The sequence below is a fragment of the Anguilla anguilla genome, chromosome 12, assembly GCF_013347855.1.
Source record: "Anguilla anguilla isolate fAngAng1 chromosome 12, fAngAng1.pri, whole genome shotgun sequence".
NCBI lineage: Eukaryota > Metazoa > Chordata > Actinopteri > Anguilliformes > Anguillidae > Anguilla > Anguilla anguilla.
Window position 1 is genome coordinate 38,343,859 of NC_049212.1, and position 286,001 is coordinate 38,629,859.

Genomic DNA, 286,001 nt, shown 5'->3' on the forward strand with positions numbered 1-286,001 from the left:
AGATACACGTCCCCTTAGCAACCAAAAGCTAGCGCTGGACCACCTCTGAGTTATTTTCCGGCCTATTTTTATGCCGGCACATAAAAAACCGCGAAAGTACTTAAAAAAAAATAACCACTGGAGGATAACGAGGACATTTTTCCTACATAATTAGGTACAGGTTGTGACCGATATTTTGCCTATTTTTTCATATATAGTTGCAAATCAGTTTACGTTTTCCTGTCTGTAGAACGAAGTTGGTTGATAATAGGTGCTCTCACTCTACAGCTGTAACGTTAGTTGAAGAAGCTGAGCTAGCTAACGTTAGCAGCCTTACTGCTGCCCATAGACGCTGCTGCCTCAGCCTGTTGTGCACCCACCGCACAACTTCTAGCGTTACTGTCTCTGCTGGTTGCGGTGAACCAGCTACAGTGTGGGAGGAAAGTGTCAGAGGCGACAGACAGCTAACACACCCAGTGGAAACCTTGATGAAATGTAGAGTTTGATACTGATATGGCCAACACCTTATACACTCGTTCCAGCTGAAATCAACCTACCTGTCTCTTGAGTATATCACGCAGGAATCTGTAGGTCAGTACATTCAAGGGTTAGCATTAAATTTGTAATTTTGAAATTTAATTCATTTTGAACTTTGTTCTACATTCAACCCCCCCCCCCCCCCCGAAAAAAAGAGAAAAATTATAACCCAATGGTTGCTTTTCTACTGTATTTATTATTTTCAATTATTTTCTACTGTTTCATGGTGAAATAATTTCATGGGCATGTCCCCCCAAACTTGGTGTTTTAAATTTTAAATATCAGCTCCCAATTCTGAAACCAACCTACACCATAAACCAGCAGGCCAGGCCCTGTGACTCTTCGGGATCAGGAGACCAAGGGGATTTTGTCCCCTGAAAAATCTTCTAACCAGTGACTGCTGAAGCCACAGCAGTCACCATGGCTGCTATGTTAACAGTTGCTTGCGAGAAAAGAAAAAAATCTGCACCCACAATGCACCTGGCTGATCAGTGAGCTTGAGACAGGGTATAAAACTCAGCGTGTCATTGCAGTTGTCACAGTCGCTCTGAAGAGACTTGTTAAAGGTAATACTTAAAGATGTTCCGATTACGGTCACTGTTGATATTGCGGGGCTTATCTGTAATGAAACCTAACAATTATTTCAGTATAGGATCAACTTATTTTGCATTTCATACGTATTTAAATATTTCAGCACTGTTTTTGTTTCTTCAGGTTTTCATATAATGTCAGTACTTTTGGCTTTGCAATGCCAAATGGCAAAAGAAGCTGAAATCCAAAATTTAGAATTTGACTAGAAACTATTTTGTGTCAAAACCTAAGTGAGGATCAATGTATAAACAATGATTCCGTATTTCCTAAAGCAACTTTTCTTTTTTTTCTTTTTTCTTTACTGTAGGCATGTCTAAAAACATCACACAAGCTGCCCTCAGTGTGCTGTCGCTAGTTCTGAATCCGAGGCTGCTGGTAGTGCAGGGGTTAATGGGGATCTTTCTCTGCGTCAACTTCCTCATGATCTTCACCTTTTTCAAGAAAGAGACCTTCCGTAGCAACATGCGCTACATCTTCTTCGCGCACACCCTCTTCTGCGACACGCTGTTCCTGGCGATATCCGATGCCCTTCTCGTTGTGAGCTTCACCAGGACCCCGATGCCCGCCGGGGTCTGCATGGTCGTCTACGGTTTCAGCAGCATGCTCAACTTCGCCACGCCCCTGACTCTCACCGCCATGTGCGTGGAGCGCTACGTGGCCATCTGCATGCCCCTGCGGCACGCCGAAATCGCCACCCCGCGCCGAGCGACGGGCTGTGTCTTCGTCATCCACGCCCTGAGCTCCGTCATGCAGGTCGTCATCTTCTCCATGGTGGTCTCCTCCGCCCCCGTCGGCTTCTACGCCGCGCCGATGAACTGCAGCGTGGAGCAGCTGGTGGTGGTACGGTGGCAGCAGGATCTCCGGTCGGCCCTGTCTCAGCTCTACTTCCTGCTCATGTCTGTCACCATAGCCTTCACCTATTTCAGAATCATGGCGGCCGCCAGGGCGGCCTCCGCGGACGACAGGAAGTCCAGCGCCAAGGGTCTCAGGACCGTGCTCCTCCACGCCTTCCAGCTTTTCCTCTGCCTGATCGTGCTGTGGGTGCCGTTGATCGAGACGGCGGTTCGCGAAGTAAACTTCACGGTGTTCCTGCAGCTGAGATATTTTGACTATATCGCCTTCATTCTTGCCCCCCGTTGCCTCAGCCCCCTGGTGTACGGTTTGAGGGATGAAAAATTTTTCCAGGTTTTGAAGAGCTACGCTCTTTTACGATGTTACAAGACATTGCTCCCGACTAAAATATTTTCCATTTCAGAAAAATCTTAGAAAACACACACACATATATATATATATATATATATATATGTATATACTTGCTTAACAGGGATTTCCCCGGTTGATTTCATGGTGACACAGCAGTGTATGTTTTCAAAGCAAAAAGGCAAATAAAAATATTTGAAACAGTGAACGTTGAAATTAACCCGAAGGCACTGACAGTCCTGTCAGCTTGTTTGTTAAAATCCTTAACTACAGCGTGTTGTTTACTGCACTGTTGTCTTTTCACTAAATTCCAGTAGAATCAGGAGCTGTTAACATTACTGGGTAGTTTGTCTTCATTCTTTTGTAGTAATGAATGATAGGAAGATTTGTCATAGAAAATTAAAAGTGTGACTAATAAGAGATCAATTGATCATAACTTCAAGTTCACTCTTATTTGCAGGGGCTGGCCATTGCTTTTCAATTGCAATCATAACTTTTATTTTACTTTTGTGTGCAAAAGGAAGTACATGCAGTACAGGACTCGTACAGAAAAACAAATGTGGGGAACCCTAGTGAGATTAAACTGCAGTATGTGGTGTATTGAGACCTTGCAGAATCTAATTCTATGGAGGGCATAACCTTCCGGCCTTCCACTGATGTTAACAGGAAACAATCAAGTTCAAAGTAAATCGAAATGGGGGAAAAAAATTTAAAAATTGAGAATATTGTTCATTTTTTTTTTTGCTGTGAAGAATTAAGGAAAGAAAACTCATACCTGAGTCTGACCATTCTTTGCTTGTGTCACATGCAGACGTTAGGGTTTGCAAAGGATGGTGGGTAGAGGAGTCGTGCAGACGTGGACGGAAAGGGAGATAGCCAATCAGAGAGGTGGAAGGCTATTGGTGAGGAGAGCCAATCAGCAGGTAGCTGAATGAGTCGCACATCACCACTGCTCTCTCGAGATTTCTGCCTGTAGCCCACCCCACTACACTCAAGCATTAGACAAACAGAAAGCCAAACACCAATTATGTGATGATGAAACTCAGAATGTGATTGCCAATGTTGCTTGAAAGCTTGGTACGCGCAAGTCTAGACAGCTCACGTCAAATTTTCAAACAACTTTGGCAATCACGTTCTGAGTTTCATCATCACGTAATTGGTGTTTAGCTTTCTATTTGTCCAATGCTTTTCATTACACTGAAGCAGTCAGATACATAAAATGTACAGCTATTATAAAATAATTTTAAAAAATAATGAATTACCGAAAGCAAATATTGCAAACAAGACAAGTGTTATTTCCTTAGCACAGCAAGGAATACAAAATGTGCACATTAAAAATGAGTAAATTGCCCTTAACCCCTTCATTAACAGGCAGTCAGATCTTAATCATGATATTTAGAGTAACAGATAGATACAAATATCACAGCTGTTAGAAAGCATTCGCTTTCATTTTTTGTGTGTCATATTACCCTCTAGTGGATCTACTGCAAACTGCAGAAGACACTGCATGCGCAGTCAGACTTCCCAAAACTTACAGTAGATACAGGGTTTTTATACTGGGGTCTGTGAAAAACATTTTCACTTTTAAGAGTGTTTCCAAGTTTCATGTTTAAGACTTTAAGACCAAATAAAACTGATTTACAAAAATGTCTGGTTCATCCTTGGCAATCCCCATAATCTATAACATATTTATGTTTTCATGAGATTGGCATCATTTTGGATGGTTCTTGCAGATAATGCATTCTGGTGTCCACATGACATAACTGCAGAGATATTTTGTGTCTATGCAAACTTAGTAATACATATTTAAAAACAAAATATTACATTTTAAAAATAAGTTGAATAAGCAAAAAAAGCAAAACAAAAAGAGAATAAGATGGCAATCCAGGTATTCTCTCTATTACACCCCATAAGACATGTTTAACATAGTCTGATTTCAGTCTGGGCAGTGCCTCGGAAATGTTCAAAAATAAAACATGTCCATCAAAATGAAACATGTCCCTGATCTTATTGCCTGTAACTAGGACAATTAGGCATATTTTTCCTATAACTGCCCTAATGCCTTATTTCTGCCTATATGGTTCCACTGCCCCAGTATTGTCAAATCAACTCATCAATGTAAATACAATATTTTATCATATATACATTTGCTGCCTTATGAAGTGGATATTATCAGAGGGGTATTCAATGACTGACAAAAAAGGAATGTGTGTGTGTGTTTGTGCGTGTAATCGGGGCTTTAAATAAAGTTTCAGGGGGATGCCCTGCAGTTACTCAACCTAACAACTTAAAAGTAAGTTTTTGTCTGCGAGTAAAAACATCTACCTGATGTTGCCTTTGATGATATTGTGTTTTGCCCACATTACTACCCCTACCCATGGAATGTAGTGCCTTGATTTAATTAGCTTGGCACAAGGCTTATGTCAATCTAAGCAGTCCAAGTAAGGATTTCCTTACTTTGCCAATGCAAAATGTTCAATAGGGTGACCTTCTACCAAATATAATAAACACCCAAACATATCAAGTCATAAAAATGGGCCCTTTCATAACTGTATGAGTAAGTAAGTAAAGATTCTATTAAATAATAGGGGATCATGTTTGGCTAGATGGCTGACAATGTAACCTTGTTCTCTAACCTTCCCAGCGTCCAAAGAGCCATACTGAATAAGGCACAGACTTGTGCCCCACGCAGCAGCTGGCCCTGGTGTCAGCCTTTTACTCACTCCCTACCACCTTTTTAGCATGCCAATCCAGTCATGCCAAATGAATTCAAACTCCGCCACTCTACTTCCTCCTCTACCCACACACTTCCCTTAAAATCACCACTGCCTGCATACTGCAGATCTTGGTATGTATTAGCATATGTCCTCTCAGGGAAAATAAATCATCCATAATGGGGTTATTTACTAATTATCCACAAACATGGAATAAATAAATACATATGGAATCCCACTACTTTCACGATGTGAAAATTAGCAGAAATATCTAATTAAGTGCAAAAAGTGCATCTCATTCATACGTTCAAGCAGCTGTTAAACTAAATGCTCTCTGGCACAGTTGCACTAATTGTGAAAACTATGCGCTGTGACAATGCCGTGAAACTAATTTGCCCCTTGGGAAGTACAGAACAATAACAAAACAACGCCCATTTGAGAACTAATGAATGAAAATCTATTGGCAATAAACTATATAAACGCAGTACCTCCTCCTGAAACACAACATCAGTGAACTGACACGGACAAGGTAAGTGTGGGACAGTTTACATGCAATATGATTTTTTTTTAAACTGCATGGATATTTATTATTGTGAGATTTTTTTCAATGACTGATTATTAGTATTCCACTATAAATTGTGCTTTGTCACACTATACTTTTTACACTTTACTCTCTTTTTAAATTAAAGTTTCTTTTAAATCAAAGGCCATTAATTTATTTAAATTTATGTACAAATAATACTTTGTAACTGCTAATTATTTTATAATATTGAAGATATGTCATGTATTGCACATTCAAATTGAATTCACTGTGTGCATGCATATGTTTGTATTTTACATTTTTTTGTTTTGTTTTTTATAACAAGGTTACTTCAGGTCCTTGAAATTCCTCACTGCCCCCTACTGAACGATGCAAAATCTGACCGAGTATCCAGAAAACTCTACAGCCAACGCAAACCTGATAATAGCAATAAAAATCTCTATTGTCCTCCCCCTTTTCTTCGTCTTCCTCTACTTCATCGTCCTGATGCTGCACACCCTGGCGTCGCAGAGGCAGTTCTGGGAGAACCCGCGCTACATCCTCTTCGGCTACATGCTGATCAACGACACCCTGCTGGTGGTGTGCTCCGTCCTGCTCTTCCTCCTCTACCTGGCCGAGATTCGGTTTTCCTTCGTCCTCTGCATAACCCTGATCTTCGTCTCCACCGTCACCTTCCTCAACACGCCGTTCATCCTGGCGACCATGTCGCTGGAGCGCTACGTCGCCATCTTCTACCCGCTGCGGCGCCCCGCTGCCTGGCGAGCCGACCGCATTTGGGCTGTCATCCTGCCCACGCTGCTCGTCAGCTTGGCGGTGCCCATCATCGAGCTGTGCCTGGGCGGGCGCTCCCCGGGCGCCAGCGCCCTCACCACCCTGGTGCTCTGCCGGAGCAAAGATCTCAACAACTCGCCGCTCCTCACGCTGGTCAAGATCTCGCTGTACGGCGCCTTCTTCCTGGCGGTGGCCCTGGCCATCCTCTTCACGTACGTGCGCATCCTGCGGGAGGCGCGGCGCATGCGGCGGGACCAGGAGGCGGTGGGCAAGGCGCTATACACGGTGCTGCTGCACGGCCTGCAGCTGCTGCTCTGCGTCATGTCCTTCATGCAGCCCGTGACGGAGCAGGCGTCCGTGGTGCGGGCGCGCTGGCTCCGCGAGCAGATCCACTTCCTCAACTACTTCTGCTTCGCCCTGCTGCCCCGCGTCCTCAGCCCACTCATATACGGGCTGCGGGACGAGAGCCTCCGCACCCACATGAGGAGGGCCGTCCTGTGCTGCTCCCCCGCAATCACCACTCAGCACATGGGCAAACCCGCAACCCATTAATGCCCAGATTTTTTTTCCCAGAGGTTTCTTACACAAGCATCTATAGTCATCCAAAAAATAAGAAAAGATGGAAAAAGAGTGGTAGAGACTTCGGCAACTTTAGTTGCCTGCGGGCTTAAATGGGTTAAAATCAGTGAGGGGGTAGGGGTAAGTTACATTTCTTGAAGGTCCCCAACATTTTAAAATCGTGACCTCATCACTGAGAATTTGCTGCTGCAGGAGATTAACCTGTGCTTGGTTACTGTGCAGGATACTGTTCTTTAGGATTAATAAATATTTTAATATACTTAATGTGCACATGTCTACATATGTCTGGCATCTACATAAATGCTACATAAATGCACCAGATAAAAATAGCACATGTATGACAGAGAGGCAGCGAAAGACTCAATTAAGTCAATTAAGTCAATATTAATCAAATTTCTCCAATTGTTTTGTTGATTTATTTTATACTTTTCTCCTCCGACCCCAACTCACACAAGGAAAAAATAATTCCATGAGATGTACATGATAATGCAATATAATCTACAGACTAACCAGAAAATATTGTTTGGTGCTATTGAATTAATAAAGATAAATGTGTCAAATGTGAAACATGTCTTGGAAAAGAAAAACAAACAGCTGCCTCAGACGAGACTGGGTTATCATTATTTAACATTTTCTTAAATCAGGCCAAATGTTGTTTTGTTGTCCCTACTTCTGGATTCCCTTGGTAACAGTGCACCCTAGGTGTAAATGTACATCTATTTTAGCTGGAATTGGTCAATATGCTGTAGTCTCAACGTAATGCCAGTAAACAGGAAAAGAAGATAAATGTTAGATAAATGTCTGCATTGATGTTTGTCCATAAATGACAAACCATTTTCTAGCAAATAAAATTTTTGGTTCAAATTTACTGCAATAATAGAGGAAGACGTAGAGCTTCACGAAGCAGTGAACAATGTACATACAGGCATATAATTATAAACAGCTGTCTTGTAAATATTCCACCAATTCCAGTGTTGGAAATGACAGAAATTAGGCTCCCAAGAATTGTCTACGTTTACCTTGCAATGAAACATTTCAAAAGAGAACAAATGGTTTTTATAGGGGGAATATTTGTTATGTTCAAATGCCAGTTTGTTCTAATTAAAGGTGGAGAAACGAAGCAGGAGAATATAAAAACTACGTAAACAGTGACAACATAAACAAACGTTACTGCGTTACTTGTTATTTCTGGTAACAAGCAAAATAAATAACAAGTAAATTACGTTAGCTAGCTAGTTAAATCTATGTCTAGCCAGTATTGAGGTTACCAGTCGAAGAAAAGAACCGTTAACTTAGCCAAAATCAAATGCGATAACGTGACACTACCAGAAAAACAAGTGACGGAAACAGATAACTGTTGACAGTATTGCACCTTGCTGAGCATCATACATTCCTTCCGTAATCCATAACTGTTCTTGGTTTCATGCACATTCCTGTGTAAAAAGTGCACTCTTTCTATGATATTTCTTAAAAACGATGATTAGAGACACAAACTGGGGCTAGTGGTGGGCAGCATGTGTAGCCAATGCAATTACTGTAGGTCATTTATTTGTATAGCATGCATTGCTGGAAAAACATCGTGGCTCTTAGCCTAATCGTTTGGGTCATCTTGCTAGGTTACCACAGCAAAAATGATCAGGCAATGTAACACTGAAGTCATTGGAAACAGGTATCATAACGTTAGTTCAAAACGTAGGTAAAGCTTATCAACTACTAGCATTGATCTAACGTTACTGTGCATAATTTATACAATGTTAGCTACGTTTAGCTAGCTAGCTAGCTAGAATCAATTTAGTTAGCTGATTCATAACTGTTGCAGGCTTATTACTGGTCAGCTAGCTATCGCTTATCATGAGTTTGTTACCTGAAACGAAGTCAGTGCTAGAGTGAGAGCACCTATTCGACCACCTTCGTTCGACAGACAGGAAAGCGTAAATTGATTTGCAACTATGAAATGGGCGAAATATCGGTTACAACCTGTACCTAGTTATGTAGGAAAAAGGTCCTTGTTATCCTCCTGTGGTTATTTTTTCAGTACGTTCATGATTTTTTTCTGTGCCGGCAAATAAGTCAGAGGTGGTCCAGCGCTAGCTTTTGGTTGCTAAGGGGACGTGTATCGACCACTCCATATAAATGAATGGAACTTGACATAAATTTGCTAGTATCCTTTCGTGCGTATTTGAGGTTAATGAGGTCGTGATGAGATAATTACGAGCGCGTTGCTTGTCTTAAGTTGATAGAGTAAATAAGGCTGTATTAGTATTACTAAATGTGTGAAGGCGATTTTTAAAATACAGTTTATTATGTGTATTTTTACTGGATTTACATTTTAATAGGTAATGATGTCCAGTTCTCGAAAATACGAAGTAACAACGGGCAAGCACCAGCTATAATAATAGCAGGGATTCAAACAATTAGTTTCACAATATTCCCTCGTGAGGTTACAAAGTTAAATTATGTATTTATTTTTTTACAGATTTTCGAAATGTAGTTTGTTCCTGAGAGTTCCTGAGGTTGCACCCCACAGCACAACAACCTGAGCCCAACACCAATCTGCTCATCAGTTTAACTTTCACTCCGTTTGTCATCGGTGTCATATTAAACACAAACCCAATAATAAACAAACACAGAGCGGAAGTTAATTTAGGGCCAAGCGCATAACCTTGGCAACGCGCGTGCGTCCAATGAAAGCGTCTATATGTCTATGGGGGAGATGGATAGGGGAGATGGCAAAAATTCAACTTTGACCCCCTCGCCGCGTCGCGGTAACCAATCTGATTTGATCTAATGATCCGTCAAGTAATTTTTTTCTAATTTTAGTTCCACATTCTATCGTTCCACAATGGAGGACCTAACTCGAAATGGCCGTATCGGGTTTCCCAACTTAATACAATCTTCTACAGAGACATTGATAAGAGGAACCCAGCGTGGAGAAAAGTCTCTGAAATTGTCGGTGGCTCTAGTTATCGCCGTTAGCTACTATCACTTTCCAGTCTGAATAAAAATCATTTTTGCAGTAACCTAGCTCTGACAAATGTTAATAAGCTGCCTAGCTAGGCTGTCTAATGTCTAGCTATAGTGAGTAACAACAAACAATAACAAACAAACAAAAATCTTCCTAATGTATTAGTTGCTAGTTGTTCGTTTCTACCGGCCACCTAGCTAGCTAACCAGATGTAACTTTGAAGTCATTATCTGGCAAATTAGCCAGACAATGTTTTTGTTGTTGGTTGTTAGGCTACTCACTAGCTAGACATTAAACAGCCTAACTAGGCAGCTGACTAACATCTTTCAGATCTAGATTAGTGCAAAAATGATTTTTATTCAGACAGGACAATGAATATGAAACACGACATTAAACCCGGTCAACATTTAACGAACACAACTGTCTGTCAAAAATAGGTGACACGCCCACAAACAGCCGATTGTGTGGACGCGGCGCCGCGACAGAAGCAAAATGGAGAATGGCCTCACATTGGTCTTTGCCTCGGGCCTCCAAATCACTAAAACCGCCCGTTTGTATGTACAATATAATTTTTCTCCGTTCTTTATTTCATTACATTACATTTTATTTGGCAAACGCTTTTATCCAAAACAAAGGATAATAAGCACATATCGAAGTTCGTTGGACCAAATACAAACAGATATATTCTAAAAAATATTAATATTTTTTATCGAATGAATGGGGCACATTGGGCTGGTGCTCAGGCACCCAGCCCCCCGTGCATACACACACACAACACACACACACACAAACACTTTCAATTTTTTGAATTCTTTCTTGTATTCAAAGACCCAAATAGTGTTCAGATACATTCTCTAAATCATGATAAAAGCACATTTGCTGAATTGTTTCCGCTGTTTGTAGGCTATTTTATCATCTCCTTTTTCACAGCCCTCTTTGTTAATATAAACAAAACAATGTTTTACATTTCTTTGATACTGTTTTTCTATTCCCTCATAACACATAGTTCAGGGTTATTAACCCTTCAGAAAAGTTAAGTGAACTACAAATTCCAATACCCCTGCAGTGTCCATGTCAGAGTGAGAGACATGTTCATGTCCCAGAGAGGACAAGAGATTAAAAAATAAAATAAAATAAATGTGCAAGCGTAATATCAGTTCAACCTTACTGAATCAACCTTACTGTCCATAAATACAAATTTCATCTAACACACCCAGTGGAAACCTTGATGAAATGTACAGTTTGATACTGATATGGCCAAAACCTTATACACTTGTTCCAGCTGAAATCAACCTACTTCGCAGTCTCTTCAGTATATCACGCAGAAATCTGTATGTCAGTACATTCAAGGGTTAGAATTAAATTTGTAATTTTTAAATTTAATTCATTTTGAACTTTGTTCTACAATCAATCCCCCCCCCCCCCCCCCCAAAAAAAAAAATATATATATATATATATAACCCAATGGTTGCTTTTCTACTGTATTTATTTTTTTCTATAATTTTCTGCTGTTTCATGGTGAAATAATTTTGTATTGCTGCAGTGTGGTTCTTATTCATTTACATGAGATTGACATTTGAATTGACTATATTCGCTTTGTTTCAATTTTGGGATTGAACAGAGACTTGGATATGAATTAATGAACATACTGACTTTTTTGCTCGACAGATCTCTTTCTCTACCTAAGATCAGATGGATAATGTTACCAACCTAGGAAGATACAAGCAACGAGTGATACTGAGTGTGCGATTGCCACAATGCATCAGCTCAATCCAAGCTAATCTGGATATTAGCACACTGCTTTGGCTAGGCAGTTGATCTGCTTGTATGATGGTTGTCACAAATTCTAGCTCAATAAATTGTTACTTGGTTTACCATGACAGCGTTTATATGCCTGTTATCTATGAAGCTCCTTTTCAGGGTATAGCAAGTAAAGATTTTTAACATGTAGAGAGAGTGATATAGATTATTTGCTATATATCATCACGAGTGTGATGAATGTGAGGAGTAGCGGGTCAGAGCTTCAGGCTAATTCTTATCTGTGGGGACAATCGATTTCTCTCCAACTGCAATCATGACTTCACTTTGGCTTTGGTGCCTCTGTCGAATCAGGGCAAACGGAAAGGTAGGCCCATCCGTTATTGTCTAAACTGCAGCGAACGCCTCCCCTCAAATGCCGGCATCTACTGATTAGATTAAATTGCAGAATGTGCCTTGAGACCAAAATGGGAGGAGGAGTGCAGACGGAGAGGGCGTCGTCTCGCCGAGTGGCTTGACGAATCAGAGAGGACTGGCATTAGTGAGGAGATCCACCCGGGAGGTGGCTGCAAGAGTCACACATCTCCACAGAGTTACCTTGTTTGTTCAACAAAAGGGAAAAACAGGATGGTGTAATTAGACACTTGTCTCCGGGGTCAACTGTTAATAATTAATGAATGTTCACAGCACTGAACTGGAGAAGCGGCTTGACTCTTAACTGCTCTCTCGAGATTTCTGCCTGTAGCCCACCCCACTACACTCAAGCATTAGACAAACAGAAAGCCAAACACCAATTATGTGATGATGAAACTCAGAATGTGATTGCCAATGTTGTTTGAAAGCTTGGTACGCGCAAGTCTAGACAGCTCACGTCAAATTTTCAAACTTTGGCAATCACGTTCTGAGTTTCATCATCACGTAATTGGTGTTTAGCTTTTTATTTATCCAATGCTTTTCATTACACTGAAGCAGTCAGATACATAAGATGTACAGCTATTATAAAATAATTTAAAAAAATAATGAATTACCGAAAGCAAATATTGCAAACAAGACAAGTGTTATTTCCTTAGCACAGCAAGGAATACAAAATGTGCACATTAAAAATGAGTAAATTGCCCTTAACCCCTTCATTAGCAGGCAGTCTGATCCTAATCATGATATTTAGAGTAACAGATAGATACCAATATCACAGCTGTTAGAAAGCATTCGCTTTCATTTTTTGTGTGTCATATTACTCTCCAGTGGATCTACTGCAAACTGCAGAAGACACTGCATGCGCAGTCAGACTTCCCAAAACTTACAGTAGATACAGGGTTTTTATACTGGGGTCTGTGAAAAACATTTTCACTTTTAAGAGTGTTTGTGTTTCCAAGTTTCATGTTTAAGACTTTAAGACCAAATAAAACTGATTTACAAAAATGTCTGGTTCATCCTTGGCAATCCCCATAATCTATAACATATTTATGTTTTCATGAGATTGGCATCATTTTGGATGGTTCTTGCAGATAATGCATTCTGGTGTCCACATGACATAACTGCAGAGATATTTTGTGTCTATGCAAACTTAGTAATACATATTTAAAAACAAAATATTACATTTTAAAAATAAGTTGAATAAGCAAAAAAAGCAAAACAAAAAGAGAATAAGATGGCAATCCATGTATTCTCTCTATTACACCCCATAAGACATGTTTAACATAGTCTGATTTCAGTCTGGGCAGTGCCTCGGAAATGTTCAAAAATAAAACATGTCCATCAAAATGAAACATGTCCCTGATCTTATTGCCTGTAACTGGGACAATTAGGCATATTTTTCCTATAACTGCCCTAATGCCTTATTTCTGCCTATATTGTTCCACTGCCCCAGTATTGTCAAATCAACTCATCAATGTAAATACAATATTTTATCATATATACATTTGCTGCCTTATGAAGTGGATATTATCAGAGGGGTATTCAATGACTGACAAAAAAGGAATGTGTGTGTGTGTGTGTGTGTGTGTGTGTGTGTGTGTGTGTTTGTGCGTGTAATCGGGGCTTTAAATAAAGTTTCAGGGGGAAAACTCAACCTAACAACTTAAAAGTAAGTTTTTGTCTGCGAGTAAAAACATCCACATGATGTTGCCTTTGATGATATTGTGTTTTGCCCATATTACTACCCCTACCCATGGAATGTAGTGCCTTGATTTAATTAGCTTGGCACAAGGCTTATGTCAATCTAAGCAATCCAAGTAAGGATTTCCTTACTTTGCCAATGCAAAATTTTCAATAGGGTGACCGTCTACGAAATATAATAAACACCCCAACATATCAAGTAAAAATGGGCCCTTTCATAACTGTATGAGTAAGTAAGTAAAGATTCTATTAAATAATAGGGGATCATGTTTGGCTAGATGGCTGACAATGTAAACAAAGATAAAACAATTCCTGCGAGAACTGGCCATGGTGAATTTGCCTGTTAAAGAATTCACTTCTCTAAAACCACGTAGCAGGCCATTCAGAAAGAAGCATGCTCTTTCCTCTCGCAAATGAATCCATAGGAATATGACACGTATGAACCTAATATACCTGTCCATACCTGAGCCAGCCTCTCCCCAGATAGCCTCAGAGTGACTCTTGGCTATCTGAGCTCTTAACCTTGTTCTCTAACCTTCCCAGCATCCAAAGAGCCATACTGAATAAGGCAGAGACTTGTGCCCCACGCAGCAGCTGGCCCTGGAGTCAGCCTTTTACTCACTCCCTACCACCTTTTTAGCATGCCAATCCAGTCATGCCAAATGAATTCAAACTCCGCCACTCTACTTCCTCCTCTACCCACACACTTCCCTTAAAATCACCACTGCCTGCTTACTGCAGATCTTGGTATGTATTAGTATATGTCCTCTCAGGGAAAATAAATCATCCATAATGGGGTTATTTACTAATTATCCACAAACTTGGAATAAATAAATACATATGGAATCCCACTACTTTCACGGTGTGAAAATTAGCAGAAATATCTAATTAAGTGAAAAAAGTGCATCTCATTCATACGTTCAAGCAGCTGTTAAACTAAATGCTCTCTGGCACAGTTGCACTAATTGTGAAAACTATGCGCTGTGACAATGCCGTGAAACTAATTTGCCCCTTGGGAAGTACAGAACAATAACAAAACAACGCCCTTTAAATTAAGTGACAAAAAAGAGAAAATCCCGCTGAGAACTAATGAATGAAAATCTATTGACAATAAACTATATAACCGCAATAACTCCTCCTGAAACACAACATCGGTGAACTGACACGGACAAGGTAAGTGTGGGACAGTTTACATGCAATATGATTTTTTTTTAAACTACATGGATATTTATTATTGTGAGATTTTTTTTTAATGACTGATTATTAATATTCCACTATAAATTGTGCTTTGTCACACTATACTGTTTACACTTTACTCTCTTTTTAAATTAAAGTTTCTTTTAAATCAAAGGTCATTCATTTATTTAAATTCATGTACAAATAATACTTTGTAACTGCTAATTATTTTATGATATTAAATTTATGTCATGTATTGCACATTCAAATTGAATTCACTGTGTGCATGCATGTTTGTATTTTACATTTTTTTTGTTTTGTTTTTTATAACAAGGTTACTTCAGGTCCTTGAAATTTCTCACTGCCCCCTACTGAACGATGCAAAATCTGACCGAGAATCCAGGAAACTCAACAGCCAACGCAGACCTGATAATAGCAATAAAAATCTCTATTGTCCTCCCCCTTTTCTTCGTCTTCCTCTACTTCATCGTCCTGATGCTGCACACCCTGGCGTCACAGAGGCAGTTCTGGGAGAACCCGCGCTACATCCTCTTCGGCTACATGCTGATCAACGACACCCTGCTGGTGGTGTGCACCGTCCTGCTCTTCCTCCTCTACCTTGCTGAGTTTCGGTTTTCCTACGTCCTCTGCATGACCCTGATCTTCGTCTCCACCGTCACCTTCCAGAACACGCCGTTCATCCTGGCGACCATGTCGCTGGAGCGCTACGTCGCCATCTTCTACCCACTGCGGCGCCCCGCCGCCTGGCGAGCCGATCGCATTTGGGCCGTCATCCTGCCCACACTGCTCGTCAGCTTGGCGGTGCCCATCATCGAGCTGTGCCTGGGCGGGCGCTCCCCGGGGGCCAGCGCCCTCACCACCCTGGTGCTCTGCCGGAGCAATGAGCTCAACAGCTCGCCGCTCCTCACGCTGGTCAAGATCTCGCTGTACGGCGTCTTTTTCCTGGCGGTGGCCCTGGCCATTTTCTTCACGTACGTGCGCATCCTGCGGGAGGCGCGGCGCATGTGGCGGGACCAGGCGGCGGTGGGCAAGGCGCTATACACGGTGCTGCTGCACGGCCTGCAGCTGCTGCTGTGCGTCATGTCCTTCATGCAGCCCGTGACGGAGCAGGCGTCCGTGGTCCGGGCGCGTTGGCTCCGCGAGCAGATCCCCTTCCTCAACTACCTCTGCTTCGCCCTGCTGCCCCGCGTCCTCAGCCCACTCATATACGGGCTGCGGGACGAGAGCCTCCGCACCCACATGAGGAGGGCCGTCCTGTGCTGCTCCCCCGCAATCACCACTCAGCACATGGGCAAACCTGCAACCCATTAATGCCCAGATTTTTTTTCCCCCAGAGGTTTTTTACACAAGCATCTATAGTCATCCAAAAAATAAGAAAAGATGGAGAAAGAGTGGTAGAGACTTTGGCAACTTTAGTTGCCTGCGGGCTTAAATGGGTTAAAATCAGTGAGGGGGTAGGGGTAAGTTACCCCTTCTTGAAGGTCCCCAAAATTTTTAAATCACTGAGAATTTACTGCTGCAGGAGATTAACATGTGCTTGGTTACTGTGCAGGATACTGTTCTTTAGGATTAATAAATATTTTAATATACTTAATGTGCACATGTCTACAGATTCCTGGCATCTACATAAATGCTACATCAATGCACCAGATAAAAATAGCAGATGTATGACAGAGAGGCAGCAAAAGACTCCAAGTCAATTAAGTCAATATTAATCAAATTTCTCCAATTGTTTTGTTGATTTATTTTATACTTTTCTCCTCCGACCCCAACTCACACAAGGAAAAAATAATTCCATGAAATGTACATGATAATGCAATATAATCTACAGACTAACCAGAAAATATTGTTTGGTGGTATTAAATTAATAAAAATAAATATGTCAAATGTGAAATATGTCTTGGAAAAACAAACAGCTGCCTCAGACGAGACTGGGTATCATTATTTAACATTTTCTTATATTAGGCCAAATGTTGTTTTGTTGTCCCTACTTCTGGATTCCCTTGGTAACGGTGTACCCTAGGTGTAAATGTATATCTTTTTTAGCTGGAATTGGTCAATATGCTGTAGTCTCAACGTAATGCCAGTAAACAGGAAAAGAAGATAAATGTCTGCATTGTTGTTTGTTCATAAATGACAAACCATTTGTAGCAAATAAAGTTTTTGGTTTGAATTTACTGCAATAATAGAGGAAGAGGTAGAGCTTCACGTAGCAGTGAACAATGGTCATACAGCATATAATTATAAACAGCTGTCTTGTAAATATTCCACCAATTCCAGTGTTGGAAATGACAAAAATTAGGCTCCCAAGAATTGGCTACATTTATCTTGCAATGAAACATTTCAAAAGAGAACAAATGGTTTTTATAGGGGGAATATTTGTTATGTTCAAATGCCAGTTTGTTCTAGTTAAAGGTGGAGAAATAAAGCAGGAGAATAAAAATCTACCTCTGTATGTATGCTAATGATTTGATTATGTTGTAATTTCTATGTGTATCCTTATTTTTATGTTTATTTGTTATTATTTTTTTTATTAATTGTTTATCATATCCATTCATGTCACCACATTTTTTATTCAGTAAACCATGTTCCACATGACATCACTGATTCCGTGGCATTATTTTCACCTTGCACGAGGACACTACTCATCAAATAGAGCAGCCTCTAGCGAGATTAGACCAGCCTTAGCAGACAAATGTGTACACATGAAACCACCCCCCCCCCACCCCCACCCCACCCCGCCCCGCCCCCCAGATGGCAGGTTTTATGGCAGTCAGACAGAGAGACATTTAGTTCAATATTTGTTTAACCTAAAGCCACTACAGCCACCAGCTCAGAAAATCTGTCATGTGCGATATCGCCATTTGGCTCTGCACAGATGCAGTGCATTATGGGAAACCATAGGCAGTGCCTACATTGTTCATTATTCAATCATTAAGGGGTGCTAAAAAATAAAACTGTTCTCAATCAAACCAAATATTGAGGGATGAACACACACACACACACAGAGGAAACGTCTCCTATACACGGAGCCTTTCTAGGGAGCTCCTGCATGCGATACGGTACATTTTCTCATTCAAAACATCTGAAAACGCAGAAATGGGATGTACTGTAGCAAGAGAGGAGAGAAGCTACCTGGTCAACAGTTGCTTTTCATATCAGTTGAAGAGACACTTCTATTTATTTTGTTTGCATAGGCGGTTTTACCATAGGTCATAGGCAATTGCTTGGGGCCTCATCTGCCAAAGGGGCCTCGTGAATTTGTGTTTCCTTTTTGTAAAAATGTATAAAACATTTTTCCTTTCTTGTCACTCTAAACAAATGATAATCTGTAATAGATAAAAATAAATCTATCTACATATAAATGTGGGCCTATACAATTAAATCTCTATATTTGCCAATATTTATTATCATCCACGTTTCACATTCAATGGACTATTCCACCTTGACCTTCCTGCATTTGCCCCTAATCAGTGACGCAGAAATTCGAGTTGCCATCTGAGGCAAAGTCACTATCTTTGTAACCATAAAGCGTTTTCAAAGTGGATTTGAGAAGAGAAAGAGGAAGAAAGAAGATGCCCAGTTTTATGAAAGTTTGCCTACGCTGACAAAATTCTTTAATAAAGCAGCCAGAGACTCCACGACGGAGGGGCAACAAGTAGAGTGAGAGCATCGACCACCCTAACCGCTAGTGTATTTAGTTCGTATTTATTTGAGAGCACTGGACATTGTTACCTATTTAAATGTAAGTCCTGTAAAAGTACACATAATAAATTGTCTAAATGTTTAAAAAAAAAAAAACAAAAAAAAAAAACAACTTCATACATATACATTTAGTTATATTAGTACAGCCTTATTTACAATATCTACTTTAAGACAAGCAATGCTCGGAATTATCTCATCGTGACCCATTAAAAATCAAAAGGCGCTGAGGTTGCTTCATAATTTCAAACTGCATTCCTAACGGCTATTTTGCGTCCTGCGACAGTTACAACAGTGAATATGTACGGATTCCTAGACATGCTGATAGCGAGCACTCTTTCTCATATTAACCTCAAATACGCAGGACAGGACACTTATACATGCTAGCAAATTTAAGTTACTTTCATTTATATGGGGTGGTAGATACACGTCCCCTTAGCAACCAAAAGCTAGCGCTGGACCACCTCTGAGTTATTTTCCGGCCTATTTTTATGCCGGCTCATAAAAATCGCGAAAGTACTTTTAAAAAATAACCACTGGAGGATAACGAGGACATTTCCCCTACATAACTAGGTACAGGTTGTTACCAATATTTCGCCTATTTTTTCATATAGGCTATAGTTGCAAATCAGTTTATGTTTTCCTGTCTGTAGAACGAAGTTGGTTGATAATAGATGCTCTCCCTCTACAGCTGTAACGTTAGTTGAAGAAGCTGAGCTAGCTAACGTTAGCAGCCTTACGGTGAAGCCACACTATACGCAGCCCCTAGTAGTTAGCTACTATCACTTTCCATTATGAATAAAAATCAATAAAAAATTTTTGCAGTAACCTAGCTCTGAAAAATGTTAATAAGCTGCCTAGCTAGGCTGTCTAATGTCTAGCTATAGCCTAGTGAGTAACAACAAACGATAACAAACAAAAAAATCTTCCTAATGTATTAGTTGTAAGTTGTTCGTTTCTACCAGCCACCTAGCTAGCTGACCAGATGTAACTGAAGGCATTATCTGGCTAATTAGCCAGACAATGTTTTTGTTGTTGGCTGTTATTCACTAGCTAGATATTAAACAGCCTAGCTAGGCAGCTGACTAAAAATTCAGATCTAGGTTACTGCAAAAATGATTTTTATTCAGACAGGACAATGAATATGAAACACGATATTAAACCCGGTCAACATTTAACGAACACAACTGTCTGTCAAAAATAGGTGACGCCCACAAACTGTGGGGACGCGGCGCGGCCACAGGCGGCCGTCGCCGCGTATAGTGTGGCTTCACCGTCAGCCTGTTGTGCACCCACCGCACAACTTCTAGCGTTACTGTCTCTGCTGGTTGCGGTGAACCAGCTACAGCGTGGGAGGAAAGTGTCAGAGGCGACAGACAGCTAACACACCCAGTGGAAACCTTGATGAAATGTAGAGTTTGATACTGATATGGCCAACACCTTATACACTCGTTCCAGCTGAAATCAACCTGCTTCGCTGTCTCTTGAGTGTATCACGCAGGAATCTGTATGTCAGTACATTCAAGGGTTAGCATTAAATTTGTAATTTTGAACTTTGTTCTACATTCAACCCCCCCCCCCCCCCCCCAAAAAAAAAAAAAAAGTAAAATTATAACCCAATGGTTGCTTTTCTACTGTATTTATTATTTTCTATTATTTTCTGCTGTTTCATGGTGAAATAATTTCATGGGCATGCCCCCCCCAAACTTGGTGTTTTAAATTTTAAATATCAGCTCCCAATTCTGAAACCAACCTACACCATAAACCAGCAGGCCAGGCCCTGTGACTCTTCAGGATCAGGAGACCAAGGGGATTTTGTCCCCTGAAAAATCTTCTAACCAGTGACTGCTGAAGCCACAGCAGTCACCATGGCTGCTATGTTAACAGTTGCTTGCGAGAAAAGAAAAAAATCTGCACCCACAATGCACCTGGCTGATCAGTGAGCTTGAGACAGGGTATAAAACTCAGCGTGTCGTTGCAGTTGTCACAGTCCCTCTGAAGAGACTTGTTAAAGGTAATACTTAAAGACGTTCCGATTACGGTCACTGTTCATATTGCGGGGCTTATCTGTAATGAAACCTAACAATTATTTCAGTATAGGATCGACTTATTTTGCATTTCATACTTATTTAAATATTTCAGCACTGTTTTTGTTTCTTCAGGTTTTCATATAATGTCAGTACTTTTGGCTTTGCAATGCCAAATGGCAAAAGAAGCTGAAATCCAAAATTTAGAATTTGACTAGAAACTATTTTGTGTCAAAACCTAAGTGAGGATCAATGTATAAACAATGATTCCGTATTTCCTAAAGCAACTTTTCTTTTTTTTCTTTTTTCTTTACTGTAGGCATGTCTAAAAACATCACACAAGCTGCCCTCAGTGTGCTGTCGCTAGTTCTGAATCCGAGGCTGCTGGTAGTGCAGGGGTTAGTGGGGATCTTTCTCTGCGTCAACTTCCTCATGATCTTCACCTTTTTCAAGAAAGAGACCTTCCGTAGCAACGTGCGCTACATCTTCTTCGCGCACACCCTCTTCTGCGACACGCTGTTCCTGGCGATATCCGACGCCCTTCTCGTTGTGAGCTTCACCAGGACCCCGATGCCCGCCGGGGTCTGCATGGTCGTCTACGGTTTCAGCAGCATGCTCAACTTCGCCACGCCCCTGACTCTCACCGCCATGTGCGTGGAGCGCTACGTGGCCATCTGCATGCCCCTGCGGCACGCCGAAATCGCCACCCCGCGCCGAGCGACGGGCTGCGTCTTCGTCATCCACGCCCTGAGCTCCGTCATGCAGGTCGTCATCTTCTCCATGGTGGTCTCCTCCGCCCCCGTCGGCTACTACGCCGCGCCGATGAACTGCAGCGTGGAGCAGCTGGTGGCGGTACGGTGGCAGCAGGATCTCCGGTCGGCCCTGTCTCAGCTCTACTTCCTGCTCATGTCTATCACCATAGCCTTCACCTATTTCAGAATCATGGCGGCCGCCAGGGCGGCCTCCGCGGACGACAGGAAGTCCAGCGCCAAGGGTCTCAGGACCGTGCTCCTCCACGCCTTCCAGCTTCTCCTCTGCCTGATCGTGCTGTGGGTGCCGTTGATCGAGACGGCGGTTCGCGAAGTAAACTTCACGGTGTTCCTGCAGCTGAGATATTTTGACTATATCGCCTTCATTCTTGCCCCCCGTTGCCTCAGCCCCCTGGTGTACGGTTTGAGGGATGAAAAATTTTTCCAGGTTTTGAAGAGCTACGCTCTTTTAAGATGTTACAAGACATTGCCCCCGACTAAAATATTTTCCATTTCAGAAAAATCTTAGAGAACACACACACACATATATATATATATATATGTATATACTTGCTTAACAGGGATTTCCCCGGTTGATTTCATGGTGACACAGCAGTGTATGTTTTCAAAGCAAAAAGGCAAATAAAAATATTTGAAACAGTGAACGTTGAAATTAACCCAAAGGCACTGACAGTCCTGTCAGCTCGTTTGTTAAAATCCTTAACTACAGAGTGTTGTTTACTGCACTGTTGTCTTTTCATTAAATTCCAGTAGAATCAGGAGCTGTTAACATTACTGGGTAGTTTGTCTTCATTCTTTTGTAGTAATGAATGATAGGAAGATTTGTCATAGAAAATTAACAGTGTGACTAATAAGAGATCAATTGATCATAACTTCAAGTTCACTCTTATTTACAGGGGCTGGCCATTGCTTTTCAATTGCAATCATAACTTTTATTTTACTTTTGTGTGCAAAAGGAAGTACATGCAGTACAGGACTCGTACAGAAAAACAAATGTGGGGAACCCTAGTGAGATTAAACTGCAGTATGTGGTGTATTGAGACCTTGCAGAATCTAATTCTATGGAGGGCATAACCTTCCAGCCTTCCACTGATGTTAACAGGAAACAATCAAGTTCAAAGTAAATCGAAATGGGGGAAAAAAATTTAAAAATTGAGAATATTGTTCATTTTTTTTTTTGTTGTGAAGAATTAAGGAAAGAAAACTCATACCTGAGTCTGACCATTCTTTGCTTTTGTCACATGCAGACGTTAGGGTTTGCAAAGGATGGTGGGTAGAGGAGTCGTGCAGACGTGGACGGAAAGGGAGATAGCCAATCAGAGAGGCGGAAGGCTATTGGTGAGGAGAGCCAACCAGCAGGTAGCTGAATGAGTCGCACATCACCACTGCTCTCTCGAGATTTCTGCCTGTAGCCCACCCCACTACACTCAAGCATTAGACAAACAGAAAGCCAAACACCAATTATGTGATGATGAAACTCAGAATGTGATTGCCAATGTTGTTTGAAAGCTTGGTACGCGCAAGTCTAGACAGCTCACGTCAAATTTTCAAACAACTTTGGCAATCACGTTCTGAGTTTCATCATCACGTAATTGGTGTTTATCTTTCTATTTGTCCAATGCTTTTCATTACACTGAAGCAGTCAGATACATAAAATGTACAGCTATTATAAAATAATTTTAAAAAATAATGAATTACTGAAAGCAAATATTGCAAACAAGACAAGTGTTATTTCCTTAGCACAGCAAGGAATACAAAATGTGCACATTAAAAATGAGTAAATTGCCCTTAACCCCTTCATTAACAGGCAGTCAGATCCTAATCATGATATTTAGAGTAACAGATAGATACAAATATCACAGCTGTTAGAAAGCATTCGCTTTCATTTTTTGTGTGTCATATTACCCTCTAGTGGATCTACTGCAAACTGCAGAAGACACTGCATGCGCAGTCAGACTTCCCAAAACTTACTGTAGATACAGGGTTTTTATACTGGGGTCTGTGAAAAACATTTTCACTTTTAAGAGTGTTTCCAAGTTTCATGTTTAAGACTTTAAGACCAAATAAAACTGATTTACAAAAATGTCTGGTTCATCCTTGGCAATCCCCATAATCTATAACATATTTATGTTTTCATGAGATTGGCATCATTTTGGATGGTTCTTGCAGATAATGCATTCTGGTGTCCACATGACATAACTGCAGAGCTATTTTGTGTCTATGCAAACTTAGTAATACATATTTAAAAACAAAATATTACATTTTAAAAATAAGTTGAATAAGCAAAAAAAGCAAAACAAAAAGAGAATAAGATGGCAATCCAGGTATTCTCTCTATTACACCCCATAAGACATGTTTAACATAGTCTGATTTCAGTCTGGGCAGTGCCTTGGAAATGTTCAAAAATAAAACATGTCCATCAAAATGAAACATGTCCCTGATCTTATTGCCTGTAACTAGGACAATTAGGCATATTTTTCCTATAACTGCCCTAATGCCTTATTTCTGCCTATATGGTTCCACTGCCCCAGTATTGTCAAATCAACTCATCAATGTAAATACAATATTTTATCAAATATACATTTGCTGCCTTATGAAGTGGATATTATCAGAGGGGTATTCAATGACTGACAAAAAAGGAATGTGTGTGTGTGTTTGTGCGTGTAATCGGGGCTTTAAATAAAGTTTCAGGGGGATGCCCTGCAGTTACTCAACCTAACAACTTAAAAGTAAGTTTTTGTCTGCGAGTATAAACATCTACCTGATGTTGCCTTTGATGATATTGTGTTTTGCCCACATTACTACCCCTACCCATGGAATGTAGTGCCTTGATTTAATTAGCTTGGCACAAGGCTTATGTCAATCTAAGCAGTCCAAGTAAGGATTTCCTTACTTTGCCAATGCAAAATGTTCAATAGGGTGACCTTCTACCAAATATAATAAACACCCAAACATATCAAGTCATAAAAATGGGCCCTTTCATAACTGTATGAGTAAGTAAGTAAAGATTCTATTAAATAATAGGGGATCATGTTTGGCTAGATGGCTGACAATGTAACCTTGTTCTCTAACCTTCCCAGCGTCCAAAGAGCCATACTGAATAAGGCACAGACTTGTGCCCCACGCAGCAGCTGGCCCTGGTGTCAGCCTTTTACTCACTCCCTACCACCTTTTTAGCATGCCAATCCAGTCATGCCAAATGAATTCAAACTCCGCCACTCTACTTCCTCCTCTACCCACACACTTCCCTTAAAATCACCACTGCCTGCATACTGCAGATCTTGGTATGTATTAGCATATGTCCTCTCAGGGAAAATAAATCATCCATAATGGGGTTATTTACTAATTATCCACAAACATGGAATAAATAAATACATATGGAATCCCACTACTTTCACGATGTGAAAATTAGCAGAAATATCTAATTAAGTGCAAAAAGTGCATCTCATTCATACGTTCAAGCAGCTGTTAAACTAAATGCTCTCTGGCACAGTTGCACTAATTGTGAAAACTATGCGCTGTGACAATGCCGTGAAACTAATTTGCCCCTTGGGAAGTACAGAACAATAACAAAACAACGCCCATTTGAGAACTAATGAATGAAAATCTATTGGCAATAAACTATATAAACGCAATAACTCCTCCTGAAACACAACATCAGTGAACTGACACGGACAAGGTAAGTGTGGGACAGTTTACATGCAATATGATTTTTTTTTAAACTGCATGGATATTTATTATTGTGAGATTTTTTTCAATGACTGATTATTAGTATTCCACTATAAATTGTGCTTTGTCACACTATACTTTTTACACTTTACTCTCTTTTTAAATTAAAGTTTCTTTTAAATCAAAGGCCATTAATTTATTTAAATTTATGTACAAATAATACTTTGTAACTGCTAATTATTTTATAATATTAAAGATATGTCATGTATTGCACATTCAAATTGAATTCACTGTGTGCATGCATATGTTTGTATTTTACATTTTTTTGTTTTGTTTTTTATAACAAGGTTACTTCAGGTCCTTGAAATTCCTCACTGCCCCCTACTGAACGATGCAAAATCTGACCGAGTATCCAGAAAACTCTACAGCCAACGCAAACCTGATAATAGCAATAAAAATCTCTATTGTCCTCCCCCTTTTCTTCGTCTTCCTCTACTTCATCGTCCTGATGCTGCACACCCTGGCGTCACAGAGGCAGTTCTGGGAGAACCCGCGCTACATCCTCTTCGGCTACATGCTGATCAACGACACCCTGCTGGTGGTGTGCTCCGTCCTGCTCTTCCTCCTCTACCTGGCCGAGATTCGGTTTTCCTTCGTCCTCTGCATAACCCTGATCTTCGTCTCCACCGTCACCTTCCTCAACACGCCGTTCATCCTGGCGACCATGTCGCTGGAGCGCTACGTCGCCATCTTCTACCCGCTGCGGCGCCCCGCCGCCTGGCGAGCCGACCGCATTTGGGCCGTCATCCTGCCCACGCTGCTCGTCAGCTTGGCGGTGCCCATCATCGAGCTGTGCCTGGGCGGGCGCTCCCCGGGCGCCAGCGCCCTCACCACCCTGGTGCTCTGCCGGAGCAAAGAGCTCAACAGCTCGCCGCTCCTCACGCTGGTCAAGATCTCGCTGTACGGCGTCTTCTTCCTGGCGGTGGCCCTGGCCATCCTCTTCACGTACGTGCGCATCCTGCGGGAGGCGCGGCGCATGCGGCGGGACCAGGAGGCGGTGGGCAAGGCGCTATACACGGTGCTGCTGCACGGCCTGCAGCTGCTGCTGTGCGTCATGACCTTCACGCAGCCCGTGACGGAGCAGGCGTCCGTGGTGCGGGCGCGCTGGCTCCGCGAGCAGATCCCCTTCCTCAACTACCTGTGCTTCGCCCTGCTGCCCCGCGTCCTCAGCCCACTCATATACGGGCTGCGGGACGAGAGCCTCCGCACCCACATGAGGAGGGCCGTCCTGTGCTGCTCCCCCGCAATCACCACTCAGCATATGGGCAAACCTGCAACCCATTAATGCCCAGATTTATTTTTTCCCCAGACGTTTCTTACACAAGCATCTATAGTCATCCAAAAAATAAGAAAAGATGGAGAAAGAGTGGTAGAGACTTTGGCAACTTTAGTTGCCTGCGGGCTTAAATGGGTTAAAATCAGTGAGGGGGTAGGGGTAAGTTACCCCTTCTTGAAGGTCCCCAAAATTTTTAAATCACTGAGAATTTACTGCTGCAGGAGATTAACATGTGCTTGGTTACTGTGCAGGATACTGTTCTTTAGGATTAATAAATATTTGAATATACTTAATGTGCACATGTCTACAGATTCCTGGCATCTACATAAATGCTACATCAATGCACCAGATAAAAATAGCAGATGTAAGACAGAGAGGCAGCAAAAGACTCCAAGTCAATTAAGTCAATATTAATCAAATTTCTCCAATTGTTTTGTTGATTTATTTTATACTTTTCTCCTCCGACCCCAACTCACACGAGGAAAAAATAATTCCATGAAATGTACATGATAATGCAATATAATCTACAGACTAACCAGAAAATATTGTTTGGTGGTATTAAATTAATAAAAATAAATATGTCAAATGTGAAATATGTCTTGGAAAAACAAACAGCTGCCTCAGACGAGACTGGGTATCATTATTTTACATTTTCTTATATTAGGCCAAATGTTGTTTTGTTGTCCCTACTTCTGGATTCCCTTGGTAACGGTGTACCCTAGGTGTAAATGTACATCTTTTTTAGCTGGAATTGGTCAATATGCTGTAGTCTCAACGTAATGCCAGTAAACAGGAAAAGAAGATAAATGTCTGCATTGTTGTTTGTTCATAAATGACAAACCATTTGTAGCAAATAAAGTTTTTGGTTTGAATTTACTGCAATAATAGAGGAAGAGGTAGAGCTTCACGTAGCAGTGAACAATGGTCATACAGCATATAATTATAAACAGCTGTCTTGTAAATATTCCACCAATTCCAGTGTTGGAAATGACAAAAATTAGGCTCCCAAGAATTGGCTACATTTATCTTGCAATGAAACATTTCAAAAGAGAACAAATGGTTTTTATAGGGGGAATATTTGTTATGTTCAAATGCCAGTTTGTTCTAGTTAAAGGTGGAGAAATAAAGCAGGAGAATAAAAATTTACCTCTGTATGTATGCTAATGATTTGATTAAGTTGTAATTTCTATGTGTATCCTTATTTTTATCATATCCATTCATGTCACCACATTTTTTATTCAGTAAACCATGTTCCACATGACATCACTGATTCCGTGGCATTATTTTCACCTTGCACGAGGACACTACTCATCAAATAGAGCAGCCTCTAGTGAGATTAGACCAGCCTTAGCAGACAAATGTGTACACATGAAACCCCCCCCCCCCCCCCCCCCCCCCCCCCCACCCGGCAGGTTTTATGGCAGTCAGACAGAGAGACATTTAGTTCAATATTTGTTTAACCTAAAGCCACTACAGCCACCAGCTCAGAAAATCTGTCATGTGCGATATCGCCATTTGGCTCTGCACAGATGCAGTGCATTATGGGAAACCATAGGCAGTGCCTACATTGTTCATTATTCAATCATTAAGGGGTGCTAAAAAATAAAACTGTTCTCAATCAAACCAAATATTGAGGGATGAACACACACACACACACAGAGGAAACGTCTCCTATACACGGAGCCTTTCTAGGGAGCTCCTGCATGCGCTACGGTACATTTTCTCATTCAAAACATCTGAAAACGCAGAAATGGGATGTACTGTAGCAAGAGAGGAGAGAAGCTACCTGGTCAACAGTTGCTTTTCATATCAGTTGAAGAGACACTTCTATTTATTTTGTTTGCATAGGCGGTTTTACCATAGGTCATAGGCAATTGCTTGGGGCCTCATCTGCCAAAGGGGCCTCGTGAATTTGTGTTTCCTTTTTGTAAAAATGTATAAAACATTTTTCCTTTCTTGTCACTCTAAACAAATGATAATCTGTAATAGATAAAAATAAATCTATCTACATATAAATGTGGGCCTATACAATTAAATCTCTATATTTGCCAATATTTATTATCATCCACGTTTCACATTCAATGGACTATTCCACCTTGACCTTCCTGCATTTGCCCCTAATCAGTGACGTAGAAATTCGAGTTGCCATCTGAGGCAAAGTCACTATCTTTGTAACCATAAAGCGTTTTCAAAGTGGATTTGAGAAGAGAAAGAGGAAGAAAGAAGATGCCCAGTTTTATGAAAGTTTGCCTACGCTGACAAAATTCTTTAATAAAGCAGCCAGAGACTCCATGACGGAGGGGCAACAAGTAGAGTGAGAGCATCGACCACCCTAACCGCTAGTGTATTTAGTTCGTATTTATTTGAGAGCACTGGACATTGTTACCTATTTAAATGTAAGTCCTGTAAAAGTACACATAATAAATTGTCTAAATGTTTAAAAAAATAAAAAATAAAATAAAAAAACAACTTCATACATATACATTTAGTTATATTAGTACAGCCTTATTTACAATATCTACTTTAAGACAAGCAATGTTCGGAATTATCTCATCGTGACCCATTAAAAATCAAAAGGCCCTGACATTGCTTCATAATTTCAAACTGCATTCCTAACGGCTATTTTGCGTCCTGCGACAGTTACAACAGTGAATATGTACGGATTCCTAGACATGCTGATAGCGAGCACTCTTTCTCATATTAACCTCAAATACGCAGGACAGGACACTTATACATGCTAGCAAATTTAAGTTACTTTCATTTATATGGGGTGGTAGATACACGTCCCCTTAGCAACCAAAAGCTAGCGCTGGACCACCTCTGAGTTATTTTCCGGCCTATTTTTATGCCGGCTCATAAAAATCGCGAAAGTACTTTTAAAAAATAACCACTGGAGGATAACGAGGACATTTCCCCTACATAACTAGGTACAGGTTGTTACCAATATTTCGCCTATTTTTTCATATAGGCTATAGTTGCAAATCAGTTTATGTTTTCCTGTCTGTAGAACGAAGTTGGTTGATAATAGATGCTCTCCCTCTACAGCTGTAACGTTAGTTGAAGAAGCTGAGCTAGCTAACGTTAGCAGCCTTACGGTGAAGCCACACTATACGCAGCCCCTAGTAGTTAGCTACTATCACTGTCCATTATGAATAAAAATCAATAAAAAAAATTTGCAGTAACCTAGCTCTGAAAAATGTTAATAAGCTGCCTAGCTAGGCTGTCTAATGTCTAGCTATAGCCTAGTGAGTAACAACAAACGATAACAAACAAAAAATCTTCCTAATGTATTAGTTGTAAGTTGTTCGTTTCTACCAGCCACCTAGCTAGCTGACCAGATGTAACTGAAGGCATTATCTGGCTAATTAGCCAGACAATGTTTTTGTTGTTGGCTGTTATTCACTAGCTAGATATTAAACAGCCTAGCTAGGCAGCTGACTAAAAATTCAGATCTAGGTTACTGCAAAAATGATTTTTATTCAGACAGGACAATGAATATGAAACACGATATTAAACCCGGTCAACATTTAACGAACACAACTGTCTGTCAAAAATAGGTGATGCCCACAAACTGTGGGGACGCGGCGCGGCCACAGGCGGCCGTCGCCGCGTATAGTGTGGCTTCACCGTCAGCCTGTTGTGCAACCACCGCACAACTTCTAGCGTTACTGTCTCTGCTGGTTGCGGTGAACCAGCTACAGCGTGGGAGGAAAGTGTCAGAGGCGACAGACAGCTAACACACCCAGTGGAAACCTTGATGAAATGTAGAGTTTGATACTGATATGGCCAACACCTTATACACTCGTTCCAGCTGAAATCAACCTACTTCGCTGTCTGTTGAGTATATCACGCAGGAATCTGTATGTCAGTACATTCAAGGGTTAGCATTAAATTTGTAATTTTGAACTTTGTTCTACATTCAACCCCCCCCCCCCCCCCCAAAAAAAAAGTAAAATTATAACCCAATGGTTGCTTTTCTACTGTATTTATTATTTTCTATTATTTTCTGCTGTTTCATGGTGAAATAATTTCATGGGCATGCCCCCCCCCAAACTTGGTGTTTTAAATTTTAAATATCAGCTCCCAATTCTGAAACCAACCTACACCATAAACCAGCAGGCCAGGCCCTGTGACTCTTCAGGATCAGGAGACCAAGGGGATTTTGTCCCCTGAAAAATCTTCTAACCAGTGACTGCTGAAGCCACAGCAGTCACCATGGCTGCTATGTTAACAGTTGCTTGCGAGAAAAGAAAAAAATCTGCACCCACAATGCACCTGGCTGATCAGTGAGCTTGAGACAGGGTATAAAACTCAGTGTGTCGTTGCAGTTGTCACAGTCGCTCTGAAGAGACTTGTTAAAGGTAATACTTAAAGATGTTCCGATTACGGTCACTGTTGATATTGCGGGGCTTATCTGTAATGAAACCTAACAATTATTTCAGTATAGGATCGACTTATTTTGCATTTCATACTTATTTAAATATTTCAGCACTATTTTTGTTTCTTCAGGTTTTCATATAATGTCAGTACTTTTGGCTTTGCAATGACAAATGGCAAAAGAAGCTGAAATCCAAAATTTAGAATTTGACTAGAAACTATTTTGTGCCAAAACTTAAGTGAGGATCAATGTATAAACAATGATTCTGTATTTCCTAAAGCAACTTTTCTTTTCTTTCTTTTTTCTTTACTGTAGACATGTCTAAAAACGTCACACAAGCTGCCCTCAGTGTGCTGTCGCTAGTTCTGAATCCGAGGCTGCTGGTAGTGCAGGGGTTAGTGGGGATCTTTCTCTGCGTCAACTTCCTCATGATCTTCACCTTTTTCAAGAAAGAGGCCTTCCGTAGCAACATGCGCTACATCTTCTTCGCGCACACCCTCTTCTGCGACACGCTGTTCCTGGCGATATCCGACGCCCTTCTCGTCATCGTCTTCAGCAGGACCCCGATGCCCGCCGGGGTCTGCATGGTCGTCTACGGTTTCAGCAGCATGCTCAACTTCGCCACGCCCCTGACTCTCACCGCCATGTGCGTGGAGCGCTACGTGGCCATCTGCATGCCCCTGCGGCACGCCGAAATCGCCACCCCGCGCCGAGCGACGGGCTGCGTCTTCGTCATCCACGCCCTGAGCTCCGTCATGCAGGTCGCCATCTTCTCCATGGTGGTCTCCTCCGCCCCCGCCGGCTTCTACGCCGCGCCGATGGACTGCAGCGTGGAGCAGCTGGTGGCGGTACGGTGGCAGCAGGATCTCCGGTCGGCCCTGTCTCAGCTCTACTTCCTGCTCATGTCTATCACCATAGCCTTCACCTATTTCAGAATCATGGCGGCCGCCAGGGCGGCCTCCGCGGACGACAGGAAGTCCAGCGCCAAGGGTCTCAGGACCGTGCTCCTCCACGCTTTCCAGCTTTTCCTTTGCCTGCTCGTGCTGTGGGTGCCGTTGATCGAGACGGCGGTTCGCGAAGTAAACTTCACGGTGTTCCTGCAGCTGAGATATATTGACTATGTCGCCTTCATTCTTGCCCCCCGTTGCCTCAGCCCCCTGGTGTACGGTTTGAGGGATGAAAAATTTTTCCAGGTTTTGAAGAGCTATGCTCTTTTTCAATGTTACAAGACATTGCCCCCGACTAAAATATTTTCCATTTCAGAAAAATCTTAGAGAACACACACACACATATATATATATATATATATATATACTTGCTTAACAGGGATTTCTCCGGTTGATTTCATGGTGACACAGCAGTGTATGTTTTCAAAGCAAAAAGGCAAATAAAAATATTTGAAACAGTGAACGTTGAAATTAACCCGAAGGCACTGACAGTCCTGTCAGCTCGTTTGTTAAAATCCTTAACTACAGAGTGTTGTTTACTGCACTGTTGTCTTTTCATTAAATTCCAGTAGAATCAGGAGCTGTTAACATTACTGGGTAGTTTGTCTTCATTCTTTTGTAGTAATGAATGATAGGAAGATTTGTCATAGAAAATTAACAGTGTGACTAATAAGAGATCAATTGATCATAACTTCAAGTTCACTCTTATTTGCAGGGGCTGGCCATTGCTTTTCAATTGCAATCATAACTTTTATTTTACTTTTGTGTGCAAAAGGAAGTACATGCAGTACAGGACTCGTACAGAAAAACAAATGTGGGGAATCCTAGTGAGATTAAACTGCAGTATGTGGTGTATTGAGACCTTGCAGAATCTAATTCTATGGAGGGCATAACCTTCCAGCCTTCCACTGATGTTAAAAGGAAACAATCAAGTTCAAAGTAAATCGAAATGGGGGAAAACATTTTTAAAATTTTAGAATATTGTTCAAAAGCTGCAGGGTGTTTTTTTTTTTTTTTGCTGTGAAGAATTAAGGAAAGAAAACTCCTGAGTCTGACCATTCTTTGCTTGTGTCACATGGAGACTTTAGGGTTTGCAAAGGATGGTGGGTAGAGCAAAACTGGAGGAGTCATGCAGACGTGGATGGAAAGGGAGACAGCCAATCAGAGAGGTGGTAGGCTATTGGTGAGGAGAGCCAACCAGCAGGTAGCTGAATGAGTCGCACATCACCACTGAGTAACCTTGCTTGTTCAACAAAGCTGCAAATAAGACAGTGTAATTGAACTCTTGTGTCTGGGGTCGGCTGTCAATGAACGTTTATCATTGAAATGGAAATAAAAACAGCCAAAACTCTCTCTAACTGTACTCTAGAGCTTCCTGGCAGTAACCCACCCCACTCCCCACAAGCATGATTTGCAGAACTGGTACCAAACTTGCAAACAGCATTTGCAATCATCGTCTGGATTTCATAATCACATGAAGTGTGTCGATTGTAGTGCTGCATTCATCCAGCACTTCTGATTACACTGCAGCACCCCAGAGAATAACGTAGAATAAAAATATGAAAAACAAGATCAGTCATCAAAAATGCAAACAAATGATGCACATACAACAAAAAAAGCTTTGTAAGACAGCAAGGAAAGCAAGAGTGATAATGAACAATACAGTAGCATTTATAAATATATTGTAATTAAAGTGATCAAAGTTCTAAAGGGTGCATCTAAAAATTAACTGCACTAAAGTTCTTGTCATGAAACTGGGGTAGTCAGAGAAATTACAGGCAACAAAGAACTTTTATCTGAGGCACTAAATTTAAAATACTTCGTTTTCTTTATTACACGTATTCCCATAAAATGATGTCTCGTTTAGAATTGTAAAAAAAAAAAAAAAAGAAGACAATTGCACATTGTAGGTTTTGGATTTTTTTTTTAAACTAAGATGGAAGATATTTTTTCAAGTATCGGTTTGAATCAAATCGTGAAAATTATATTCACTGTTGGCATGTGGTTTTAAAAGTAAGAATGTGTTCTTGCACACTTTTTTTTTTTTTTTGTAAAATCAGACAAAGCAGCAGTTGAGGACACTGGTGCCTAAACTTGGCATGCCATGCTTTAATTTTCCTTTAATCTCCATTGCCCTGACTAGTCCAAAGTAATCAGTTTTCAAATGATCCTAAGCATGACAACATTACAAGAAGCAGATGGATGCAAATGTCATAGGTGTTATTATTTTTCTCTTACTCTTTTCCAATCATTTTCCATACACAATTCTGATCATTAGGCTAAATCTCTTGTGCTCACAATATCTTGGGTTGTTGCATCTCACAATACTGTATATTATTTTTGGTCTATATATATGTATAATAATAATCATTATTATGATTATTATCATTATCAATAATAATAATAATTAAATAATACAAAATTATTCTCAATGTGTGTATTCTGTTTATATTTGTCTAGGCATGTATACTCTGAAAAGGCAAGGCAAAAAGCGAAAGCATACTGACACCGAAAGATTTCCATGAGTGCCTCTCATTTCCAACACACCGTGTAAAAGAAATGCAAAACAGTAATGATTAATTTTGTGTCTAATATTGCCCTCTAGTGGATTCACCAGAAACTGCAGAAACTACTGTGTGTTGTATCACTTTTTATAATCATAAAAATATATTTTTATTAATGATCATGTTTCATTGACATTCAGTTGATTTTTTAATATTTTTTTATAAAATAAGTTTGCAAATTGGAATTGCAAGTAAGGAATATCTTTTGGAATAATGGTGTTCCTTCTAAAAGAGTTCCAGAGACTTGTAGAATCTACGCCAAGGCACATATAAGCTGTTCTGGTGGCTTGTGGGTCGCAAAGACAGTTCTGGGAGAACCCGCGGTACATCCTCTTCGGCTACATGCTGACCAGCGACACCCTGCTGGTGGTGTATTTGTAGCAAATACATTTTTTGGTTTAAATTTACTGCAATAGCAGAGGAAGAGGTAGAGCTGCACGAAGCAGTGAACAATGTACATACAGGAATATCATTATAAACAGCTGTCTTGAAAATATTCTACCAATTCCAGTGTTGGAAATGACAAAAATTAGGCTTCAGAGAATTGGTTATGTTTATCTTGCAATGGAGCGTATTCAGAAGAGAATAAATGTTCTTTATACAGGGAATATTTACTATGTCCAAATGCCAGTTTGTTCTAATTAAAAGTAGAGAAACAAAGCTGGAGAATAAAAAACTACATCTGTATGTATTCTTGTGATTTTATTATGTTGTCATTTATATGTGTATCCTTATTATTATTATTATTATTATATTATTATATTATTCTTATTTAAATTGTTTATCATATCCATTTATGTCACCACATTTTTGTATTCAGTAAACTATGTTCCTCATGACATCACTGATTCCGTGGCATTATTTTTCTAAAACATAAAAAAGGTTTGGGGATCATATATGTGCCAACTGAATATGCTTTTATGCAATACCACAAAAATGGCTTGCAAATGTGAACAACAAAAAATCAATCTAGTAAATAGAGGAGAAAATGCTGTCAGGCTAAAGGATCAATAAATATAATTACAGTAGTAAAGGAAAAAAAATGTAATGAATTTGGCACTCACTAGTCCCTCAGTCAAATATTTGTTTTCCTAGCGCCTTGCGGATAACACTACTCTTCAAATAGAGCATACTCAAGCGAGATTAGACCAGTCGTAGCAGATAAATGTGTACACATCAACCCCCCCCCCCACCCCCCCTACGTAGCAGATAAATGTGTACACATCAACTCCCCCCCCCCACCCCCCCTACGTAGCAGATAAATGTGTACACATCAACTCCCCCCCCCCCACCCCCCCTACGTAGCAGATAAATGTGTACACATCAACTCCCCCCCCCCCCACCCCCCCTACGTAGCAGATAAATGTGTACACATCATTCCCGCCCCACCCCACCCCCCCGACGTAGCAGATAAATGTGTACACATCAACCCCCGCCCCCACCCCCCCTACGTAGCAGATAAATGTGTACACATCAACTCCCCCCCCCACCCCCCCTACGTAGCAGATAAATGTGTACACATCAACTCCCCCCCCCCACCCCCCCTACGTAGCAGATAAATGTGTACACATCAACTCCCCGCCCCCCACCCCCCCTACGTAGCAGATAAATGTGTACACATCAACCCCCCCCCCCACCCCCCCCTACGTAGCAGATAAATGTGTACACATCAACTCCCCCCCCCACCCCCCCTGGTGTGACAGACACGTCCATGTCCCAGAGAGGACATCATCTAACACACCCAGTGGAAACCTCGATGAAATGGACAGTTTGATACTGATATGGCCAACACCTTCTGTTCCAGCAGAAATCCACCCACGTCTGTCTCTTGAGTATTACACATGGAAATTTTTATTCCAGTACATTCAAGGATTAGCATTAAATTTGTCATTTTTAAATGTAATACATTTTGAACTTTGTTCTACATTCAATCCTCCCACCCATATTATATCCCAATGGTTGCTTTTCTACTGTATTTATTATTTTCTATAATTTTCTACTGTTTCATGGTAAAATAATTTCAGGCATGTCCCCAACCCTGAGGTTTTAGATGTTAAATAGCAGCTACCAATTCTGAACCCAACTGTCTTCCCTGATCAATGAAATCAGTGGCATAACACATAAACCAGCAGGCCCCGTGACTCTTCAGGACCAGGGTTGGAGACCAAGGGGTTTTTGTCCCCTGATAAATCTTCCAACCAATGATTGCTGCAGCATATTTTCACACTCAGAAATAATTGGCCATAGCAGTCTCCATGGCTGCTATCTAAACAAGTGCTTGCAAAAAAAGAAAAGAAAAAAAAAAAATCTGCATCTCACAAAGCACCTGGTTCACCAGTGAGCTTGAGACAGGGTATAAAACTCAGCGTGTCGTTGCAGTTGTCACAGTTGCTCTGAAGAGGCTTGTTAAAGGTAATACTTAAAGATGTTCCGATTACAGTCACTGCTGATATTGCGAGACTTATCTGTAATGAAACCTAACCACCTAGTTATTTCAGTATAGGATCAGCTCATTTTGCATTTCATACTTATTTAAATATTTCAGCACTCTTTTTTCCAGGTTCTCACATAGTGTCCGTACCTTTAGCTTTGCAATAGCAGCTGAAATCCAAAAATTTGAATTTGACTAGAAACAATTTTGTTTCAAAACTTAAGTGAGGATCAATGTACGAACAATGATTCCGTATTTTCTAAAGCAACTTTTTTCTTTTTCTTTTCTGTAGACATGTCTAAAAACGTCACACAAGCTGCCCTCAGTGTGCTGTCGCGAGTCCTGAATCCGAGGCTGCTGGTAGTGCAGGGGTTAGTGGGGATCTTTCTCTGCGTCAACTTCCTCATGATCTTCACCTTTTTCAAGAAAGAGGCTTTCCGTAGCAACGTGCGCTACATCTTCTTCGCGCACACCCTCTTCTGTGACACGCTGTTCCTGGCGATATCCGACGCCCTTCTCGTCGTGAGCTTCACCAGGATCCCGATGCCCGCCGGGGTCTGCATGATCGTCTACGGCTTCGCCGGCGTCCTCAACTTCGCCACGCCCCTGACTCTCACCGCCATGTGCGTGGAGCGCTACGTGGCCATCTGCATGCCCCTGCGGCACGCCGAAATCGCCACCCCGCGCCGAGCGACGGGCTGTGTCTTCGTCATCCACGCCCTGAGCTCCGTCATGCAGGTCGTCATCTTCTCCATGGTGGTCTCCTCCGCCCCCGCCGGCTTCTACGCCGCGCCGCTGGACTGCAGCGTGGAGCAGCTGGTGGCGGTACGGTGGCAGCAGGATCTCCGGTCGGCCCTGTCTCAGCTCTACTTCCTGCTCATGTCTATCACCATAGCCTTCACCTATTTCAGAATCATGGCGGCCGCCAGGGCGGCCTCCGCGGACGACAGGAAGTCCAGCACCAAGGGTCTCAGGACCGTGCTCCTCCACGCCTTCCAGCTGCTCCTCTGCCTTATCATGCTGTGGCTGCCGTTGATCGAGACGGCGGTTCTCGCAGTAAACTTCACGGTGTTCCTGCAGCTGAGATATTTTGACTATGTCGCCTTCATTCTTGCCCCCCGTTGCCTCAGCCCCCTGGTGTACGGTTTGAGGGATGAAAAATTTTTCCAGGTTTTGAAGAGCTACGCTCTTTTGCGATGCTGCAAGACATTTCCCCCCACCAAAATATTTTCAATTTCAGAAAAGTCTTAGAGAACACACACATATATCCTTGCTTACCAGGGAATTCCCCGTTTTTGGAAGTAACTGCAATGACATCATGGTGACATAGCAGTGTATGTTTTCAAAGCAAAAAGGCAAATGAAAATATCTGAAACAGTGAACGTTGAAATTAACCCGAAGGCACTGACTCTCTAGGGTTTTCATCATACTTGTTCCTGGTTATGGTTATACACTTTGCTGTACGTCGCTCTGGATAAGAGCGTCTGCCAAATGCCTGTAATGTAATGTAATGTAATGACAGTAGTTTCAGCTCGTTTGTTAAAATCCTTAACTAGAGAGTTTTGTTTACTGCCCTGTCGTCTTTTCATTAAATTCCAGTAGAATCAGGAGCTGATAACATTACTGGGTAGTTTGTCTTCATTCATTCGTTGTAACAAATGATGGGAAGATTTGTCATAGAAAATTAAGAGTGTGACTAATAAGAGATCAATTGATCATAACTCTTATTTACAGGGGCTGTTCAGGTGCAATGATAACTTTTGTTTGACTTTGGTGTCCAGTGAGCAAAAGGAAGTACATGCAGTACAGGACTACTACAGAAAAACTAATATTGGGAACCCTAGTGAGATTAAACTGCAGAATGTGGTGTATTGAGACCTTGCAGAATCTAATTCTATGGAGGGCATAACCTTCCAGCCTTCCACTGATCTTAAAACGAGACAATCAAGTTCAAAGTAAATCGAAATGGGGGGAAAAATAATACAAGTTTTAGAGAATATTGTTCAAAAACTGCAGGGTTTTTTTTTTTTTTTTTTTTGCTGTGAAGAATTAAGGAAAGAAAACTCCTAACTGAGTCTGACCATTCTTTGCTTGTATCACATGCAGACGTTAGGGTTTGCAAAGGATGGAGGGTAGAGGAGTCGTGCAGATGTGGACAGAAAGGGAGACAGCCAATCAGAGAGGTGGAAGGCTATTGGTGAGGAGAGCCAACCAGCTGCAAAAGTCGCACATCTCCACTGAGTAACCTTGTTTGTTCCACAAAAGAGCAAACAAGACAGTGTAATTGGACTCTTGTGTCTGGGCTCGACTGTTAATAATTAATGAAAGTTTGTCATTGAAATGGAAATAAAAACAGCTAAAACTCTCTCTAACTGTACTCTAGAGCTTTCTGGCAGTAACCCACCCCACTCCCCACAAGCATGATTTGCAGGCCTGGTACCTAATTTGCAGACAACATTTGCAATCATTCTCTGAATTTCATCATTACATGAAATGTGTTGATTGTAGTATTGCATTATATACATCTAGCGCTTCTGATTACACTGCAGCACCCCAAAGAATAATGTAGAATAAAAATATGATAAACAAGATCAGTTATAAAAAATGCAAACAAATGAAGCACATACAACAAAAAAAGCTTTGCAATATAGTAAGGAAAGCAAGAGTTACGCTGTAACAAACAATACAGTAGCATTTATAAATATATTGAAATTACAATTATCAAAATTCTAGAGGGTGCATCTAAACATTAACTGCACTAAAGTTCTTGTCATGAAAATGTTCTGTTTTTTCACAGTACTGTATATTATTTCAGATTTTTTCTACTTTACCACCAGCCAATACACTATATATATATATATATACTGTATATATACACACAATATGATAAATTGTTACCAAAATAATTTTAAAAAATACTTCTCAATGTGTACATTCTGTTTATATTTGTCTAGGCATGTATACTCTGAAAAGGCAAGACAAAAAGTAAAAGCCCACTGAAGCCTACGACTACATGAGATTTTCATGCCTCTCATTTCCAACACACCATGTAAAAGAAGGGCAAAACAGAAATGACTCGTTTTTTGTCTAATATTGCCCTCTAGTGGATTCACCAGAACCTGCAGAAACTACTGTGTGTTGTGTCACACTTATTTCATTAATGATCATGTTTCATTGACATTCAGCTCAAATAATATTTTTTTTATAAAATAAGTTTGCAAATTGGAATTGCGAATAGGGAATATCTTTTGGAAGAATGGTGTTCCTTCCAAAAGACTTAGAGAATCTACGCCAAGGTGCATTGAAGCTGTTCTGGTGGCTCGTAGTGGCCCAACACCTTACTAAGACACTTTCAGGTGGTTCCTCCTTGAATTTGTCACCCATCTGTGTGTGCGTATATATATATATATATATATATATATATATATATATATATATATATATATATATATGTGTGTGTGTGTGTGTGTGTGTGTGTGTGTGTGTGTGTGGCTCTGTACTCCATAAGTTTAGATTTGTAATCAAACAATTCACGTGTAGTTAAAGTGCAAGTTCTCAACTTTTATTTTTGGGCATTTTAATACTGTTTGGTTTCATCATGTAGAAATCACAGCATTTTTAAATAAATAGTCCCTCCGGTTTCAGGACGTCGTGTTTGGGCTCTCCGTGATTTCTGAGCTCACCGGGGCTGTCTTTCTTCTGAATGATGTTCCAAACAGCTGGTTTTGGTCTCCGTAATAGCTTCCTTAACCTTCACTGGCACAGCTCTGGTCCCCAGGTTGACAAACATGAATAACAGACTAAGAAGGCAATCAGAAGGCGAGAATTGAAACTAGATACAGGATCGTGGAGTACAGAGCCAAATCAATTTTCAAAATATGTCTTTGTCCCAGATGTTGTGGTGCTCACTGTATGTACGTGTGCGGGGTTTGTGAAACCTACAGGGCTGCAGGTTCTTGCAAATGTCCACAGGTGGCGCTGAACCCCCTTTTCAAATCTGCTTAATGTAATGATTTTCTTGGTCCTGAGTGCTTGAGATCTTTGTCATTTGCATTCTGTTCTCAACTGCAACTATGAGACTTGGGCCCGTTTGTCTGAAACTCCCACAATGCTTCACTCTTTGCTTCTATTTATTCATATTCATTCTATTCATAGGTTTTAGTTTATGTTCTAATTAAACTTTCCTATATACTACATTCTATATTTTTATATACCTTTTGCTATACATTTATTAACATGCAAATTGACATTTTATGATGTCAAGAAATGACTGACAAAAAAAAAGTTTATACAACAATTGGTTCTGCAATTACTTACACTTGCCAAACTATGGATATAAACATGCTATAGAACTAGGTCCACCAGTCTGTCTCCACCATGTGACCTGCATGGATTTAAACTTGTATTTTAATGGTTATCCTCCAGGGGTCTCCATAGTCACCCCAGTGACACAGTCAAGTGGCTACTCGTACAATTAAGTTTCTAACTGAGATATTTTTTTAGAAACAATTAGATAATCTGATATGGGCAGAGTCAGGAAGGAAAGTGAACATGGATGAAAGTTTAAATGCCACAAACGCATGCCTTTGAGCCAATGGTCCCCAGTCCTGGTCCTGGGGAGCTGCAGGATCTGCTGATTTTCACTGTTACTCAGCTCTTGATTAGCACATTGATTGATCAGTTAAAGCAGTTGATTACACAGTTAACTCAGGTTACCTGGTTTCTTGGAGCTGAACTGGTTGTGGATCTTTGGGGGGGGGGGGGGGATGATCCCCCCAGCAGATGATGTGGCTCTCCAGAAACAGGAATATCAACGCAGTAAAAAGAAAAATGCAACTTATAAAGCAGGGGTGTCCAATGTTATCTGAAAAGACTGGTGTGGTGCAGGTTTTTGTTTTAGTCCAGCACTAAGACACCTGATTCTACTTAAAGTCTTGACTGAAGACCATGACTAGTTAATTAACTGAATTTTTTAAAAAAATTTTATTTAACTATTTGTGTTAGTTAAATGTTCTATAACTGCTTTCATTTTTAATGTGGGCATTTCCCACTGGTTCTAACAAAACTCATCATGCCCCTGTACAACACTTAAAAATACTGCAGCATAAGTATTCGAATTGAGAGATGAGATGGTGCAAATGTCATAATTGTTAGAGAAGTGCTTACCAAAGAGGCTTTTGTGACCTCTAGCGGCAGAGGACTGAACTACCACGCAAGAAAACAATGGGAGATAAACTGGTGTCCCTTTACATAGGCTAATAACCCTCATCACGCCAAATGACTTCTAAAAAATAATTAATTCATTACTGTGTTAATATTTTTAAATTATAAATGAAGAAAGATGAAGCGTTGCATAATAATAACAATAATAATAATAATAATAAAACACGCGTTACATCAAGATGTATGGACGTTGCTCAGTTTGTCATATCAGTGCGTTATATGCGTCCATTCCATCAATTGTTCTAAATGCACTTATGTTTTTCCTACATTATAAGTCATCTGGATAAGAGCATCTACTAAATGGATGGAGCATAATGCAACGAATAGAACATAAATAATTTTATAAAGGATTATTTGGAAAACGTATGTCAGTCCTGATTACAAACAACAGTTTCATTCGTCAAGTATATTCTTGAATAAATAAAATACATTAGTTTGCGCGCACACAGAGAGAGAGAGAGAGAAAGAAAGAGATCGATTCCCAGAAGATCCGTTTAATATGAAGACATTAAGTTGCAAGTCCCTTTAGTTCTCTTTAACGAAAACTTTTTTGTAAATCTTGCTAATCCTCATTTTTGTTTTAAAAAAATTATGTCCCTTGATATTGTCAAGACCGGCGCCTTGTCCAATATTGATTTTAGGAATCCGGGGGACTTTCACGTTGTATTTACAAATGGTTGGTTTTCATTGTTGTTAGTTTTTTATTTTTTTATTTATTATTTTTATATAGCAGTTCACTCTGCGCGCAGTATATCTACCCAACTGTGAAATCTTCAGCTTGTAGCCGCCAGTCAGCTCTCTCACCTCTCGGGAGGACGCTCTCGTATTTCTATCTGCATGTCTGCTCAGACAGCACTACAGTTAAAGTTGCGGCGCCGCGCGGTACGTGTAATGCCCAAAATTTGGAATAATGCGCCAGGAAACATGACATCAACAAGTCTTCTCGGTCTTAGAATGTTCCTCGGCTGGCCATAAACGGTGGTAAGACAAATCGACACATTTACAAGTTTACATTAAACTCTGATCCAAGCATCATATTTCTTGCTTTAAAATGACGTGGATTGCATCGGGGAAAATATCGATTGATTGGAAAATCATCCCAGTTTGGTCCGTGATCAATTTAATTTTTGTGCCACCGTTATCTGGTGAAATGTACACCTCTGTGAAGAACATGCAGCAAGTTATTTCTGTCGAAAAAGAGCTTCTAAACCATCTAAGGACATACATCGAGGATGAAACACTACGGCTGAACGACATAAAGAGGTTAGTAACAATATTTAATCGTGGAGTAATGTTGGTTATTCGAGTCTGACAATATTTTCATCAGCAAGAATATTTTACTACGTGATTCTGCATATATTAGCAAATCTTTACGGTCTTAATTAGTTTCTATTATTTTCTGTAAATGGGGCTACGGGAGAGAGAGAGAGTGGGAAGTCGGGGGCACATGGTGTTACGTTGAACTGACTTCCTCCTCTTGCCTAGTCGCCCCCCATCCTTAGGTATGCAAATGTGCAACTTGTATCCGTGGCTCAAGCACTACGCTAATTAGCCAACGTAATGCATGTTACATACCTATCAGCCCTGGCCCCTTGCATTTGCTTAAGCCCCCTGAGGAAAAAATAAAGATAAAAATAACTTCTGTATGTTATACCCCCCGCCCTCGACTGCCATTGTTGCTGGCTGCATAATTCCACAATGACTCATTGGTGAAATTCACGCGTCATGCTTAGTTTGGTCACTGCGTTACCGTGGATCATTTTTTCATTGGGAGTCAGAGGTTTCCCCGGGGGAAGGGAGGTTCTCCATTTTGCATCAGTTCCCAGCTTGGTCCAGAGGCAGAGGCCATTTACAAAGCTATTAATCGCGAAAAAAAAAAAAAACAATTTCCCCTGTGCTGTGAGCTTTCCCACAAGATTAGCATAGCACATGAAAATTTTAAATTAATTTTGTTGCAAGAGGAAGAGCGCGGAGAGAGAGGAGGTGACAGGGAAAGTATCATTTTGTGAACTATGCCCTCAGTTCTCCAGGTATTTATTTATTTATTTTTCCAGATTCTATGCAAGGGTATCCGCTTTGCACAGTGAGGTGTATAACGGTCCGGAGACCGCGATGGCAAACCCCTTGGTGGCTTTCACGCTGATCAAGCGACTGCAGTCTGAGTGGATGAACATCGTCTACAGCAACGAGGCCAAAGAGAATGCAGAGGGTGAGCTGTCCTTTCCACACCCTGTTAAACTGCAGCTGCACTGCCAGAGACAGACCCTGTGAGAAGTGCAGCACCCTGCTCCCCCAACCCCCTCCCCCCCCCCCCCCCCCCACAACCCTTTCACACCCTGTTAAACCACTGCTGCACTGCCGGAGACAGACCCTTTAAGAGGTGCAGCACCCTGCCCCCTGACCCCCCCCCCCCCCCCAAACCTTTTCACACCCTGTTTAACCACTGCTGCACTGCCAGAGACAGTGCCCCCCCCCCCCCACAACCTTTTCACACCCTGTTAAACCATAACTGTACTTCCAGAAACAGACCCTGTGAGAAGTGCAGCACCCTGCTCCCCCAACCCCCTCCCCCCCACAACCCTTTCACACCCTGTTAAACCACTGCTGCACTGCCGGAGACAGACCCTTTAAGAGGTGCAGCACCCTGCCCCCTGACCCCCCCCCCCCCAACCTTTTCACACCCTGTTAAACCATAACTGTACTTCCAGAAACAGACCCTTTAAGAGGTGCAGCACCCTGCCCCCTGAACCTCCCCCAGTTCTCCTCTTTGCTAAACTTTCCCCCTAATTCCTCTCCATTCTTTGGCCTCTTCTATTTCAGCCTTCAGGGCTGGCTACGAGAAGGAGGAGAGTGGCCTGCCCAAATCTGAGGACCTTCAGGGCGCGGCCAGGGGGTTGATGAGGCTCCAGGACGTGTACGCGCTGCGCGTGGACGGGCTGGCCAGCGGTCACTTCCGGACGGCCTCCGGCGGGGACACCGTGGACATCTACAGGCCAACCGTGTCCGTCCCCCTTTCTGGGGACGACTGCTTTCTGGTGGGGAAGGTGAGCCTCTGTGCTGTACATGCAGCGATTAGCCCAAAAAAGTTTACATACACCTCGGCTGAAGACATCCAAACTCAATTATTCACACACTCCACACATTTCATGTTACCATACATTTCCTGTTTTAAGGATAATTAGGGTATCTACTTTAATTCCATAACGGGTCATTTCAAAATAATTTATTTCAGCTTTTACAGTATGGAATGCTGATAATTCCAACAAATCCATGAACATTAATTTATGACCAGAAAAAAAATCCACATAAGTATTGAATTTCTTTATTTATTTTTTGAGGAGGGGGTGGGGGGGGGGGGGGGGGGGGGGGGTGGGGTTGGATTGAATGTGACCCTTTGGTGAATCTCAACGCAGTGTTGTCAGGAAAGAAAACTGCATGTAAACATGCCCTTTGCCATGACGAGTGGATTCTCCAGACTTGAGGAGGTAATTAAGTGTAATCCTACACCTCTGCCCTCTGAACTCCCCCAGCAGGAGGGCTGTGGGTGGCGGGACTCGAGGAGGGGAATGGGGAGGAGGGGAAGGGGAGGAGGTGACTTGGCAAATGAGAAGTGTCCTGATTTCACATTGAGAAACCTCTGGCCTGACTGATTAAGATTCCATACGATGAAGACGACAGAGAGACATTCTGCTCTTAGCCACTCTGACCGAGACAACCATAACAACATCATTTAGAGAGGAAGGCTGGGGAACAAATGCCTTTCTTGATGTGCGCTCTTAAGATTCATGCTGGGAAGTTCAGGATATTCTCACTCTTGGGTTTTAAAGTAGGCTGCCCTCTTAAGTAATGGAGAATGAATTGTGCTGTCATTGTACAGTTTTAGCACTGCATGGAGGTGAGCAGTACAAGCAATGCATCATAAATCAGAGACCAGCTACACTGTGGAAAGGGCTTCCTTCTGTGTTGGGCGTGTTAGAAATGGCATGTTATACGCCAGTCAAGGAGTGAAAACAAAAGGCAATTAATGTAGACTAAAGTTACTGCAAATGTAGTTGGACATTTGGCTCAGTAAATTCCACCAAGCTTGCCATGCTAGTTTGGTTTGGAATACACTGAAATGTCTCGAAACATCCAGCCAATCAGAGAGCCACAGAGTGCAACATGAGCATAATTACTGCTTGAGCATGAAGTCAGTGGTGAAAAAAGGTATAGGCAGCGCACGTACCTTTCACTGTCCAAAAACTAAAAAATGGTAATTAGTTCTGAAGAATGGCCCCTCTTGGCTAGTCTGGGTGTGTAAACGCCTTTAGGCTTTTGTGGTTCTTGTTGTGAAAACAGGAGCAACACCCTGGATAATGATACCTTATCTTGCATGCCACTGGTCTGAACGCCAGTTTTATGACCCTGACCCATAAATAGAGGCATTTAAAACCTGTCAAATAATTAGGAAAAGTAAAGAATGTTTTTCGGACTCACCCACTTTTTTTTCCAGTTTCTGGTGTCAATGCATTACAATTAAGAGGAAAGTGCGAACGCACATTTTTTTACTAGCTCCCCAGATGTGATTTTAGCATGAAGCAGGAAGTTATTACATGCCCAGTGAAAACTATGTGAAGATCAAAATTAATTCATTGTATTAATTAAAACACCTGGGGATCCATAGCAAAAGGGCATGTGAACTTTTACCTGATATGACCTATGACCACTGATCACTGATCTCAGTATAGTACAGGAAACCAACATCAACCTTCCTGATAAATATAATCTTTTAGTACTGAGAAGGTTTTTTTATATCCTTTGGCTGTTGCCTGTGCATTTCCCACTGATTGACTCTACTCCACATTACCACTGATTGACTCTACTCCACGTTACCACTGATGAACTCTACTCCATGTTACCACTGATTGACTCTACTCCACGTTACCACTGATGAACTCTACTCCACGTTACCACTGATTGACTCTACTCCACATTACCACTGATTGACTCTACTCCACATTACCACTGATTGACTCTACTCCACATTACCACTGATTGACTCTACTCCACGTTACCACTGATTGACTCTACTCCACGTTACCACTGATTGACTCTACTCCACATTACCACTGATTGACTCTACTCCACATTACCACTGATTGACTCTACTGCACGTTACCACTGATTGACTCTACTCCACATTACCACTGATGAACTCTACTCCACATTACCACTGATTGACTCTACTCCACGTTACAACTGATGAACTCTACTCCAGGTTACCACTGATGAACTCTACTCCATGTTACCACTGATGTACTCTACTCCATGTTACCACTGATGAACTCTACTCCACGTTACCACTGATGAACTCTACTCCACATTACCACTGATTGACTCTACTCCACATTACCACTGATTGACTCTACTCCACATTACCACTGATTGACTCTACTCCACGTTACCACTGATTGACTCTACTCCACGTTACCACTGATTGACTCTACTCCACATTACCACTGATTGACTCTACTCCACATTACCACTGATTGACTCTACTGCACGTTACCACTGATTGACTCTACTCCACATTACCACTGATGAACTCTACTCCACATTACCACTGATTGACTCTACTCCACGTTACCACTGATGAACTCTACTCCAGGTTACCACTGATGAACTCTACTCCATGTTACCACTGATGTACTCTACTCCATGTTACCACTGATGAACTCTACTCCACGTTACCACTGATGAACTCTACTCCACGTTACCGAGCATTGGTGAGAGTTTCAGGCTCAGGCTGCCATTCCAAATTCCACGCTCATCGGCTGCGTTCCTGTTCCTGCAGGTGGCCTACGAGCAGGAGGACTACTACCACTCCGTGCAGTGGCTGGAGGAAGCGGTGCGTCTTTTCCGCGAGGAGGGCGGGGACTGGGTCCCCGAAAACGAGGGGACCCTAGAAGACACCCTGGACCACCTCGCCTTCTCCCACTTCAAGGTGACGACACGGCTTGATTTGTTGTTTCATCTGCGACTTTGCAACGACCGGACGACGTGGCTCCAATCGAGTTTCAAAAACACACCGCTTGTTCTCAGCTGTGTTTATTGGATTATATATTTTTAGGAGTCGAATTCCGCCCCCCAGCTGTTTTTTGAAGCTGGGCAGGCTGGAAGGTCGTTGGAGCCAAGTCACAGTCTTTCTCAGCATGACGTTGACAATTGTTAGACCCATCTAATATGGACTGAATGTAAATTCAGTAAACAGTTTTTGTTCAGCTATTTTCTCTCTTTCTTTTTGTTTTGTTCTCAGACAGGAAATGTCTCCTATGCATTGAGCCTTTCGCGGGAGCTCCTGCGCTACGGTACGTTTTTTTCCATTCAGCGCATCTGAAAAAGCGCCTAACCGGGACGTAGCGAGAGAGAGAGCGGGAAAAACCCTCTCAACAGCTGTTTTTCATATAGAGGACAATTTTACTTACATTGTACTATATCACTCTATTCCTCCATTCTCACGTCCTGGATAAGGAAACATGGGTTTTTTCTTTTTCCCCAGGGGGTGGTATTGATTTAAAACAGGCAAATTTGTGAATTATTCTTTAAGGACAATGTGTTCCCATAAAATATAAGCACAGACAAATTGTGTGTCCTTTTTTAAAAAATCTTTCTCTATAAATATAAGCCTGCACACCTTGATTTACTGATGCGCAAATATGGCCTGAGATGTGGCATGTGGCTTGTCAAGGAAATGTCGCCACCCCTTCTGCGTGATTTTCTTTTTCTCCAAGACCCCTCGAACGTAAGGGTTCTGCGCAATGTGGAAAAGTACGAGAAGCTCCTGGTCGCGTCTCCAGCCCTGGACAGCCCCGAAAAAATCGCGCTGCGGAGACCCAACACCACCTACCTGAGCACAAGAAACACGTACGAGTGGCTGTGTCAGACGCTCGGCTCACAGGTAACTACGTACTGGTCATATCACAGGTAACTACCGGTCATATAATTACACGTGTAGTAGTTAAGAAGTGAGTAGTAGCACTTTGTAGCACCAGTGCTAAGATTAAATGCCATTTTATAATGGGCATTTTTGTACGGTGGTTTTTATTTACATGAGAGGATAATTATCATGTATTTCCAGGCTATGTTCAACACCCAGGCCAGTAGGATTACGTTCTCTCTTGGAGCCTTAATATCCCTAGCCCCTGTCTTAGAAGAAACTGTAATAATGTTAAATGTGAATCAGCTTGCTATCTGAGTTGGTTTTCATCATCTGAAAACTTTATTGAAGTAATATCCCCTAAGCCATCCGACTGTAAAAAAAGATCTGGTTGAATTTCTGATGTGTTGCCAGTTTTGATGGGGCAGATGAACATTCGCACACCATTGGCTGTGGTCTGTAATAGAGAGAAAAAAGTAGAATGCAAGTTTTGAAAGAAGGACAGAGGACAGGAGAGGAGAGTGAAACAGAGGAGGGAGAGAGGGGGGAGGGAGGGGGAAGGAGAGAAAGAGGGGAGAGAGATGAAGACAGAGAGAGAGAGAGAGAGAGAGAGGAACAGTTTTGGCCTTTTGCCTTCTTTTTTTGTTTTTTTTGTTTCTGCTTTGGTAATGAACTTCAGATGCGGCTCTGTCTTCTCCAGCCAAAGCACTACGAGAACCCCGGGCTCTTCTGTGACTCCTTCACCAATGGCAGCCCGAGCCTCCTCCTGAAGCCAATGAGAAGGGAGGTGGTGAGCGTCCGGCCGTACGTGGTCCTGTACCACAGCTTCGTCACCAGCGGCGAGGCCGAGAGCATCAGACACCTTGCCCACCCGGGGGTGAGTGTCCAGTCCTGTAGTTCCAAAACCAAACTGCCATCACTTCCTGCACGCTCTTGTTGAAATTGACAGACAGGACTGCAGTTCTTCTGAAAATATTTGGACTTGAAATTGAATTGACGGCAGAGACGCGGCAGGAGCTATGCTATGTTAAAACAGCATACGATTTCAGCGCACGCGTGCAAAAGTCTCAACAATAATCACGGTGGACGGGTTGAATACTGAATTCTGGGGGATAAAACTGCACTGTGTGTTCTAGGGTTTGGAGAGTGTCAGTTTACTCTGAAGTCTGTGGCCCCTTAAAGAACACCTACAGGATGAGTGCTGTTGGCTCGGCAGTCACTTTCATTGCAAACACTAAACGAATGAAGGTTTTATGGCTGGTTTTAGATGTTTGAGGGGGATGGGGTGCGGAAGGGGTGCAGAATGGGGTGCAGAAGGATCGTGTTGTATCACCGGATACTGGAGGTTTTAAAAAAAAAAATAAAAAGAGAAAATAAAAGGCCCTGCAGAGGGTCTGTTAGACAGAGGCCACCCACTGGAATTCATAAGTGAAAAATGGCCACTCTTATGACCTCAACAGTGAAGCCTTTTTGTTCGCTTGTTTTAAAAAAAAATCCGTTTTGCAGTTTTACTTCACGCATTCACGCCATCTCTATCACAGATACAGTGCAGTGCATAAGTATTTGGGCAGTGACACTATTTTTGTTGTTTTGGCTCTGTCCTCCAGCAGACAGACAGCAAAAGACTCCAGATTCCACACCTAGAATCAACACTAGACCTTTTTGTTTTGCGTACTTGTGAACTAATGATGCGTAGACCCACAGCCGGCCAAAGAAACAGTGCAGCAGCCAACTGTCTGATTACTTTTGCTCCCCAAAGGGCTGTAATTCCTACACAGATCGTCCAATATGGATGTAAATGCCTACATCCACATACGATGTGCAGCAGTACAGTAACAAAACAACTAATATTGTGTCACTGTCAAAATATTTAAGCACTCAGTCAATGAGACACTGTATGCTCTTGGTGCATTTCTCAGTTTTATGCTACAATATCAGACATTCCTGTCCATCCACTTCACAGACACGGAAAACTTGTTTTCCATCAATGTGCAACAAAACTGCCCATTGCTGCCCTGAACAACAGGACAGAATTATTTAAAGCACCTGACATAGATGCAACTGCAAAAAGTATTTAGGCTATTTATAAAATAAATTAAAAAAAAAAAAACTAAAGGGAAACTACCTGTTCTTCACAGATGAAACCTTAAGTCTGCTTGCAAAATGGCCGCCTTTCATCTCCGCGCACACCTGCTTTTAAGACCGAGGCAGTTTGTTAATCACAGTCACCAGCAGGCAGGTGTGCGACTGGCCTTACTCATTCGCACGTCGAGACTACCAGCAGTTCAAGGCGCACTTGTAAATTATAACAAAATGTGTTAAAAAAACATTTTAGGCCCGTATAACATTAAAACATTTCAAACTTAAAAGAATCGTATAGTGAAGAGGCCTTCGTCTATCCAGCGACCGCACATTGCGCTCTTTTTCTGGCGATGAGTCGGTTCGCCTGGCGGTGTGATGTACCGTGTGCGGACGGTTCTGTCCGTTTCTGTCAGGAAGAACGAAAAGGGGTCAGCCGTGCATGTGACACGAGGAGGCCGGGGGGGGGGGGGGGGGGGGGGGGGGGGGGGGGTTGTGGAACTGGTACCCAGGGGATCCGTCGTACCCGGGGAAGCACTTAAATTACCCACGACGTCTATGCAGTCTGCCTGTAGTAACCTGAAAAAGGTTAACCGGTGTCCCAGTTATACAACTCCGAATCCCCCTTCGGAGGATTGTTTGGCCTGGTGCCAAACGTTTGGGAAAATTTACAGCATGGACTGACACGCAGTGTATTGCTCCCAAGCCTCCACGCACACCAGATTATTTGCTACGCCCTGGGAAAAAAGACAGACAAGAGTTGGCAGATGGCCCCTCATCAAAATGGCTGTTGGAAAATATGCACGTTCTGCGTGTGAGGGCAGCACATACGGAACAGAAGTCCGTTGTTCTCACTCTGCTTGTGGTGAATTTGCAGTGTTGGGAGGGGTACCACAAAAGATGCCCTCTGGGGTGTAAAAAAGTGTGACGAGATACAGTACATTTTCCATTTCTTCGTCAGGATTGAGGAAAAACCCCATTCCCATTTATTTAATCATGGAGTCAGCGCATGAAGGCTTTATGGAGAGTTGATTGAAAACAGACCTGGGAAATTATTCAGCTGAGGCTGTCCTCTCTGCTGAAAACTTACAGTTTAAATCTGTTCCCTCCTGGCGCCAGTAGAGTCCGGTATTAACTGGCTGGTCTCAAGGCAGTTGAAATGTGACAAAGAGAGAAATGGCAAGAAAATGGCTTCCTTTAAAAACAAGTTTCCTTGCCAATTGTTAAAGTCTTCACACAATGTTCTTTCATGTGAATTGTATCATTCACATATAAGCTATGAATGTTTTGTAAGCTTATATAACTCTAAAAGTTAGTGCTTGTCTGTGGGGAACTGCTGAAATGTATTGACAATATATTTGTATTTATTTCTTTTCTTCATGAGTAATTTGTTTCTCTTCATGTCAGGTGAATACATTTTGATATTTTTTTTTCTTGATAATTCACATTTTAGCTGAATGTTGAGTGCACAGTAACTGTTCCTCTCCCTCCTTCAGCTGAGAAGATCTGTTGTGGCATCAGGAGAGAAGCAGGCCACCGCGGAGTACCGCATCAGCAAGAGGTACGATGTGAAAGAGCCCTAATTTACCCAAAATCAGATTATGACAGGGAGAAAGGCCATTGTCAAAGTCCTCCTGCACTCCCCCTCCCCTCCTTTCTTTAGTAGGATGGGGGGGGGGGTCAATGTGGTCACTGATTTTACCGTTCTGAAATGTGCCCTCTCGTTTGGTGAATGCCCGAGTGCAAACTTTGCGCGTAGCTTTTCGCGCGAGCTCACGGCTCACAAACCTCTCCCCCCCCGGCCCGCCCGCTGCAGCTGGCCTTTTCTCCTTTTCTCCAAACATCTGGTTTTATGGGTGTTTCCTGGTCTTATTTCAAAATCAAACTGAGAATGATGACATCAATGAACGCACATCGACAGCGGAGTGAAACCTCCTCGAGGCCAGGCATGGCTGCCTCTCAGCGAGTGAGCGCAATAAAACGCCTCGACTGATTTTTGCGGTGTTATAAACTGCGTTTAATTTTATTGGTTTAAATAATAATCATTTAATTCCATTGGTACTCCCTCGGAACAGAGATTATTTTTAAAAGTATGTTGTAATTGTGGTAAATGAAGTGCTGTTGCTGTAATAGACTCCCTGTAAACCCAGCAGGGTACTATGGCAACTCGGAAACACAAAACGGCAGTTGTAAATCTCGGTTTATAGAAGTGGTTTTTTTTACACACTGTAAATACAGCCTACCAATTAGCAATTACCAATCCTTGTTTTTACATGGGTTCAAAAAGTGGGAATCTGTAAACACAAATAGTGTGCACGGACACAACGAATTTTATCACAAGGCTTTTATCACAAGACTTTTTGTTTTTTGTGGTGTGTCTTTTTGGTTATGGTCACATTTGTTGCAAAATCCAGAGTTTCTCATTATTTCCCATGTTTTGGACCTCGCTCGGTTAGCATGAAAGCAATTTCCATTTTCTCTGTGTCTCTGCATACGCTCTGTTGCCTAGCGCCTGGTTGAAGGAGACAGCGCACCCCGTTGTCGAGAGGGTGGACCAACGAATTGCCGCGCTGACGGGGCTGAACCTGCAACAGCCGTACGCGGAATACCTGCAGGTGGTGAATTATGGGATAGGTGGCCACTACGAGCCTCACTTTGACCACGCCACGGTGAGAAACTATGATCTTTAATGCTTTGGACTCTGGAGGAAGTGCAGGTTTCACTGTGTATGAAGCTGTGAATATTTCATTTGCTTTGGACCCCGGTAGGAAGTGCAGGTTTCACTGCGTATGAAGCTGTGAATATTTCATTTGCTTTGGGCTCTGGAGGAAGTGCAGGTTTCACTGTGTATGAAGCTGTGAATATTTCATTTGCTTCGGACTCTGGAGGAAGTGCAGGTTTCACTGCGTATAAAGCTGTGAATATTTCATTTCTGAGTTGTTGGGACTCATTGTAGATCCTTCAAATCCTCACGTTTCCATTTTATTGCGTATGTAACTGCAGAAGGCTGAAGAGTGTTGGCTCCTTCAGGACCAGAGCTGAGGGACACTTCTCCATCCAGTCAGCTTTACTGTGCTGAAATGGACACCTACAGTAGACACTCTTCACAAGTGCTCATTAACATTTACTCCACATGCTTATCTGTCTCCAGGCTGCTTCGAGCCCTCTCTATAAACTGAAGGCCGGGAACCACATGGTGACATTATGGTTAGGGTTAGGGTTAGACTAGACACTCCTCACGAGTTTTTAAGTGCTCATTAGCATTTACTCCGTATGCTTATCTGTCTCCAGTCTGCTTCGAGCCCTCTTTATAGACTGAAAACCGGGAACCGTGTGGCGACGTTCATGATATACGTGAGTACTCGGTTTAATTCTCGCCTGTCACTTGTAATTTTTCTTGATGGGGTCGTATCTGTTTCACAGATTTCAAAAAGCATGGCTCAGTTATGCATGGTCGCCTTATCTACGTGAATCTGAGCTCCTTTTTTCTAAATGACCTCACGCCTGCGCAAGCAAAAAAAAAAATATGCATGCTTTAAATCAATTCCTTTAGCCCAAGGATAATATTCCAGCCAGAGCTTAACTGAAAAAGAATGTTGGCTTGAGAGTGCTGGCAGAGTTCCTGTGGTATTCCGTGAGAATGCTGACGTCACTGTCCACAGCTCAGCTCTGTGGAGGCAGGTGGATCCACAGCCTTCATCTACGCCAATTTCAGCATTCCCGTCGTGGAGGTAAACGCCCCGTGCCACATCCTTCCCTCTACGTATTCTTTTGGACTTGTTTGTTACTCTTGAACTCGCTTCAAGACAGAGCATGCCCGTGATTTCCATTTGAAAAGTTTAGAGCTGGAAGGGGAAGAGTTTCGAAGGAGGCCCTCTTGTTTCCAAAGACAATATTATCTCTCTCTTTTTCCTTTTTTTTTTTTTTTTTTTTGCTTTCTGTGGTTTTCCGTGTTCCACTTGCCATTGTGGATTTTATGTGTGAGGTCGAGAGCGTGTTTGCTTTTAGAAATGAGTTACTGATGAAACTGTGCAGACCCTTGCCTGGGGAATGCACCCTGCGACCCCATAGTGACTGTGTGCTAAAATGTCGCGCTCTTGCCCCCCGACCACAACAGCAATTTAATTTCTTCTCAGTCAGTCGATACTGTACCAAAAACTGCACTTAATTTTACCCGACCAGCAAATTTTACTTGCACTACAGGCTAAAGGTATTAGGCTACCTGGGGTTTAAAAATGTTTTTAGGATAGATGTCACTCAACTTAATTTTTTTAAACTACATGTGGCCTAATACTTCTGGCCTGTACTGTACCTATACAAGTTTTATGTTTATTTATAGACAATGGATGGTAACTGACAGTTAAGCTATCAGTTACCATCCATTGTCTACTGCTTTTTTTAGGTGTAAGTTATTTGTTTAAAAGCTTGGATAAATGAAACAGTTTTAAATTAAATTAAGCTGTTAATTTAATTAATTTAATTAATGAAGCAGCTTGAACTCACACGCCTGTGTGGAATTGACTTGCTGCAGGCACCTTGACTGCGTTTCCAAATGTGAATTCATACTAAGTCTTTCACCGTTGAACAGAAAATGTGTTATCAGAAAGAATCAGAAAAATGTGAAATAGTGCAGCATTGCTCAAACTAAATTACATGGTAATGTGGACCAAAGAAAATGTTATTTATATTTACCATTTTAGGGCTAGTTTCAAAAAGGAAGAATGAACAAACAGATGTGACATGGACCTTTGCTACATTCAGAGAAGAAAAATAGTCTAAAATAATTAGGAAAGTTCTGCATTCTGTGGCAGTGGTTTGTGTTGAATCTGCATTGATTGCCCAGCATAAATACGGACGCAGGTCTAGAAGCTTGGCCAACCGCAGCCATGCGCGTTTCCTCAGTCCGTTGGGGGAAAAATCGCTCGTCTCTAACGTGATGTTTATGCTCTCCCTCTTGCTGCGGTGGCTTGCCGGGGGTGGCTCCAGAACGCTGCCCTCTTCTGGTGGAACCTGCACAGGAACGGACAGGGCAACGGGGACACGCTGCACGCGGGCTGCCCCGTCCTGGTTGGGGACAAATGGGGTAAGAGGCCGAGCTCTCAGTGCTGAAGCCGCGCGTATCCACGGTGACCGCGTAGAGGAGGTTCCCTACCGCAGAATCGAAAGTAAAACTTGTCCGCCAAAGATAAGGAGACACCAAATAAAAACCCTGAATTATTTCACGTCTGCACTTTGTTGTGTTGGGAAGAGATAGTGGCACCAGTACAACTAAGCATCAATGATATAAGTTTTTGGAGGCAAAAAAAATCATATATTTAAAAACAAAATCTTCCTCAGAAATCCTCAGAATCAAGACTCAGCTTCTCAAAGGAAATGACATGTATCCTTTGATCAGCTGAGTCTTGATTCTGTGCTTCTGAGCCAAGCTGACCGGGGATATACTCTGCTGGTGTGCCACGCTATCAATCACAGCCCAGTACTGACAGTGAAAATGAATGGCAGAGAGAGATGATCCTGATGCCCGACATCATGGCTGTTTTCCGCTTCATCTGTAACTCATCCAGTCGCTGGCTCTCGGGGTAGAATTCTTGTTAGCTCACATCTGTGCACCGTTACACTGGACAGCGAGGATGAGATACGGAACAGGTGCGAGACACCGAGCTGTATCCTGAGACGTGAAGCAAAACGCGGCCTCCATTCCGTGCCCCTTCACTCCACATGGGAAGCAATGACAAACGGTGGAAACAACCGGCTTCACGGCTCAAGGAGAGCCACGCTGATTTCCCGCGTTTGAGAGCACGATGGTGTAGAATTGGAGCAGAGGGGGAAAAAAGTAGGTTCCAAATTTACTATAGTTTGGTTTTTTTAGGATTGCTTTAAAGGGAAAACCCCAAGTTTTTTTGTCCACTGGAAATTACTTTGCAGGCCAAAGCTAAGCAGTGTATTTTAGAGGACAACATAAGTATGGCATTGTGCGTTCTCTGTCCCATTTGTCTCCCATTTAAAAGGGGAAGTTGTACCTCATAAATCCCTACCATGCCACCTGCACCTGTAAAATAAGCATTGCAGCTGATGGCACTCGCCCACAAGACAATGACTGTTTTCCACACAGCACTACTGGAGAGGCGCTATCTCACTGACGACAACGGCTAAACTTTCAAGTGTCTGGTGTGTTGGTGGGAGGAGCTAACGCAGTAACCAGAGCAACCCTGTACAATTAAACCCACATTGGATGAAGCAAGTTGTGTCCAATCTGGTCATATTTGGCTCATGACATAGCCCAGACTCAAACCTAGGATGTTTATTTAGGCTGAAAAGGCCTGGTCTGTATTTGTGGTGAGCGCTTTTTCCAACTGAACTCTGAAACGAGCATAACACTATATTTTAAAAATAATGATAAAATTCCAAGCTTGCCTATTAGTGGGTGAAGAGCATCTATGCCATATAATTAAGCCTTTACTGTGCTGGCATACCCCGATTCTTTTCGCATTACCCATGCAAGTGTCTTAGATCTGGCAGGTAAAAGACTCAAACAGATGTGTAAACATCCCTTAAATGGTCTGCCAGACAGAAGCTAGCAGAAGCGAACTTGAAAGCCATTCTCACCAACCACAAACCGGATAAATCTGTTCATCTCAATAACTGTGCAACTAGATAATTCTAATTATGAAAGATGGTTCTATTTACACTGTGGGAGTTATATTACCTTCATGAAACTTATGAAGCAAACAAACCATTTCATAATGTAAATGACAAACTACAGAAGTGTTCCAAAGAGAGAAGAAAAAAAACACTCTGGTCAGCAGTTCTGTATGGGCTACCTCTTCCTTTGCCTAATTTTGTTTCCCACATCTATTTAGCTTTCTCTCGGTCCCTTCCCCTCTGCTCTAGCTGTCTGTCCGGCAGGTTTAAACTGTCAAGTCACCTGACCCGGGTGAACACCAACTGTATTCTGCCCCTCTGTTCCAGTGGCCAACAAATGGGTGCACGAGCACGGGCAGGAGTTCCAGCGTCGCTGCAGCCCCAACCCTGAAGAGTGAGAGGAGAGGGGAGGGGAGCGGGGCAGCTGGGCCCGTTCGGAGTACAAGAGCCAGCCTCTACAATGGAGCAGCACAGCGCGAGAGGGGGAGTGAGGAGGAGGAGCCAGCACCAGGGTGGGAGGAGCCAGCACCGGGGTGGGGGGAGGCAAGGGGGCGGGGCAAGGAACCTGGGTGCAGCACCCGTGGTCAGAGATTCCACTTGGAAGTTTTGGGGACGGTGGGGGGTTGTCTGAATCATTTTGGAGGAGCGTTGGAGGGATGGGGGTAAGGGTGGGGGGTTTGAGGGGAGGGGAGGGGGGTGTGTGATCTGGCAAGCAGCCGCACTTGTGAGCTGGCCTCTTTTCAGGCGTCCGACTCCCAAATCAGTGTGGACCTGGAGAGGCCTCTACCTTCGCATACTAAGCTGGCTTCAGTCCACACCACTCTGGAAGACTGTTTGCCCCAAGTATCAGTTTTTTTTTTTTTTTAAAGTGGGGAGGACACAGTGGCAGTCTTTGAAAGCTTAAGCTGCAGATAAAACTCTGCACACGGACTGGTTGTGATGAACCATTGCACCATGGTTTTGTTTTTCATTTTTAAATGACTTGCGGTCGAGATTAACAACCTGGAGGTTCAGATGTACTCTTGGATGACAGCGCTGACTTTGGAAAAACTGGAATATGGTAAACTGCATGTGGACTGCTCTGCACACCCCCCGCTCTTGTACTTCAGGATGCACGGATGGATTTTGGGTCACGTCACACGCCGCTGTCTGCGTGGATGCTGCGAGCTTGCGACCCGCTGCCCCGTCACGGGCAGGATATCTACGAGCTACAGCACATCCTCCCGTCAGAGCTCACCGGGACCGCGTGTCACGCTCCGTAACCAAGACAACGGGGAAAACGTGGTGCTGATGCTTTCCTTTACCTCACACTGTACACATGCACATTTCGTTGTCTGTCAGCACGAATCAGAATGTTATTTTACTTTATTGCTGAATATTATGAGAGTTTTAGCTGTGGAAGGGGGGAGGGGGGGAGGGGAAAGAGAGGGAGACAGAGAGAGACTACCTTCCCATGTTGTGCTTGAGGACACACGCACGCATGCAGACACACACACACACACACACACACACACGTCGCTCCCTCAATATTTTGGGGCTGGAGGCTCCAAGGGGCTCATGTGCAGGATGGTTTTGTGGGCCAGTCAGTGGTGGAAGACTCGAGGGGGGAGGGAGCAGGGAGCATATCAGCTTTACAGAGACTGAGGACTCGCTTCAGTTCTGCAGACACACACGCACACATACGCGCGCACATGCAGACACACACATACATATGCGCGCACATTCAGAAATACACACACACAGAAATACACACAAACACACACATACACACACACGTGCACACCCACACATTCAGAAATACACACACACACTCACACACATACACATACATGCACATATGCAGAAACACACACACACACACACACACACACACACACGCATACATACATACAGAAATACACGCACACATACGTGCACTCATGCATACATGCGCACATGCAGAAACACGCACACATACGTGTAGACATGCAGAAACGCATGCGCCCCAGAGCTGCAGGAATGCGCCCCTCTCCCGGCTGCATTCCTAAACAGCAGTCCCTGATTGTTCCCTCAAATATCTGGCATAGGAGGCCCCTGCTTGACATATTTCTACCTAGGGGGGTAAGAGTGGTTCCCCCCCCCCCCTCATGAAAATATGAAAGCTTTTTCCTCAAGCTCTGAAATCCCTTCTTCGTACTAGAGGGGGTTAACCCTTGCGGTACGTGTCTGTATCTACCTCTCCTAGAATGTACAATAAAGGCACACTGATGCCAAAGAACCAAAGCACGCGATGACAGTGTCACAGAGGGAGATTAGCATTATTCAAACAACAGCAGGGTCTTTGGTTTTTAATGCCTTCCCTTTATACATGTGAAACTGCGAGACACCCTGTCTGAAACATCGAAACTCGTGGGGAAACTTGAACGATACTAATAAACTGCATTTTGAAAGAAAATGTATGTCGTGTCCGCTTCGTGTGTATGCGCGCGCGTGAAACAGGAACCTCTGAGTGGATGTTTGAAAGGATGTCCGAGGCCGGTCGTTAGTGTACACTGTGTTCCGAGGGTCTCCCCGCCTCCACAGAGGGGGTCAATGATGTTTCTGTTCCCCTCGTTCATGTCAGAGATCTTGCACGCGGGCGGGCGGGCGGACGGACGGTGAACACGTGCGACGCAGAGCAGGGGAAGTTCCTGCCCGCCCCGGAGATCCGCCACGCGGACTCCCCCCGTCTGCTTCCACGCTCCGATTCGTCCCCGCGTCCCTCCCCAGATCTCGCCCAGGGAAAGCGCCCTGATATTTACACACGAGGAGGGTTTAACACAGTTTTCTACCAACCGCCATAAAGCACAATGAAAACTGAGAACGTCTGCAGGCTCACTTAAATCCAATCCGCAGCACTGATGTTGAATGTTGTGCTATCGTCAGAAGCCATTTGTAAAACCTGCTGATGTGCGTGTTTCTACTGCCTCCATACTCGAGCCCACCCCTGGCCTCTAAAACAGGATGATTCATCATCTGTTACTGACCACCTAGTTTCATAGCTGCACTGGAGAACTAGCACTGCCACTGAAGTGTTCCCCATATCCATCATACAGTTCCGGAGTTCCAGGGGCAGTCCCTGCTGCACATTTCATCGTTACAGTATTAGCAGTTGCCTGATTGCATCCATGCAGAGCAATGTGATTACACACAAGCTGGCCGGGACTGGCAGAGATCGAAAAAAAAACCCAGGCCACGGAAAAAGGCAGCCTCATGAACCGTGCGCGCGTTTCTATGGAAACAGGGAAGTTCAATGAGTGCACATTAGTGACCTCATAACTGAAATATCTGTTATGTGGGCAAACGTGCAGATTGATGCTGGAGTCAGTTCTCTGGAAGGGGCAATCATTTCCTTTATGAACTCACTGTACAAGTCCACAGGTGGGAAAACTAGTCAGCTTGCAGACTTTGTTAGAAGGCTGTGATGAGTTTACATTAAGCCAGTTACCATATCCGACATCCGTCTCTGCAAAGGTCACGCCTTTTTTCTCCACATTCATTCTCATAAACTGAAGCTATTCCACTGCACTGGTTGGGGAGAAGGCATCAACAAAAGAAATGAAGGCAGTTATTAATTTGCACACCGATTCCTGGGTTCACAAAAGCAACAAAGAGCGAGATGGCATACCGGACAACCTGCTGAGGACAGGGGGGCCTAGCTTTAGCACCAGACTGCCGAGTGACACAGGAACTTGTAATTGCCCGGAGGTCAAAGGTCACGCCTCTTCGCTTCGCGCCGCAGGGATTCCACAGGCTTCCCCGAGGGCGCTCCGCGTTCGATTCCGATCACCACAACAAACTTAACCACAGAAGGCCCTGTTGCTAAGCGCGGGCGAGTTCCCACACCCGTTCGCTCATTGAGGTCAGAGTTCACCGCACGCGGTGGGCACATTCTGACCAGCGGGCTTTCATTCACGCTCGTAAAAACAGCAGAACCGTGTGGAGATGCGCGCTGGAGATTTTCCAAACGCACGGTTGTCACGTTGAAGCAAACAGCGGCTCATCAAGATCAGCCCGGGCCTTAAAAATGTGGAGTGTGCAGCGCCACGTGACACGACGCGACAGTGAACCTGGATAATGGCCCATTTTTTAAAAATGTCTTGCCAGAGTTTTAGAAATCGTCTCATCAATGTCACACCCAGATTGCACATTAGGGCTTTTTTTATGTTTGCAAGGCTATCCAATTTGAATGTTCAATATTTCACACTGTTCAGTTTTCATGTTCTAAAAAAAAAAAAAAAAAAAAAAAGTGAAATTGATTATTGCGGCATTTTGATTGATCTTTTTTTCAAAAGGTACATTACATTTCACTTTTCTTCTCATGTAATTTTTGGACAAACCAAATACTGCCAAATACAGCCAAACTGTCAATAACATGAAAAATATCATATAATATGATATTTCAGCCACACCTATACCCAGCTCATAACAAAGAAAAATAATATCACCAAAATACATGGTTAAAGGAGAACATTGTGGCCACACGGTGGACTGAATGCACTTCGTTCATAGGGTGAGAGATGCAATTCAAACTCATGTCATACGATTAAAATTAAATGTGAACGAAAATGAGACTGTGAAGGGTTTCGTTCAGGGTTAAATTATTTTTAATAACCATAATTATATTTGTCATTCAAAAGCATCAAGGGGATGGTCATTGGCCAATAAATCAATAAACTCTCATAATCAACATAAAGAAATAAAATTAAAAAAAACTTATACAGTGAAATAAAATTCACCGCACTTTATGAAATTTCTCGCGCAGTAACCCATAATCAAAGGAAAACCGTCAGTAAAGAGCACTGCTGCCCTCTGCTGGTGACACGTCTGCAACTGCAAAAGACTTCACTACCCATAATACTACAGCAACAAACACTGAAGACACCGGTGGCTCAGAGGCAGGCTGTAAGCGGATGACTGCATTTTTACACGGCTGATTTCATGTTTATTTTTCATCGTCATTCTTAAAAGCCAACCACGAGAGACACGTCGGGCACGGCACACTGCTGTCGCTCAGAACCAATCGGAAACGGGCAAGGCGTCACAAGAAAAACCGCAAAATAAAACTGCGAAAAAGGAGAGCTGTGTGAAAAAAGCTGGGGGAAAAAAAGAAAAACTCAAAAAGGCAAAACCTTCCGCAAGGTAACGGCATCGCAAAGGTCTCTCGTCACAACACCAACAATAATGTTATTATGCGTAATAATAACAACACTAACAAAAAAGAAAAGAAAAAGAAAAACCAAAATCCTCTAAGTTGAAGAATTGAAGAGCAAAGCATGTCTTGTAACCGAGTTGTCAGCAATGTCCATCCGTCAGGCAAAGAGGCGTGCGACGGCAGCCCCAGGGTCCGAGCTCTTCCGCGAGATGGAGACAGGGCGACGGGACGTCACAGTGGCGTCTGGTACTGCTTATTTACACACAGGGAGCTCGGGGGCCTATTAGCAAGCTGGGAAGACGCTGCAACAGACAAACACGAACAAAGCTGGTCTGGCCAAATTCCCAACTCAAACCAACTGGTCATTCCACCAATCTAATCATCATCACCCCCCCTCAAACTCAACCGGCTAAATAATTCCATCCACCTCTGACTCGGCTGACGTGTGGCGAATGTTCTAGTGCAAAATGGCTGCCGTGCACCACCCAAGTGGGTGCTATACACATTGGTGCTGGTAGAGGTGAGTTTCTCACCTTCACTCCAACGTTGTTTTAGGCGCTATACACTGTAAATGCAGACCTGTATTACCACTATCATTAGCTGCATCATTCATGCAGTCCGTGCAGTGCAAGTTCCTTCATCTACTTTACAATTCTGCACCGGTTGGCAGGTAAGATTAAAATGGAACCTATCAACAAGGACACTGTCAAAAGAAAAAATCTGCCATGTCATTATGAATGCATAAACTGTCCTATTTCTCTGAGTCACTCACTCATTTCATTCTATTTTTACTATCACACCAGGCTGGCCAGCTCTGGAGGATGGGCTCCCCGTCTGCAGCCAGATTCCTCCACAGATTTCTCCCCATCAGAGAGTTATTTTCCTCACCACCATTTCAGTGTTTTACACCCTACTGGGGAGTCTTTTTTTTTTTTTTTTTTACCTCGATTGCTCGCTTTTTGGGGTTTCAGGCCTGGTTTTTGCCCACTTTTCCGTTCCGCATCCTGTGTAAAGCGCCTTTGCTACAATGTCTCTGTAAAAAGCGCTATATAAACAGCGACATGTGTTCTTATTCCGTTTTAATTCGGCATTTAGCCTGATTCAGCCGGACCCGGAGCGTTCAAACAAACAGAGACGGGAAGACGGTGGCTCTCACCACTGGAAGCCCTCTTTCGCTTCTGTGAACTTGTGACGGACCATGAAGGTGGCGATGGCCTCTGCTACCTGTGGAGAGCAGGAACAAGACGCTGAGCTCATTACATTACGTTACATTACAGGCATTTAGCAGATGCTCTTATCCAGGACGACTTCCACAACTTTTTTTTTTTTACACAGCATTTACACTGTATCCAGTTATACAGATGGATATATACTGAAGCAATGCAGGTTAAGTACCTTGCTCAAGGGTACAACGGCAGTGCCCTACTGTGGGATTGAACCCATTACACTACACTGCCACCCTGGATTCAGACACGACTACTTCCTGCACAAAGACGGCCCGTCACACGCACTCACACACACGCTCACACACACACGCGGTCACACACACGCTCACACACACGCACTCACACACACGCGGTCACACACACACGGTCACAGGCACTCACACATGCGCTGACACACACGCACTCACACACACGGTCACACACACACGGTCACAGGCACTCACACACGCGCTGACACACACGCACTCACACACACGCTCACACACACGTGCTCACACACACGCGGTCACACACACACTCACTCACACACACGGTCACAGGCACTCACACACGCGCTGACACACACGCACTCACACACACATGCTCACACACACGTGCTCACACACACGCGGTCACACACACACTCACACACACACGCTCACACTCACTTTTTCCGGCGCGTCTTCGTGCACTGCGTGGCCACACTGCGGGAGGACCTGCATCTGGAACTTCCCTGCAAGGAACAACAGTGTAAACATGGCACTACTGCAGATATGCCACACACAACTGCCAATGACATTCAGAATCTGTTTCATAATTTATTTTAACCAGTTTTCATGCTCTGATTTTTATCCCTTTCCTCCCAAACTTTGGAACGTCCAGTTACATTAATAGCCACATCTCATTGCTACAGCAGCCTCAGTTCATTAGGAATAGTGCGGAAGGGCACTCATTGTGTGAAGCACTTTCCGTCAGCCGCCATTTTGTTTCACTTCACAGTGGATCAGCTGAGCGGCCATGTTGGAGGAGAGCATCTCATAAGCAACTGACGCCGACTAACTGCAATTGACACAACAGACGAAAATGACGACGGGGTCAGATGGGGTCAGACTGCCCCACCCATCACTCTCTAGGCAACCCTACGGCCAATGATGCGTGGCCCGGCGGTGCTTCTGGACACAATCACGACTGGCAAGTTCAGGATATGACATCACACAAACACGTCACTACCCAGAAAACCAACGAAACGGCCGTTGTGCGCTGACGCTGCCGATCAAAGAAACACAGAGACGAAAGGGATCTCTGATTTCTTGCTTACCTTGCATCTGTCCAATTGTGAGCTCTTTATCCAGTCTGTCAACACCTGCAACAAAAAGGTGAGTTAAAGCCTTGCTCATTTCAATCCACTATCAAAGATTAACTTCTAATAATTTATCTGTCCTTTCCATTTCACCAATACAATAATTAATAGCGATACAATGTTCATGATTAGCCGGTTAGCAATCATGAACATTGTCAACAGCTGTGCAAACCAGCTAAACCGCTCCATTTCTGCTTGTAGATGGCGCCCTAACCACACCACCCCTCCACACCCTGGTTCCGCCCTCTCCCTCTCTCACCTGCCAGCAGGAGCAGTTTGGGGACGGAGCAGCTGAGGAACAGGGCCGAGAGCCCCCTGAACCAGCCGTCCCAGTACTTCTCCGTCTTGGCCAGCTCGATCCTCCAGGTGAACAGGCTCTCCTTTTTAACCTGAGGGACAGAGGAGGAGTCACCGGCCCTGTCCTGAATCACATGACCAGACATCCCAAATCACCTGACCAGAAAGGCTTGTGGAACAGACGAGCGGTTCAGAAATCACAGACTCTGCTTCCAGTTAGCATTTCCTTGCTTTAGCGTGGAGTTAAAAAAAAAACTATAAATAATTATACGTGTGCTGTATAGACGCAATCGCTACCTCGACATCATCCTCTTTTTTTCTTTTGTGATTGGACTCCCCCTCTTCTTCCTCCTCCTCCTCCTCTTCCTCAATGATCCCTTCCCCAATGCACTTTGATATTCCAGGGCTGCTCAAAGGTTCCTCACACCTGTACAGAGAGGGGTCAGGGGTTTGAGTCACAGAGTGTTTGGGAAGCCGAGTCACTGGTCAAATGGTGCTCGCGCCTGTCGGAATCGCAGACTTACTTTTTCACCTGGCCAACCATGGAGACACGCGCGGACTCAACGTTTCTGATCTGTCCACTTTTGACACTACCAGAAAAAAACAAAAACACATAACAATGGTCATGACAGACATCTTGGAAACTGTCTTCTCACACAGTCGTAAGCTGAATAGTTTTGAAAGAACACGTACATGGAGCAGGCAGTGCACGTTTTACCATGGGCGACTCCCTAGTTTAAAAAGCAGGTCCAGGCCTGCGTACTGCCAAAATACACTCTGATGTCAGCGATAGAGACATGCCTTTGCTGCATGAAAGGGCACAAGCCAATCAGCTTTGAGAAAAAATAGAATCTGCTCCCGTCTCACCTCCACTCTATAGCATTCTCCACTGACTTGAAGGTTTTCGGTCGACTCCGCAAGAAATTCTGCATGCTGTTCAAAGCGTCCATTGCAGTCCCTGGAAAATAAATTCAAAAGTGCCTTGACATCAGTTTGACTAAACAAATTAATCTACAGGGGGGACAAGAGTGTGCATGGCAAGGACTGCTTTTATGCCATTTCATGACAATTTATGTTTCAGAGATTTCAAACAATGCTTTAAAATACCATAAAGTTGACTGATGACAAAACAATGTTTGGTACATGTTTGAAGAGTAAAAAAAATAAATAAATTCTGACAAATACATGAACCCCAATACAAGTTCTTCTACTCGTAGTTCAGAAATTGATATTACCTTCCACCACATCAATCACACCAAGTCCCAGCAAAGATGGCACGTGATTGGCTGCGGCAGCGTGGACTGCTATTGCCCCGCCCATGCTGTGGCCAATCATCACAATTGGCGGAGCATTTTCACCGTAAAGAGCTTCAACCACCTTCCCAACATCCCTAGAAGAGTAAATCCACACCAGTGCTGTTACAACAGTGAGGCAGTTAATCAAATAACTGCCACAAATGATCCGATCAAAGAAAAAACACGGACTACGAAACAGTTGTCACCGCTTTGCTCGACTGCAGTGTTGCCCTGTTGCCATACTTCTGGGTTTTGGGTGTAAACAAGGCTATTTTTGGTTGCATGACTCGGTGTTCAAACCAATCAGGAACAGGATCATTTCGCCACCATGGCGCACAGCTAGCAGATGGCTCCGCTGGCAGCTTCGCAGCTTACAGTGTGCGAGCAAGTCACTGAGAACACCATAAATTTCTCAGTCAAAGCCGCAGTTTTAACAGAAATATGCTAAATGTTAACATAACAGCTGACGCCAACACTTGATTTAGCTGTCTGTTTTCCTACTCTCCCTGTCCAATACAAAGTAATTGTCCCAAAACAAAAAAAATACATTTTCAACTTACGTGGCCATTGTCTCTGCTGAAAGGTCTTCACAATTCTTAACTTTTGTGTCACCTAAAAAACAATTTGTAATCAATAGATGCAGTCATTGTTACCCTTGCATTTTAAGTGTTCATTAAGTTACAAGATAATTGCATACACTGACTTTGTCAAAAAATTATAAATAGGGAAATTTTAAAAATGGTCTTTTTAAATCAAATTTGTCATTTCTAAACAGGAGTGCTGGATGTCTGACAATGGGTTTGTTCTGATTGGTGGCATACTAAATGGGCTGCATTGCTGATTGGTTAAAATCTAAATACCATGCTAATTATGTAAAGACCATGGTCGCTAAATATTCCCTGTAGAGGGAAGTATGAAAACTATGTTTCTTTCAGAATATAAACTCATTTAAAACTCAACTGCTTAAAATAGCCTTAATATCGTAATTATTTAATATGATAATTAAAAGTTTCTTTGGTTTTTTTTATGTATGACATACAAAATTATTTTGATTTCACCAGGTCACCAATTTCAGTTATTCTGCGGCGGCAAATTCAATCAATCCACAAAACTCTAAGTTAAACCTTGACATTGCAATAAACTCCAAATACAGCATATGCTACAACAAATGCACAAAAAAGGTTTTGGTATCTCAAAATGAACTGTGCTGCACCATTATGGATGTTTTTGCATACAAGCAAATACATTATTAGGTGAGAAAAACGTTATATATACAAATCTCACCCTATAGCTCCTTATGCTGACACTATTATTATAAATGAAGCTGAGAAAGCCCCCAAGAGAAATAACACATTGGATGAGAGAAGAAGTTATAGATGTACTGTATTAATTTAATCTATCCCAATAGTGCTCTGTACTGATACTGCCATTCCAGCTGGGGTTGAGAAACCCCAACACCACAAAACTGGCCGCAGTGTAAGAGGCTTCTGCGCTGTCCAATCAGCACACAGCTCCCAGGGGTCATCTCTGGGTCAACGCTGAAGGTAGGGGCAAGGAAGAGGAAGTCTCTCACCGTGTCCCCTGAGGTCCAGCGCCACCACCCTGCAGTTTATCCGGCTGCAGATCACTGCCTGTGAAGACACAACACTGAGGTGTGAAACACTGTCTTTGTATCCTTCTGGGCCCGCTACACCGGCTCACACAGTGCAAACTTTACAAAGAGCCTGTCAATCACACTGACAGTGAGCCGTTTCACAAGAGCACCACATACCGATGCACTTTCTCCATTACAGTATCGCACAGCATTAGAGAATATGTATGAAACGGAACTGCTCGAGGCTTGTTGTTCAGCACCATGTACAAACGTTTCAAAAAAATGTTTACACCAATGACTATTTCTAAAATGCTGCATATGCCAAATTCAGAATTTTCTTTATTTTTATCGCATCCAGTACCACCAATGAATAAGGTGCAGTAATGGTATGAGGTCTGGAGATACCAAATGTTTATTTGTACAAACGTGCAGAAATACACGCGCGCACACACACACACACACACACACGTGCACACACACACACACACCCACACACACGTGCACACACATGCACACACACACACACACACGCACACACATGCGCGCGCACACACACACGAACACACACAGAGTAAGCTGGCAGTGCCTAACAGAGTCACAGCTAAAGAGGCAGTGCTTACACTGACACATTTTCCAGTGGGCCCATGCTGTCTGTCCAGAAATAGCCTCCCCCTGCCTGTTACAGCAGAGCGGCTCCCGAGCCTTTCCAACTGCACGCTACCTGCACACACCCCACAACAACATCCTGCTCATTTCACAAAGAGCACAGCTCTAAAAACCAATATAATCATGATATTCCCATATCCAGAGATGCCGCTTATAGAAATGAATATTAAAAGGAGCTACTAACTCCATCTGAGGTACTACAGGGGTGGAATTCACTGGCTGAAATTCTTGGGACTATCGGACAACCTGGAAAAGGCTGGCATCAGGTCTCACGTTTTTGTGGAACCTGATGGAAAATGGATCTTATTTCTATCCATATCCATGAAAATGATTTTTTTAAAATGTGGTAACTCACGGTGAAAACTGCCCATGACAGAGCAGAGTGACCACCTCCATGTAAGAGGAGAAGAACAGGTCCGTCGGATCCACTGCTGTAAATTCTGAATGTGTGTGAAAAAGTCAAGGTTGCAAACACAACAGAATGTATTTATTTATTTATTCATTTATTTTATTTGTTATTTTTTTGGGGGGGGGGGGGGGCTGGTTCTCAATACACTTATTGACATGATTCATTTGACTACATTTTTATTTTTTTAAAAAGGACAATAGAGATTTAATGATGACAGTTTCAATTTATGTAAAAGGGAGGCTTGTCTACAGAATATCTTTTCAGTTGCATTATTTATTCACTAAAAAGCAATTCATCATTTATTGGATTCAGGCACGAGGGAACTCATGGACTGTACAACAACTAGGTTGAGTGACAGGGTGAAAAAGGTTTTCCTTGGAAAATTAAAACATTTACTTCTCCACTTACTGCCTCAATTACAAGCCAGACCAGACCCTAAACACGATTTTCCCCGTTCAAAAGTGAACAGGCAAAACCCCACGAGGAGGTTCAACCTCCATTTGAAGATGGGAGAACATACATCAGTATTCAGACAACTGAAAAAAAAAAAAGAATTGCTTGGATCTAGGAATGACAGGTGCTTGTTGGAAAGACAGGTAGGCAACATTAAACAGTAATCCTTGAGAAAAAACCAAGCGAATAAGCTCAAAAAAGTGCACCAAGGAAAAAGGCAAAGGCACTTTATCTCTGAGGGAAAAAATACATTTAAAAAAAAACCTTTATTGAATAAGCTAGAACAAGGCAAAAAAAATAAAAAAAACACCGAGGCGTATCGACACAAGCTTTTCATCAGGGTCATAAAAACAATAGGCCAAGCCACACCTAGCACGTATCTAACTGGTAAATGCACACAATATACAACAGAGGGAGCTATAGAGAACCCACAGAATATACAAGATTAGGAGAATATCACAGGCCCACAGACAAAAACAAGCTATAAAAATATACCATGAAAAAATTGTATCTGCGTCAAAAATGCATACATGTAGCAAAAGACACACTAGGAAACCCACCCCTCCATAAACATGTAAGTCAAAGCAATGGCAGATAATCAATTTCATCATTTAAACCAGGGTAACTATCCAACATTTCTCTATCTGATGGAGTCTCATTAATCTATCACCACACTGTATAAGGATGGGTATAACCTCGAGAGCCATAGCTTTCAATGCGAATGGGCTCCCGTTTCCCACTTGCCCACAGTGAGCAGCCATGGGGTACTTAAAGTGTTGGGTACAGGTGGCAGCTTATTGTTCCCCTAGCCTACCCATTAACCTGCTCCTGGATCTCCCCCCCACATAAAAACAACCACATGGACCTTCAAGGTGATATACAAGGAAGAAAGTATTGCACTTTTTGCAAGCTTGTTTATCTTAAATTATCTACCTTCCCGTTTTGAACATTTTGCCATAACAGCAAGTTACCACAAAACAAGTTGCCAACTGGTTTGTTGAACCACAATTTTTTAGGAGGTAAATAAGTGTGGACCAATATGTCCTGCAAAGTGGGGGATAGGGGGGCTTCATCAGGTCAGATACCACAACACCCTGAACAGAAGTGCGGCTGGTGGAAGAAATGGAATCACTTATGTTTCACAAGATAAAGGATATGTCCTTGCTGTTGTCATTTTTCACTTCAACGTCTTCCATTGTTTCAAAGTACTGGCTCCATGGCAAGGGTGAAAAGTCCCGCTTTCTGCCAGGTCTGCAAGACAGGTGAAAACCATGATCAGGTGGAGAGAACATTCTACACCTGGAAGAGACGATTTTATACTGTACTGGGGTATATATCATTAGGCAAATTAAACTATTATTACAAAGACTGTGGCACTTCAATGAATGACTGACTTGATCTCATGTTTTGGATACAATACCGGCAGGTTTTCAAAGTTGAATTCAATGTTTTTTTTTTGTGTAATCATGGAAGCTTGGAAATAAAATACGTCACAGCTGTGTAAACATGTTATGAAAGGGGGGCCAGTGCCTCAAACCTAATGCCTCGCTGCGAATGATGTCGCAGAAGACAAGACGCGATTCCCAAGTGCGATGTGTCAATGAGTTTACGAAAATTTAATCATATACATCCTCTGAATCAATTTAAAGTTCCTTCATTGGTCATTTAAATAATGCACCGATGAAAAGTAATGGTCAGAGCAGGTTAAAGTCTGTGCGTTATGAATGCAAGCACATAAAAAGCAAACTTTCCTAGTTAACTAGCTAACTACAAACAAGTTTAAGTTGTCATTCAATATTGTTAATTTACATGGTGGTGACTAGTCAATAGCTACCATGCTAAACTAGCCAGGATAGTACTGTTTTGTTATAATGAGACGTCTAGCTAACTAGCAAGTGGTAGCAAACCATCTTATCTACACACAGTGCTTATCTGGCTAGCCAGCTAACAAGTTATGGTGCAAGGCACGACTGTAACTTACTTGTACTAATAACTAGCATTAGCTAAAGGCTATGGGACAACTGGCTACAAGACAATTTCATCAGTCCGTAGCAGTAAGTTACAATAGATAAACGCCCACGATAGGTTCTTAATTCAAATGTTCACTAGCTTGCTATCCTTACCTAAGCTCGTTTGCTACTGAATACTGTCACGATCTACGTCAACTCAAGATAATGGTAGCAAGCTACCTCGCTACTACTCCGACTTATCCAGCTAGTTACCGGAAAGTTCGTTGTTTTAAGAACTAGCTAGCTAGAATATATATATTCACGTTGTCTCGCATTAGTAACTCACCCCATTCTCATTTTAGAACCAGACTGCACACCTCCTGGCATTGGAGGTCTGGATGATAGCAAATTCAAATGCAATTGCTTCTCCATTAGCTGTGCTAAATTACGGTCTACGGCTGTGCAGACACGGTATTCGTGGTATTTAATGTCCTATATCTTATCCTAAGATAACACTGAATTTCTTGTCTTCACGAGCCAAACCTTCCGCAGTTCGAGTTGCAACTGAGATTAAATGTTCCGTATACAGGGGACGGTCTCATCGCACGACGCTAAAATATTGCACCGATGCATTCTGGGGACTGTATTTATTAATCAAACACACCCAAGGAGAAACAAAGATGCTGGGATTTTATATATACTACAGTTACCAGAATGCTTTGTAGACAGTTATGTTTAACGGGGACGACTTGAAAAAGGTGACGTAATGCTTTTACTGAGAGGAGAACACTTTGGGGGGTCACTTTCTCTGAAGCTTGGTGCAACTTGTAGGCAATGACATCACATATGATTTAATGTATTTTACTCCGTATCTGTTTGGGACATTGTATGAATGCAGTTGGTGCAATTTGGTGTCCTCATGACTCGGCACGGTCCTCTTAACCTGCTTTTCTCGTTAAATGATTTAAAAAATAAATAAATAAACATTATCAGAGTGCTGTAATTTTGTACAGAAAAAACAAATCGTCGCTCAAAAGTAGCAGCTGCAAAATGACCCTTATTAATGCACCGCTTTCACTACTGCATGTTAACACGCATAACTGTGGCAGTGCCGTTATTTATAGCACAAATGATTATTTTTTGTATTGCTCGGTGTGTCCGTGTGTATCTATTAAATCGCCTGATTCCATAGATCAGGGGTATCAGCACAGGTATCCACTGGGAGGGGGGGTTCTCCTTCACAGTCGTATGGTATGACGTCATTCACGTTCGGCTTGCGTGAAAAGGTGTCCAACTCACCCCCGACTCACTGTCAGGTGGGAGGTAGCCTGAAGAATATGTATGACACAGAACTGCACGAGGCTTGTTGTTCAGCACTATGTACGAACGTTTCAAAACAGTTTATACCAATAACTATTTCTAAAATTGTGTGTAAATGAGAAACGTGTGTGTGTATGCAAAATAATGATCACTATTTGTGTTCTTACATATGCCCCATTATTTTACACTTACACAGAAAAAGAATACAAGCAGACAAATTGTGTGCACGACCATAGAATGCTAAAAGTAAACAGTGAATTTGCATTAATTAAAAACGGTATAATGCATTGAGACAAAAAATCTGTTCAGAAACCTAGCTTCTCTGTTTCCTCTCCGTTACGCTCACAGAAAATATATACATTTTGTTCCATATGAAGCACTCATGTACAATATAATTTCATCGAGTAGCTCTTTGGGCGCAGGCTGTCACCACAGATGCCTGAAAAGGCACTATAAACTAGTCTACTTGCTATTTTGACTATTCTACTGGTATTCCTCCTCTATCCCATAATGCCATGCGTAGCAGCGGCAGTTATAGGTTGACGGCGGGACAGAATTAAGTGTCGTGAACGTTGTTGTTGCTCAGAGACAGGTTGTGTACTCAGTTTTAGCGAAAATCAATGTCAATTTGTCAGGTCATGGTTTCGTTAAAATGCAACTGAAAAATTCAGATTTTTGGAGGTCAGGGGTGCACGGACGAAATGAAGAATAAAAAACCAAAGGCTACCAAAGTGGGGAACAAGAAAAAGAAAGGTATCAATTAGCTAGCAAGATATTCTTGGCGATTCACTGCTAGCACTCTTGCTAGCCAATATGCTACTGTGGGTGTTGTTGATATAAAACGGAATAATAGTTAACCCATCGCTGCCTGCAAACGTTAACAATTAACGTTAACACTAGCTTGCAAACCAGTTCCAACACCCACCTGTTGAATTGCTACACGATTACAGCAAATAGCTAGGTTGCTAACTTGTTAATAATAGTCAGAAAACAATTTCTTCACTAGTATTTGACTGTACCTACCCCCTTTTAAGTTCAGTTAGCTAGACAAGGTAGCTGAATGACTATATACGATGATTTAAGATGTTTCAGAATTTAAAGCATTTAAGCAGTTAATATAACTTACTAGCAACCTAGCCTTTAACGCAAGCAAGCATTTGTTTGTTAGCTGACTTCTGTTACATTGAAAATATCATAGATTTCCCCCCTGGAAAACACACGTTAAAGTTAATGTTAACGTTAACGTTAATTATGCAATCCTGCGAAGACCACTAAACTGACATCATATTTAACTACCTCTAACATATGGCTAGTTACCGTGCATTTAACTTTATTAATACTGCTTGTTACGGTTAACCGCTGACTATCTTCTAATAGTCACAAGAAATACTGCAATACAGGGTAGAGGACAATGGTATTAATCGGATGACTAACTCACGAATCGTGTTTCAGTCCCCAGTGACATTTCGCCGTCTACGAGTCTGCCTCCTCTGGTGGAAGGGCAGGTGCGATGCTTTCTCAGAGTGACAGTTGGCAAGGTTCTGTGGACCATTCCCAAACCACCGGCGGCGCCTCTGGTCAGGCTGCGATGGTGGGGAGAGTCGTCCAGCGGAACCCATTTCCGTCCACGGGACGGGTCTTCCGCGGACCAGAGAGGAGTCAAGACAACGGCCCGATTTGCCATCCGCTGCGGACCGAAGCAGTTCACCTCTTACCTGACAGGTAATTTTGTCACGTGCAGTTTTTTCCATCCTTATACCGACAGATTCGCGTAGAATCGTAGTGATAAGGTCAAATCGAGATTTTTGTTTTGTGTTCATCTGGCCTTTTTACAGATATGGGGGTTTTGGTGTTGGACGTTTTGACAAACCCAGACCATTTGCCATTTGGTCGAGTCCAGGTTACTGGAATTGCCCGACTCTCTCTGTCCCACTCTATTAGTGGATTCTTCACATTGGTGTCCCCAACCTCTGAAAAGCTGGGAGAGTTACAGGTATGATTGAAATACATATTTGTAACACAAAACAGGAAAATAAGATGTCACTACTGTTTCTCCCACGCAGTTATGCAGGTCTAGCTGCTTTGGTCATTGCTTTTGCTGCATATTTTCCATATTGTCTTCATATCCATGTCCATTTGGCATGCATTAATATATTCCCCCAATTAAAAGTAATAATAATAATAATTACAACGTTCAGCTTCTGGGTTCCCTCCAACTTGTACGTTTACGGTGGGTAACCTCTGTCCACCGGGTCACACAAACGCAATCTTAGTTTAAAGTCTGTAAAGGATGAGATATGCCAGATATGAAAGAACGTAATCTTTCTGCAGTCCTGAGGTGGAATGTTGCCCTCCTGCCCCAGGTCTCTCTCACCCTGGAGCCCCTGATGGAAACGTACGACAGCTGCAGTTCGGTTCACACCGCGGACGCCAGCGCGGACACAGCGATGCCCACGCAGGGCCCCCTGTCCAGCGCCGCCGCGCGCAAGGACGTGCTGGTGGTGCCGTCTCTGTCCCGCCCGCTGACCGCCCACAGCGGGCGAGACTCGGCGGCCAGCAGCACCGCCAACACACCCAGGTACGGCGGGGTCTCACGCGCGGTTTCACCGTTTATCAGCCTGTCCGGCGCACCGCCGTTTTAGTGTTTCGTGTCGCCGCTTGGCTATCTGCTTTTTATAAGGCTGGATTTGAATTGCCCTGCGGGGAATAATAAAGTGAAATTGCGGTGAATTGTGTCGTGTCGCTCACCTCGTAGCGGGGGCGACCTCCAGCCGCGTCCCAGAGGAGCTGTAGCTTAGAGCGCTTTCGAGGCTCTCTGTGTGCTGGAAGTGCTTCAGTTATATGCAAGGCTTTGGAAAAATATCAGCGCACAGCCAGTACTTAGGAATGGTGTCCCTCTCTTGGTGATCATTGTGTGGTGTTTACGGTTTAACTTAATTAGTGACAGCAGAAGGTGTTTTAGTAATATATGTAGCAAATAGCAAAAAATTGCAAACCTGGCCTTCTTCTGTCAGGAAATGTTGTATGTGTATGTGTTCCTGTTTGCGCTTCTGAGCATGCCATGCAAATTAGAGAAAGAGTGTTTGGGTTTTTTTTATTGCAGCCCCTTTTTTCACCCTGGTTTGGAATGCCCGTGTACTACTGATTTGGGAGAGCTGTCTTCCAAAGCATGAGCTGATACGTGCCACTTACCACACCACAGCTCACAAGTCAGGCTCACACAGAGATGTGTTGCAGTAAGACACTTCCTGTGCAGCTAACTAGTGGACTTGCAGGTGTCCAGTCGACCACAGGAGGTCGCTAGATAGCAATGAGATGCAAATCTCTGCCCACTGATACTTCTCTAACCCTAACATGCATCACACAGCAGAGCTATCCGGCCCGTCTGCACTGACACAATTTGGCTAAAGCTACTAAAGCAAGAACAGAGCCTTATCCGGATTAGCCACCCAGGAGCCCCTAGAGAGCATATTATTAACTGCTCTCTCTGATTGATACCATGTGGCTAACATTTTCAGAGGGAAAGATCACTTGTACTTCCAAGAGACAAGTAACGGCCAGGAGGGGCCCAGTTCTGCAGCCCTGAGGACCGTGGCCTTCACAGGCAATGGGCACCCTTCAGTCTCTCAGTATGAAGATGATGAACTGAGGAACAGAGCTCAGGTGTCAAAGCAAGAGTCCGCCAACATCCTGGCTGACGGTCAGACCTCCAAGGACATCCTTTCAGGTTTGGCCCTATTGTTCATGGCGATAATGGATTGTATTTATACAACACTATACTGTTGCTTAAACAGATAATATTAGTGGTAATTAAAACTTGATGTAACAGGAGTAGTTGTTTTACACAGTTTATATATAGCATATTCATGGAGAAGTGATACTTCATGAACTTCATAATGGGTGGAACTACAATGCATTATCAATCTTGTGTAAACCAATCAAAAGAAGTTGTTTGCCATAATAACACACTACGATGAGCACAATTAAGTCACCGATAATGCATGTTCACTCCACCCAATCTGGGGTTCATAAATCAATAGTCTATAGACCCTGAACAGGTTACAGGGCAGAGAAGCACCAAGCAAATTATGCTAAGGAAAAGAGTTTCTTTTCATGCATGTGATTTCTGAAAAATATGTTCCTGAAGGAGTCTTCCCTTTTTCCTCAGTTCTCTTAGACCGCGGTAGCAAGCTCAGGAATGCTATGGTGGTTTCGGCTCTGAAGTCCAACCTGGATTCTGACCTGGCTCTGAAGGACATCCCGTTACCTGTGTCAAGAGACAACATCGCCACACTGCCATCGCTGTGTGTACACCGTCAACCCTAACACCTCTCAGTGTTCTTACTCTGCAGGCTTTCATGGTCTCCAGCTCGCCAGTTACTGTCATTGAGCAATGTTTGTTATCGTTAAAAATCAATGCCTGCATTTGCTTACTCAGCCAGGCGATTAATAATGAATCAGTGGATTAATTAATCCCTACCAAAGATGTACCTCTTAATGTTGTGCCTCTTGTCCCTGCAGGCTGCCCAGGCCCTCATCCGGGAGGTTGCTGGAGAATCTCCTTCACAGTGAGCCCAGTGTCTTCCCCACCCGCGGTCTGCGCTCCCCGGAGCCCCCGGACACGGACTGCTTCCCCGACACGGAGAACAGGGCGGTGGAGCTGCTCCTGGGCAGGTGAGCCGCTCCACGTTTTTTAAAAACCTCTGCGCTTGAAGTGAAAATGTTTGGATTTTCTTTCAGAATTTAATTGGTAATTTGTCCACATTTTTGACGTTTAAAGAAGAGGTCTTATAGCAAGGCATATGAGCACTTTTAACCGGTACCGAACATGCTCGGCCTGAAGATATTTAACGATTGTAATGTAGAAGATTAGTTTGAAGTTAGCGTTTCAGTTGAGCCCAGGTTAGCGTTTCAGGTTGAGCCCAGGTTAGCGTTTCAAGTTGAGCCCAGGTTAGCGTTTCAAGTTGAGCCCAGGTTAGCGTTTCAAGTTGAGCCCAGGTTAGCGTTTCAAGTTGAGCCCAGGTTAGCGTTTCAGTTGTTATGTTAAAGTGATAATCCGTTCGTATGTTCGGTGCTTGTAATTTTCAGCGTGGATGGGTCGACCTTATGGGACCGGGACAGTTCCCCACTGGAGTTCCTCTCTGGGGGCAGCAGTGTTTTGGGGGACAGTGAGCTGAACGACCCGCTGTATGACGAGAGCCTGCTGGAGACCCTCTTCTACCCATCAGCCGTGAGCACTCCCACACACGTCCCATAATACCCTTTTACAGCATTACATTACATTACAGCCATTTAGCAGACGCTGTTATCTTACACGTCTTTTTTCACATAGCATTTACGTCCATTTATACTACCGCATATGTACTGAAGCAATGCTGGTTAGTAGCTTGCTTAAGGGTACATCGGCAGTGTCCAGCCCGGGAATTGAACCTGTGACCTTTAGGTTACAAGACCAGCTCCTTACCCATTATAGCCTGAGCAGGCTGCTCATTCACCAACAATCCAGACTAAATAGTATCCAGATTTTCATAATAAAACTTGAAGTGTAAAGTTGATAGTCTGCATGCTCCTGATTCAATACTAACATGGCTTATTGGTTTATGTAGACGTCGAGCTTAAAGAGTTGGCGCACGTTTTCAAATAGTTTAGGATCTGCTAAAAGAAATTGGCTTATCTGTTTTGATTTTTTAGAAGTCTGATGGCAACGTGAGTGAGTGCACCGCTGATGAAGATGATGGTCTGCCCATGAAGAAGAAACAGAAGAAGAGGCAGAGTGCAGGAAAAAATGAGAAAGAGGAGGAAACAAGATGTTCTGGCATGAGGTAAGTTGTCCTTAAGCATTTTGTCTTACCTTACTGCTTGCTTTTTGGGGGTTCAGGCCTGGTTTCTGTTACTCCGTAAAGTGTCTGTGACCGTTCTCTGTAATAAATAAATAAAATTGATTAGATTTTTTTTTTTTTAAGATAAAAAAATTAAAGCCGCAGATGAAAAAATATCATGAGCCTTTGTGTCAGCCACCTAGCAGACTAGGTCAACTGTGTCGAGTAGCCTCTTTTAACTTGCGTGAACTTAGTACGTTTTACTAAAATACTGACTAAGAAGTAAAACAGCCGTTCCTTTTCAGTACCTTCAAAGTCCTATATGCAGTTATTGTTAATAGAATGCTGGAGAAATACTTAATTTTAAGTCCAGGTCAGAAGTGGGCAAGCCCACGCCAAGTCACAAGTCATGCAAATCATGCCTGGAGTTGAGCTGAACTGCACTTCCTGAACTCGAGCACTATGACGCTGGTCCGAGACACGGAAGCGTTTGTCATACGTGCGCCGGTTTCGCTTTGCTTGTGATCAGGCTGAGCTCACAGGACCCCAGGCAGAATCCAGAGGAGGGCGGTGCACTACCGGACCCGAGCTCGGACCTCATCGCTGAACTGCGCCGAACGCATCTGGCCAGGGTGCTCATCCGCTCCCTTGCGGTCCCCGCTGACAGCGCCCCCGCCACGCCTCACAAGACCCCCGGCAGGGGCAAACCACCGCGCCCCCACCCCCCCAGGAGATGGTACGGTCCACACCGCTCTCTGTATATTCCTTCGCCGTAGGTTATTCTGTTTACCGCCTTAACAGCTTTTCCTAACGTCCAGCCTAGCTACTAGACATTTCTAATGAAAAAACGTCTCTGCTGTCCTGCTGTTTTTTTCCCTCTCTTCCTCAGCTCATACTTTGTGGAGTATTTATTTCCTGTGGCGCCTTCTAGACGTGATGCCAAACAGGGAGCCATGGCAACGGAAGTGACTCGAGTTGCCTCCTGTAAAGTTGCAGGAGGAGGTAGGCCTTTGCTCATCCTGTCACATGCATACAATTAACTAATTTATTAATTTTTATTTTTTATTTTTTAAAAAGGTTAGCCCACGCATACGTTAATTTTTGCTCTTTTTCATTGCAGTGGTGAAGTTCCAGCAGCAGACTGTGTTCCCAGTTCAGTTTAGCGAGGCCACTGTCAAACACTGGTGGGGCACAGATCTCACCTTCAAGATCTACTCCAGAGAACGGTTCCAGAAGAAAGTAAGCAGGGTGGGGGTTGTGTGTAAATAAACACAGTTCATCTGATCTAAAAAGTGCGGTTCTGAAACCAAAAATAAGCCATTTTCAAAACTCATGTGTATGTACAGTCCAGAGTGACCTGAGTGGCCTTTATAAAAAATCTATGGGGAGGAAGTAAAATGTAAAGTGCGCCTCACAAACCTCTGAGTGGTTATCCACTGTCCCAGTTTGACCTCTGAGTGGTTATCCACTGTCCCAGTTTGACCTCTGAGTGGTTATCCTCTGTCCCCGTTTGACCTCTGAGTGGTTATCCACTGTCCCAGTTTGACCTCTGAGTGGTTATCCACTGTCCCCGTTTGACCTCTGAGTGGTTATCCACTGTCCCAGTTTGACCTCTGAGTGGTTATCCTCTGTCCCTGTTTGACCTCTGAGTGGTTATCCACTGTCCCCGTTTGACCTCTGAGTGGTTATCCTCTGTCCCTGTTTGACCTCTGAGTGGTTATCCACTGTCCCAGTTTGACCTCTGAGTGGTTATCCTCTGTCCCCGTTTGACCTCTGAGTGGTTATCCTCTGTGCTGAGTGGTTATCCTCTGTCCCAGTTTGACCTCTGAGCGGTTATCCTCTGTCCTGTTCCAGCCTGTACCCTTCGGCAGAGCTGTCTTGCCCCTGCGCTCCCTCCTGAGCAGCGAGCAGCTGAAGCAGGCCAAGGCCCTGCCTGTCCTGGGCCTGGAGGGGGCCACAGAGGGACAGGAAGTGGGGAAACTCAAGGTGAGGTTCAGGGGCACCTGTGTGGAGCAGTGTTAGCCCTGTATAATCCTGCTGACATTTCTGCTGTTTCCTACTGAATTGTCCCTGACCTGAACTGCACTGGGTTTATATACCCAATGCGTATATAGATATATAATCAGGGCTTGACACTTTTTGGCTTACCAGCCACTGTGGCTAGTGGTTTTCCAAATTCACTAACCGCTCAGCATTTTCAAATTGACTTAATTGTTTCAGATGCATTTTGTATACTACAATGATTTTTTAATTGAAAATGCTACCGGAAGGTGACCTGCCAAAATGGCTGGTAAGAGTGATGGAGTTACACATCAAGCCTTGTATATAATGTATAAAACGTATCAATACCATGTATAAAAATCCAAATAATTCCAGTGTGTGAATTTTGGGATCTGAATCTGTGTAATTTCAAATAAAAAGGGGCTATTCCAGCAGGCCTTTTTGCAGTCTCCAGCAGCTCTTGGCGTGACTGAATGTCATGAGCTGTGTGCTGCTTCAGCATTCATCTGAGGAAGCCGTTCTCCTCCCTTTAAAGGTGTCTGTGGAGCTGGGGGCCGTCAGCAAAGATTTCTCACCGGCCAAAGTGAAAGGCAGCGATCAGGGCTGTGCTGAGCCCTCGAACACGGCCCCTAACCCCCCGAGGAAGGCCACGCCCACTGATGACATCATCAGCACCCCGCCGCAGAGGTTGGACAGGGACCGGGACAGGGACATGGAAGAGACCCCTTCCGTACCTACGGGAGGAATGGAGAGGGAGGGAGGGGCCCCCGTTTCTGGAGTTTGGGGTGTCCAGGACAGTCAGGTGGTGAGGCACCCTGTCCCCGCCCATACGCCTGTACCCCTGAGCTCTCCAGTCAGAACGCAGCATCATCATCATCATCATCCTCATCCTCATCCTCATCAGCAGCAGCAGCAGGCTGAGGGGGAGGGAGGGGTTCTGCTGCACGCCTTGCTCCTGGTGCCTGATGGGAAGGATTTTAACTGCAGCCCCACGCCCCCTAACGTCTACCTCAACTGCAAGATGTTCGGCTCCGACGAGACCACGAGATCAGCGGTCTGCTGGGGCCAAACCGATCCCGTGTTTAACTTCACCCAGGTAACAGAGCCAAGGGGCCACATCTCAGTAGCCAGCACTGAATGTCTGGCTGTCAGCGTTAAGTCTGTAACCGTAAAATTGAGTAATTTCAGTCCACTCTGGATATGTGACAACAACCTGAGAGAGAGAGATATTAGTCATTCGTTCTGCCAGCTCTGTATCTCAGTGAGAGATGGGTTTAATGTGTGTGTGTGTGTGTTCTGCAGGTTTAATGTGTGTCTGTATGTGTGTGTGTGTGTGTGTGTGTGTGTGTTCTGCCGGTTTAATGTGTGTGTGTGTGTGTTCTGTAGGTTTAATGTGTGTGTGTGTGTTCTGTAGGTTTAATGTGTGTGTGTGTGTGTGTGTTCTGTAGGTTTAATGTGTGTGTGTGTGTGTGTGTTCTGTAGGTTTAATGTGTGTGTGTGTGTGTGTTCTGTAGGTTTAATGTGTGTGTGTGTGTGTTCTGTAGGTTTAATGTGTGTGTGTGTGTGTGTTCTGTAGGTTTAATGTGTGTGTGTGTGTTCTGTAGGTTTAATGTGTGTGTGTGTGTGTGTGTTCTGTAGGTTTAATGTGTGTGTGTGTGTGTGTTCTGTAGGTTTAATGTGTGTGTGTGTGTGTTCTGTAGGTTTAATGTGTGTGTGTGCGTGTTCTGTAGGTTTAACGTGTGTGTGTGTGTGTGTGTGTGTGTGTTATGCAGGTGACTCCGGTCGTCCTGTCCCCCAGACTGCTGGAGAGGATGAGGAACAACGTGATGGTGATTGAGGTGTGGCAGAAGGGCGGTTCGGGGCAGAAGGGCAGTTCGGGGCAGGACCGGCTCCTCGGCCTGGTCAAAATGCCCCTGCAGCAGTTCTACATGTCCTTCAGGTGAGGGTGCCGCTGCGGTCCTGCAGCAGGGCCAGGTATCACGAACACGTGGGCGCTGGTTAGCAGGTGGCTCTGACTCCCGGCTGCTGGCTGGGACACCCCTATTGTACTCCTGACTGAAGCACCTCTCTGCTGTATTGTTTTATTCGTAAAAATTAGAACTGCATCTGGACAGCATTAGTAGAAATCTAGACGCCGCACGAGCATGAAAACATTAGCCCTGCTGGACAAGAAGTTAATCAAAAAGGAGGAAAAAAAGTGATCTAGTGATCTTCCACTCCAATCCCAACAGAGCATCTAATTCAACAGCTAGAGATCTCGTTGAATCAGGTGTGCCAAATTAGAACAGGGTTGTGCAGCCCTGTTGTTAACTAAACAAGTATAATGTAAAATGCCTTCATTCACACTCAGTAATGGTTCGGGCAACAGTATTCTCTACCCTGGTCCAGGAGGTGGCGATGTTGCTCATATTCCAATGTAAGGTGCATTTACAGCGTCTCAGGTCTGACTTCAAAAGACTGCATTTGAAGAACACTTCAGTCTTTGAAGAAGTAATCATAAGAGCCTTCAGAAACCTGGCAGCAGTTGTTATTTTAAGTACCTGGGGGATTAAAATAGTTTGTTTTCCTTCTTCCCCTGCGTCTCTTTTCCAGAGACCCGAGGATCTCCCGGCTGCTGCTGCAGGTGCAGTTCCCCGTGGTGGCGGTGGACAGCTACATGCCTGTGGTCGACGTGTTTTCGGGCAGCGCCCGGGGCAACCTTCGGGTCCTGCTGGCCATGGGGCTGGCGGAGCAAATTGCGTCCTTGCAGCGAATGAGGGACGAAGACCTTGGCTCAGTGCCCCGCCCTCCACGGCCAGTCCACTCCCTGGATCAGAGGCAGCACATAGAGCCGAAGGTTAATCACGCTCAGAACACGTAGCAGGTTTATACAGGGCCAGGCATGCCTACTGTGCTACACCAGATATAGTGAAATGTGGTACTTGTGCTCACAACAGGACTAAATAGATCAATGCTCGTTAACGGTGTGCTGTAATACAGAGTATCAAGCCTGCATGAAACAGGTGATATTTCTAATTACGATATTATAGACACTCCCAGTTCGAGACCTCAGTTCCTCAGCGTTTTTCCTTGTGATGTCACAATCAGAAGAAGCACAGTGCTCAGTGGGGTTATCTGTACGTGGCCCTCACTGCGCCCTCTGCTGGAGGTGTCGGGGTGTGACGCGGGTGACGGTAAAGCTGTGTGGCCCCCCCTCCCCCAGGTGAACGTGCAGCAGGAGGAGACGACGCTGGAGCACGTGTTCGAGGTGACGGTGGAGAGGGTGAAGGGTCTGGCGCCGCTGCAGTCCACCGTGTGGGGGGAGGCCGACTGCTATGTGCAATACTCCTTTCCCACGCAGGAGGAGGACCCCGCCGGAGCCCTGGACTCGCACACCATAGAGAGCAGTAGGCCATTCCCCCATTACTCTGCTTCCTTATCGCTGCTTCATCTTCCATTTCCCAGAAACCCCTTTCAAAGGGTGTCATCTGGAGAGAGGAGACAAGTGCTATGCTGAGAAATGCAGTTAGCCAAGTACAGGCCTCTGTGTTGTAATTTACAAATATAAAATACTTCCATCAGTAATCGGGCTGAGAGGGCATGTAGATGAAAGAAATGGGTAGTGTGTGCACTTAGTAAGTAAATTACCACCCCTTGACTTAAGCTGGTCGAAGTTGCTTTGCTGAACATCTCTCTAAGCTCATCAGAAGTTCAGTCAGGGTCGGAGTTGCATAAATCACTTGTTCTGAGCTGCGTGGCGGATAGCATGGTGAGCGGGGTGGGCGGGGCCAGGGGTTCGAGGTGCTCTCTGACTCCCCTCCTCCCGCAGGCGTGTGCCTGAGGCCGTTCCGCACGGGCACGGTGCTGTGCGTGCCCGACCCGGTTTTCGGGCACAGCGAGAGCCACGCCCTGCTGGCCCCCGCGGGCGTCCCGGTGCAGAGGCTGCTGCTCAGCTCCTGCTCCAGCCAGGGCCCCACGGCCCGTGGGGGCATCCCCTTCCAGGTGTGGTGCAGGTGAGCGCGCAGGTCTTCACTCAACCAGCAGGTGGCAGTAGAGAACCAGATACAGAGCAGTATGCTGGCCTGTTTTTCATTCTTTTTCTTTTCATTCAAGGGACACAGGCAACTCTGTGTGGTTCCAGTGAGTGTTGAGCTAGCAAAGCAGTGGTTTTTTTGTTATTAAACTGCATAAATTTATTTGGTATTAAGAGAAAGACATAAGTAATCGTTTGGTGTTTGATGAACTCTGGCAGGTATTACTACCCCAATGTCAGAGACCAGCTGGTGGCCAAAGGGCTGCTTCCTCTGTCCAAACTGTGCGCCATGGTGACCATGCAGACTCACGAACCGACCGGGCCCCAGGTGTTCTCCCTCCCCCTCCTGCCCCAGGCCCAGAGCACTGCAGAGCACCACCCTCAGCCTTCAGGTATTTCTTTATCCCCCCCCCCTCTCCCCCTTTCTCTCTCTCCCTCACTCTCTCTCTCTCTCCCTCTCCCCCACTCTCTCTCTCCTCCTCTCTCTATCTCTCTATCCCCCACTCTCTCTCCTCCTCTCTCTCTCTCTCTCTCCTTCTCTCTCTCGATCTCTCTGTCTCCCACTCTCTCTCCTCCTCTCTTTCCCCCTACCTCCTCTCTATCTCTCTCCTCCTCTCTCTCTCTCCCTCTCTCTCTCTCTCTCTCTCTCTCTCCCTCTCTCCCTTTCCCCTCTCTGTCTCTCTCCCTTTGTCTCTCACTCTCTCACTCTCTCTCTCTTCCTCCCTCCTTTGCAATTCAAACGCATATGATTACCTTTATCGTGTGAAACTCACTGGGCGTTGTATCGCTAAAGCACGCAAGTAATGAAAGCAATACACTTCCAAATAGGGCAAGAGCAAAACAAACAGAAGACATGACAAACTGAAAAAGAAAAATCAAACAGTTCTTAGTCTTTTTTCAGTTTTTCATCTCTCAGACACACACACACACACACACACACAGACAGGCAGGCACACATCCCCAGTTGTTAAGGCTGTCTTGTCACAGCACACATGGAAGCTTTTTTTGCTTCGCTTGTAACGCTATGGTTATTATGTAACTGGACGCGTCTGGTTTCTGTCTCCCTGTTCCCTCCCAGGACTGCTGGATGTGTGTGTTCGTTACAAGCCTCGGCCAATGAGAGCCCACGGTTTGAAAGATGGGGCTGTGGCCTCCCGTGTCATAGCCCTGGCAGTTCAGATACACAGAGCAGCAGGCCTGCAGGCAGCAGCACGGTACGCCCCCCCCCCCCCATTCCCCCATACCCCCACCATACTCCCATACCCCCCCAGCAAGTTTAAATACACCTCAGCAGTGCCCTTGTAATATTTGTACAGTAAAGCCGGTAAAACACCATGCCTACGGACGCTGTACAGTCTGCCGAGGACGGGGGGGTGTTAGGGTTGGGGGGTGGGGATCTCGTCGACCTGTCCCTGTCCCAACACCCTGCGGACCGAGCAGCCGCACTGCGCCAGCGGTCACCTCCTCGCCTGCACCTGTTCCCCATTCTTTGCTCACGGCATTTCTGTCGGGGAGCGGGGGGGGGGGGGAGGAGAGCGCAAATTAGCAGAGTGTCTCCCGGTTGTTTTACTGCCCGGTTCTGCTGGTTAGGAGAGTCGCTGACTCCTCAGATCACAGCGGTAGGGTACGAACCGCGGAGACGGCTTCTCCAGTTAGCAGCGGCTAACGACAACTCTGCGCTTCTTGGCCACGGGTAAAGGAAAGTTTGCCAGACCGGTAAAATGTGATAAGGTGCACTGGTAACGACGCAGCGAGCAGGGCGTGTCGCTACGTGTGTAATTATAACGCTACGTGTGCGCTCTGAAAGCTCTACGGAGACACCAGCCACTTTTGTCTATTTCCGCCCCCCGCCCCAAAGGGCCAGTGTGGGTGCAGGTTTTTTGTTTTAGCTCAGCAGTTGGACACCTGATTCTACCTGTCATTGTCTTGATTGACGAGCGCGATCGGTTAATTAGTTGAATAAGGCCTCATAGTGCTGGGCTAGAGCGAGAACCTGCACCCACGCCGGCTCTTTCCGGATAATGATTGGACGCCCCTGATGTGCTGCATGCTGATTGGCTACGCCTCTCCCCCTCAGGGCGGCGGCTGGGCGGGACGAGGCGCTCCGTTACTACGCCGACGTGGGGGTGAACGCCTACGTGAGCGCGCGCCTGTCCTTCCTCCCGGAGAGGGAGAGGAGGAGCACCCGCGTGGTGGCCCGCTCCTTCTGCCCCGAGTTCGACCACCACACGGAGTACCCCTGCAGCCTGCTGGTGCAGAGCCCGACCGGGGAGGCCCGCAGCCTGGCCGAGCTGCTGGACGCCGCCCGCGCCGTCTTCACCCTGTGCCACCGGGACAGCCGGAGGGCCGAGGGTACTGCCCGCGCCCGCCCGCACCCGCCCAAACCTGCCTGCACCCGCCCTCACCCACTCGCACCCACCAAAATACCTGCACATCGCTTTAACCCAGGGCTGTCACACTCTGTGTCACACACAGGCCTGGAGCGCCGCAGTGTCTGCTGGTCTTTGCAGTTTCCTTTCACTCAGCAGCCAGTTAACGCCTTCAGAACAAGCTGCCGTGGACTCTTCAGCCAATCAGAGACTTAAATGAGTCACTTGTCCTATAACGCTCTGAGAGGCAGCAGACGCTGCGGCCCTCCAGGACTGGAGTCTGGATCCCCTGCTTCGAGGCGGAAGAAGCAGATTATTGACAGTTTAAACAGAAGCATTCTTTTTTCATATGAATGCATGTTTTGGTGTGCAGGTCACTGAACTGATCTCATTCATGTATTGTAGTTACTTCGTAGTGTTGTTGATATTCTAGGAAATGTATCACGTTTATCACTGAGTACAGGCATACACATTACTGATCCACACCCGGTATAATGTACTAGTGATGCAACTCCCAGTGTGGAGACTTACGATGCGCAAAATGGATAAACGAAATCCAGACGGCACACAGACACTTCAAAAGACTGACACACCGCCCTGTCCAGCCCGTCTCCCCTGGTCAAACAGCTGGCCCGCATCTTCTGTGTCTGTCTTTGATGTTGCAGGCACGGATTTCCCAGCATCAAAGGACACTGTACTGGGCACCGTCACAGTACAGCTGGGAGACCTCATTCATAGGAGAACAGGTATGAGGAGCAGTGAGCTTGCATTTTAAAACGTTCAATTCAGTACCTACTTTAGCAGGTCTTACAGCTGTGTATTAAATGTGTAGGAATGTCTGTTGTTAGAGACTTTTTACAAAAGTAAAACTGGTCCTGAAATGCAGCAGGTGTGTCGCAGTGTTTGTCTTAGCATTTGTTGCCGGGTTTTTGTGTTGAAGGGATCTCCGGCTGGTTCCCCGTCTGTCTGCCCCAGGACCCGGGGTCCCCCGGGGCCCCCCCCGTCCTGGCGGGGGGGCTGGAGGTTTCGGTGAGCTTCGCGCACCACGCGGACAGAGAGAGGGTGATCAGCGCCGCCCGCGGGCTGGGCTGGGAGGCGGGCGAGCCAGAGGAGGAGGACGAGGAGGAGGAGGAGCAGGGGGGCGGGGGGACGGTCACGCTCTCGGTGGCCACGCCCAGGCTGTGGCTGCCCCTGCACTGCCTGCTGTTGCCGGGACACGGGGCTCTGGAGCGCTCCACCTACTGCTACCTGCGCTACCGTCTGTACGAGGAGCCGGCCTACTGCTCGCCCCTGCGCCACCCCCGCGCCGGTGGGGACGGGGGGGGCGGGGGCGTGGCCACGGCGGCGTTCGGCGGCGGCGGGCGGGCGGTGGAGCTCAGGCGCACCCTCCCGCTGCGCTGGTACCTGCGCGAGGAGCGGCTGGAGGTCCAGGTGTGGGTGGCCTTCGGGAAGGAGAGGAGGGCCCGGCCGCACAACACCGACCGGCTGGTGGGCTCCGCCTACGTGGACCTGGCCGCCCTGGCCCGGAGGACCGGGAGCAGGCTGACCGTCAGCGGTGGGTGGGCCCTCAGACGCGTTATTATACAGCGCGTTATTATACAGCGCGTTAGTAACAGCGCGTTATTATACAGTGCGTTATTATACAGCGCGTTATTATACAGCGCGTTATTATACAGCGCCTTATTATACAGCGCGTTATTACACAGCGCGTTATTATACAGCGCGTTATTATACAGCGCGTTATTACACAGCGCGTTATTATACAGCGCGTTATTATACAGCGCGTTATTATACAGTGTGTTATTATACAGCGCGTTATTATACAGCGCCTTATTATACAGCGCGTTATTACACAGCGCGTTATTATACAGCGCGTTATTATACAGCGCCTTATTATACAGCACGTTATTATACAGCGCGTTATTACACAGCGCGTTATTATACAGCGCGTTATTATACAGCGCCTTATTATACAGCACGTTATTATACAGCGCGTTATTATACAGCGCGTTATTACACAGCGCGTTATTATACAGCGCGTTATTATACAGCGCGTTATTATACAGCGCGTTATTATACAGCGCCTTATTATACAGCGCGTTATTATACAGCGCGTTATTATACAGCGCCTTATTATACAGCGCGTTATTATACAGCGCGTTATACAGCGCGTTATTATACAGCGCGTTATTATACAGCGCGTTATTATACAGCGTGTTATTATACAGCGCCTTATTATACAGTGCGTTATTATACAGCGCGTTATTATACAGTGCGTTATTATACAGCGCGTTATTATACAGCGCCTTATTATACAGTGCGTTAGTAACAGCACGTTATTATACAGCGCGTTATTATACAGCGCGTTATTATACAGCGCCTTATTATACAGCGCGTTATTATACAGCGCGTTATTATACAGCGCATTAGTAACAGCGCGTTATTATACAGTGCGTTATTATACAGCGCGTTATTATACAGCGCCTTATTATACAGTGCGTTATTATACAGCGCGTTATTATACAGCGCCTTATTATACAGCACGTTATTATACAGCGCGTTAGTAACAGCGCGTTATTATACAGCGCGTTATTATACAGCGCGTTATTATACAGCGCCTTATTATACAGTGCGTTATTATACAGCGCGTTATTATACAGCGCCTTATTATACAGCACGTTATTATACAGCGCGTTATTATACAGCGCGTTATTACACAGCGCGTTATTATACAGCGCGTTATTATACAGCGCGTTATTATACAGCACGTTATTATACAGCGCCTTATTATACAGCGCGTTATTATACAGCGCGTTATTATACAGCGCCTTATTATACAGCGCGTTATTATACAGCGCGTTATACAGCGCGTTATTATACAGCGCGTTATTATACAGCGCGTTATTATACAGCGTGTTATTATACAGCGCCTTATTATACAGCGCGTTATTATACAGCGCGTTATTATACAGCGCCTTATTATACAGTGCGTTAGTAACAGCACGTTATTATACAGCGCGTTATTATACAGCGCGTTATTATACAGCGCGTTATTATACAGCGCGTTATTATACAGCGCGTTAGTAACAGCGCGTTATTATACAGCGCGTTATTATACAGCGCGTTATTATACAGCGCGTTATTACACAGCGCGTTATTATACAGCGCCTTATTATACAGCGCGTTATTATACAGCGCGTTATTACACAGCGCGTTATTACACAGCGCCTTATTATACAGCGCGTTATTATACAGCGCGTTATTACACAGCGCCTTATTACACAGCGCCTTATTATACAGCGCGTTATTATACAGCGCGTTATTATACAGTGCGTTATTATACAGCGCCTTATTATACAGCGCCTTATTATACAGCGCGTTATTATACAGCACGTTATTATACAGTGCGTTATTATACAGCGCCTTATTATACAGCGCCTTATTATACAGCGCGTTATTATACAGCGCGTTATTATACAGCGCGTTATTATACAGCGCGTTATTACACAGCGCGTTAGTAACAGCCTGCATCCTGGGAGAGGGACTTCTTCTGTTAGCTGTTTTAAAACGGTTCAGAACAGGAGTTGTTTCTAAGGGCTCAGGTGGCTAGGCTTTGGACACTGGGTGTTTACTTGTAATATCAGTGTGAATGTTTGGCACTTTGTAATCTAACTGCTGTTTTTTGATGCTCCATTTGCTATTTGATGGGACTCAGGCCATCATTTAGAGAAACTTTGTGAAAAATCCTTCTCATGAGAATGGTGTGTGTGTGTGTGTGTGTGTGTGTGTGTGTGTGTGTGCGTGTGCGTGTGCGTGTGCGTGTGCGTGTGCGTGTGCGTGTGCGTGTGTGTGTGTACGTATGTGTGTGCGTGTGTGTGCGTGCGTGTGTGTGTGTGTACGTGTGTGTGTGCGTGTGTGTGCGTGCGTGTGTGTGCATGTACGTGTGTGCGCGGGCGTTGCAGGTGTGTACCCCATTTTCAGACGCTCGGCTCCTGACCTGGAGGGTGCGGCCCTGCGCGTGCACATCACCATGACTCCCGCGCGGGACACGCCCCTCCCCGAGCAGCCCCGCCTCTCCAGCGACGGCGAGGACGAGCCCGGGAGACAGGGGGCGCTCTGCTCTGCCGAGGAAGAGGAGGAGGAGGAGGAGGAGGAAGGGCCCGCTCCCACGGTCACAGCCGCCTCCCGCCAATCCGGCGCCCGCAGCCGACGCCCCGAGGTCCCCGCCCCTCGGGACGCCGACGCGGACGACACGTTCGCCGTGACCGTGACGGTCGACCGGGCCATGCACCTGAGCCTGAGAGGTGAGCGCGAGGTTCACGGCGACACACACACCTGCACAAACACAAAAGAAACGGTTTAAATAATTTAAAAAATATGAAAAGTATTCTGAAGGTGAACCCCGGAGTTTTCTGTTCGCTGTCATAATGATGGAGAGGCCAGTAATTTGCATGAATATTAGGCAGTTTTGCGTGACTCAAATGAATAGGTGTTAGGCGGAAATTTTACCCCGGGCGTGGAGGTGGCAGTTGGGTGCCAAACAAAGTGATGTCATTTATTGTTTTTAAATCCCGAAATAATTAGCTATTTGCTTTCACAATCAAACTACGTATGTAGCAATTGCAGTTAATTATTTGCTGTTATGGTAACCAAGCGTTTAATAAAAAGCAAACGTGCTAGCGACTGTCTCAGCGTGGTTATATTCGGCGATCAGCCCTTGCGTCAGCGCTGATGGATGCTGGTGTTGTGCGCCCCCTGCAGGTAGCCCGCTGGCGGAGCGCAGCGGCGGGACGCCCAGCTGCTGTGTGTCCTTTGCCACGGCCGAAGCGGAGAGCCCCATCACCACCACGCCCGTGGTGCCGGGGAACAGCTGCCCGGTGTGGGACCACCAGTGGGTGGGCAGGTACGTGCCCCCAGACCCCCCCCCCCCGGCCTGCGAGCAGTCACACACAACCTACACCCGCGCCCCCAGGCCTGCGAGCAGTCACACACACCCTACACCCGCGCCCCCAGGCCTGCGAGCAGTCACACACACCCTACACCCCCCCCCCGGCCTGCGAGCAGTCACACACACCCTACACCCCCCCCCCCCGGCCTGCGAGCAGTCACACACACCCTACACCCCCCCCCCCCCCCCCCCCGGCCTGCGAGCAGTCACACACACCCTACACCCGCGCCCCCCGGCCTGCGAGCAGTCACACACACCCTACACCCCCCCCCAGGCCTGCGAGCAGTCACACACACCCTACACCTCAACCTGCCCCGGCCAGCAAGCGGTCAAACACACACACACACCCTACGCCCAGGCTGCGACCTGTCTCACACAAACACACACACACACACATACACCCTACGCCCAGCATGCGACCTGTCTCACACAAACACACACACACACACACACACACACACACACCCCCTACCCTTGGCCTGCGACCTGTCTCTCACACACACACACACACACACATACACCCTACGCCCAGCATGCGACCTGTCTCACACACACATACACACCCTACCCCCGGCCTGCGACCTGTCTCTCACACACACACACACACACACACACACACACCCTACGCCCAGCATGCGACCTGTCTCACACAAACACACACACACACACGCCCTACCCCTGTGCGTGCTGTTCCGATTCGCTGGTCTGGCTTAGCCTGTTTCATGACTGCTTTGCATTAAAATTCATTCACATATAATATTGTTATTATTTCAAACAACCCTTTGTTAAAACCATGCTTTAAAATAAGAGATGCAGCAGTGTGCACCCTGCCATGTTGTGCTAACTCCTTCTCACCACCCCCCCCCCCCTCTCTATGGCAGGCTATCTAAGGAGGTTCTGTTGGATCCACAGCAGACTATGGTTTTCAAAGTTTGGCACAAAGGAGGTAATGCAATATGTGCAGACTCTCTTCCTTGTAGCTAATAGCTGGTCGTGGGCAAACATGTTGTGAAGAAACATAATGCTTTCTGTATAATGGCTTTTAACGGAATCATATTCCCCCCACCCCCCCCCCCCAACTCCCGCACTCCGTTTCTCTTTGCAGACATGGAGCGGGTCGTTGGGTTCGCGTCCGTTGACCTCTCCCCGCTGCTGGCGGGGTTTCAGTCGGTGTGCGGCTGGTACAACATCACCGATTTTAACGGGCAGTGCCAGGGGCAGCTAAAAGTGGCCGTTTCCCCCCTGAAAGGGGTGCGCAACCTCCGGGGACAGAGGCAGGCGGCGCAGGAGGACGACGCCAAGGACCCCGCGGTGAGAACCCTGCCGCGCTTCATGCGCCTTTCCGCGTTAGCCTAGCGTCCGGGATGGTCCGTGCTCAAGGCTTGTTCACGAAACGTCAGTGCCAGACCCCAGGTGCGCTGTTGGTTACTGGCCTGTTCATAGATGCACAAGGTGTGTGTGTGTGTGTCCCTTTGTGTGTTTCTATGTCTCTGTGTGTGTGTGTGTGTGTGTGTGACTCTATCTGTATGATGAGTTTTTAAACAGCAGCACCTGTTGAAACACAGCTGAAGCTGGCATTTTGTGACATTATCCAACATTTCTCAAGTCCACCGATTCTTGAAGCGCTTTTTTCCTGAATAGACAGCAGCTAGGAACTGCACAGCCTAACCCATAAAGCGATTAAAATATTCCAGTCAAAGCCAGCTGTGGTTTTGAGTTTGACAAAATGTCACTCATACATCTTAGATCCTGGGCAGCAAAAAAGCAAAAAAAAAAAAAAAAAACCTGATCTTGCGTTGCAGCCAAAAGACCTAAAGCCAAACATGTTCCCGGATGCACTCATTCCACAGTCGCATGCAGACAAACTTGTTCATTCAAGTCACACGAGCAACTGTACAGATACTGGAACAGTGTTCACTACCTGTGCCAGGACCATACCTTCCCTGCTACCATTAACACACCACATGCTTTCTTCCAATACTTTCATCAGTCACTTTTACTAACCACACGACCCAGGTCTGTGGAATTTGCTTTCAGTACAGCATGGTGGTGATTTCAATTCAGCGGTGTCAGTGACATCAAACACAGACAGATATCAACATTACATTAAACACAATAACTAGCACACAGACAAGTCATCAAACGTCAGTCTTTTGCTTTGCGTTACACCGCGTTTGCTTTCTCAAGATTCTCTGACCAACGCTTTGCTTCGCGGTCCGTAAAAACGTGACGTCAGAGAGAGACCCAGAGAAGCATGCATGAGTTGCGCGTGCAGAAGTGATCTCTGTATTCATGGAGGACGCCCGTGCTCTGTGTTACAGCCTCTGTTCCAGACCCTTCCCTTGTGCTACCACACCTCCGCCATGTACGCCAGCTTCCCGGCTCACCTCGCCCGCTACCCGGAGCAGAGGATCAACGCCTCGCCTGAGCAGATGGAGGCGCTGTTGTCTGGAAGGTAATGGGATTGCCGTGGCTACGTCACGCCCTACAGTGCACGGGGTACTACAGGAGCGTGCTTGCGCCAGCGGGAGGAGAGGTGCATCTCACTGGTAGACTGGGGCTGCCTGGCGAGTCTTAGGGGCAGATTAAGTTTTAGAATTCTATCGAATTCTCAACGGCTTCAGCTCCCACACCCCAGGTGAGACGTGACCACGTGTGTCCCATCGTCCCAAACTCCTGGTCGTATTTGGCTAACAACGCAAAGTTGCGTTGACGTATTCCTGCGTCAAGTACTTTCACAGGCTTTAGCCTGTTTAGTTAAACGGCACCAGTGAACCATTAACTTCAAAAGAAATGTTTTCACAAATGTTCAAAATGATTGTTTCATGTAACTACACATTGTGGTTGTTTACATATTTTGTTAAAATTATGAAACTGGTCAAATCTGAGAATGTTTTTCTCAGATTTGACCAGTATCTGAAGCGCTTGAAGTATTTGAGAAATGTGCCGGATTCTGGTCTGATGAGTTTCTGCGGGGGGGTGGGGGGGGGGGGGGGGGGGGGGGGTCCGTGTCACGGTGAGTGTTTTAAGTGCTTTGTGTCTCCCCCCTGCGGCTGGTCCGGCAGGTCCAGCGCCAGCGACCGCGACCGCGACCGCGAACGCCATGAGGAACATGTCCACAATGTGCGGGCCTTCCACCAGAGCCTGCAGGGGGGAGAGCGCCCCGCCCAGAGCTCCGCCCCCACCGACCTCCCTTCCTCCAGATCCACACGCTTCTCAGCGCTGAGGTATTTACTGCACATGACAGGAAGTGACATCACGCCCCAAAGAACGCAGTTTCACCGGTTTACGTCCCAATGGTGTTGTGCTGGGGGAAGGGACTGGCATCTCAAATTATCTTTTTTTTTTATTGACCCATTCCGATATTCTGTTCTGAAAGACTGTAAAAAATAAAAATAATGAGATTCCGTTAAAAGAGCAGCTTCAGACTGTTGCTGTGCAAATGATGACTATTCTCTTGCACTTTCAGGCAGTAATAACAACAAATCAATAACTCATTTGATGCAGGACTGTCAGTCTCTTCTCAAGTACTCAGATGAAACTGTAGCTCAGGATTTTTCTGAGGTCTTTTCTTGATAAGCAACCATCAAATACTGATAAGTGACCTCAAGGTAGGACATGTGATCATTGCCTGGTCCCTTCAGGCTGGCAGTGACCCCCAGTACTCCTTGCTCATCCGTCCAAAATGGTGTCCGCGTTCTGTGCATTCTGTGAGCAGGAAAAACCTGAGTGAGCTGGACGACATTCAGCGGTACTTCAGCCGCAAGCTGACCACGCCCACGTTCCCCCGCCTCTCGGACCAGGCCCCGCCTCCCAGGCCGGACGAGCGCAGAGACTCCGAGACGGACAGCGCTCAGCTGCTGCTTCGGTCCAATCGGCTGGTGGGGGCAGTGAACAGCCTGATCAGCGGTAGGCCACTGACTGCGTCTGCGCATCCCTGTGCGTACACACACACGCACACACACACACGCATGTGTACCTACGGCTTCACTATAACTGAACAGGTCACCTTTTAGAGCTTTCTGTGCTGTTCTGTGTTAAAACAAAACAAAAAAACTCAGGCTCATGCATTGACAAGTTCTTGCAGATAATACACGTAGCGTTTGGTTGCCATGTGTTGGAAAGGGTGTTCTTCAGGAAGCCCCTGACGCACTGGCTGGGATACGGTGTGCTTAAAGATGAATGCTGAATGTGTATGGAGCTTTATGGCCATGGAGAGTGCTTAGGGGAAAACAAAAGCAGATGCCTGTACAGGACAAGCATGCTACAGAAACAGCACAAATTGGGCCAGGACACTGTGTTTCATATGACAGCTGTTATGACTGAGCATTTATGATTCCCTGTGACCTCACTCCAGATCTCCATGGACACCGTCTCAGTGGCCCCCGAGACATTACCCAGTGCACCTCCGGTCTGGCCACGCCCTCCGAGGACCACTTCCTGTCTGACGGGAACTGCTTTTTGCCAGGCGAGCGCACTGAGCCCCAGCGTGGCCCAAGTGAAGAGGCGGGGACTCCTCAGGACGGAGGGTCCCTCTGTGGCTTCCCCGTCCCGCAGGGGAGGGACGGACCCGGCGACACGCTGGCGAACGCCGCCGGGGAGATCCGCCACGGAGACGACGGCCTTTCCCCCGACGAGGGCGAGGACGAGGGCGAGCGTCGGCACGGAAGCGAGGAGGAAGACGAGGAGGAAGAGGAGGAGGAGCAGGACTACGAGGAGACGGTGATCGAGCCCCGAACGCTGAACGAGGTCACCGTGGCGACGGACAGGACCAGCCCGTGGACGAGCCTGCTGTCCGAGCCGGACCTGGGCTCCCTGCAGAGCCTGGAGGACCTGGAGGAGCAGCGCGGTCCAGCCGAGGAGGAGGAGGAGGAGAGCGGGAGAGGGTGTGGCAGGAGTTCTGCGGAGCTCCTCAGCTGCTCCTCCCCGGAGGAGGCCCCGCACGCGGACCCCAACCTCTCGGACGGGTCGGACTCAAACAGCGCCGGAGAGGGACACCGGGGCCCGGGGCCTGAGGAGAGGGCGGAGCCCACCACCGCCCCTCCCCAGGATCAGTCGCCAGACGACGAGGAGACCCCCGACAGGGGCGAAGATTCAGAGGAGGAGGAGAGGCGCACTGCCTCACCCGTCCCACAGAATATTTTGGAAGTGGGGAACAGCTGTCCGTCAGACAAGGAAGACTCCGGAGCAGAAGACAAGGAGAGCAAACGGTATCCTTAAACCACCCGCTGCCCTCTGGAAGGCCAGGGGTTCGATGGTGACACTTCATTCCAGATTCACCTTGAATTCTGGTAACTAGCTAACACACAAGCATGTCACGTTTTACCGTTTACTGCCACGCCTGCCGAGCTGTCTTTGATCCTGTGAGACCGATCTTCAGTGTTTTATACCCAGTTTACAGCATCTGTGATGAACGGTGGCTTTCTCCTTTCTTCCAGGATACTTTGATATACTACATGGCAAATAGTATGTGGGCACCTGACATCCAACATCTCATACAGAATTCTGGGCGTTAATATGTAGCTGGTCGATCCTTTGCTGCTGTAACAACCTCCACTGTTGTGGGAAGGCTTCATACTAGATGTTGGAGCATTGCTGCAGGGACTTGCTTACATTCAGCTAGAAGAGCATTAGTGAGGGTGTGCAATGATTGGGCGATTAGGCCTGGCTCGCAGTTGGCTTTCCAGTTTATGCCCAAAGGTGTTGGATGTGGTTGGGGTCAGGGTTCTGTGCAGGCCAGTCCAGTTTTTCCGCATCGTTCTTGAAAAAACAATTTCTGTATGGACCTCGCTCTATACCTGGGGGCATTGTCACGCTAAAACAGACAAGGGCCTTCCCCCAAACTGTTGGGGAAGCACAGAATCTTCTAGAGTGTGATTGTATGCTGTCGCAGTAAGATTTCCCTTCACTGGAACTAAGGGGCCTAGGACCAAACCATGAGAAACAGCCCAAGACCAAGGGGTGTCCAGATACTTTTGGTCCTACAGGGTACGTTGCCATATTCTTCCTTAATGTGACTTCCTCAGTCCTGATCCTGTTGATATCCCAAATTTCTTCCTCTCAACGGTCCATCTGGAGGCGTCGATGCGAGCCATGCGTATGGCCCCCGTGTTCCCAAGGCCTCTCACAGACACGGTAACTACACCGCCCCCCCCCCCCAAAAAAAAACACCCCCCACACTGCTGGGAAAGCTGCTTCCACACCAGGGCAACCCAGTAGGCTTCCCTCCCAAAAGCAACTAGCGTGCTGTAATTGAGTTCATCTAGCCTGTGAATCAAATGTGAATCTCTCGAATCACCCCTGACTCAATGTTTCTGTCGTGTGACATGATCACTTATTTTATTTCAGATGTATTTGTGTGTCTGGCCTTAGTCTTAGATGGGCTTTAATGTCAGAAAGAAAAATGGCTTGGTTGTGACGGTAGCTCAACACTCAGGTTCAAGAGCTTTCCCATGCACCGGACAGGCACGCGTTACAGGTGTGGCTCCTGTGGACGCCGTTCCTTCGTTCTTCTCGAAATTAAGTAAATATGTTCCTGGCTGCCTAATAAATGACCCAGTCGGTGTCGGTGCCAGTGGCTGTGGGCTCTGCATCTTCATCCATGAAACCCCCCCCCCCCCCCCCCCCCCCCCCCCCCCCCCCCGCCACAGCAGGGCAAACGTTCTAGAGCTTCCTGAGAACTGGACACTCTCTATACTGTTCACTGCTGATAATGAAGGATGCACCCACATGCACATACAGTCTGGGGCTTCTTTTTGTAATGGAGCGGGAAGAGGCAACACGCTGCCTGATGTACTGAGTACTTAAAATAAACCCAGGTTCGAGTAAATATCACACGGTAGTCCCAAAGCTACCGACACCAATTTGGTTTTATATGTTCGGTCGCCAGGATCAAATGATTTTTTTTCCAAGAAGGATGAATGGTTTGGCTTCAAAAAGTGCTATGACAGTAAGAAAACTAACACCATCAACACCACCTCACCCCCCAACCCCCTTCCCCCTTCCCCAAACCGTAACCTCCTTTTGGTGTTCCTGAGGTATTTTTAACTTCATGTAACATAATTCCATCATCGCCTGAGGTCTGTACAGGTCAGTGTACTGAGGCAAATGAACAATTTGAATAATTTGCTGCATGTACCTTTTGTCTGCTATTCAGACGTTAAAGGAAGCAAGCATTAAGTAATTTTTAAAATGTTAATCTGGTAGAGGAATGGTCTTAATCCTACTGGGTCTGGCTGATTTAATAGCAGCTTCTGTGTGTGGAATACTAGTTAGAGAATGTTCCAGAATAGATGTGCGTGCCGACGGTTCAGACAGACCGATAGAAACAGAAGAGGTTTCTTGTAAACGGCCGTCCTCTTGTATTCGCGTGTTAGGAGCCCGTAGCTCAGGCCACAGTTTCTGTGTACGTCGGGTTGTACAGCATAATAAACCTCCCAGCTCTCCCCTGTCCGTCACAACCCTGCGTTCCTCAACTTTAAACACATTCAGTCCTGATGCGTGTCTGCGTTTCATCTTCCTAAGAAAAGCCAGCATTGCAGTGTTGCCCGTCTCTTTCTGCAGCTCTATTTTTAAAACCCCTTGCTGTTGCACAGGCCGTGATGTGTGCTCTGTGCAGCACAGTGACTGCTGTGCTGTGCTGTGCTGTGCTGTGCAGAGCGGCGCTTCTGAGGCTGTGAGTCGCGTGAAGACCCCAGTAGAGCTGATTTGGGACAGCACTGGTTTGGGACGGCGCTGATTTGGGACAGCGCTGATTTGGGACAGAGCTGATTTGGGACAGGGCTGGTTTGGGACAGAGCTGATTTGGGACAGAGCTGGTTTGAGACAGAGCTGATTTGGGACAGGGCTGGTTTGGGACAGAGCTGATTTGGGACAGAGCTGGTTTGAGACAGAGCTGATTTGGGACAGAGCTGATTTGGGACGGCGCTGATTTGGGACAGAGCTGATTTGGGACAGAGCTGGTTTGAGAGAGCTGATTTGGGATGGCGCTGGTTTGGGACGGCGCTGGTTTGGGACAGAGCTGATTTGGGACGGAGCTGATTTGGGACAGGGCTGATTTGGGACAGAGCTGATTTGGGACAGAGCTGATTTGGGACAGCGCTGATTTGGGACAGCGCTGATTTGGGACAGGGCTGGTTTGGGACGGCGCTGGTTTGGGACAGTGCTGATTTGGGACGGCGCTGATTTGGGACGGCGCTGGTTTGGGACGGCGCTGATTTGGGACGTCGCTGATTTGGGACGTCGCTGATTTGGGACGTCGCTGATTTGGGACGTCGCTGATTTGGGACAGAGCTGATTTGGGACGGCGCTGATTTGGGACAGCGCTGGTTTGGGACGGCGCTGGTTTGGGACAGAGCTGGTTTGGGACAGAGCTGATTTGGGACAGCGCTGATTTGGGACGGCGCTGGTTTGGGACAGAGCTGGTTTGGGACAGAGCTGATTTGGGACAGAGCTGATTTGGGACAGCGCTGATTTGGGACAGCGCTGATTTGGGACGGCGCTGGGGACTCGCAGTGGGGGGAACGCCCGGTTTTGGACAGAGCTCTGAAGGTCAGGGGTGGAAGAGGCGGTCCCCCGGGTGCTCGTTTTCTCTCCGAGCGGTTACTGGAGACACCGCTGGCAACCGCGCAGGATGCTCTTCAGATGAAATCTGCCGGTCCAAAAAGGAAGTGTGAAGGCTTCACAGTGAACGGGTAGAAGATGGCAGTGCATCCAGTGGGATGAGTTAGTGAGCTGGTCTCACATTGACTGAAAGTGAGAACCTGAAAAGAGGCTTCACAGAAATGCTGTACTTACAATAATGCATCTGTAATTAAGAATTGACAAAACAATGAAATCAGAATAGGTATCAGTTATTTTTATTTTTTATTATTTTTGCACACTTTCACAGTGGCATAGTCTGATTTTATCATTATATGCCCCAAGATGAATCCTGATGGGATCCAGGTGCCTATACTGTACTTCTCTTGCTTCTCATTTTGCACATTGAAGCATGCAAAACTAAATCTTTGTAAGATTTCAAGGTTACATCACCTCGTGGTTGCATTTGCTAATGCTGTCTGTCTGCCAGCCAGACATGGCACCAATACAGAGAATTGTCTGCTTTATTTTTTTTTAAATTAATGTGTGATAAAGCTTAGTGAACTGGAGTACAGATGCAGAACTAAAAATATAAAACCAACGTCACTGTATAAACCAAAGCTATAAGAAGGCACACGTGCCGTAGAGCAAGGCGGATGTGGCAGTCTAGCCGCAGGGGTGAAATAGTGGGGCTCGGTCGAAGGTTTGCAGCACAGCCATGCAGTCTGAGCAACACCCCAGTTGCGCATGGTGTCCGTGAACGTTGTGTAAGAGATGAGTCAGTGTAGTAATGTCACTCTTAACTGGGCAAGGCGAGAATCCGTCCGCCGGTCTATTTCTGTCACAGGCTGGGGGCTGGGGGGCTGGGGGACTGGGGGCTGGGGGGCTGGGGGCTTGGCCTGGCACTAGGTGCTTGCGTACATCTGTCTCTCCTGCCAACTCTGCTGGGTGTGTCAGGGGTCAGGAGAACGGTGGGGCGTTGGCGTTAAAAGGAGTGGCGGTACAGTGTCGCAACACGAGTGGCCCCCGTTTGGCCACGAGACCGTCACATCGGACGTCCCGTGGTGGGGGGGGGAGAAGGGCAGTCAGCAGTTCCATAACACCGCCTCATGGAAATATCCGATCTCGGACATAGTCCTGAGGGCACGGGCTCAAATAGCCGGGTCGCAGAGGGCGTCACTCCGGGAATTTGGCCGCGCGTCTTCGGGCCCCAGCAGCATTGCTGGTTGGCAGCGTGCGTCGCTTTCGTGGGAACGGAAAGTCCAGCACCAAGAAACGAGCTCCGTTCGTCCTGGAGGGGAGCCGGAACCCAGCTCAACTTGTTTCTGTTTACCCATCTCCAAGTCTGATCGTGTCTCTTAAATTTAAGGGTTTGTTTGCAACCCTGTCAATATTTGTAGATTTCATTTTTCCTTGAACTGACTTCAGCCTTCCACTCTCATCCCTACTCGTTGGCTACATGACTCAGAACACTCACTGAATATTTGGAGTCCATAATCCTGTATAGTATTTAAGGTTCGCATTTATTTACTAACAAAACGGCGCCTACTATTTCAAATTTTTATTAAAGTATATTCTCTTTTTGAGTGCAGTTTATGAAGGGATTGTATATTTTTGGAGATGACCGCTTTACTCTGTCAACAGAATCTCTGGATTCCACTGACGCCATTTTTTCCTATTGCTGGTTTTTTTTTTTTTTAACCTGTATGAACTCGGCCTTTTGTGGGGATGGGTAGACACGTCTGCGTCAGCCTGTCGTACCTGTCTCCAGTTTCATGTTTGGGGGGGGGGGGGGGGTGGAGGGGGTAGGGGTGTGGGGGTTGTTTATTGGGGAAATGTGTGCACAAAGGTCAGAGAGCCTCCCGAAAACTGGTTCTGGCCGGTGTGGCACTGCACCTCGTGAGGGAGGCAGAAACGCACGGGGGGGGGGGTGTCATCGGGCTCCTTCGACAGGCTGGAGGAGAGCCGGTCCTCCTTCAGGAGACCTCCTCGCCATGTGCCACTTCTTACCCAGGCTTGGGTTTCGAGTGCTGACCCCAGGAAACGCGTTCCCTCCTCCAGCCCCATTACAACAAGCCACAGACTGCATGTGCATGTGGGTGCATCCTTCATTATCAGCAGTGAACAGTACAGAGATTATCCAGCTCTCAGAAAGCTCTAGAACGTTTGCCCTGCTGTGGCGGGCGGGGGGGGGGGGGGGGGGGGGTCTCCTGGGTTTCATGGACGAAGATGCAGAGCCCACAGCCACTGGCACCGACACCGACTGGGTCATTTATTAGGCAGCCAGGGACAAACTAACTTAATTTCGAGAAGAACGAAGGAACGGCGTCCACAGGAGCCACACCTGTGACGCGTGCTTGTCCGGTGCATGGGAAAGCTCTTGAACCGGAGCTGTGAAATGCAGAATGACCTGTTCGCATTATCGCACTGTCGCATTGTGTTTTTTTGGCCCGCACTCACACTGACTATTGTTGTTTTGAATAGAGCTAAGGTGTATCCCATCTCAAGGGCTTAATAAATCTGCTAATGTTACACTCCCACTGGTACAAAACCAGTAGTTGCTGGGTGTGTCGTTAATATTCACATAACAAGAGATCCTTGTAACGCGTCTCTGCTTAGTATTAGCGATTAGCGAAGCAAATGATACAAAAATGAAGTTGACAGAAAATGTTTTTGTTTTTTTTTTAACAGCAGAAGTCGTCGGGTCAGTCAGGAACTTCGTTGCAAAAAGCTCCACGACCAAGACCCAGCATACCGCCGCCTTCCGCTCGGAACAAAGAGGAAACAAAGAGGATCGCCAAGATTTTTGCATCCCGTTTTACACAGGAAAAATAGCAGTTTTATCTTGTTTTTTTAAACAAAACTTTTTAACTTTGTTTCTCTGAATGTATAGTGTATCTGTATATAATGTCATTTGTATATTATTTGCTGTGTCTGTCAGATCTGAAATCTCCTGTGCTAATTTCGGTGTCGGATTATGTTGAGATTCCATATGTACAGTAATTTTAAAATAATGTAAAGAGTGTACATTTTTTTGTTCATGCAGTATTTCTGTAATTTTTTAATAAATGAAAATAAAAAGGTTTGGTGTGCGATGCTTGGACAGTTTAGGGGGGAGAGGTATGAACATTAATCTTGGTGAAAAGTAGGCCTTATCAGTATTTGCAGGAACAGACAAAATAGAGACAGCAGCTACAGCTGTTATTGGTGCAGGTGAGTCTGTGTCTAGCAGAGGTCTTCTAAATAATTAACCTCTAGCTTAGCCTGCCCTTGTCTTTGTACAGGCTTAATGCTTTGGTTCTGCATAACATTTGTGTGCTGGTTTTTAGTTGAACCATGTATTGCTAGTATGATTTGAATTATTTTCTTTCCTAATTTTACATGATTTCTTCTTGCCAATGTTATACTGTACAAAAGTTGGAACATTTTGTTTTGGCAGCAAACACTGGGTTGACTGAGGACGAACTGTGGCATTATTCAGCAGAAAATGAGTCGAGTTTTTTTCTTTTCTTTTCTTTTTTTAAGAAGCTGTAACTAAGTCCCGCGTCCCCCCTCCGCCTGTACACACCCCCACTTCTGTCAAGCAACGGCTTGATTTATGCGAACAGGTCCAGATCTTTATACGTGGCCCCTACCCCCCATTTATTTCTTGTCCCACATGTCTGAAGGGCTTTAATGCCATGCAGGTGCTAATACACCCCTTCAGCTACGCACAGGATTGGCTCGAGCCATACTGTGCCCTCCTGCAACAGCCGCGCCGTTACGTAAATTTAATGGCTCGCGGAGGTGAGAGAGAGCGGTATTCCGCGTGCTACAGCGTCTCGGTCTGCTATGCAGACGTCATGTACCATACCAACGGAGGTTATGAGCGTACTCAGAAGGCTGCCCGCCTCGTTAAAAGGTTGTGTGTGTAAGCAATGCATGTCGGGTCATTGCACATCATGAGGCTATGGCAGTTTCCATCTCCAACACAAGCAGTATTCTTGGTACTGTAATTCTTAAACCTGTATTCTAGATGATGCCAAATAGGTGCGTCATATTCTGACTTTATGCCCAGTTGATACATTTTTAACGTTTTTTGTCTTTGACGTTTCTGTACATACGTGGCATTGCGGGGCATCCCGTACAGAGGTTTCAACGGCTGTGACCCTGACACACAGTAACAACCGGTTATTACCGAAATGAATTGCCATTTTTAAAACTTGAGCCGGCAGGACGAGCCCTCGCGTTTGATTGGTTGGCAGTTCACTACCCGCCTCAGTCAGGAGACACCTGCTGAGCTCGACTTCGGCGGAAAAGAAAAAAAAGAAACGGGAGGATCCGAGAGGGAGGTTCCTTAACGAATGTCACAGTCTTCAAAGAACACGTGCCACTGAATCTTATAGGTGTTCAATCTTATATCTTAGTCTTAGATCTTAGTCTTTCACGTAGGATATGGCAAGGTAAGTGTCACAGAGACACTCTTAGTCATTCATGTACACCTTTAAATTAATGTTATAAATATATATCTTACTCCAAGTATTTCAATGTCGCTTTGCAAAACCACTAACATAAACGTAAAACGATACACGCAGGTTTGGGGGGGAGACATGGAGACATGGAGACATGTCACCCCCAATATTTTCACAATTGGTCCCCGACTTGTGAGTATGCTTGTGAGCTTTGACGTTTGACTCCGCGAGCCTCGGGGATCCAGCAGTGTGTCTCCCCCAAAGGTGAAATGAAGCCAGCCCCTATAAAACGATTGCTATCACTGTTGTTCTGTACTGTACTGCAGAATAATTGTTCAGGTAGGCTAGTAAACATCACTGGTACCTCTGAGCACAAATCAAGCATCAGTGACGCAAAGCAAACACCAGTCCATCACAAAATCATTTTTGCGCTCAATTTCTGGGGTGTCCAGTGTCGTACCGCACATTTATAGTTTTATTAACTAAAACTATGGAATAACTGAACCCGAATTCATTTCGAATTATTGCCAATTCTGTCTACTAAGCAAACTACAAATACACTTACGTTATTTAAAAATAAACGATACGCATGACACCTTATGCATGTCGTTTGTTGCGTCACGTGAGAAAACTGGTAAACACGTTTGGAGCAATACCGGGGGCACGGATGACAGGGTGTACACTTGGCACGTCAGAGGACAAGGTGTATAAATTGAGAGGGTTTCTTCACACAGCAAGAAACGCAGAAATTGCTCAGTGGAATAAGCTTCCGGATCCTTTTTCTACCGTATTTTGAATCCGAAACATTGGATGACATTAAATTCAATCAGGTAAAAACACATCGAATAATGTGTATTTTAGTTTAACAGAAATATTTGTTTTATGTTACTGTGCTTTTTGAATGTAGACCACACATTGTATTTCGCACATGTTAAAATGTGTTGTACTGCTTTTGCGGTACAGTTTAAATTTTAAGACCGGTTTGCAGTTCACAGTTAATACACTGCTTGGATTAGTATGCCTATTTTGAAATATACCGTAAAACAGTAGATTAGCTAACCATTAACAGACTGATTTGAATTCATTCTGTCATTATTTGTCGTTTCACAGGCAGGAAGTGGTATGTTGCTTTCGCGCTGTACCTTAATCAGTTTTATGGCCAAAAACGGTATAGTTGGCCAGCACTCTGAACGGAGAAACTTCTCACTGCCTGAAACCTGAGACTGGACCAGCTCTGACCTGTTTGGTAACCGAAAACTCCAAAGGATTCATTAAAGGAAGATCAGTATAAAGACTTACTTTTCTCCGGTCATGCACAACATGCAGAAACCCTAGACTGCTTTTTACGCCCTGCTCAAACACAAGTGGACCATAGCTGAGCGTTCAGTTCACATTGAAAAGAGCCGGTGCGACAGCTTTTTTGTTTTTGGATTTTCTACACAGCGGTTTAGTCATGGTTGGAATGAGACCCACAGACCTGGCCCCCACGGCAACCGTCAAGTTCTTTGGGGCAGGGACGGCAGGCTGCATCGCCGATTTGGTCACCTTCCCGTTAGACACGGCCAAAGTCAGGCTTCAGGTGAGGAAAGGCAGATGTTTTTCAAAGCATGCAAAACATGACCAGGACTACCAACACATAACCTAACATAATAAGACCAGCCAGTCAGACCAGCAATGCTTGCCATGTTCCTACCAAACGGTACCTAGTGCTCACCGTTTACCTACAGACAGATACACAGGTCATTGTGTTATCCACACAGATTTTGTTTAGTATAAATAACTTTGGACAAACACGCTCTACAATCCTACTCTTGGTGGATCTCAGAATCCTTTCGGAGCTCTTTTTATCGAACACGTACACCATAAATCCCAGTTTTTTGGAGCTGCACCCCATGACCCTTACCTTATGTATGCGTGTGTGTGTGTGTGTGTGTTCCAGATTCAGGGGGAGGCCCAGCCAGCAGAGGGGGCCAAAGGGACGAGGTACAGGGGCGTGTTTGGCACCATCAACACCATGGTGCGGATGGAGGGCCCGAGGAGCCTGTACAGCGGGCTGGTGGCCGGGCTGCAGAGGCAGATGAGCTTCGCCTCGGTCCGCATCGGCCTCTACGACTCCATGAAGCAGTTCTACACGAGAGGGTCGGAGAGTAAGCTTTCCACCACCGTCAACCACCAACAGCACTGCCCGCGCTGCAGCCACATCACTGATAAGGGCGGCAGTGTAGTGTAATGGGTAAGGAGCAGACCCGGGCCAAATACGTACAGTATTTGTTGTTGGATTCAAATACTTTTCTGTGCTCAGTTCATTTTTGCCTGGTGTAATTGAGCCTGCCAGTATGACCAGAAAGGCAGGGTTTCGCACTTTTTGAGAGTGTTTCATTGGTTCCAATACACCAGACAAGGTCAGTAAAGAGTAGAAAAGTATTTGAATCCAAAACAAATACGTATTTGACCCAGGTCTGTGAAGGAGTTGGGCTTGTAACCTGAATGTCACAGGTTCGGCTCCCCAGTAGGACACTGCCGCTGTACCCTTGAGCAAAGGCACTTAACCTGCATTGCTTCGGTATATATCCGGCTGTACAACAGGATACAATGTAAATGCTATGTTAAAAAAAAAAAAAAAGTTGTGTAAGTCGCTATGGATAAGAGCGTCTGCTAAATGCCTGTAGTGCAATGTAATGATAATAATAGGGGATTTATTTTATGGAGTGCCTTTCATGGAAGTGTTTTATGTGTGTGTGTGCGTATGTCTGCTTCTCTGAATCGGCCGTGGAAAAGCTGCTCACATCTGTCCCCCTCCCCCTCCCCCTCCCTCCAGGCGCCAGCATCGTCAGTCGGCTGATGGCGGGCTGCACCACGGGGGCGATGGCGGTGGCGTTCGCCCAGCCCACCGACGTGGTGAAGGTGCGCTTCCAGGCCCAGGTGCGCCCGGCCGACGGGATGAAGCGCTACAGCGGCACCATGGACGCCTACAGGACCATCGCGCGGGACGAGGGGGTCAGGGGCCTCTGGAAAGGTACTGGACCCCACCCCCCCCTTCAACTTCACTCGGTTTACCTGTGAAGTCATGTGACGTTCAAGATCACTTTCCGCCATTATTGGTTTTACTATAACCGATTACCACACAATGATGGACAAAAATTGCTTTTGCTTTGAAAATATTAAATGTAGTCTTTTTTAAACCAATAGAAAAATAAAATGACAAGCTCAAAATGTAATTTAATTTGTGCATATTCTCACTGTCTCAGGTTGCCTGCCAAACATAACGCGCAATGCCATTGTGAACTGTGCAGAACTGGTCACCTATGACATCATCAAAGAGCTCATCTTAAAGTACGACCTCATGACAGGTAAGCCTTCTAATGGAACCCCAAGAATAACTTCCTTAAGAGATTTGTAAATATGTACAGTGTATTATTCTGTATGATTCCGTGTACTTTTCAGTGTCATTCACAATGTGCAAATGATTTGGCAATAAGTTTAGCCAGACAATGTTGCTGGGGTCAAAGTCAAATTTTTGACTGACATACAATGTGCATAACAAAACAAAAGGGGCTTTACATTACATTAAAGGCACTTATCCAGAGCAACTTACCCAACTTTTTAAAAATTTATTTATTTATACATAGCACTTACATTGCATCCATTGTATACTGGAGCAATGCAGGTGAAGTATCTTGCTCAAGGGTGCAACAGCAGAGTCTTACCTTGGAATCGAACCTGTGACCTTTAAGTTACAAGACTAGCTCCTTACCCGTTTTACACTGAACGTACGCTGCCCCCCAGCTTTAAGCTATAAAGATACACGGGGTTGAAGCGCAGCTGCCACGTTACGTAATCTCAGGCGGCTCCCAGCGCTAACGGCGGCGCCGCCGTGCGTTTCCCCACAGACAGCCTGCCGTGCCACTTCACCGCGGCGTTCGGCGCGGGCTTCTGCACCACCATCGTGGCGTCGCCGGTGGACGTGGTGAAGACGCGCTTCATGAACTCGCCCCCCGGGCAGTACGGCAGCGCCGTGCGCTGCGCCGCCACCATGCTGAAGACGGAGGGCCCCACGGCGTTCTACAAGGGGTGGGTAACGGGGGGAGGGGGGAGGGGGGCGGCTGTAGAGTGGGAGTGGGAGTGGGAGGGGAGGGGAGGGGAGGGGAGGGGAGGGGGGGTGCTCAGAGAGATGGCAACTAATTACAAGCGCTCTCATTCTGTTCTTCCATTTTAATGAGTTTATACTCCATCTTATTTATTTATTTATTTGAAAGGGACAATGGACAGTTAGTAACTGTCCCAGAATTAACTTTATAGCCAAATTTCATCTGTAATACTCTCATCTTATTGGTTCTTCCCTGATTTTGCTGCTGATTTTTTTTTTGCCTCTCCCTCTTCCCCCTCCCCCTCCCCCTCCCCCTCCCCCTCCTCCTCCTCTTCCTCTTCTAGGTTCATGCCGTCTTTCCTGCGCCTGGGCTCGTGGAACATTGTGATGTTCGTCTCTTACGAGCAGATCAAGAGGGCCGTGATGAGGACACAGCAGTCCTGGGAATCCCCAAATTGAGCTCCTAAACCCCCCCTTTTGGGCACTGGGATGTCCGTGGACGTTAATTTGAGGACGGGGTTTGAGCCCCTTGCGGGCGCTCGTACCTGTGTTGCATGTGCGCTGTCTTGCTCCGCCAGCCAGTGAGACATCACAGCACTGGACAACATGTTAGCCTAGCGCACAGGGCTGCTGGCCCAATATTCCATCTCCGTGACGACGAAACGGAGAGACCACAGGTGCGTCTGTGGCAGAGAAGAGCCGGACTGCAAACCGGACTTCCTGCCGTCAGACAGAGCATTCTTAACTGAGAGCTGGAGGAACCTTTCTAACCCACTCAGGGTCAAATCTCATTTGAGGACTTTATAAGCTTGCTTTTTTTTTGTTGGGTTTAAAAGTTTTACCGCTTTTTTTGTTTGTTTTGTTCTGTTTTTGCTATTGTCTGTGTTATATATGCCCTGTCCTGCCTTTTGTAATGTCAAATTGTTTGTATTTTTTGTTTGTTTGTATTTTCTGTATTTTTTCACACCTGATCTTAATGTTTTCCATTTGCATCTCTTAATGTTCTTACTTTTACCTCTCCTTTAATTGTCTGTAAAGCACAGTGTGCTGTATTACTTGAAGGCTATATCAATTATTAAAATTCTCATTGCAGAATTATAACTGAATAAATACATGTAATTCTACATACAATCTTGTCAAGGTTTTTCCCTGTTGAGTTTCTGATATTATGTTAGACAAATCACCAGTCAAAGTGATTCCTAGGTCAAATAAAATTTTTTTTATAAATGGTCATTGTTGGAAACCCCCCCCCCCCCCCCCCCCCACACACATTCTCTTTGCTCAACAATTTCTAAATCCAAGTTTCTAAATCCAAGAAAAAAAACCTGAAATCCCAGATGTGAATGATAACTACTTGGTCGTTTTCCAAACTTAGTCGCCCTAAATAGATAAACATGAAGCAAGCACAAACCTCAACTCAATGGCAACTCAACTACAGTTAACACAGAAATAAAGTGGAGAACACCCCCCCCCCCCCCCCCCCCCCCCTCACAATTTGCAAGGAAAAGAAATCCCATTAAGACAACACATGCATTTCAATACTTCAAACAATATACCCATATCCACAACTGTTTCAAAACAGAATTGGAAACAAAGGGGAAAGGCCAGGTCCAAAAATGCAAAAACTACATTTGTTTAAACTTGGGACGCCCCACTCCTTGCTTCAAAATAACATAGCATGCCAGGGAAGGTTGAGACTACCCACCTTTGATCTTCTTACATAATGCAAGCTTCACCGTGTACTCAGAGTATAAGCAGGGGTGAAGGGTCACAGGCCCCTCTATCCGCGTGCAGTACAGGAACATTACCATGTAAAAGAAACCAGGTTACCCAGATGGCAGAATGCATGGTGCTGGAGGTACAAAAGTCACACTGACTCAGGACTGTCCAAAGTTAGTTTAACACATGGGGTTTCCAAATTTGGTCCTGAAGCTGTAAATGCGATTTCGTTCCAACCGCAATAGCAATCCCGTAATTTTAACAAGATGGTGATTTTTCTCACGAGTGCTTTTTAGTCCTGTTTAGAGGGATTATTTACCCTCTTAAACCATATTATGCCTAAAATTCCCATGTTCGTATTGTGCTACACTGAAGACAACTACATAAAAAGCAGCAACTTTTTTAAAATCAAAAGACAGCGGCAAATCAATAAGCTCCTAATTAGGTTGTTGAACACGTGTTTCGTTTCATTATTTGTTCCTTAACTTAACACGATGCACGTTTGACTCATTATCATTTGTGTTTGATTTCTTCATTATCTTCCTTTATCTTTTATATTTGAGCTTGCTGCCAGGATCTTAGGTTTTTAAGTAGCCTATAGTGTCATCTTTAGAAAAAGCTTGAAAACTTTACAAACAGCAGAATTAAACACGCATTAAAACAAACGAAGCAAAGTCCATATCTGCATTTGGTTCGTGTTTTGCGTACCAAATATTAGAGTGGATTTTTAAAAATGAAAGGTAAATACTGTAGTCGTTATACAAGGTACTCTTCATGAATCACACAAAACACCACCTGTAAATAGGGTTCGCATGGCAACCGAAAGTGAATGCAAAGCGCCCTCTGTTGGCAAAAAGTTGGCAATACAAGAACAGCAAACGTTTTAAACACGAAGCAATTACCGCTCGTTCAATTTGAAGTAGGCCAACGTGTTTATATCGGGTGGTGGTGTTGATCGACTGTGGCAGTAAACTTAAGGCAAAAAAAGCCATTCGATTGTAGTCTTTGACTCAATTTTGTCCATCAGTTCCGATCCTTCGGGAAAATCAAGTGTCAACATGATATTCAGTATTGAGGCTATACATTATTATGCCTCACACAAGCAGTTGAAGGCAGAGGGCATTGCCAGCTCTCTAACTTAAAGCAGTGGTTCTCAACTTGGGCCAGAAAGGGCTGGTGTGGGTGCAGGCTTTTGTTCCAACCAAGCAGTTACACACCTGATTCTACTAATCAACCTTTGGAGTCTTTACTAAGGACCTTGATTAGTAGAATCAGGTGTGTAACAGCTTGGTTGGAACAAAAGCCTGCACCCACACCGGCCCTTTCTGGCCCGAGTTGAGAACCACTGACTTAGAGGGTGTCCAATCTCATCCCAAAAAAGGCTGGTGCGGGTACAGGTTTTTTGTTTTAAGCCAGCACTATGGCACCTGATTCAACCAATTAACTAATCATGGTCTTAAGACCTTGATTAGTAGACTCAGATTTCTTATAGCTGGGCTAAAAGAAAAACCTGAACCTACACACCACCCTTTTTGGATAAGATTGGACACCTCTGCTGTAGATACTCTGTCAATCATCTTAGCCATTCTTGACTGGATGCTAACCGTAGGGTTTGTTTTTACATTGGTCCCTGTGTGAATAGAGCATATATAACAAGACTTGGCATTGAGCTTTCTGTTAATTAAACTGAACGTGTCAATATTATTAGCTACTTTAAACATTAAACTATTTGTCATTTTTAATCGAAAAAATAATATTTATTTTAATAAATTTAGTCAATATAAAATCGCACATCCCTTGTACTGCCACAGTCGACATGTGTGGCTCCCATGTGTGTGAGAGAGATGGCACAGGAAAGGGAGAGGAAGAAAGAGAGATGGCACAGGAAAAGGAGAGGAAGATAGAGAGACTGTGGGGTAAAGAGTTCTCCCATGGGTTCTGCTGATGCCAGCTGAACACACCGACAGCCTGTCCACGTGAATGCAACCGCGTGTCTTAACGGACCTCGACAGCTTTCACAACAGTTCGTCGACGCCGGTGACTGCTCCCTGCGACCTTACACACAACGCTCAGAGGAGTCCTGCCCTCCCCGGATCCTTCTGCTCACAACACTCGGGCCATTTGTCACTGGGCCTCTACACGGCACGCTTCTGTGATGACCTCATCCTGACACAGCCGGATGCACCTGCATGGCTCCAACCACCCCCCCCCCCCCCCCCCCCCTCTGTGACATCACAATCGCAGACTCTGAGTTGCGTGACTGAATCCCCTTGTCAAGGAGGGGGTAGGTAATGTTAATTGGATGTGGCAGTTGGGCAACTGTAACTTTGAAAAAAAAAAAAAAAGGATGATAGGATCAACACAGTCGCACAAACACAGGGGCTGTTGGGGAGCGATTCATTATTTTCCCTCTGCATTTTGCATCCTGAGGAGCTTTGAAAGCTTGAGGGGGCTCGGAAATTAGCCACAGCGCTGCAAAGCCGGCTGAAGGGCTTTGCTTATCTGGCCATTGTCTCGTGGTGAATTTTATCTGGGAAATTAATCTGTCAAAACTGCCAAGCTTTCTTCTGAAGACGAACAGTCTTTTGTGAGAGTATTCTAGTCACTGTACTTCTGAGATCTTTATCTTTTAATTGTATAATCTTACATCTCCAAAGTCTGCTGAACTGTAATAGCAATGTTACTGGCAGTATAAAAAAGATTCATAGCGCCACTCAAGATTTCTATAGATGCTTTGAAGGGGAAACTCTTGCATCGATGATGATGACCTTCATCTACTTAACAACAGAATATTTGAAATTGGAGGCTCTTCTGCAATACAGTCATAAGAATTCTTGCTTCCCAAGATGGGGGTGTGATATGACTTCAACCATACCACAATGTACACAATCTTAAGATGGTGGCACAGGACAGTATAGCACTGTACATAATGTGTGTGTATTGACGTGATTAAAGGAATTATTGTGTTATGTCATTATTATGTACAACCCATCATAGACAGTATTACTGTTGCGCACACCTGACCAGTTAAATATAGCAATGCTGATTGAACAGCTGCATGGAACAGAATTAGAGGAGACAAGGTTCTGGGGTCCAACACAGTATATTGTTTGAAATTCCTTTCATGTAGCACTACAATATCAAATGGATGTTCACAATTAGCTTTCCAAGCACGTCACACCTTTGGAACTGAGAATAAAATCAGATAGAAGTAGTTCTATTTTGTTGAAAAATGTCAACAGAATAAAATGTAGAGTATTCTAGAGTGCAAGCAAGTGCATGAATTAAATCTTTCATAAACAAGAAGAGTAAAATTACCCAAAACAGTTTCAATGCTTGGATAAGCCTGTCATGGAATGTGAAATCACAAAAGATGTTTCTGTTGGATCTTACACTGATTGTGCAAAATCAACTCAAGGACCTGTTCAATTTACCATCTTCCAAACGGCTCACATCTAAAAACCCTACATAGTTTTCATCTCTTCTACCGAACACGAGCAGCATTTTAGACCCCACTGCGTAGCTGGTCTGGAGAAGTGAAGTTCAAAGGCACTAAATGGACGTGCTGACAGATGGGAAAAGTGCCCAATTTGAGCTGCAGGGGACAATGGCCACCGTCGACGCTGATGTAACAGAAGTCTGATTCGCGGACAAGCGGGCCTGTCGTCTGACAATGCCTCCTGCGTCTCCCCATTTCCGCACGTCTTCAGGCTGGCTGCTGCCTTTGGGTCTCAGGACCAATGGGGGGGGGGGGGGGGGTGGGGTGGGGGTGGGGGTGGGGGGGCAACCGGAATAGGTCAGGTGACCCAAAGGACTGAATCCCTCGCGATATCAGGTGGGTCCAAGAAAAACCCAGAGCTCAATCCATGGTCCCCTGGCACAAATAGATGGGGCGACATAGCTCAGGAGGTAAGAATGATTGGCTGGCAGTCGGAGGGTTGCCGGTTCAAACCCCGCCCTGGGTGTGTCGAATTGTCCTTGAGCAAGACACCTAACCCCTAACTGCTCTGGCGAATGAGAGGCATCAATTGTAAAGTGCTTTGGATAAAAGCGCTATATAAATGCAGTCCATTTACCATTTACAAATAGGATGTTTCCAGATGCACAGTGCAGACCAGGGGAAAGCGAGACACATTTTGTGTGGCCTTCTGGTTTTGCTTATTGCAGCGCTGTGTCGTCCCCAGTGTTTACACTGAGATATGCATTCTGTTGCCTACATGTCTGGCTTTAAATGGATGCATTTGGCTTCAGGCCTATGGGCTTTCATGATAAAAAATCTTTTTAGTGTACTTTTAGATTTTAATGCATCTGTCATGTGATCGCTCAAAGGCATTTCATGACAGCGCTTGATTGGGTCATGTCTAATTCATTGCCCAGTTAGCCGTACAAATTGCCATTACCCTAAAGATGGGCCTTTGATGTAAATCCACAGGAAAGAAATGTTCTGCCTTCATCATGTACAACTTTGCTCATGCATATGATGTGTGGCTTTGGGGAAAAACACACCATTACCAGGTTTGATAGCTCTGAACTCTGAATGTTTTCTGTCCTGTCCTTGGTGTGGTCTCACAGTGCGATTTCCCATAATTCAATGCAATGTCATACCATTTTATGGGTCTGATTCACTTCCCTTCAAATGAGATTACAGTGTCATTCGATTTGGCCTCAGAAAGCCTTGCTCAACCTGGAGGCAACAGAAAATGTGGCAGCATAGATAAAATGTGACTGCCTTGGCATTGTGCTAAATACCCTTGAATATTTGAGTGAGCATTATTATTTTATTTTATTTTTTCACAAGTTGTGCTTTATCAAGTAAAGCTGAAGGAGAATAGTTTAATTTCACCAGCTTTGAAACCCCCAGATGAAACATTCCAAATTCCAGTGCTGTAAGCACAAAAAATAAAACCTCGTCTATGATGAACAAGCCATGCAGTCTTATCTGAACCGTAAAAAAATAAAATAAAAAACAGCACAAACGCTGTGCTTAAAAGGATTGCTTCTTATCATTCCAATCGCAGAAAACAGAAGCTAAAAACCTAGAAAATAAAAAATAAAAAAGTTTGGAGACTGCTTGTATATTGTACAGAATGGCAAGCATCCTTTAGTATTTTTTCCCTATAGTACAGATTGAGTTGGTAATGAAACTGCATCCGCTTTGGCATTGAGAGATGTACCAGCACAGAGCATGTCTATGAAGCATTTGTGAACTAGGTGCTTGCGCTTTTGGTACTTATCTGGTACTTAACTGTGAGAGGAGTGGAATCAGCAGCCCTTGTTGTTCTTAGCAGCTGGACCATCGTTATTGTAATATTGGTCAAAACTGCGCTGGGACTTGCAGGGCTGCTTGAGGGTAGTCAGGGGGTTCCTTCTTGGGTCGGGCTGCGGCTGTAGTGGCACCCAGGCCTGTACAATTTAACAAAAATTAAGCTGAAGTATTGTTCTCAGAGACGGATTCTGTTCTGTCACCTCGGTCAGGCCACGCCCCCCTCAGTCAGGCCACGTCCCCCTTGACTAACCCTGGGAGAGCCTCGGCAGAGCGAGAGAGAGCGAGGGACCTGGAGAAGGATCTGTGCTATCGAGTGACGGTAAAAAGTTCAGGTTCACCTGCCTGCCAGCTGTGCTGTGGAGCCTGTCAGCTCCAACGCTTGGCCACCCCCATCCCCCCCATCCCCCCACCAACCCCCGGGCTTTGCTGTGGGAGTCAGGTCGAGTCCAAATTGGGGTGAGAGCGTCCTTGCGCCTCTCCCCTTTGTGGATTGCTCAAGCTGGCAGGATCTGATGGGGTTTCCCCAAGTTGACCCACGGGGATTCCTCAGCGATAGCTGTGAACGATCTGTTAATCTGTTAATTTTCCCACAACAGGAATGCTGATTCTTCCAGCCCTTGCCATGGTTACGCACTGTATTATCCAGCACCCTGCAAGGTTACAAGCTGTATCTTCAAGCACTCGCTATGGGTACACGCTGTATCTTCAAGCAATAGCCATACTTATGTGCTGTATCTTCAAGCACTTTCCATGGTTACCACTATATCTTCAAGCAATTGTCATGGTTACAGGGCTGATATGCAGTTTCTCACCTGCCAGTACCCTCTCCACACACACACACACACACACACACACACACAAACACGCACGAGCACACACACACACACACACCAAGTCATTAATTCACGATTTCGACCACAAAGTAGCACAACAAACAAACCCAGTTCACTGCTGCAAGGAAGGGGTCACTATGATATTAAAAAAACATAAAGCTGCAGGGGGAGAGAGGAGGCAAGCTGGGTTATGACACTCCAGATCGGATACCGGCAGAAAGCTGGGTACAGCCGGACCCCCAGGCGCACACGATCAGATCTGTGCAGCGGGAGGGAGATGGATTTAGACTCGTCCCCTCTTCTGTCACGTCTCCTCCAGACTTTGAGCCCCCCCCCCCACTTTACTTTGCCTCTTGGCAGCTGTAATATAAAACACACTGTTCCTGGAGAAAAGTAAAACAACCACCCCTTTAACATCAGATCAGAACATGCTCCTGTCAAACCCAACACGCCTAACCAAGAGCTACTATCAACACCGCAGGGGTTCAGACAGTGGAAGAATTTAATCCCAAAGAAAATTTAACTCTGGTTGGTGCACACAAGATTAATTAACGTTGTCATATTTGAACATTTTTGTAATGCATCCGATTAAACACCAAACTTTAAAAGCCAGATCAAGGTATGCATTCACATAGGACTAGCAGGTATAAAAATTCAGTAGGCTGATTTGACAGGGTTAACACACCCATCCCCTGGTGTATGGACATCAGTAGATATTTAAATAAAAAAACAAAAAAAAAAGAACTTAATACTGGCCGGAATATAGCATCAGAAAAGTGGGAAAGTTCACAAAACCTTTCTTTCTTTTATTGGGAGCAGTTTTCTAATGATATAGATATTAAATAAAGGCGTTAACTTAAAACTTCCATGTCAAAAAGGCATGCGCTTTTGGTTCAACAAATACTCAAGAATTCATAATAAACACCATCGGTAGGACTTGATTGTCACCAAAACAAAATTCATCTGATGTTTTGTGTTTACCCTTGTTCATCACATACACATAAATAATGCTTACTCTTTTTGGTAGACTGCAGTTTGCAGCAGGCAAATCAGAAGACCAATGCCAGCAACAAGCTGTCATTCAAGACAGTTGTGCTGAACACTACTGATACCGTTAAGCACAATAATGAACCACATCCAAATTTCCTTCCATTACAATGAACATCAGCAAAAGCAACTCCGAGCCATTTTATTGATTCCAATCGACTGATCAATCATATCAATAACTTAGACCTAATCAATAACAACCCTTAGTGGTGGCAGTGTTCGATATGCCGTCGCCTCGGCTGGCCGTGACTTCCCATACCATACTGAGAAAGATGTCAGTCAACGATTTTCTGCGGAAGTCTGTAATGTCACCCGGCAGTTGGTGTGGACGGAAAGCAGTCGCGTTATCGCAACGGGGGGTCTGGCTGCTGCTGCTGATGGTGGTGGTTTGGTTGCCTGCAAAGCTGCTGTAAACGCACGGGCCTGGCCGACCATCCTGGGAGCTGGCCGATCACTCTGAGGCCTACCGGCTGGCCGGGGCCCGGCAGTGGAGCGCTAGGCCCGAAAGCCTGGGGCTGGCCTAGTCGCTTATCCAGAGGAGGTAGGCAGGGGCCTGGACTGGAGGCGAGGGGGAGGCGGGGGAGGATGATGGCCGGGGTGAGGCCGTAGCGGAGCTGAAAGACACGCAGCGGACCCTGAGAGGAGAGGCCGTTGGCGGGAGGCTCGTGCCGCCCGCCCGACTCCTTCTTGGCCTCGTTGAGGTTCCGTAGTTTCCTCCGCGGCCTGCACAACTCCTGGAGCTTCTCTGCCTGGGCGCGGCGGATGTGGTACGTTCTCCGGGAGCTGTGAAAGGACTCCAGGAACCCCTCCAGCGACATGCCGCCCGCCATGAACGTCTCCAGGAGGTCCTGTCAAAGTCGACCAACAAACAAAACATACGTATATACACTTCTGTGATTCACTCTGGGGAAATAAGGGTATGCTAAAAAACTGTAATGTAAAATAAAAATAGGAGTAGGTGGTCTAAAACACACCTGGCCACTGTTCCCATTCTTTTCTCATTTTCAAGAGGTTCAGATGTGACGTGAGTAATCATGGTCTCCATGAAATTTAGTGTCTCTAAACAATGTGCGCTGCTTTTTTATCTTTACATTTTTGGAAATTATTTTGTAAATGATCAATTATATATTTGAATTGCTTAGCTTTTACCTCAGATTTCTCCTCAGCACGGACCACCTCTTCCTGGAGAAGACGCTGGGCCATCGGAGGGCCATGCCTTTCTATGCATGCATCTGTAGGGACAGGACAAAGTCAGCCTTCCAGATGGAGTGACACCGTAAATGGTGAATGGACTGCATTTATACAGCGCTTTTATCCAAAGCGCTTTACAATTGGTGCCTCTCATTCACCCATTCACACACACACACCGTACACACACCGACAATCAACTAGCTGTGCTGGAAGAAGGAGAGAGCCTTAGACAGCACACTACAGCGAGGCTGGTCAGCCCTGGTCCTGGTGCCTACAGAGGTGTAACCCAGAACTGGTTATTAATAAATTTTAAAAATAACTGAAGATACATGGGCTGGGCTGGGCTGGGCTGGGCTGGGCAGAGTGAAAGCACTGTTAGAAAGACAGCCTTGGGCGGTGGGTACACTCAAACCCCCTATCTCAAGTCTTTCATTTTCGTGTGAAAACCTGCCTGTCGACTAGAAGCGTTTCCACGGCACAGCAGGAGCAGCGCCCAAACGCCGCTCCCGGGCCCCGGAGGCGAGGCAGGAGGCGATCTCTCCGCGCTCACGTCTCCAGCTGGATAAAGAGGCGATGCATCGTGGGAGCGTTGTTTGACTAACGGCGGCGGTGTGCACGTGCACGGTGTGCACGAGTTAAAAGCTTCTTCTTATAGCGGCATTTATATCCAGAAAAAAAAAAAAACACAGCAGGGCTACACCGATGAGGGGGGTCTGTTCTAACTCAAAAGCTCCAACAAAATGGCAGATAAAAGTGAAATTGTGGATATGGCCGTGTCTTTATGTCACAATGAAGAAACGAGCCCTTACAGCAATGCGGTCTTCTACGTGGAAAAGGTAACACAAACAAATAAGCAGCCCTTCAGATGTCAGAAGTTTGATGGGAGGAGACACAAAAGCACCGTGGAACAGCTGACCCAGATATGGAAAGGAGATGATTCAGCACCTTTGATTTCGCTCCTCTCGTGAGAACATGTGCTAGAGACTTTTCTTGTGAGGTAAATGGTACATATATCTCTCCATCTCAAGGTGGGAAGCAAACAACATGGAAGCCATCTTGGAGAGAGTGCGCTCATACTAGCTGGGGTAACCTACAGTCGCCTCTGACGGACAAACCACAGTCTCCATTTCCAGAACCGAACCATTTCCAGAATCTCCGTTCAAGAGCTGGTCAGGAGCAGGAGGTGTCTGCCGCCAGTCTAGTGAAAAGGCTGCAATGCATTTTAATTACAATGAGAAAGCCACATCTGTTCAGGTTTTTGGGTTCAGTGCTCCCAGATAAAGACAGGTAATAGGTTTTTCTGAGTGAAAGATAGCAAGAAAGCCCTGTGAAGAACAGCTTGTGGCCTTTTCGGAATACTGATCAGGATTGCAAACCAGCGATGACAAAAAAAAAAAAAAAAAATTCACGACACACTCTGCAAACCTCAGTACAAACTGTCCTCAAAATATTTCCTTATTCACAGTAGCAAAAGAATGTCAGAAAAAACGCCAGTTAGAGTATCACTAGAAGACTGACAATAACTCACTCTTGACATTATCTCTTCTGACATCAGTGCTGCTAAGACACAGTACGCACGCAAGCTGAAAAGGCATTCGGTCCTCTGACAGACAGTTCAAAGGACACAAAGCTAAGCGGCCCTACTGCAATTGATCAACACTTCATAAAATGACAATTTCATATTTCATAATAAGATAACAATTTTTGGAAGCTCATTTGTGCCCACAATTTTTCTCCAGCATTTTAAGAACATACGAGCCATCGCATTTGGCCCCTGAAAATGCAGATGCCTGCATATATCCCTGTGCAATATCGCAGGAAAAAGTCTGCACCCTGCCCACAACAGACACATTTAATCCTTTGATACACAATTACAAAGTCCTAAATATCTGCCTCATAACTGCCAGTCACCTGCTGTGCTGAGCCTAGCAGGTTCGGTAGAGCGAACAAAAAATAATGCGTCGTGTTGTGTATTGAAAATTTCCAATACAGTACTCAACTATATTAAGTGGTAAAACGTAAATAAAATAAAGTAATAAATAAAAAGGCCAGAACAAGCGGCAGAAAGCCTGGTTTTTCTGTTCAGAGTGCGAGGCAGGCAGGCACTGCATCCCGATGGTTTACGGTGAATGTTTTAACAGGATTTTTAACTGTAAGGAGTGAGAAAAAATAGTTTACATGGGCCCCGTTGCATACAGTAGCTTTACATTCTGCACTGTGGGACTGCTGCACTTATCAAATCCCGCCACATGCTCTCCTGTGAAAATCCGGAAAAACCGGCCACAGGAAAAACTGTGCCACCGCATTCAAAACAGACGCTGAATGAGAAACTGGCAACTCCTCTCGCGAGTGACGAGCAGGGACCACAAACCGTCTCATACCGTCACCTCTCAGAACACGCTCAGAAGTCACACGGGTGTGAAATATGAAAGCATAAAACACAAAAGTATGTAATAATTGTATGTGCAGTTTCACCCAATGCAAAGTAGCTGGTTTGTGAATTTTATGCTACTCCTTGCTCAGCATTATTCAAAGTTATATTCCTGAATTTGTTGCATCTCTGACCCCAGGACAATGTACAACGTGTAAAGTTTCAAGCATCTCAGAGGACACTTGATAATGCAACAACAGTAGTTCTACAAATCCTGACCCTTCTTGCTACTGTGAATGTTTTTTCCCCCTGCCATATTCTTCATATTTTCTAAATTCAGATATTTGTTGGGGGGGAAACTCTCTCCAAACACTACTGCCATAAACACTTTTACTTCCACAGGAAGTTACATCACACCCTCCTTCTATCACTGAACTACCTCTGTAGCTACAAAGGGAAGCATATGGAGATTAGTGCTAGAGGTCCTAGCAAAAGCATGCATTCAGAACCACCTGATCTAAGCCAGCACTTCCTACTGCATCGCATCAAAGAGACCAGATTCATCACAAAGGTCCTCCGTAGTCCCCAAAATTCCACATCTTAGCTTTGCTTGGAGAGGACCAAACCACCACAACTACCCAGACCTCCATGGCTTAGCACATTTAACAGCTGTTTGTCCATATTTAGCACATCTGCCTCTGCTTGTGCCATTACCCTGGGATCAGCAGATATTGCCCATCTGGGAGAAACTAAGAAAGCTCCGCAAATCCAATTATGATGCCATGATGCCACGTCTGATTCTATGTCGGTTAGCCACCATTTCCATTCCAATGGGCTGTGATCATTCGTACTGCAGCAGGCTGGAATGTCAGAACTTACGTCCGGAAAGGAAACTGTTTTAAAAAACAAACTCTTTCAAGTCCTCTTTGCAAGTTGGCGCAGGACTGTGTGCTACATCTAATAATACATTTAATAAGACCTTTTATTTCCCAGTGACCACGAGGTCAGACGGAGAAGATGAGAAAGCAGATGACTACACAATTTAACCCTACGGGTTTTAGGGGATTATGCCGCTTTCTGTCCTGTTCTTTAACCACAGAACATCACAGCACACAAATTCATCATTTTTAAAAGAGTCATTTTTTTTATGCGATCTATTATGCTTTAGCAAACGGTTTTAAAATGATGCAATATCTGGGCACAGTACCACCCAGCTCTACCCAGCTCCTCTCCCCCCTGCGCTCACCGAGTCGGCTTTGCTTTTCGCGGCAGGCGGCGATCAGCTCCTCCAGTTCCCGGTACTTCTCCGCCAGCAGCAGCTTGCGGTTCTGCAGACGCGGCCGTCGAGAGAGGTTCTCCTCCGCCAGGCCGCGATTGGCCGTCAGCAGGGCCTCCCGGTCCACCTGCAGGCCCTGAAACTAGCACACAAGGACACAAGGCCGAGCTCAGTACTGCTCTCCTCTCCGTTGGTGTGTCACAAAAGCGGCCCAACCCCAGTCCAGCCCAGCGTCCTTCCTCCTGGGCTTCTGTGGGTCACTGAACCATGTGAGGAAATGCAGCGATAATTAACTGAGCGTCACCACACGCACATGACTTTGGAGTGACACAAGGAAACGCAAGCAGAAGTTAGCCTACGAGTAGTAGGCTAGTGCACAGAAAAATATCAGCAGTTTAAAAACAGGCAGAGAGGTGAAGAATCTTCTGGAAACGTAAACTTTTTTAAAACCCGTATTATGTCTCTCCAAACTGACCATAGAAAAGAGTTGCTTAGTTGTTTAATCCAACAGTTACATTCATCTGCACCCTATGCTGCTATGAAATGTATGGCATGCAGGACCCCACCCCACATCTCCCTCTCCACGATGACCATATTGCTGGGTCCTTCTGTGAAGCTCTTTCTAGAGATACTACCCTGCCTGGCGGCACTATTAATTCGTTAAGAAATACCAGAATGCACATACAAACAATATATTTGATTATAATGCTAGCAGCGCATCTGGTGACTCCACTTGATGGCAGTGATGAAGTTGGCTGGGACAGCTGAGCATAAAGAGAAGATGAGAGAAACACATAAATCATGACTAAGAGTTTCTGTAGCACACAATCCACTCTGCTCCAGACCCACATGAGAAAAGGTTGTTTGCTGCCCACAATATGCTTTTATGTGGCCCTGCCAACCAGTCAGAGGATCTGGAGGACCAAGAGTCCCTTAGAGAAGGAGTTTCCCCACATTTCCACATCACTGTAAAACCTCAGCCCTAAGTGTTCACAGTATAAAACAAAATGGCTTCTTTTTTATTGGAAGATTTGGTTTTGAGATGAAACTCTTTCGGCACGAAACCTGTGAATCACAAGAACATAACCAGAGGCGTTATCCATAAAAATAGAAGAGCAACGTCTGCACGTGTACACAAGCAATTCATTTTATTTCTGACTCAAAAAAGAAGCTTGTATTAAAATTTACCTTTTGGATGAGTATGCAGCCATATGTGCACGAGAACCAGACTGAACACAATACAAAAAGGATTAATAAGATTGATTACAGAATCTATTTCAACTAGTGTTCCGTGATCAGAATGAGAAATACACTTTTCACTGATATTAAGATGATAATGTTTTCCTCACTAGCACTGGGATGATTTTTTAAAATTTATTTTTTATTTGGTTTGCGATTTTATTCCACACAGTACAATTTATACATGGAAAAGCTTACGGGATCCATAACGGGAGGTGCATCAGAAAGTTATCCAGACAACAGTCAGTGAACTTCAGGGAACGTCGAGCAGACTGGAAAACTTTCGAATAGCCATTTTACGCATGCAGCATTCGAGACTATGAAGAGGTTTCATCACTGGCTAAGTGTTGCCACTCTAGGACTAGATCTGTCCCAAATAGGGATAGTAACCAGCCTCTAACAGTGAGTTGGACTTGCTCTCCCCAAATGCACTCGGTGAGGGTTACCACTGAAGACGTACCTCTTAACAGCGAGCACTCCTCTGAACCGCAGGTTTTAATTAACCCCCGATTCAATTAACGACCCCCCCAATAACGCTTCACCCCAGCTGCGGCGCTGTCGGCTCCACTCGTCCCACTTTGTGTACAGTAGGCTAAATGAGACTTGCTCCAGCCAGCATATGGTTTCAACAGAAACGTTCACATATGGGGACGGAGATCCTGTTTTGCCGCAACGATGAAGTCAGGCGAGAGAACGCCTCCTCGCATTTGGCATAATGGACCCGGGGCGTTGTTCTCCCTCTGAACCAGAACAATACGAATCCACACAGTACGGAAAACATGCAGCATCCAAATACAATTATGCCACTGGTTTTGCGCACGTGTGTGGTAAATTAACGATTTAACGTTTGGGTATGAGGGCGCGCTCAGGCTGGCCAGTCACACCATTCCCCCAAACACTTCGCCAAGCACCCATCGGCTCTGTAAAGTCATTTTTTGTGTTTTCTCCTCCTCAATTAGGCTGCTGAACTAATATCATCCACTATCCCATCAGCAACGGACTCCAATATAATCTACACAGCATCTCAGTTTGTTTACTGGAGACTGAGAAATAAACCATCATACACAGGCTAATCAACATACTACAGAAGCCTACTGTATTTATTCTGCATATAGTGTCCATGTCTCATTAAAATGAGTAACGACAGCCCCGTTTCAGATCTTGATACCGGACTAGCCTACCACACCAGTTTCCAAATAGCTTATTACTATATATAGCACAAGTTATTAATACTAGCCATGTAGAGAGCGACTGCTTCTTAAATTGGATTGATGATGAAGAGGTCAGGGCCGAGGTAATGCGTTTCGGCCAAGCACTTCGAGTAATTATTAACTGACCTTCATTTCAGACAAAGACATAAATTCAAACAAGTACTTTCACGCATTCTTAAATAACCCTTAAGTCCGAAAGAGTCACAATCGGTGTTGTTCCTTAATTGCTTAAATGCAAATATCCTGTTTCCCTGTCAACTTCGCCGTCATCGCTTTGATTCATAGCGAGATAAATCTCACTAATATTCTATTTGGGATTGGGGATGGGGTTATAAGAATTTATTTTGACCCCATGCGCAGGTAAATTAACTTTGTCCCAAAATGTGGCGTGGGAATATGCTTAGATACTTCAACTGATCGCGCAAATGTGTTTAGACGGCAAATTAGTGCACTGAGCAAACTCAAAACGAAATTTGAGAAGGCGGCTCGGTACGGTTGTCTATTGCTGCCAAAGAGTCAGACACAATCTGTAGCATCAGGCGTAGTTCAGTCTTAATTTACCATCAGAAAACACAGAAACTAGTAGTTAACAATTAGACTGCGCTCATCCAAACAAAGCTTCGCAAGTCTGAGTTAATAAACAGAAATAGCCTACTAATAAACCCAGCTACTATGAATATGGGTCATTTAGGATTACTAGCAAATAATAATAAAAATCATAATGTACAACCTTTTGACTGAGTCTGATGATCTGGTCCATTGTTGCTTCATCTTGTAAAAGATCCCGGAGCTCATTGGTGTTGAGAATCCTAAACTGATCTGGGTTAGAGTTTAGGTCTCGACTGCGGGACATCCTTCGCTTGTTGTTCAGATGATACAGCACACAGGTCGACCCTGTTCCAACTTATCACCGGAAAATGACAGACGCAGACGCAAAATTGTTGGTAATACAAGTTACATTGCAGCCGACCACAAACGAAAGTCTCACTGTTGCCCGAGACAACGCTAGTTTCTGCATTGCGAGTGTCACACTGGCTTCGTTTAGTATATGTAATGCCGCGGACAGCCGCACGAATGCATGGAATAAGATTAACCCTTTAACGAAACACATGCCATCGGGTGAAAAAGAATGCAGCGCGCAGTCGTCTCAAATGCTGTAGTTCTATAATGTACCCTGGCGCTGACCAGCTGTATCAACAGGTTAAATATGAATAGTTTTTCTGCATCAAGGTGTCCAGGGATCTGAGTTTATTACATTTTAATTGCAGTACATTAATCATTTAGCACATGCCCTTATCCGGAGGGTCTTACAATATGACATAAGTGCTTTCATTTAAGATACAAAGTGTATCTCATTAAAATCCGAGTAAATTATAATGTTTTATTTTTTACCAATTCATTCACCTTAGACATATTTGATGTACTTACATAGACTTTAATGCGGTACAGTTTTCTGCCCAGTTTTAAGGAGATTGTATCACCTGCAAAATAAAAGCTTCAACCGTATCCGCTTTGACGGTTTGGCCTTTAAAGGGGGTGCAAAGAAAGGCCGCGCGCAGTGGGCAGGTGCACAGAGCATGATTCTAATGTCTGTTGCCAGGGAAATGGAAAATGCGAAGGCAAGCTGCAGGAAGATAGAAGAACAAGTGCGCGGAATCATTTAAGTTCAACAGCGAAATTGTACTGTATTTCCTCCATCTGGCGTGTCCCTGTGTTTGAGCGTCCTGGTAAGATCGTCCCAGCATGTTAGAAGAGCGCCACCTTGTGGAGCCTAGTTCTTTCAGCACACAACACGATAAAAACATGAACAAAAACGTTAATAAGTTGAAAGGGCTACCCAGTCTTATAACTTAATTGTTACCATTGGGTGGTTGTTTTCTGGGCCTAGTTTCTGACAATGCATCACATAACCCTCCAAATTGAATTATGGCCATGGATGCACAAGAACAACGATACAGATATATCATCTTTCAAAGTATGGCAGATCTCTTCAAGTGCTGCATCAACAGCCTGCTATACTGTTTTCAGTATGAAATTTAATATTTAATCAGGGATTCTACCACCCGCAGGGCTCTCTGCCGGAAAACAGGTCTCCATCAACAAGGATTATGAACAACTGCGCGTTCAGAGACTGAAGATGCAGAGAAAGGCTGAAGCAAAGTTGCGCACCAGGGCAAGAAAATCTTTCTGTGATAATTCAAATCCAACAGAATTAATGAGTCCAGCAGGAATAAAAGGTACTCTGTCAGAGTAAACAGAATTTTTATGTAAATTCTGTGCAACTGTAGCTGTAAACGCCTTCCAGATTAACCTAAAAATTAATTACACTCATATGATGGGGGAAAAAAATGAATGCGTACAGTGCAAAAGTTTACACCCTTCCTGGATAAAGTGTGATGAAAATATATTTTATGTCGTGGTGTAGTTTGGGGGGGGGGGGGGGGGGGGGGCAGTTTCAATGGCAGTCGATGGAAGGGTCTTCATGCCTTCCAGGAGCTTGTTGATGTCAGCCAGTTTGCTGCCGCTGAGGATGATGGGACTCCGCCCAGTCGACGTGCTTCATATCTCAAGCTGCGAAGAAAACAAGGACCAATCAGCACCAGCCGGACCACTGTTATTAATCGCACAGCTTCACGAGAGCACGCTGCATACCGCAGCACGGGACACCGCTAAAACGGGGTGTTTTAAAAGGGAAATATTGATGAGACCGCTTTCAGACAGGGTAGCGCTGAGATAACGTTCAGTCTTCATCTCCAGGACTTTGATAGCTCAAGGACAGCGAGTTGAAAAATTGTTTACTTAGAATCTGCTCAGCTTTTGCTCAAATTAATTTTATTTATTTTATCATCGCAGCTTCGTATAGCAACACTGAGTATTTCCCTGACTATTTGTGGGAACTAATACTATGGGAAATACTGCAAAACTGGTCCATTTTGACTAAGTTCTTTCTCCATTCAGAATAATGATGTTATCTCGAAAGTGCAGGCCGGGACAGAGATGACAGGGGTGTACACATTTGTAAACGTGCATCACAGATTGGATAAAAGAAAGAGTGATGGCATGTCATGATTTAACAGAGAGCTCAGAAACTCCTCACCTGTCCACTGTCACCCAGCCGCCTCTGGGCCCTGATCCTTCTCCTCAAACACCAGGATCTTCAGGCCCAACTGTAATGGCACAAAACACAGTGATGACAGACAGCTCAGGAGCTTTTCCTCACCAGCACTACTGAAGGGGAACAGGAAGTCCATCACATACAGTACACCCCTAAAATAAATATCCTCAGGAGCGAATGTGCACATAGAGACGGATTACCAACGTGCAGACGACAGGAAGAACATGGTCCTGGAGACCAAAGCCCTGAGCGAGCCACCATGCTGCTACAGTCTATATAACGTTCCATAATGGCTAGAATAGGCCATTAAGCCCAACAACTGCCATTTTCATACCACTACAGTGTGACCTAGTGCTTGGTTTAACCCACAAACTCGATGGTATCTAGCACAGTACCAAGCCTGGTCCTGAATACCCCCAGTTTCTGCCACTGCTCCATGACCTGGCAAGCCTAGCATAAAACTATTTTAAAAATGTCAAGGTAAATTATAATAAATCTATTCAGAGGGATGAGATCACCGTTACTGATCATCATTATCCAACACGGCAAAAGACGCGTTTTGTGTGTTATTAACCAGCTCATAGAAATCCATCCACCTTAAAACTATCAACAAAAGATCCAGTGCAGTTAACATTCAAAGACCTAATGCATCATGGTTCGAGTCCTTGTCTGCCTTTTCCCAGCTATAAATCCTAACCCCATGGTATTTAGAGCCATTTCTCTCAGGCAAGAATAAAGCACCGGGTTTGGCATATGACTAATGGCTATCATTACAGTGCTATCGTTTGCATTCCTTCAGTTGTCCATTCATCCCCATTCATCTGGGCTGAAGCTTGCCATGTAAAATACAAACAGCCATATTTCAGAGAGAGAAAACACTGCGTGGGTTTCGCATTCTATGGCCAGTTTACATATCAGGGCAGCAGTCATGTTCAGCAGGGCTCAACTTCTCTTTAAACATATAATTTTGAACTGCATTACATCGAGTACAAAAAGTAAAACATATTTTCCTAATGATAGTATTTGGAAGGCCGTTTGCACACAGGAGCCGTGATTTTCATTAACGAGAAGAGCAGGGGTAATCAGTCTTCATGCACACCATCTAGAAGTTAATTAAGTGAAATACTGCTCCTGTGAAAACTTCTACAAGGCCAGCCCCAAATCGCCATCATCCCGAGTTTCCTCACTAAATGCGATCAGCCGGAAAGAGTGTGATGGACAACACCCAACATTACACCGAGACAATACGCGATATATTAAAATACCGCTTGCCCTAAATCCCCGTGACCAGTCCCAGAAGACTCTGCAAACCGACCAATGGAGATTGAATGCAAGGCTGGTCTGCAAGACAATCTGCTACAGTTAACACACACTAGAACACACACACACACTGCACTCAGAATGGACACAGCTGCAGCCATTACCTGCTGGAGGACCAATGACATCATCATGCAGCGGCCAAGCAAGATTCCACACGGCAGCTTACCGAGAGACCGACGCAGCGGAGAAGAGGCTTCTCTTCCCAACGAGCAGCACGAGGTGTAAACGATGCGGTTAAGGGCCACCAGCACCTTCCTTCACAAGTCATTATGCTGAAAGCATGCAGCTCTTTCAACTGTACCCGTTCTGAATGCATGCAGTTCTTTTAACTGTACCCCGTTCTGGTGATTTCAAACGACAGGTGGACGACTTGTCCAAAAGCCACAATACATATCCCATTCCATATGTGCAATGTTATAGAATGCAAATGTACTGATCAAGCAGAAATTTAAAAAAAAAAAAAAAACATTTTTAAAATCCAAAAATAGGCTACTCAATGAAGATGTTTTTCAGTTAACTATTTTAATCACAGCTCTAACACTTTGTAAGCAAAAAAACAATTGTTCGTTAAAATCTCTTATACATCTTTCAATAATTAAAATTTTCAGTCACATTGTATAAAGAGCAACTCCTTAAGGCCCCCTAACAACATACATATCATGATATTAAACATGGTATCACTACCTCTTAAAGCATTCACAAATCTAACCGCAGATAGCAGAACAATTTCTAGCAATGTTACATGTGCATATGCTCTATGAAGGCCTCAGGGAGTTGCATTAAATATCGTGTGTGACCAAATTCTCTTTGTAAACCACATACTCAATGCTGACAGTGTCACCGATTGTTATTGCAAGTACAACTAAACCAAGCGGCCGTTTTGGATAGTAAAATGTAACTTTAAGACAGCATGGAGTATTCTGTATTTGCACAAAAAACGGTCCTAACGAAATGATTCCATAAACCACGTTCCTCAAAGTTTACATCTTCTTTTCCAAGTGGATTACCGATTTTGGTTACAGTGTCCGCTATAGGCCAGTTTTTTTTCCCCCTCCAACAATCATTCATGGGAATAAAAACATGGTTTTGAAAAGCAGAAGTAGAAAAAATGACAGACATTTGAAAACTTAAATCTGTGGACATAGAGATTACAACCATGCACCACCATTCATTCGGATGTCATTGCATTCAGTGAAATCATGTGTCTGAAGTTTTTCCAATACTTTTAAAAAGAGAAGAGAACAAAAGCAGGATCCAAGTCATAAAACTGCAGACAAATTATAATAGACATGTTAACCGAAATCTTCAGCAACAAGCTGTGAATTTATGCACAAAACACCAATAAGATCGCATGGCACAAACACAAGACAGTTCTTGACAAACAAGAATTTCTTTATTTTATGTGGAAAAGCAAACTGCCATATGTCACGGAATTAAATCCAAGGTATATGCTGGAATTACTTCATTTTTAGATGCACAACAATTAAATAAAATATCAATACATTTGTTTAAGAATATAACAGGTAATCTTTAAACTTTCAAGGTTATGATGGGGTGGGGGAGGGGCAAGGGGGGTTATTATTGATATTTTAAACATAAGCATACAATGAAGACACCAAATAACCACAGTCCTGTGATTTTATTTTCCATTTGAGCAGACTGCACAAATAAAACTGGCAGGAGGAGGAGGAGGGTATATGAGGTTTTTTATATTCATTCTCTGTACAGTTGATACAGTGACCTAGAATACCACAACATCCAGCACACACAAACCTCAGCACAAGAAAGATGGGTCAGTGGGTTCATACAGGATTCAGAATAGTCTTTTCCCTCCTCAAAAAAACGGAAACGGTCTCACACAAGAGCACTGTATACAGCACAAAAAAAAAACAAAAAACAAACTCATATGTTACATATGGAGTGGAAAAAACAAACAACAAAAAAAAAACAAAACTGAAAAACAAAGACTTCTACATGGTTAACTACCTGTATAGACTGGAAATGAATTGAAATTGCATTGATGTATGCATGTTAAATAACTCCAAACAGCTAGGTGGCTTGTGTTGAATATAGTTTTATTACTTAGTGTTTCTAGTTGAATTTACGGAAGCGGTAAGAACACTGTAAATTTTATTTTTCTGGATATACAATAACCAAAATGCCTTTTTACGGACAGACTGACCAAGCTGCTCAGACACACTGAAATGGAGATTCTACACGGGTTTCTTCTCACTACAGAGTGCAAATCGGATGCTGCAGAAACAGACGCCGCAGAAGAGACTCGATCTCTTCATAACACAAGCCCTCTTTTTTCAGCGCATAAACCATTCCCCCCTTGTGAGGGGTTAAAAAAAAAAAAAAAAAAAAAAAAAAAAAGAAAAGTGAGACAAAACGAAAACATTCAAGCAAAAATACGTAAAAATGGAATGTTAAAAAAGAAACCTTGAGGTCCGATTCTTTCAATAAACAGTAAAAAAAAAATAAAAAATAATAAGGAGTCCTTCATGAGAGTTTAAAGGAAACGATAAGGATGGTAAGTAAATAACTGAGAAAAATAACTGCAACTTTGCTTGTTGGAACAGTTTCCCCTGCGGTGAGTAGAAGACCTTAATGAGCTGGTGAAGAGCTGGAGGAGACGGGGGCGGGGCTCCGGGGGGGCGGGGCTCCGGGGCGCCAGGGCTCTCACATGCTGTAGCCGAAACCCGGCTGGGGGGGGGGCTGGCCGTAGCCGGCCGGCGCCGTGTAGCCGTAGCCGTACGCCTGCTGGGGGGGCACGGCTACGTTGGGTCCCGCGGTGAGCATCAGCTGGGGCGTGCCTGGAAACAGGTGTGTTCACATGCACACACACACACACACACACACACACACACAGACAGACACAGACACAAGCACACACACGCACACACACGCACACACACACACATACCCGCACACGCACAGACACAGACAGACACACACACACACACACAGACACAGACACAGACACACACACACGCAAACGCATACATACCCGCACACACACACACACACGCGCAGACACATACACACACACAGGGACAGGCAGACAGAGACACACAGACATACACAGTCAAACTAGACACAGGCAATTTGAAGGCATACTACGCAGGCGTGCCTGCATACGAGTGGGTGGGGTTGAAGATGGAGGAGACTTCTTTGATTGATGCACGCAGGCTAAAAATCCTGCATAGTCTGCCTTTAAAGTTTCATATTTGCAGACTGAAGCTCTGTGATTCACCACTATGGGTGGGACAGTCATGCACATTCTACTACCTGAAATAGCACATATCTAAACATTTAGGAATAAATGTTAGTATTCTGTCAAATTCCTGGGCCCTGTGTAATAACCCTACCAGCGCAGAATATCATGCCAAAATATACTGCGAAGAAATATAAAATAATTTGGCAAACCACTTACTAGTCTTCCTTCCTTCTTTTCTAGTTTTAACACAAATTTAACAAATATTTTCAAACATTCAATCACCACAATTTAAAGGTACAGTACGTAAGTTTAGAGAAACAAGAAACGTTTCACTCCTGCCACTTGTCACCAGTCACACGTAGCGACTACTACAAGATCTGCATGTCAAATTCAGTGGAAAATATACTTTTGAAGCCTGAGTTTGGAGGTCTAGCCTTAGCACTCTCAGGGGTAGTCAGAGACCAGAATTTTTCCCATAAGAGGTTTTAATATATTGGTATCTATTGGGAAGTGAAGGACATGTAACCAAAACATGAACAAAAGTGTTCTGAAACAAATTTACATAACACACCTTTAACCAATATTGGAAAACAGTTCCACTAAATCTACAACCATGAAGGCACCCTAGAAAATTCTCAGCAAAATTTCCTAAGAAGAATATTTTGATTCAATTGCCACACTTCACAAATGACATAAATGTAATGTATCAGATAAGACCTGGTTTAATTATACTCGGCAATATTCCAATAAATGTAATTATTAAATATTTATAGTTTTTTTTTGGTAGCTACGTGTCTTTTAGAGGTCTGATCCCATGGCATGATGAACAAACAAGCCATGCCACCATGCGCTAGCGTGTTAAAGTCACACCACCGGAGGCAGAAGCAGTGTAAAAAGCTAATTAGCCGCAGTCATCGGGGGGTTGGGGTGGTGGGGTTTGGGGGGGGGGGGGGGGTTTACCGTAGACAATGGGCTGCGTTTCAGTGTTCTGCTCCTCCTCTTTCCTCAGCGACTCGGAAGCGTCCAGTTTGTCCACCTGAAAGAGTTTTGGAGGGAAAGTGAGGCGGCGAACGTGGACGGCAAGGGGGGGGGGGGGGTGTCAACATTCCCATGAGAACTGCTGGAAAAAGCCTTCATTTGAAACCCCGGTGTTGTTATTGTTGTTAACAGACCACAATGACTGGGATGGATGGGACCATTCGTAATGCAGGAGGTGGAAGCCCTTCCTTCAGAAGGAAGAGCTCGGAGCTGTGAAAGTTACAGCCTTGGTGCCTGATGCTGGCACCATGCGTTTAATCAAGAGTGCCTCTATAAATAAACTTCTCCACTGTCTTAACACCTCCAACCGAGCCATAAATAAAGGATGTGCAGTCTACTGCTCGATTAGGAAACTTTATCCAAGTTTGAAGGGGGGGGGGGGGGGGGTAAATGCATAGGAAATGGTCCCACCATCAAGCCACCACCTTTTCGTTTCATTTCGATATTGATTGGAACTGAATGTAGAGAACCAAACCCATAGAATGGATAAAGTTCTCCCAACACTTCTGCAACATTAAAGCAACGACAAAACTGCTGCACTGCGACAGAAGTGCTGAGATACTTGAGTTAGCTGGAGGAACTGAGTGTTGAACAGTGAACTTTCTTCGCGAGGGGAGTTCCTGTGCTAGCATCATAGCATGTCCCATTAAACTAGTCCATTCGTCTTTAAAACCATCACGTATGTGTTTGCCCCTTAGCAAGTCGGATTTATGAAACTGTTTTGCAGGGTAGAACAAGGTCAAATACCTTCATCTGGAAGGGGGAGGCACTATCATTTTATAACTAAAACCCTAGACCTTCTCATCTCCAGCCTTGTGCTCTTTCCAAGACATCTGATGCTGACAAAAAACGATCTCAGCTCAATGTCAGCGTTACCAGGGAAGGGATATCTTAAGGGGTACACCCGAACTAGTTCAGTATAGCTGGGCCTCAACTGCTATGACGTTTATATCACGACCTAGGGAACAAGAAGCACAGCACAAGGTTCGTAAGCGGTTAGGAGAAGATCGAATGGGTTTGAAACGTTTGCAAAAGAGTTCAAGCGGGTGGCAAGATGTCTTGAGCTAGCAAAGCAGTGAGGAGCAAATAATCCTAATATATCCTGGATATTTAAAAAAAAAAAAAAAAACTATTTTAGCTCAATGAAATGTAACATCTGGGTCTGAACTGAGTGCAGTCCAACTCCAAAAAAAATAAAAATAATAAAAACCCATTTGCTCTTGGGTTGAGTCTTTGAAACTGGGTTCAGTTCCCTACAAGCTTCTCCATAAACACCAATTAGTACGGTTCTGTTAAAAAAGGCTCTTCCAGAGAAATCTGAACAGGCGCGACGGTTTGAGGAGGGAGGAGAAAACACATGCGAGTAGATGTGTTACTGCGCTGTTAAAATGTGTGCATGAGAGAGAGGGGGGGAGAGGCGAAAAAGTGTCCAAAGCAGAAAAAGTGAGGAGCGGATGATGGTTGTTATTAATCAAGGCCATTCAAAAAGGGAGGCTTCAGAGAAGCAGGCGCAGCCAAACAGCGATGCCTCCTAGCCTCTCAAAGAAAGTGCCGCTATCGCTATGGAAACGGGCAAGACATGCCGCTTTAAAAACAGAAGTAGCCTGTGTTTCACACTCCGCAGGGCTGTTACCAACTTTTACACACACACACACACACACACACACACACACACACACACACACACACACACATTCACACACACACCTCGTCTCTGCCTGCACAGTTAGTGAAAGCCCATCCTTCTCAGTTCCTGTGGCTTTTGTCTTTCACAGGAACTTACCTTACCTACCCACCCACTGAAGGACTCATACAGCCAAAATAAACTCACTCTTAATTGCGTTGTCATTAACCCTGATGATCATTTCTTCCTTTATCTTTTATTAAACCAATGCAGTACCCAGACTGTTTCTTCTCCTCCACCTTGGCCACATCTAGGCTAGTCCTTCCCTGTCATATATCTAGAGTGCAGAGAGGAAAACTGCCAAACAGGATCCACTATCTCCATGACCTACGGCCCACCAGCTGAGCTGGATCAGATTCATGCGTAGATGATGGTGCTGGCAGATTTCAGGCAGTCGCTCCACCAGAGGAGATCACTACTGTGCATCACACACGGACAAACCTGCTGACCAATACCAACGTTCCTGGGTGACCCTACGACCAATCAAGCGCTGCTCTGCCGGGCTACCAGCGTGGGCACCATCTGGACTGGATGCCAACCCATGGGGCGCATCCACACAGCCTTATACAATAATTAACTGAAAAAAATCATACACAACATTTAAAATAAAATATTTGAACATCTGTAGAGGCCACAAAAATTAAGATGAATATCTGAGAAGGGTGGTCACTTCACGAACAGACATACATTCTTGACCTACGTTTTTAGTGAAACAGTCTAATGCAGTCTACCACAGGTTTCCAGTCCTTGGCACGTGCCATTGTACATGTCTAACCATTACAGACCATTCAATTTTTTCGGCAATTTAGGGGTCAAACTCTGACCCACCAAAATGCTACTCAAACTGCATTCATGCTACAGAATCCAGACACGACACGATTGAGGGATAAAAAATTTAAGACAGATTTTCGATGTCATGCAAACCCTGTGTGCCAACATGCCCAAGGCCCATAATCAGAAACGGAACCGGGGTTCCTAAAAAAAAAAATTGAAGGACTGGCACAGATGCGGTCTGAATAGCTGGAGACGGTTTCTCTACGGTCTGGCCGAGTTCAGCCGGGTTAAAACGAAGAATCAGGACTGGGAACCGTCAGTAGACCGCAGCAGCAGCAACACGGTTGTACGTTAACTCTTCCTGGCACTACAGACTTCATTAGTATCTACGGGTTCTACAGGGGAGTGAGAAGGCTATGGCTCCTCCTGTGCTAGGTCAGGGTTCTAGAGGAAACTGGGAGGCACTAGTGGAACGTGTGGGTTTTTTTTTTTTTTTTTTTTTAAGAAGCAGCAGTGTGACATGGGAGAGGACGACTCATGCAGATTCCTGAGGTTTCAACTCCTCCGGACTAAAAAACAAAATGCAGAGGTAAGAATCGACTTTTTCACCTTTTCCTTAATCGCATCAACCTGTAAAGGAAGTCAGAGGAGCAGCTTAGAAAAGAAATTTAAAAAAAATAAAAAATAAAAAATAAAAAAAACATAACGAAAAAATAATCAAGACTGCATTTAACTCAGCATTGGAAAAAGCAAGAAAGACAACAAACAGACGCAACACAACCATGGAGGCGTAAAACACTTCTAGAAAAGAGTATTAAAAATATACAAACGTGAGGGGGAGGGAAAACTGCCATTTAAACAGCTTAAGCACTTAATGAATTCTGTTTTATACACCAAGTGCTACTGTTGCGCACAATCTTTAATTGCATTAGACCAAAGCTGTTAAACGGCAGTTCGGGGGGGGGGGGGGAGGGCGGGGGCAACAATGGTGTACGTGTTTCAGCAGTTTCCTTTCAATGGGCAGCCAAGTTCAGGCTTTAGAGACACTGTGGCCCTCTGGGACTTTGTGTTTGAATCGCTCTTATTGGAGACTGCTGTGACACTGAAATATAAACGTATGGTCTGGTGTCTGCTCTAGAGTGTTCAGGCCTTCCTGGTTTAAAACACATGGTGCCGGATGAGAAGATAAAATTCTTGAACCTAAAGAACTTATCCATCAAGATCAAGACACTGGAATATGTTAAGGTGACGGAAAGTGCAAATAAAATAGTTACCAGTTGTACCGTGCACCTCCAAAATGCATAAAAACATTTTTAAAAAAAAATGTTTTTAATGTTTCAGTAGGAAAATTCTGTGTGATGAACACATTCACTATTTTATCTTTTTTTCTTGCAAGTGATGAATACGGAATACAGCCTTATCTAAAGGCTTCACTGATTTCCTCATGTACGTGTTACAGCTCTCCTCTATGGGGAAAGGCGCAATAACAAAAATAACACATGAAAAATTAAAAAGAAGGAAAGCACAAAGCTCCAGCCTGCTGCAATGAAAGGAAGAGGTGGGTTTGTGCAAGGCGGGGGCTTAGAAGGCAGACATTTTAAAAAGCTGAGGAGGGGGGGCTGGGCAGATCTGAGAACGGGGGGGGGGGGGGCGGGGGGGGTGATGCACAGAGAACTCTCAAAGACAGCACAGGCCCCGACATGAGAGAGGGGCCGCAGGGGAGGGGACATCCTGCTTTTGTGTGTGCAGGGACTCGTTACACAAGTGTGGGAACAAAGGGAGCCGGTCGGGGCAAACCAAAAACGAATGTGGGTTCGAGGGGGGAGATGCGTGTAACATAACTGATCCCTACCATCCCCCCCCCCCCCCACACCGTCCCGTCCCCTCGCCCCACCCCTCGCCCCCTAGCGCTGCTGACTTACCTTGCTCAGGTACTCCCGCATGACCTGGATGAAGTAGGGCATGGAGAAGTCCATGATGTTGTGCCGCCAGGCCGTCTCCAGGACGACGTCGGGCCGCAGCAGGTCGTAGCAGGTGAACAGGCAGGCGGCGAAGCACTCCTTCTTCTCCTCCTGCAGGAACCACTGGAGCAGCTCCTCCGCCAGCTCCGTGTCCTTCGACTCCGACGCGTACTGCATTGCATCCTGGGAAGGCCGAGCAAGAGGTTGAACGGCCGCCTGAATCTCTGCCGTAGGGCAACGATGCTTTACCAGTGAAGTTTTTACAATCTTTTTTTTTGGTTCATCCCAAATAAGTTTGCGCACTGATAAGGAACTCTGTTCATTTGTACATTAATAATCAATGAACTGCATAGTCCCCGCTCCTACAACTTTTGTACAAAGGGGTTTTTTTCTGTTAAAGGTTGAAAGATATAGAATTCACTGCCAGATTATTTTAAACAGCTTTCAACCCTGGAGATTCTCTTAACAGATGTGTTATACGAGATGCATTTGATTCCATAGTCATCAATCTCGCATAACACATCCGTTGAAAGTTAAAAGACAGAGAGAATTTAGTGCCAGATCATTTTAAACAGCTTTGGAACCCAGACGTGTTATACTAGATACATTCGACTACATATTGATAACTATTATTCTGAATTGTTTTAAACATGCTTTTATCAATGCCCATCTGGGGAGGAAATGCTGGAAATCAGCCTTGGCCACACACACCATGTACAACACACTGGGTGCTTGTTTTTGACAGCATGCCAATGATTTACTGCAATTATTCCACAATAAATAAATGAAACCGAGGCAGCGCTTTGAGCCACTCAGAAGCTGAAGAACGGGCAGAGTGGAGGGCACCTTGTAGAGCTTGTCCTTCTTGCAGAGCTCCACGCTCTGCTTCCAGCGATTGTTGCCCTTGAAGAGGTAGGCGGCGATTCTCCTCAGCTCGATCAGCTCGTGCTTCTCCAGGCTCTGGGCCAGCGAGATGTTATCAAAGTTGTCGTAGGCGTCTATGGATGTGCGCAGGGCCTGGGGTTCGAGGGGGGTGGGGGGAGGGGCGAGGGGGAGTCATTTTCACAGAGCTTCTGTAGCAGAACTCAAGGACATTTTTTACAAGCATGTGATCTTGACCCCTCCACGACACTTTGTCAAGGACACAACCAAACTTTTTAACCAGGCTTCTCACTGTACATGCATGCATATATTCAGAAAAGACAAGTTTCGTGAAAAGTCATAACGGAAAAACAAGTGCCTTCAAACTCTCTCAACCAAATTCTAATTCGGAGCATGCATTTGTTCTGGTCAAAGACAGTCTCTAGAGCATATGGAGGGCTCCATTTAGTCTCTAATTACACTGATGCCTCTACCAGCTCACATTCACATCACACAATATTTAAGGACACAGTTTAGAGCTCAGACCTGATAATCTTCTTCTGCGATAAAGAGGTTGTTAAGTGCTTCATTGACGGACTTGTTGTTGTGGTTCTGTACGGACCTCAGGTAAGGTTTAACCAGTGCAAGTTGCTTGACCTGGCGAGAGGGAGAGGAAGTTACACATTACTTAAAATACACTTCGATAAGCAAGCGGATGTAACACACACCGGAACTTAATATTCATTAGGTCACACCAGTAGGGGGCAGTCTTACAGTTCACTGTGCACTGTGCTTACAGTTCACACGGGGCGTTGTGAGAGAAAGGTTACCTTGGTGAAGAAGTTGACCGCGCGGGTGTGGTCGAGCCGGGGGGACAAAACGACCAGCAGGTCGTTGAGGAGCAGCGGTTTGAACTCCAGATAAAACTGAACGGCTTTGTAATACAGCTCCACGTTGGCCACCTGAGAAACAGCAGACAGACAACAACAACAACACACGATATAAAACCTCTTACAAAGACCAAGCGCAGACATGTCACGGCAAGAACGACAAAGACGTTCGATAAAAGACGCGAGATAAGGAGCGATGTTCGCCCAGCCGCCGTCTGTGTGGAGTCTGGCGAGGGAGCGGGTTACCTTGGTGATGATATCTTTAAACTGGCCCTCTTTCCAAGCGTCGGGCGGGTGGTTCATCATGGTGATGATGGCGTTGTCGTACTCCTCGTACTTGTCGTACAGGAAGACGAGCTCCGCCCAGAGGTGGGCCTGCTCCGCTGCCCTCAAGACCTGAGACGCGAACGACCAGAGCGATTAACACACCCGCCATCAACATGGCCGCCATTAAATAAGGGCACCAACCACAGATTTACAAATGATCTCTGTTCAACTCATAATACATTTTTACATTACTTTCCTTATCTGAGCACGCACAGAAAAAGGGGATTTTGTTAATTACTCTCAGACTTAAGAAATACAAAAGTTAATGAGTTTTGAGATGAGTAAAACTCTGAAGGAGGGTATCCGCAAGCTGGAGGGTCTCTGCGGCGACCCACACGCTCCCTCCTCCTTCGTTACCCACCTTTGGAATGTTGACTCGGGACCAGAAGAGCTCCAGGTGCTCCCTCATCTTCTGCGGTTTGAATTTTGAGTACAGGATGGCCAGCTCTGTGAACATGCCCATGTGGGCCCGCTCCAGCCCCAGGGCCGCCTCCAGCATGGTGATCAGCTCCTCAAAGTAACCGCGGTCCTGAGGGAGAGAAGACCAGCGTCAGTAAGAGCGCGTCTCACTCCTCCTCTTCCTCTTACCCACTCCACCCTTCACTCTCAGCAGTCAGGGTTCATCTCTTCCTCTGTCAAAGCTTTCAGTCAGCACTCAATTCTGTCAAAGCTGCAGCCACCGTTCATCATACTTAAAACCACTGTAGCCTTTGCAAACTTAGGTCAGTGATCCCTATTAAACTTTTTATTTTGAAGTAGGAGCAAGCAGTTGGCAATCTTAAATGAAATTTAACGAAAACTAGCCCAGTTTAACCCCAGCATACAAACTAGAGTCTTCAAGTTCTTAAAGTATACCACTTAGTTCTAAAAATTAAAACCCAAGTAAAACCAGCGGAATAAAGTTGTGAACTGTGCTTCATGATAGATAAACAGGTTGGGATTGGAAAAGGGTCGGATAAACATCCCGGTATTCCTGAATCACACAAACCTCTATAGTTAACACGGATACACTAAACTTAAAATGTATGCAAGTATACATGTATGTATGTACCACTTATTGTAAAGCGTCTTTGAGTTCATGAAAAGCGCTATATAAAATAAATGTATTATTATTATTATTATTATTATTATTAATTTGATTCAGCGAGTGCAAAGCGAAACCTGCTGTGCTTAATATGGCCAGAAGTGGTTCAAACGGAAGTCACAGAGTAACACACACACACACACACACACACACACACACACACAGAACAGACTCAGTAGTGAGGTACTTGGGGCTCGGGCGACATGCCTGGTAGTAGTTGATGAGCTCCTCCAGCTCGTCGGCGTGGACGACGATGTGCAGGCCACACATCTGGGCCAGACGGAACTCCTTCCCGTCCACACAGGCGAAGCACACCTGCGAAAACACACACACAACCAGCGATGAGTGGGGAAAACACAGTATTTTCATACTACATTTCCCACAACACCCTGCTTGGAGAGGCAAAACTGAAAAAGCCGGTAAAATCCAAGCACTTTCACAGTATAGACTACGGCATGCTATTCCACAGGGAAAATGTACCTGCAGTAGCTGTGCATTATGTACTGTAAAAGTCAGTACTACGTTATGCTAGATCAGGCTAGGTTAATTATGGTGAATGCGCTCCATTGCTTGCAGGGAAGCAGCCTCTCTCTCATAGTGCTACACCATGCTAGATTAGGCTAGGTTCATTAAGGTGAATGCTCTGTAATGGAAGGAGCCTCTCTCTCACAGTACTACACTATGCTAGATTGAGCTAGGCTAATTATGGTGAATGCTCTCCATTGCTTGCAGGGAAGCAGTCTCTCTCTCACAGTACTACACTATGCTAGATTGAGCTAGGCTAATTATGGTGAATGCGCTCCATTGCTTGCACGGAAGCAGCCTCTCTCTCACAGTACTACACTATGCTAGATTGAGCTAGGCTAATTATGGTGAATGCTCTCCATTGCTTGCAGGGAAGCAGTCTCTCTCTCACAGTACTACACTATGCTAGATTGAGCTAGGCTAATTATGGTGAATGCGCTCCATTGCTTGCACGGAAGCAGCCTCTCTCTCACAGTACTACACTATGCTAGATTGAGCTAGGCTAATTATGGTGAATGCTCTCTAATGCTCGCAAGGAAGCAGCCTCTCTCTCTCTCTCTCACTCACCTCTTTCCAGGTCCTGGTGCTGTTGGCCTTGCGGGCTCCGTCCACGGCAGCCTGGTACTCCCCCAGGTGCACCAGCGTGGAGGCCAGCCTTCCGAAGTTGGACACGTTGTTGTACAGTAACTTCGCCGCGTCGTACATCTTCTCATCGTAGCAGCGGTCACCGACCTGAGGAGGACAAAGAGACAAAACATCAGCCCAGAGTCTCATCAGGGCCTGAGGTGTTTCGGCGATGGGGCGATGCGCGTACCTGCTGGATGTGGGCGTTGTTGGGGGGGTGTGGGGGGGGGGGGGCTTACCTGCTGGATGTGGGCGTTGTTGGGGGGGTGTGGGGCGGGGCTTACCTGCTGGATGTGGGCGTTGTTGGGGGGGTGTGGGGCGGGGCTTACCTGCTGGATGTGGGCGTTGTTGGGGGGGTGTGGGGCGGGGCTTACCTGCTGGATGTGGGCGTTGTTGGGGGGGGTGTGGGGCGGGGCGTACCTGCTGGATGTGGGCGTTGTTGGGGGGGTGTGGGGCGGGGCTTACCTGCTGGATGTGGGCGTTGTTGGGCCCGTTGATGAACTCCTCCAGCTCGGCCAGGCGGTTGGTCTTGGCCAGGGCGAAGATGAGCTCCGTCTCCACGTACGACTCGCGGGCCTTCTTCCGGGCCATCTGCAGGAACTTCACCAGGTCCTCCCAGTTCCCTGCAGAGGAGAACGCTCAACATTGAACGACTCAACAAACTGATACCATTTCCTCAACACCAAGCTACACTGCAAAACAAGCTAGTTTACGGACTCATTTTCACCATATTAGCTTTAACCACCACTCAGTGGGTGTGCTGTATGCAGTAAGTGTACCTGTAACACCTTTACCTTTCATGCCACGGTAGCCATTTATCCGAGACCATTTTTAAAAGCAATTTTTAATTATTAGTTTAAGGATATAGAAGGCATCCTTCACTGTATCATACTGCATTTAGCTCGGCTTTTTATGTTCAGAGTTTACTTTGACAGTTTTAAGTGGCTAAATTAATTTCCCTGTGAGAGACAGTAAAGTGTAACCAACACACAAACGGACACTAGAGGAGAAATGCAGGTACAGGTGCATTCTGGGGCCCGGCCTCACCGCTCTGGTCGGCGGCCTGCACCACCTCCATGTAGGCGGACGGGTCGTCTGCCTTGATGTAGGAGTCGATGGCCTCCTTCACCAGGCCCTTCTGCAGCTGGGCCTTGGCCAGCTGGCTCCACACGGCCGGCTCGTTGCAGCGCTCGGCGAACTCGTAGGCCCGGTCCAGGTTCCCGATGTGCTCGATCAGCACCTGCGGCATGATGGGAGAAAAGGAGGGGGGGGGGGGGTGAGAGGGTGGATCAGGGGACGGTGGGGAATGTTCCAGATGCCGTGGCAGAGGGAGGGGACGGCATGATGGGAGAGAGGGGTGAGAGGGTGGACACGGGGAAGGAAGGGAATGTTCTTGAAGCCGTGGCAGAGGGAGGGGTACAACATGACGGGGGAGGAGGGTGAGAGGGAGGACAAGGGGAAGGTGGGGAATGTTCCGGAAGCCGTGGCAGAGGGGGGGGGGGGGGGGAGTTTACGGCGTGTCGGTCTGACCTGCACCGCCGAGGTGTTGACGTCAAACTTCCTGAAGATGGCGAAGGCCTCCTCGAAGAGCTCGTTGCTGATGGCGATGTTGGCGATGTCGGGGGCGTCGTAGTTGTCCAGGCGGTTGATGTACTCCATCACGCGGGTGCGGTCCGCTTTGATGGCCGTGAGGATGAGGAGGTTCTGCAGGTTTCTACTCAACAGAAGAAACGGGAGAAACACACGTTGGATAAAACACTGTAAAATACCACTAATCTACTGACGCAGAGGACATCAGTTTTTTCATGTAAACAAACTGATACAAATGGTCAGCGCTCCTGCTTCGAACAACATTCTCGAACGTGTACCTGTGCTCACTGAAGACGGAGTTGTCCAGGACGATCTTCTCCAGGAGCTCGATGAGCTCGTTGGGCAGGTCGGCCGTCATGAAGGCCTTGACGGTGACGGACACCTCCTCGGGGTCCTGCGTCTCGGACAGGGCCGTCTGCACCACCTGCGAACGGCAGCGGCCTCGGAAATCAGCCGCCAGGCGGGGGGAAGCGGGGCCAATGGCGCCTCAGAGGCCGTGCGTGAGGAGCAGGCAGCAGGGCAGGACACCCACCTGGTCGATGAGGGACCTCCTGAAGGGGTTGCTCTCCAGGAGAACGCTGGCCCACAGCTCCGGGTCCTTGCGTCGGACCAGGTACCGGGACAGGCTCTTGAACAGGGAGTTCTCATTGCAGACCTGCAGAGGATTCACAGCGAGATGTGATCAACCCTGAACCCTTTCATTTCTGCTCAAATTCATTCATATTTATCTTCAGTTAGTAACGGCATTTTGAAGAGGAATTAAAAAATAAGAGGTTTTTCATAATGCATTACCTTACATTACAGGCATTTAGCAGACGCTCTCATCCAGAGCAATTTACACAACACTGTATCCAATTATACAGCGGGATGTATACTGAAGCAATGCAGGTTAAGTACCTTTGCTCAAGTGTCCTACCCGGGAATCGAACCTGTGACCTATTCGTCCTAATATAAATGCATTTCAGACAAGTTTTAACAGTCTTGAACAAGAACCTTCTTTAAAAAAAACAATTCACCCATTGCAATGAGGAGCTAGCAGAACACAAACAGATCCAGTAGCACTGCGGAGCACAGGGCTGCTAGCAGCACTGAGCCCAGACCCGCCCGGTTACGCACTAAGCCCCGGCCCACCCAGTTACAGCACTGACCCTATGCCCGCCCGGTCGCACACTGAGCCTATGCCCGCCCGGTTACAGCACTGACCCTATGCCCGCCCGGTTACAGCACTGACCCTATGCCCGCCCGGTCGCACACTGAGCCTATGCCCGCCCGGTTACAGCACTGAGCCTATGCTCGCCCGGTCGCACACTGACCCTATGCCCGCCCGGTTACAGCACTGAGCCTATGCTCGCCCGGTCGCACACTGACCATATGCCCACCCAGTTACAGCACTGAGCCCAGACCCGCCCGGTCGCACACTGAACCTATGCCCGCCTGGTTACAGCACTGACCCTATGCCCGCCCGGTCGCACACAGACCCTATGCCCGCCTGGTTACAGCACCGACCCTATGCCCGCCCGGTCGCTCACACTCACGTTGATGAGCTCCTGGTCGCACTGGCCGCGCTCGTAGGCCACGCAGGCCAGGTGCGGGTCCCTCTTCTCGCAGTACTTGCCCACCACGCGGCTGTCGTAGAAGGGGTTCTCCCGCAGGAAGCGCTCGGGGTTGTTGTTGCTGTCGATGTAGATCTTGGCCAGGGCGTTGTGGGTGGCCGGCTCCTCACAGCCCTCGTGGATGCGGGCCTCCAGCCAGGGCAAGAGCAGCTTCAGCCTGCGGAGAGGAACGCGTATAACCCATGAGTACACTCAGCAGATACGGCCACTTCACACAAACACGATGAAGCAGGTAAAGAACCTCTGTCCACAAAAACAAAACGATACACAAGGATTTAGACCCACAAACCATATATCCATATGTCTTCTGCCCAAGCCGCAACTGCACACTTCATAAATAGATACTCTGGTGCACGCTAAATAAGTCCCAGGGATGCACTTTGGGTTTTTGTCTGTGACCAGTTCTTTTCTGGATTTTTCCCCACAGAATAGCAGTGCAACATACTAAAAGCTGACATACTCATTTATAAAACTGGGGGTAGAAATCCTGAGTGTGATATCTTTTTTGTTGGATTTTGATATCAAAGAAAACTGAAATCTCTTTCCAGTTCAAAGCAGCTAGCTACATCGATTCACAGGAGCCCTTTAAAAATTCATTTAAAAAATATGTTTAGAAGACTACGCTGCTGACGCCGGTCTGAGGTTGCCTACGTACCGGTTTCTCTTCTCCACCTCGGCCACCAGCTCGTCGGTGGAGAACTGGCCCCTGACCACCAGGATCAGGTTCTTAATGACGTCTTCAGAGCAGTCCACGTCCAGCAGCCCTCCAATCACCACAGGGAGACGGCTGGGGTTCACCTGCAACGCACGCACACACGAACGCACACACGTGACGCGCACACAAGCACGCACACACACATGCACACACACGCACATGAAAACACGCACACACGCGCAAACAGACACAGACACAGAATTTTACAGACCAAGACGGACACAAACACACAAGTTACAGAACATACAATGATTGAGGCACATCACCCCCACAGTATGATTTAAAACATGGTAACAGGATCCTATTTGTATGCAAGTTCTGCTGTCCTCATCCAAAGGCCTTAAAGCACTGCTGTAATGAAACAGCCACAGAGGACATGGCCCACCTTCTGAACGTAGATCTCTATGTACTTCTGCAGGCTGTTGCGGTACAGGTAGAGGACCAGGTCGTGGACAAAGTCGAAACGGTCACAAACGATGATCAGCGGCAGCTGGTCGGTCAGTTTGGCCTCCTGCACGAGCGAGAGGAAGGGAGAGAGTTTAGTGAGAGAGACACGTCCCACACACTCTCCGGGAATCAAACCCAGCTTCTGAAACATTGTTCTGGACAATAGCTGGGACGTGGTGAGAATTTCAAAAAGCCACAATTCAGTATATTCAAGTACATAGTAAACATTCAATACAATAGAATCTTCAGTAATCAGGCAATTGTGTTTTTTCCCCCCCCACAAAATACAATATTTACACAGCTCAGCAGCCAATCAGAGCATAAGCTACAGTCCTTAACAAATCAAGCGGAACACAAGCATTAATGCTTACTAAGGGATGTGAGAGTAATCTTTCCCATTATGATTGTTGCTTTCCCACTGAACACCTGCACTGCTTGCTCAAAGCAGAGGAGCACGAGTGCTGATCTGGCAGGGAACCAAAGCAAACACACCAGAGCGCCAAAGGCCTCAAAACCGAGGGCATCGACAGTCTACAAATATACATTCTGTGGACATATTATTTGGTACCAGCCACTTCAGGAACAAAAAGTACCCAAAAGCGAACCGGTACAAAGTGCATCAGACGCCAGACGGGATCGTTCGCTGCGTCTGGCCGTGACGGTCACAATGTCGGGAGTGTTTTCGCGGACCGTTCTCTGCTGCGGAGCCGGGCCGGCAGCGGCGGCTCGTCCGCGTACCTTCAGGAAGTTCTTGACGCGCTCGGGGTCGTAGCAGTTGCTCTCCCTGCAGATGCGCTCCACCTCCTTGATCTGGCCGGTCTTGCAGGCCGCCTGGATGTACTTGAAGTGAACCTCGGGGTCCTGGCTGAAGTTCACGATGGAGCCCAGGAAGTAGAACAGACCTGCGACACAAAGCCACCCCAGCGGGGGATTAGTACCCATATCAGTACCCATGGGGATTAGTACCAATGGCGATTAGTACCCATATTAGTACCCATGGTTATTCGTACCCAAGGGGATTAGTACCCATATCCGTACCCATGGGGATTAGTACCCGTTGGGTATTAGTACCCATGTGGGTTTAGTACCCATGGACCCGAGTGGCAAAACAAATCCACGTTAGTCATGAGGATGGTATGATGTACGGAGGGGGTGCAGTTTCACTGGCCGGTGCTGCACCAGTTCATCTGGCCCCAATTACAGCCTTTAATTAGCATTCAGAATCAATGGCAGCCTGGAGGTTTCTGTAGGACATTATTGATCTCTTTGACTTTTGGCCTACTTCAGTGATGAAACTAAAGTGATTTCAAATGACCACTGCGGTGCTGTGGCCTGAAGAGATGTGGAAAGCTCTACAGAATTTCTGTTAGAAGGATTGTGGGGACAGTTCAGTTTTTTTTTTTTAACTGGCAGCTAACTGGTGCAAAATGGTCGCCGTACATCACTCAGATGAGTGCTACACACTGGTGGAGACTGAAGTAAGTTTTCCCCATTCACTGTGAAGCTCTTTGAGCTCTTTGAAAAGCGCCATTTGAACACAATTCCTCATTATGTTCGAGATATCTCTGACATTTCTCCCTCACCCTCGAAGCTCTTGAAGGACTCGAAGAGTTCGGTGAGGGACTGGGTGGACAGCTGCTCGTGGTACTTGGAGGCCACCTGGACGCAGATCTGCAGGTTCTGGCGGATGTTGGCGGACAGCATGGCCCTCAGGCACTCCAGGGAGTCCTCCACCGACAGCGAGCCGAAGAAGTTCACCAGCCACTGGGGACAGGGCAGAGCAGGGTTAGGGACCGTGGGGCTGGATCTCAAGCATTACTACAGCATGGGACTGGATCTCAAGCCTTACTACAGTGAAGGGCTGCATCTCAAGCCTCACTAGAGTGTGGGGTCACTGAATTGGTAGGAAACACTGGCTATGGAGACGGACATACAACCAGAAGGTTGCAGGTTCTAACCCAATGTGAAAGACAGCTGCAGCATACATCACGCATAAGCAATATTAGCCTGGCTGGTAATAAGCATAAAATTCAAGCACGTTTGAGCTGGTTTGCTGCCTGACTGATCGTGCTATCGGTGCATGCTATTGGTGAGTATTGGTATATGTGTTAGTGATGAGTGAGAGTACCTCTGGGTTGAGCAGGTGGGTGTGGACCACGGCGCGTTTGATGTCATAAAGGTCGGTGTAGTGCTCCAGAGCTCGCTGCAGAAGCCCCGCCTTCTCGCACAGCTGGGCGATGTGGGCGCGGTCGTAGTTTGTGAACATCTGGTTCCCCAAGATGGCGTCGGCAACCTTAACAGCGCAGAGAAAAAAACAAAAAAACAAACAAACTCAGCAACACTCCCAGAGTGCATCTTCCAAGAAAAATACAGGACTACATTTTTTTTAAAAAGGCACTCCGTGTAATTTTAAGTGAACTCATTCTTCTGAATCTTACCAACATCCTTTGACACAGACATATCAAATTCAAGCCTGTGATAAAGAAAAATGATGTATGTATTGGAAAATGGGAGCTTGGCTGGCTGCTTCCAGGACACACAAATTGTCGCTCCCTTCCAAAGCCTTTTTTCCTTCAGCAGATAGATTTTCTCCAGAAGACGACCCACCATCAAACCCAGTAGGGCAGCCTGTGGAGCACTGAGGGGCGATGGTGTGACCCCAGTACCTGTGGAGCGTGACCCCAGTACCTGAGGAGTGTGACCCCAGTACCTGTGGAGCGTGACCCCAGTACCTGTGGAGCACGTGTGACCCCAGTACCTGTGGAGCGTGACCCCAGTACCTGAGGAGCATGTGACCCCAGTACCTGAGGAGCACGTGTGACCCCAGTACCTGTGGAGCGTGCATGAGGTTCATCTCCAGCAGACGGGTCTGCAGGGGCCCCTCGGTCGGCCGGTTGTTCTTCAGGGCGTCCAGCAGGAAAGAGGTGCACTGCTGGATCAGGTTGTACTCCATGAAGATGTCCACAATCTGGACAGGGCAAAGAACTACAGTCAGAACCACTGCGGGAGAATTTCAGCTCAACAGTGAGGGATGTTAACACAATCATATATTACAATCATCACTTAAATCCTAGCAGGTAGAGCGCAAGTATGGCTTATATTTGAAATAGCAGATTGTACTGTCGATCTGAAACAGAGGGAACTGGTTGTGTGTGTGCGCGTGTGTGTACACGTGTGTGCAGGTACACATGCGTGCACACATTTGTGAAGTGAACTTTCTAAACATTACTGTAGTAGACTCATCAGATTGTGCCTTCCTACTCTTAATGTCTTTATAAAAAATCTCTACTGAGGATGAATTTCAGAAGAGACGTGTGCTTGAGGGATAACAGCATTCATGTACCACACATTATATGATAAGCATATGATTATACACCCATCATCATACAATCTCAGTACAGATTAAACACTAATTCTCCAGCTCAGCCGATGACATCCAGCCCCCAGGGACACACTTTGTTTCAGTCAATCAAGGGGAACTGACAAACATCCGTAATACCAGCTGGCCCGTTTCCAGATGCATTGTTTGCACTTCATCTGTAAACTGGCAGACTCAGTAACCAGCAGATGTCGAGCATTTAGGACCGGAGGCGACAGACTCTCTTCCATCGCTCACATCAACCCAACAAACAAAACCGCTTCATAAATGGGACAAACTAAGGTCATGTTGCTTTAATTACCACAGAACCGAGAGCATCGATCGGCGGGCCTTAGAATAAACATGCTAACACAGATACGCACAACAACACGGCCCCACAGGCCGGTTCAGTGCAGGCGAAGGATTCATATTAGATATCTATAAACAAGTCATTACACCAGGGGACCGTGTTTCAGCTGGAATGAAAGCAAACAGAGAGCTCATCCACAGGGGCCGGCTTTGGGCAGCCTGGACACAAATGGGCTCAGCTGTGCAATTCTCTATAGCTATGGGGCTCAGGTCTATGTGAACAGCAGCACTGATCTAGAGCTTCTGCAGCTACGCGGCTCTGTCTGCAGGGGGCGATCTGAGGCCGTAGTCTCGCTCTCTTTCTCACCTGCGTGATGTCAGCCAGGGGCTCCTCGTCCTGCACCAGCATCTGGGCGAACTGCAGGCCCTGCTCTGGGCTGATGCGCATCACGTTCCTGAGCAGGAAGGTCCAGTCGGGCGTGTATCCCACCTGCAGCACAGGGCCCAGAAAACTCCCCGTTAATCACTCTCTGGTATCCCACAATGCAGCGCGCACGTCCCAGGTCTGAGCCATCTGCACTGACTGATGAAGTGCAGCACTAATGAGGATCACTGTCTGTTGCTAATGACAGTGCCCCTGCTTCAGTGGCATTATGTGAAGTAAAAAGAACCGGTTTGCTTAATATACAAGTCAAACCAAATGTTACGATAAACATGTTTTCTTCATAAATATGAATTTAAACTGTCGCACCTTTTTGGCATACAGTACGATCTTCTGGAACTGTCCGGTCTCGGCGAAGCACTGGATGACCTTGTTGGGGACATTTGCCCTCAGGTACACGCTGAGGGCCAGTGTGGGGTCCACAGACTTCACCAGGTCCCCCAGCTCCTCCGAGCACTCCAGCTGCAGGAGGACAGAAACACCCCAAATGTTACCCCACAAACTACCACATCCATTTAATGTACAAAGCATAAATAAAGAGTGACTGGCGAGTCTGTGTATGCGCGGGTACTTGTGTGAAGGTGTGTGTGTGTGCGCCTGAGTGAGTGTGCATGCTTGTGAGTGTGTGGTTATGGATGTGTGTGTGTGTGTGTGTGTGTGCGTGTGTGAGTGTGTGGTTGTGCGCGTATGTGCGTGGTTAATGCGTATGTATGGTTACATGCGTGTGCACATGCCTGTATGTATGTATGTATGCATGCACCCCACCCCACCACACCCCCCGCTCTCGTACCTTGTCCTCCTTCAGCCACTTCTCCAGCAGCTGCTTGCGGCCCTGCTGCAGGACGGGCCTGCACAGCTCCAGGGACTCGAACTTGTTGAGCTGGCCCTGGTCCAGCAGGATGCCGAAGTACTGGAGCAGGGGGGAGGTCTGTCCGGGCTGGGCCGGGACGCTCTGGAACCGGCGGATGGTGTCCGGGGTGCGCAGGATCCCCTGGGAGAGACCGCCAACAGCACCGTTACCGCCACCGCCGCGACGGCTAACGGGCTACCCCGCGAGGCCTGCCCCACCCCGCCCAGCCCCGGACCCGCCCTGGACCCACCCTGGCCCCGGACCCGCCCTGGACCGACCCGGGACCCACCTGGGCCCCACCCGGGCCCCGCCCGGGCCCCGCCCCCGGCCCCGCCCGTACCTTCGGCGCGTTGGCGGCCACTTTGGCGGCCTCGGAGTAGTTCCCGCTGGCGAAGAGGTTGTTGAACTTGCGGGCGAAGAGCTCCTCGGCGCCCGCCAGGTTGTTGCGGACGGCCATGCGCAGCGCCAGGTCCGGGTTCTGCAGCACGCTGGTGATGTACTGGATGATGTTCTCCTCCTCCACGCACACAGACAGCACCTGCGCACGAGGACAAAGACAGACAGACAGAGACAATCAGAGACAGACAGAGACAGTCAGAGACAGTCAGAGACAGTCAGAGACAGTCAGAGACAGACAGAGACAGACAGAGACAGTCAGAGACAGTCAGAGACAGTCAGAGACAGTCAGAGACAGACAGAGACAGATTGGGGTTGAGCAAGGAGATTTATAATTGGAGACCCACAGCACAGTCTTCATAGAAAGACATACTGAACGGGACATAGAAGACAGCCTACTTTAGTGTTATGGATAATAGGATGCAAAGACAAAAAAACAAATACAGTATAAAGGAATAAAAAAGGAGAAAGCTATGAATTGTCCTTGTCAGCAGTGCTGAAGGACATCGGGGTGATGCTCCTGGCTGTAAGTGTGAATGAGAGAACCTCCAGCAGCTCTGACCAATCAGAGCCCAGCAGCTCTGACCAATCAGAGCCCTGAACTACAATCACAGCCAGCTGATAAGGAGCTGCAGGGACAGGGCACGAGAACTAAGAGACACGGCACACAGACTGCCTGCATCTCTGACCGACCACTGAGAGACACGGGCCTTCGCACATGCTCAGAACACAGGCTCTTCCTCTCTGAGAGCCCAGATAAATTACCCCACTTCCACAAACCGTTCCTGACAAGATTAAGATCCTTACGGAAGGAAAATCACTCCTCAGGATTAACCAGGTTGAGGGTGCAAGGAGCGTTCAGCTGAATCAACAGGGAAAAGGGGAAAAAACTGTGAGGGATCTTCAGTTTAAGGCCGTACCCAAAATTCTAGAAAATTCTGAAAGCCAGACACACCAGCAGCAATGACTAGCACGATGTCGCTAACGAAGGCTATTGCGCAGAGGCTGGATGACACGTGAGATGTTGAGGCTGTTAGGCCTGAATCGTGAGCAGGGACGTGGGCCATGTCAGAGCTGCCCGTGGAGCGTATGAAGACGCCTCCGGACCAGGTGAAGAGCCCGCCCGCAGGGCTGAGAAGATCAGGGCACCAGCCGGAGCCTCCCGCCCCGAACCACAGGCGCCACGCCACCGCTGCGGCTATTTTAAGGGATGCCTCGCTTTGAAGGTCATCCCACGATAGGCCCGCGTGCCAAATTCACACAGAGGGACCAGAGTGCAGCGGATTCTGTCCCAAAAAAAAAAGGCAGGGGCGGGACTGGAGGATTCAGCTCCTCATGGAGTGCCTGCTTCAAAGAACACATCATCACATGCAAGTAATGCGTGTACAACAAGCGTGTGTGTGTGTGTTCACAGGGATTCGTGAAAATGACAGGAATCATATTCTCTGGATGTATCCTGCCCAAATTCATTAGACTGAGGCAGAAGCAGACAGCTGAAATCCCCACGGGCAGCGGATATTTAATCATGACAACGAAGGAAGTATTTTTAGCAGCGGCCTCTGCTAGGCCGATTTCAGGGTTCCCATCAGGCAAAGCAAATGCTGAAAGGCAGCGTGTGCATTTAATCCAGAGGCCTATCTAATGCTCCTGAAAGGGAGGCAGAATCAGCACCTCCTGCAGAATCAGGACCTCCTCCTGGAGGCCCAAGGAGGTGGATCAGGAGGAGACAGAACCACAACCTCCTGATGGCCCAAGGAGGAGACAGAATCAGGACCTCCTACAAGCCCAAGGAGGAGACAGAATCAGGACCTCCTACAGGCCCAAGGAGGAGACAGAATCAGGACCTCCTACAGGCCCAAGGAGGAGACAGAATCAGGACCTCCTACAAGCCCAAGGAGGAGACAGAATCAGGACCTCCTACAGGCCCAAGGAGGAGACAGAATCAGGACCTCCTACAAGCCCAAGGAGGAGACAGAATCAGGACCTCCTGCAGGCCCAAGGAGGAGGCTCAGGAGGAGACACCAGGGCCCCGGCTTTCTGGCTCCGGCCCCCTATCAGCTTTCTGCTCCTCTGAAAATTTAATGGAGGTCGAGGCTCTGTCGGAAAATCCTTCCATTACCCGAGAGCTTCCAGTAACTCTCCAGAACGGGCCGCAGTACAGGAGGCCTCTCTTTTTTAACACAGAGAAGTCTCCGGCCCAGGAACTATTTATACCTCCCCTCTCTCATTTAGGATTCTGAGCGTGCAGGCGATAAACAGGAGCACTCTCCAAGCTCTCACATCCACCTGCTCTCAAAGCACTTCATCATTTTTCATTTTGAACTCTTCTCAGGGAACAGAGCAGGTACGCACTATATAAACAGGCAGTACTGAAATGCGTATCATTCATTGTTTCATGGTCAGTTCCGCAACTAAAAACGTTTGGTTCAGTTCTTCTGATACGACAGCAGTACCTGAGCTGAGAATCAGACTTGCAACAATACTCTGGTAACAGGACCAGCCTAACCACCGAGCTGCATCTTAATTACAAATGGATACCTCCTTATTTTAAGGTCCCTATGCTTCATGTAGCACACCAATGTTAACTGGCCAATGAGAGAATTTAGGCAGTGTAAAAAATAAAAAAAAAATGTCTAAGACTGGACCATCCTTTCAAATTCAAAACACAGCCAAGCATCACCGTAAGAAGACGGCCATGGCCACATTCAAAGAGCTTAGCGCTACAGCAAAGACTGCTAAGGATCTTCCTCTACTGAACACCCAACAGAAAGGACACAGGTCAGCAAGACACACCTGCATCTAACCATCACACAGGCTGAAAGACATGGGCGAGCTCAAAGGGAAACCCAGGCCATCTCATCCCTGTAAAATCTCTGCAACACAACTAGACCAGACAAGGACAGCACCAGCGCTACATCTGCAGCAGGCAACGAGCGCCTCTTTAAACAGAGAGCAGGGTCATCTCTGAGACGCTCGCGAACACGAGTCGGCTGTCATGTTTTCAGCGTAACGAGGAGCTCACTTCACAGAGAGGAGCGCATTTCGCCGATTAAACGCTAAGCGCTAAGCGCAGCACCTGCTTGTGACTGCCGGCCCGGAACACAAGCCCGCATCAGCAGAACAGGGCAACACTAAATCCACAGGGCCCGCCGCTGAGACAGCCACAGGAGGGGCAGAGGGTCCCACGCCACACCACAGCACCAGCAGCAGCAGATCCGAGGAGACCTTCTGTCTCCAGAGGCAGCGGACGCCCCGTACCTGCCCCTTCCTGTTGACCCCGATGATGCCGGCGGTGGCCTCGTGGGGGGCCGTCACGAAGATGGTCTCCCCGCTGATGCGGTTCATGTAGATGCAGGTGCCCGTCTCCAGGTCGTACAGGTGGATGTAGCCGTACTTGGTGATGAGGAACACCACGTCCTGCTTGGAGCTGATCTGCGATGGGAGGGAAAAGCAAAGGAACAGCTTTTGTGAACGGCATCGAATATTTTTTTCAGGCATTTGGCAGACGCTCGTATCCAGAGCAACTTACACAACTTTTTCATTGCATCCATGTGTACAGCTGGATATATACTGAAGCAATATTATTCCTATTTGCTTGGGGGAGGGGGGCAGGGGGGAAGCATGCATCCTGTCAAAAACTGAAACAAACTAATAATAAAAAATAAACTAATGAAACAGACCCTTCAGTAACAAAAGGAACCCGCAAGAGAAGTGAACAGCATAATAACAGATGAAGTTCATAATGCACTTTTGGCCTGAGCGCCTGAGGGACTCGTTCACCTGCATGGCGACGGGGAAGTCATTCTGGGCCTCCGGAGGGAAGAACACATCCACGGCCTTCTTTGGAAACGGCTGGTTCCCTGTGGGCGGCGTCCCCACTTCGATAATGTGCAACTGGAAGGTAAACGATCCCACATTGGTGTTAAAAATGTCACACCTGTCGTCCTGTCTCCTATATTTATTACATGCATTTTGTTTCCACACACGATTTTGTTTAAAGGGACAGCAACTTCTTTCAGTTCAATCTCTCCCATTCTCAGAGTGAAGGTTTCCCATAAATGCCGCCCCCGCCCCCCCAAGTCCTACCTTTCCCCCGGCTTGACCTCGGACAGCGAAGCAGAAGAGGGTGGACTCCTCGGCATTCCCTTCCATTTTAAACTGGGCGAAGCTGGCTGCGTGGCCCTCGATTGGCTGGGACACCTTCCTGTCCACAGAGTACAGCTGCATCGCCCCAACCACGCGGTTTTGCTACAACAACAACATTAGATGCACGTTTATGAAACGCATAAGCACAAAAAAGTGATCATAAATACATCTCTCCACAGGAAAATAAGAATGTATACGTCCCAACGGTATTAGAAAGATTTCACCCCGTGGGTTTCCAAAGTACCTGAGCAGAAATTCCAATGAGGAGTAGCCACTTCTGCTTGGCGTCAGTGCGGTAATTTATGATTTGACAGCCTGCTAGGCTGGAATGCCGGTCAAAGACTTTGATTGGCTGAGAGTCTCCCTCCATGCTCCAATGGTAGACGGCGTTGTCCGTTACAAGTGCTACTGTGTTGAGGGAGATCCACTTCCAGAAGGTGACATCGTCGGTCATGGTGTGGGCCTTCATCTTGCTCTTCATCTCGATGTTAAAAATCTGAAGGGTTTTTGCGGCTGAAATTAACATGCAAAAACCGATTAGATTCAGCAGGGGTGGCATCACAACAATAACAAGTTAACTTCAGAAGCAGAAGATTAAATCACATACATACAAACACACAGCCAACTCAAGATAGGGAACATACCAAATACCACGTAACAGAAATATTAGTAGCCATGGCCTGGCTTCTGTTAGGTACGACACTAACTGAACAGAGTGTGTAGTACACAAGATTGGAAAGCAAGTAGAATGCACACCAAATATTTACAAACAAACACAAATCCTAAAAAATAAAAGTAAAAATTTGCATTCATATAAATGAAAATGAGTGGGGAAGCAACAGATATGAAGATTACAATTCAGGAAAGATGTGACGAGAACTCCAACATTTAAACCTCAGAACGCCAAAACAAAATCGAAATTAAGGTTAGAAAAAACCCTAAAGATGTTTACGATTGGATAGCAATGTGTCCTGGAGTGGACACATTGGTCTTCAGGTTTGAAGACCAGATTTAACCTACCTTCTTTAAAAAACAGACTGAAAAAATATAGCCAAAAGTAGAAAGGTTAGCACTGTATATTTTGCGCCTGAGTGAAAACCTGTTCAGGACACAAGAGGACAAAGTGGATGCCACAGTAGAGATTCCACTTTGTGGTTGACTCAGTGCCCTGAATAGATTAGGCACTTAGATTTCCTATTCAAAACCTATGTAAATCACAAGGAATCTGCACTGCTGGAGTTACTGTACATGCAGACTGAAGTCCTTACCAGGCCTTCACAAAACTGTGAAAAATGCAAAAAAAAAACAAAAAAAAACTTCCATTTCACAAATCAGTGCCACCCAAACCAATGAGAACATCCCTCCCCCATAACACCGCCACCCCCCACACAAAAAAAGGCACCCTGGTTTCTTTGTTTGTTGTTCATCAAGTGAAAGACAAACAAAATCTATGTTGGAGAAATCCTCATATGAACAGTGTTATACGGACAACAAAACTATCTACATGTATGTTGTATATGATGACAATGTGAACACTCAGTTACTCCAGCAAGCTACTTGGAGCAGCTGCATTTCAAAAAATTTGAAATAGGTGAAACATGACAAGGAAACCAGACAGCCTTTATATACAAAATACATCTAGAAAGCATCTGTAAAAGCAGTCATGCACAGAAATGTCAAGAAAATCAACCGACAGCATAAACATCTTTTTTTTTTTTTTTAAATGCCACCACATCGCACGCTTCATGATTTTTGATTAAAAACCCTGGAAAGACCCCCTGGTTCTTGTGATTCACAGTTACACTTGAATTTGCCGAGCCACTAAAAATTTAATGATGCGACGAATGCTACTGTACTGGTCTCAAGCAAAAGGACACGTTTCTCTCATCAGCTGGGGAATCCGGCTCTGCAAACCAGCCCACAGCCGGCCCTCGAAGGCCGGATGAAGTGCCCTCTGCTGCATTTCCACATTCAGCGGCCATTTTGGGGGATAGGCCGTATACTTCACCTATTTCCTGTGATATAATCTAAAGGCAACAACCAGAAGCTAAGCCTATACATTCTTGTTCCTTCACTTAGAAAATGAAAAGAGAGACCACCAGCGGTTTAAAAGTGAGCTAATTTAGTACAGGACGAGTCAACAAAAACAGGACTTGCAGAGTAAGGTTCCATGATTATGTTTTTTTTAATTACTAAAACATTGACTCTAAAAGGGTCCATATTTCCATATATATTTCCATATTAAAAGCATTTAATATTTTGAAGAAAGGCTCAAGTCTGTACAGGATATCTCTAATCTCCCTTTTCATTTCAAAAAGGCCAGAATTTCCATCTCATAAACTCCCCCATGATTTAAAGAAACACTCTATAGAAATAAAACACAATGAGGGTTAATTAAGTAACAACTTCAAATATAGGTATTACTGGAGATTTTTGTATGTAATATTTTTAAAAAGGTTAAAAAGGTTGTTTCAGTTTAGATTTGAAATTATGATCAAATTTCAGGGCGGGATGATGAACATAAACATTCCGTAACATTTGTCGCATCAGGGCATATTAAAATTTAAATTCAGAGGTCAGAACTGATTTCATGAAGTAATTGTATGTGCACAAATCTCATCTGATGGTTTATGAAGACTCATTGAAATCCTTCACATCACGGGGAGTGGATAAGGGGCGGGGCCACACTGGAGTGTGAATGCAGATCACAGAAAAAGGACACGACACAGACCACTTTCACAGGGATGACAACTACCCAGAACACACTGGGCTGCTTTCATATGACGCAAGCGTTCTGTACCAGCACATCGTTAGAGCCAAGCTGTGTGTGACTCCAATAACCCCCCCGCCCCACAGCAGTACTGACAACTTTGGTATGGGTAAAGACTTCATTGAAGCTTTCAAACTATTTATAATCAATCTAATTTTTAACCAATCGCCAGAAACACATCCATCAAGAGCGGGATTTTTAGTGCTTTCAGTTTCACAATGGGTGCTTTCTTTATTTCTCCAAGCCGCCAACACCACTGACTAATTCTGTACGTAATGGTACAATGTGGCTGTCCCTACTTCTGTCCACCTTGTAACAGAATCCCTCCATATAGGATGCTCCCCCATGCTCAACCAAACCCATCCACACTCATTCAAAACCATTCGGAACAGATCAGTGTCACACTAAATTTGTAAATTTAAAATAGAAATGGCACCAGGCTCCTGGGCATAAGGATTCATCTGCATGTTTACAGTATGACACTCTAATTCAGTTCAACCCCAGTGGTTGGCTACTGCATATGGTGGAGTATTCATTTACAGTCAGCTGTAGAATTAGTGGGTGTAAATGAGAGGCTGGTCTGATGGCAGGCCAAATGGCAATCAACACATTTTTGTGAATAAATAATTAAACGTACTCTCACTTCCTTAGAGAGACCAATCTCAACCTCTTAATTACCATTCAAGCTATAGGCAGTGAAAGCTGAATCCTGTCAAGTTCACTTCATTGGTGAATACTTACACTATAATAACTTTGACTAAATAAAAACAACTGCTTGACACCAAAAACATAAAACTGCAGGGCTACTTCACACTCATGCCATTAACAGATTGCACTGTATGTCGCTGACAGCTAATGTTGACAGTCTACAGTCAAACCACAGCACCATCCAGAGAAACCAGCAAAGGGCTCCACAACCAGTCCCCAATCTGCTACACTGCCACTTTCCTGTATTCAAACTCGAGCTCCTTTGTGTTACACATAGAAAAGCATGAATGTTAGAAATGAGAGTATTTAGAACAGGATTATTACTTCCACAATTTCATGATACATAAATTTTAACTCACCGTCTGCATACACATAAGAAAGCGGTAAAGAAAACGAACAGAACAAAAACAAAGAAACAAAAACAGACAAAGCAATTATGACAGCAGGACAATAACTTCAATTATGCTTTCCTACTGGCATTTTAATGCATGGTTCCAAGACAAACATACTGGGCAATTAAAAACTACAACACAAAGTAGAAATAGCTGTACATGTGCACATGGGTGACACTACAGAGACAAGAAGAAAACTCCTTTAGCCTCTTTAAAACTAAATCACTTTTAAACAAACTGGAAGATTCTTATAAGAATAATACACTATACTCAACTAAAAACAATCAAAATTTCCCCTAGCAGTTTACTAAAATGGCCCAGGTTACTAATCTTGTTGTTAACAAAGACACAGTTAAGCAAAATGAATCATATAAATAGTCATGCAGCTAAGAACAGGGTTAAATTATGAGTACAGTAACGGGCCTGGGGTCCTTCAGTACGCAGGGTAGGACGCGGTCCTACCTTTCAGTGCGATGACCTTGCTGGCGGGGTTCATGATGGCGCTGTCGGCGCTGATTGGCCGGCGGATGGGCGTGTTGGGGTCGTTCATGTCGATGATCACCACCTGCGCCTGCTCCCCCACCTTCTCGCGGATGCAGATGAACTTGTCCGACTCCATGGTCAGGGTGCTGAAGCCGATGTTGGCCGGGTTAATGCCCAGGTTCTGGAGCTGAGGACCAAAAGGGGGGGGGGGGGGGGGGGGGGGCGGTCGGGAACAAGGTTTATCTTGAAAACAGCGTGCATCAGTCCCCAATACCCTGTCAAGTAGGCAATCTGAGGGCATTTTTTATTATTTACAGGCTTTCTGTAAGGCACCTATAATAATGAGGTTCATTCACGGGCACAGATGGGATTCTCACTGCTGCCAGCGAGGTAGAGGTCAACACGAGATGGGGGATGCCGCTTCTTAATCTGTCAGTGTTTAAAATGGCAGACAGTGCTGACAGAGTCCATGACCTGTTTCGGCTGAGGTGACTGGGTCTGATAGACTGAGCAGAACAGTGCAGAATTGAGCAGGCACTGACAGACCAGAGGAAAGGGATAAGAGGTCTGCGAACAGCACAGGACCAACGAGGACAGTTAACAGAGTCTGGTTTTAGCAGCAATGCAGTGGGAAAAACAAAACTAAATCTCCACTAATCTGTAGCAGAGATGTCTTCATTATTTCTCTTTGGTACGCTCAGAGAAAGGCATTTGAATAAGCAATGTGAAATTCATTTCCACAAAGTATCAGACTGTGGCTGTTTATCACGATGCACACTAAGGCACTCTTGCTAATAACAATTGTTATAATTCATTGCATTTATAGAGCCTTCCATAATTTCAATGCCTCTTGCAGTAAAGGTGGAAAGCTCAGGTCATCCACTGGGGTGATACACGGCAGCCATTTTGCAGTAGAATGCTCACCACACATAACAGGTTAAATAAAGGTCCATTAAAATAAAGAAATAAACTTGTATCAGATATCCACATTAATCCACAGAGAAAACCTGCATAGGTAATCACACATGCGATACTGACATTATATATCTTTTTAGAGTACTTGTAAAAGTAATACCAGCAGTTTAACTTCTATTTTGTGAAAGTTCTGGATTGCACAAAATCTACAGGCATACAAAATTATTTTGAATGGCTGTTGTGACAATTAAGCATCACCATAACAATCTGCTTCACTGGCTTGTGGGAACCCTCATCTTCTGCTGTCACTGACCAAGGTAGAATCAGGTAGTTTCACTACTGTATACACACCAGTCAAGTATGCAAATATTACTGACGCAGTTGCCGTAAGCCAAATGCAAATAAACGTTAGGTTCAACTGCGTGATTTAAACAGCACTGGGTACTTCCAAAGCCCCCCCCACAAAAAAGGGTCATAGCTTAGGCACTGTTAAAAGAAAAGATCGAAGAATAAAATTTGGATGCTAATAAAGACTAGCAAAAAATATAAATACCAACTAAAATCAGGCCTATGTTATGCGCATCTGAACAGAATCACTCACATTTGCTTCTGTGCCACTAAATGAGAAGTAGTACAGAGAAAGGATGTGTGCTCTTAATAATGCACAAGGACCATAATGACCCAGTGACTAAAAAAGGAAAGATTACACTGACATCATACTGATACTCAGCAGTCTTCTTCAGGTTCTCAGCTAAAACAGGATTTCTAACGATTGCACCGTGTCTAATTAATGGAAATACAATGCAGCTATAAAAATAAAAAAAATCAGTCTGCACAAAATGAACTGTGAGCTGGAAGAGATGGAGATAAATATACCACGAGACTGGTGACCACATTTATTTATACATTAACACACATTTTCCCATCTCGGTATCGCATGCTGATCAGTCTCACAAAAGGCCTTTGCTTTACAATGTTGAGAAATGACTCAAGATCAGACGTGGCTTTCCCACTCAGTGAAACTACAACAGAGAGAGCGTAGGGAGGCTCTTTCTCTAACCTTACCTCCCTTTGCTCCTATAGAATGTTCTCTGTGTCAGCGTATAGCTCAGCGCATAAGGAAGGATGTCCAGTGCTGATGCTACAGAGCTGTGGGTCAGCTGTCCATAACAGGAAGCCGGCCATTGTCTCCGCATTTAACCCCCCCACTTTCACGCGGACCCACCGTGACCATGTGACCTCGGGGGACAGGCGACCGTGGAACACGTTCCCCCATGAATTCTGAAGAAGTAAGGGAGGAAGGAAGGAAACAAAATTCTCGAATTTGCAGGTTCACTCCTGAGATAAGGCTGCCAGCCACTCACTTTTTGCCCGGTAATATGACTCACCTTAGTCTCTGTGACATGCAATGACACCATGTTAAAGGGATGATAAGCAATCACCTGAGGGCATCGTATTCGGACAAAAGTCACTCAGGTGATCAAACTGAAGCCAAAAATGCATTCATTTGTAATCAATATTTTTTTTTTTTTAAAAGAGGAAAAAATACAATGGATGCACTGAGGCAGACACACAAGGAAAAAATTGAACTCCATATAAGCAGATTTTTTTTCAACTCACCCACAAGTTCTTTTAAAAATTATAAGAGAAAACTGAAGTTAAGCAAAGGAGAATTAAAAAAAAAAATGGAAGCAACACTTTAAAAGCAATCGAAGAACTCAATCGCACACAATTAAGACCTTGGGTTTTAAAAAATAAGATCCACAGGAAATACAAGGCTGCCACTGTGTGTACATGTCTCTCTCAATAACTGTCTGTATAGTATTTCAAACCGGAGAAAAAAAATGTATTGCAGTTACATACTTGAAAAACATGCCAAGTACAGGCATGCAACCTGTACATGTAAATCCAGAATCCCCAAAACCGTGCAGTCCCGAGGGCCTGTCAGCGCGTCTGCTTCCCTGCTGATAGAGCATTCTAAGTGGGACACACTGCAACACCATGCATGCAAGGAGATGCATGCGGCAGTGTAGTATAATGGGTAAGGAGTTGGTCTTGTAATCTAAAGGTCACAGGTTTGATTCCCTTGTGGGACACTACCGTTGTACCCTGGAGTAAGGTACTTAACCTGCATTGCTTCAGTATATATATATATATATATATATATATATATAGCTGTATAATTAGATACAATGTAAATGCTGTGTACAAAGTTGTGTAAGTCGCTCTGACCAGGAGCGTCTGCAAAATGCCTGCAATATAATTGAATGTAATAAGATGTGTGTGAAAGATGCATGGATCAAGAAAGGCCTCTACCAAGTTTGTATATCTAACTACACTTGTTACTTTTCAGACAGATGAAGTGTATGTGCATCCACTCCCCAAGGCTGAATCTTTACGTGGGCTAACAGTGCGTCATTGGCCAGTGTTTGTCCTTCCTGACCTCGGACACACATGACCCACTCAACGCCCGTCCTAAAGATCTGTGCCCGTTTCTATAGCTGCAGGCTGTGCAGCTCCCCCAGTCTGACAGGAAACCAAAGCATACAGAGACTTTGAAAGCGGTGGCAGGGACAGGCTCAAAATGACCTAAAAATTTTCAATAATGAAAATGTCCGCAAGGGAAAAGTGCACATTTATCAGCGGCGATTCCAGTAAAAGTTCAACAGTAAGATGAAGGCAGAACACGAAATTGAAGCTACCATAATGTATATGCAAGTTCCCAATTCTCTGAATACAGAGCGCTTGTGCATCAGTGTAATTTTAGGTACCGTGTGGGGGGTGGGGTGGTCCACCAATTAATAGTAGTTTGAATGGAATTGAATATCACTCATAATGCAGATTGTTCAGGCTGATCTATGAGTCCGGCTTAATTTATGGCCATTCATATGTCACAACAAAATCATTACTGGTTGAGTGGCTGGTATCACCTCAATGTCAATGTCAGGAAGATCGATTGTGCCCAATTACATTAGCTGTGAGCTGTGTCAATGCAAAATTCTATTCATAATATTTACCTCACTTAACCAAGTAAAAGGTTACTCGGTCCGTGTGGTGCTAAAATGCAATCAATATTTTCTTTCACTTCACGGAAAGTGGCCTTGATAACTGCATTTATCATGTTTTTACAATGCAACTTCTGATAGGGAAACTTGCACAGGAAACCACATGATCAAGGGATTAAGGTATTATGCAAATTAGTTCTGTAGGAGCTTTCAAATAAAGTTTTTACCGAAACAATGTAACCAACTCTGTTAGTTGATCCAAGGAAACTGTAACGTTCACGCTGCGTAAACCTACTATAACATGAATACAAGGAAGAAAATGCCACCGACCCAAATCAGTTGTCAAAACGTAATTAAGAGGGCTTCGACGCAGTAAGCGTTGCCTCAGTATCTTCGGTGAGATAAATGCATGTAGACTAGAACTTTCTAGCCAATTCATTTAGAAACTCCTCCTGATGTGATGACACAGTTAGGCAACGACTAACGTTAGAAAAGTCCCCTCAGCACCTGCCTACAAACAGTGGTATGGCTTAATCGACGAACACATTGCACTGTAGATTATAATGACAATAATATGATAACTAGCCAGCTGGCCTAAGTTACAAAGCAAATACACGAACTAGCTAGCTAGTTACTAGATAACGGTTGCTTGGTGGGCAAATTATCGTGTTTGTGCTGGACAGAGATGCAACCAAATCCGGCATCAGATACTTCCCTACTGAGATAGCTGCTAATAGCGCTAGCTAGCTAGTTAGCTCGCCTACTTCCAAATGGGCCATTTCAGTCTACTTTCCTTTGGCAAGTAACGGTAACCTTAACGTTATCGAGACTACACAGCTTCAAAACGGTGTTGTTCAATTTGACGACTGCCAATGACATCTATTAGAAACCAAAACAGTTAGCTGGTCATAAAGGTTACAAACTGTATTAAACTAGTGGCTAAAAGTAAGCAACGGCTATGAAATAAAATCAATTAAAAGATGGATTACAGAGACCGCTGTTGTAAGGCAAGTTCGCTAGCTAGCTACATTCGCTAATGTCAGATGAAACTAGACGGATAGCTGGGTAACTATGGTGATTTGAAGCCAACATTGGCGAGCCAATTTGCTTCTGTGATGTACGACATAGCATAGTTAGCTCGCTAGATAACATTAGCGAAATCTAGAACTAGACGAAGGAAGGGAGGTCATTCATTGCTCGCTTCAGATAACCAGAAAGCCAAAAAGCTAGTTAGCCAACACTAGACCTAGCTAGACTAGTCTAGTTTCCCCAATAAAGCAGTGTAACTCGGGCGATTGACCAGGCAGTTCCGCCGGTAGTTCAACGGCATCACTTTAGCATTTATTACGGCGTACCTGCAGGTGCTCCTGGAAGCGAATCGGTAGGATCTGAGCCATGGCGGTTCCTCTCTGCTCTCTCCTCCCGGACTCCTGGATCACCAAGCTACTTGCTACGGCTTCTCAACACAGGTTGAAGCCAAGACAACTCTGCAGGACGACAATATAAAGGTCCGAAGAGAAGGGGGGGATGGGGATCTGTTTAGACTTGCGATTGCAGATGCTATGTCACCGCGCGTCTTGATCCGTCCGCCCGGTTGGTGTTTGTGCTTTTTCTCCCTGAATGAAGATCAGTGGCACAAGCACTGAACTCCGAAAACCCGCAATGGCGGCGGAAACAGCTCAGGATAGAAACACTCCGGAAACGGCTTTGGGCTTCCGCGTGGCGAAAGGATATGCATAACCTAAAGAGGATGAGCCACGTACTTTTCTCGAGAAAAAAAATCTATGTTGAGCTTTTTTCGGGTGATTTTGCACTACTATGTGGAAATTCATCAACACATCTTTGGGGAAGTTGTGTAAGATTAAGAAATAATTTACTTTAGGTTATAGAAGCGATATCAGTGGCACTATTTATTTGCGATTCGTCCTTTGATTTTTGCCACATCATTCGTCCTCGTAAATTTACGTCAGTTCCGTGCTAGCTACTCTGTCAGGTTGTGTTGCAAATTTGGTGAATGTTAAAGGTTCCGTCTACACACTTTCTAACGGTTCAGGCTTTTTGGAAGCATCTATGCAAAAATGTATAGTTAAATACACTGACCCACCGCAACTTTACCCCACAGCGTTACTGGATTATTTGTGAATAATGCGGTATTTGTCCTAATATATTAAAGCGCAACATAAAATATTGCAGGCATTATGTTAAAACATTGCTTATATAGTAATTGTCTTGAGTAAAATGGATAGACATTATAGGCAGGGCTGCTGTAAGCCATGGGGTGGGGGGTGAGGGGTGAGGATAGTTAGGATGATTCCAAGGACCCTTACTGACAAGGGCCCTCAAAAAAATTCTACTGTAATTCTGCAGTGATGGGGTGGTGGGGCCCAATGTGAGGTCTTTTCAAAGGGCCCAAAACACCTGGCAAGGCCCAACTATAGGTATAGTTAAAAAGGTCAAATACACAAACAACAAAATGAAATGTATGGTCTATCATGAAACATGAACAGAATTCTAAATTTAAAGGTGCCTAGATGAAAGACAGCCTGCATGTGATTGCATGCAGTTAACAGTTAATGGAATTAACTTTGCCACAATAGACTAAATACGTCATTTGAACCTGTAAAGACTCAACAAAACTCATCTTATTTTAATGGATAGTAGTCACTGACACCTGCCTCTTGAATTGTTTCTGATCTGTTGGGGTATTCTTCATTATGGTAAGAATTCTTTGGTCATCAACTGCAGAGGTCTTCCTTGGCCTACCAGGTCCTTTTACGATTATGGAGCTCACTAGTGCCCTTTTCTCTTAATGATGATCCAAACCGCTGATTTTGGTAAGGTTTGGCCTATGTCTCTGACTGTTTTAAAAAAAAATTATTTCTCTGCCATCATAATGGCTATATTGACTTTCATTTTCACAGTTCTTGTCCTAATGTTGACAAACGTCAATAACAGACAAAAAAAGGCAATCAAAACCTATTATCAAGACTATATGCCAAAATCTATTATACCTGCACTAAGGAAGCAACACACCTGACTAAACAGAAACACAGATGAAGCCATTTGTCTCAAACATTATGGTGCCCTGAAATGGGGGGGGGGGGGGGGGGGGGGGGGCGGCAGCGGCTATGTATTAAATATGCTGTAATTTCTACATGGTGAAACCAAAGTGTGTAAAAACACCCTTTAATAAAATCTGAGAATCGGATATTTATCCCCCTGTGAATTGTTTGACCACAAGAGTACAAAAAATAAATAAATCAATGTCTTTGTACCAAACATTATGGAGCTTACTGTATGTATGCATACACATATACACACACTTTTTACATCTATAACAACAATTATCAAAGTAAAAATAACAGAAGGGCACTAATTCATGGACCAGTTTATTTAAAATTCAGCAAATGCCAAACTCAACTGATCCCATACTATAGATACCTGACACATTCATTCTTGTATCTATATTCATGATGCTGTTATCTTCTTACATTAATATCAAATTATAATGTCTACTGTTGATCCAGTTATAAATTAAATGGCATGTTCACTCATACTTGCTTTGCCATTCTATTTATTAAAATGACATCTGAACATGAACTGACAACATGAAAATGTGGACCTGCATTTAACATTTATGCATGTTATAAAAATATTTTATTCAAAGTTTCATATTTCCAGTATAAAAAGTGAGCATTAGTACAGTTCAGCTTTCATCTGGACATCTTGGATTCAAATTCTTTTCTATGCCTTACTGATCTTGTCTGGTGTATTGGAACCAATGAAACACTCTCAAAAAGTACAAACCCCACCTTCTGGTCACATTGGCAGGCTCAATTACACCAGGCAAGATCAACAGAGCACAGAAAAGTACTTGAATCCAAAAGAAATACGTATTTGACCCAGGTCTGGAGCACGCCGTCACGTGTTCTGCGATCTGATGCTCATGCACCTTGCTCTGTAACAGGCTCACAGGGGGCACTTCCAGCGCGGCGGACTGCGAGGGGGAGATTTATTTCCTGACAGGAAGTGGTCCTGCATTCCCCAGTGAAGTATGCAATTTCCCCTCCACTTAGCGCACGCCGCGGTGTCGGGGCTGAGCCTGGAATGCAGGGCACCACATTCCAGGGCCCCCCTCCGCTTTAAAAAAAAAAAAAAAAGTTTCTGGAGAGCAGCAGCCTCAGAGTCGGTCCCCCCCCCCCACTGCTCCCCCAAGGGTCAGGGCGCTTTCGGGTGCCCCCTCTCCCGCTTCCTCTGCAGGTACCGCGCTCGGGCCTCTGACACCGACGCCTCGTCGTTCCTCCTCTCCAGTTTCTTCAGCGCGTCCTCCGCAGACTCCTCTGCAAAGACCAAAGCCATCGAAGTGAGTCGGATCTCAAAGCCAGGCTGAGAATATACACACTGCCCCTTGCGCAAGCAGTATCCCTGCCAGTGAGAAACCAGGCACCACACCAAGCTGTGATATTAAAATAAAATATACAAATATACAGTCTGCACACACAACATAACCAGGCATCTACATAAAGAATCTAATATTAGCACACTTATTTTTACAATATAGCCTATGTGTTCATACTAGGAGCCAGGGTCACAGAGGAGAACAGTTTTGCTGAACTATTTTTAGTCATGATGCTACTCGCCCTCTCTCTGGTGAGCGATGGCAATTTAATTTATAACTCACTGAAAAAATTCAGCCTATGGAATCAAAGCTGAAAGCTGCTGAGGGTAGGTTTCTGCTCAGGGCTTTGCTTTCAGATTGATTCCTTGCATTATTTATTTCAAAGGCTTTGGTAGTCTGTGGATCACATCTCTAAATGTCTCACAAGGAACGAGTCGTGTTCAAAGTTAAGTTTGAAAAAATAAAAAACTTGAAAAAGTTTTTGAAGAGATAAAATCCAACTATTCTGATTTGTAATGGAAAATTCCTATGAATGACTGAAGCAAACAGAGTTCAAAAGAAAGAACTACAACATTCGCCAACTGCTGTCAATAATTAGTCTTGACAACATTCCCAATCATGGAAAGGCTAGAGCTGGTCATTTTTTAAATGCAGAACTCTATGCGAGAGGCACTGGTCCTTGTGGTATTGCCATCTCTCAGCTTGTGAGTATGGATACAGCATTCCTCTCCTAGAATCTGATGAGAAAGAGAGCTGAAGCAATGGATTTTGGACCCACAAGAGGACCGAATAGCCTTGAAGCTGGTTTAACATACTGTATTAAACTATTGTTAGACAACTGGTAGTATTCACATTTTCAATTCAATTTCAATCTCATGGGGAGATGAATTAAACTTAAGCATAAATATCACCAATACAGAACCCAACTTCCTCCTGTAGAGTCTCCCGGTTGGATGCACAAAGCACAATGAATGGCCCATATAATTAAACGGGATTAACTGTATAATTTTTGAAGGACATAATCACTGATGCCCTTTGGCAGTGGCTCCTCACGAAGAGCCTGCTACTGACCTCTCACCTGCTCCTGACCTCTCACCTGCTCTTGACCTCTCACCTGCTCCTGACCTCTCACCTGCACCTGACCTCTCACCTGCTCTTGACCTCTCACCTGCACCTGACCTCTCACCTGCTCTTGACCTCTCACCTGCTACTGACCTCTCACCTGCCACTGACCTCTCACCTGCTCTTGACCTCTCACCTGCTACTGACCTCTCACCTGCTCTTGACCTCTCACCTGCTACTGACCTCTCACCTGCTCTTGACCTCTCACCTGCCACTGAACTCTCACCTGCTCTTGACCTCTCACCTGCCACTGACCTCTCACCTGCTGTTGACCTCTCACCTGATTGTCTTTTGGCAGCTTCCTTAGCCTCCCACTTGGCCACTTCCTCATCGGTCACCTCCTCCCTGGCAACACTGCTCAGCTCGTACGCGTCCACCTCGTGCAGTTTGGGCAGCAGGTCCTTCACCCACTCGTACCGGACGGGGCACACCGTCCTCACGTACACCCGTGAGGTCACCAGCACGTCGTGGAAGATGATCCAGTCAAGCTGGGCCTCCTGTTCAAACAGCTGATATAATGCAGGGGGTTCAGGTAAATCAACTTAGAAAAAAACCAGAGGTTCAGTAAAACTCCTCAAAAAATACAGCTGCAGATTCATGGTAAATGGTAAATGGACTGCATTTATATAGTGCTTTTATCCAAAGCGCTTTACAATTGATGCCTCTCATTCGCCAGAGCAGTTAGGGGTTAGGGGTTAGGTGTCTTGCTCAAGGACACTTTGACACGCCCAGGGTGGGGTTTGAACCGGCAACCCTCCGAATGCCAGACAATCGGTCTTACCTCCTGAGCTATGTCGCCCCAAATTAATTCAGGAGATAGAGGATTTAGGAAAACAACCTATCAGAGATATCAGAGATTCAGATACATGAACGTCTAGTAGGCCTCTCACAAACTGAGAGGTTGTGAAAGGGCCTGTTGACCGTTACTGTATGTTATAGCATTCACTTTTTCCTTACTGCTGATGCTGGGTGAATGTGAACCACAGATCCATGCCCATCCATTGTACAAAATGTTCTTCCCACTGCCCTGGGGGAAAAAAAACAAAACAATGCACTGTCTGACAGAGGCCTTACAACTGATGACCAGTTAATGGAAGTATTGTGATTTATTTAATCAACACGTGTTGTGTCTATGCCAACAATGTGATTTACTCCATTGATTAGGGTGTAGTGCACTGTGCCATTAGGCTCGGTACTTCTGTTGAATTTCAGATCGCATGCCGAGACTGGCAATGAACAACGCACTGAGTTTCTTAAAATTCTGTTTGACAGAAAGTGGGATGATTGCATCACACCAGCATGCGTAAAAACATCACAACTAAGTAAAACGGGCAGAATCGATGGCCAATAGCAGATCACTGAGGGCTGAAGAAAAGACAGGTGTCAACACTTGAGATGTCAACACCAGTTTTTACAAACAAATTAAACTGAAACTTTGGACATAATCCATAGACCAAGTTTCGAAGTGACTCCTACTCAAATGACTGAATTCAGCAGTGGAGAGGTAAAGACTAGTCCAACACTACTATTTATGGAATGGTCTGAAGAGCACAGTAAGATTAAAGGAAGTACACTGCAGCCGATAACACTACCGACGTGGGCTCGGTTCTTCATATGACTCAATCGTCCTGCACCTCTGGCCTTCCCTGATACCCGAGATAGCCTGAGCGAGGTAAATGAAAGAGCCGAATGGCAATTTCAGGCTAATGAGGTGCCACTCAACAGGAGCGGTTACCTCCGAGTTTTCTCCCGGTGATACTATAACAGAAGGCTCTCCTGCTAGAAACCTCCATTTAAAAGTCACATTTTATTTGACCTTTAAAGAATGATATTCGACACCTTGGTGTCAACCTGAAAATGTAGTTTTTGTGTAGTCTGTGCAATATGCACCGTGATAAGACAGACGTTGCTGCTTTCCAAATTTCGTCTGTGGAGGACACTGCTTCGTTATATAAAAGGCAGTAATCAGCCAGGAAATTTTGAATAGTATAATCACGACTCATTACCCTATTCCACTACAGCTCCCTGACTTCAAAAGTGCGGTCAGCTTTGTCGAAAATTACACCATTATAAATCTTTTACTTTTTCGATTTTGAGGATAGCCAGAAGTAATTTAGACCACTTGTAAAACTAAGATCGTATGCTTTCACAAGTTAATAGGACATAATGGCACCATTAGAGGTGGTAAATGTAAAGAACTCTGAGTAGAGAAGAGGTCTGGGTGTTAACTCTACATTGTTACACTGCCGATGGCTCTGTTTGGTTCCGTCTACACATTCATAGCGCTCCTCGCGTACCTTCTGGCCACATTAGCGAAGTATCCCGTGCAAAGGCACCTCCTGAAGATCTCACTCCGGCTACCATCGAATTTCTCCACAGGAAAGTCTCTCTGCTGTAAGGATGAACAGAAACACACCCTGTGTAGCAGACTGCTTTACTCCAGTTACGCCCAATTAATAACTGCACTGTCCACATTAGTCAGCGTGTGCCACACAGACTCCAGGCCGTCTGTTCGATTGTGTTACTGGTGCTGCCGGGGGGGGGGGGTCACCTGTTTCAGCCTGAGAAGAATATCTCGCAGCTGTGTCTCTATGCTGAAGGCTGACTTCAGCGCCCTCCAGTGGATCCAGTGATCCCTGCACCATGCAGACGGTGAGTCACTGGGTAAAAAAATAAAAAACAAAAAAAAAAAAACTCATAAATCAGACATATATCACAGAGAACTTCCCCGGTTTCACGCTACACAGTTTTTTTTTTTTTACTGCAGCTGAACAGGCTGCCTTGGAAAGGAGAAGAGATGAGTCAGAACCTGGCTCTGCACTTCTCGAACACGCTCAGCAGCACGGTGAAGTCATTGCAGCTGCCCGACTCTGCGATCAGCTTCACGTGCTCCCTCTCGGCGTCCTGCTGCTTCTCCTGCTGGCCTGAAGGGGGCAGTACAACACAAACAGTTGCAAAGCAGCATTTCTGTGTCTGAGTATTATGATGAGCGCGTAGCCGTTTTTCAGCCAGGGGACCAGGACTAGCGGGTAGCGGACTGTCACCTGGTCGGATGAAGATGTTCTCCACGGACAGCATGGCCGCCACAGGGAGGAGCAGGTCTTCGCAGCCCAGAGAGGCAGCCTTCAGCAGGGCTCGAGTCAGCCCGGGCGGCAGGGGGAACTCCACCATCAGCCGGCCCAGCCTGGTCACATGACCTCGCCTTCACAAAAGGGGGCGGGGGGGTTCACAGAGCCAGATAAGAACGATGAGCCCACATCTGCTTTAGGCCAAGCACCAAATAATCAGTTTACTAGACCAGCAGAAACAGATTCATAATAATATTCAATATTAGATATTGCTCTGTGCCAGTGTCAGAGAGGGGGAAAGCCTGGCTGCTTTCCTGCTCTGAAAATCAAATGTCTAATTCAGCACAGTCACTCTCTTTATGAGAAGCCCATGTGTTTTCATCATTACCTGAATGGCAGAGGACCCAGGATAGACATGAGTATGAATGTAACACATGAAGACCAAGTATGACACAGGCCAGTGGAGGTGATCTGTGTCTATGGAGACGGTAGCCAGGCAGCAGGAATGGGCGTGTCACTCACCTGTCTATGGCATCACACTGGTACAGCTGCTTCAAGGCCTCCAGGATGAACCTCTCTTCAGGCCGGTCAAGATAAGGGAACCTTGTGGGCAAAAAAAGCAGCCAGCGTGACCCTCTCAGATCTCAATCAACTGAGAGTGAAAACACAAAGCCGCTTGCTCCTACTGTCTGATATGAAACCACTTGTTGAAGCTTTATTTTTAATAAAGCAGCTAGGCCTGTCTTAATTAGCATGCATGTGCAGACCATTGATCTTTTGAACTCAATTATGATTACCTTCTCTGCAGCAGTTACGATATGAAATTAATGTCATCACCCCTAAGTGCTCCGTAAAATTACCCTCTTCTGTCTTCGCAAATGCCAGGAATACCAACGCAGGCTCCATTCTTTACACTGAGAATGATATCACTCTTCCTTTATGGTGGCAGGTATATAGAAAGTTTCCAGACAAAGGAGAGCCAATGACACAAAAATGCAATCCGTTCAAGCACATGCTCAGCAAAAATAGCGGCCTCCAGTTTCACGCATGTGGCCCTACCTGATGACATCATGAACTCCCAGGCACTTCAGCGTGAGGATGACAGCGGTGAGACTGGTCCTCTGGATCTCGGGGACCGTGTACTCCGGCATGCACTTCTCCCAGAATTCCTTGCTGTAGATCCGGAAGCACTTCCCGGCCGAGGTCCTTCCGGCTCTGCCCGCCCTCTGCTGTGCCTCGCTCCTGGGGGGGATGACATCATCATCACCACCGTCAGCCTCTCACCCCCACCCCATGGATTTACCCAAACTCCAAATTTCACCATAAAAAGCATAGTCTGAATTATATCATGTCATCTAGTTCGGTACCACTAATGTAAAGCAGCTTATTTTCTTTACTAATTTTGGGTACATTGCATCAAATAAATGTAATGGACATTTTTAACTGTACATTGACCGTGATGTTAAACAGTACATATTAATTTTATTTAGTTATGCTAAAATACAAATAAATAAATCCGGGTCTTACTTTGAAATGGGCACAACTTCTAGAATGTCCAGGCCGACCCTGGAATTATGATTCAGCTGCTTCACAAACCCGCTGTCCACAATATACCTGGAACAGGGTACAATCAGCACGGAATTACAAGTTCCCTGTGATTAATGTCCAATAGCAGTACGGCTTTCCTTTTCCGCGAGCTGCAGAACCATTACAAATAAATATCACAATATGCAGATACGAGATTAAATCTCAAGGTTGTTGAGATTCGGAAGAAATTGCCGACACTCAACTTGATACATATTAAACAAGCACATAGATGTATTCTGGGCAGTTGCTGGGGATAGTTATTCAGAATAAATGTACTTTTCTAAATATGCATTTCCGCATATCAAGTGTGCTCTGGCCATTTATTCTGCATCTCAACATTTTTCATTACCCGGGAGAGTCAAGCACACCCGTAGAAAGAGAATATTAAACTGAGAACAGAGCACGTTTAATATCTGCAACAAACACGAAGGTCACAGCAGCTCTTCAGAAAGTGCCACTGACAACGTTCTTTAAACTTTTTGATATGTGATGTTTATCCAGTAAAATCCACAAGACTTTTTTGCAGCTTCTACTAACAACATCTGAGCGTGTAAATATAAAGATCGCTCCTAATCCTTTATCTGCACTCCATTAGCCAGATTCTCTTCATTTCAGTTATAAAATAATATTTATAGTTATTAGTTTACAGTATAAATTAGATCATTTACAGTTTCACTTCATATTTTCAACTTTCTATACAGGTAGGTATCCACTCATTCACGGACAACAGACTCATAATATTTTTCAGATCAATGAAGCTCAATATCAGGCTTACAAACACTACTCAACTCCATGCATATTAAAGCCTGTGTAATTAAGCTCTGGCAATTACGTGATTAAACTAGTTACACAGCTACAGTAATTCAGCTCTGCACACATTGTTGTGTCAGTATGTAAATGAGAGGAGACCTGCGGCCGTCCGGACTCACTTGATGCCGTTAATCGTCAGGGACGTCGCGGCGATGTTGGTGGCGACGACGCACTTCCTCACGCCCTTCGGAGGCGGCTGAAAGATCTGCCTTTGCTGGTCTGTTCAGAGAAAAACGAGTGATCGACGATGAAATCATTCACAAGTCTGACAGGGTCCGAAGGATGCTGGCAGCTGTACAGGTGCTGCCCTTGTCACCTGAGTTTTTTTTGACAGGTTAGTCAGCAGATTTTGCTCAGGAATGGTGGATGGGAAATAATGGGAAATTTTTTACGGGCCGAATCTTTGGCTGACATGAACTTACTGTACGATGAGCTACAAGTGTATGCACCCAGTGTGAAAACTACAGATAAAAGTACACAGCACTGCTTTGACAAACATCTTTCTTTTCTCCATCCAGAGGCCTTACCTGTTGGCATGGAGCCATAAAGGGGCAGGATCAGCAGGCCTTCAACAGAGCGGTCCTGAACGTCGTAGCGGTAGTCGATGGCCTCGGCCTTCTCATACAGCATGTCACAGGCCTTCTCGATCTCGGACTGTCCTGCCACATCACAAAATAAAAAAATAAAAACCCATGACCCCAAAATGATGTCCATTCTGTCGCTGACAAATAATCATGTAGTATCTTTTCATAACACCTTCATAATAAAGTTGAACGATATCACAAAAAGAATATCCATTTAAAAATGTGAAACCTACACTTTAACAGTATAACACAGACACCATTTCAAGCTTAAAATCCAGACTTTGGACCCCCGAGAATTTGCACACCTCCCATTAGCACAGTGTCTGCTCTTTGTGGTTTCAAAGATGGAAACTGTGACATCCCTCCCCAAGGATAGACATAAATGTGAAGATAAAACCGTTCTTGTCAAACTCCTTGGCACCATATGTAATCTCCTTAGGGATCTCCTTCCTAGATTTATAACCCTAGGGACCCACCATATTTCCCATTAGTGTCTTAAACAATTCAATATCTTTTGAAACCGCAGTGGCCACAGCTCCAGTGCAGTTAGGGACACGAGGTTTGCGTACCTGTAAGAAACACCAGTATGTCCCCGGCCCGCTCACTTGTGTGCAGATCCAGAGCCACCTTTACAACCTGACGGACAGGTAACAATATCAAACATGCCAGTGATGAGTATGCAAACTGAATTACTATATTTGAAACACTCTCCTATAGAATACAGGTCCAGACCAAGTCAGGAACCGAAACACAATGTTAAAAAATGTAAGAAATGTTTCAACAACAAATGATCCATCAACCCATCCATTTATCCTTCCATCCATTATCTAACCCGCTTATTCCTGGTCAGGATTGTGGGGAGGAGGAGGTTCTGGGGCCTATCCCAGCACGCATTGGGTGAAAGGCAGGAATATACTCTGGACAGGTGTCCAATTAATCACAAGGAACACACGCCATTCACTCACACACTCATACCTATGGGGAATTTAGTTATTCAGAGCGCTAACGTGCAAACTCCACACAGAAAGGTATCCAGCCTGGATTAGAACAGAAGATAAATTATTTTATTCTTTAATATTGAAGATATTTCAATGGATAGATGAGCCTAATCCAGTGCATCCTACCCCAGCTCACACTACACCCATGAAAACCCAATGGGACCAATAAATGAATGAATGAATGAATCATTGCATTTATGTAGCACTTTTTCTGAATGCTCAAAGTGCTTTACAGTGATGACTGGGAACTCACCTCGCCCACCACAAATGTGTAGCACCCACCTGGACAAAATCAACCCAATGACTATTTATCCATGCACATACAGTGTTCGTGTGCCTGGATAAACCTACCAATGGCACACGGATAATAAAAATATCCTTCTTCACATCAGCAGTTTGAGGGGAGAGACAGCGCACCCCACCTCCTGCACGTAGACCGTGCTGTCGGTGTCTTTGGGGCCGATCAAGCCGCAGAATCGCTCGGCCACGGGGAACGTCCGTCCGGGGATGGCGAAGACGGGGCAGTCCCCGAGGAAGGCGGACAGCTTGTCCGTCTCGAGCGTGGCCGACATCACCACCACCTTCAGCGGGGCGGAGCGGCCGGAGGAAGACCCCCCCCGGGCCTGCAGCACCTTCCTCTTCAGGAGGCCCAGCAGGATGTCCTGCGACACACACCGACCACGTCGACACATCGACCAGAAAACCGACCACATGAGAAAACAGCAAAAGAGCAAAGACTGGAGTTTCACAGTGTTTTGCAGGCTGCGCCAGACTAACTGGTAACCAAAGCAATAAACAAAAAATAATACTGACTGATGAACGGAAGACATTTTATGCTTCCATTATTGAGGGTAGTGAGGTAGCCAAGCTACTCACTGTGTTTAAGCTTCTTTCGTGAGCCTCATCCAGGATCACCACGCTGTACTGCGTAAGACTGGGGTCGGCCAGAATCTCCCTCAGCAGGCAGCCATCTGTCATGTACTTCACGACTGTGTCCTGTTAATTCAGAAAAACGATCTAAGCTTTAAACTTACCCGTATTGGCGCGGTTTACCTTAAACTACGTTTCCACCGTCCGCAGTAATTGTTTGTGCACGTTAATGAAGCAGCCCGTTACGCAATTACTGGCATTAAGCAACATTTATATAAAATCTTACAAGATCAACAGACATGATATTTTCCTCTGATTATTTTGCTCAAAGTTCGGTGCTTTGTTGATTTGATTATCTCACCTGAGTGGAGCAGTCATCAAAGCGCACCTGGTACCCCACTTCTCTCCCGAGAGAACAGCCCACCTCCTGGGAGACTCTCTGAGCAACGGTAATAGCTGCCACTCTGCGTGGCTGGGTCACACCAATCTTACCATTCTTCCCAAAACCTTTTCAAGTGGGGAAAAAAAGGAACCCATATTTTCTGTCTCCGATAATTGTTAGGTCACTTAATCAGATTATGCTACTGCCCCCCACTACTGTTAAGCGCGTGCAGTCACTGAAGATGCGTAGTTACTTATGGAAACGAGTTAGGAGTACCCAAACCAAAAACAGTGCAGGACCAACACAAATAAGCAAAAGGAACAGCACTTACCTGCTCGGTACAAGTATTGCGGAAGCTGAGTGGTTTTCCCACTGCCAGTCTCGCCCGTAACAACCAAGAACGAGTTGACTTGGACTGCTTGAACAAGTTTTTCCTTGTGCTGGGAAATCGGCAGGTTTTCCGAATCACAGGAATCCATAGTATGCAATGACTTATTCCGTTTATCCATGCTAGCTTTAAGGATATGTAATCTACCGTTAATAAAACTGGACAACTAGTTAGCTAATGATTTACATTAACATACACTAAATTGTTTAATCGCAGGTATTTTCTACATTAAATCTGGATAAAGTTAAACGAGGACTATTGCAGTCCAGCTAGTTCAAGATATCATCATGACAATGATCGATAAAAATATAATTAGCTACTATATAATAGCTAGATTAAAACACTAAGCAATTACATTTTATTTGTATGCTAGCTATACGTGTAAAATACGAAAAGAAATTCCTCATGTTGTTTATAACAACCTTCCGGTTCCGTTCATCCTGCAAAAGGACCGCGGATGACGCATGCTTTGATTGGTCCTCGCACAAAAGTGTGAGTTTTTATTGGTCTTCAGTTTGATGACGTGAAAATACCCGTGCGTCCAATGACCTGCTGTACGGAACGTTAAAAGGTTCAAAAAGCTCAAAAAAATATATAAAAACATAAAAATACCTTCGAATGTCCTTGCCTACCGTCCATGACATTTGTGAATTTATAAATGTGTATCCATTTCCCCACAAATAAATGATAAAAATCGGAGTAAACTGTTGACACCAAGTCTGCATCTCGCTGTAACCGTTTAACAAGAAGACAGAAACTTCCAATAAACATATCACAAACAGTGGACGAAATCTTTATACGAGTACACATCTCATTTCACAGACCCATAATGTATACACAAATTTATCAGAGATTGAGCATGTCCTGGTTATAGCCTTGTTGCAGTGCACTGTGAAGGCACACATTGGTTTGGTCAGAGAGACAGTTTGTTATTTTCTAATCCAAACTTAAAAAATAATTAAATCGATTATTTTCATATTCCATTTTCTATGTCATTATTTTTTAAAATACTGCTGTACTGTACTCCAGGGCTTTAAATAATTACAGGGTTTAAAACAATGGTGGGCAACATAATTTTGCACTGTAGATGACCCAAACTCTTAAGTAGGGCAAGTCCATGAGAGCATGCTAGTATATAGGTGCCATATATTTACAAAAAATAGCTCATACAATTATTCAGATTAAGACACAAGGAAATAAACTATTAAGAAGCTCCATGATTGTATAACATTAGACTGTTTATGAAATATTTATTAATTTCATATGCTTATATGCTAATATATATATATATATATATATCTATATATATAGCAGACTGTATATATTGTGAATGTCATAAACAGCACATTTGGCTGCGTGTTGTCCACCATTGGTTTAAAGCCAGTGATGTACAGTATTTCCAAAAGCAAGCATTATCTTCACGGTTTATCGCAAAGAGCTTCACCTGTTTACATCTGGACAACAAAGAACAAGGAGAAATACACAGGCTGCCTTATGTTCTCATTTTTCAGGTGCTTTTTTACACAATCAGTTCTCCAAGTTTTTTTTTTTTAAACACTTACGAAAAAGGCAGAAGATTTATTGTACACTATGCAGTCATAACACATCCACTTGACAAGCAAAGCCAAGCCTGAAAAAACATCACAGACAGATACTACTCGGTGGCAAGCTGCGCAGTTTCAGAATATGTGCGAAATAAAAAACATAAATTTCTCTTTACTAATGCTTCCCTCAGAATGAATTATATCAATACGTTCAATCTCCAGTTCCAGACTGCATTTCTATGAACTGTACATTCCCCTTTGTATTACCACTGTTCACCTCTATCTAGCCAGATCTAGCTGCCAGACAACAAAGGGTGCTCAGATCCCACTGTCTCTGTCTGCGCCATTTTGACTGCTTGTTTGGAGATCTTTGTGTTACTTCTCCTCAGAGTTCTTTAATTATGCTTTTGCGTCACCCAGGAAAACGTTCCTGCAGTTCGTTCCTTGGATTCTGTTGCTCAAGTCAAGTGATGTCCCTGAAGATTTGTTTCTCTTTCAGTGAAAGAGCTTACACAAATTGCTCCGATAATCTATCATTGAAAAAAAAAAAAAAAATCCCTGATAGCTCAACAAGATACTCTTGGAATGTGAGAGCAATTGTTTTGTAGGGTGACAGCTACCCCTACAGTGATGGTCATTTGTCACAGTAGGCAACATTAAAAATTAATTTGAGTTTAACATTGAAAAAAAAAAAGTAACCATACTGTCTGTTACACGCAACACACACCAATGTTTAAAGCTGGATGCTTGCAGAAAATGTTGTATATATTTCATCACACACAGATGAGAATACAAAAACAGGGGCACAAAAACAGAAAAATGAGCCGATGAAGATCTTTTTCTATTCCGCAATACTAAAATAAACCATGAATAAAGGTTGTTTCTTTCCATTATGTAGAAAATAGCCAACAGTGAAAGTTTCATGAAATAATGAATCATCTGTGAAGTGGCTTATTGGACAGTGTGGAGGAAGACGAATGCTTTGGGTCCTATTGGCGGTCGTCATTTCTTTTCAGCCAATCACGTGCAAGCTGGAGTTCCAGTGCCTTCAGTAACATGGACAGGGGCAGGGGAGGCTTTCTCACTATAAAATGGTGGGCAGAGGCGTTGGAGACATGTGATCCTTTGGCGCGTACTTCGCGAAGAAGGGCAGGAAGATGGTGAGCATGACCCCGACAATAGCCAGCATGTAGCCCCAGCCGATCTGGCACTCCCCCGCAGAGTAGATGTCCGAGCTCCCGCAAAACGACTTCACCAGGGCGGAGCTCAGGCCGAAGGGATACACCAGCAGGCCGGACCCCATGATGAACACTGGTGGAGAAACAAACAGAGAAGCGAAGCATCATCACAGGAGTCAACACTGTCAGGAGGATGAGCCAGAGGGAGGCTGCTGAGAGGGAGGAAGAGTACTCGTAGCGATGGGTAGGGCAAGGAGCCACAAGCAGAGTGGGAGGGGTCATTACAACACAAACATCAAGTCTGAAACTCATTTTGAAAAGAATGCGTTGCATACCATTTCAAAATGGCACAGATTCTCAACTTGGATAAAATGTCAACGTTCTGAAAAATTTGGCAAGGATTTGTTCCACTCAGATTTATTTATTTAGCAGACATATCTGTCTTTGATGTGCTATTTACAGAACAGCGTCAAACTGCCAGCCTTAGATGGAGAGGTTTACCTAAAGTTTTGTTATTAATCAGTTCATGTCATTTATATATAGAATAGACACAATTTTAAAATTACAATGGATGTTTTATAATGGGGAGGTCTTCAAATTTCTGTTGGACAGATTAAGAACAGGTATTTGGATGTATTAACAATGTATACATACAATACAAACACAGCTTTTAGCAAATTTATCGGAACGCAACCTCTGACCTGTACTAGTACTGTGAACCTTCTCCATGAGAGGTTAACGACATTTCCACAAGATGGCAGTAGAGGTTGCGTACGTTGCCATGAAAATTTGGGGCACACAGGGTCAAAGCTGGATTCAGTCAACATTTGTGACTCACAGTTAAATGCTGGTGTTAGTTTTTCTCTTCATCAACTCAGTTTGATGAGTCCAGTAATCAACAAAATTACCATTCAAGCTGTTTGTGAAGATAAAGAACAAAAGCACTTAATTGTGAGTCAAAGTTCAGGATGAATGCTGATTGTATCCAGAACATAGTAAAAAAAAAAAAAAAAAAGAATTTATATTTCTGAACTTGACCTCAGCAGCTTCACGAATATCTAGCGTGCGATAAAAGCACCACCAAAAGTACAAAGGTATAATTTAATGCAATCATTTTAGCTGATACGGAAGCCAGGACTCCATAAGCAGGCCCTTAAATTTGACTTCCACAAAAGAGCTGGCTTTTTTCTTCACAGGTACTATCAACAACAGAAGAAAGTCATCAAACTGCAGTTGTTAATAAAACAAATGAACACTTGGATTTATTTTCTTCTGAGTCAAAGTAAAAGACGAATATCGATTAAATCCAGACCTCAGTCTTAAATGTCTGAAATATCCCTCAGCAGCTGCCTTTTGTCCAGACTATATCACCTCCTGTCGTCCAAAATATACTAGTGTGGCCTTGCTTAAAAGCTTAAACCGAGTACAAACCTCCTACACAGCCACTCCGTGCGGGTAGCAGAGGAGAACACAAGGGTGGCTCCACCATGCCGGAGAAAGAAGCAGTTTTAACATCTCAGCGTCTTACCTCATTATACTCAGCCCTCTTGAGTGCTCCCACAACTGCCACCCCCTACCGCCCCCCCCCCCCCCCCCCCCCACCCCCCCCCCCCCCCCCCCCCCCCCCCCCCCCCCCCCCCCCACCCCCCACCCGACCCCACCACCCCAGCCCCCATCCACCCTACCCATCAGTGTCGAGGGACTCAATGTCGAATGGCTCCATGTTTATCTGCAGGAGGCAGGCCTTTCAACGCGTGGTGCTAACGATGCTTTAATGACGTTCTCTATCAAGCTACCCTTTGCTTTGTTGAAGGTGCACAAAGTCTCAAAGAGCCAGACTTTCCTTTGGACTCTCTCTCCCGGCTCGCTCGCTCGCTAGCTAGCTAGCAGTGCAGTTCAGTTCAGCTGGTCCCCTGGCATTTAAAAAAAATTTTTTGTTTTTTTTTTTTACAGAAAGATGTGTTTATTGCCCCTGAGACAAATGACAATGTCGTATCAGAACACAGCAATCAACGAGACAAACATCTTGCACGAATGAATGCACGTTTCTCATCCAGATCGCATAAGGAAACATTCTTGGTTCACAAAGCCATCTTGCTGTCTGCATCAGATAAATACCTTTGCCTCAGGAGCGATGCTATCGCTGAGCCTGCATAACTGGGAAAGCATGATCCTGCAGTGCAGGCACAGAGCACACATTCAGAACCCCGCGTAGACAGGAAGGGACAGAAACATTCAGAGTGTGACACACAATATAAGTAGATGAACGTGTGCGTTCAGGATGGTTTCTGGTACTTACCCATTCTCTCTGAAGATCACATGATACTGGACTCTCAAACACTCTGAAGAGCATGGGGGTATACATGCACTAGTGTGTGTGTGACAGTGGGTTTAGTAATAAAAAAAGGTTTTAAACATAAGAAGTGAACACAAATAGACTCATTTTTTTAAATTTACATATAGTACATTCAAAAACATGCATTTTATAGAATTTATTTTCAAACATGATTAAACAAGCTATCTACCTATCTATTCATATATCTATCTATCCCCTGACTATAAAACATTTATTTCAAGCAGCTATGAGCAGGTTTACATATACCGCTTATATAAACGTTCTGTTCTCTCTCAAGATTATGAGCCATTGGTAATTACTCTGTGATGTACTTATAAAAATATAAATCAATCTTCTCTCTCTCTCTCTCTCTCTCTCACACACACACACACACACACACAAACTCATTTGCTTACAACAATGTCAGTAAACACTTTTATTAATGGATCAATAGATCAAAATCAATGCGCAGTATGATTACCCAATAAGTGAAATGGTGTTATAATGCATAATGGAAGCACTAAAGCAGACTTCATCAGCTGCAGCACCTTGCTTTATGAGCATAAAACACCTACTGAAACATATCACCTGGCAATTTGTGAAATGTTATGGCCACGCTTGCGTCTATCAGCTTTTTGTTCTAAATTGAGTTTGAGATTATGTTGAATACGCTCGTTATGTTGGTTTCTTAATTTGCGTGTTAGCAAAACAACAGTGACAAACGGACAGAAATGTCACAATGAAAAGACAACGTTCATTCAAAAACAGTTTAATTAAGAGTTAATTAGAGAGAGAAGCCGGGCTATTCATCGGGGGAACAGATGTGTGCAACCCCTGAAACCCTGGAGAGCACTTAAGAGCCAGGTACAGAGTGAACAGAGGCAGCCGGGGCTATGAAATCACAGACAAAAACTATAATTACATGCAGTTTAAGATGCTGTTACAACACAGCAGCGGGGTAGATGAAAATGGTTGAAAACATCCCACCTCAAAGCAATATGCTCTGCTCCACCTTCAGGCCTTCCCTTACAGTACAACACACAAAATACATTCATATTTAGCCATTTCACAGACGATCTTATCCAGGGCGACATACAAAGATTAGTTTTTATTTTTATTTTATTAATTTTTTTAAAAGCAAAGCACAGCTGGATATTTACTGAAGCTATTCTGGTCAGGTACCTTGCTCCAGGGTGTAACAGCAACACCCCAGTTTGGAGTCAAACCCGTAGCCTCTCACTGTACAAGCCTAGTTCCCTGTGCACAGCACAACAGCCCAGTGTACGGTGCAAAAGCAACAGACATCATTACGTTGCACTTACAAGATAAATCCCAAGACCCAATAAGTCACAAAAAAAAAAAAACAAATAACACAAAAAAGGCACCTCAGAAAACAAGAACCCAAGTGATATTTTATCGGTATTAGTCCACTCACTGGCCCTTCAGTAACACATCATTATTTGCAGAGCCAACCCTTATCCATGTATCTTGTGGGATGAATTAAGTCATATTGCATTGTGTCATACGTAGCAATTTCACACTGGTCGCACACAGTAGTTATGATACAAATAAATAAAACATAAATACCATACAACCCTCCAGTCCTGATCTTAACCATGCTACTATCTGCTTTTATCAAGCTTGTTGCAGTATTGTCTGTCAGTGTTTACTTATATAGTAATATTAATCATTTAATACAGTATAATATCACAGGTAAGGCCACAATAAGCCTGTGCCTTCCTATACTATTCAATAAAAAATCAATCTTAAGCATTCACTTGTACAGGAATCCATGAACTTGCACATTGTTTGTCTTCCTCAAGTCACGTTATAAGCCTGACACATCTCCGTCCATCTTCTTTTGTATCTGCTATAAACACTGAGTCTATGTACACCTCCCCCCACCCCCCCCCCGCCCCTTTATAAGCCTGTAATGGAAACTAAATCTCCCTCTCGATCTCTCCCTCTCAAATCCTGTTACAGACACTGAATCTCTCTCTGCCTCCGACCCTCGGTCCTGCAATATAAATAAAAAATCTTCCCTCCTCTCCTCCTCAGGCTCGGTAATACGCACTGAATCTTTCTGTCCCGCTCCCATACGTCTCTTTATAAACACTGAATCTTCCTGTCTGTCCTCCCTCGGGCGTCTGCCGTAAGCACTGAATCTCCCCGTCCCGGTCCCACAGGACCAGTAATTTGCCCAGAATGTCCATGTGTCACCTCCCTGAGCAGCACAAGCAACGAGGCCCAAAACTTTAGCCCGGCGCACAGTTAAGTCTTTCGTTGGGGCCTACCTCTGGCTGGAATGGTGATTACATTAAACAACGACGAGGTGGGAGCAAGTCATTGCCAGTCTGGAGGCGTATACAGAAGTATATTCACTTTATGTTCACTCTCATGCTGCCACAGGCAACGTATGAATGACAGATTCATCCAGAGGACACATCCGAACATTTACTAGGCATTTGCCTGGTTTTCTCGCTGTAATAACATCAGCAAATATTGGGCCCAGTTCACTTTGATATCCATTTTAATGAGCCCTCTCTGTCATTTTTATCAACTTCCCACAAGTTATTCTGAAGTTAACCAAAGGAAAGCAATATTTGTAATTTCTAATCCAGGCGTTTGCTGTTATTTTGAGAGATTACAGTTTGACCCCTCCCGCATATCCGTCCGGTAGTGACAGAAGCAGCTGTTTCCAATCAGCTCCTGAAGCTAATGAAATGACACCGCAGGTACCCTTGTGCCTCCCCATAGAAGGTGACGACCCGGCTAATTATCACCGAATCGAACATCTGCTGAAGAGAGCGCTGTTTCCACCCCAGTGATGACAGATGAGTGTACACCACAACGAGGAACAAACAACCAAACAAAAAACCAAAAACAGAGATTAAATTCTCCTCAGCATCAAAACTATTATTTTTTTCATTTACCAATGCATTTGACTTGAAGAATTTTTTTTTAAAGTTGAGCCGGTTAGAAACTTTCAGTTTGTGTAATGATAAAAAAATACAAAAAAACAATATGACAAAAATGGACATACAGTACACAGGTTCAGTGAACATTAACTGATGATAGAGATATAATAGACTCATTGTATTATTATTTTTCAAAATAAAATTCGGCACCCAATGTGGGGTTAGCCAACTGTCATTCGTACTGCTGATTTGGGAATGTGACTGTAGACATCCATGGTTCTCCTCTGAAACATGTAGTGTCACTAGTTTGCTTCTTTTCATGCAGTTGGCTACAGCTAAGCTTGCATAGAGTGGAGTCGGAGGAAGACCTTTCATGTGCGGCTTTGACATGCAGTCCACAGCACCCGATTGGCCAGCAGGAGGTCCGCTAGATAGCGATGAAGCACAGACCCCCAACTGACCAACCCACCCTGCCGATTGCACATCGCCCTATGCAAATCGCACTGGCACAGTCCAAATTTGATCCGACATAACAGAGCTCATCCATGCACCACAGCATTGTGCCTTAGCCAAATGAGCCACTCAGCAGCAGTATTCATAACTCTAACAGAGAACATATGGTCCCTACTGGACTCATATCAACTCTCAGAGTTGCTGAAACACAGAATTCTGCTGTGTTTGTTCACAAGAAACGATGTGCTTGTGTGTGCTTTTTGTTGGTCTATTCCACTACACTGTTTGCTCTCAATAATGTACCTGCACATCCATATTTATCCACACTTGCTTGCTTGAAAAAGAATAAAACTTGCTTGCTTATTTTTGACAACTTTAAAAAGTGTGTGTATTTACTAGTGAACCATTAGGGGCCTGCATGAAGCCTTTCTGCATTTAAAAAAAAAAACAGAGAAGAAGAGACTGGCTGGTGTTGAACGGTTCTGAAAGGGTGTAAGATGGATCTGACCCTGCAGTGCGAGATGAGGAAGAGGAGGGTACAAGCAACAGCAGAGCCCTGAGGAAGGCATTTTGCGGAGACTTGCCTCAGACAAACAAACAAACTAAAAAAAACTTTGGAATTGCCTCTGTGTAAATGGTGCCCTTGTCACCGATGATCGCACACGATAATGTCACCACCGCAATAACGCCTAGTAGAACTAATGGGAATTTCGGCGAGCAGTTAACGAAAATAGCTGGCGTTCCCCACGAGCGCAGCCAACTGTGGCGGGGAGCCGACGGCGGCGGGACACAATAAGCCCCGCCCCCTCCAGGGGGGAGGACGAGTTTAGTCGGCCGGGGTTGCTCGGGTTACCATCGCATTAGTTCCGCCCAGCAACGCGCCCCGGCAACGCACCTAGTAACGTGCCTAGCACACGCAGGCTAATGTGCCCCTCCCCTCAGATCAGCGTTAGCCCTTCTTTTGCAGGCTGGTCTGTCATATTCGTCTTTCGTTCGATTGGCCGAAGCTCCCCATTCCAGCTTTGTCAGGCGGTTTTGTTGTTCTGACCTTGTCAGGTGGTCTGCTGAGGGTTGGTTTTGTGACTCCATTTAAAAAAAGGAACTTTAAGCCTCACTTGGGCCACTCAGACATAGACTGAAGCACGCATACAGTATTTTGTAATAGTTCTGTAAAAGCATGTTTTTGTACACATTGCCTTTGCTCTGAAATTTACAAGCAAAGCAAGTGCGAATTCCGCAATGATTCAATGCTGTACATATGCTGGTGACACATTTCAGTGCGTCCCCTAAGGGAACTGACTGGTTTACGTGTTTCTTCGGCTCAGGCCTGGCCTTTCCCAGGCATTTTCGTGCAATCATACTTCAGCACCCGTACTTCACAAAAGAGGAGTCAAGGTGCATTCATACAGTACCCGCTAAGAGGAAATATATTCACAAAGTCATTCACAATTTGAACATTTTCCTTAAAGTTGTTCAACTGAAATTCCATTTTAAATCGTCACCAAATTAATCAATTAATTAACAGAGCCACAGAGCCTTGAGAATAACAAATTTAACACTGTAGAACAACGGTATTGCTTTATTTTAAGTAAAGTTCATTTGTTTCTATTATTTTTTTATTAGTACTCAGGAAATGTAACTACAGCTAATTACAAGATCGTCTTCAATCTCATCGGACATTGGACTTTGTGATTCCATTCCACAAACTTTTGTTTGTACTGCTCACCAACCAAACTCCTCTCCCTTATCAAATCAGTGCAGAGTCAAAGGAGGAATACCTAGCTATGGCACTGTAAGACCTACCTTTATTTACCTCCCCATACGTCATCGCAATCCCCACTCATAATACACACGTCACTGATACTCCACCTGTCCCACACGTCACTGCCCAACAATGCCTGGTTCGAGCTCAGGTTTTCACACACAGAGCAAGACGGATCGCCGCCATCTCCCACCCAGTTCCCGCCACCCCATTACACTGAGCTGTCAATGCATTCGGCCCGATGTTAAACAGCCTTAACTAAATAGAAGCGTCGCAGCGCGAATTGCCTCGTGGTCCGGTCTCCCCTTCCTTGACGTTGCCACGGCAACACCGGCACAGTAATGAATTCCTCCCAGAAGGCAGGGGGCCCCAGAGCATCCTGGTAATCAAGGCCCGGATCAATGCAGTCCTGTCACAGCCGCGACCCCTGACCTGCTAGCGTCAAATTGAAATGAAAGCCATTACCCCCGAGCCTTCACCCTGCCAGGTGCCTGATGGGATCAAGCAACACCTCTTTTTGTTCCTCCCACGTGTCCTGTTCTCCTGGACACCTCTCCGGTCCAGCAATTAAACGACAATTTACCGTTTACAATTTGCAATTAAAGACAGCGTTAAGTGAAAATGCAAATGCCATTCTGTAATCTCAGTACTGAGAATAGTGATTACGAACATGTTGACAATCCTTGAGACACAGAAGTCACAGAAGAGGTAAGACTCAGTTATGAAATTGTCTGTCGTGTAAGTGCACTACTCTGTCCCTATCTTGCTGAACCGCATCTTGTCAAACCATTCATAGTCTGTTATAAATCTTCGTTAGTCTGTTATAAACCTCTCAGAATGGTTGATAACAATGCTGTTATGCCACGTTTAACAACAAAATCCCATTAGATCAAAATGAGCGTACAGTACAGTTTTCATGGACCGCCATCATATATTTCATACGACGGACATTTATGCTGACGTCTCTTATGTTCTCCGCTCTGACGGAAAAAAGGTAATTTAAAAAACAAATGAAAGCACAGCGTGATATTTATCTGTGCTCCTCCGAGCTAAAAATACCCTTCCGGGAGAAAAACAAGCAGCGCAGTAATACTTTATTATTAAATGAGCGAAAGCAATATGAATTAATCAGCGAACACCTGTGCAGCCCGAAAAGATTTTAACAAGCCCGTAACATGAGTTATGAGTTATGAATAGGCAGTTACCCAAGGTGACTCAGAAAGAGTCTGACAGTGTTATTCATAACATGCGCTGTGCAATCCATTAGATGGGAACTGAGGAAGAGCAGGCAGGACCACGCCCAGCTGCTCCCATTCATTCCTCAGCAGACCTGGGCCTTCAGAAGCAAAGTGAGGTGCTAGGGTCACCCCACCAGGGGGCCGGAAATGCCCACCGTATATCACTGAGCAGGAGATGAACTCATGTTTCACAAAACTGAGATGGCGGTTGCACGAATGCCAACATTGTCAATCAAGGCTGAGGTCAGAGACATTATGCAACGCAGAGACCGGGTACCTTTATAAAAAACCTCAAAGAAAAGCGAAGGTGATTCACAACAACAATAATACCCACAATGCACCGCAAAAACACTTTTGTCAGCCAAAGCACACGGTATAAAGAAACAGGAGTAACAAAGGTCAGGACATGCGTCATTTCTCTGGACGTTTGCCCAGGTTAGACCTCGTCACAGGGTCAGAACACAAAGCCTGTAGCCATGGGGTTTGTCCCCACGTGGGACGTTTTCATCATTCAGTTTCACTGCATTCTGTCCGTTACACAACAGGGACAAGGAGCTCTTCCACTGTCAGTTGTCAGTTGTCACACAATGTTATTCAATCATTTACAATTCACTCTGACACATTAGCAATTCAGCACCGTCATTTATTTGTAAACCTGGATATTTTACTGCACGGATTCAGGTGAGACATTTCACCCTGGGGTTTGAACCTGCAACCTCTCAGTTGCAAGCCCAGCTCCTCTACAAACTATACCACACAGAAGCTACTCCGCAAGCAGCTTCAGGCAAGTATTCCACCATCTCCACTCTCTCCTGCGAGCTCCGGGGCCTCAGCGAACGTTACCTCAGCTTCAACACGACGGGTCGGATCTTTGAAGGCGAGGCAGTGCGATTCACTGGCTATAACAAAAAACATGCAGCCGCACGTCAGCTCCAGTCAGCCGAGTTTCCCTTCAGTGAGGAGTCTGAGGGGCGAGGAGGAGAGACAGCGGCGCTCTGCTGTGACATGAGGCTAGCTCTTAATGTGGCCTGTCAAACACTCCCCCCCCCCCCCCCCCCGCCCCCCCTTGACTGACGGAGGGGGAGAGGTGCGAGCCCAGCGGGAGCTTCTTTCAAACCGAAAACCAGAAAGCGGGTTTTTGACAAGTGGGCAGCCGGGCTAAAAGAACACTTTGCGTGTCGGAAAAATGCACTTCGGGTTTTTTTTCAAGGGCCAGCATTAACCGCCAATTTACTTTTCTTCTTCCTCTGAGTTCCATTGGCTATCACTATCACTTTGCAGCCCACCAGCTGAGCTCCAGATAGCGCATAGCAAATACTTTCCTACACTTTACTGATCTTGTCTGCTGTATTCGAACCAATTAAATACTCTCAGAAAGTGCAAACCCCGCCTTCTGATCATATTGGCAGGCTCAATTGCACCAGGCAAGATCAACAGAGCACAGAAAAGTATTTGAATCCAAAACAAATAGGCATTTGAGCCAGGCCTTTGACGCATAGCGAGTTCTGCTAGCCAAGATAACTCTGCAGTCCACCAGCGGAGCTCCAGGTACTGCACCAGTGCAGCTTCACGCACCGCTTGTGCAGACAGGCTGCTGTTGCCAGCTCAACCAACGGGATTTCAGAGAAAGGCGGGGTCAACCCAGCTGAGTGACACCCTGCCCCGGCCAATTACATTTCGCCCCGGACACAGGCGGCTCGAGCAAGGCCAGGATTTTCAAAAAATACTGGCTTCATCCCCCACGAGAGAGGAAAAGCAAGCCATCCCATAATGCGGCACAGGCACGAGAACGTAATTACAGGGACTTGGAGATAATTAAATGAGCATTATATGATGCTTGAAATTGGAAATTCAACTCCTCCAAAGCAGGTGTAAAACCACATTTAGGTAATGTCGGGCGCAACCATTCAATTGATATGCAATGTAAGGGTGTGTGTCTTGTGGGGGGGGGGTGGTCTCCTGTGGTCGTGCTTCAAAATTCCTTTGTATTTCTCGACCTTCATATTCATTCACATATTCATTTTTGGAATATCTGGCATTTTCTCTGCATCTCTCTGAATACAAGCATGCCTCTGGTTGATTGTAGGGCGATGAGAACAAGAACCAAAAAATTGGAAAAGATAAAAAAGAAGTTCATAAGTAAAAAAATCACTAAAGGGGGAAATTAATAGGAAACCCCACTGAAAATATTGGAAAAATATACGATCGTTCAGTTGAATTGATTTTTAAACTTAATGAAGGGAATAAGTCACCTTTCCCGTCAAACGGATTCATAAAACCCGGCTCTGATGATGATTAGATGCCCGTGCGGCTCAACATCTGGGCCGCACCGCTGTTCTGCCTAATAAATCCCCCGCTCTGCTGACTCTGTGCTGTTGTCCTCATATAAATCTTGTAAATAGATTTCTGGTGTGCATTTCAGCTCTTTCTCTCACCACCAAGAGGGGGGGAAAAAAGGGGAAGGAGGTCCGGTAATTGGATTGGCGAGAGAAACCTTCCATTTTTTCCTTACGTTTCACAACGGTGCGCCGGCAGCCATACATCAAGGCCTCTTTCCCCCTCCTGTTCGCCAGGTTGGGGCTCGTTCTGTGACCCCCCTCTGGTCACAAAGGCTCCTCTCTGGCCTCCTCTTCCCCCTGCTGTGCTTAATACTGAACGGATGCCTGGGAGGCCGCAGAAGTCCCTATGCTGCATTCTGCCTGGCTATCAATTCACCTGCCTTTTTGTCTGCCTGAACAATCCATATAGCAGAACTTTCCATGTCACCACTTATGCCATATTCTGATGCATCTACCCCCCCACGCACACACACACACACACACACACACACACTCACTCTCTCGCTCTCGCTCTCACACACACACATGCACACGCACATATATACAAACACACGAACATGAACACACATTCTCTCTCACTCATGCATGAACACACACATGCACACAAGCACACACATTCTCTCCCTCTCACATACAAACACACAAACGTGCACACGCACACACATTCTCTCTCACTCATGCATGAACACACACATGCACACAAGCACACACATTTTCTCCCTCTCACATACAAATGCACAAACGTGCACCCGCACACACATTCTCTCTCACTCATGCACAAACACGCACGGACAGCCAGCACAGATGCGCTAATGTTTTACCATTGCGCGCGACTGCTATTACAACACATCCCTCCCAACAACATCTGCCTCTGTTTTAACAGCATGGCAGATGTGACAGATATAAATATATATGGCACAGTAAGATATGCAAGTTAATTATGAACAGGCACACGTGCACCCTAGCTGTCAATCAACAAATTGTTTATGAATTAAGCAAACTCATTTAGCTGTTACATCCAAACATTTTGAGACACAATTAATCAAGCAGTCAGCCAAAATCAATTTTAAAGCATATTAATTATATTTGTCCCGCTGCATGATAATAATTGATAACAACATTTTTATTCTATGCTTGCCTGGAAAAATGCTGGAAATATTACCTTTCACAAAGAGGACTTGACTGTTGAGGTGATTAACACTCAAATTTAGAAATATTAAATATTATATATTACGGTTCTTATTAAAACTGCATTAACCTGACACGATAATTTGATTTTTTTTCCCATGACATACATCATCATTTTGAATGAAAACAATGTTACCACAAGGGCACTTTACCATACATGTTATATTAATTTTTCTAAAATATGGAGATGTGTACTCTGTATCCACAGGCCTAGCACGGATAACACTTTTCAGAGATGTAATTTGAGCATGGAACTTTCAGGTTCCCTTATCTAATATTACATTGTATTTACATTACATTACATTACAGGCATTTAGCAGACGCTCTTATCCAGAGCGACTTACACAGCTTTTACATGGCATTTTACATTGTATCCATTTATACAGCTGGATATATACTGAAGCAATTCCGGTTAAGTACCTTGCTCAAGGGTACAACGGCAGTGTCCTTACCCGGGAATCGAACCTACGACCTTTCGGTTACAAGCCCAGTTCCTTACCCACTGTGCTACACTCTGTGCTACACTCCAGTATTTACATATCTGAAACCAGATATGAATAGATATATACATACATACGTACACTGGAGCAATTCGGGTTAAGTACTTTGCTCAAGGGTACAACAGCAGAGTCCCTTTCAGTTACAAGCTGAATTCGCTATTCATTATACTACACCACCTTCTGCCACCCTAGAAATTACTCTGTTCCCACTGAATGATAGTGCACTCAGGTTTCCTAGGTGGTCATTTAATGACTCTGTCTTAATTCTATTAAAGTATCCAGTTTTTATTTATCATTTAATGAAAGTCTTAATTTTACATGTGACAGAATGCCATGCTTGATTTCTTGCCCTGGGTGAGTCACTAATACCTGTACTCAAACCACAACTCTTCCCGAACTAACGACAATTCTCTTTTATTTTTGAATTCTCTCTTCCATGCAAGGTCCTTCTCACTTTTGTTTATCTGTGCTGTGGAACTCAAGAGGCTTTATCTGAAACTCACTTTTTAATTATGTAAAACCTCTTTGTTTTCAGACTGACTGTACCATTAGATAATTAAATGTTTTGTTGAATTTATCATAAAATGGGAGCAATCTGGAGGACACAATTTGAAAATATCTGAGAGAGGGACAATCTACATTTTCTTCCAAATACAATTATCTGTGGTGTTCTGGCCTTCGTTCAGGGCTGGTTGGAGACCAAGGCCACAACATCATACAATCAGCATCTGCAATCAGCTGTTGCTAAGCAAAACAGAACCTCCTCTTTCTTCCCACTGATCCATTAAATCCGCTTTCACTGCATCCACCTGCTCTGGTCCAGGATGAGGAATGCGTGTAATGTTTTCAAAAAAGGATTGATTACACTGATAATACCTCTGAGCATGTTCCAATAAATCTATTTTTGAGGGAAGGTGCAAATGGCAGTAGAATAATCATTTACTATAGAGAGAGACACATGTGGTAAAATGGAATATTTCTGAGAGTTGAGAGATGTCAACGGCCCCAGAAATTACTTGAACATTGAGTGGTCTGCACCACCCACAAGATTATGAGCCATTGGTGGTTACTTTGTGATGCACTTATAAAAATCTCTCTGTCTCTATCTATCTATCCCTCTATCTCTCTATCTCTCTCTCTCTCACTCAATAGCTGAAGGACAATACTGTGAGGCTCTCAAAATGTTGCTATAAAATTGTTGCACTGTTATTGCATTACGTTTGAAGAACCGTTAGCTTGACACCAGAGAACAGTTTTACTGGCAAATCTGCACATTTAACAGCCGCCCCATACATGGCACAGAGAGGAAGGGAGACCTCGTCCTAAGTCATCCACCCCATCTCCAGCTCACGGCTTCCACTCCAACTGACGATGTTCACAGGGCCTATGAAAACATACCCACACATAATCATACTCCATTAAAGCCTGCCGTGTCTTGTGCACTCCGTAATGTAGACCATGTGGCCATTTCTCTCCTGTCTCATCTCCCACCTCAGTGCAGCATCCGTTGCCTACCATACCAGAGGAAGAACATGTTTGGTACCATTGCAGACCACACCGAAAATCACATCTCTCAAAATCACGTCTGTTTCACAGCAGCAGCAGCAGCTAACTGTAGTTGACACAGACAAACCGCCTCAAGGGAACTTCAGTCTGGCAGACCCACAATGCCACAGCTCCCCAAAGGTTTGAGGATCTAGAGGCTGCAGTCTGACAGCAGCTATACCACCCTGCAGCAGCCTTCCTGCCCAACGGCCAATGGCTACGCCCGGCCAGGACTTTGATTTGACGTCGTTGGACGCTGACCCCCCCCCGCCCCCCACCGCCTATTATGGACATCATGAACGAAAGGAACACGAAAATTCGAAAGAAAAAAAGGTGAAGATGGGATGCGAGAAACTGCTGAAACGAGTGAAGGTGAAGGTGTGCAGCACTTTGATACCCGGAGAAAAATCAACTTCGGCAAAGCTGAGGCAACAGTGCGAGGGGCTGCCTGCAAACTTTGCTCCCTAATCCTCCTTTTAAACTCCAAATAAATAGCGCCCTGTCACCACGCATCAGCGCTAAACTCCCCAAAGGGGAGGATGCGGCTCTACGAGAGAGCTGCCAGCTGCAATATCGTTATCGCCCATTTGAGACCGTGCTGTTCCGCGCCAGATAGTCACTTCAGCTGACAAAAAGAGCCATGTCCTTCATTAAAGCAGTAGGGGGAAAATACATGGTGTGACCTTCAAGTGGTTTAAAAAAAAAAAAAAAAAACCCGAGATACATATTTAGATTTCGATTATTGGGTTGGAGCAGGAGGCTGTTGCGGTGATGTAATAAATCAAACCGCAAATCACATTATCCCCCACATAAAAACTGTAGGCCCCATTTAATAAGCAATGTGTAAATAATGTTTTATATCCTAATTAATTGAGTATCTGGGAGCAGAGTGGATCATGCATCATTCCAAAGCTCTCCCTCTGAAAATGATGAATTTAAAAACGCACGATACATTCATTACTTGGTGATGAAATGTCTTGCATTTCTCAGTGGGGTTTGTTCTATGCGTGCACATGCTTACAATATGAGCTCAGAAAAAAAAGCCTCACCACTGGCCTTTCTGGCTTTGGACACTTTTTTTGTGGCCAAAATTCTTAAGGGCACCTGTCCCCTATGTGGGTTAAGAGAACAGGGAGTAAGACAGATCTGTGCATCAGAGAGGGTGAGCAACAGGGTTCAAACTGGAAAGGAGCAGTGTTTCAGTCTTAAAAGTGCTTCACACTATTAACAACACACATTCTCATCCTTTACCCTAAGCTTCAGATGACAAACAGAACCATGGATAAGTGACACAGTCCATCTATTGTAATCTTCCATCCATGTCACCATTTATGGGGGTTCGCTAGTGCCGAAATGACTAAACGATGCACGTGCAGTAACTCTGGAGCTAATCTCCCATCATACTCTGTTCCAATTTGCCTTATTGGTGCCATACATGTTCACAAATATATGCATGCAGACAGACCACTTGCACACACTGAGGTAACACGCTAAGGCTGTTGAATTTCAGTGAGCAGTGAGAGCTTTGGGACCTCCGGCCAAGAGGCATCTTCGTCTTCAACCGCGAACATCACTGAGAAGCCCAGAGGGCAACAGAACAAAGTGACACATCTGTGGAGACGCAGAACTCAGGAGAGAACCAAAAAATCTCTTTACTCCTCATTCACCCTCCAGGGTCAGAAACCATTTCAGCTCCTCAGGACAGAATCGGGAACATCAACAGTCACTTCTGTGATTCCGTTCTCAACACAAAAAAAAAAAAAAACTGAGATGAAAAAAATTCACTGGTTTCAACATCACACAATCCCACATGTTTACAAGAAACCTTGACCACTTAGTCACAGCCCACAAAACCCTGTAGACCCCCATACAGACCGCCTCTACAATGCATTTATGTCCCCATTCTAGCTACAGTGGTATGAAGACGCAAGTTCCAGGGAGTCTCTTCAAACTTTCCCAGATGAATATTAATTAAAATTAATATTATCACTCACACTCGAAAGACAAAACAGACTCAACGTCCAGATGAAGGTTTGTTAGTCAGAAAATTCCGGTTGTTCGTAGCAACGCTCGAGACAAGGGGCCGTAAGCACATCCAGCTAACTGGGTGCAGGGATGAGAAGGTTCACAAAAAGCCCCCACACAGACCCACTCAATAACACCTTCTGTTGTGACAACGGCTCGATCTGAGTGGGTCTTTGTACTTACGCACACAGCCACACAAAAAAAAACACAAAAACACACACAGCCAGCCATTAGCGTCTGCTGGAGATTTTAGACTCACATGCTCATTTGTGATACTGACCACAGCCGCCGTGCCACAGCAGCACATGGCACTGATCCCCCCCCCCCCTCCCCCCCCCCCCCCCCCCCCCCCCCCCCCCACCGCTGATCTCCCGCTGCTCTTTAATGTCGCTCTCCACCATCGGAGTGGAAATCGTGCAGAGATTATTAGAGGTTTTCGGAGTCCTGTACGGACATTTAGATGATATTGCGTGCGCCAAATGGCCGAGCCGGGCTATCGCTGTGTTCCAGATGTTCGAGGGTACGTGGCTCCCGCTTGCCTGGATAATTGCACACGGCCGTCTATCTCTTTGTTTATTTTGCTCGTGTAGTACTCGCACGGTCCCAGAACACACAAAAAAGCCGATACACAAAATGTGAATTTCAGGAAAACAATATCTCCATGACAACGCAACTGAGATTGCAACTACTGTAACATATTTATCTAATTTTGCAATACATTCATGATCAATCGCTGTGCTCAAGCATATCTTTCCGCAAGGTGTCTTACTTCTTTTTGTAAACAATCAATGCTTGACTGGTAAAGCATCACTCCAATGTCGACAGTTATACTTTTATAGTCTATCGTCACTGCTGTTACCCCACAGAACCACAGGTAAGCATGTACGCCTGAAGCTACACTTCACACCTAACGGCTAATCATGGCACTGAAGCAGAAAATGTTTTTCTGTTTGCTGAAGGAGACTAAATTGATCTCTACCAGAAGAAGTTAGAAGAACGTTAGAATGGTACGATCACTAACGACTTTTTGGACAGTTATGCAAACCAATAAGTGCGCATTCTTCTCCGAGCTTCCATTTCCCTTCCTTACCTGCTGGGCACCGTAATTACAGAGGGAAACACACCGGTTACTATTCTGATTACTCCAATTTAATAATACGCATCTGCGGGTCTTCTAATGACAGGATTAATAAGTGCACAGGAAAGTAGACAAGAAAACACACTTGGAAAAGAAAATGCCTCAAAACTGAGAAGCCCTGCAGGAGAATAAATACAGGAGATATAATGAGCACCTGAACATTCAATCATTCCACCCACTCTCACAATGAACAAACACACACTCACACACTCACACACACACACACACACACGCACGCACGCACACACACACACACACACGCACGCACACATGCACGCACAGACACACACACATGCACACATGCACGCACAGGCACACGCACACGCACACATACGCACACACACACAATGAACACACACACACACACACACACACACACACGTGCACACAAGAACAAACAAACATAACCTACACATGCACATAAACACAAACACACACATAAGCACAATTTCAAATGGAGATGCACCCATAGATATGCATGCACACATGCACACATGCGCACACACACACACACACACACACGCAAAGTGCACATGCACCCAAAACCCACACTGCCATAATGTCACATGTACACATTGCATTTACATTCAGGCGTGTGGGTCAGAGTGTGTGCGCTCTTGTGCATCCGCCTGAACAGAAGGAAGAAGCTGCAACACAGAGAAGTTTACGACCGGGAACAGGAGAACTGTTAGAGACAAAATAAACAATTCTGCTGTGGAAGCACTGACTAATAAGGCAATATATATAAATTAGGTAAAATGTAAAGAGACAGACACACAATTCTAACTCTTTCATAACTGTCTTCCACAGTGATTTGTGCCCTACATTTCTCCCCCATTTTTAGCATCTCATTGTTTTCCGAGTGTGTCAGCATACAATGTGATTTTGTGAAATACGCATTAAGCCTTAGGCAGCCGTAAACAGTGAAATATTCAGCTGCTTCAGGCAACCAGAACCAGGCACTCACAATGTCAAACCAGACACTAGACACCGCACAATATCTGCTTTTCAAATCACCAAGATTTGTTTCCAATTAGCAATACTTTGGTGTATCGAAAACCTCAAAGGTGTTAATGGAGTAACTAGGTAGCTGTTTAGGGTTTACGGTTTCCCTAAAACTGGGGGGTCCTTTGTCTATGTACACAAAACGCTGAGGTTCCAGGAGACTCATCCTGCTGAAGCACAAGCAAAGTGATGTGCTGCTCTGTTTAGATTAGGGAAGTCCTAGCCAAGGACGTAGATCTCAACTCAGATTTTTTTTTTTTTTGAGGGGCGGGGCAACAAACTGGAAATTTTCAACAGGATTGTTTTGGACGAACACTAATGTACCACCCAATAAAACATGATAATATGGGCGGGGGGCGGGCATTTGATGTTTTCCTAAAGCGGTGGTGTGGGGGGTGTGTCCCTCCAGGGATCTATGCCCATGGTCCCGGCCATACCCCACCAGTGCTGACCTGCAGCCCTGCAGAGAGCACCTGGAGGAGGCCCAGCTCAGAAAGCTCAGATTCGGACAGTGTGGGACAGCGCGCGCCCCCCCCCCCCCTCCGGGGCACCCGCAGGGCCCGCGCCAGCTGCACACGCCCGGCACCCCCGCGGCACGGCGGCGGGCCGTCAGGAGGGGGGGAGCGTGCGCCAGCCTGTGCCCTCCCAAATTAAGGGAACGCGCTGCAGTGCTGAGATAACACCCCCCAGTCTACGAGGCCTTCTACACTGGGGAGGAAAAACAAAACCACCCCCATTGGTGGGAGAACAAACCCCCCACTGCACCACACATCAGGGCAGGGCACGCTGGACTGGACTCTCAAAAAGGACGCGTTGATATCCAACACACTTTCTGTGGTACTACTACTTTTGTGTTACTTTCAACACATTTTGTGTCAAAATTATGACAAAATTTTGTGTTACAAATATACAGTTTATGTGTTACAAAGGAAGACTTTTTCAGCACAGATGGTGTTGAAACTAACATAAATTGGGTTCTCCTTAATTAGACATGGAGGTCTGTTAAAAAATGACACATTACGCATTGTTTTTAGCACATATGCTTTGAGAGTGTACAAACTGCTTTCCTCCTGTTGGAATAAAGAATGATAACGCTCAGCATTCCTTACAAAGGGGCAAAATTACATTATCAGTCTTGTTCTGTATCTATATTATATGTTTTTTTTTTATATGTTCCGTATTTCAGCAGTAAGGGAAAGTTGGCAGCAATGGTTAATCAAGTGTAGCATTAACTGTGGCCCCCTGGGTCATGTGATCTTATCTAGACACAGAACAGCAGCTGTGACAGGCTGGCAAACAGATGCAGCCGCGGGCCCCCCGGGGGTCATGGTACTCTCACCTGGTGAAAGTCGTTTTTCGCTTGAGGCTGATGTCAGCACCGTGTAGCAAGACTGGGGGGGGGAGGAGGGGAGTGTCAGACAGTGGTCTTCAGGTGGGGGTGGGGAGGGAGGGGAGCCAACACCAACCATTTTTCGCCACTCTGCCACTTAACTCACGTGCTAGTTTAAGCAGCCAGGGATTAGTATTCCTCCAGGCTGATTGCTCCTCCTTCACACAGAGACCAGACAGCCATCCACAGAGGATGACCCTGCCACGCCCAACTCTGCCCTTCCCAACTTTGCCCCGCCCCTAGGAGACAACCTCAGGGGAAGTCCTGCCCACCTGTAACCAGGGCCCTGTGTTTTCTGTAAAAAAGTTCTATAAGATAAAATTGATTTTGATTTGATTTGATTTGTTTAATGTAACATACTGTCCAAGTGAGTCTTACATAGTACCACAGTGCAGCATTTGGGCATGTAGCTCCAGGAACTCTAACACAGATTTGCAATACAGCTGCATGGAACAAAAACTCTAGTTCCTTTGTATCTGAGCAATTAAACACATCATCAGAAAAGCATAAAAGCATGGAGAGATTCTTAATGAAATTCAACTGGCTGGTGGGTAAATTACAGAAAGCCTCTTTGATTTAGTGAATCCAAAACAAAGAAGTGTTCATCAAAATCATGCACAGGATCAACAACAACAACAACACAAATTGATCAAACAAAAAACACAACACGCATGAACACATGCACACACACACACGCGCGCGTGCGCATGCACACACACACACATGCACACACACACACAGGCACACACACACACACACACACACACACACACACACACACGCACGCACACACACACACACACATACACACACACAGACACACACACACACACGCGTACGCACGCACACACACACACACACACGCACACACACATGCGCACACACACACACACACATGCGCACACACACACACGCACACACACACACGCACACAGGCCACTGCATTCTCTGAGAGAACAGCCACTGTAGTTTCATTGAGAATGTAACCTTTACATATGGTGAACACAATGCATCAGGAAATTGTCCAGTGAGTTCTCTATTGAAATTCAGCAAACATGTACCCCGAGTCAAGCTTTCATAATATTCCAAGGTAAATATTTGAGAAGCAGTTCTGGAGAGTTGGCACATTTTTTTTTTGATGGGAAGAGACGAGAGGATGTGGCTGCGGGAGGGTGGGAAATGTAACAGTAAACACCAATCTGTCTGTGGAACAAAAAAAAAATTCTGTAGCCGTGCAGTTTTACAGGATATCCTTTTCATGAAATAATTATGCTGTTTATTTGCCGGATTGTACAGTGCAGTGCGTGCCTTTCAGGAATTCAGTCCGCATCGAACACTCTGGAGTAACAAAACAAAAAAAAAAACAAAAAAAAACAAAAACGGGAAGAGCCTTTTAGTATTCACCCTGTCATTACTCTCTCATTTCAGTAGGGACATTTTTCAGACCTGTGCTAGGTTCGATTTTTAACATTTTTTATTTTGGGGTGGGGTTGTGGAGGTTTCCGTGATCGAAATGATAAATGGGGCACAAAAGAGTTCCCGTTCCATGTCCTTGCTATGCAGAATTCATTAGAGACGCGGGCTGTTGCTGTGCATTGTTTACGACGCCACTTTCCCATTAAATGAAAGACTGATCACTCACACCCTCCCTAAACCAATGGCCTGTATTAAAGATCTACAATGTAATGGCCTTTTTATGATGAGTATTAAATCTTTCTGTGTGCCAAACATTCCAAGACTGAGGGCCATCGTGTTGCCTAGCGACTGCCGTTGAAGAGCAACATCTTTAGCCATTCTCTGTATAGATGCTATTCTACTTTTATTTTTCCCAAACATTTGCTTTCACAGTCTCTTCTCTGGGACTAAACTGGGCCGTGTGTGTAATCAGGTGTTTCTGGGTGGGACACAGCTCTTACGAATGTGGGGCAGGTGAAATGGCGCGAACGCAGGTAGCTACTCACCTGACACCATCTGCACGTAGCCCGCCAGGACACAAGCCCTCCGCTCACAGGCTCCGCTGGGGAGGAAGACCGTGATGAAGGCCAACATGGAGCTGACAGCCAGGAGAACACAGCCCCCACAGCACAGGACCACACTGGCCTGCAATGCACACGCACACCAGCAGGGGTCAGTCAAAAAGCTGGCAAGAGCAAGGCTTCATTCAAACATTAACACCATACCTGGGTCAAATACGTGTTTGTTTTGGATTAAAATACTTTTTGACACTTTGCTGATCTTGTCTGGTGTAATGGAACCAATGAAATACTCTCAAAAAGTGCAAACCCCGCCTTCTGGTCATATTGGCAGTTACTCAGTTACACCAGGCAAGATCAACAGGGCACAGAAAAGCATTTGAATCCAAAACAAATATGTATTTGACCCAGGTCTGATTAACACTAATCTAAATATCATGCTTACCTTTGTCAAGCTATGATGGACACAGAGAGGGCAACCTTGGTTTGCTTGTACCAGAAAAACAAGCCAAAAGAGTATGTCCAAGGTGACACTTCTAGAATGTACTGCAAGTTGTCAGGGAGTTCGGACATTCAAGGAGAATGTTCAATTTGCCTGACCTAATCCATAATTTTGATTCTCCACAGTTTGAGGAGGATAACGCATGATAATAACAATAAGCCACTTCCACTAGAGAAAGCTTCCACAGAGCTCTGCATTGGAAGCAATCATGGGGTTGAATATTTTGACAAGATAATTTGCAGTATTTTTTTTTTTAAATGCCTCCAAAAACAACATTTCTCAGATAGGCCGCATCTGAATATATTCCTCCGTCTCACGTTTTTGTACACGAGGATGGATGGAAAAGGAACGGAAAGTATTTTCAGATGGCAGAATGTGCCATTCAGCATCAGCAGTGAATTCAGGTTTTTCTTTTTTTTTTTTTTGTTCAGTTAAGCACAGCCCTTCAGACATCGGGTGACAAAAGAGCTGACTGTCCTCCAGCGGGCTGTCCTCAGCTCACCGTTAAACGTGAGGAATCGCCCCGGTGGCCTCAGATTGAGCACATGACAAAGCTCTCTGGCTCTCTGATTTAAGGCCCGCGCTCGCCCTCGTCAGCCGTGTCCCGTTAGTCCGGTTCGCAGGGACCCCTGGTCCCGCGAGCGGCACGAGCGGCACGAGCGGGAGCGTTTCACCGCCCAATCAAAACTCCCGCTGCAGGCAGGAGGGGGTACATAGAGCGGCGGCACTATGGAAACGCCTTACAGAGCAACGTGCCGCCCTGTCTATTTTAATTAGGCCTACAGCCAGGTTTCGGCCTCCCTGCAAGCTAAACCAAGGGCTCACCGCAGCCTTTTTTAAAAGCCATTTATTCTTCTGTAATGTCCCTTTTGCAGTCATGCCAATCTGCACATTTGGACAAATCTCTTTTTAAAAAATTTTTTTTTTTAAACCACATGATTGTGTCCTGGCACCTTTCTTTGTTTGGTGTCTCATTAGCGGAATATTGTTGAACCCCCCCCACCCCCCACCCCCCACCCCCCCACCCCACCTGGATTACAGTCCAGCAGTAAGCCAGCAGAAATGTATCTTAGAATTTACCATTTATAACAAAATGCTGCCATAATTATAGGAAGAGCCAGCATATTGCTCCAAAATAACTCCTTCAGAAAAGGTCACTTTCTTATCCGCTTGTTTTCCCGGTAACAGTAACTCTATAATTACAAATAATATGATGACCGGCATTGATTAGAATGCTAATGAGTAGATTACATGCGGATATAGGCACTGCCTGTGAGTTTCCTTATAGTTCAATTGGAAGGTAATGCTAAATTGCTAAAAAAAAAAAAGAACATATAGCATACTAAATTAGCCTACTGAATCTACAGGGCAACTTAAAATCAATAGACTGTTCTACAAGTAATATTAGCTACGAAGGAAAGGATGCATCTGCACTGTCAACACTATTAAGACACAAACGGGTCGGCTGAACTGTGCCACAAACTCTCATTAATTCCACACAGACGGTTAAGGGATAGTTATTAATTGCCGTGCACCTGGACTGGCCGAGGCTCAGTAACTCAGCCAGATATGCCCCAGATACCCCACCGCCGCTGGGGCAAAGAACAACACGGTGGGCGGAACAGCACAGACACCGCACGCCGAGGCCAGGCCGCGAGGACCAGCTCACAGCCACGTCTTTTCCCTGCTCCCTGGAACCGATCCATAGCTCTGCTACCGCGCATCTGTCCACCTGTCAGGGATATTAAACGGCATCTGTCCCTCCCGCTGTGTGAGAGTGTGTGTGTGTGTGTGTGTACGAGTGTGTGTGTGTGAGTGAGTGAGTGTGAGAGTGTGTGTGTGTGTGTGTGTGTGTGTGTGTGAGTGTGTGTGTGTGTGAGTGAGTGTGAGAGTGTGTGTGTGTGAGTGAGTGTGAGAGTGTGTGTGTGTGTGTGTGTGTGTGTAAGAGTGTGTGTGTGTGAGCGAGTGTGAGAGAGTGTGTGTGTGTGTGTGTGTGTGTAGGGGAGGGGGGGGTCTGTGTTTCTTTTTGGTGAGTGTACAAATAAAATGGCAGCAGCGTTCCGTGCCAAACTGCACCATATGTCCCCAGAGGAGGCCCAAGGGCGGGGTTAATCGCATGCCCAATGCCAGGGACCGAGACTCCAGGTCACTGACACCGCCAGACCCTTTCCTTCCCAGAATGCACCCTGGGCGTGCCGACAGCACAGCACTGAGGGCTGACACAGCTCGGAGGAAGCCCCACAAATCTAATCCCCCAGCTACTCGTGCAACAACGACAGAACAAAAAAAACACTGCACTTCAAAGCTTCTCTGTGGCAGCGTGTGCATGAACACAGACCGACCGGGAAACACTCTTTAAAAATCTCTTTTTAATTACTCCAGAGAAATCAAGTCCTTGCATTAGTATTCAGACAGTCTCATTTCTCATAACTTCACAGCAATACATTTCTCTCCCGGGACTGTGATGAATCTGTGGCAAAAAAAACTTCCAGATCCCAGGTACTTTCATTAAGAGATCATTAAGCATACATCACTTTCAGACACATATATCATATGACACATGTACAACTGTACGACACTCACAATACTCAAAAGGTACAGAGCAGATATTTATACTTTATACTTCATACACTCACACAGATGGAATATAAGTTAAAAGGTAATAGAGTGTCTAATCAATGCGTGACTTGCATCTCGGCCATCCCTACTGTGTACATTTCATAATTCATGTGCAGCCGTCGGATTTCACTCAATATTCACTGAGATACTTTCCGCCTTTCGCAGCTGAAAATATAAAAGTGCCCGATCTCATGCACTTCCCCATTTGAAGGAGAACTACACACTTACGGGTGTAAAAAAATTGGCTGGGATGCAGCCCTGTCAGGCTACGGACTGATCTGGTTTCACATTACGCATTCAAATCAAAACCATCGATTTCCACGGTGACAAGGGAGCACAGTCGGTTGGGATTTGAATGTCAATGAGGAATGAATGGACAGAGGCACCCTTAACTGATTTCTCACAGTAGCACAAATATTTTTCCCTTTATTTTTCCTCCCTTTACAACCTTTTCAAATCAATCTATAATCGTGTCTCTCTCGAAAGCTCTGCTCTTCACTGAGCCCAGAGAAACTGTACCACATGACAACGTGGATCCATCAGTTACAGACCCAACCCTACCAGGCCCAAAAGAGCCCGCCACTGCAGTCCAAAGGGTTAATTCAAAGCAAACATATCCTGAACCATAATCTCATTTTTTGTCATGTAGGAAGACCTTTCAGTGCACACAAAGCAAAACGCAAAAAAAAGATGATTCCATCTGCCTTTGCATTCTGAAACATGTTGCCCCCGTCCAATCAAAAACTCTGCACGCTGTCTGCAGACGGTCTCTCAGCGCGGCCTAACATCCTGTCGGCCACAGCCCTGGGGCTTTTATTGTGACGGCTACGGCTGCGCAGCCAGGAGACCCAAAACACAAGCGAGCAATCCTACCGGCAACGACTCGGACAGCCGCTATCAATCGCGCTACTACATCGCACTCGATCAAAGCCGTGTTAGGTCAACCCCACGCCATCAGATAAAGGTGAGTTGTGGGGATTTAAAGATTGAAATATTAACCGGCAGGACTTGCGGCTCTCCGGGATCAGGGTTGACCATCGCCGGCCTAAGCTGGAATTACACCGCAAATAGTCAGTAAACATTTCAGGAGCGGTCTGTGAGCACAGACTGGGAAAGGGGCAGAAAAGCCAAACAGTCAGACCAGTCCAGTGTACAAAATCTGATGAGGAGATAAAGTATCTTGGGCAACCAGCTACCTAGCAATGCACATCCAAACAGAGTAATTAAGTATAGAACTGACTTCACATAGCTAACATTTATTTTTTCAGCATTTTCTCTATTTTATTGTCTATTTGTATTACTTATACACAAACAGACAGACAGATGCACACACACGGACACAGGCACACACACACACACACACACACACACTCACACACACACAATGACCTAGTCCAACCGTATATCGTGAGGAACGGTATAAATTTTAACTTCTGAATGACAAAAATTGTGCGTGTCATGAGCTGCACGAGTAACATAAATCTATCAGGCCTGGTAAAATAAGCGTATGCATCATATAACTTCCAGTATTACAGGAAATCTATTGAATATTGTGCCCTTTTAATGCAATAGCTCCTTTGGGAGCCAGGTCCTTTGTCTCCTGACCCATAATGCATCTGATCTGCATTGCCTTAATTGGTATTCAAAGATAAAACAGATCTCATCCATCACAGTATTAGAAGAAGGCTGCCACGGCAAACCATTGGCTCCTGGATTCTGTACTGTGGGCACAGGAAACTTAATATGCTTAAATGGAGCAAATTATTATGTGGAGTGCATTTAGGTTTAAAATAAATATAGTGCGAGCACTTCTCTAGTGTTGCCAAGTGGTTTTTGATTAATCTGCACACTGCACAATCAAAGTCCACTTTACTTCCAGGCACACATAAATAACTCAGTGTATAAATAAATACATAGGAGCTTTAGTCCGATATGTAGGTTTGTTTATTGTTCTTTCTTCGCCCTTATATTTTGGTCCTGGACCACAACTTTATGGACACGTGGTTTGTGGTTACCAATCATTCACATCCGAGAGCAACTTTTTTTCTCTATTTTGTAGAAAACTCACAGTGAATAAACCATAGTATTCTGATTTTTCTTAAATACCACCCGTCTCTGTCCCCTTTGCATAACTACGGTTATGAGTCACAAAGAGACAACAGGCCGCCTCCCACTTTATGACACCCTTCAACAACAATGACAGTGACCAGTGTTACAGTCCTAATGTTCAGGATAGACAAAGCACATTGGATAGATAATACTTCACATTTGGAGTATAGCAACTGGCGTGCTGGATTTCGCTTTTCTTACATTATTTAGTTACTCAGTTACAAAATTAATTCACACTGTTAATTACACATGCATAAGTATGTTAATTTTTTAAATTCTGATATCACTATCTCTTTCTTTGTGTCGTTTTTGCCTGCAAGTAGTTACGTATGTATTATGTGGGATGTATTTGTACATTTAAGGTAACGGTAGTAAAACTGGCTAGACTAATCCCTGCCTTTCCTGAAGTTCAAAGGAAACTCAAGAAGCTTACTGAACCTCTCGACCCAATTAGTCATGCTATCTAAATATCCTTGCAAATAATGTCAGTCCCATACATAGCTAGGCAATACACACACGTGTAACAGTGTGCCATTTTGCATAGCAATAGCAACATAAGCATACTGAACACTACCTGAAATATATTTATTTTGCTATCAGTCATGAGTGTCATAACGCGTGAATAAGTAACCAAGCATGTTGCATTTTGAAATCCATCTACCAAACTATAAATGATTCGCCCAAAACAAGGCTACAACAAATCAAAAAAGGGTTATATTCAAAACACTCAATGGATCAGTGCTTGTGGCACAGCGGGTTGCTTGTTATAAATGCAGCTTGAAGAAAGCTTGAACTTAAAGTGTTCTCCAGCAATATGTAGACCTGAAATCATTCGGTGGGGTAGCCAAGGCAACTTAGGATGCATCTTTATAAAATCTCAGCCTACTCATTGATAACAAAGACAAAAAAGACTTAGTGCTTCCTCCAGCCCCGTTACAATGTAGTTGCTATTAGTTTATGCTAAAGAAAATAACAATCGGTTCCCAAATGCGCGTAATCATACCAACTGCCAAATGGGGCTGGAAACGGGAAAGGTGTTGTGCTCTTTCTCCTTTCCGTGTGACTTTGACGCAAGGGACGAGGCAAAATAGAGGGGAAACAGAAACGCAACAACAAAATAGTGCATTTCACATTATTATTATTATTAATCTTTACCTGCCAGGAGACGGAGGGAATTTCAGCAAATTTCCCAAGCCCCGCAAACGAGTAACAGCTGTACATATGATCCGTGGACTCCGAGCAGTGCCACAGCAGCCCGAAGCTCACGGTGGCTTCGTTTCGTAAGGGGTCCTTCACAATCCATGCCGGAGTGGCGAAACTGTAGCTGCAAATCGCCACGAGAGCCGAGGAGAGGAGCACCCAAAAGCAACCGATACAACTGATCATCCTCGAAAGACCGGATCAATGAGCTCAACAAGAAATCGGTACTAATTTTTCGGTTTTATGTCGACTTGCTGTCCATCAGGCAATACATTTTTAAGTTAATTCCCACTCGGAACAAGGAAGAGACAAATGATGTCCGAAAATATAACAGCTGTGTTCGCAGTGCAACGGCGGAAAAAAAAGTTGCACGCGACTGCTGGGTGATCCTCCGTTTTTAAATTACATTACACATGTTACGGTCAAGGACTTGCGGCAATATTTTGTCACACCCAAATGAATACACCCAGAGAGCAACCTGCCTCCACATCTGTCATTCCGCAGCTGCGCGCTAGATATCAAAGTACAGATACATGTCAATTAATCGTGCCCGTGGTGCGTGAAAGTTAAATCCAGAATTAAGTGACAGCTATCGAATCACTCTATCAGGCACTGGCAGGATCTTCGCGGTATGTTTGAACGGAAGACCTGCGAGGAGATCTGTTGTAATTAATGAGCAGGTGTTGTCTTGGCGTTTCTTGCGGCACACCAAGTGGGCGTTTCTCTGTTCTGGGTATACATGTTGTTTTTTTTTTTTACACTCAAAGTATAGTTCCGTCAAATTATTAGATTTTTAAAATAACAAAACAATTGTAATAAAGCTGAATAGTGTTTTTTTCTAGTAGTATATGTGTGCTGTCATGATTTTGTTGCGTCAAATCGAACTCAACAGAAATAAAAAAATTAGTTCAAAATGACAACTTTTGAAAGAAAGGTGTGTATGTGTCCGTCTGTTAATTATAAGTGAAGTTTTATGTAATTAACATATGTTGATGTTAATTTTTTAAAGGAAATCGTAACTATAAATACGGAGGTCTGCAGGTTAAAACAGGAATGAAATAAAAACAGATTTAATTAATGAACGAATTTACAGAATTCAAGCAACAAGCAATATTGCCATACTCAGTTTGACAGACTACTCAATTACTCCCTTTTCCAACAACATTTATCCCACATCGCCCTCTCGTGGGCTGGCTAGGACATTGCCAATCTTTTGGCAAGGGCAAGTACACTCACAAGTACACACTGTAAAGCACCATTTACACAAAGCACTATTTTATTGTCATAATTCATACAACATTTTCCACAGATCCTTTGAAAACTTGAAAACTTATCTGCGAACGTACAAAGTGAGATTGATTACTGTAATCATTGCTGTACATTTAAGTCTATTCTGAACAAATCTGAATTAAAAATGCTCCTGTAACATTCAATGCACGTGATTAACCAATGATCAGGCATACTTCCACATATTTATATACTGTACAGTACACACAGTAAAAATAAAGATTGTTGTCGAAGGTTAGATATTACCTGATACAAGAGCGCACAATCCACATAAATAAATAGGGAAAAATTGTCTTTTATACACATAAAAGGAATGCTGTTATCATATTCTGTCCTTATATCATATCATATCTGTCTAACATTTCAACATGTGCAATATTACTGAGTGTGTACACATTTGCATTCATGTGAACAGAAATAAAGATAAATCACTGAGCAAATCACAATTTCTAAAATATGTAAATTTCTCTGGAATTTCTTCAATGACCTTTTAAGCAAGTAATGGGTAAGCAAGTAATGGGTAATGATGCAGACAATCAAACCTGGCTTCTGTGAGTCTCTGGTCCTTAGCTGATGCTGATGTACTGTACAGAAGCAAAGACCAGTTTCTACCGCTTGTCATTTATGCTAACAACAAGAATGTGGGACAGCCATGTGAAGTACAACCAATAAATACAAGAATCCTTTCCTAATGTCACACTGAACCCCAACATTGGACTTTAATATCAACCTGACTCTCCACAATCTGACTTACCCTAATACACATGCACGCATGCACGCACACACTCACATACACACAGACACACTCACACGCACACACATGGGAGTGGGGGGGGGGGGGGGGTTGTGGGCAAGGACGAGGGCTAAACTGGGCAGGAGCGAAAAGCCTGGATGGAATCATTCAAACCTGATGGGCTTAGACTGACACTTAACACCCAAGAGAGACACGCGTTCAAGACTAGGTAAAGCAAAGGGAGAGCAGGTCTTCTTGTTTCTTCGGTTAAGATTCCCCCCTTTCTCTTGCTGAAGCAGCCACACGAGAGGCATAATGAAAATGGCCGCTGCAGAAATGGCGGCCCAGGCTATCCGTCGGAGGAGTAGAGGGCGCTGCGTTTGAGCTCGGAGAAGGACACAGAGGGACACTGGAGATAATACAGGAGAACCTGGACCTAGCAGGAGACACAGACAATGGCCTGAGTCAGTGGCCCAGCGACCTGCACAACCACACGCAAGAACATCACCACGAGCAACTCACCAACGGCAACTGCACAAACAACTTACCTTCATTACTATTACTTACTATTATTTAATCAAAACTGAGACCAGATGCGGTCTGTCTTAACTTGACAGAAGAAGAGGGTTGGGATTCAGTCAAAATTTTTCTGTGACTGTGACTTTGACTGGCAATTAAATGAAAGCCCTAATTTTTTTTTCTTCATGTGCACATAGAGCTGAGTTTCGCAATCAGCAAAATTGAAAATAATTTTTAAAAAGGTTAAATTTCAATCTTGAAAGTTAACTCTTACAGATCAAACAGTGACTGAATCCAGGCAGAGGTTTCACTAGAAAGGGACCACACTGCACCACCTTCTTACCAAAAACCAACCCCCCCCCCCCAGGGCCCACCTGCGCCATGACGTCATGTGACCACAGGTCGGAGAGCAGGGCGATGTGCCCTCTGCGGCTCTCCTCCGACGGCCTCAGCAGGGTGGGGCCGAAGATGGTCGCCAGGTTGAGCAGGGACATCTTGTTCACCGGCTCCTTTTCTGCCACCCTGGAGGGAAGGGGGGGGGGGGGGGCATTGGTTCATCCATCCATTCATCCATTACCTATACCCGCTTATTCCTGGTCAGGTTTGTGGGGGGTGCTGTAGCCTATCCCAGCATGCGCTGGACGAGACGCAGAAATACACCCTGAACAGGTCGCCAGTCCATGCATTGGTTCAGAATTGGTCAAATATTCAGTTCATTTATTAGAAAGAATGTCAATCCTCAGAAAGACCAGCAGGTGTCACTATTTCACAAACATTGGTTTTCACCAAACGCATTGTGAATCAAGTACAGTATTTTCTGTACTTACTGTTCTGTTCCCCCCCAATTGCTCAGTGTTAATTTCGTTTGCTGAAAAAGGTGGAATTGTTGATTGTTTCTCAGAGAATAAAGCTGTCTGAACACACTTATTTACCTTTTCCCATCACCTCTCAAAATAAAATATCTATATATTTCAGGTCACTCTATTGTTTTAGGAGCTGCATTTGCCCAACTAGTCATGGTCTTGCAATGGTCAAAATGTTTGGTCATAATTTTTTATCATAAAATTTAACACTGAACGTAAAAGTGAACATTGATATCTGACAGCTGAACAGAGTGCCAGTGGCATTCTCTCCACATCCTCAGTGCTGTTTTCCTTATGTTCTGCAGAATTTCATCATCAGTTTGTCAGTGTCAGATCAGTGCAGCTTCAGCTACACGTTCTTTTTGTAACTGCTCTACAGTGGAACTGGCATTTATAAATGTTATTCAAACATTTAATTAATGACTCTGTGACTGAAATATGCTCCTGTTTTTTCAAATCTGCACTGCTTTTAACTACTGTTACTCTTTCTATAATAGCTACAATTATGGATTTTTCCATCTGCTCTCACACATTTACCAGCAGATGGCGCCAAAGTGTATTGTGTGCATCACACACAGGGGGCAGATGCTTCGCAGCTAGCCCAGACTGCTGCCATACCTGGAAACAGACACTGACCAGATACGTGTGACTGAGTGAGGGCTTCCTGTGAGACTCTGGAATCGATCGTGACATGAGTCCTGCATCCTGGACTGGAAGGGCCGTTGTCTTGATGAGAAGTGCGCACTTGTGAACAGGGAGCTCTGGAAAGCGTCAGCGAGAGAGTGGAATTCCAGCACGGCACAGCGGAGTAGAACGCTGAAGAGCCGAGTAGAACGCTGAAGAGCCAAATGGAACGCTGAAGAGCCAAATGGAACGCTGAAGAGCCGAATAGAACGCTGAAGAGCCAAATGGAACGCTGAAGAGCCAAATGGAACGCTGAAGAGCCAAATGGAACGCTGAAGAGCCAAATGGAACGCTGAAGAGCCAAATAGAACGCTAAAGAGCCGAATAGAGAGGGTTGCGGAGGTTCGCTTTTCTTTAGTTTAAAGTGATCCCGGATTTTGTGTCTAATGAGGAAAGCAGGTCTGAGTGACACTGGTCTGAGGGGATTTCCCTGTGCATGTCATTACAGCAGAGTAATGAGCACAAGGATTTGGGCTCCGATCCGGAAATTTGGAAGTCATGCAGCAGCAGTGAGAATGAAAACAAACCGCTGCTTTCCCCTTCAGTGGTTACAGGGTCCAGAATGTTAATATGAGTGGACACACACACACACACACACACACACACACACACACACACACACACACACAAAGACAAACACGCACACACACACAGACATGCACACACACATACACACACACACACACACACACTTACACACACACACACACACACGCACACACAAAGACAAACACACACACACTTACACACACACACACAAAGACAAACACACACACACACACACACACACACACACAAAGACAAACACACACACACACACACACACACACACACAAAGACAAACACACACACACACACACACACACACACAAAGACAAACACACACACACACAAAGACAAACACGCACACACACACACACACACACACACAGCTGTATGTACAAGACCTTGTAAGACCTGTGTAAAATGCGCATAAGGGATATCTTAATGTAATTATAATGAAGGTTAAATTCCCATTCTTTTCCGGTCTGGGTCGTTCGAGGCCCACCTCCTGAGGTGCTCCAGCAGTGTGAGGAAGGTGAAGAGGTTGGGATCTGGCAGCGAGCAAAGCAGATGCATCATGCAGCTCTCCTTGGCAACAGGATCAGACAGGGCTGTGGAGAGGAGAGGAAGACTGCAGGAAGACTGCCAGTACCCAACTGACAGACAGACAGACACACAACACAGAACAGCTTCTGCCACAACTTCTACTGCAACACTGTACAGCCGTGCACCCACTCACCACTAACTAATTTAAACCTCTCCACCAAGGTCATAGCCTTAAAATGATCACAAACACAGTAGAACGTCCAGGAGAAGGCTTTATGCGATTCCATATTAAATGAAGTGTACTCTGTCCGAGTAAAATGAACTCTATCACGGCTGATTCAACAATGAAATTCTACCTTTTGTCTGCATGGTTGTACTTTTAAAATAAAACAAAGTGTATGGCTAATATTTACACTGATAACAGCAGTGTATAGACAGTAGTAGTTTCCCCCACTGGATTCTAGATTGTAAGCTTGAAGTGCACAGGTTTGAGTGTTGGGTTAAACTAGTGTCATAGTGGGAATATTTAAGGAGTGATTCTGGGGAAAAGCTTTGTCACTCAGAAACATGGTCCACCCCCCCCCCCCCCCCATTAAATGGAAGACACTGCTGGTGTTTATTGCATAGTTGCAGGGTTGAGCTCTTCAGGTGAGCGCTGCCGTACCTATCCCCTCCAGGAAGGGCAGGTACAGCCGGTCAGTGAGCAGGGCCTCTGGGAGCTCGCGGAAGTACAGCTTCAGAGTTCCCGCGACGGCGTTGACGTCCACGTCGCTCAGCTGCACCGGGAAGTCTTTGGAACCGTCTGCGGAGACAACCGGCGCATTTAGAGAGGGACCGAGCGGTCTTGGGGGTGGATCTGATTCCAGTGAACTAGATTCGGAACTATTATTATCTCTCTTATACTGGCCTTAGAACAGAGAGGCTTACAGATCCAGCGACATGCTCTGCTTGCATTGCAGAGGTAGCAATCTGCCATGCTCTCATAATAATCATGATGACTCCAAGCTCCCTAGTGGCTCAGTCAGTGAAGGCGCTGGGCACTGCTGCAGTAGATTCAAGCCTTGGCTACATCATATGACCAGGAGACACCAGGCTTAAGGTGGCTTTAAGCTAGCTAGAGCTCCTTCTCCTTCCACCCAATGCCAGATGCCCACAGGTATGAGATATGCCTGCACTCCAGTTATCTACCTCCTGCAGTACTGGGTGAACTGAAGGGTGTGAAATAGTTGCTGGTTTGTGGGGGAGTGTAACACACATAACCTGCAGTGCCCTGTATGGTGACACAGGGATGACTCAAGAGGCTCAATCTGATTCATACGAGAGGAGAACCTGGTGACTGTACTCATCCTGGTCTTCTGCACTTGGAGATGTTTCCATTGGAGCCTTCCTTAATCACTTTGGACAAAAATGAATAAATGTAGACATATATGCTCTCTTACTTGTGTTGAACGCAGCTTTCAGGGTCTGGATGTCTGTGGCGACGCCTGAGATCCTGTAGATCCCCACCTCCTCAATCCCCCGCTTCTCCACCTCCTCGATGCATTGACGGATGACGAAGGGCACCTTGGAGCACTCTCGCCTGCAGAGTGACACAACACTGTAACCACCATGGCGCATATCATTAAATTCCATTACCACACTGTAACCAATACTCTCCTAATTGGATAAACAGAGATTGCGATGAGCGTTGCAGCATGAACGTGATTGGCCGTTCCAAACTGGGTTGAAAAAGGAGAAAATCATGAAAAAGAGTGTAGATATTATAAAACCAGCACGCCTACAATTGATACCATAGTTCAAAGCTCAGCTTTTTAGTGGCTGAATTATTTAACAGTGTAGAGTGATTTCACATTGAAAATTCCCCAGATTCTTACTTTGTGACCACACTGATTTTTACACCAAACACTCCACTCTGTTTCTTGGAAGGCGTTCTCTTCAAGGTCAAGTCCCGCCCAGTGAACTTCATTGAGAATTCAACTTTGATCTGAAGGAGAGAGAATAATCCAACAACTAGCTGTTTTTTCTTTTTTTTAATGCAAATGTATTCCTTCATGAATACTTTACAGTGTTGTCATGTCAGGATATAGAAATTCATGGCCTAGAAAGGCTTATACAACCCCCTGTGTACCACAGAGTGCCACTCTTACCCCATTCATTTCTATGACATCCATCTGCCAGTTCTTGGACTGCACTGTTTCTGCATCCATCTGTTAAGACACGGAAAAAACAGATGGAATTTCATGTCAGCTTTAACTTTTAACTTTTTCCTATGGCTGTTGTTTTCTTAACTGTGTAAGTCAACACGGTATGTGCAGCATCTCTTCAAGCAACGGGAGCTCATTCAGACTGACTGCTCCATCGAGACGCATGAGCTTTTTTTTTGTCTTTCTCCCACACATCAGAGACACCATCCTGCTCCCAGGACCAGTGAAAGAACGGCAAGCAGTCTAATTAGGACAAATGTCAGGATAAATGTTCTCGTTGAGCGATGTTACATTAGGTAGCTGTGCGTTTTTCCTTCCCAGCACCTGCACAAACATCTCCCTTTTAAAACATCTCTCCTTGCTCTCCGAAGCCCCTTTCATCCACGGCCAGCAAAACAGGAGCGCGTTACAGTTTCCCCTCCTAACCGGGTTATTCCTGGAGCCAAATGCGAAGAAGACCCAGTTTTCCCATGCCTGACGGAAATTCCCAGACATAGTTGGTCTATATTTAACCGCCCCCCCCCCCCCCCAGGGGGAACTCCAGGTTAAAGCGTATTCATTTTGTCTTCTTATTAAATTTCCGGGAGCCTGACATCTGCTTACATTGGCTGCCTCCTCGCGCTGAAAGAGCCTGGCCTGGTGCTCGGGCGACCCGGAGCTTGTGGGTGATTTACTGCATCGTGTCTTCTCCGCTGTACGCCGCCAAGGCTGAAAGGCCTGCTCCTCTCAGAGATCCGTCCAGCACGCTCACACACTCACGCACACTCACACACACTCCCTGCCAAACAGTCCCGCGCATTGAAGTGCGTTTAACGTGAAGCAGATGAATGCAGGGGCTGAGGGCCTTGGTGCACCTCAGCCAGGATTTGGTCTGGGGTGAACAAGAAAACAGTGCCTGATACGTACAGCAACGAAAAATAGACTCAAACGTTGACAACAACGTCATATTCTCAGGACGTGAATATAACGAAAATGAAGCCTAAAAGATCTTAACCCCACCCTTAAAGCCAGCCTGCATAAATTTACTTATAAATAAAGCAAACCGAAGTGATGTTGTCAGCAAAAACCCAAAGCTTAAGCAGAGCAATCAAAAAGAAAAAAAAGAAAATCTGAACGTGTTCTTAATATAAACTTGCATGCAGTGAGACTGTGGGGTGTAGTCTATGCAGTGACTCTCAGCCCATACACGAATCCCACTGTACAGCAGGGGCCTCCATTCCCTGCTGTAGCAATTTAGTTCAGTTTAGTCATTTAGCAGACACGTCAAGCCACAGTGACTTACTGTACAAAGGTGCATTCCATACTGAGATCCAATATCTATCAGTAAGCCTCTCTGCATTCCTGCCTGAATAAAATAAAAATATTTTTTTAAAACTACATACGGAGCGCTCTTGAATTCATGGGCAACAGAGAATGTTTATAATTCCCAGGAAATCATCTTTCTAATTTATGCGGTTAACTGCCGTTTCCCCGCAGTTAATGGACTGGAAACAAAACGCAGTGAACCGCAGCCCCACAGGATTATGGGAAACCAAGCATGGTGGAGTCTACACCCTCTTTGCACTGAAATCTCATGCCTATGTCACAGCAGATACTGCCAGTACTGAACTGAACCCTGCAGCTGAACTATCATGTGTGATTAAAAGGAATGATAACGTGATACTGCGTACTGCTTCCCTAAGTAATATTTTAAATTATAAAAGACAAATGGAAGCCAAGACCAATGGTAGATAACAGTAGCAGCCAATGACAAATGGATTAATGCTCTGTGCAAGCAAAGCAAGATTTAAAAAACTTTCTCATGTCAAAGGACTGCACTGCTTTTCTTAAAGTTGCTTTGGCTCTGAACAGCAGAGAAATGTAATTGGCGTGACAATAAAAACAGCAGAAAGTGATAAAGTGCTCTGAAGACATTTCAGTGGCAAAAGCTCTGGATGTTGTTATAGAATACAGATTTTTTTTCAACAGCAATAAAATAATTCAAAATTACAGCAACGGCAATCAACGTGAAAAGAGATTCAGTTAGCTTCAGTTACATGATTGAATCTGCCAATATTGCTGTAACCTGCCATATCAGAGTTTAACAGTAACGTATGTAGAATGGTTCATAGAAAGTGCTACCTATTGTTCTATTGGCACTGACCTCTACATCATCACCACTAGGGGAGAACCATTAATCCCGTAAATAAGCATCTATTAAACTAACCCTTTTGTGTTCCAGAAAAAACTGGAGAACCGGACGAGTTTTCAAGCTGCTCTTGCAGTTCCAGTGAAATTCTCCAGTTTCTCCTGGGCATTATCGTATAGAAATGCATGGAGTTTTTTTTAAAGAAAGAAAAGAAAGCCTTAATGCAAAACTAACTTCTCTCGTTCCTTTGTTTGGTATCCCCCAGTAAGTCATCTTTTATTAAAATTCCCAGGAGACTTTGCCCCAGTTCGTTGCGTGCATAGCTACAGGCTTGCAGTATATCGCGAACTCCCGAAGCGTTCGGTAAAACACGACATGTTCAGCGTGACCTTAGAATTACGCGGTAACAAGAAAAGAACCATCTCTGAGAGAAGCAAAGACATGCAGGGTCTGTTAACTCCCCGTCTCCATAACCAACCACCCCCGTGTCTCCATCAAAAGGAACGAGCCGTATGCCTCAAAAAAATCCATCGGATTTGCATGAGTTTTTAAATTATAAATGAATCACGTGCACCTGTGCCTGAGATTCAAGGCATCTTCTTTACCCAGAGATTGTCTATGCATGGCCTACTTAAACAGTAAGCAAGCGATGAGTTGAGACAGGCTGTCCTTGCATTTTTATGTTACTTATCTTAGAAGAAGTCTTATCGGGTATATTTTAGGTAATTATTGGTAATTCTGTTTCAGTGTGTTAAGAGACAAACCATAGGTGCTTTACAAATAAGCAGTCACCCCAAACAGTCTTCAAAGATCATTTTCAATGGCCCTGTATTGAAGCTTATGTTAAAAAATAGCAAAATGGAGACCTGATCTCCTTCCTGAAATACATAGTTAAAACATATGGGCCATGGGCAACAGTCCCTGGGTTTCTGTGGGAAAGAGACTGTTTTGATTTACTGTCACGATTCCAGGACCACAGGTTCTATTTCAGGAAGGGTCTCACTGTGCAAACTTTGAAATGCACTTCAAACAGGGTTTGATGGAGTAACTCCACACCAGAGGGGGTGAGGGTAGACTACAGCCACCACGCACCAGGCAGGCGAAGGGGTTTGCTCCAACAGGGGAACGGGACAACTGGACGGGACAACGGGACCCAGATGAGGCCTTGGATGGAGCAGGGAAATCCCCCGCTGGGGCCCGGGCAGTGACCCGGGCCAATGCAAACAAAACCGCAAGGATCACAGCCTAAAGCTGCCATATCCCTTACTCACACAGAGAGGGGTTCGAGGCTGACGGCAGGCATGCTCAAAGCTTTGCAGCTTTAACAGGCAAAGCAGTGAGGAGATAAGAAAGCCGCTGGGGAATGTGGAGGGATGCGAAGTTCCGTGCCAGAACAAACAGTCGATTCGTACAAAAGCAGAGGAAAACTTCTCGGAGGATGGAAACATCTCTTTGAGCGCTGGCATCGAGTACCACACTGTACATACTCGACTGTACAATGCCTCCTGTACATGAGAACAGGCTGAATGCAGTCTTTTACAGTGTGCGCCCCAGGAAGCTGCTGGTGAAATGCACTGAACATGCAGAGTGCTGGGTATGTGGTAGCAGGTAAATCAAGGTCATGAGTATGGACGCCAAAACACAACGAGCCCCTTGGTTTCAGCATGACGTAGGGCAGGGAAAGCTCTGCAGTTGAAACAGTAACACCTGTTTCAATGACATGTTCCCCATCCCGTTCACAAAAGCAACGTCAACCGCAGGACTCTTCCTCAAAGAAAGCAGCGTGTCATCGCAGGGTGTAGTTATTGACCACTCACTCTAAACTGATTAAGACATTTGCTGTACAGATACACGCATGTACAAGTTATTAATGAGATTTTGGCTCTAAGACCAAGTTGTACTTTTACAGCAAATATTGTTACTTTGGGAATGTCGTTCTTGTAGCCGTTCCTATAGTTGCAGCACGTTGCTTTTGATGGATGGAGCTCTGCGATGCTCACGGTTTTATCCTAAGAGGATGCCAGAGGGTCCGCAAGATCGAACCCGCACCCACACACATTAATCACTTCAATTCATTTGCCATTGTGTCGGAAAAAAATGTTACGTATGTATGCATGTAAAAGTGTCAGTTTCATATGTGATTTTGCAAGGTGACGTTAGGAATGTATACGTTATTGTTATGTAACAGTTATGAGTTACGGTGCGCTGAGAGAACTGCTCGCTGAAGGCATCGATTTCTGAAAGCTCTGCTGGAACGCAGGTCCAGCGGTTTCAATGTACTCCCGTGTGCCAGAATGTTTCACAAAGGAACGCATTTTTTGGAAATCTCTCACGTCTTCCGACAATCTGCAGAACGTATCGACATGGAGCAACTGCCAATATATCCCAGCATCCAGGGAACATACCACACCATACTGTACATACTCGATTGTACAGTGCCTCCTGTACTGTACATCAGGGCAGGCTGAATTCGGTCTTTTACAGTGTGCGGCCCAGGAAGCTGTGAAATGCAGTGGACATGCAGTGCGCTGGGTCTGTGGTAGCAGGTAAATCAGTTGCTGTTCTCATGACGGGTCAGTGAGCTCCCCTCGGCTCTTCCCTAGACAGGCTCATCTGTGCTCCTCTCAGTGTGCTGCCTACACACACAGGGATTAATGTGTGCAGCACTTCGCTCCACTGTACTGATCTGACCTCTGACCTTTCTACCTCCCTGAGATGTCCGAGGGAAGATTCTGCCTCATTGTCTTTAACCCTTCAGGTTCCTGGCACTACACAGTAAAATAGCCAAAAGAGTTTATATGGGTCCAATGGGGACCACATATACTTTATTAGAGTAAAATGTAAAACTGTTTTAAAGTTTACTACTTGGGTACAACCTTAAAAAAAACAAATATGTGGTAATGATGCGCCACTTCCCTTAGCTAACAGTTCACACACACACACACACACACACACACAAACACCTAAAAAGCCATCTGCATCAAGTGGTTTTGGAATTTGAATAGCAATAAAAGCCTCACCTGCAAACACCTGAGCGCTTTTCAGCCTACGGTATCAAAAACACTCAAACCGAGATGTTCTGCGCCTGTAATTTCCAGCTAATGTTGAACAGTTCTGTTTCAAGCACCCTGCTCCAGAGGAATCCAGGTCAACCATCACCTTTGCTGCAGACCTATGCAATCTTATATAACACCTTTTCTCAGCAGATAAGATGCTCTGGCCCCATAGCTTGTGTGGAAGTGGGAACAAAGTTGAGACAGTAAAAGCATACTGCAAGCCCAGAGAGCCGATGCCATCGTCATAATAAAATTAATAATTATCAAACAATACCTACACAATCAGAAACAGCCATGGAATGTCCTGGCAATATTTTCAGTGCACCCAACGTGTGTGTGTGTGTGTGTGTGCAGCTGAAGCCTGACCAGTAACAGACTGAGAGCTTTTGTGCGTGTCAAAAGCCCTCCAGATGCCTTGCCTGGTCTGGCCCCTACTTTCACATACAGTAATACAGAGCACAGAGTTCAGCCTTAATCAGCTCACGAGAGAGTGGAGATCACACCTCCAAAGACTCGCACACACAGATTCAGTATCAGCCAGGCATTTTCACAGCATAGCACTCCTGATGCCTCCTGTTAAACTAAGAGAGAGAGAGACTGAGACTGAGAGAGAGGAGGGGTAGAGAGAGAGGAGGGTAGTGAGAAAGGAGTAGTGAGAGAGAGTGGGAGAGGGGGGTAGAGAGAGAGGAGGGTAGTGAGAAAGGAGTAGTGAGAGAGAGGTGGAGAGAGAGAGAGGTAGAGGGAGAGAGTAAGATAGCGGGAGCGAGATAGAGAGAGGTAGAGGGACAGAGAGAGAGAGGTAGAGGTAGCGGGAGAGACAGAGAGGTAGAGGTAGCGGGAGAGAGAGAGAGGTAGAGGTAGCGGGAGAGACAGAGAGGTAGAGGTAGCGGGAGTGAGAGAGAGGTAGAGGTAGCGGGAGAGAGAGAGAGGTAGAGGTAGCGGGAGTGAGAGAGAGGTAGAGGTAGCGGGAGTGAGAGAGAGGTAGAGGTAGCGGGAGAGAGAGAGGTAGAGGTAGCGGGAGAGAGAGAGAGGTAGAGGTAGCGGGACAGAGAGAGGTAGAGGTAGCGGGACAGAGAGAGAGGTAGAGGTAGCAGGACAGAGAGAGGTAGAGGTAGCGGGAGAGAGAGAGAGGTAGAGGTAGCGGGACAGAGAGAGAGAGAAGTAGTGAGAGATGTAGAGAGATAGAGAGGTAGCGGGACAGAGCCGTGTCTCAGGCTCTGTAGCAGTAAGCGTTGCCCGTTAGGCTGCGTGGGCGAGCGAGGGGGCTGAGACCTTTTGGCGGAGGATCTTGCTGCGCACGCGGCCCCACAGCCTGGCCCCGGTGTTGGGGGGTCTCCTGAGGGGGGCGCGCTCCTCCACGGGGCTCCCCGCTCCGCAGTGCTCCAGACCCTCGCACACGGAGGCCAGCTCGCCCTCGGACGCCAGCGTGTCCGTCATCCTCCTCCGGGGTGGGGGGTGGGGAGGGCCTACGCGCCGGGCAGGGCCGAACCAGGGGGGTCTGCCTGCACCTCAGGAGGGGGGGGGTTGAGATCGAAAAGGCGAAAAAGTGGTGAAGGGTAAAAAAAAACAAAATCTAATAAATCCCCAGATCCAGTCCAACAGAAAATGTGCACAAAGCCCCAAATTCTTCTACTGCTGGCAAAGAGGTGTCAGAAGAGGTGGTGAAAAGAGATTGGTTCTGAAAGTCTTCTTCTTCTTAAGGCTGTTAAAACAAAAATAAACGAAACAAAAAAGCGCAGTCTGAGGTGGGCAGAGCGATGTATTCCGTTACAAAATGAGCTGAAGCGCTGGCACAGTTTTCTTCACAGTTCTCTATAAGTTCAGGCATCTCGTCTCACACACTGATTCCCTGTCTTCTGCGCTACTCCCAGCTAGCTGCCAGCATCTCTGCGCTCAACAATGAAACATGGAACCAAGGGGGAGAGAGAAAGAGAGAGAGACAGAGACAGAGAGGAGGGAGGAGAGAGTGTGCTGCTATCATCACCCTCCAGTACTGTGAGTTTCCAGTTTTAAATAGTGAGACAGAGAGAGGGGGAGAGAGAGAGAGAGAGAGAGAGGGAGGGAGGGAGAGAGAGATGAAGAGAAGAGACAGAGAAGGAGAGAATCCCACCCCCGTGTAGACAGATCCGATTCTGTCTGTCAAAGCTCACAGAGAAAGGTCTGCTGTCACCACTGCAGAGCACCTGAGGAAGACAGCACAGAGCATTATGGGAGAGGGGTACAGGGGGGCGGAGTCAGGGGGGCCGATGTCAGTGTGTTCCAAACAACCGAGCAAACATTAACCCTTTCTGCTCCAGGCTGGCTGAACCACCATTACAGGAAGAGCCTCCGCATGTGTTCTGCCTGTGATGTCACTGCTGGTACTTCACAAAGCAGTGCACATTGTTCAGTTTGTCTGTGTGTGACATGTAATTAAACTCTTAAAAAAAGAGTTTGCAATCTAAATTCAATTCAATTCTATCACATGCATACTGTACATACACAATACAATTCTCAGGATTTAAAGCCAATTCATCTGACCATTGCTATTCATGCTATTTAAATATGCGTGAACTATCCTCTCCCAGGCCAGAATTATCCATAGTCATGTTTCTGTGGCAAAGAAAACAACCACACACTATGACCTCACACACACTCAGTATGTGTATTCTGCTTACCTGGGTGAAAACAGCAACAGGATTGGCACTACATAGGTTTGCAATATACCTGTCCTTAAGTAATGCGATTACAGTGGAATCAAAACCATGCCAAGCTTGAAAATCATGGTCAGATTGTTTTGTGAAATTTAACAGAATTACAGGTAAATTTTAACCGGTATTAGGACCATCAGCCTTCTGTAGTGGCCAATCACGGTTGTCATTCTTTCATCAGCGTAGCCAATGAGGCAGTCTCACGTATCAGCCTCATAAACATGCCGCTCACTAAGAGCTTGACAAGACTGACACTCTAACGTGAGATAAATCCACCAAATCTCAGGAGATGTGCTGTGCTAATCGACCAATGGCAAGCCACTTCCGATGAACCAGAATTGCTTGTAGGTGTTGCTCATAATGGAGTTCAAATTCAAGACAACTCAACCACTGACCTATAAGACAATGCTGGCTAAAACATTCTAGAACCACTCAGATGTTAACTTCCCTTTCCTGATGCTCTGGACACAGCTGCTACCCCCCATGTAGCAGTTCTGTACAGCAGCCAAAAACTATGGAAGTGATTTAAAGAGGACTCTGTTCCCCTGCTGGCTGAATACTGAAAGCCTTGGTTTTCTGTTATGAACATCAGATCCTTCTCTTAAAGGATGCAGAGATTATTTTACCCCGCAGTGTGTGATTCTCTACTGTAACCAATTTACAGGCTAGCAGAAGGACAAGGTTCTACCTCAATGCAATGGCTTTCAACCAGCTTAGATGATCAAATCAATAATCTAAAGAAAGCATGACTTTATGTGCCTCCACCACCGCATGATGCACACAATCCAGCCCCGAGTCCTGTGCTCAAAATTGGAAGAGAAAGATTTTGGAATTATTACCCAACTTTAATAATGTCACGGGCATTAAAGTTATGGATGCCATTTAATAAAATGTATGTTTTTCTGCTAGATGTTGCAGAAGGTCAAGCATTGCATGAATGTAGTCTACACAGTACGCTAAATCCTATAGAGTAAGTTCAAAGAAAATGGCAAGCTTACAATAGAGTGAAGAACAATATGAAGGACTCTGTGGTTCTATATTTTATTTATTTTCTTGGTTGATCCCATATCCCACGGTGAAGCTTCAGAGACAGCCCAGAGAAAATAAGGGCCATGACATGAATAGCACTCTTACTGTGGGAGCAGTAGGTAAACAGAAGAAGCCAAGCAAAAATGTCAACCAAAAAAAAAAAAAGGTCTTCCCCTAGCAACTGTTGCCAAGAAAGAAAAGTTACAGCATTAGAATGGAAAGCCTGCAAGTAGGGCATATAGAAGCTTACTAACCAGAAATGGTTTTGTATGGAAATATCATCAAATAATCAGTCCGCACAAATTGCAATAAATCAAAGGGCCAAACTACTTTAACCTAAATTTGGAAGCAAAGCGACAAGGCTCTACATGAAACTGCAGTTCCCTGGTCTGAGTGCTTCTTTTGGACATGTCAGTTGGGAGTCATCAGTGCTTGCTTTTTGGGCACAAGTCCCCCATGCAGCTGGAAACATCGGCTTTATGGAGCCAGCACACAATGTTCCCCTGTTCACATAATAAGAACATGAGTACACAAACCTGCCAACAGCTCCGAGAAAATGTGTTCTGCTTGAGGGCCCTGAAAGTGGAGAAAGAAGAACATCAAGATGGACCTCTTCTCTTCTCGGGGGGAAGACTGTTGACTCTGTCCTGAGGGTACTTATGTTCCCTTGAGCTCGTGGCAGAATCATGGCCTACACACCCCCCACCCACCCTTTATGCGTGCGCTGTGCGTGAGCGTGTACCTGTGTGTGTGTGTGTGTGTGTGTGTGTGTGTGTGTGTGTGTGTGGGTGTGTGTGGGTGTGGGTGTATCTGTGTGTGTGTGTGTGTGTGTGTGTGCGTGAGCGTGTATCTGTGTGTGTGTGTGTGTGTGTGTGTGTGTATGTGTGTGTGTGTGTGCACTGTGGTGGTCAGACCCCATATCACTCCTCTCCCTTGCAGCATGACCCAGAAATACAGGATGAAACATGCCTTTCCCACGGACCGTGTCCCCCACCCCTCGCCCCCCCCGCCCCTCGCCCCTCGCCCCCCGGGCATAGAGCAGCACAAGCCAGCCCAGAGAAACAGCCTCAAAGGCTGGACCAGCATCAGGATCAGTCAGGCCTTCCATTTTAACACAGACCCTAACACAGACATGGACTTAACACAGAGTGGGAATTCATCTAAAAAATGAATTCATCTAAAAAAAAAAATGAACGAAATCCAAAGCCCATTTTAAAGCATTCTCATTCTTTCTTGCAATAAATGTTGGGTACTGCCTCGAAAAAGAAATACTACTTTTCTCTGAGCTAATGATTCTGGAGTGAATCTTTATCTTTAACAGGAATGGCACTATAATCACACTCCACAATGCAGAGAATAGGAGCCTTCGGTTTCCCTAGTACTAAAAGTATCTCCACAAAAGCAGGCGGGAAAGAAACCTGCACTTTCTCGAGGATAGGAGAAAAACAGAGAGAAATACACAAAAGCCGGTGCCTGGATCCCAGTGTGGCTGGCACATTAAAGAAAATATGCTCAAAGTCAAATAATTCTTCTGAAAAGCCTTCATTTGAAATACACACTGTGCTCTGAGGTGCATCGCTTCTCCTGTAGAAAACTGATCTCCAGTGATCCAGAGCATTGAAATACTGTTTAATTCAGTTCTGGCTTTTTCCTTCTTTCCCTAAGTTGGGGATGGGGGGTGTACTTCCATGTTATTTTATTCTGGTCGGACCCTGGAGGCCAGATACAATCTCTCAACACCAAACCAACGTAGCACCAAACCAATATCCACATCCAGACTCTACAGCCTTAATACACAAGTTGAAGAAATAACTGCCCACGGTTGTGAGTACAACTTCAGTGAAATGCTGCAGCGTCACATCGTAGAGAATACAGGGCGCGGTGTTGTTGATTAGAGCAGTAAAAATTGCCTTCGAGGGAATTTTCCTCTCTCTGCTGTGGTACGCCAGATTCATGCGCCCCAATGTAAAAGCACAAACTGATTTATCACAGTCGCATGCAGCTTTCTATCAGACCTCCATTCGTAGGGACCATAAACCTCATCCCAATTTAACCACTGACATTGCTATACTCAACTGGGAGACAAACAGGAGCAGCATAGCAAAATATCCCAGCTAACACTTCTCACACAGCATATCAAATGGTCTGCAAAGCTCTGTAAAGCTTCAGTACGCACAGTACAACACAGTGGACATCAAAGTCTCCCTGTCCGTGTGCAAAGTGAACTGCAATGGAACCGACCACTAGAGGAAACAAGCCTTTTACACCACTAGACAAAATTGGGTAAAAGTACGTAAAAGTACAGGTTTGTAGCTTTGATATAGATAATGCTGGTAATGTCTGCATGTTTTGAAATTTCAATCTGAAGACATGAAATAGTAACATTGTCATTTGAAACATTACTGTGGAGAGTCTATATGCTCGCAAAACTTGGCAAGAGGAGTTTTAGCTTAAGTAGGTTTGTGTGCCCAAAAACCTAAATCCCTGGAGGACGGGGAAATATATTTGGCTGTACTTTAATAGGAGCTGCCAGCCCCTCAGAAGCAATTTATTTTGAGCCACGCTAAAGCTGGGCTCAAGGAGGTGCTCTATTTAACTGCCACTAATGGCCGTCACTCACAAGCAACTTCCTCCTCAACCGCGGGTGGCAGCGAGGACTTAAAAAATGGGCAGATCTATCAGGGTTCTTCACAGGGCAACTGAAGACCGTGTTCGGGACAGACGGAGGCCCTCCATGTAATAACCGGAAGCCTGCTCCAGGGCCTGCAGCGATGTTCTAAGGGTAACACAGATACTGTCCCCGAGTGCCAATATTCTGCGAAGTAGGACAGCACAGCGAGAAGACTGTCTAATTGGCCTCATTTGCAGGCGGAGTGATCTGATTAGGCCGATCTAGGCTGGTGCAACGGCCCTGCCCCCAAAAATCGTTGAAAGTGACAGGTTCTGGAACCCAAAATCTAAGGGGGCTCAGCACGCTGTCCTGACTGTAAAACACCTGCCGATGAAAACACAGAATTAGAAACGGCTAATTTAATATCCAAATGCCAAGTACCCCACCACAAAAATGTGAGGCATGCTACCAATCTACCAATCAACAGGTTTAGTGGACCTGTGGGGAGGTAAATGCCTGTAATGTAATGTAATGTAATGAAAGAGGAATAAATCTGCTGCAATTTGACATGTTGTTGGCAGGAAATAATTGCTTGATTCATTGCGGCCTCCGTTTTGAAATGTGGAAAGGAGGGCTACTGTTTTGGTCTCCAACATGTTATTATTGGCTGAAAAGCCTCCAGGACCATGGACAGAGGCAGTTTGAACTACACAATAAACTAGAAAGGCTGATTGGTCATCAGCCCAGGTGTCACTCAGCACCTTCATTAGCCTTGTCATCAAGGCCTGTCACTTGGGGAACACATTTAAAAACATGCAGCTTCTGCGCATGGTGCTTCTCTTTGCTGTTCAATTATATGCATTTTCAGCCAAAATAGCTGAACTATCAATGATTTTACGGATTAGATTATTTTTCCCCCTAAAAATCATTTCAACCGTGTACTGGCAAGGAGAACTTACTTCTTGGGTTTATAGCTGAGACTCACAACCCAAGTGGGAAGCTATTGCACCTCAAGGTCCTTTACCTTGCTTCAGGAAAAAAAGGATTTACTTAATAATAATAATAATAATAATAATAATAATAATAAATTAATCAGTAATGTTTAAGCTACAGTGCCTGCAACTAAAAATGCATCATGTTTTGTATTCCTGGAAAAAAAACATCAAAATCTTGTTCTCAAGCCATCAATGTTTGAATATCTAGGCAAATTAAGACTAATTGACCAATGCTTTCCCACAATTCTGTCAGGTCTCTCAACCGCATAGATGTCGCTCCAATGCATTTCAGATTGACGCATTCATTTTCCAAATCTTTGGTGATCTGAATTCCCAATTCTCGCTTGGTGCATTACTGCCACCTAGTGACACCTTTGGGACATAACAGCACAGCAGTTTCCTTCAGAGCAAAGGAAGAACTTGACTAAGTGGTTAGTGTTTACAGAATAAAAATATTTTATATATATTTTATTTGATAACGTGACATGGGATTTTATTTGGAATTAAATTAATCATTTGTTGGACGGTGCTGTTGCGGAGTGGAATATAAACATCAACCTCAAATTGCTTGGGGGGATTCATGACATGAAGAATTAAAGGGGGGATTTTTTGTACACCGTGAGATATGCATGTAGCTAGACATTTTATTTATTTATTTATTTTTCCAAATTGAAGACAGTCTTTACACCCTCTTGTCTTGTATCCTGAGAAATACAGATTGCTATTCAAGCGAGCAATGGTCTTAATGGTAAGATGGGTAGCAGCTTCTCAAAGAGTGCGAAGTGCATGCAAACGTGCAACCCATATTCTGTAGTGCAACCTGTGAGAGGGGTTTTCCTTCCTAGTGAAAAATCCTGCTCTTCTTCGGCCAACTGGAGAACATTCCCTATTTTATTTACCACTCCAGTCATTCTCCAGTTGTATGTCACTTGTTGCTCAATATTTTTTTAAATCAATTTCTTTGCTTGAATATTAAGTGGTGCAAGAATAATTTAATCGTAACGACACATAACGATTATAATTAGTATAGTACAATTGGAGCCATACAATAGCTTATTTTGAGAACTTACCAGTTATCCCATTCCCATAGTTTTCCGCATCGTCTGCGCAGAAACTTACGTCAGACCTGTGTTGACGCAGACGCAGACTGTTCAGAAGTCCCAAGCGCGCAGCCTTTCAAAGTGAAAGTGTCAGTTAATTTGTGCTAGCTGACTAGCGAATTTAGCTAATATGCCAGCCAGTTATCGGTTAAACGGAACCAGGGCCTGTATATACACTGCCGATGCATACTATTGATAATGCTTTTTCATAATGGGGAGTTCGCAAGCTAACTACTTTGCTGGATAATCTGTGTTTGCTTGCTAGTTAACGTCGGTTGTCTAGCTAGTCTAACGTAGCTAGCTAACTGTAGCTAAAGTTTAACGAACTCCACCGACGTTTTAGTAAAGTTAGCTTTACTAACTTTTAGATCCGCTTTGCTTGCTAGCTAGGCTAACTTTATGGCTGTCCAGCTATTCAGAGCCTTGAGTCGAAACGGTCGAAACAGTCTCTACTTTCTACAGCGATAGTTATTCCACAGCTAAAGGTAGTGAAGTCAATGCAATCTTGCAAGTCGATGCGACATTATTTGTCCATCTTATTCAATTATTAATCGCTGCCTAGCTTCTAATAGGTAATGTTAACTAATTTGATAGTCTTCGGCGTGCACTTGAGAGAGCAATATCATTTTCAGCAACATTACATAAAAATGCGTTTTGTTTGTTCTTGCTACGTCTCTAACGTCAAGGTGAATTTTTAGTGTTTTTTTTTTTCTTTTCTGTTTTTGTTCTTGTAGAGTCGGAGCCGCAGATATGTCGATCGTGACCGTTCAGCTGGGGCAGTGTGGTAACCAGGTCGGTCAGGAGCTGTTCGATGTTATCAGCAGCGACACGAACGACGCGCAGAAATATAAACCCAGTGCCCAAGGAAAAGCGTACCATGCCTGCAGTCAGGAAAGGTTCTTCAACGAGTCCATAACGGGAGGTACAGTGTCATGATTTACAGTGTGGCTGAGTGTTCTTTTAAAAAAAATAAGGAAAAAACTATCCACCCTTAAAATGGGTTTACTTTTATTTTAAGAGTGCAGCAGTTTAACCAACTGTCTGTATTATAGGAACAGCTTTAGCTTAGGGATGCACAGAGACACGAGAAGGTCATTATTTAAGAAAAATTAATAGAAAATTAACTAGTGTAACTTGTAATTTTGTACGTTTTAAATTGTTGCTTGTTGCGTATCCGCCGTAAAATGCACAGGCCCTACGTGTTTCCTCATTAATCACTTCTGTCCTGGATGTTTTCTCTGCACAGAGCTGTCTGCCCGCGCAGTGCTCATTGACATGGAGCCCAAGGTGATCACTCAGGCCATGGCAACAGCTGCCAAGTCTGGCCGGTGGAAGTATGGCGATCAGTCATTCTTCTGTCAGAAGCAGGGCTCAGGAAACAACTGGGCGAACGGGTAAGGAATGACATCACCTAGCCATGTTCAGTTTCCTGGTGAGAGACCATCCTCTCAGTATTTATCCATGCCCCGCATTACACACAAAAGGGGATACTTTCATTGGTTAAAAAAAAAAGAATGGTCACGCTATTAGAACCAATGGCTTCTTCTACACCATTTCTTAAAGAACTCCCCAGAGATTGCACCAGCCCAAAATTATACATGCTAGGCAATTTGGGTATGGAAGCAAGGCAGCAAACACAGCTGTCATAAATTCGTTGTCACAGGTGAATTCCGGCTCTGAAGCACAGGGGCATGTGATATGAACTTGGCTCTGAAGACTCATCAGTGCATGTGATATGAACTTGGCTCTGAAGCCTCATCAGTGCATGTGATATGAACTTGGCTCTGAAGCCTCATCAGTGCATGTGATACAAGCTCCGGCTCTGAAGCCCTGCCAAAGCGTGTGCTGCGGTTCACAGGTTCTGTGTCCACGGGCCGCGTCACGAGGAGGCGGTGGCGGACCTCGTGCGGAGAGAGGTGGAGCGCTGTGATAGGCTGGCGGGGATCCTCACCTTGATGAGCGTGGCGGGGGGCACGGGGTCTGGAGTGGGCACCTACGTCACCCAGTGCCTCAGAGATGTGTACCCGCACTCTTTCATCCTGAACCAGCTGACCTGGCCCTATGGCACCGGAGAGGTGAGGGGCACAGTGCTCAGAGAATCCACAGTGTATTCCTTCCGCATGTTACCTGTACAGCTCTTCATACTTTCATTAAATCATATTTTTAAAGAAAATATAATTGCCATTTTAGAAGGAAAAGAAAGCTTGTATCTAACCCCAGCTTTCTTTAGTCATTTAAGCAGTGAGGTTGGCCTGAATAACCTATTGCTACGAATAACTGTACAAAATTATTATATTGTACCTTATGGGACCTGTGTTTTGTAGTTGTTCCAGTGACCTTTGGTATGCACTTATTGTACGTCGCTTTGGATAAAAGCGTCTGCCAAATAAATGTAACGCAATGTAATGATGGTTATTGATTTTTACTTGTCCCCCTGCAGGTGATCGTGCAGAACTACAACTCGGTCCTCACGCTGTCTCGCCTGTACCAGTGCTCCGACGCCGTCCTGGTGCACGAGAACGACACGGTGCACAGGATCTGCGCCCAGCTCATGAACATCAAGCACATCTCCTTCGGCGACGTGAACAAGGTCATCGCCCACCAGCTGGGCGGCGTGCTGCAGCCCGCCCTCACGGACGAGACACACAGCCAGTACAGCAGGAACCCCATGGGTGAGCACCACTGTGTGTGTTAAAGAGCAGGAACCCCATGGGTGAGCACCACTGTGTGTGTTAAAGAGCAGGGACCCCATGGGTGAGCTCCACTGAGTGTGTCCATAAAGAGCAGGAACCCCATGGGTGAGCTCCACTGAGTGTGTCCATAAAGAGCAGGGACCCCATGGGTGAGCTCCACTGAGTGTGTCCTTAAAGACCAGGAACCCCATGGGTGAGCAGCACTGAGTATGTTAAAGAGCAGGTACCCCATGGGTGAGCAGCAGTGTGTGTGTCCATAAAGAGCAGGAACCCCATGGGTGAGCGGCACTGAGTGTGTCCATAAAGAGCAGGAACCCCATGGGTGAGCAGCACTGAGTGTGTCCATAAAGAGCAGGAACCCCATGGGTGAGCTCCACTGAGTGTGTCCATAAAGAGCAGGACCCCATGGGTGAGCAGCACTGAGTGTGTTAAAGAGCAGGGACCCCATGGGTGAGCAGCACTGAGTGTGTTAAAGAGCAGGAACCCCATGGGTGAGCAGCAGTGTGTGTGTCCATAAAGAGCAGGAACCCCATGGGTGAGCAGCACTGAGTGTGTCCATAAAGAGCAGGCACCCCATGGGTGAGCAGCACTGAGTGTGTTAAAGAGCAGGGACCCCATGGGTGAGCTCCACTGAGTGTGTCCATAAAGAGCAGGAACCCCATGGGTGAGCTCCACTGAGTGTGTCCATAAAGAGCAGGAACCCCATGGGTGAGCTCCACTGAGTGTGTCCATAAAGAGCAGGCCCCATGGGTGAGCAGCACTGAGTGTGTTAAAGAGCAGGGACCCCATGGGTGAGCAGCACTGAGTGTGTTAAAGAGCAGGAACCCTATGGGTGAGCTCCACTGAGTGTGTCCATAAAGAGCAGGAACCCCATGGGTGAGCTCCACTGAGTGTGTTAAAGAGCAGGAACCCTATGGGTGACCAGCACTGAGTGTGTTAAAGAGCAGGGACCCTATGGGTGAGCAGCACTGAGTGTGTTAAAGAGCAGGAACCCCATGGGTGAGCACCACTGTGTGTGTCCATAAAGAGCAGGCACGTACACACCAGGCTGCTGTACTGACATGGGGGGGTCGGGGGCTGATCAGTCTGGTGGGCCACCCTGAGTACAGATTCTGTTAAAACTTGGTGTTTTCTGCGTGTGTGTGTGTGTGTGTGTAGGTGAGCTGACGGCTGGCCTGGTGTGCCACCCTGAGTACAGGCTGCTGAGCGTGTGCAGTATTCCTCAGATGCCCAGCTCCTCCCAGGCCTACAGCGCCTTCACCTGGCCAGGCCTGCTCAAACACCTGCGCCAGATGCTCATCACGAGCGCCAAGATGGAGGAAGGCGAGTGTCACACGTTCACCGGGCCGTGCAGTGTTAAACAGAAGGGTTAGGGTTAAGGTTAAGGTTTACTTTATTATCTCCCAAGGGAGAAAATTGTCTTGGATCAGAGAGATCCTACTGCATTAAGAAAAACAAGACATCTCATATTTCACATTCACAGTTCATACATTACAATATAAACATTAAATATAAACATACACATATCACTAACAATCGTTCAGCCTGTAATTTGCTTTTCAAAATCATGCTGTGCATCAACCCGTCGTCTTTGTCCGAGCGCTGATTAGCCTGTAGTTTGTGTGTGTGATTGGCCAGGGGTGGATTCCTGTGCTGGTCCAGCTCGTGCTGCTCCTGTTAAGGTGACAGTGCGCCCCCTGCAGGTATCGACTGGCAGGTGCGGGCACCGCCTGTGGGACAGGGGACTGCAGAGAGACCCAGCGGCTTCAACAGGTCCCTGGCCAACCTCCTGATACTACGAGGCAAGGATGTCTCCAGTGCCAGTGCATGTGAGTGGCTCTGTTCCTGCTTCATCCCGGATAACAGGGGCCGGATGGGGGATGTCACCAGCACCGCACTGCTGTGGAACTCGGGTTGAGTTCTCATAGTAGAACCAGGGGACATAAATGGAAAATAGCGAAAGGTAAATTCTGTACAGACATCATGTAGAATTTTTTTGTGCAGAGAGTAGAGAGTCACTGTGTGAAATAGCCTGCCAGGTCACGTAGTAAAGGCAGAAACTCTGGGGATTTTCAAGACTAGGCTTTATCTAATGGTGTCAGATACTATCTAGTTTGTAGGTAATCAGAGCACTCATTTAGTTAGAAAAATGATGACCTGTGTAGAGCCCTGCGTGAGCATTTGATCAAATCTGAGATATCCCTGCTTATCAGGGTGCCAGCGGTACACACAGAGGATAGCTGTTATGAGTTATGAATTCATATTTTTAGCAACATATTTTCATTAATAAAACGTGCTCCTGTCGTCTCATTCCTGAGTTTATGCATGCATCTGCATATTTTGGGATGCAGGTGGCTTTATGGACCCTGCGCTGTATTCCCCCTGGTTACCACCAGAGGGAGCCTTCAGCACTTGGAGATCGCCGCTTCCGTTCAACAGATACGAGAAGTCAGCGACTCTGGTCAGCAACAGCCAGTCTCTGCTCAAGCCCCTGGACCTGATGGTGGGCAAGGCGTGGAACATGTTTGCATCCAGGTGAGCGCGTGTCGCAGGGGTGTTCCACCGTCCCATAATGCAGCGCACTTCAAATCAATCAATAACATTCCAGACACCTGAATGAGCGTACTGTGCACCTGTGAAACTTGGTTAGGCTAAGCCATAATTAGCATTGTAATAAGCAGTGTATTGCAGCTTATTACACTGGTACAGTCCAGATTCCATACCAGGCCGTGTGACAGGATGAGCCAATCAGCAGCCTCAGATTATTGCCTTTGGTTTAAAATGTAAAATGTGTGATTTAGCATGTCGAAATGCAAGTGCTCTGTGGTGTAATTGTCATGGGGTGATACTTTAAAATAGGATAATAGTTGGTAAAAAAAAAAAGTAAATAAATAAATAAATACAAATTCAGCCGGTACATTTCTGCTTGGAGTATCCCACATTGGCTGTGTCTTCTCAGGTTTGTTCTGAAAAAAAATGTTGCTCGTAGAACATTAAAAAAAATGTGCATTGGACACTGTTAAGGTTAGTCATGGTCAAGTGTGCAGAACACAGTGTTTCACGAGGTCTGTTCTACTCAAACTTTTCAAATTTGTCCACCCATTTCCTCCCTTTCCACAGTTATGAATTTGGCCCCTGTAGACCTGCTCTGTTATGTACCTTGACCCGTTCAAGTTGGGTTTGATTTTGTGGGAGAGAGGATGCCTTTATGAGTGCTTGCTGGCCTGTGCTCACACGTAATGCAGCCATTCATCTTATCTTATCTCACCACTGTTAATTCCAGCAAAATGGTGGCACCTTGGGACTGAAATACAAGCCAAGCGCAGTGTGTGCTCTGTGGTGATTCCTGAGTACACTGTGTGTGCTATTTCTGTGCTCTCACAGTGAACTCAAGCGTTCTGAAACTCCTTGGCCAGACTTGCGGTTTCTTGCAGAGTCCCGCATTCTAACCACTGCTACACACAGCTGCCCGTTTGGTTAGGGGTCAGAGGTCACCACTCCTGAGGTGTTTGCTCTTGGCTTTGCAGGGCGTACGTTCATCAGTACACCAAGTTTGGAATCGCAGAGGAGGACTTCCTGGACAGCTTCACCTGCTTGGAGCAGGTCATATCCAACTACAGACATCTGTAATCAGAACCTGTGGAGCAGGTCATATCCAACTACAGACACCTGTAATCAGAACCTCTGGAACAGGTCATATCCAACTACAGACACCTGTAATCAGAACCTGTGGAACAGGTCATATCCAACTACAGACACCTGTAATCAGAACCTCTGGAACAGGTCATACCTAACTACAGACACCTGTAATCAGAACCTGTGGAGCAGGTCATATCCAACTACAGACACCTGTAATCAGAACCTCTTTAGCATGTCATATCAAACTACAGACACCTGTAATCAGAACCTGTGGCATTGACTGGACAGTGGAGACGTGCTGGCACGGATTGGTCCAGGACCACGTTTACCCTACTGGATGAAGGCAGCGTGTCACTGCGTACGACTGCAGACTGGAACTGAAGCTCTCATACTGAGTGCTCAGCCTAAACCAGAGGAGTAAATCACGCATGGGATTTTCTGCTTCTGACACACTGGCTGCTGTCTGCAGACAGGGCTTTCCGTTTCCAGACTATCCTGTACTCTGTTTCTGTGACGCAAATAGAGATGTCGTAACCCTGTTTATATTTTCTACATTTGTGCATTTGGCAGACTGCATATCTAATATTTGTATGTGTGCTTATTGAACATGTTTTGTGGAAGAAAGTGTTTTTTGCTTAAAAGTTTGATAAATTATTGCAAATTAAGATTTTATTAAAAAAAACACATGATAAAAACTTAATATTTTGCACTGACACTTGAATAAATACGTTTCCCGGTAGTCTGTTTCAGTGAATTTTGCAGTTGGAAAGAGAAATGAGGACAGCTGAGAAATTTGAATGGGATCAAATCAATCAGAGATGGTGTCCAGATGGAGAAGTGCGATTTCACTTCCTGTTCTCTAAGGCAGCAGAAGTGGGGGCTCTTGGGGGATGTGGTTCAGCAGAGTGGGTCTGGCTGGAGTTCTGAGAATTCAGTGCCAACAAGTGGCAACCTACAGCTAATACAACATTGCATTGTGGGTAATGTTTGACGGTTTTTGGTTTTTCACCACATACTGTAGTTAATTCTACACAGAATTCTTTTTACTGATTTGTATGTATTTTAATTGGGATAGTTTGTGTCAGAGTGGGTCTCTACCTGACAGAAGTGACCATGTTTAGCGTTGATGTGAAATGATCTGCGTTGTGTACCGAGGGCTTGAGCGATTCCGCCTATCCCATCATGCACTCGTGTAGTCTGCTCTGTGTGTGAGAGTTAAACCGCCGGTGCGGATGGGGGCCAGGCCCAGAAGTTTGCTCCTTCAGCCTCCCTGGACCTTAAGAGACTGACGCAGTAGATTTTCACTCAGAGATTCTCCTTTCTTATGTCAGCCTCCCGCTGTGCTCTGGGACAAAAACATGTTTTCTTTCTCCCTCCGCTTGCTGCCAAAGACCACCTCTGTCGCTCCTTAACAAAACGTCTTGAGTGGCGTCCCATTTAATGTTGGCAGCGGCGCTCCTGTTTCTGATCCTTTGCGAATGCAGAAAGCATTTCAGGCCGTTCCTAAAAGCTGCGAGCAGGGGCTTGGTGTTCCAGGCCCGGCTCAGCACGTACGCCCTCTCCCTCCTCAGTTCAGACTTGATGTGTGCTGGGCAGTGGGCAGTAGCCAGTAGTGGGCAGTCGCCAGTAGTGGGCAGTAGACAGTAGTGAGCAGTAGACAGTAGTGAACAGTAGCCAGTAGTGGGCAGTACACAGTAGTGAGCAGTAGCCAGTAGTGGGCAGTAGACAGTAGTGGGCAGTAGCCAGTAGTGGGCAGTAGACAGTAGTGAGCAGTAGCCAGTAGTGGGCAGTAGACAGTAGTGGGCAGTATACAGTAGTGGGCAGTAGCCAGAAGTGGGCAGTAGACAGTAGTGAGCAGTAGCCAGTAGTGGGCAGTAGACAGTAGTGGGCAGTAGCCAGTAGTGGGCAGTAGACAGTAGTGAGCAGTAGCCAGTAGTGGGCAGTAGACAGTAGTGGGCAGTATACAGTAGTGGGCAGTAGCCAGAAGTGGGCAGTAGACAGTAGTAGGCAGTGGGCAGTAGCCAGTAGTGGGCAGTAGACCACTCACATCAGCACTACTATGAATGTGAACATGCTGGCATGCCACTTGCTGTTGACTGTGAGTATGAGAGTTCTTACTGATGTGGCCTACCCACAGTCTGGAGGGTCTGTTGCTGCCGATCGTCTGGCCCCCTCATACCGCCATCATGTGGGAAGACATAGGGGCGACATAGCTCAGGAGGTAAGACCGATTGTCTGGCAGTCGGAGGGTTGCCGGTTCAAACCCCGCCCTGGGCATGTTGAAGTGTCCTTGAGCAAGACACCTAACCCCTAACTGCTCTGGCGAATGAGAGGCATCAATTGTAAAGCGCTTTGGATAAAAGCGCTATATAAGCGCTATTTACCATTACTAATGTGTCTGCTCCTGTGTGGCTCAGTCTGTACGGGCTCAGTGGCGGGTCCCGGTGCCAGTTTGGGCGATGGCTTCTGCTCACTGTCTCTGGGAGTTCAGGGCAGAGGTGACTTGTTCCACTCAGGTGAAGCGTCAGTATGTTGTCAGGGAGAGAAACCCCCCCCCCTCCCCCACCCCACGCACTAGCTCTCCTGTAGTATTGTGTGGCCTTATGTGTTGAAAATAATAACTGGTTTGGGTGTTTTAAATGATTCACTTATGTGAACCAATCGCAGTGTCTTTCTTTGGAGAGAAAGCCTTTCGATTGGTTTGATTGACATCGTAAGGGAGCTCCCCCATTATCCCCCATTCATTCTTGTCTTTGCTTTCAGAGTTGAGAACAAATTCATTCAGCTTGCCTCGTATTCCTCTCCTTTACTCAGGACCCTTAATAAAAACAATTCTCCTCCTCCTTTCTTCTGAAAAACAGGGTGTCAGCGAGGCAGAGACGGCACAAGCTGCTGCTCTTCCCAGCAGCGCTAGCTCAGCGCACAGCCGATGACACATCGTGCCGTGACCGTAGTTTTTTTTTTTTCCTCTCCCAGCGATGGTGAGAACGCGCGACGCGCCTGCTGCAGCGGGAGGGGGCGGAGTCCGGTCGGAACAGTCATGAGAGCCGTTTCCGTCCCTGTCATCCCGGCCCGACCGCCAGACACAACGGAAAGAAGGTCAACCAATCGGGGCACGGCCGAGCCACCCTCCGCGTCGCCAGCACTGCCGGCCCCTGCCGCTTCGATGATGTCATCCTGAACCCTGTGGCCAGGGCTTAGGCACTCCTCCGTACTGTACACTTCTCTGGTAGTTCACAGATGATGCAACTCCCCCCCCCACCCCACCCCACCCCCACCCCCCGACCTCAACACTCTGCTCTGGTTTGCTTTTCAAATTAGGCCAAGTGGCAATACCCCCCCCGACCAGTACATTACATTACTGTCATTTAACAGACGCTGTTGTACAGAGCAACTTAACAAGTGAAGCGAACATAAGTGGCATCCACCATCTAGAGTCACATGCACAACAGGGCCAAACCTGGCAAAGCAACATTCCCAGACCAGCGAACGCAAGTGCGATATCAGTGAATCACTAAATGTAAGCTATTGCTTACCAGCCTAGGACCGTGATACATGGTATGAGTAATGCACCATAACAGCACAAGGCATAATGCACCATTGACCTGATGGTACATGGGTCCTCTGCGATGGCCTTGTCCAGCTCAAACCGAGTCGGCTAGCCAGCACCAGTGCAGGGCACAGAGGTGTCAAATCCCCTTTTCATGACACTCATGTTACATGTACCCCCATTCCAGCACTTTTTGTAATTTTGTATTTGTCCTAGTATTGTAGCTTGTTCTTCTCCCTTCGCCCTATTGTAGCTTGTTCCTCTTGGCTTAACGTAAGTTAGGTCAGAATACTGTTCACTGTGTGAACTGAACTGTGTTCTTGGCTATAAGTAGCTGTACGAAATTAGCATTGTAGTACTTATTGAACCTGTGTTTCGCAGTTGTTCCAATGACCACGACGGGCACACTTTTTTGTACGTCGCTCTGGATAAACGCGTCTGCTAAATGAGTAAGCGTGGTGTGTTCTTAGGCAGCCGAGTCAGCACAGGAGGCGGGGCCTCTGAGAAACCAGGCTGCGGTGTTCTAACCCTGCTGGGACAGGATGCCAATGTTGACGTCACCGCAAGATGGCGGTTTCTGTGGCAACCTCACCGTGTTCTTCGCAAAATTATTTATTTAAAAAAAATTTTTTTTTTTTTTTTTACCGCCGAATGTCTGCGTGCGCTTCTGGTAAAGATGGAAAAGGTCGACGCTCATCGAGGTCTGAGCGAGGGGATTCGCTTCACTGTCCCTCCGAGCTTACCGGCAAACGAACCAGCCGTGGAAGGACGGAAAGAAAGAAAATAAGCCGTTGCTCACTTTTTCCACCTTTTTATAGTGGTATTACTTTTCCTGCTGGGCGATATACAGTGTGAGAGGGGAGGGACTGTGTCACAACAGCACCAGGGAGACCGGGATCACAAAGTCTTTATTTATGGTGGAAAACCTGAACTTTTTGGTAATAGGTAAACTGACGACAGACGGCCAGATTTTCAGCTCTTTGCTCCAGTAATGCCAGCCAATCAGCGCCTGTTGCTCTGTAACTGGTAAAAAAAACTGGGATGGCTCTGATGAAAGCTGAATTATCTGCGTGAGTGTAAAATTCTTGAAAAGGCAGGTTTCAATAATTTCCTGTAAAAGATTTAGATGCAGCTTAATGTGCAGCCTAGGGGTTTTCCCTGAATAACTTCCAAAAAAAAAAAAATCTATTTCATTTTCGTCTTTCTGTTGTAAAACATTTTTAAATCATCAGCGCTGGCTGTTGCTAAACATCGCGCAGTCTGGGTGTTAAATGTGCATGTACATCCTGGATCATCTGCAAAGGGTGTTCTACCACTTCCAGAATTCCCATACCACCTGTAGTTCCTCCCGCTCAGGTAAATGATTTTTGCAGGGTTGACTGAGAGATTGAATGACACACTCTTCTGTTCACATTATTTGTTGTTTCTGGTTTCCAGTGCTGATTGGTCTATGCCTAAACCTATCCCGATTGGTATTGGTTCAGTGCGTACAACAGTGATAACATCGCCACGTGCACAGTGTGTGGCTTAGAAGTGGAGAGAGAGGCGAAGCCATCCAGCAGGTAAATGTCAGCCAAATAGGTGTGAACTGCCCAATCACAGACTATGCAAATCCACGCCTTGTAATTCACTGAAATGCTCAATTCTCTGGAACAAAAGGTTTTGTATACTGGCTTTATTGGAGTTTTGGCGAGTGTGCTCTTTGCAATAACACAGTATCTCCATTCATCTAGAAAAAAACCTACCAGATTAATCTGCAAATGCTGGCCGTGTACCTCAAGTAACTTTTTGTTCCTTGTAAATATCAAAAGCTGTGTCTTCTCATTGGTTGGGGAGTCTCCACCTCCACCATGTTGATTTTGGAACAGCGTCCCCCGGTGTCAGAATGGTTGATTAGCGTGTTAACCCTGCCAATTGGCTATTTTTTATAATTACAGTTGTTTCCATTTTCCGGAATGCACATGCTGCTCAGTTTTTTTTTCTTTTTTTTTTTGTATTGAGTCAAAGTATTTTTAAATGTTTTTTATTTTATTTTTTTTAAACTTTCATATCAATATACCCACTCGCTTCCATTTGGAATTTTGCAGAATATGTGAAATTAAAGTGACTTAAATTCAGGGAATGTATGAATGGAAATGTGGCGATATTGAATGTATCTTCTGGGGATTTGAAAGTCTTATGTACGTGTTGCAGTTTTACTTAAATTGTCAGCTGCTCCATGTACGATTCGGCACTGGTGTTTATGGAAATGTGGTTCTGGTCTGTCAACAGATTACATTACACTGATGGACAAAGTATTTTCCCAAAACAAAATTACCTTCAACCATCCCTCAAAATGGTTTCCTGAACATGATGTACTTTATTAACTAGACTCTTTTAAAAACCCTCAACCTGGAAATGAGCCCATAACCCTTCAGCGATCCATCTGTATTGTACGAGTTATGGTTTCAGTCATTTTAAAGGTGCTCAAAGGTCTAAAGCTACAACCCCATACTTTCACACACTACAAAACAATGCTCTCATCCTACATCCCTCCCTCCCACGGCCAAAGGTTCAAGCTGAAACGCCAGCACAGATGCAGTTAGGGGGTTAGGGCTTAAGACGGTTTCCTCCATCTTACAGCCCACCATCGGCAACACGCTTCCCTGTCCCCGCGTGGTCACAGTACTGGAAATGAAAACCAGGTCACCACAGGTACTGAGTAACTGTTTATTCAAGGGAAGATGTGGGTAAATGCATTTATACGAGTTACAGCAAACAGTGCGCACATCCAAACATGAACACTCTGAAACTCACACATACACGCACGCACGCACACACACGCACGCACGCACGCACACACACGTGCCTGCACATACGCACAGGAACAGATTAGGAGGAGCACGGAGGGGATCTCTGCTGTAGAACAGAATGTGCTGTGAGCTGCCAAGACAAACACTCCTCGAACCAACCGGCACAAAAACAAAGAGAAAAAAAAAAAAAAACAGACCATACCCGATTCATCCACAACTTTCACAACTTTAAAACGTTTCCCCATCTTCGCTGTCCAGAAAGCATAAAGCATATTTCTTCAAAGGTTAAGTCACTCAGGCTGGGCTGGTTTAGAGCCTCGGAAAGCCACGCCAAGAGTCACTCGATACGTATTACAAGTGGAAAATCAAAAAAAAAAAAAAAGACGGTTAAGAGAACAGATAGTACACAAGGTAGGGGATCTGTCGTAAGAGAAGAGAACATACGCACACATGCGCTGTGGTGTCCACAACAACCGAAACCACAGAGCATCAGAGACGGGAAATTAGGCAAGAAAATGAACGTACTGTGACTGCTGAGTGATGATACCTGGAAAGGCTATTCAGAGATACGCACACGCACACACACACACAGACACACACAAACGCGCACGCACAGACTCAGACTCACACACACACGCACGCACACAAACTCACGTGCACACACACAAACACAGACTCAGGCGCATGCACGCGAACACACACACACACACACACACACACACACACACACACACACACACACACACACACACACACACACACAGAGTAAAACATTGGTATCTCCACAATTAATAAAAAAATAGTTCTGGCAGCCCAGCCTTCAAAACGTTACCCATGTGAAAACAAAGAAGCCTGAACACTCAGCTGAAACACTGAAAATGGGAACTTGGGTGACATTTAATTAAAAAATGAGAAGCCTGTAGGATGAAGGAGCCCAAAATGTCAGACAGCCTACAGACTGTTGTCGCCTTGCAACTTAACAGCCAACACCAGTCTGATAAGCTACCTGACAGGACGGGAGAGCGACAGTCAAATCGGAATACGCCATGGATAGAACACGATCATGCTGCGAGTAACAGGGAATGGATTACACACACACACACACACACACACGCACGCACGCACACGCACACACGCAGGCAGGAAACCTCACACCAGCCATCTACAACGGTTTGTCAAAAGTAAGGGAAAATCCTTGCCCAGCCACGCAGATTGAATCGATGCAGCGTTCCCCATTACTGTTGGAACACCCGTACGAGCTCTCGCTCGGGGTTCATTCAAGGTCACAGACCCAATTTAAACGTTCTCTTGCCCGCAGATTTCTACGCTAATGACACACATTAACTTCGTTACGTTAAGGGATCCTTTCGCAAGCGGTCGAGGGCGAACTAATCTCGGGTCGTAAAACTGTCACATTCCAACAAGCAGACGGCAGTGATGACATCACACGGTGCAGCCACTCATGAAAGACTGAGGCGCAAGCTTGGACGTTCAGCCAGATGAACCGGACCCAGATGCAAGCCTTCATTTAACCAAACTGCCTAAGTACAGTTCTGGTAGTAATGGGCAAAGATGGGAAAGCACCAAACATAAACACTTACCTTTTTTCTGATACAACGGGAAAGAAAGTACTAAGATATCCATGCTGCCTGTTAAAGTCAATCACACGCACCGCTGAGCATCGAAGATCAGAGAATCCGGAGATATGACTGTGCCTGTTAGGTCACTGAACATTCTACGGATATTCGAAAAAGAATTCCTGTAAGTTACTATTTATATCTGTAATTTTTCCTGTCATTACAGCTTGTAAAAAAACAAAAAGACAAATCCAGACAGGGACTGATCCAGGCAATTTTATAAATTCTGACCAAAGTTCAGTTGAAATTTACAGGTTAAAAATGACATTAATATAGCAGCACTGTATGTACAACTACAAATGAATGAATAAAGTTAATTTTTTTTCTTCTTTTTTTTAGATTCAAAATTAAATGTTATAATATTACTGAACGAACAACTGAACCGAACGGTCAAGAACAAAAGTATTTACAGGATGTGCAAACTGTATAAATACCATGTCTGTCCGATTTTCTATTGCTATCCTGTTGAGACTGACAGAAGAACAGAATAACAAACACACATAAATGGAATTAATCAAAACTGAATTTAAGCCCTGAAAAAGAAAGGTCATAGGTGACACCTGAACAGTGCGCCAACTATCTAAATCAGCCAAACTCATCCCTACAGTTGCACATCATAATCAAGTAAAAGAAATCAAGTCTGCCGGTTAAGAATTACGTGTTCACTTCAATGGAAGCAGCACTCACTATGTTGCATAAGCCCTTGCAACAACAAGTACCCGTGCCAGCAACCAGCTTTCAGACTGCTGCTGCTGCTGATGAAAACTGCTTAATGACTAGAGTATCATTCACATCGGTATTACAACAGATCTCAAATTAACACACGCGCACACACCCAGTGGCAAAAAAAAAAGAAGACAGAACATAAATACAGCCAGACTTTCAGAATATTACCAGTTTCGCAACTTCAGCTTCTGTTATAGAACGAAAAACAAAAAAAAAAAAAAGGCAGGAAGAGTCAGTTTTGCGGTTTGGTTGCCAACGCGCTAACGTGCTAACGCGCTAACGCGCGGACGCCGGAGGGTTGGGGACGTCACTGCGTCTTCTCCTCGGCGTACTTCCTCTGCTGGGTCCTCTTGGCGTAGCTCTGCGCCATGGAGTTCACGATGGAGCACACGAAGTAGCACACCATGACGATCACCACCTTCTCAAACACCCAGGACAGCCAGTTTTCCCCCTGTGGAGAGGGAGAGGGAGAGAGAGAGAGAGCGGTGGAGACATTTAGTCACTGCGCGGAACCCTCTGGAACACGGAGAGATCAAAGGGGATCATTCCAGCCCCGATGTGCAGACGCCAGATACAGTTTCTGAGCTGTAATGCATTTAATATCATAAAAGCTATTCTGCGTGGCACGGGGACGTTTTATTCTGTGGAGTTAAAGAGCTCTCTCAGTTCTCTCTCTTTTAAGTGCCGGGGGGGGGGGGGGGTTCGTGTTACTGGCTTTTTCTGGCAAGAGCCTCGAAAATATCTTCTTTCCGTAAAAAGACCTCGTCGTTCCATAACAACAATAATAAAACAAAAATGTAAAAAAAAAATGTAAAAAAAATGAATGAAACATAAAGCGGAGGGAAGATGAATGGGGAGTGAAGCGCGTGAGGTCGCTCTGCAGCCGGCATTCCCTTTGTTCCGGCCTGCGATGGATTAACCCTCAGCGGCGTTCCCGCGAGCGGGGGGGGGCTGGCTCTCTCTCTCTCTCTCTCTCTCTCCCCGACTGCACGCGAGACAGGAAGTCTCTCCGTCAGAGGAGCGCGGACGGGGGCCTGCGTGACTGGGCGAATCGCGCCGCCCGCCCCGAACAGGCCTCTCTCTCTCTCTCTCTCTCTCTCTCTCCCTCCCTCTCTCTCTCTCTCTGTCCCCGCAGCGGGTTCAGTGAGTTCACTGCAAGCGGCCCACAATGCTTTCCACATTCAGCCCGGCCCCGGCTCGGCCCCGCCACGCTGCGCCAGCGCTTCCTCTGCCAGGAGCCGCGCTCGCCCGCCCGCCCGCTCGCTACACTACGCCTTAGCGTGACCCGCGATAAGAAAGCACGGGCATTACCGCTAATGAGAACACGCTGTCCACATCAGGACCAAATAATTACTATACAATCTGCTCCTTCACAAAGCTGTCCTGAGAAAGAGCAAATGCCTGTGCATATTACACTTTTTTTTTGTCTAACTAACTGTTCCGCAACGGTACGAAAACCACACTATCGACGTTTCTGTTCCGTGCCCAAAGATACGAACGTGCCAAAACGACAATCAAAATAAATGTAAACTTTATCTGTGTACATCTACAGCTGCACCACACATGAATACAACAGCCTGGAACATCACAGTTCTGATTATCTGATGACAAAGCAATACATCGCCCCTGATAGAAAAACTCCTTATAACTTCCTACATTCAACATGGTCACACAAAAGCATAAATAATAAGATAGCAAAACAAAAAAATATCCATTATATGAAATAAGGTGAAGTTACCATTAAATGAGTCAGCACTTTTTCCCCATGCTGAACATGTGTATTTGAGCCAGGAGAGTAGAGGAGAAGAGAGGGGAAGAAAGGAGAGGAGAGGAGCAGGACAGTAGAGTAGAGGAGAGGAAAGACAGAGGAGAGGAGAGGAAAGGAAAGGAGAGGAGAAGCTGAAGAGAGGAGAGGAGTGAGGAAGAGGAGATTAGAGGAGAGGAGAGGAGAAACTGAAGAGAGGAGAGGACAGAGGAGAGGAAAGGAGAGGAAAAGAGAAGAGAGGAGAGGAGAAGAAAGGAGAGGAGAGGCTGAAGAGAGGAAGCGGAGGCTGGCGGCTGCGCTGTACTCACCGCTGGCGTTTGCTCTCCGGCTCGGTGGTGCAGTTTGGCGCGCTGAGCCTCCAGGTAATCGTGGAAGGGCTTCTGCAGAGAGGCCCCCACCGAGGGCACGGCACTGACACACGCGCCATGTCCCAGAGAGGCAGAGGGGGGGGAGAGGGAGAGGGAGAGGGACAGAGAGAGAGAGAGAAACACACACACACAGCAAAGTTACATTGGAACTACTCACCAGTCGAAGGCCCGAGCCGGAAATAACAGAACTGAGACCCCACTCTGATACAGCTTGTATCAGTGAACACCTCAAGTACCGCCCCACCAACATACGCTCGCTACCATGGAAACCAGGAGGGCTGTGCTGGGAATCAGCTAATCCTGACTGACAGGAGAAAAGTAAAAAAAAAATAAATAAAAAATAAAAAAAGTAATAAAATAAAATAAAAGCGAGGTAAAAGTTATGGGCTGGCTGTGGTGACAGCCGTTCCCCTAAGTGAGGAGGCTGCTGGCTGGGCTGAGTGCTCAGCGAGTGCAGTCTGAGCGAGCTCAGTTTCCCCCGTGTAGAGCAGCCCCGTAGTGAAGCCCGACGCTGCCGCGGGGGGAAATGAATGAATCCGCACGGCTCTCACATTTATCACCGGCAGTTCCTGCGAGAACTGGTTTCAGCCAATTAATGAGGAAGTGAGTTGTGCCTGTGTCATCACTGCATTTTAAAAGGGCTGGCCCCGCCCCCCTTTCTACCGGGAGAGAGAGAGAAAAGAAAAATGAGGCGTGTGTGTAAAAGAGACGGCCCATATTAGGAAATACTTTAACTGTTAGCAGCTCACCCCCCCCCCCTACCCCCCACCCCCCCAAAAACCCCCAAGGAAACAGGGCGGGGGGGGGGGGGGGGGGGGTTGTATTGTCTTATCCTGTGTCCAATCCCTCCAAGTCATAAGTTCAGAATTAATCACAACAAATGAAATCAAATGAATTAGACAATCAGCCTCCCAGAATTACTGTACTGCTGCCATATTGGTTCTTATCTTCTCATTTTTAAATGCCTTCTTCAGATATTGTTACTGATACAATGCAGTGAGTGGCACGTGGTATCTTCTGGGCCAAGAGAAAGCCAGCGCAAGCGGTGGTATAATGCTAAATATTGTAGGCGCAGTTTAAATCGTCTCTCCTCAAAACAAGTGTGTACATTGCTGGGACATCCTGCCAAATCATTCACCAGCTTTAACACAGAGGGTACCCCAGGAAAGAGGTGCCCTCTAACATAGCCTGGCATGAGGGATCAGTGCCAGGGTGGAGAGCCCATTATCCTGGGGGGCGCACGGACGGGTGTCAGCCTGAGCAGATCACAGGGTCTGCTGCACGAATGGGGGGGGGGGGGGGGGGGGGGGGGGGTCCTGTACCATGGGACACTGAGCTCAAAACGCACGGGGCATAATCAACCTGAAGTTCCTACGCCTTCCACAGAGAAACATCGTCAACTTAATACATCCCCCCCCCGTCCCCCCCCCTTCCCTCCAAACTGACCAGCTCACTGTCTGGAAATGCGATCCCCGCTCCATCAGGGATGCACGGCACCCTTCACGAATTTTGGCCCCTGCAGTGCTACCCCTCCACAGGGGATTCAGAACTGTGAGCACGCTGTGAGAGGTGCGACCCACATTTATTTCATTTATTTTTATTTTCCTAAAAAAAAAAAAAAACTTTTAACCCCGTCACTCTAGTTCTCCATTTTACTTTATCTCTGTGGTTCAGACATAAGTTCTCACAAAGTTTTATTTTCATTTCATCTTTTTAAACGCACACTCAATTATACAGCATGCTAGTTTATTCAACATACATGTTTAGAAAGCCGCTGTATAAATACAATTTATTATTATTTATTATTATTATTATTATTATTATTATTATCATCATAATTATTATTATTATTATTACTATTATTCATAAATCAGCACTGAAATCTAAAAAACTGAGTTTTTATTTGACAGACATGGAAATTCTACAGTAAGACAACGGGTCAATAAGCCACAGGGTGGAAGGGCTCCTCCGATGTCGGGTTCAAAAACGAGTCTCGCTGCGATGAGCAAGAACAAGTTTCACCACGAAAATGATGACAGGGCAGGATAAATCACGCTCGCCTTAAAAAAAACCTAACCTTAATACGGTTTGAGTTTTAATCAGTTAAGTCAGCAGCACATGATTTTAAATGTGACTGTGAGCAAATGCAACAGAAAGGCAATTATTTGAAATCTGAAAACATGCATTTTCTACATCTAATTAACTGAGAACTGAGCAAAGACAACATAAACTTGTGTTGAATATCTTGTTTTTATATTAAACAGACTCCCCATAGCAGAGCGAAGCTTACAGAACCACAAGATATATTTTCTAAAAACGAAAGCACGCTATCGCAATATGTGCCTTTCCCAGTTTTCACATTTGAGTAAGCGGTGATTCATTCAAACAGACTGAATGAACAGTACTTGCAATTGCAGCCAGTCTTTAAACAAACTTACAAAAAAAAAAAAAAAAAAGTATTCCACCATTCAAACATTAATTTACAAAAGCCTAATTTACAATAATAATTTTGGCATACAGATGCATATATAAGGCATATAATTCTATCAGTTCATAAAAGCTCACTGTAGATTGTAATGATGCTGAAGTATACCACTGAATATAAAACTTTCAAATGTAGTTTCTTGCTGTCCACATTGCCAAACCCTACAAATTTCCTGCATTCTATCAAAAATAAAAAAAACATGAATATATGTTAACTGAATATTTATTTCCAGGTACTTGATATGTTGACTGTACCCCTGTATTGTGTCGTGATAATATGTGGATTGTCTGCTGTTGTCCATTTATGTATTGTCCTGCAGAATATAACACACTGTACCAAAAACAAATTCCACCAGCCTTAGACTGTGTGTCTAATGAACAATCAATCAATCAATCAATCAATCTATCTATCTAATGTATATGACATAAAAACACACACAATATGACCTTTTTTGCCTGACATGAGAACTTCCTTCACAGCTTCAGTGCTTATAAATCCTGACCTGCAGAAGGGTGTCAGACCAATCAGAGACACCGTGTGACCTCACGGTGTGCAGCCGAACGCACCAGGGGTGCTGGACATGGCGTGTGGTATCCCCCCCCACAGTCTCCCAGCCCGTGATTGGCCGGGGACCCTGGCACCTTCCCGCATCACAGCCAGCTGACTCCCACCTGGCCGCGCTTCCTGCCAGCACCAATCATTAAGGCCACCGCTGCGGCTAAACGTTCAGCAATTTCCCATAATTGTCAATGGCTGGAAACGCATTGTTCCCGGTGGTGATAAAGCTACTGCCATTACTCATTTGTTTGTGTCTTGCTTTTTTTTTTTTTTCCCCCCTGTGTGGCAGAACACTGTCTGACTGACTGATTGGCTGATGGACTTCAGGCCATGCAAGGCTGGAAGTGGTGTCACTATCACTGTTCCACTATGCTCCTCTGTGGATTTCCCATGATCGTCAAACGAGAACACAAACTGTATTAAGGTAAAAAAAAAAAAAAAGATTATATCATTTCAGCCAATACAAATAATCTGCATTTCATGAAAAAGTATGAATTGGGACTTTTACTTAAATATGTTTTTGAGCCCTGACCCTTAATTTAAAAGTTTAAAATTTACTGCAGTCCCTGCAGCTGCAGATCTGAGCATCCTGTGAGCTCACGCACTCTGCATGCAGTGAATGCGGCAGTTCTGCGCAGTCTGTGAGCTCACGCCCTCTGCATGCAGTAAATGCTGCAGTTCTGCGCAGTCTGTGAGCTCACCCTCTGTGCATGTGGGGTTCAGCACCGAGGAGAGGAGAGGAGAGGAATCCCAGGACGGGACGGAGCGATGAGGTACTGCATCAGCACCCCGACCTCACCACCGCAGCGCGCCGACCCAAACGCGCGCATGCCTCTGCGCTGACAGGGCCGCCCCGGCTGCGGCCGCGACCTCAACCCCACCCGCAGCGGCTTCTCGCAGAAGTCAGGGCAGCCGGCAAGTCCTGATGTCATTCACAGATGAGGTCACTGAGAGCCATCACTGACGACGGGAAGGTAACCGGGAGTCGCTGTTGCCGGGCAGCGTTTCCTCAAACAGCCACTGTGTTTGAGGAAACATGGGGTCAGCCTTCTGCTGGAGGTCTGGGAGTGAAATCCAGTCGGCCGTGACTGCGTGTTTCTGCGCCCACTCACGGTTTTTTCCCTGCCTGTGTGTGTGTGTGTGTGTGTACTCTGTGGCTGAGTCCACCATTCAACACAATCAAGTTATTATTAGAATAAAGTAACAACCGTGAAGCCTCTGTGAAACAGTCACTGTGTGTGTGTGTGTGTGTGTGTGTGTGTGTGTGTGTGTGTGTGTGTATGTGTGTGTGTGTGTGTGTGCATGTGAAGGGGGGGGGATTGGAAGAGCCAATTCAATATCAATGAAGAACGTGGGAAACAGTCATGTGGAAATAAGGAACACAATTGAACGTGGGGTCTCGAAGTAATATTTTAACATTCAATTCCCCAGCAAGACTTCAATGTTTAAATTTCTAAGAAATCATTATTCAATAAAGATTTCAATAATTAATTTAATTGAAATGAAATTATTTGTGTGTTACGTAAGTGGGTTTACACTCACAGTGAACCAAAAGACAGACTCAAAAGTACAAGAGAGGAGGGGAAGAAAAAAAACAACTAATCTTTGATGCCTCCAACAAGGCAGGAAGCAGGAAAAGGCGGTTGTGACTTTCAAACACCTTTTTCAAACAGAAGTACCGGTTGCTTGTTTTTAAATGGAACCAATCAGAAGGCCTTCCTCTCCAAACCACCGCCCCCCCTCTGTAGGGGGGCTGCACTTTCGGCCGAAAAGGAAACGGTGGTGGGGGGCCTTAAAGGGTTAACTTGCACCGCAGCCATCAGAAGTCAGAGTCTGAAATGAGCTTTTCTTCCCCCCCCAGCGCTGATAAAGGGATTCTCACATAACCTTAAGACCAAATTCCACAGCGAATAAGTCAGAGAGAACCCTGGGCTTTAATCTGGAACTGGGACAGCCCCCCTAGGCCTCAGACCTCAGCAGGGGCGGGGGGAGGGGGGGGGGGGGGAGCAGCACTGTGTACCCATCCTCAATCAAACTAGCCCACACTGTAAAACACTGGCCCCAAACAGGGGGGGCGGGGGGGGGAGCAGCCTCCTCTGCTGTGCTGCCCAGAACCAGGACAAGGTTCCGGTCAGACGCACCATGACAGAGAAAATAAATATAATAAAAAATTTAAATTGTGCCAAAGTTCAACAGATTATTAAGGGGAATTTGATATACTTCTGGTCTTTTTCTAGCTCAGGCTCATGAACAGAACAGACTATTCAGTTCTGTCTGGTGACAGGAGTCTGAGAGAAATAGATTTAAGTGCCTTAAATGACCCCCATGCCCCCCCCTACCTCCCAACTCCCCCATCATACCATATAATGAGTCATTTCTAAATGCATAGAAGATCATGCTCAAAAATGCAGCGTTCATACAAAGACCCTGTGAGACATTAACCCACCGCAATAAATTTTTACAATAACTTAAAATTGGTTGGAAATCACATTTGTAACACAGTGTGGGTTTTCAACCCCTAACCCAGCATTTCCCAACCGGTGTGCCGTGTGAAAAATCCTTAAATGAACAAATCCCATTCACAAACGCCAAAATAAATGTAATTAAAATGCACATCGCTTAATTAAAACCCCAAAAGAACATTTAGGCCTACGTGCGTGCGTGTGTGTGCGGAGGGGGGCTGCAGGGTGTTTATTTTTTATGCTTTTGAGAGTGGTGTGCCATGAGATTCTGTAAATTTGGAAAGTGTGCCGCGGAAGGAAGAAGGTTGGGAAACGCTGCCCTAACCCATCACGTATGGCCTTGCTCACACTGCTCAAAGTCCCCTTAAAACCTATACTGCCATCACAGAGCAGTTACCAAAGTGTGTGCCTGTGCCTTTATGTGTTAGAGACAAAGCCTTTAGAGAGAAGCTTAAAATTAGGAGAACGTGTGCAGCAAGTGGTCAACAATTTCCCAGAGAGAGCGACCGCAAACGTTTAATTTAAAAATGCCCCTCCCAACTCCGCTGCTTTCCAGAACTGACAAAGACCAGGCTGGTTAATGTTACCACGCCACGTTAACTCCTCACATCAGCGACCACTCATCGCACTGCACCACGCCAACAGACGAACGCTATCTGACTCCAGCGATCACGGTGCCGAGCCTGGAAACCTCCACACGAAATTCCAAGAATACGAGTGAACGCGGGTTGACAAGTTAATATATTTACAGTGAAAAACAGCCAGGAAATGCTTCCATTCCAAGAATACGTGAAGTTTTTTATCTACAGATGATATCACCGTTCCAGAATAAGGTGCGCTGATAAGAACCAAGTGTCAGAAGATTTTTATCCAATGATTTGTTCATGACTGATACCAAGACTGCGATGACACGTCTGCTTGGTGAGCAACGCTGTGCGGTCACCGCGGGAGAGGATCCGACTGATTCCGACACGTTAGGTCACCTTCTCATCGATTAGACGATTCTCAGAAGCGCCGATGACAAACCACTTCTTTTACCAAAGGGCATGACAACATAGCCTTTTTAAAACAGTCTCTGGATTAGAAGACAGGCCTGGTTTTTTTTTATGGATGCACGTGTAGATAACCAACTTAACAGATAGTCTGGAGCATAATAATTAGCAAGAGCCCGAAGTCCTGTAATTGGTTCAACAGCAAATTCATACTCAAGGATATTTAACTGCTTCTCATAATTCTACTGATTATGGGTTACATTTCTGATTTCATTATAAATGTCCCAAGTTTGCAAAAAGAAAAAAAAGAAAGAAAAATAAATTCACCCTGCAACATTTCATCACTCCAAGCTGTTCTGCGTGTGGTTGACAGGCTTTGCCACCGTGTCTCTCAACTGTCAGTGTTTCTGATGAATGAGTGGAGTTATTTTCGAGGCGGTTTCGGTTTGAATGGGCGGCGAGAGAAAGTTCCGCTGAGCGCGCTGCTAATTTTGAAACCGCCGCTCGACAGCGCGGCTGGGGCGGAGCGTGAGACCCGGGTCCGGGACGCTCCCCGCGGCAGGTGTGTAGCGAAGCTTCGCGTTTCGACGATTCATATCTACGCGCGCGCGCCTCATGGAACCCCGCCCCCCCCCCCCCCCCCCCGAGCCGCTGCTGATGCAACTCCACGCCAGACCGACGGCCGCTTCGCACGAAACGAGCGTCACGTCCTTTCCCTGAGCCGGCGGCGCCGTTACCAGTAAAGCCCGACGGACCGTCCGCCCCAACAGAAGTGCGCAGCCCCAGACGAGGTGGTTAGGCTGTATTCCCAGCACATCCGAACACTTTTGAGATGACGCGTATTTCACGAAAAACTAAACATAGTCGCGCGGTTTTCAAACTTCTGTGAATGATTTCACAGAATAAATAGCTCAGGAGGTAAGACCGATTGTCTGGCAGTCGGAGGGTTGCCGGTTCAAACCCCGCCCTGGGCATGTCGAAGTGTCCTTGAGCAAGACACCTAACCCCTAACCTCTAACTGCTCTGGCGAATGAGAGGCATCAATTGTAAAGCGCTTTGGATAAAAGCGCTATATAAATGCAGTCCATTTACCATCCATTTGATTTGTTCTCAGTGTAGTGGGGGGCGAAACAAGGCTGGGCTGAAGAGGGAAAGATGGTGCCTCGGTTTGCAAGCATCCCTCCTCAAGGGCGAACACTCGAGGACACACAGCCACTTATTCATCTTAATTTCAGGTGCAGCCATTTCCTGTGGCCATGTAAACTGCACCCAAGGGAATTTCCTATACCAACATCACTACACAAAAAAACGATTTTCATGTTTACAATTGTGAATAAACGGTTCAGAATGGATACCGTTGAATATGTTCCGTCTCCGGAAACGTAACATCGCTTTGTAAGCTGCTTTGAACTTTCTTGTCGTTTGTTTTCTTGCTTTAAGCCACAGAAAAACCTTTTGAATGCTCTGATACCTGCCATTGTAAAGCTGGCAGATCCTCAGAAGCTTAAAAAATCTTTCATCACATAAAAAAAACTGTTGGGCCCCAACTGAAAACATACACTGAAACTGAAATAACATCGGAAAAATAACACCAGAGGCTTCTGAGCTACCCATTTAAACAGGAGGAGGTGTTCAGTGGCAAATGTTGAGCTGCAAACCAAACAGGAATCATTATTTGATAGTAATGCTGATCCTACCTTGGATTTATTTGCAGAACGAACAGGTGTGCTAATTAAAAGAAAGTTTACCTGTTTGTAGCCAGTTCCCTTTCCTGGACTGTATTTAATGCAATAGTGTTACTGTTGAGCACATATTTTAGTTATAATGAACAAACAACTGGGCTTTCAAATAAAACCAATCTCTAATAATCAATATACTGAAAATATGTATTGATCTCTGTACAAAATACCATCATAATGCTACAAAAATTAGAAACAATAAATAAAAATGATTCAGCGGGTATGGACTCTTAGATGGTCAATGTGCACATCACTCCCCAGAAGTACTTTAATTTTATATTATCGTTTCTCTTTTTAATAAAAAAACAAAAAATCCCCTGGCAACCTTAAAATGGCCACACACCCTTCAGTGTGTTTCAGTGTAAGAGTGCCAAACTGAGAACACAAAAAAGAGTGCAACAAAAAAAAACCCAAAAAAAGACGTGTGCGTGACTGATGCCCCCTTTCACACTCCTCTCTTTCATGTCTGCCTGCAGCCCACCACAACCTCGCTTTCTTTTTTTTTCTTGTTTTTTTTTTAAACCATCTTCGCAGAAGGTCGAATCACCCAGAGGTCGTGTTACTCACCCAATCAGGGACACCATCTGTTCCACGATGTGCCTGCTGAACGTTATGATCACAAACAGTTTCTGCGTAAAGAGGAAAGGGGGAGGAGGGAGGGTGAGAGAGTGAGTGAGTGAGTGAGCGGACGATGATGGTCACAAACACAGACAGGATGTAAACAGATAATCGGCCATTTTCCTGCAAGCCGTCATTGCTAATACTGGATGGTCCTTCGGGCCTGATGGAGGACAACCGAAGGGTGATGAAGCAGGCGTGTGTCTCCATTGGGGGTAAACGCAGACTTTGCACCATGACACACGTCTGCCAGCTAATCATGACAGGAAATGAAAGACCTCTGGGGGCCTGGGGGGGGGGGGGTATTTTTTTATGCAGAAGGTCCAAAGCACAAAGGCTCAGTCATTTGGACCCTCAGGGGTGGCTAAATGTAGGTGAGATCACAAACTGGTACAACTGCACAACGCATCACTTCTTAAGAGCCTACAGTGGTTTTATACACACACACACACGCACACGCACGCGCACGCACTGACACATACACACCAACATACACACCAACACACAGAAACCCCAACACACACTCACAGACAGACACTCACACACACCAACACACCGAAACCCCAACACACACACGCTCACAGACACACAAACACACACACACAGACACACAGACACACACACACACACACACCAACACAAACACAGACACACGGACACACAGACGCACCCTGTCTACAATCTGGTGAGTCAGAGTTCTTGACTGGACAAAAGGAAATGTGAGAGCCAATCAGGGACAGAATCTGTTAAACAACTCATCAACCTTTCCTCATACGTACTGTCCCCCTTCCTGGAACAAAATCGAGAGAAAATGACCAGTATCTTGAAACAAAAAAATACAGCTAAAAATAAATGGGTGGGAGTCTTACTGTCATTGTTTTGTCAGACAAAACACCTGTGATGGTCATTTTTAGACTCTTTAGCACCACTGTGTGTGTGTGTGTGTGTGTGTGTGTAAACAAACGGTGGTGCTACAGATTATACATGGTCTCATTTTCTTCACTTTCTGCAAAAGCTAGGCTGCTAAATGTACAGTAGAACAGACAAATGGATTTGAATGGTGAAGGAAAGGTCTCACACTTCACATAAAATGATCACGTGACAAAAGATACAAGGTGTGCTTTAGATGCATCATGCTTCTTAAATGCCAGAAATGGGCTAACTATAGAGCTTCTCATGACTGGACCTTATTTAAATTAATTTTCTGGAGTTTCATTAATTTAATATAAAATGGGGCTCAGCCTCTCAGCTTCACTGCAATGCTTTCACTAAACGGACCCGTAACTCAGCTCTGCTTTATCTGAGCTGTGCTCTGGCAGGAGGGCACAGTCTGGCATAGTCAAGCACAGCCTGGCACAGTCAGGCACAGTCTGGCACAGTTAGGCACAGCCTGGCATAGTCAGGCACAGTCAAGCACAGCCTGGCATAGTCAGGCACAGTTGGGCACAGCCTGGCATGGTCAGGCACAGTCAGGCACAGTTGGGCACAGCCTGGCACAGTTAGGCACAGCCTGGCATAGTCAAGCATAGTCGGGCAAAGTCAGGCATAGTCAGGCACAGCCTGGCACAGTCTGCCACAGGCATCACGTGCAGCTGGCCTGCGCTTCACGGCACAGAGCACCGGGGAGCTGTGCTGCCTTCTTGCCGGAGCACTGGCACAGGCAGACTGCAGGCACACGCTCAGTCCCCCAGAGGGGACCACTACCCCACACAGCCCAGCACTGCGGCTCCCTCTCCCCCCAAGGGAGCTCCCGGCCAAGCAGCACAGGCACGGTCAGCTCTGTGACACTGCACCTGAGGGCACCACACTGACGCAGGGACCACCCGCTCTACAGACCAATCAGAAAGGCCAAAGTCTCAGCAACCACACAGGCCTGCAAACCTGCTTGATGGAGGCAAAACTATTTACAAATGAAGTTACTTTAAAAGGTGAAGCTACCGAACCACTGAACTGCCTTTCTGGCCGTGGAGCGCATACCTGGATGTGCATCTTGATGACGGCTTTCCCAATGAGGGTCGCTCCGAAAAAGGTCCAGAACGGGACCAGGAAGTGTCCGCATGTGATACCGGCCAAGTCAAACAGGGGGTTAGGAATCTGAAAGAGATGTTTTTACATCACTGACATTACTCTTTGGTCACTTATGCAAAAGCTGCAATAATAATAATAATAATAATAATAATAATAATAATAATAATAATAATAATAATAATAATTATTATTATTATTATTATTAATAGGCATACATGAAGGCATTTATACAAGAAGCTCTTGAATGCATGCTAAAACAGACAATGTGCTGATTTTCTTTTGGATAATTCCATGTCTGTCTCAGGCATGCGAACACATTGATCAGGTTTGAAAATCCTACAAAATTCTTGTTGTTAGAGGCAGTAATAAGTCTAACAGAAGTTTGCAACAGATCAGCGTAAGGTGGCTGGTACACCAATGACAAAGAAAATGATCCAACAGTGATTATAATTATTTGAATTTTTAATAGGTACTGAAGTTAAATTTGAGTGAATTGGTTAAACTACGTTCAAGAGACTGGGTTAGGTTTTTAACTCTTAGATAATTCAACCATGACACACATGCAACATTTCTTACACTAATGATACAGACTTACTGAGGCGCAGGCTAAGATTCCAAAAAACCCCACTTTCTGCACCATGTTCTGCACGGCAAGTTTGGCTCTGGTGGCAAAGTCCTGGAGAACAAAGAAAAAGAAAAAGAAAAAGAAAAAAAAACATTACGTCCACATATACGGCAAAAATGCTTAATTATACAGATGTTAAATGACTTCTTAAATACAAAGATTAAAGAAATGTAAGAGATGACAAGAGTCATGAAAAAGTTAAGATTAAAATTCAAAGATTTCAATTCATGCACAAACACACACACACACACACACACACACACACACGTACACACACCTTATACATTTTGATTAAATGTAAATAAACAAGTTCGCAATTTAAATTAGAAATTAAACAAAATATTCATGAAGCTTTTTCCCAGGTATTTTGTGTGAATTTCCAACAAAAAACTGGGAGTTAAGATCATTTTAAATAGTCAAAACCCTTTTTATAATGATTATACCAATTGTTTTATAATACAGAAAATATATGCAAGGTTAAATAATAATGACTTTGATAGAATAACATTTACAATTGTTTTTTTTTTACAAAAGTAAGTTCTCATTGGGTGTTTCACAAGTACTAGCATAAGAAAATGCAGGGAAAGTGAACAAGTTTTATTTGTTTAAATGCAGTGTTGTCATTACATGTCATACAACAGTGTTGTATTATTAATAATAATTATACACAATAATAATAATAATAATAATATGTATGTAATAATAATAATAATAATATATATATATTTTTAAATGCTATGTAAAAGTTGTGTAAGTCGCTCTGGATAAGAGCGTCTGCTAAATGCCTGTAATGTAATGTAATGTAATATTATTATTATTACATTTAAAATAAAACCATAAAGGGTAAACTACTAACAGCATAGTACACCTTAAAGAATTACAAAGGAGTAAATCTAAACACAGGACAGAAGTGCTTCCCACACAGATAGCACATTTCCCCCGTGTGTCAGTTTTACAATACAAAGAATACACCCTGGAATAAGACGGCAGTGGCACATTTAACTCTCCCATTACTAAACTTCCAAAAAAAAAAAAACTACCCCGACAGACAGACCACTTACATCATTGTTCAAATTGTACTTTCTAAATATGTTCTTATTTTTACTTGCATTAAACACATTCTGTCACTTGGTGCTCTGGGTAATTTAACTTGTTTTAAATGCATTTCTATATTCAAGCGGTATCTTCAGTTCGAAGTTAAAAAATAAAATAAAATAAAACCCCTGCATAAAAAAACAACATAATCACATTCTTCCCAGAATAAGCAGTTCATACTTATTAATTTTGGCAACATCATCTCAGTATTCTTTACAATACCCCATGCGCAGCAATTTCACCAAAAATAATCTTAAGATGAATGGTGTCAAATTCTATTCATACTTAAGAGACTAACAAATAATTACTCTAATTATAATTAACTAGGTAACTACTAATTCTCTTGGGGCCATTACAGCTATTGAGACCCCCATTCACCTATGCCTCAAACCTCTACATAAATAGGCAGTAACATGCTCTCCAATACAAACTCTGCAGGGAGATAATCAGGAGCTGGCAGGAAGTCCGAACGATCTTTCTAAATATTACAGGGAAAACCGTCAGGAGGTTTTACCGATAATTATGATGCAATCAGTGATGTTTCTCCCATATGGTGTGGCTCTTCAACGGGAAAGGACTTACGGGACATTTGTATCTTTTTAATTTCTCATTTATACAAATAAATATAGAAACCATTCTAATTTTGCTGCCTTTTGTAAATGAAGTATTTTTCCCAAAGAACAGGTTTGTAGATTTAAAAAATTTAACAGGATAAAATAATTGAAACAATATAAGGCGTCACGTCATACCATCAGCACACAACCAGTTTTCGATTTGCAAATGTGCAGACAATTCATTATTTTGAACCGAGTTAAATTTTATAGTGTTTTATTGATTTCATTTAATTTTACCTGTCAGAGTTTCATTAGCCACCCGTTTACAGCATCACTACCAGTTTGTCCAGCTGTAAATAAACCCGGACACTCAACTGGAGGCTGTTAAATGGTTTTTACGGAAGTTAAGGACATGATGCACACTGCAGTCCTTTCATGCACATTAAATGCCTCTATCTATGCATTTATTACTATCTTAATCTATATATTTGTATTTTAATTTTGATCTGCTACAATGTGAAGCACTTTGGGCTGCATTTCATCTATGAAAAGCGCTATACAAATAAAGTTATTATTATTATTATTATTATTATTATTATTATTCTAGTTACCCACGTATTCCAACAGCATCAGTCAGATAGGCACCACTGAAAGGGTTAGTATTTATATTCTACCGTGTTATATTATCAAAATACTACATATTATATTTAGCGATTTTATAATTATGATTATAATTTCTATTAACAGGAGCAGATGTTGCACGAGTCTCAGGTCATTCAACTAAATTTACACGGTAATAAAATAATTAAACAATGTTGTTTTAAAAAGTAAATGTGTGTATATTGGTTTGGCCTATCCATTGGTTACAGTGTAAAAGACTACAAGCTTTCAAGGCTGTAATTTGACGGCACGTTAATGAATATTCTCAACTGAGATGAAGAGAGTGGTGGTAATACTCTGTCCTCTCCAAATAATAACTCCGCCATACCTTCTGATAAGAGAGAGGGTTGTGGGGTACACTTTCATGCCAAATACGGTCAACCAAGCAACTGGTGGTGAAAACGTTTTTTTTTTTTTTCGTAAATACTGGAAGCCGCTAACAGGGTACGTTAGGGGAGGTGGCGAGTGAAGGATTCGGCAGAGAGGGCGCGCTCGCTGGCACAGGCTCAACATTCTGCCACCAAATCTGGTGCAGCCCAATCAGTGAAGCTTTGATACGAGAGCGAGAAACCGCGCCGATTCCCTTTGATCTGAGGCCCTGGCGGAATGTGTGGTTTTTCTAATGGAAACCCACTGCTTTGTTTTTAACTACGGTAGGGATATCACAGAGACTGTGGGGGGTGGGGGGGGGGGGGCTAGTGGAGGTGGAGGAGACTATGTAATAGATAAAGATGATGACTAAATTAACGGTCACTTTGATGATTATTTAAAACAACAATAAAGTCTAGTCACACCCTATATATTCATCCCAGTCTTACTTGAGCCAAAGCCCTCTTCAGCCAGACGGAGTCAGTTACAGCAAACAGCCAGAACCGTGTGAGAGAAAAACTACAATAGGCGATTTAAATGCTTCCATAGGAGACTTTTGCCTGGAAAAGTTTCAGCTTTTGCCTGGAAAAGTTTCAGCTTTTGCCTGGAAAAAATATGATGCATAACATGAAGACATACAAGTCATTCAAGATCATCCTTTTCCAATACCAGATAATCGATTCTATAAGCAAGATTAAAAATGTAAAAAAATCATTACTGATTTTGTCATCCAGTCCAGTTAAACTGAATAAAGATTTCTTTCTTGAATTTGACAGTTGTAGACCCTTCTTCTCTCAGCCAGGTGAGAACTCGGGGAGAAGCAGCCTACAAGCATATTTATCAGCAGGGTGAAAAAACAGAAGTGAAACCATCAAGAACGAGGCCCCAAACTGCCACTTTTTCTCTGTTGCTTCAACTCGCCACATTTTAAAAACATTTTTTGATTATTATTTTAAAATTAAGTACAACAAAAAATATTAAACATCAGAACACGAGCCAACTTATTAAAGTGATCTTTTTTTTACCAAGTGTGTAATGCTTACTTAATGTAAGTATGGGCGTCGCATCACACAACCCGGGCACTCTGTTCATAAGGGAAGTGAATAAGAGTTAAAACGATACCTCTGCTTAAGCAGAAAATCTTAATTCGCTCGCTTCATGCGTCGTGTGGAACCGTCAGCAAAGGGAACGCCCCCGCATATTCTTTTTCTTAATGAAGTCGAGCAGATGTTACAGGTTTCCCAATCAGTATGGGAAAGGGCAGGGGGGGGGGTGGGGGGGGGGGGGGGGAATAAGTTTTAAAAAACAAAAAATTAAAAAAAGGAAAGGAAAGAAAAGAAAAACAACAAAAAATGTGCTGATGGCCACAAATGTCCTGAGAGGGTAACTCCGTGTTCCCACTTAACAACAGAACGCCGAACCGATTCGGCTCCTGGTGCAACGTTAGCCACTTTTGCTCATCGCCAGAAATTTTTAAGCACAATTGCATTGAAGAAAACACATATACATTTCCTCCACGTTGACAAAGTGTTTAACAAGCTCTGATTAAAGGGAAGGTGGTTTCAGCCTGACTGACTCACTCCTTTTCAGACCACTTACTGGAAATAACAAGGGCAGGGGGGGGGGGGGGGGGGGGGGAAGGGGGGGTGTTTCAGAGAAGTCACATGACGAGCATGGGCAAACCACAGCTCAGCGCGGGACCAGCGAACTGGTACACACCAGCGCTCGAAGCACACGCCCCGGGCAGATGCTCCTGATTCCGGCTGCAGGACAAGCGATCCGGGGCTCCGGTATCCCAGGCAGCCATCGCCTGTGTTACCCCTTTCCAAACAGGACACTCGATTCCCACCCTGCAAGTCCCTCCACAGCACCCCCATCCCTGCTTACGCCCTGCAAACCTCTTCACCCACACCCCACAAATCTCTGCTTGCATTGGGGTTTCAAACAACAACACATCCAAGCGCAGGGCTAAAAGACTCATTTTCAATTTTGGTTCAGAATTACGCAAAAAAGCAAAATAAAAAAAGAAAAATAATTGTCTCATATTTTTGCCATTAACTAATAATAGTCACTTAGTGGTAAAAACAAATGGTAAAAAAAAAAAGATAAAATACATAAATTTAAATGCTGCTATTGTCATAGGTTAAACATTATGTGCTACAAACAATGTCAACGACATGTTAAATAAATACAATCAAAGTGTGGTTACTGCCAAGGACGAGGAGAGAGAGCACAGGGGGCTTTTTGTTTAAAAGTGGAGAGGTATTTCTGAAAGGTTATCTCACCGGTTTGGCATAGGCTGTTGTTTTTTTGTTTAAAAGCACAGGGCCTTTTTTTTTTTTGTTTAAAAGCGGAGCGGTATTTCTGAAGGTTTATCTCACCGGTCTGGCAGAGACATAGGCTGTTGTTTTTTTGTTTAAAAGCACAGGGCCTTTTTTTTTTTTGTTTAAAAGCGGAGCGAGGTATTTCTGAAGGTTTATCTCACTGGTCTGGCGGAGACCTGGGCTGAGAGGCTGTTGTCTTCCTGAGGATGTTCTGTGTCCTCCACAGCCTTAGCTCCCAGCAGTTGGGGGGGGGGGGGGGAAGAGCCAGCGCTGCACATTCCAGAACACGCTGCCAGATGTGGCCGCGGCGCGGAAGAGCTAACAGGAGCGTCGGCACGCCAAACGACACCGGCCTGCCCCCGGGCCTACTGTCCTGCGGCACGGGACCGCATCACTTCCTGTTTCCGCCGCCGCCTCCTGGGGATGAACTGGGTGGGCGGACAGTGTAGTGTAATGGGCAAGGAACTGGTCTTGTAACCTTTAAGGGTCATAGGGTCACAGGTTCGATTCCCAGGTAGGACACTGCCATTGTACCCTTGAGCGAGGTGCTTAACCTGCATTGCTTCAGTATACATCCAGCTGTATAAATGGACGCAAATGTAAATGCCATGTAAAAACGTTTGCGTAAGTCACTCTGGATAAGAGTGTCTGCTAAATGCCTATGACGTAATGAAGTGATCTGCATTAACTGAGTTAGTTAGTTAACTATGCACAAATAAGAAAATGGCCATTTTGTCCATTTTTCCCCACTGTGCACCTGGAGAGAGCCACACTCAAAAAAACAACGCAGGAAAAAAATTCAATGATAATGCAACGTCAATGACTTTAAGCTGAAAAGATCATGTTTTAGAACAAAGTGTGTGTGCCTGCGTGCGTGCGTATGTGTGCGCGCGCGTGTGGGTAAAATAGGTACAAGCTGTGCAGCAGAAATATTAACCATGCAGAAGGGACGGCAGAAAATGCTTATTTGAAAAACAGGATGTACCGAGCGCTCCGTGCTGAAGCAATATTCCCTGCAGCTCACCAGGGGAAGCACGGAGTGCTGAGCTCGGAGGAGTCTGCTCTCTCATCTGACCCCGCTATTGCATCACTTCGGCATTTCAGTCGGGGAGGCAGGGTGGGCAGCACCCGGTGGGGGGGGGCGGGGGGGGGGGGCACGTGACCCAGGAGCGGGACGGGACGGTCTCCAGCGAATCATGTGAGCCGCGAGCCGCTCTTTTTCCACACACATCCTCCCGAAAATAATGCTGTCAATCAGCCCAGAGGCGACACGCCCACACACAAAAACTCCCTCAGCTACACAAAACACACAAACCTCCCTCAGCTACACAAAACACACAAAACTCCCTCAGCTACACAAAACACACAAAAACTCCCTCGGTCACACAAACCTCCATCAGCTACACAAAACACACAAAACTCCCCCAGCCACACAAAACACACAAAACTCCCTCAGTCACACAAAACACAAAAAACTCCCTCGGTCACACAAAACACACAAACCTCCCTCAGTCACACAAAACATACAAACCTCCCCCAGCCACACAAACCTCCATCAGCTACACAAAACACACAAACCTTCCCCAGCCACACAAACCTCCATCAGCAACACAAAACACACAAACCTCCATAAGTCACACAAACCTCCATCAGCTACACAAAACACACAAAACTCCCTCAGTCACACAAACCTCCATCAGCAACACAAAACTCCCTCAGCTACACAAACCTCCCCCAGCCACACAAAACACACAAAACTCCCCCAGCCACACAAACCTCCATCAGCTACACAAAACACACAAAACTAACTCAGTCACACAAAACTCCTTCACATGGGGGGAAGAGCAAATAAAAACAGAGGGAACAGGAGAGCCAACTCCTGAGAAAGAAAGACAGAGAAAGGGAGGGGTATGCCACCCACCTGTGCGGTCTCTGCCTGTTCCAGCATCTCTTCAAATTCCTCATAGTCTTCATCATCAGGATCCGCGCCTGACAACCTGGCTGCCCGAGCCATGAAGTATGGAGGCAGCTCCCCAATGGCCGTGCCTGCGCCCTGTACACACACACGCACACACACACATACACACGCACGCACGCACACACACACACGCACACGCACACACACACACACACACACACACACGCACACACACGCACACACGCACATACACACACACACACACACACACACACACGCACACACACACACATATACACACACACACATACACACACACGCACACACACGCGCACACAAACGCGCACACACACACGCACGCACACACACACACAGGCACACACGCACACACACACACGCATCAGCATCAGATAAAAGTACTCTCACATCCTCATATTTTTACAATAATCATAAGTGGAAACAAGACCCGAGTTATATCTGAGAAATAACAGTTTCAGTTTTCTTTTTTTTGTTTAAAAAAAAAAAAAAAATGAAACCCAGACACAGGGAGTGTGGAATATTAATGTAAATGCGCTCACTCACTCACTCACTCACTCACTCACTCACTCACAGACCCAAAGCTGTGTTCCTTCCTAAGCAGCATTAACTCTCGAGGCCTGCTCATTCCCACAGGCCCTCACTCACACATCCTGGCGGACAGAGGCAGTGGATGGGAACGTGTGGGCTGGTGCTGGTGGTGGGGGGGGGGGGGCGTGAGGGCTGGTGCTGGTGGTGGGGGGGGGGGGGGCGTGAGGGCTGGTGCTGGTGCTGGGGGGGGGGGGGGCCGTGAGGGCTGGTGCTGGTGCTGGGGGGGGGGGGGGCCCGTGAGGGCTGGTGCTGGTGGTGGGGGGGGGGGGGCCCGTGAGGGCTGGTGCTGGTGGTGGGGGGGGGGGGGCCCGTGAGGGCTGGTGCTGGTGGTGGGGGGGGGGGGCCCGTGAGGGCTGGTGCTGGTGGTGGTGGGGGGGGGGGGGGGGGGGGGCGTGAGGGCTGGTGCTGGTGCTGGTGGTGGGGGGGTCCATGTGGGCTGGTGCTGGTGCTGGTGCTGGGGGGGGGGGGGCCCGTGAGGGCTGGTGCTGGTGGTGGGGGGGTCCATGTGGGCTGGTGCTGGTGCTGGTGCTGGGGGGGGGGGGCCCGTGAGGGCTGGTGCTGGTGGTGGGGGGGTCCATGTGGGCTGGTGCTGCTGCTGGTGCTGGTGGGGGGGGGGCCCGTGAGGGCTGATGCTGGTGCTGGTGGTGGGGGGGGGTCGGGGCGTGAGGGCTGGTGCTGGTGGTGGGGGGGGGGGGCGTGAGGGCTGGTGCTGGTGCTGGGGGGGTGCGAGCGCTGCACTCACCCACATGCAGGCCTCCAGCCGGACCTTGGTCATGATGGTCCAGAGGGAGATGCTCCCGTCCAGGACGTCCTCGTCGGGGCAGATGATTTCGTCGGGGTACGGCGGCTCGGGGAAGCCCACGGAGCCGCACTCGTAGGCGGCCAGCGTGACCGAGGCGATGTGGGGACCCTGCGGAGACGGACGTCACCATCATCATCGTCACAGCGGCACCATCGTCTCAAACACAACATCCTGTGTGACGGCGCTTGGACCGTGAGCCTCTGGGCTCACACAGAGAGAGGGAAACTGGTTTTGGTCCCTGAAGTCTCTCCTGTGTAGTCATAGCCGAGTTTGTACTGAGTTTGCAGCACTGCGCTGAAACTCAGTACTAAAGTTAAGGGAAATAAAGTGTGTGGGGGGGGGGGGGGGGGGTTGGGGGAATTCCATTCAAATGAATTCCATTCATTTCTCAAAATGGTCCTCAGTGGAAAATGTCTTCTAAAACACACACAAATGCACTTTATCTTGAAAAAAAAAAACCACTTGGGAGTCATGTGATGTCACAATCAGGCCCAATGCTTGATGGGACTCCTGAGAATGGATTCTGCCACAAAAGAGGCCTTCCCTAGTGCTCTTAGTGCCGATTCTCCTCCTGACTCATCAGTGACATCATCAAAGTGTCTGGGAAAAGGACTGAATAAAAACAACACAATTACATCTTATTTCCCACACCCCATCGAAGGTCTGATCACCATGTGCACAACAGACACAAACTCCAACACCACTGCACACACTCTGTTCAGTTCACAACGAAATCCAGCACACACAACTCAAGCTCACGCAAAACACCCGTAAGCAAGAGTCATCTGCATTACAACCGAAAACTGAGCAAGAGCAGCGCTCAAAGGAGGAGGAGGAGGAGGAGGAGGAGGAGGAGGAGGAGGAGGAGGAGGAGGAGGAGGAGGAGGAGGAGGAGGAGGAGGAGGAGGAGGAGGAGAAGGAGAAGGAGAAGGAGAAGGAGAAGGAGAAGGAGAAGGAGAAGGAGAAGGAGAAGGAGAAGGAGAAGGAGAAGGAGAAGGATCATCAGATGAGGGATCAGAAGAAGAATCAGATGAGGGATCAGCCGAGCACAATCAGGGAAAGTCCCTCTTTCATCGCGCACAAAGCAGCACTTCTGAGGCATAATCAGCCATCAGCTTCATCTTTTGGCGGGTTCAACACAGACTTCAGCGACACACTACCGCCAACCGAGAGACGGTTTTCTGGGCCAATCAGAAGACAGCAGACTTCTCATAAATAAGTAATAAATAATAACAGTAATACAGATGCGCAGGCTTGTAGATTCTGTCAGCGCAGTCAAACGCAGTTTGTTCACCGAACTCCTTCCTCAGGAGGAGTTTGCTCACGCGCTCTAATAGGTGCAGCCACACACACAGCCGTGCCGTGCCGTTGTTTTGCCAGGCTGGCAAAGTATCGCTCTGGTTTAAGCGTGCTCCGGCACGTCCTGAGCAGCCAATCCCAGACACCGGAACCCTGCCAGAGCGAACATCTGCGCTCTCCTCGAACAATGCCTTTATCAAAGGGCTTATTTACAAAAAGAAAACGCACCAAAACATAACAATCATTTATAATGGAGATTTTAACGGACTTTAATGGGCATCTTCCCCCCTCTTTCATGTGGGCAAGCAAACCGTGGACCCTCTCTCGCTCGCCCGCCCGATCTTCCATTCTCTCTCTCCCTCTCGTGCTCTCACGCTCTCTCTTTCTCTGAGAAACAATGTTGAGTCACGACAAAAAAAAAAAAAAAAAACAACCCTTGAATCACATCCATTACCCAATAGTTTAACATCCTGTGCCAGAAAACAGCAAAGCAATACTGTGTTTACAGGTTTAGGAAAAGGAAAAAAAAAAAACTTTAATAAGATATCCATTAAACAATAGTGACTGTGTGATCACATGCGCCTTAAAAATGATCACTAAATCGGACACCATCTCCCAAATCTGGTACTTAAAAGCAGAAAATGAATCATAGTTCAGAATACTCATGGGATTTCTGCGTCTACCTTTCCCAGTAAAGCCTGCTTCCAGGTTTTCAGAAGTGCAGTGCTGGGAACCATCTTTCAAACAGTGACTACAGTCACTGAGCTTTTAAAGACTCGTGTAGAGTGCCCACACAAGCGGCCTGCCGTCAGGGTTTCAGTGTGTTATTTAAATATCTCCTTAGAGACGCACGGCCAGCGCACGGCCCCACTGCAGCGCCAGGAGCGCAGGGCTTTCAGTGTGTTATTTAAATATCTCCTTAGAGACGCACGGCCAGCGCACGGCCCCACTGCAGCGCCAGGAGCGCAGGGCTTTCAGTGTGTTATTTAAATATCTCCTTAGAGCCGCACAGCCAGCGCACGGCCCCACTGCAGCGCCAGGAGCGCGGGGCTTTCAGTGTGTTATTTAAATATCCCCTTAGAGACGCACGGCCAGCGCACGGCCCCACTGCAGCGCCAGGAGCGCCGGGCTTTCAGTGTGTTATTTAAATATCCCCTTAGAGACGCACGGCCAGCGCACGGCCCCACTGCAGCGCCAGGAGCGCAGGGCTTTCAGTGTGTTATTTAAATATCTCCTGAGAGACGCACGGCCAGCGCACGGCCCCACTGCAGCGCCAGGAGCGCAGGGCTTTCAGTGTGTTATTTAAATATCTCCTTAGAGACGCACGGCCAGCGAACGGCCCCACTGCAGCTCCAGGAGCGCAGGGCTTTCAGTGTGTTATTTAAATATCTCCTTAGAGACGCACGGCCAGCGCACGGCCCCACTGCAGCGCCAGGAGCGCAGGGCTTTCAGGTGCCAACCGTCTCCGGGGCTGGCTCGGCATAACCAAAGCCAGAGAGAGCGGAGCAGCACTCAAACTCCGGGTCTAAAGGAAGTGAAAAACAGTGATATGCACTCAAACACACACATGCACTCAAACACACACACACACACACGCACACACGCACACACATGCACACACACGCACACACGCATACGCATACACAGACACACTCACACACACCCGCACATACACACGCACACACACCCGCACACGCACACACATGCACACACACGCACACACACACACCCGCACACGCACACACACACACATGCACACGCACACCCGCACATGCACACACACACGCACCAGCACACGCACGCACACCCGCACACGCACACACATGCACACACACGCACACACATGCACACACACACACACACATGCACACGCACACCAGCACATACACACCCGCACGCACACACGCATACGCACATACACACACACGCGCACACATATGCACACGCACACCCGCACATGCACACACACCCGCACATACACACGCACACACACGCACACACGCATACGCACATACACACACACACACACGCGCACACACCCACACATACACATGCACACACACACCCGCACACGCACGCACACCCGCACATACACATGCACACACACCCGCACATGCACGCACACACGCATACGCGCACACGCACACACACACGCACACGCACATGCACACAAACACACACGCATACGCACACACACACACACACGCACACGTCCAGACAATTTGAACTCGCAACCCCCCCCCCCACCGATAAAGAGATATCGGCCTACCAGCCGGGGACACCCTGCTGTACACCCTACAGCACACCGAGCACAACAGGAAGGGGCTAGCACTTTGCCGAACTGCTGTGCATCTCGCACCAAGGACACCTGGCAACCAAGGACACCTGGCAACAGAGTGACTGGCGAGGCGAGTGGGAGGAGTCAATGCAGTGGTTCCTAAGCAACCACTGCAGACTGAACCCCACCCTAGGATGAGGCCCAATAGCCTCCCGGTAATACTCTTGATTACACGGGCTGGATGCGGTTTGAGAAACTCATGAAGACCCAGGGCCCAGTCTGCTCCAACGGCTTTGTCCAGACGGAGCTATTCTGGGAATCAAAGGGATGCCCTCATTTGGCACAAAAGTTTAAGGGCAGAAAATGCGAGGCATCTCCACCAACACCAGCTCAAGGGAATGAGATCATCCGCTGGCTCGGAGTACGGTTTCCTGCCCGGAAGAAATTAGCTGTGGGAACGTGGTTTGGAGCCCCCTGCTAGCAAGGAGTACTTCCAGTAGGGGGGCGGGGGAGTTGCCACACAGGGAACTATTTAGCCTTTCAGTCAGACTGAAAAAAAGAAAGAAAAGAAATTGCTCATAGTGTTCATAGTGTCACCAGCTGTGCATTGTAATTATTACAACAAACTCTCAGCACTCCGTGGTCATAATTTTTGAAAATTAAACAGCGAATATGATAAAGCTTCCATTTTTGTGGCCTGCAATACTCCTGGTATGGAGAAAATTTATGGCCAGTATTTTTTTTCAGGTATTGGTGATGTCCTGGAGATGGAAGCCACACTCTGGTCACATTTTTACACTAACGCTAACGGTCGCTACTTCACTTACATTTCACAAAGAACAAATGTCTGCACGAAGAAGAGTTTCTATCATTACAGACACACATTTTTGAGGTGTTAAGAGTCTTTGAATGTCTCTCTCTCTCACTCTCTCTCCCAAACATATACACACACACAAGCACGCACACACACACACACACAGTTTAAGTACAAAGACAATGTAATTTATTGTACCATCAATTTGAAATATCCATTTGGAATTCAGTTGGAAACGTTACTGCATCCTTTATCATATAGTCAGTAGACAAAGTTTCTAAATCAAAACAGAAGGATCTGAGGCAAACTCTCATATTCCGAGTCTCTGTGTCCAAACCACTATTCATCACGGTAGCCTTCACACAAGTTATGAATACAGGCTACACAAAAGTTCATTTATTCGAAGTTCCATTAAAATCAAATACGGTTTCGCTGCAACTCTAGACCAGTGGGCACGAAGCCATCCCGACAGGTCGTGAGAGACACAGCCAAGGTCGCAGGTCCGAAACAGCGAAAAATGTCCTATTATCTAATTTACAGCCCAATGCTCATGTTCTCAGAGAGACTCACTTCGGAGGGAGCCTGGGAGGGTGAGACTTGTTGGCCACGGCAACACACTCACCCACGAGCTCTCACGGGGGTCACATGACCGGCCGGGCGGAAATCCCAGGTCAGACGGGGAAAATGACGCCCACTCGGCTAAGAAGCGCCCCCCCCACCGCCCCCCGCCTACTAATTTATGAACGGTGTGACATTTGATGAGCACATCCATGCTTCTGAGGGGAAACCGCAGACACAGGAAGCACTGTAGAGGGGGAGGTGTGTGTGAGTGTGTGTGTGTGTGTGTGGGGGGGGGGGGCTGGGGGAGGAGGCGGGGCCAGGTGTCTTATTCCAGCCTCCACGCAGTCAATGGGGACGGAGACGCACACGGAAAGCCCCTCTCAGCCCCCGCTTCTGCTTTCTGCGCTCTCTCCCTTTCCCTTTGTTCTACAACTCACAGCACTCTTTGTCTGCACACACTGCATGCTGGGAGGTACCAGCTCACAGCGCTCTGTCTGTACGCACTGCATGCTGGGAGATATCAGCTCACGGCGCTCTTTGTCCGCACGCACTGCATGCTGGGAGGTACCAGCTCACAGCACTCTTTGTCCGCACGCACTGCATGCTGGGAGGTACCAGCTCACAGTGCTCTGTCTGTACGCACTGCATGCTGGGAGATATCTGCTCACAGCGCTCTGTCCGCACGCACTGCATGCTGGGAGGTATCAGCTCACAGCGTTCTCTGTCCGCATGCACTGCATGCTGGGAGGTATCAGCTCACAGTGCTCTTTGTCTGCACGCACTGCATGCTGGGAGGTACCAGCTCACAGTGCTCTGTCTGTACGCACTGCATGCTGGGAGGTATCAGCTCACAGTGCTCTGTCTGTACGCACTGCATGCTGGGAGGTACCAGCTCACAGCGCTCTGTCTGTACGCACTGCATGCTGGGAGGTATCAGCTCACAGCGCTCTTTGTCCATACGCACTGCATGCTGGGAGATATCTGCTCATAGCGCTCTGTCTGTACGCACTGCATGCTGGGAGGTACCAGCTCACAGTGCTCTGTCTGTACGCACTGCATGCTGGGAGGTATCAGCTCACAGCGCTCTGTCTGTACGCACTGCATGCTGGGAGGTATCAGCTCACAGCACTCTTTGTCCGCACGCACTGCATGCTGGGAGGTACCAGCTCACAGTGCTCTGTCTGTACGCACTGCATGCTGGGAGATATCTGCTCACAGCGCTCTGTCCGCACGCACTGCATGCTGGGAGGTATCAGCTCACAGCATTCTCTGTCCGCATGCACTGCATGCTGGGAGGTATCAGCTCACAGTGCTCTTTGTCTGCACGCACTGCATGCTGGGAGGTACCAGCTCACAGTGCTCTGTCTGTACGCACTGCATGCTGGGAGGTATCAGCTCACAGTGCTCTGTCTGTATGCACTGCATGCTGGGAGGTATCAGCTCACAGCGCTCTTTGTCCATACGCACTGCATGCTGGGAGATATCTGCTCATAGCGCTCTGTCTGTACGCACTGCATGCTGGGAGGTATCAGCTCATAGCGCTCTGTCTGTACGCACTGCATGCTGGGAGGTATCAGCTCACAGTGCTCTGTCCGTACGCACTGCATGCTGGGAGGTATCTGCACACTCACAGGCTGTGGGGGTTTCACAGTACCGGAAGCTTCCGTAGCCTAGCCGCCGACCGTGTGCGCGGCGTCTTTGAAGCTAACGCGCGGATTTGGTGTGAAAGACGCCATTGTGTCTCCTGTCCTGGGGGCACTTCTGGGCATTTGATACGTTGAATTTTTTCTTCTTCTTCTTTCTTTTTTTTTTTTTTAAACCCTGTTAAATACCTTTGAGTGCCGTGTGCCAAAGCAGGCGTACGGTTAAACACGAGCGTGCGCTGGCACTAGTCAGACGAGACGTTTGTGTCCAGGCGGGACTCTTCGCTTCGTCCGAGCGGAGCGGTTTCCCGTCTCCGTGAGTTTCTGCAGCCGCCGCGTGTCAGAGCACGGCTCGCGTGGCGCGAGCTCCAGGAGGAGCCGCCACCCACCGCGATACTCTCGCTGTTTACAGCGTCGCGCCGCACCAGAAACAACAGCGCGTCCGCCGGACGAGCGCGCCGGACAGAAACTTTCCAGGTTTCCATGGTGAATAAGTTCCAAAAAAAATTTTTTTGGAAGCGCTCTGATGACAAAACCGTCATCGAGATATTAAGCCTTAATTAATCTGGAGAAATATTCACAGAGTCCATAAAATATGGCACTTCAGAGCCAGCGGTTTCCTCGGCAACAAATCCTAGCGCTACGCACCGACGCGTCTGTCCAGACCTGCCTGCTTACATTACATTACAATGACTGGGCGGATGCTCGTATCCACGGCAACGGCCAGTAGCGGAGAACATCGGTGTTACTCTCAGAAACACAAAAATGCAGAATCACTAAGGAGGCTCAGAGGCCCACCTATAATCAGTAAGTGTAATTTAAAACCTAACAAACAATAAGCGCATTGTAACAAAACAATAAAATGAGTCACTTAGACCTACGAAGTTAGAACATAATAACTGATGCTGAAAGGCCCTAGGAGGACCAATGAATATGACATCTCAATGCAAAAAGAGAGAAGACACGCTGGCCTTGAAAAGCACTTCCGCGGTAACTCCCGTAGCTCACGTTCAAAAAGCTAAATCCGTCATGTGCAACTCATCAGGGAAAAGCCGTCTTTAAAAAAAAGAAAAGGCATAAAGTTTCAGGTGGTTTCAGTTTTTAAAAATAGCTTACTCATCACCGGCACAGACAGCATCTGATAGTGTGCAGATGTTGATTGGCCACCAGGTGGAGGAGACGTTGAGTCACCCGGAGGCTGACATAAATCTCCAGACGAGACCAGACGGGGGATTAAAGGGGATCTGCTGTGTGTGGCAGCCCGCGGTCTGGCTGTGTCATGTGACCCCCCCCCCCCAGGACGAGGCGACTCCGCAGGGGACGCACGATACCGCTGACCGCGGTGTCAGCCGCTCAAAGGCGTCGCCTCGTAAAGAGAGAGAGCCCGACGTGACTCAGTTCCCCAAAAACGCGGCAAATCACGCCAGGGCTGGATCTTCTGCAGAAGGATGACATAGCCTTCAGAGAAGTGGCGGGGGGGGGCAGGGGGAAGAGGGGGGATGTTATTCCTATAAAGAGGATAACAATTTTTTTTTTTTTTTTTTAATCTACTGACACTCAGCACAGGAAACGGTGTCCGTCTGGCTCCCCGTGTCCCATGACTGCGTGTGACGCTCGCAGCTGAATCAGTGAGAATTCCAGCCAGCTTTCCCTCGTGCGGGGAGCTGCTCGCGAGCGGCCAGCGGCGCAGCAAACGGCTCCAGCGACCCGGCTGTCCAAGAGCCTCCTCACCGCTGCCACGGCTGCGTGAGCAGAGTGCTGGAGACTCACCGGGACCACCTGAGCCAGCCTCAGACACGGTGCGCTTAGGGTTGTAACTAGGCAGCTGTTTCGCAGGTGACTTAGGTGCATTAACTCTTAACTACTGCTTGTATTTTTTTCCATAGACTGCGTTGTTGCCGTTCTCGTTGTGTTAGTGTTAATCAGTTTAACCATCAGGGTCCAAGTTGAACTACGCGGTTGGACCGGTACTTCTCTCTAGGGTTTTCGTCATACTTCCTGGTTATGGTTATACACTTTGTTGTACGTCGCTCTGGATAAGAGCGTCTGCCAAATGCCTGTAATGTAATGTAATGTACGCACTGATGTGGCCATCAGTAACTTGATTTCTGGGGAGGGGCGACGGGGGGGGGGGGGGTGACCAGTCCCGCGCTGCCACACTTGGGAGAAAACAAGTGGAAGCAGAACATGCAACTGCACAGTAGAAGTCCGTTTAAAAATAATAAAGAAAACTAAGATGTGATTGGATGAAAAAGAAGAGGGGGCGGCCCAAACCAAGGGAATATAATGTGAGGTATTCAAGCAGAAACATCAGGTCTAGCGCTTAATTTGAGATAATTAGTCTTCATTACCACATTACATTAATGTTAGGGTCTATTACACCAAGACAAGAGAATGATCATGAATTCATTTGGGGGGGGGGGGGGGTCGGGGGGGGAGAACAAATCAGTCCCTCCACTGTTTCTGTCATGTAGATGCATTCATCATTAGGATTTCTGCAGTAGATATATCACTTCAGCCCTGAATGATAAGAAAACGTCCATTCGTGCTAGCAAACGCAGCCTATAAAGACAGCACAACTACAAGCTAAACACGGTGACGCAGGAAGTAGCCAGACGCTAGCCACGGTAGATGCTAGCTCTTTCACCGTACAGAGTTTCTTTACTCTGCTGTTTTTTTTACAAACATCTCCGCGTGACCCTAAATCATTCTGATGAACTGGGGTAAAAACAGACGGGCATTTGAACTCCATTTCTCTCTCTCTATTACAGCACACTATGCTAACTGCAGTTGAGGAAGTCAGATATTTTTTTTTAGAGAGAGTGGGGGGGGGGGGCAGGGGGGGATTTCTTTCATCAGAACACTAATCTGTGTAACACAAAGTATGAGTTCAGTTCCTTTTTTTGGGGGGGCCACAATGACTTGATAGCACATTACAGAATGTAATGGGGGTGATAGCTTGAACACTGTCGCAGTCAGTTTCCCCCAGTGGTAAAGGATGACTTTCACATCGCAGGCCAGCACTTACAGTTACAATTTACGATTCAGCCTTTTGGGTGGACGCTTTTAGCCCGAAGCAACTCCACAAAAGTGCATTTCACTTCAGAAACCGATTTATACGGGGGATTTTCCTGCCTCCTTTCAAGACAATCTGAGGAATTTTAACAGGCCGGGAGTCACGCTGGAGAAGTGGCAGAGATCACCGGCCACATCAGAGCCCAAAGATGGGGTACAGACCACAGCTCGCCCCCCCCCCCACCCCACCCCCAGAGTCAGCGCCACAAACCAGACCACAGACTCCCCCGCACCCGTCTCCACGTGAACGGGGGCAGGAATGCCATGTATCGAAGCCCCGCCCACTCCGCTCCTGTACGGGAGGAACCATAAGACAGCCCATCACTGTCAGCCTCGCCCTGCCTGAGATCATTAACATTACAAATGCTCAGCTACACACAAAAAAGAGAAAAAAGAAAAGGAAGTACAAAGTGCAGGAGAGGTGGGAGAGTGGAAAAAGACAGAGGGAGGCAAAGAGAACGAGTAGGAGCATGAGAGTGGGAAAGGAAAAGGAAAGATAAGGACAAGACAAGAGTGAGTGGGAGAAGGAGAGGAGGAGGAGGAGGAGGTAAGGGAGATGGGGACAATCGGAAATGGAGAAGGGGAGAGAGGGATCAAGCGCAGAAGGGAGAAGGGAGTGTGAAAGCAAAGGAAAGAGTGAGCGAGGATGAGGAGAATGGGGGAGGGAGAGAGGGAGGGAGGGGGAGAGAGAGGGAGAGGGAGGCAGAGAGAGAGAGAGAGGGAGTGAGAGGGTGAGAGAGAGGGAGGAGCGGATGAGAGAGAGAGAGAGAGAGAGAGAGAGGGTGGGAGAGAGAGGCAGAGAGAGAGAGGGAGGAGCGGATGAGAGAGAGAGAGAGAAAGAGAGAGAGGGTGGGAGAGGGCTGCAGAGCTCTCTCTCAGGACTGACAGCTCAGACGGGCGTGACGAGCCGACCTGTGGGCGGAGCCCCGTGACTACAGCTCTGGGGTTACCGCGGTTACCACTCCTCAAACCACGGTTCTCAAGTGAGCACAGAACGCTACTCTGCGCCGCTCTGCTGCCGGGAGGGGGGGGGGGGTCCTGCTCCGGTCCGGTTCCGCGATCGCTGCCGTGTTTACTTTGGACAACGCCGCGCTCCGCCCCCGCCCCGAACCGAAACGCGCATCACCTGTCGCACTTTCCCCCTGAGGAGCGCGTGCGAGGGGCGCGTGCCTGGCGCTGATCTAGAGCGTCAGACGGCCGTTTCGAACCCCCCGGATCAGCGCGAGCTGAGGCCGCTCGACCCGCCACGCGGTTTCACGCGAGGTCGGCTCGAGCGCGCGCAAGGCCTCGACTAAAATCTTATCTGAAATGAACGCATTTCACCGCGCAAACATTTTAATTATCCCATATTTTTTTTCCCCCCGTCCTGTCTACCGTGATGTCATTTCTCAGCCATGCTACACACCCATATATGGCGAAATAGAGGGGGGTGAAAAAAAGGCTAATTTCGCGAAAAGAATAATCCGCTGCGTTGAGTCAGGAGGGGGGCTTCAACTTGTCCAGTGAATAAGACCTCTCAGGCAGCGGCAGTGCAATGCGTCACTGGGTCTTCCCAGGGCAAATAACATTTTTTACATTTTTAAGTACATATCCAGAGAGTAAAAGAAATAAACAGTGAGGACACAACAGCGTAGGGAGGGTTTCATTCATTGAAAAGTCCGTCACGTTGGCTCAGGAATTCCCCCGCTTCCTTCGGATAAGCCAGCGGAGGGAGGGACTCTGAGGCGCCGTCTCTCACACATCGTCCGTCACCGGCGAAAACGCACGTCGGGGGACGAGGGGGGGGGGGAGGAGCAGCGCGGCGTTCGCTGCCTGGTCCCTCACGCCGGGGACACGGCGCGGGCAGTCTGCCGCTGGACTCAAGGCCCGCCGCGAGCCTGAGGCCCACGAGAGTCCGCTCGCGTCACGAGCGAAGCTCCCCAGGGGAACGGGCCGCGTCACGGAGTACGCGCGCACACACACGCACACACACACACGCAAACGCACACACGCATGCACGCGCACACACACACACACGCACACACACACACACACGCACACACACACACAGCCCGGAGCCGCAGCGTGTGCATGCGCGACAGTCAGAAATGAGCAGAGGAAAAAAAGGCAGGTGGCGCCACCTAGTGTTCATACTGGGTACAGTCCCAGTGAGCACAAGCCAAAGTCGAGTAATCAGCTACTTCTCAACCTTTCTCCTAGAATTGAGAAGTAGCTGATTACTCGACTTGTAATTAATTATGTAAATAACTCCCTTTGAAACAAATGCAGGTGCAGTTTCATTATGCAATTCCAGATATTTTCGCATACACACAGCAGCGGATCTTACAGTAAACAGTGGGTACACTGCCTCCCTACAGCTGAGGACAGGTGAGTAAAGGGGAAGTCTGGCGTCTGTGGCGTACTGCTCTTACCAGGTAAAGCAGGAAGGTGTGTAGGCCTGTCCCGAGGCCTACTGATGAGAGGATGCCCAGGCCTACCCAGTAGGCACACCACAGGAACTTCTTCTCCAAGTACTGCACATACTGAGGGGGGGGGGGACAGAAACAAGGGCATTGTGGGTTCAGAACTTGGCTTGACTGAGAGGAAGGGCTAATTACAATGGCTGGCTTTGTGCGAGCTCCCCACTTCCGAGCCGTGCATGGGACACCATCAGTCACGGGCAGCAGCACAGTGTGGAGGGCTGGGGGCTGGGGGGCTGGGGAGGGGGGGGTTTCTGTACAACTGAGACAGAGAGCAGTTCTTACAGATGCACAATTACAGGCCAGAGAACCTGGGGTGGCAGTGCAGTGTAACGGGTAAGGAACTGGTCTTGTGAAGGTCACAGGTTCGATTCCCAGGTAGGACACTGCCGTTGTACCCCTGAGCAAGTTGTGTAAGTTGTGTAAGTCGCTCTGGATAAGAGCGTCTGCTAAATGCCTGTGATGTAATGTAAGAACCGTGGCCTTTCTGTCACAGCACAAGACCTTTTACCACCAATGACTGCTCTCTGAATCCTGTCACACTCAGATCACACTCCCACACCATTCCACAGAGCGCAACCGTAAATAATAATAATCTCTCACAACAATCCTGACAGAAGCTGGAAAATTAACTTGAGGCGCCGAGAAGAGGGAAAAAAAAGGTGGAGGAGGAGAAATGCGGGAAGACTGCCCCGTTTTCAGCACTGTTCCAGCTCGCTCACCTTCTGATGCGTTCCTTCGATGGAGTACGCGACGGAGAAGAACACAAAGAGCAACACGACAGAAAACACCGCCCCTCTCCGCCGCCACAGCCTGGAAGAAGCGAGAGACGGAAGCACTATAAGAGTGTCCCAGTGGAAATAACAAACTCATTTCACACAACTGCCCATTCAAATGGGTGGGGGGTTTGGGGGGGGAATAAACCCCGCCCCCCGTCCCCCCTTTAGGGGCGACACAGCTCAGGAGGTAAGACCGATCTGGCAGTCGGAGGGTTGCTGGTTCAAACCCCGCCCTGGGTGTGTCGAAGTGTCCTTGAGCAAGACACCTAACCCCTAACCCCTAACTGCTCTGGCAAATGAGAGGCATCAATTGTAAAGCGCTTTGGATAAAAGCGCTATATAAATGCAGTCCATTTACCATTTAAACCAGCCTATACCAGTCAAGCCAGAGTCTCTCCCCCCCGCAGACCGTTGATGTTTTCCAGAACTCGCTGTTTACAGAAAACACGTGAAATGGCTCCACCTTGCATCCGGGTGCGCGGCCTTACCTCCAGCCCCACTCTTTTAAGGTGATCAGGGTCTCCACCAGGAAGTAGCGCAGGGTGAGAATGGGCCTCCTCCACAGCACCAGGGCCAGGCGCTCCTCCCGATCCCGACGCTTCCTCTCGCTGAGAGACGCGGGGTCTGGGAACAGAGAGGGGGGGGGGGAAGGAGCGGCCATCACACAGAGCAAAGGGTTCATCCCAATCCCTCACGTCACCTGCCCTCGTCTCCTCGGCCCTCGCGCGACCTGTTGGGGGCGACATAGCTCAGGAGGTAAGACCGATTGTCTGGTAGTCGGAGGGTTGCCGGTTCAAACCCCGCCCTGGGCGTGTCGAAGTGTCCTTGAGCAAGACACCTAACCCCTAACTGCTCTGGCGAATGAGAGGCATCAATTGTAAAGCGCTTTGGATAAAAGCGCTATATAAATGCAGTCAATTTACCATTTACCATTCTAATCGCTCGCTTTATCGGTCTCCTCGGTCCTTGCGCGACCCGGAAAACGCGAGACGAGCTCCGCCATCTTAAAGGACGTTACAAAATGTTGAATGCTCCTCGGAGGAGCGAGGAGGCTCCCGGAGTGCGCTTCAGCGAGGACACGAGAGCACAACCTTCGCACGAGTATTTTCTCGGGACGCGTGACGTATCAACGATCCACCTGTGGATCCACCTCCGCAGATGTACCACATCTTCTTTTACTGAAACTGTATCTTTCAAAGAAGCGCCCTTCTGTATATCCACCACGCGCAGACAGGCTTTGGGCTATTTTTTTCCCCACTTGGTGGCACATACCTTTATGACAAAAAGCAGCTTATCGCTGTACTGTAGAACCTGTCATTACAGCTTTTGGTTTCAGCAACTGTCAAGACCTTACTCTTGGGGATGCTCAAGTCTGTTCAGTCCGCCATTTTGACAACTAGAGCCAGAAAGCAAGCATCAAAGTTTTCAATGCGCCGATTTTTGGGCAAGGCTGCAAACCGCAAAATGGAAGAGTTCTCGAGGACAGAGATGTCGAAGAACCCAGGGCTGCGCCTGCTTCTTGCAACGCCAGCTCGAAGGTTCTTCACAGAATAAAGTGAAGTCTTCACTGTCACTAAATACTGCTCCATCAGCTAACTCGGTTTCTTCTGAAAGGACCAGATGCTTGGCACAGTAAATAAAATTAGGACACTACAGGCAGACCCATGAGGATTTTAGCAGGCAGTAAGAGATTCTATTCTAGACTGAATCCAGGTCACGTAACACCAAATAGGTCCAAAAGTCCCATGGGGAGTAGTGTCACACAGAAAGGGTTTCCAACCTGAAGAGCATTTCCCACCTAATATAATCTTATAATCTCATGCTAGATCTAGTTAAATATATCTTATGATCTCATGCTAGATCTAGTTAAATATATCTTATGATCTCATGCTAGATCTAGTTAATTGGCAGTTTTGGCTAAATGAACCAGGTTCCTGGTTCCTGAACCTTCATTTTCTACCCACCCAGAAAGCTCCCGTTCTGCTGCTCCTTGGACCCTACACGCCTCTGGGGTAGTTCACAGTCTGTCCCATTTTCGGCCATCTCATTGGGTAGATTTTGGACCATGTGATCTAAAAAATAAAAAAATTAAAAAAGAGGGAGGAGCCTGGTTAGACATTTTCTTACATGACAGTGTTAACAGTGTCAACTGGCATCCTTACATAGGGCAATCTATGTTCCAAAAAAGGACAAATTATCCATTTATCATTTGGAAAGAAGAAGAAACTCATGTTAATTAACTGGCTCACACATACAATAGCAGCGCACATCCCTGTGTATAAATATATAACCTGGTTTTGAGTCTTGTCTTTAAGTCAGCCCCCAATTTCATACTACGTTTCAGATACACTGTCGCTTTAACAGACCCTGAGTAACTCACAGACCGCTGATAATGAACACATGGTCCATGTGAGGTCTCAACAACGCTCCGATTGGCTGGGGCAGCCCATTACAGGTGTGCATGGCATTCAAATCAAGTCAAATATGAATGCATTCAAATATGAATGTTCTATCTCCTCTTGATCTGTCGCACTTACCTAAGCTAGCTTTGGGCCAACCAAGCCTTAAAAGCATTGAAGGCTAATTTTTATTAGGCTGAACATACTGTACCGGTAACCTGGAAACAGCCTGTAATTTAATGGTTTGACAGTTCTCCCTGATGGGATAACACTGCTTTTTATAGACAAGACGACCGGATAAGTGACACAGAACACCGATGGCTGGAGCGGCTACTCATAACAGCACTATTTATTTACCCACAATTTCAGCGCTCGTCCGAACAGCTGAACACGCTCAAAGGATTTACTCGAAATGGCACCTCGGGCAATTCCACGGGAAAATTAACTGTACTCTACTGTATCTGGACCAAACATGTAAAAACCGGTTTTTCAAGAATTTTGAACACGCTTTGTAAACTACACCCCCCCCCCCCCCCAGAGGTTTCAATGTCAAATACCCGATGGTATTTTCAAGAATGCTTTCTGATATGACAAGGAATGGTGGGTGTGCTGCCTCTCTATCACGCTAAGGGTTCAGAATTGTCTAGTACAACAAACAGGGGGGCTGGGCAGAAGTGCTGCCCTTGCAGCAGCCTGTTCCAGCACAACGGGTCATGCATGACTGGGGTTCCCCAAAAGCCTGCCCTTAGCACTGCCACCTACTGTCAGCGAACGATCGCTTCTACTTCAGCAGGGCTGCTCGAACTGGAGCCATCTCCATTCTGGTCCCACCCGACCAGTCAACACGACAGATTTGAATGTCTTGTGACACAAGCCTGGAGCGATACGTCACGTTAGTAACCCCGCCCCTCAAAAGTAATGCTTAAACTGAGTCTACAGCACTGCACAGCCAGAATTTTGGCCAGTAAATCTGCCACAGTAGCACAATGCAGACAAGCATGGGTCGTCACCGGCTCATTTTAACTTACCTTTCAGACACGCAACAGCAGTACTGTTAAAACAGAATTACATTACTGTAATTAAATGATTCTGACAGGATTACCTGGACAATACTGTTTCCTTTATCAACCTGTATCAATATACCTGTCACCTGAACAAACCATGAAAATTTTACACTAAGTTGCACATGGAAACAGCCAGATATGCTTTGGTCAGTTATGGCTCTTCACTGCACAACAGAATAAAATAGCACTTCAGCAAGTTAAGGGCATCTGAATACAAGTTATTTAGCTCTTCAGTGAGAGAGCGTGCTTGATTTTGTGAGATAAGGAGGAAAGCCCGAGCCAGAGTCTAACGAACACCCCCCATTTTTATTGCATCATGACCTCTACAGACCGGCTGAGCTGAACTTTGAAAGATCTGCTGGCAAGATGTCACAAGGACAGTTGTCAATGACATACTGTAGACTACAGAAGAAACCACGTCTGGTCTTTAGTAAAATGCACACTGAAGTTGAATTCTGACCCAAATAAAACACAAACAAATAACCGGAAATCAACCCTGAATAATCAAGATATCACCGACTTTCACAGGAAGACCATACAGGGTAAAGCTAGGTTTCCGGTAAGCTTAGAAAATTAAATGTTCAAAAACTTGGGGGATCTAACGAAAAGCTAATGCAGTGGCCAAGTAAGATAATTGTTGCAACGTTACTAGTAGGAAAACCTGGTCGACCTGTCTGAATGGTAGAACCCGTTGTTCAAATGAAGTGGGTTTAATTAATGTAGCCAACCAGCCTAATACAAGAATATCTGCTGTCATTAAACAGGGTCATTCCGCGGCAGAACGGCAATAATAACAGCTACCTGATGTTAGCTAGCTATTGTGAATGGCGAATGGCTTTTCCAGCAGTAGAAAAGACAGCCAGCTAACTACATTAGATAGCTTCCGGCGTAAGTGTTTCAGTTATACCAACCAGCAAGTAGGCTACGGTCCTTTATGTCGGATAAAAAGCGGAGAAACCTTGGTTTGGACCTGATGACACTATTGCGCAATTCTGGTGGAATGACTGTGCTTAACAGCTAGCAAGCTAGCCCGCTAGGTAATAGGCAAAGTACACAGCACAACTGTTAAGACTATTTCGTAAAGCGACTGGCGGCGCAACCTGGCACATAATA

At 45.5% G+C, this 286,001-nt stretch overlaps 18 protein-coding genes across 29 annotated transcripts in view; 11 read left to right on the top strand and 7 right to left on the bottom strand.

Moving 5' to 3' along the window:
* Nucleotides 1–1,069: 1,069 nt before the first annotated feature.
* LOC118209109 (odorant receptor 131-2-like) lies at nt 1,070–2,377 on the top strand. Its single transcript, XM_035384260.1, has 2 exons — nt 1,070–1,082; nt 1,415–2,377. Exon 2 carries the CDS (start codon nt 1,417–1,419, stop codon nt 2,371–2,373), a length of 957 nt encoding a protein of 318 aa, XP_035240151.1. The 5' UTR covers nt 1,070–1,082; nt 1,415–1,416; the 3' UTR covers nt 2,374–2,377.
* A 3,159-nt stretch (nt 2,378–5,536) lies between these two features.
* Nucleotides 5,537–7,600, top strand: LOC118209110 (odorant receptor 131-2-like). The gene is made up of 2 exons (XM_035384261.1): nt 5,537–5,550; nt 5,888–7,600. Exon 2 carries the CDS (start codon nt 5,932–5,934, stop codon nt 6,883–6,885), a length of 954 nt encoding a protein of 317 aa, XP_035240152.1. The 5' UTR covers nt 5,537–5,550; nt 5,888–5,931; the 3' UTR covers nt 6,886–7,600.
* A 7,704-nt stretch (nt 7,601–15,304) lies between these two features.
* Nucleotides 15,305–17,602, top strand: LOC118209111 (odorant receptor 131-2-like). The gene has a single exon (XM_035384262.1). It carries the CDS (start codon nt 15,305–15,307, stop codon nt 16,256–16,258), a length of 954 nt encoding a protein of 317 aa, XP_035240153.1. The 3' UTR covers nt 16,259–17,602.
* Nucleotides 17,603–20,650: 3,048 nt separating this feature from the next.
* Nucleotides 20,651–22,098, top strand: LOC118209208 (odorant receptor 131-2-like). Its single transcript, XM_035384377.1, has 2 exons — nt 20,651–20,663; nt 20,996–22,098. Exon 2 carries the CDS (start codon nt 20,998–21,000, stop codon nt 21,952–21,954), a length of 957 nt encoding a protein of 318 aa, XP_035240268.1. The 5' UTR covers nt 20,651–20,663; nt 20,996–20,997; the 3' UTR covers nt 21,955–22,098.
* A 3,013-nt stretch (nt 22,099–25,111) lies between these two features.
* Nucleotides 25,112–26,720, top strand: LOC118209210 (odorant receptor 131-2-like). The gene is made up of 2 exons (XM_035384380.1): nt 25,112–25,125; nt 25,463–26,720. The coding sequence occupies exon 2, from the start codon at nt 25,507–25,509 to the stop codon at nt 26,458–26,460; it is 954 nt and encodes a 317-aa protein (XP_035240271.1). The 5' UTR covers nt 25,112–25,125; nt 25,463–25,506; the 3' UTR covers nt 26,461–26,720.
* Nucleotides 26,721–30,800: 4,080 nt separating this feature from the next.
* LOC118209209 (odorant receptor 131-2-like) lies at nt 30,801–32,109 on the top strand. Its single transcript, XM_035384378.1, has 2 exons — nt 30,801–30,812; nt 31,145–32,109. Exon 2 carries the CDS (start codon nt 31,147–31,149, stop codon nt 32,101–32,103), a length of 957 nt encoding a protein of 318 aa, XP_035240269.1. The 5' UTR covers nt 30,801–30,812; nt 31,145–31,146; the 3' UTR covers nt 32,104–32,109.
* Nucleotides 32,110–36,714: 4,605 nt separating this feature from the next.
* LOC118210045 (odorant receptor 131-2-like) lies at nt 36,715–39,398 on the top strand. Its single transcript, XM_035385868.1, has 2 exons — nt 36,715–36,752; nt 37,064–39,398. Exon 2 carries the CDS (start codon nt 37,066–37,068, stop codon nt 38,020–38,022), a length of 957 nt encoding a protein of 318 aa, XP_035241759.1. The 5' UTR covers nt 36,715–36,752; nt 37,064–37,065; the 3' UTR covers nt 38,023–39,398.
* Nucleotides 39,399–42,739: 3,341 nt separating this feature from the next.
* Nucleotides 42,740–58,131, top strand: p4ha3 (prolyl 4-hydroxylase, alpha polypeptide III). Its single transcript, XM_035384154.1, has 13 exons — nt 42,740–43,257; nt 44,049–44,203; nt 44,815–45,038; nt 47,828–47,977; nt 48,290–48,341; nt 48,765–48,931; nt 49,611–49,787; nt 52,486–52,550; nt 53,499–53,658; nt 54,281–54,343; nt 54,652–54,720; nt 55,976–56,072; nt 57,959–58,131. The coding sequence occupies exons 1-13, from the start codon at nt 43,046–43,048 to the stop codon at nt 58,027–58,029; spliced, it is 1,662 nt and encodes a 553-aa protein (XP_035240045.1). The 5' UTR covers nt 42,740–43,045; the 3' UTR covers nt 58,030–58,131.
* A 4,107-nt stretch (nt 58,132–62,238) lies between these two features.
* Nucleotides 62,239–72,644, bottom strand: ppme1 (protein phosphatase methylesterase 1). The gene is made up of 14 exons (XM_035386345.1): nt 72,379–72,644; nt 71,241–71,334; nt 69,577–69,669; nt 68,535–68,592; nt 67,522–67,573; nt 66,902–67,056; nt 66,534–66,624; nt 66,191–66,256; nt 65,964–66,093; nt 65,629–65,758; nt 65,328–65,372; nt 64,678–64,742; nt 63,961–64,028; nt 62,239–63,106 (listed from the first exon to the last, which is right to left on the bottom strand). The coding sequence occupies exons 1-14, from the start codon at nt 72,462–72,464 to the stop codon at nt 63,088–63,090; spliced, it is 1,152 nt and encodes a 383-aa protein (XP_035242236.1). The 5' UTR covers nt 72,465–72,644; the 3' UTR covers nt 62,239–63,087.
* Nucleotides 72,645–73,878: 1,234 nt separating this feature from the next.
* Nucleotides 73,879–104,164, top strand: c2cd3 (C2 domain containing 3 centriole elongation regulator). The gene is made up of 33 exons (XM_035384334.1): nt 73,879–74,105; nt 74,805–75,074; nt 75,188–75,345; nt 75,716–75,930; nt 76,871–77,079; nt 77,521–77,656; nt 77,874–78,026; nt 78,441–78,582; nt 79,044–79,174; nt 79,701–79,907; nt 80,061–80,173; nt 80,292–80,410; nt 81,026–81,157; nt 81,708–82,268; nt 82,945–83,111; nt 83,765–84,008; nt 84,375–84,558; nt 84,981–85,164; nt 85,404–85,576; nt 86,263–86,398; nt 87,262–87,536; nt 88,219–88,299; nt 88,494–89,108; nt 91,516–91,857; nt 92,315–92,456; nt 93,383–93,447; nt 93,607–93,812; nt 94,823–94,956; nt 95,567–95,728; nt 96,220–96,410; nt 96,859–97,711; nt 98,528–98,636; nt 103,773–104,164. The coding sequence occupies exons 1-33, from the start codon at nt 74,054–74,056 to the stop codon at nt 103,914–103,916; spliced, it is 7,005 nt and encodes a 2,334-aa protein (XP_035240225.1). The 5' UTR covers nt 73,879–74,053; the 3' UTR covers nt 103,917–104,164.
* Nucleotides 104,165–106,215: 2,051 nt separating this feature from the next.
* On the top strand, nt 106,216–110,747 carry LOC118209081 (mitochondrial uncoupling protein 2-like). Its single transcript, XM_035384216.1, has 7 exons — nt 106,216–106,362; nt 106,643–107,111; nt 107,472–107,679; nt 108,351–108,548; nt 108,781–108,882; nt 109,423–109,603; nt 109,964–110,747. Exons 2-7 carry the CDS (start codon nt 106,986–106,988, stop codon nt 110,076–110,078), a joined length of 930 nt encoding a protein of 309 aa, XP_035240107.1. The 5' UTR covers nt 106,216–106,362; nt 106,643–106,985; the 3' UTR covers nt 110,079–110,747.
* Nucleotides 110,748–118,222: 7,475 nt separating this feature from the next.
* On the bottom strand, nt 118,223–126,864 carry LOC118209556 (vacuolar protein sorting-associated protein 37D-like). Its single transcript, XM_035384964.1, has 4 exons — nt 126,503–126,864; nt 123,293–123,464; nt 119,634–119,716; nt 118,223–119,332 (listed from the first exon to the last, which is right to left on the bottom strand). The coding sequence occupies exons 1-4, from the start codon at nt 126,623–126,625 to the stop codon at nt 118,829–118,831; spliced, it is 882 nt and encodes a 293-aa protein (XP_035240855.1). The 5' UTR covers nt 126,626–126,864; the 3' UTR covers nt 118,223–118,828.
* Nucleotides 126,865–127,005: 141 nt separating this feature from the next.
* LOC118209554 (clathrin heavy chain 1-like) lies at nt 127,006–167,036 on the bottom strand. 6 transcript variants are annotated; one of them, XM_035384962.1, is made up of 35 exons: nt 166,690–167,036; nt 161,394–161,601; nt 160,899–160,901; nt 157,306–157,574; nt 157,002–157,163; nt 156,696–156,809; nt 156,174–156,347; nt 152,860–153,057; nt 152,460–152,660; nt 151,979–152,131; nt 151,595–151,717; nt 150,391–150,528; nt 149,689–149,853; nt 149,144–149,324; nt 148,299–148,462; nt 147,499–147,624; nt 147,054–147,196; nt 146,321–146,555; nt 145,318–145,440; nt 145,064–145,209; nt 144,726–144,909; nt 144,243–144,435; nt 143,661–143,818; nt 143,139–143,303; nt 142,254–142,361; nt 141,324–141,491; nt 140,882–141,031; nt 140,576–140,707; nt 140,292–140,402; nt 139,731–139,901; nt 138,846–139,067; nt 137,533–137,553; nt 134,388–134,463; nt 128,870–128,939; nt 127,006–128,343 (listed from the first exon to the last, which is right to left on the bottom strand). In XM_035384962.1, exons 1-34 carry the CDS (start codon nt 166,729–166,731, stop codon nt 128,914–128,916), a joined length of 4,953 nt encoding a protein of 1,650 aa, XP_035240853.1. In that variant the 5' UTR covers nt 166,732–167,036; the 3' UTR covers nt 127,006–128,343; nt 128,870–128,913. The 6 variants fall into 6 exon arrangements, with proteins under 6 accessions (XP_035240853.1, XP_035240854.1, XP_035240849.1 ...); XM_035384963.1 differs by lacking the exon at nt 137,533–137,553 and having other exon boundaries at nt 166,690–167,034; XM_035384958.1 differs by lacking the exons at nt 127,006–128,343; nt 128,870–128,939 and adding an exon at nt 130,709–133,023.
* Nucleotides 167,037–168,705: 1,669 nt separating this feature from the next.
* On the bottom strand, nt 168,706–180,009 carry dhx40 (DEAH (Asp-Glu-Ala-His) box polypeptide 40). Of its 3 annotated transcripts, none has more exons than XM_035385739.1 (17): nt 179,486–180,008; nt 179,134–179,279; nt 178,779–178,898; nt 178,325–178,609; nt 177,474–177,540; nt 176,848–176,979; nt 176,440–176,539; nt 175,451–175,537; nt 174,983–175,165; nt 174,446–174,526; nt 173,900–174,057; nt 173,665–173,779; nt 173,407–173,515; nt 173,153–173,247; nt 171,813–171,882; nt 171,136–171,364; nt 168,706–169,674 (listed from the first exon to the last, which is right to left on the bottom strand). In XM_035385739.1, exons 1-17 carry the CDS (start codon nt 179,661–179,663, stop codon nt 169,553–169,555), a joined length of 2,277 nt encoding a protein of 758 aa, XP_035241630.1. In that variant the 5' UTR covers nt 179,664–180,008; the 3' UTR covers nt 168,706–169,552. The 3 variants fall into 3 exon arrangements, with proteins under 3 accessions (XP_035241630.1, XP_035241631.1, XP_035241632.1); XM_035385740.1 differs by having other exon boundaries at nt 178,325–178,564; nt 179,486–180,007; XM_035385741.1 differs by lacking the exon at nt 168,706–169,674 and adding an exon at nt 171,021–171,045 and having other exon boundaries at nt 171,093–171,364; nt 179,486–180,009.
* A 310-nt stretch (nt 180,010–180,319) lies between these two features.
* On the bottom strand, nt 180,320–211,264 carry LOC118209982 (transmembrane protein 211-like). 2 transcript variants are annotated; one of them, XM_035385742.1, is made up of 3 exons: nt 210,459–211,256; nt 204,062–204,200; nt 180,320–182,397 (listed from the first exon to the last, which is right to left on the bottom strand). In XM_035385742.1, exons 1-3 carry the CDS (start codon nt 210,687–210,689, stop codon nt 182,171–182,173), a joined length of 597 nt encoding a protein of 198 aa, XP_035241633.1. In that variant the 5' UTR covers nt 210,690–211,256; the 3' UTR covers nt 180,320–182,170. The 2 variants fall into 2 exon arrangements, with proteins under 2 accessions (XP_035241633.1, XP_035241634.1); XM_035385743.1 differs by lacking the exon at nt 180,320–182,397 and adding an exon at nt 202,990–203,303 and having other exon boundaries at nt 210,459–211,264.
* Nucleotides 211,265–211,756: 492 nt separating this feature from the next.
* On the bottom strand, nt 211,757–225,230 carry LOC118209102 (active breakpoint cluster region-related protein-like). Its single transcript, XM_035384250.1, has 8 exons — nt 224,339–225,230; nt 217,826–217,885; nt 217,553–217,662; nt 217,118–217,257; nt 216,343–216,480; nt 215,638–215,743; nt 213,417–213,564; nt 211,757–212,959 (listed from the first exon to the last, which is right to left on the bottom strand). Exons 1-8 carry the CDS (start codon nt 224,501–224,503, stop codon nt 212,873–212,875), a joined length of 954 nt encoding a protein of 317 aa, XP_035240141.1. The 5' UTR covers nt 224,504–225,230; the 3' UTR covers nt 211,757–212,872.
* A 6,365-nt stretch (nt 225,231–231,595) lies between these two features.
* On the top strand, nt 231,596–238,562 carry tubd1 (tubulin, delta 1). Of its 2 annotated transcripts, none has more exons than XM_035383922.1 (9): nt 231,596–232,063; nt 232,228–232,413; nt 232,738–232,885; nt 233,350–233,566; nt 233,932–234,163; nt 235,343–235,507; nt 235,888–236,013; nt 236,536–236,719; nt 237,712–238,562. In XM_035383922.1, exons 2-9 carry the CDS (start codon nt 232,242–232,244, stop codon nt 237,812–237,814), a joined length of 1,347 nt encoding a protein of 448 aa, XP_035239813.1. In that variant the 5' UTR covers nt 231,596–232,063; nt 232,228–232,241; the 3' UTR covers nt 237,815–238,562. The 2 variants fall into 2 exon arrangements, with proteins under 2 accessions (XP_035239813.1, XP_035239812.1); XM_035383921.1 differs by having other exon boundaries at nt 231,596–231,976.
* Nucleotides 238,563–246,003: 7,441 nt separating this feature from the next.
* Nucleotides 246,004–286,001, bottom strand: part of vmp1 (vacuole membrane protein 1) — a 40,502-nt gene continuing 504 nt past the window's right edge. Inside the window, exons 1-12 of one of the 3 annotated variants that reach the window (XM_035385358.1) lie at nt 285,800–285,819; nt 283,390–283,497; nt 281,914–282,049; nt 281,369–281,459; nt 280,599–280,709; nt 268,458–268,625; nt 267,092–267,223; nt 260,139–260,219; nt 259,493–259,609; nt 257,465–257,526; nt 248,602–248,704; nt 246,004–246,979 (exon numbers count right to left, since the gene is read on the bottom strand). In XM_035385358.1, the coding sequence (XP_035241249.1) occupies nt 246,836–246,979; nt 248,602–248,704; nt 257,465–257,526; nt 259,493–259,609; nt 260,139–260,219; nt 267,092–267,223; nt 268,458–268,625; nt 280,599–280,709; nt 281,369–281,459; nt 281,914–282,049; nt 283,390–283,492 (1,248 nt within the window). In that variant the 5' untranslated portion in view covers nt 283,493–283,497; nt 285,800–285,819 and the 3' untranslated portion in view covers nt 246,004–246,835. Of the gene's footprint in view, nt 246,980–248,601; nt 248,705–257,464; nt 257,527–259,492; nt 259,610–260,138; nt 260,220–267,091; nt 267,224–268,457; nt 268,626–270,499; nt 270,622–280,598; nt 280,710–281,368; nt 281,460–281,913; nt 282,050–283,389; nt 283,498–285,799; nt 285,820–286,001 lie in introns of those variants that run through there. The other 2 variants (XM_035385357.1, XM_035385360.1) reach the window with 2 other exon arrangements.

Bases quoted from the DNA above. Each gene is read 5' to 3' on its own strand.
- LOC118209109 (XM_035384260.1), top strand. From the start codon at position 1,417: ATGTCTAAAAACATCACACAAGCTGCCCTCAGTGTGCTGTCGCTAGTT.
- LOC118209110 (XM_035384261.1), top strand. From the start codon at position 5,932: ATGCAAAATCTGACCGAGTATCCAGAAAACTCTACAGCCAACGCAAAC.
- LOC118209111 (XM_035384262.1), top strand. From the start codon at position 15,305: ATGCAAAATCTGACCGAGAATCCAGGAAACTCAACAGCCAACGCAGAC.
- LOC118209208 (XM_035384377.1), top strand. From the start codon at position 20,998: ATGTCTAAAAACATCACACAAGCTGCCCTCAGTGTGCTGTCGCTAGTT.
- LOC118209210 (XM_035384380.1), top strand. From the start codon at position 25,507: ATGCAAAATCTGACCGAGTATCCAGAAAACTCTACAGCCAACGCAAAC.
- LOC118209209 (XM_035384378.1), top strand. From the start codon at position 31,147: ATGTCTAAAAACGTCACACAAGCTGCCCTCAGTGTGCTGTCGCTAGTT.
- LOC118210045 (XM_035385868.1), top strand. From the start codon at position 37,066: ATGTCTAAAAACGTCACACAAGCTGCCCTCAGTGTGCTGTCGCGAGTC.
- p4ha3 (XM_035384154.1), top strand. From the start codon at position 43,046: ATGACGTGGATTGCATCGGGGAAAATATCGATTGATTGGAAAATCATC. The intron at 47,978-48,289 runs GTGACGACACGG...TTTTGTTCTCAG, and splicing joins TCGCCTTCTCCCACTTCAAG to ACAGGAAATGTCTCCTATGC. The intron at 49,788-52,485 runs GTGAGTGTCCAG...TCCCTCCTTCAG, and splicing joins GACACCTTGCCCACCCGGGG to CTGAGAAGATCTGTTGTGGC.
- ppme1 (XM_035386345.1), bottom strand. From the start codon at position 72,464: ATGGAGAAGCAATTGCATTTGAATTTGCTATCATCCAGACCTCCAATG. The intron at 69,670-71,240 runs ATATCCTTTATC...ACTTTTTCACAC, and splicing joins AAAATGACAACAGCAAGGAC to ACATTCAGAATTTACAGCAG. The intron at 68,593-69,576 runs GTGAGTTACCAC...GTGTCTTCACAG, and splicing joins TGTCATGGGCAGTTTTCACC to GCAGTGATCTGCAGCCGGAT.
- c2cd3 (XM_035384334.1), top strand. From the start codon at position 74,054: ATGAAGAATAAAAAACCAAAGGCTACCAAAGTGGGGAACAAGAAAAAG. The intron at 75,931-76,870 runs GTACGGCGGGGT...TAACATTTTCAG, and splicing joins AGCACCGCCAACACACCCAG to AGGGAAAGATCACTTGTACT. The intron at 95,729-96,219 runs GTATTTACTGCA...TTCTGTGAGCAG, and splicing joins ACACGCTTCTCAGCGCTGAG to GAAAAACCTGAGTGAGCTGG.
- LOC118209081 (XM_035384216.1), top strand. From the start codon at position 106,986: ATGGTTGGAATGAGACCCACAGACCTGGCCCCCACGGCAACCGTCAAG. The intron at 108,883-109,422 runs GTAAGCCTTCTA...GTTTCCCCACAG, and splicing joins AAAGTACGACCTCATGACAG to ACAGCCTGCCGTGCCACTTC. The intron at 109,604-109,963 runs GTGGGTAACGGG...TTCCTCTTCTAG, and splicing joins CCCACGGCGTTCTACAAGGG to GTTCATGCCGTCTTTCCTGC.
- LOC118209556 (XM_035384964.1), bottom strand. From the start codon at position 126,625: ATGTCCCGCAGTCGAGACCTAAACTCTAACCCAGATCAGTTTAGGATT. The intron at 119,717-123,292 runs GTGAGCGCAGGG...CTGTCCCTACAG, and splicing joins CGAAAAGCAAAGCCGACTCG to ATGCATGCATAGAAAGGCAT. The intron at 119,333-119,633 runs GTAAAAGCTAAG...CGACTTTGACAG, and splicing joins GTGCTGAGGAGAAATCTGAG to GACCTCCTGGAGACGTTCAT.
- LOC118209554 (XM_035384958.1), bottom strand. From the start codon at position 166,731: ATGGCTCAGATCCTACCGATTCGCTTCCAGGAGCACCTGCAG. The intron at 157,164-157,305 runs GTACTTTGGAAA...TTGTTGTTGTAG, and splicing joins TCATTGGAATTTCTGCTCAG to CAAAACCGCGTGGTTGGGGC. The intron at 148,463-149,143 runs GTGAGGGAGAAA...TTTGTGTCGCAG, and splicing joins GTCCTTCAAGAGCTTCGAGG to GTCTGTTCTACTTCCTGGGC.
- dhx40 (XM_035385739.1), bottom strand. From the start codon at position 179,663: ATGGATAAACGGAATAAGTCATTGCATACTATGGATTCCTGTGATTCG. The intron at 173,780-173,899 runs GTGACAGTCCGC...TGCCCCCTTCAG, and splicing joins GAACATCTTCATCCGACCAG to GCCAGCAGGAGAAGCAGCAG. The intron at 169,675-171,135 runs GTGAGAGGTCAA...TGGTCTTTGCAG, and splicing joins AGCTGCCAAAAGACAATCAG to AGGAGTCTGCGGAGGACGCG.
- LOC118209982 (XM_035385742.1), bottom strand. From the start codon at position 210,689: ATGATCAGTTGTATCGGTTGCTTTTGGGTGCTCCTCTCCTCGGCTCTC. The intron at 204,201-210,458 runs GTAAAGATTAAT...TGTGCATTGCAG, and splicing joins TTCCCTCCGTCTCCTGGCAG to GCCAGTGTGGTCCTGTGCTG. The intron at 182,398-204,061 runs GTGAGTAGCTAC...TTTCTCCACCAG, and splicing joins CTACGTGCAGATGGTGTCAG to TGTTCATCATGGGGTCCGGC.
- LOC118209102 (XM_035384250.1), bottom strand. From the start codon at position 224,503: ATGACGGACACGCTGGCGTCCGAGGGCGAGCTGGCCTCCGTGTGCGAG. The intron at 217,886-224,338 runs GTCTCAGCCCCC...GTGTCTTAACAG, and splicing joins GCAAGATCCTCCGCCAAAAG to ATGGATGCAGAAACAGTGCA. The intron at 215,744-216,342 runs GTACGGCAGCGC...TCCTCTCCACAG, and splicing joins GCCCTTCCTGGAGGGGATAG to CCCTGTCTGATCCTGTTGCC.
- tubd1 (XM_035383922.1), top strand. From the start codon at position 232,242: ATGTCGATCGTGACCGTTCAGCTGGGGCAGTGTGGTAACCAGGTCGGT. The intron at 232,414-232,737 runs GTACAGTGTCAT...TTCTCTGCACAG, and splicing joins CAACGAGTCCATAACGGGAG to AGCTGTCTGCCCGCGCAGTG. The intron at 236,014-236,535 runs GTGAGTGGCTCT...TTTGGGATGCAG, and splicing joins TGTCTCCAGTGCCAGTGCAT to GTGGCTTTATGGACCCTGCG.